This window comes from Chlorocebus sabaeus, chromosome 21 (genome assembly GCF_047675955.1).
Source record: "Chlorocebus sabaeus isolate Y175 chromosome 21, mChlSab1.0.hap1, whole genome shotgun sequence".
Classification (NCBI taxonomy): domain Eukaryota; kingdom Metazoa; phylum Chordata; class Mammalia; order Primates; family Cercopithecidae; genus Chlorocebus; species Chlorocebus sabaeus.
Genome location: NC_132924.1, coordinates 21,709,074 through 21,997,431, shown reverse-complemented (window position 1 = coordinate 21,997,431; position 288,358 = coordinate 21,709,074). Strand labels below are relative to the sequence as shown.

At 40.3% G+C, this 288,358-nt stretch overlaps 1 protein-coding gene and 1 pseudogene across 2 annotated transcripts; both read left to right on the top strand.

Annotated features, from left to right (window-relative positions):
- Positions 1-117,833: 117,833 nt before the first annotated feature.
- On the top strand, positions 117,834-255,592 carry CDK13 (cyclin dependent kinase 13). Of its 2 annotated transcripts, none has more exons than XM_073008945.1 (14): positions 117,834-119,327; positions 148,571-149,230; positions 157,999-158,169; positions 159,869-160,008; positions 162,352-162,522; positions 203,626-203,815; positions 205,592-205,648; positions 221,202-221,303; positions 221,399-221,476; positions 236,661-236,777; positions 237,382-237,513; positions 247,199-247,404; positions 251,443-251,712; positions 252,568-255,592. In XM_073008945.1, exons 1-14 carry the CDS (start codon positions 118,117-118,119, stop codon positions 253,416-253,418), a joined length of 4,356 nt encoding a protein of 1,451 aa, XP_072865046.1. In that variant the 5' UTR covers positions 117,834-118,116; the 3' UTR covers positions 253,419-255,592. The 2 variants fall into 2 exon arrangements, with proteins under 2 accessions (XP_072865046.1, XP_072865045.1); XM_073008944.1 differs by having other exon boundaries at positions 118,007-119,327; positions 251,263-251,712; positions 252,568-253,985.
- A 22,477-nt stretch (positions 255,593-278,069) lies between these two features.
- On the top strand, positions 278,070-278,351 carry LOC119620622 (HIG1 domain family member 1A, mitochondrial pseudogene; annotated as a pseudogene).
- Positions 278,352-288,358: the final 10,007 nt, after the last annotated feature.

Sequence of the window (288,358 nt, the reverse complement as noted above, 5' to 3'; positions counted from 1 at the left end):
ACAAAAATTAGCCGGGCATCGTGCACCTCTGTAATCCCAGTTACCCTGGAGGCTGAGGCGGGCGAATTGCTTGAACCTGGGAGGCAGAGGTTGCAGCGAGCTGAGATCATGCCACTGCACTCCAGCCTGGGTGACAGTGTAAGACTCCGTCTCGAAAATCAATCAATCAATCAATCAAAAATAAATAAATAATAAACTTGGAAAAAAGTTAAATTTACCCTAATCTGCTGTAAAATGGGATCCTGTTTCTTACATTCCTTCTGTCCTCATTATTCCCAAAGACAAGGTTACAGAACTTTGCCATAATTAAGGGTTTTGCAATTTTTGTTATGGAAACAATTGGATGCAAGGAGAATAACAAAGTAGAGATAATTATAGAGCTTAAGGAAATAACACCAAGTCATCTGCCAGATGCTTAGATGTTGGCATCCCTCTGGGTACTGGCCTAAGCTGGCTTCTCACCTCAAGTACCCTCTGTGCAGATAGTTCCCACCTCTCTGTTGGCAGCTCAGACCTCTCCTGACCTACGGACTCATGTCCTTCTTCCATTCAAGAATATTGATCTCTCCACTTCTCTAAGTAGCTCTCAAGAGCAATAAATCAGTGAGAGACAAGCCCCCCATTTCTGACCTAACAACCTAACAACCTGGAGGTGGGTGGACCTGGCAGGAGCCAACCAGATTGCAGGGATGCTGACAATCTCAGTGATGACAGCCCTTGACAGCTACAGATAACCCAGCATCACTAATCTCAGCTGGTGGCAGGAAGCTATCTCTAGGGTGCATGGTGGTCTGGCAGTTCTTATCTCATCATCAATAAGCCTAGACCAGGGAGACTGGCCTTTAGCTAGGCCTCAAAAGCCACTGAAAGAGCTGAATGATGACAAAGTGAAGTAACAAGGCTTGTGCTGCCGGTGCTGATGGTTAACAACCTCAGTTTCCTCATCTGTAAACGAGTGAGAAAAATACTACCTGCCTCATGGGTAGTTATGGGGAATGAATGAGTGAATGCATATGAAGCACTACTAAGTGGTATGTAAATCTTAGCTATTGCTATTGTTCGGAGAGGTGAGAAAATGGGGTAGCTTTTTTAGTGGATAAAATAGAAAAATTTTCCACACACATCTCTTCCTTTGCCAACGTGGTCTCTTCATATGAACGTATTCATAAGTTAACCTTTGTTTTTGGTTTCTATCTTACTGAAAGAATTGCAATATTTACACACTGTCACAGTATAAACAAACTTCTGTTTCATAAATTATGTAGTTTTCTTTTTCTGTTTTTTTGTTTTTGTTTTTGTTGTTGTTGTTGTTTGTTTGTTTGTTTTTCAGATAGAGCCTCACTCTGTCACCCAGGCTGGAGGGTAGTGGCGCAATCACGACTCACTGCAACTTCAACCTCCCAGGCTCAAGCAATCCTCCTCCTGCCTCAGCCTCTGGAGTAGCTAGGACAATGCCACCATGCCACTACGCCTGGCTAATATTTTATTTTTATTTTTTATAGAGACAGACTCTCATTATGTTGCTGAGGCTGATCTCGATCCCCTGGGCTCAAGCAACCCTCCTGCTTCAGTCTCCCAAAGTGCTGGCATTACAGGAGACAGCCACTGTGCCCAGCCAATGATGTAGCTTTCATGTACTTACATGCTTCATAGTCTATCAGGCTTCTGACAACTGCATTTTTCTCCTTTGGAACATCAGCGAGACGTTGGATTTATACTAGGACTAGTCATGTTGGGGGAGGTACCACTTAACATGTTGAGGACATGGAGTTTTGTTTGGAAGGGACTTCAGTTTCCTCTCTACCCACCAAATGCTATGCTGATGCCTATGGCTTGTCCTTCTGGTTGGGCTTATTCAAAGAAAAAAATAAGACACTTAGGAGGCAGAAACTTTGAGGCCAGGAACAGTTGAGTGTGGCGTGGTCAGTCGGTCTGTCTGAAGTCACTTGGTTAACTATGTTGAATAGAAAAATACAGTAAAAGAGCCCACCTGCTGTTCTCTGGGGATCCTGAGACGTATGCCAGCTCCATGCTGTTATAGTATCAGAGACCAGAGGGGTGTGGGTGGAAACTTCACAAACAGTCTGGCTTCTTCTAAACCCCTTCAGATGTTAATCCTTTATATATCAAACTTGGTGCACAAGTGCGGCAACTCAACCTGCTGACAGGATTAAACAAAAATACCTGAGGCCAGGCACGGTGGCTCATGACTGTAATCCCAGCACTTTGGGAGGCCAAAGTGGGTGGATCACGTGAGGTGAGGAGTTCGAGACCAGCCCCACCAACATGGTGAAACCTCATCTGTACTAAAAATACGAAAATTAGCCGGATGTGGTGGCACACACCTATAGTCCCAGCTATTTGGGAGGCTCAGCCAGGACAATCGCTTGAACCCAGGAGGTGGAGGTTGCAGTGCACCGAGATCATCCCATTGCACTCCAGCCTGGGCAACAGAGAGAGACCCTGCCTCAAAAAAAAAAAAAAGTATCTGCCCTAACCTGCCACTCCCATTTATTTTGCTCTCTTGAAGGAAGAAGGTCCAGGAACTGCTGATAATTTTTTTTTTTTTTTTTTTTTTTTTTTTTTTTTTTTTTTTTTTTTTTTTTTGAGACGGAGTCTTGCTCTGTGCCCCAGGCTGGAGTGCAGTGGCGCGATCTCGGCTCACTGCAAGCTCCGCCTCCCGGGTTTACGCCATTCTCCTGCCTCAGCCTCCCGGGTAGCTGGGACCACAGGCGCCTGCCACCACGCCCGGCTAATTTTCTTGTATTTTTAGTAGAGACGGGGTTTCACTGTGTTAGCCAGGATGGTCTCGATCTCCTGACCTCGTGATCCGCCCGCCTCGGCCTCCCAAAGTGCTGGGATTACAGGCTTGAGCCACCGCGCCCGGCCACTGCTGATAATTTTTATCCAAAGTAACTGACACAAGGACAAAAATACTTTATCAAAACAAGAGAGACTATAGACTGTTTATTTTTTTTATTTTTTTTTTTTTTTGAGACGGAGTCTGGCTCTGTCACCCAGGCTGGGGTGCAGTGGCCAGATCTCAGCTCACTGCAAGCTCCGCCTCCTGGGTTTACGCCATTCTCCTGCCTCAGCCTCCCGAGTAGCTGGGACTACAGGCGCCCGCCACCTCGCCCGGCTAGTTTTTTTTTGTATTTTTTAGTAGAGACGGGGTTTCACCGTGTTAGCCAGGATGGTCTCGATCTCCTGACCTCGTGATCCGCCCATCTCGGCCTCCCAAAGTGCTGGGATTACAGGCTTGAGCCACCGCGCCCGGCCCCTAGACTGTTTATTAATCCCCTGGAAAACTGGGCATCTTTTGAAATGATGTCATGTATCTGAAACCCAAATTCTGAAATTAAGTTCCTTGGACACACCAAAAGCAGGGCAATGACATTTATTGGTGTCTTTTGTGTGTCAGTTAATGAAAATGCTTTGCATATGTTGAATAATTTTAAGCCCTCAAAATAAAACTGTCTTCACTTTCACGGGTCTAGAAAAGGAAGCTCTAAAATTGAGATCATACCTACAAAGTACCATGACTAACAGAGTCTATGTTCTTAGGGGAGGCAATTCGTCTGTTTATCAATAACTGGGCTGTCTTACAGTGAATAAAATAGCTATATATATATATATATATTTTTTTTTTTTTTTTCCTTGAGAAAGGGTCTTGCTCTGTCATCCAGACTGGAGTGTGGTGGTGCCATATTGGCTCACTGCAACTTCTGCCTCCTGGATTCAAACGATTCTCCTGCCTCACCCTCCTGAGTAGTTGGGATTACAGGCGTGCACCACCATGCCCGGCTACCTTTTGTATTTTTAGTAGAGACTGGGTTTCACCATGTTGGTCAGGCTGGTCTCGAACTCCTGACCTCAAGTGATCTGCCCGCCTTAGCCACCCAAAGTGCTGGGGTTACAGGCATGTAAAGATACAAGTTTTATAGACAAGTTAGAAAAAATATATAAGGGAAGGCACAGTGGCTTACGCCCAGCACTTTGGGAGGCCAAGGCGGGCGGATCACCAGGTCAAGGGTTCAAGACCAGCCTGGCCAATATGGTGAAACCCCACCGCTATTAGAAATACAAAAATTAGCTGAGCATGATGGCATGCGCCTGTAATCTCAGCTACTTGGGAAGCTGAGGTAGGAGAATCGCCTGAACCCAGGAGGTGGAGGTTGCAGTGAGCCAAGATCGTGCCACTGCACTCCAGCCTAGGTGACTGAGCAAGACTCTGTCTGCCTTGAAAAAAAATTTTAAAAAGAAAAACAAAAGAAAAAACATGTAAGCAAAAAGCAAAATAATCAGACATAATCCACCACCCAAAGTTACCACAGAAAACGGTATTATATTTGAAAACACCAATATATTTACCTGTTTTTGTCATCTGAGCTGTTACAGTGAGCCTTTTTCTAGATCAATAAATGTAGGTCTGTGTCATCTACAGTTGGCTGGATAGTATTTCGGTACTTGTATGTCTCATATATTATTCATCTGGCTCCCCTATCATTAGACATTTAGGGTGTCTCTAATTTTTATTTATTGTAAACAATGCTTCCATGCATATCTTTGTACATCTTTGGGAGCTTTTGTTTTGTTTCCTTAGGAAAAGTTCTTAAAAGTAGATTTGCAATGTCAAAGGGAATGCATTTTTTTTTTTTTTGGTAAATTTTAATCTATCTATCTATCTATCTATCTATCTATCTATCTATCTATCTATTATCTATCTATCTATCTATACATATACACACATATATAAAATACACAGAAATATTAAAATGGTAGTTATGGAGGGTAGGGGCCCTGCAGGATAGAAGGAAATGGGAAGATGCAGGTCAAAGGGAACAAAGTTGCAGTCTTGTAGGATAAGTAAGGCTATAGATTTGATGTACAGCATGAGAACTATAGCCAATAATATTGTATATCCGTGATTTTCCAAGAGAGTAGGTTTGAAATGCTCTTATTACAAAAAAGAAAGGTAACTATATGAGATGATGGGTATGTTTATTTGCTTGACTATAGCAATCAATTCATTATGTCTATATATATCAAGATAAGTCAGTATATCAAAACATCATGTCATACACCTCAAACACATACAGTAAAAATTAAAGTATATCACATATACTGAAAGTGCGCAAATTATAGTTTGATGAACAATCATAAAAATGCACCTGTATAAATATGACTCACTCTAGTCCTTCAATGTAAATAAGGAAAAAAAATACCTACATATATGACCCAGATTAAGATATAGAGAAACACCAATACTCTGAACCTCTCTCGTGCTTCCTCCCTATCAATTTTTTTTTTTTTTTGAGACAGAGTCTCACTCTGTCACCCAGGCTTGAGTGCAGTGGCGTGATCTCAGCTGGGACTACAGGCATGCACCATCATGCCCGGCTAATTTTTGTATTTTTAGTAGAGAGACGGTTTTGCCATGTTGGCCAGGCTGGTCTCAAACTCCTGACCTCAGGTGATCTGCCTTGGCAGCCCAAAGTGCTGGGATTACAGGTGTGAGCCACCACGCCCGGCCCCCTCCTTGTCTTCACTGCACCTCCTTCCCAGATGTAAGCACTTGTCCAACATTTAATATGCTAGATTGATTTCTTTTAGCTTTATATAAATGTAATCATACATTACGTACTCATTTGTGTCTGATTTCTTTTACTCAATATCATCTTTATGAACTTACTCATGTTGTCGAGTATAGTGGTAGCCCATTCATTTTAACTGCTGTATTTTTGGAGGGTAAGCTCTAATATTAAATTAAATAATTTAATTATTTAATTATTTAAATAATAATTAAATAAATAATAATTAAATAATTAAATAAATGTCACCCAGGCTAGAGTGCAGTGGCATGATTATGGCTCACCACAGCCTCAACCTCCTGGGCTTAGGTGATCCTCCCACTTAGCCTCTCAGGTAGCTGGGACTACAGGCATGTGCCACCATGACTGGATAATTTTTGTATTTTTTATAGAGATAGGGTTTCACCATGTTGCCCAGACTGGTCTCAAACTCCTGGGCTCAAGCGATCCACCCACTTTTACCTCTCAAAGTGCTGGTATTACAGGTGTGAGCCACCACGCCCAGCTAATATTTAATTTTTAAAAAGTGAATACTCACGTGTAACCATCACTCCTTAAGCCTCCCTTATGCCCTCCACTGGTCATTACTTCCTTCAAAGGTGACCAGTCTTCCAATTTCTATCACCCTTGATTTGTTTTACCTACTTTTGAACTTCAGCTAAATGGATCATATAATATGTATTATTTGATGACTGGCTTATTCCATTCATCATTATGTCTGATTCATCCATGTTGTTAGGTTTAGCAGGATTTCATTCTTTATTGCTGTGTGAGTATACAACAATTTATTCATCTATTCTGCTGTTGATGAATATTTGGATTTTATCTAATTTTAGGTTATTATGGATAATGCTACTATGACTATCTTGATTTTGAGAATTGTCATTCAGTATTATTAAAATTTTCATGTCTCTTGGAAAGTTTTATAGTTTTTGTCATATCATTTCTACGCATTTATGTATTTCTACTCTTATATTTTTAAAGATGAAGGCTTGCTCTGTTGTCCAGGCTGGAGTGCAGTAATATGATTGTAGCTCACTGAAGCCTCAATCTCTGAGGCTCAAGTGATCCTCCCCCCTTAGCCTCCCAAGTAGCTGGGGCCGTAGATTTGAACCACCACACCAGGCTATTTTTCTTTTTCTAATTTTTTGTAGAGAGGCAGTTCTCAATATATTGCCAGACTAACCTTGAACTCCTAGCTTCAATTGATCCTCTTGCCTCAGCCTCCCAAAGCACTGGAATTACAAGCATTGAGCCACTCACCCAGCTTTGCATTTATTTTTAAGTTTGTTCCTAGGTAGTTTATGTCTTTGGTTGTTTATGTTGATTATGTTTGGTTGGTTTTTGTTTTTTTGTTTTTTTTGATAGCTTGTATTTTTTGATTGCGTTTATGAATAGGATCTTCTTCCAAGGAGGTCTTTATATGACATATTGTAAAAGAAACTAATGAGTATTGTTTAGAAATTCAGTGTCTTAAGGAAATTTTACTTACCTCTTTTATTTGTAAATAATTATCAAAAAGGTCTGGGACGGTGGTTCACACCTGTAATCCCAGCATTTTGGGAGGCTGAGGCGAGCGGATTGCTTGAACTCATGAGTTGGAGACCAGCCTGGCCAGCATGGTGAAACCCCATCTCTAATAAAACTACAAAAAATTACCTGGGTGTGGTGGCGCGCACCTGTAGTCCCAGCTACTCAGGAGGCTGACGCAGGAGAAACGCCTGAACCCAGGAAGCAGAGGTCGCAGTGAGCTGAGATAGCGCCACTGCACTCCAGCCTGAGCAAAACCTTGTCTTAAAATAATAATCATAATAATAAGTCAAAAATGATCATAGTTGATTTGTTTTACCTACTTTTGAACTTCAGATAAATATAATATGTATTATTTGATGACTGGTTTTGTAATGTGTCCTGTTGACTTTTCATTTCATGGTGGTACAAAGGTAACAGAATTTTGGAGAAATTCCATATTACATGGTGGTGTTGAAAGCTTTCCCACTTCAGCAGCTGCTGCAGGAAGTCTCTATTCGGCTGCCAGGTAAGAACACCTAAAAGCTGTCACTCAACAGGTGATTATGCACCAGGTACTAAATCTTTAGCACTTAAGTGCTAAAGAGAGGGTAGTAAACCCAACAGATGAGCACAAAAAGCATGCATAGAACTTTCAGCCTATAGAGAGGTAATCGTAGTTAACCCAGCACGGGCAAGAGCTTTCCAGGCCCGGGAACCTCATGAGGAAGGCCCTGAAGAGGGAAGGCGATTCATTCTTTGGAGAAGGAGGAGCGCTCCCTGCCGGTGGGATGCGGTGCTGCAGTGAGGACTGGGCGTGCTTAGATGTCCGGAGTTCCACGCGGGGGTAGCACACGCGGGCCTTGGAGGGCGCTAAGACGTGGTGTTCCCACTCTGCCTTAGAGCAGTTGGAAGCACCATTCCGACTCCTGTAGACAAAGCCCTGGAGATTCGTGATCAGGTGGTGATTCATGATTCATGGTCATAGACAGTACTGCTCCCACCTGTAAGAGACCCAGGAAGGGGTTGGTGGGTGCGAAGAGGCTGGAGGCTGCAAGCTGGGGGCTCAGGCGGCCCTGGATGAGCGGTGGAGTAGGACTGAAGGCCTCAGACTGGACTTTGTGGCTGGGGACTGAGTTCGAGCCCCAGCTCTGCCTCTTTTTAATGGCGTGCATTAGGACCAGTCACTTAACTCATGCTCTCTGGGTCTAGTAATGAGTTGGACGTCTGGCACTTTAGCTTTCTACCCAGTAAAGTAGAAAACGTTACTGGTGAAATGACCATTTAAAGCTAAACATAGGAAAATACATTCGAACGTCATAATTTCAGATTCGCTGCTTTTTTGGTTTTTTAAACAGAGTCTCACTCTGTCACCCAGGCTGGTGTGCAGTAGCACAATCTTGGCTCACTGCAACCTCCACCTCCCAAGTTCAAGCGATTCTCCTGCCTTAGCCTCCTGAGTATCTGGGATTACAGGCGCACACTACCACGCCTGCCTAATTTTTGTATTTGGAACATCAGCAAGACATTGGATTTATACTAGAGATGGGGTTTCTCTATGTTGGCCAGGCTGGTCTCGAACTCCTGACCTCAGGTGATCCACCCGCCTTGGCCTCCCAAATTGCTGGGAATACAGGCATGAGCCATCGCGCCCGGCCAAGATTCCCTTCATCTTAATTTTTAACAATATTTAATAAGCAGTGACTTGGAATCCTTCAGCTTTTACTTTCTCCCTCTGCTGAGCATTTAAAGATCTGTAAACATACACAGGAGAAGCTTCTTCTTACAGGGTTCCTTTTGTAACCTGGGGAATCCTTTCGTTATAAGGATAATTTCACCCTCTAATTTGGTGCAGTAAGAAAATAAATGGTAAGCATGATTACACTTAATCATGTAAAATACTGCCCAGTGTAGGGGAGGGGATGTTTACTCACACAGAAGTCCTTTCATTCACACTCTGCTGTGTCGTGTCTTTCTGTGACCGGTGTCTAGGTGTCCCGTCATTCCAAGCACTCTCCTCCCAGAAAGTCATTGTGTGGCCCAAAAGAGAGCATCTGAAAATGATTTTTAGACAAAGGCTAGACAGGTTGAGGATTGTTACTAGGTCGGTGACTTCCTGGGGTCCCTCAACATCGGGACATGCTGGAGATAGAGGGCTCTAACTGTGGGGGCCCATTGAGAAGGTAGAGGACTTGCCCAAAATGAAGACATTACTGAGACAGCTGGGGGTCAAATGACCTTTGAGATTTCATTATTCTGACCTGCCCATAGTTCAAACTTTGGCACTAGTTTTCATGGAAAATGCTGTCTGCCTCAGCCATGAGACCTCTTTCACTGTCTGCGCCCAGCTGAGGCAAACCCAGCTCCTGAACACAGGTGGGCCACGCCACCCCGTGGCTCAGAGATAGGGTGTCCATGTCTCCCAATCTCCCAAGTTGCCTGTGACACTCCTATTTATGCCTGTTGAATTTTTTTTTTTGTTTTTTGAGACGGAGTTTCGCTCTGTCACCCAGGCTGGAGTGCAGTGGCCAGATCTCGGCTCCACCTACCGGGTTCACACCATTCTGCTGCCTCAGCCTCAAGAGTAGTTGGGACTACATGAGCCCGCCACCATGCCTGGCTAATTTTTTTGTATTTTTTTTTTTTTAGTAGAGACGGGGTTTCACCATGTTAGTCAGGATGATCTCGATCTCCTGACCTCGTGATCCACCGGCCTTGGCCTCCCAAAGTGCTGGGATTACAGGCGTGAACCACCGCGCCCTGCTGCCTGTTGTCATTATTAATACTACCCCGTTCACTCTCCAAAGTGCCCCAGTTTGAGTGATAAATTATTTGATCTCCTTATTCAGAATCCTTTCTGCTATTCTCTCAACAGTTTGCAAGATTTGGCAGCCAAGGTTTGGAGAGCAAGGTTGCAGGGACATGACACCGGTTCCTAAAAAGGTAAAAGGAAGGGGGAGTGCAGGAAGGGTCTCAAGCATTCAACGCAGTGTGGGAAAGACCCAGGAGGCAATAATGCCTGCCCTGGTTCTCTTCCACCTTCATGGTCACCCTCATTTGTTGAGCTCCTGCATTGCCTCTCTAGGTAGCAGGAATCCAGATACATAAAAGGCAGTGCACTGATCTCTGCCTGTGATTAGGAGGAAATCGAAAATTCATCCCACCTGAGGAACATTTACTGATGCTCTGCCTGGGGCCAGGAATCTAATAAGGACTTCAGAGAGTAAACAAAGAATTATAATAGAGTGAGGGGAATGCTGTGAGGTAAGCTGAAGGTGTCACAGGAGCCCAAAGGAAGAGCTTGCTCACTTCCTGTAAAGAGGTAGGATGGGTAATTGGAAAGATGTCACCAAGGAGATTTGTGAGCCTGGCTCTGCAGACAAGACAAGGTATCAGGTATTTCCAAGCGGGGGCGGGGAATTCTCAGCTTTCAGGAGCCAAACAGCCTTGATTAGAAGCATGGGTTAGCCAGCAGCAGAGACCCAGGCAGGCAGATGAGGACGATGAATTACTTCCCCAAGGGTGGGGCTGGTGCTCCTTCAAGCCCTCCCTCTTAGGGCCAGCTTGTGCCAAGACCTGGGTGGGGGTTGGAGCTGAAGGTCAGCAACAACCATATGGCCTACAGAAGAGAAGGGGTAGGGCTGAGTCAGATACACATTTATCTGATATCAGATCAACTTTCCAGGGGGGCAGCATGGAAATAAGGGCACAGTGTATCAAGGCAGAGAAGCAGAAAACATAGGCAGGCCCCCAAAGCACTGGTTTATGCCTGACCACAGGGAAAGGTTTAGAAACAGGCCCTCCCTAGTCCACTCCTCCATCCCACTCCACCCACCATGATTTCTCCAGTGGCTGGCTCCACTTGGCAGTATGCCCCGAGGATCTGGATGCTGAGGATGACTTAGGTACCAGGGTCTGGCCAAGGTAACCCAGCACTTCAGCCTACATCTTCAGCATCACTGGGCAGGCTTATTAAACACAAGATGCTGGGCCCACCCCTGAGTCTCTGATTCAGCAGGTCTGGAAGGGGGGCCCCCAAATTATGCTTTAACAAGTTCCTGGTGATTCTAGTCCAGGTACCATGTTTTGAGAACCACCAAGGTAATCCGGGTCAGGTATCCTTGTTAACCAGGGGCCCTGGAGATACTGCCTGGGGCTAAGACAAGGGCACTGGATTTGAAAGCTGAGGGCTCTGGTTGTGGGCTGGCTCAGGCTTCTAGGTTGCCACAAGTATAAAAGGGTAATTCTGCATCTTAAATAAGACCTTAGATGTGAAAGCCCTTTGTCAACTGAGAGGTGAAATTTGATGTCAGTTTTTTCACATGCAAATCTAGGGCTGTAAAGTTTGCTCCTTTCTCCTAAAATAATTACCGCTGTGGTCTGAGGACCACACCTATATCAGGATCCTCTGGGAAGCTTCCTAGAATGCAGACTTTGCAGCTCTAAATCTCGATGTGGGTCCCATCATCACATTTACATTTTCAACACATCTTCAGTGATTCTTCTGCACCCCAAGGAATTTGAAAACTACTTGCTTACACTGGGGCGGTAAAGAGGGATGGAAAAAAGCTGTTCTTCCGTTTTCTGATTTGCTGTTGGGCCAGGAAGATCCCCCGCCCTTGTCCTGAAGTTTCCTTGCTGCCAGCATCCTTTGGGAACCTCTCATCTCAGGAAGTCTGCGTGTCTGCCCCCTCATTTTCCTCCTGGCTCCCAGCTGCATGCAGGCGCCACCTCCTGGCAACATAGTTCTTTCACTCTTTTTCTCCTGTTGTGTTAATCAGATCCTCCCCACATTAAGCGTTTAGAAAAAGAGCCTTTATAATGTCAGAAAGAAATGTAATTCTCTTACATTTGAGGGGTTTCGATGCCTCCTTAAATGTCTTCACTTCTTGTGATTTTACTATTCCATTCTCTAAAAAACAACAATTAGTAAATATATGTACTTTTAATTCTTAGTTTTAATTTTTTTTTTTTTTCCAGACAGAGTCTCCCTCGGTTGCCCAGGCTAGAGTGTAGTGGTGTGATCTCAGCTCACTGCAACCTCCACCTCCCAGCGTGCACCACCATGCACAGTTAGGTTTTTGTTTTTGTTTTGTTTTGTTTTGTATTTTTAGTAGAGACGGGGTTTCACCATGTTGGCCAGGCTGGTCTCAAACTCCTGACCACAGGTGATCTGCCTGTCTCGGCCTCCCAAAGTGCTGGGACTACAGGTATGAGCCAGCATGCCTGGCCTTAGTTTCAAGTTTTAATACAGTAAATATCAACAGATATATCTCACATAAACAAAAACATTTTGGGGCTCTGTGTGTGTGTATATTTTTTAACTCTAGGTGCTAACCTTAAATAATTCTCCTCTGGGCCAGATATGGTGGCTCACGCCTGTAATTCCAACACTTTGGGAGGCTGAAGCAAGAGGACCGTTGGAGGCCAGGAGCTTGAGACCAGCCTGGGCAAGACCCAGTTTCCACACACACAAAAAAGAAAAAATTAGTCTGGCATAGTGGCAAGCACCTGTGGTCCCAGCTATTTGAGAGGCTGAAGTGGGAGGATCACTTGAGCACAGGACATGGAGGCTGAAGTGAGCTATGATCACACCACTGCACTCCAACCTGGGTAACAGAGTGAGACCCTGTCTCTAAAAACAACAATAGTCCTGTGTAAATTTTAAGAGAACAAAGGGATTCTAAGACCAAAGAGTTTGCGAGTCACTGACTTATATATTTATAAAATGGAAACAAAAGTCTCACACTACAATAGTCATCCTTATATCATATGATGCACCCTGAGGCTTTCTTTTCTATTCCCTTTTATTTCATCCGTTTAAAAGTACTGGTCCTGGCCATGAAAAGTTCATTTGTGACAGCTTAAAAAGCAATCAACCAAAGTATGGGAACACTATGTAATTTTCTGGGGTCCACTTTTTATTTAAGTTAAATGTTGTTATTTAAATTTAAAAAGTGCCTAAGGCCACATTAGCTTTAGGATCATGTTCTTTCTTCTAAACAGAGCTGAATTTACCATGCAGTCAGTGAAGCTCAGGTTCAAGGCTCCTGACTTTCACAGGCCCCTCCTGGACCCTCTACCTATTTTTTACTTATAATTTGGCATTCTTTTCTAAAAGATCTGTATCTGTAGTCTGTATAAAGTTCAGGCCCCATAAAAACCAGATCCACGCTTGCTACTAAACCATATTTTTTCTGTATATAAGCTGGAATGTATTAAAATAATGTAGTTTTTGCTTGCTTTTCTAATTAGAAACAATGGTAGTTAATAGTCAATTTTTTTCTAATTGAAAAGAGCTGCTGGTTTGCATTAGGTCTCTTTGGTTGAGGAAAGAAACCCACATGAGTTAGTTATATTTCAAGGAAAAGGGAGCTGACTTTAAGGATATGTGTGTGCTGGAACTACAGAATCATCCAGAACCAGTCTATTCCTTTCCCCCAGTGGTCACAGGCTCTCTTGCTCACAGCCTCTCTGCTGCTTTCTTGTGAATCTGTCCACTCTGTCCTCCTCCCTTTATGGCTAAGCCTCTTCATACTCACACATTGCACATGGCCCACAGGAGCCTTTTGCTAGCTCTCATGGCAAAATAGCCCAGTCTCCCTCTATTTCCTAACTACCAGTTCCTCAATGAGGAATTTGGCCCAGCTCAGGTTTCTAAGACATGCCACATCATAGATTGTTGGTCAGTCTGACATGGGCCACCCTTGGATCAAGTGCCCAATAAGCCACAGCTGTGGAGAACAGGGTCGTGTGGTACCAACCTTAGTCTGTAGACAGGGCCTTATCCCTTAGAAGGGACTAGTCAGCAACAAGCTCAGCAAACCATCAAACTGATCTGAATTCAGACTTTGAGTTTTTGCTCCATATATTTAGTTGGATTTAATATTAATTTATTTTTTTTTTCAAGAACCAGTCTCACTATGTTGCCCAGGCTGGAGTGCAGTGGCTATTCACAGGCACCATCGTAGCTCACTGCAGCCTTGAACTCCTGGGCTCAAATGATCCTCCTACCTCAGTCTCCAGGGGCTGGGACTACAGATGTGTGGGTCATCACATCTGGCCTGGTGGTTTCCACTTAAAAACTTACCTCTTTTTTGCTTCAATTTTCTTATTTTTTAATTATTTTTTATAGAGAGACGGGGTCTTGCTATATTGCCCAGGCTGGTCTCAAACTCCTAGGCTCAAGTGATCCTCCCACTCAGCCTCCCAAAGTGCTAGGATTACAGGCATGAGCCACCACACCTGGCCAGAACCTATTTTTCCTTCTCTTTTTCTTTTTAATATATGTAGAGACGAGGTCTTGCTATGTCGCCCAGGCTGGTCTTGAACTCCTGTACTCAAGTGATTCTCACGCCTCAGCCTCCCACAGTGCTGGGATTACAAGCATGAGCCACCATACCCAGCTTGCCAAAATCTATTTCTTTTGGGGCATATTGGTCTTTCTACTGCCTGCCTTTCAGATTTCTTGCTAATCACTGGAAATTTGATGCAAGCCAAGGATTTTAAAGAAATATGTGCTGCTTTGTCACTCTAAAAGAATGAATAAGAAAAAAATCAATAGTACATGCAAATACGAAGCTTATTATGATATATTTAGCTGCTGGAGAGCTTGAGTTTAATCTTGGCCTTTAACTTAGGAGGAGGATGCACAAACTCACTGTGTGAGTCATTTCCAAAATGTCTCCAATTCTTTTGTCCCTTGGTGACATCATAGGATTCTCTGAAAGCTTGGCATGATGTACCCCACTCCATATATCACGCACAAGCAAGCCTAGGATGGACCTGGCACTATTATGTTTTATAGCTGATCTCAGGCAAATTTTTCAGGTATCACCCCCACCTTGAAAGTAGGCAATGTAAGATTGCTACAGCCCACTTTTCCTCTGTAGCAGCCAACCCTGTGGGGCAGTGGCTCTTTAAGTGTGCTTCTAGGGTCCTCAGCATCTGAACCACCTTGGAACTTACTAGGAATGCAAATTCTCTGGTTTTCCCCCAGATCTACTGAATCAGAAACTCTGGGAGAATGGTCTAGCAATTTGGCTTAACAAGTCCTCCAGGCTATTCTGATGCAGGCAAGGGTTTGAGTACCATCATTTAGGGCTTGCTTTTCAAAGTGTTAGGATATGCAACATACACTCAATACTTGATGGGGATTACAAGAGTCTCTAGCCTGCACCATGAAACTCATGTCCATACCTTTATTCAGGTTATTCCTCTAACTAGAATACTCTTTCTCCAACAGACTCACCTGTTGGGATCTTGTCCATTTTTTTTCAAAGCCAAACCAGTTCAAAACCTACTTCCTCTAAAATGTTTCTCCTAATCTGCCCATCTCTCTGGAACATGGTATCTGTCTTTCAAAGGGTGCTCAATATAGAACAGGCTGTGATCTAGAAAGTTAGAAGTTGGAAAGTTAGGTAAAAATCATTTGGAATGAGTGTAGTGGGCTGTCTTCCATAATGACTACTAATTGATGCTTCAGGATGGACCTTTCCTTTGTTCTCTGTCATCAAGTCATGCATGTTCCTGATCCAGGCTGGAATTGCTGCCTCCCCTGGAATGTGTTTCCTTGAGATCAAGAATCAGCAAACTATGGTCCGTGGGTCAAATGCAACCCACAGGCTATTTTGTACAGCTTCTGAGCTCACAATATTTTTTACAGTTTTTAATGGTTGGGGAAAAAAAGAAAAATAATATTTTGTGATACGTGAAAATTACATGAAATTCAAATTCTACCACTCATAAATAAGAGATCATTGGAACACAGCCACACTTATTTGTGTTGTCTGTGTCTGGCTTCCTGCTACGAGGACGGAGTTGAGTAACTGCAACAGAGATTGTATGGCCAACAAAGCCAAAAATGTTTACTGTCTGGCTCCTTGCAGAAAAAGTTTGCCAACCCCCACTCTAGGTGACCTCATGTTTCACTCCCTCACTTCGTTCAGGTCCCGATCAAATGTCACCATGGTGGGGGTAGGTCTTCCCTGATCTTCCTACCTAAACAGAACATGTTCCCCCCATCTGCTCTTTGCACTGTTATGTTATATTGCATGATTTTTCTTTGTGGCACTTATCCTCAGCTGATGTTATAGAGATATTTGTTTATTATGTGTCTCTCCTCATAAGATCCAGCTTCATGAAATCAGGGCCTTTGTTTTGGCTCATCTCCTTTTTTTTCTTTTTTAATTTTAATGAGAACCTAGAGAAAATACTCCCTTTAAAAAATATATATTTTTATTTATTTAGTTTTTGAAACAGGGTCTCACTCGGTCACCCAGGCTGGAGTACAGTAGTGTGATCACAGCTCACTTTAGCCTTCACCTCCTGGGCTCAGATGATCCTCCGACCTCAGCCTCCTGAATAGCTGGGACTACAGGTGTGCACCACCACGGCCAGCCAATTTTGTATTTTTGGTAGAGACAGATTTTTGCTATGTTGCCCAGGCTGATCTCAAACTCCTGAGCTCAAGGGATCCATCCGCCCTCCTCAGTCTCCCAAATTGCTGGGATTACAGGCATGAGCAACCGCACCTAGCCAATGTTTTGGCTCATTTCCACATGCTCACAGGCTCTCAGTAAACATTCCAATGAATGAATGAATGAATATTCTCTAATAAGAGTATTTCTAAGACCTTCTCTAGTGGTTAAATTATTTTACTTTGATTTGGTGAGGGACAAGGAGCTGATTGAATGTACTATCTAGACTAAGTTACATTAACAGAGATAGAGTTATTGTTTGCCTTTTACAAAATAATGAATATGCATTGTGAGATATTTCTTAATTAAAAGACCTGGAGGCCAAGCATTCAGACTTAGAGGCCATAAATCAAAAATCATTCTTCTGCCAGGCGAGGTGACTCATGCCTATAATCCCAGCACTTTGGGAGGTCGAAGCAGGTGGATCACTTGGGGTCAGCAGTTCAAGACCAGCCTGGCTAACATAGTGAAACCCCACCTCGACTAAAAATACAAAAATTAGCTAAGCGTGGTGGTGGGCGCCTATAATACCAGCTACTCGGGGGGCAAAGGGGGAGAATTGCGTGAACCTGGGAGGAGGAAGTTGCAGTAAGCCAAGATTGCGCCATTGAACGCCAACCAGGGCAACAGAGAGAGACTCCATCTCAAAAAACAAAAACAAAAACAAACAAACAAAAAAAATTTTTTTCTTCTGTTTTTCAATGAGAGCATCCAGAGTTGCCAATTGGAATGCGGAAAATTGATTTTGACTGTTTGTTTTTTAAGAGAGCTTAGGGACTATTTTGTCCCATTCTGTTTCTGTTTCATTTCAAAATTCTTCTACATTTTAGTCCAATTTTATATATACAGAATGTAGGCAAAATATGGGTTCCAAGACATAATTGCTATTTACTTTGGGGCAGGGAGTTTTCTGGAAAAGTAGCCAGCGTCACTCAAAAGCCTCTAATGACTTTCTCATACCCTCCCATTTCAAAGTCAGATGAGTTGTTTTTAAAGGAATAATTCATCTTCCTCTCCCCTCTTTTCTTTTATAAAGATTTGTCTCTCATAGTTTGTCCATACAAGACTTTTAAAGAAACGGGCTTGAGTTTACCTTGTGCTGAGTGAACAGAGCACCTTTACTAGGAATATGCCTTCTTTCACCTGTAGCAAACAAAACAGAAGAATGTATCTGAGGGATTGGTTCTATTACCACATTAAGGAAATTTATGCAAATGACTTTTATCTGGAATAATCTAAATTATAATTTTACCAAGTTATGGTAGTTCTCTCAGGAAAACTCTCCTTTTGGGATTGTCAATATGGGGAGAATTATGATTTATGTATTAAATCCTGAAGTATTTGCAGTGGCTCACGCCCATAGTCGTAGCATTTTGGGAGCCTGAGGCGGGCAGATCACCTGAGGTCAGGAGTTCGAGACCACTTTGGCCAACATGGCAAAACCCCGTCTCTATTAAAAGTACAAAAACTAGCCGGGTGTGGTGGCGTGTGCCTGTAATCCCAGCTACTCAGGAGGCTGAGACAGGAGAATCGCTTAAACCTGGGAGGTAGAGGTTGCAGTGAGCCAAGATGGCACCACTGCACTCCAGCCTGGGCGACAGAGTAAGACTCTGTCTCAAAAATAAGTAAATAAATAAATAAATAAATTCTGAAGTATTTTTCTTGGATATCATAGTCTAAGCCCCACAAAGTATAAGTGGCGTGGCTGAGGTTACAGCTAGATGAAGATTCAGGGGTCCTGTCTCCACCAACAAGGCTCATTCCACCTCCCCTCGTACTTCAATACCTCCCTGCACTTTCCCAGTTTCAACTCACAGAAGGGAAAGCTTCCGGCAGGCCAGCACTGGGGCTCTTTTTGTTTAATAGTTGCCTAGTTGTCGAGTAAGGATGGAGACAGACTTAAATCATTAAGTGAGATTTCTGTTTTTAGACATTTGTGGTTCTGCTGAATAGAAAATTTAAAAAGAGTACATTCCTGCCTCAAGGAATGGTAGGACTTTCTGAGGCTTAATGACTAAGGTAAACAAACATGTGTGCTTCCAAGTACACTGAGCACTTAGGTTCAGCGAATGCTTTCTTAAATACACTTTGGATCTAATGTAAGAAATCAGTTTGTCCTGGTGCAGACATATCTGGGAGCATTAATTCTCCTGGGCTTAAACAAACTGCCCCAGAAGACACTGCTGACAGCAGGAGACCCTGACTGGCCTCAAATCTGTTAAGATGGCAATCGATCATTTAGAAGCTTTACAATCAGGAGAAAAATGAGCGTGAGAGGAAATGTGAAACGATGACACATCATCACTCTCCACTAGAGCCCTCCAGTTTCTGAGAAAGATGGAAACTCCCTCATTGGAAAAGGCAGAAAAATAAACATGCTAACAGTGAAAATTCTTAAGACTTTTTAAAAAAGATAAACTGAGAGGAAAAATCATATCTAAGTTCTTCTAGAAAGATCATAATTTCAGAAAACCTATTGTTTGGAACAAAAACCTGGGTTTAAGATTATTTTATTTACTTGAGCACATTTAGTAGAATTATTTCAAGTGTGTGCCTTAGTACAGACTTTTCAGAAGTGGGATAAATGTACAATTTCCTGCTACCTAGAACTGCTGTGAGAATTAACTAAATTAAAAACCAAAAAATCATAGGCAGTAGATAGACTGAAGTCTTTCTCTTAAGAGTTGTACTATGGCTGGGTACAGTGGCTCATGCCTGTAATTTCAGCACTTTGGGAGGCTGAGGCGGGAGGATTACTTGAGCCCAGCAGTTCAAGACCAGCCAGGGCAACATGGCAAAACCACAACTCTACAAAAAAAAAAAAAAAGAAAAAAGAAATTAGCTGGGCATGCTGGTGCATGCCTGTAGTCCCAGCTACTAGTGAGGCTGAGGTGGGAGGATCACCTGAACCTGGAGAAGTTGAGGTTACAGTAAGCCATGATCTCACCACTGCACTCCAGCCTGCTGGGCAACAGAGTGAGACCCTGCCTCAAATGAAAAAAAAAAAGTCGTGCTATGAATTAAAAAAAAGAAACTAAAATATTTACTGCGTGAAAGTGAAAGAATTAGGTTGGAGTCTGCCTGTGCTCTAGTTCGAATTTCACTGTCTCTCTTTAGCCAAGCATCAGAGGCATTTGTTGTTTTGTTGTATAGATGCATGTTGGGCATCCATGAACCACCTTATTGGATATTGGTGGTGGTTGTTTTCACTCAGCTCTATTCTGTAGAAACAGTACCCCAATTTTGCTTTGGGGAATCACCCTCCCTGTCTGACCTCACTTGCTTCAGGTGAACCTAAATCCATCCACGGGCTCCTAGGGAGTAGAAAGTGAGTGAGGCTAAGTTCATCAGCAAACCTCTTTCCCCATAGTCATTGGTTCAGGAGAAAATGCATGACTCAAATTAAACCCAATCAGAATATTAAAAACTTAATTGTTGGTGGGAAATGCCAAATGCCCCTTATGGAGGGGAATCCAGCAATCTCTAAAGAGAAACGATAATAGAATGCAATTAATAATCTGTGGTTTTCTTTTCCTATAAAAGATATTATTGGGACAGTGAGTGAAATTTAAGATATGTAGATTAGTTGGTATTATTGTATCCTGTTGAGTTTAATAATTTTTATTGTGGTTAATGTTCTTACTTTAGGTAACACTGAAGTATTTACATATGTAGGGTCATCATGTCTGCAACTCATTTGCCCATGGTTCAGAAACAATTACATTACACACACACACACACACACACACACACACAACAGATAATACATATAGAAAGTAGGAGGGCAAGAGAAAGAATGACAAAGCAAATGGGCTAAAAATTTAGTAACTGGGGAACTTGAGTAAAGGGTATGTAGCAATTCTTTATACTGTTCCCAAAACTCTTCCATAAATCTTTATTATGTTGTAAACCCAGAAAATCTGAGATAGGTCTCAGTTAATTTAAAAAGTTTATTTTGCCAAGTTTGAGGATGCACCCATGACACAGCCTCAGAAGTCCTGATGACATGTGCCCAAGGTGATCAGGGCACAGCTTGGTTTTATACATTTTAGGGAGACATGAGACTTCAATCAATATATGTAAGAAGTACATTGGTTCAATCTGGAAAGGCGGGAAAACTCAAAGCAAAGGGAGGAAAAGCAGTAAGTGGCTTCCAGGTCACAGATAGGTGAGAGACAAAGGTTTCTTTCTTTTGAGTTTCTGATTAGCCTTTCCAAAGGAAGCTATAAGATATGCATTTATCTCAATAAACAGAGGGGTAACATTCAATAGAATGGGAGGAAGGTTTGCCCTAAGCAGTTCCCAGCTGCTTTTTCCCTTTAGCTTAGTGACTTTGGGGGCCCAATATATTTTCCTTTCACATTCCCCCCTTTTCTTTTTTAAAATATTTTGGAGAAAGTGTTTTAGAAGAAAATGAGCCTCTGGTCCTAGGATTTGTTTGATCTCTCATGGCTAGGATGATTTATTCCTGTAAGGTAGATCCAGAGTTATTAGGAAAGCTCATTTTTAGAAGGTTGTGAAGTCTCATGCCCTACAAAGAAAAAATAGGGGGAGAAAGGGAGAAAAACAAAAATAAACAAAAGAACAATCCTGAAAATCGATATAGGCCACATTACTCTGAAGTCTATACATCTGTGGGCAGGTATGAAAGTGGCTTATATATGTCAATAGGTTGCTGTTATTTTCTTCTGAAGTTTAAGCTGTCTAGTTTCAGTTCACAGGACTTTACAAAAGCACAGCTTAGTTTTCAGTGACTCCAAATTAAGAAACATGTAGAAAAAAAAAAACATGAAAAAATTGAAAACATTATTTTGAGACTTGTAGCCAAGAAAAAATTAGAATTCTTTCCAAACTGTAGAAAATACTAAAAATTTTAAAACATTGGCCAAGACTAGAATCTAACAACAGGTGTACTATAGTTTTTGAAACATAATTTTTCTTACTTCAGTTTTTCATTTTTGCTGAAGACAATTCATGGTAGGACTGCCTTACTTTATTATACTTGGCCTAATTATTTGTATGCAGGGCAGCAATAATAATTATTTTTTACATAGGTTTTTAAATTGGCTTCGATGGAACTTTGTTGCCTAGAAGGAATCTCAGATAAGACTTTTTTAAACCTGAGCCCAGTCAAGGATTTGTGCCATCAAATACCTGTGAGTTTGGTGAATTTCCTCTCCTCTTGAGGTTCTAAGATAAACCTGGGGCTTCTGGGCCTGTCAGAAAGTGACATTCTTTAGATACCACAGATCAGAAACCCTGTACAGGGACTGTGTACACAAAATATGAGATCAGTTTTTCCAAGGTCGTTCTTGGCTCCATAAGTCAAGTTTGATTCTTTAAAGGAAAGTACACCATTCCAGTCAAATCCTAGGTAAAATAACCAGTTTCTCCAATTAAGTCCTGTTACAAATGAAAATAGATTCTTACTGCACTTATGCAAATAACTGTATTGCCATAAGTTAAGAATACTCACAAATGGTTCCCAAATACTGGAGAAATCAGGTAGAGAGAAACAAATATGCTCTAAATTTTGTTCATAGGAATATACTAAATTGTTAAAGGCTGTCAATGGCTCAAAAGAAAAGTTCCAAGACTCTGAAAAACAAAACAAAGGATCAACAACATTTTAAGCAAAAAGTCAAAAAGATTAGTTCAGTCCATGCAGTTCTTCCCTATTCTGCTTATACTCATGAACATTTTAGCTTTCAATGAGTCCTGAAAGTTTTTCCTCTATTCTGATGTCACAATCTCCAAAGTTATCAGAAACCTCCATTCAAGAGCACCTGTTAGAGTTTTATAGCTGATTATAAAACCACCTTCTAAAGAGGACCAAAACAAGACAACAATTGTCTGTGGATGACAAAAATTTTAGGGCAGCCATAATCAAAGACACAACTGACAAGGAAATTTGTTACCTCTGTGGCACACAATAATTTTAACATAAGAATTATGATTATCACTGATAATGTACACTAAGTCATATCAGAATTATAGGAGTTTCCCATAATTTTGGAACACATACCAATAACATATTTATACAAATACAACCCAAAGAAAACCAAACACCATTTCATATTTGACAATGCTTCCTGTATTATTTTTATGTCAAATAAGCCAAATTATGTCATTTTTGGATTTTAGAGACTCTACTATCTTAAAGGATTAATTAAGTCAGAAAAAGACATAATTTATAATTTGATGTTGGAAAGTTTGTCAAATATAAAAGGTTTAAAATACTTGATATAACAAAATAGGATTACAGGTCATTGTAAATTCATTCAGTTAACCAAAGTGGTATGATTTGGCTGTGCCACCTCCCATGTATTGTGGGAGGGACCTGGTGGGAGGTAAATGAGTCATGGGGGCAGGTCTTTCCAATGCTGTTCTCATGACAGTGAATAAGTCTCACAATATCTGATGGTTTTAAAAATGGGAGTTTCCCTGCACAAGCTCTTTTCTCTTGTTTGCTGCCACATGAGATGTGCTTTTCGCCTTCCACCATGATTGTGAGGCCTCCCCAGCCACATGGAACTCTAAATCCAATAAACCTCTTTATTTTGTGAATGTCCCAGTCTTGGGTATGTCTCTATCAGCAGTGTGAAAATGGACAAATACACAAAGTGATAACTCAAGGATTTCAAAAAAACAGTGAAAGCCTTCATTCTATGAGAGAGGAGACTTAATTTTCCAAACAAGAAGCTCTAATAAAAACAGCATGAAGCCAATTAAATTTGTTTTTTAAAATTTTGTAAACAAGCTATAAAATTTTAGTCTTGATCATATGATATAACTTCCATAAGCCTTTTATAACCTTTATTAAGGAGTTGGTTAATGCTTTAAGAAAACCTTGTTTATCTGACACACGGGTCCATATGTTGGTCTTGCATCAGTGTGCATTTGGCATTAATGATTATAGAGAAACTGAACTTATTTTATCTCTTAAAATCGGTCCTTAAAATCTCACCTGTCCACTTCTTCTGCAATGGTCCCTGGGCCTTGAGGAGTTAATGGCTTTAATTTCTGGCCCTGTGTTAGGAATGCAGTTTATTTTTATTGGAACCTTCTATGGGCCTGAAGATGAGGTTTTAATTTCTGTCAGTGTTTAAAATTTAGCAGGACTTGACATCCTTTTACAACCAGGAGGTTACATACTGTAACATAATGTTACAAAAACTTTAAAAACGCATACAGGAAGATACATGGGTGTAATAACATTAATTAAAAAAATTTTTACCTCAGTTTTTCCCTGACCAAACCAAAACTTAATAATAATATGACAACTTGATTATATAAAAGTTTTTTGAGTTTTTTAACATATATATAAATCCTCTTATTGTGACTTACACCAACCATTCATGACATGCTTGGACTTTCTGGTTTGTCCTGAACATCCCTTCTTCTTAAACAACCATTTTATTTTAGGATTAGATTTACCATATAAGATTTTTTCTTATATAAAATTATTTAAGTTATTTCTCTTTAAGCTTTTACCTTGTTTTATACCTTTAAAGAAGCTTTGAGACAAAACTTGTTCACCTTTTAAAGAAAGGACACCCTTTTTTTTTTTTTTTTTTAGCAATAATGTTTTCCTACAATATGTAGTTATTTGAAAACACCCAAATAATGAAACATCTATTATTTAATTTAATATAACTTTATTTTTTTATTTTTATTTATTTTTTGAGACAGAGTCTTGCTCTGTCACACAAGCTGGAGTGCAGTGGTGCAATCTCAGCTCAGTGCAATCTCTGCCTCCCAGGTTCAAGCGATTTTCCTACCTCAGCCTCCAGAGTAGCTATGATTACAAGCATGTGCCACCACACCTGGCTAATTTTTGTATTTTTAGTAGAGACGGAATTTTGCCATGTTGGTCAGGCTGGTCTTGAAGTCCTGATCTCAAGTAATCTACTCACCTCAGCCTCTCAAAGTGCTGGGATTACAGAGGTGAGCCACCATGACTGGCCTAATTTAATATAACTTTAGATTCTAAATTATTAAAGTTTGTTTACAAGTTTTATCCCATTACATTTACCTAATTATTTTAATTGTTCACCTAGTTTATTTATGAAAACTGAGATAGTCATGATTTAAAGTTATGAAACCACCATTGCAAAATTATAACTAAAACAGTGAAAAAAGACATGACCTAACTCGACTCCATCTTGCTTCTAATCTCTAAGCTGTCCTAGTTCATTCCTGGACTTTGGGAGGAACTTAGTTTATAGTTTAGTTTTGAAACAAAGATCATAACAGTCCTTTCACAAAACAGGCCTCCTTACTGCTTGTGAACTAGCCTGCCTAAAGCCACAAAATTAGAAGTTATAGTAATCTTACTAAATTTAAGATGCAGCTATTTTCACTAAACCAATGTCAACGTCCTATTTATTAAAAATTACACAAGCAGGACAGGCATAGTGGCTCACACCTGTAATCCCAGTGTTTTGGGAGGCTGAGACAGGCACATCACCAGGAGTTTGAGAGCAGCCTGGCCAATATGGTAAGACCCTGTCTCTACTAAAAATACAAAAAGAAAAAAAAAAATAGTCTGGTGTGGTGGTGGGCGCTCTAGTCCCAGCTACTCTGGAGGCTGAGGCAGGAGAATCACTTGAGCCCAGGAGGCGGAGGTTGTAGTGAGCTGAGATTGCACCACTGAACTCCAGCCTGGGTGACACAGCAAGACTTCATCTTAAAAAAAAGAAATTACACAAGCAAAGATCATTCTGTTTTGGGCTGGGTTCATAGTTTTGTAACCCTTATGTCAAATTTTGACACCTTATAGTATTTGGCAGAGATAACTATGAAATTGCTTGATTAACACATGTAAAAAAAAATGCTGTCAATTCTAAGACATTTCTAATATAACTTTACCAATAATTTTAAAGCTAGTTTATTTATTAAAGATTTTACTTATGTTACATAAGCTTGTAAAAGCATTTGACTAGTCTTTTCTTTTTTCCTGATAAAATATTTGATTTAAAAGCTTTTATTTTTCCTTAAGACAATTAATTAGATCTCTTTTATGTATTTGTAGTAGTGAAACATTGTGTATACAACACATAAATACATAGACATATTAGGCATGCTGATGGAAGTATATTTTACAGATTCATAAAGAATCTCCCTTTTTTTTTTCCTATCTTAGATTTTCAGGTTTTTTTTTTTTTTTTTTTTTTGAGACAGAGTCTTGCTCATCTGCCCAGGCTGGAGTGCAGTGGCATGATCTTGGCTCACTGCAACCACCATCTCCCAGGTTGAAGCGATTCTCCCATTTCAGCCTCCCAGGTAGGTGGGATTACAGGCACCCACCATCATGTCAAGCTAATTTTTGTGTTTTAGTGGAGGTGTGGTTTTACTATGTTGGCCAGGCTTGTCTTGAACTCCTGACCTTAGGTGATCCACCCCCCCTCGGCCTCCCAAAGTGGTAGGATTACAGGCGTGAGCCACTGTGCCCAGATTCTTGATAACCTGCTTTACAAACCTAGAGAGTTGTCAGCTAAATATCCTTAAATTTGCATATTAAAGGAAACAACTCAAGAGAAAATCAAATAGCAAAATTTACATCATAAGGTACAGAGAGAAATAATCTCATGGTGCTAGTGGGAGATGCTTTTATTTTTCTTTGAGCCAAATCAAACATAAAATTATAGAAATCTATCATAGGATTGTATAAGGAGAACAATTTTGTTTAGATAGGGACTATCTATCTTTTAACTGGATCTCTGAGCTCTGGGCAGGGCCCACACTGAAATCTAGGATCTTCAAAAAAAATGGGAGAAACCTGTTGCAATAACTATTTTAGTCAAAAAAAAAAAAAAAAGACAAAAACAAAAAAACAAACAAAAAAACAGGTGAAAACATAACTCAGTCAACTGAGAAGAAAAAAAAACTTTTGCTCAAAAAAAGACAAGGTACTAGGCGAGAAAAACATGAAGGCCTTTTAAATGCAAACATGCACACATACACACACACATCTTGGATGTTACCCTTTAAATAAGCTGACTTTTAACCATTGCGCCCCTTTAAAAAAATCCTTTAAATTTTCATTACCATATTTCAGCTAGGACAAAATGCTGCTTTTTCAGAAGCACAGCCATTGCTCTTTCAGTTTGGTCTGGCTGGCAAAAAGGTGGCCTTGCTATGTAAATTATGCCCCTTTAGTAGTCAAAATAAAAAAATCTTTCCTCTTTTTTTTTTCTTTTGCTGACCATTTTCTTCCTCCTTCAGAGGCCTTGTTCTCCACAATTTAGAGTTCCTTTTCAGATTTGACCAAGTCGGGACGTGTGTCAGACGCACAATGTATAGCTTGCAGACCTAGTTTTCAGGGACCATTACCCCTTGAACGAGTTCAGTCCACCTGTGTCGCAGCTACCTGGCACAGTGTGTCAGGGGCTCAAGGTGTGGGAAGGGTCAGCTCCTGATATGCTCCTGCCAGCTGAGATTAGATCCTAAGTATATTCTTCTGAGGGGGAAACCTTTTTAGAGCCACTGCACATCTTAAGGAGCATTCTTCCCAGACATATTCACATGATTCTCAGTTGCCTGAGAATGCCCTGAAAGGCTGAGGGTAGCAAGGTGCTCTTATTTCTTTGGAGTGGAAGATTCTACATTCATGAGTTAGAGGGTCTGGAGGATTCCACGCTCATGAACTAGAGGGTTGGTCAAATTTGATAGGGGAAAGGACGAACACACACACACTAAAGAAATGCAATAAGACAGAAACAGACAAAAAAACAGTTAAGCAAAACTAACAATGATCACACAAATTATACAATTTCTGAGTGTCAAAGATGACAAATTCTTCTTCAAAAGGTTTTAGTTTCCTGTTCCTCTGGTTGTTTGTTTCTCTACTTTCTATAGTTACCCATGCTGAGAGTTGTAAACAACTCTTCCCGCCCTTGCCACAGCCTGACATGCCCTGACAAGCCTAGACATGCCTTGCACCATAATGGATAGCCTTCCCCTTCCAGCTTAGATAGCTGTGTTCAATTTCAAACATTAGCCAATTGGGCCAGTTTAGACTGTGGGGTCCAACCCACAGGAGAAAGGACACAGGAGTAGGAACCAATTGCATTAGGGATAAAAACCCCTGCCCTACCCCACCTGGTGTGCTCTTGCAATCGTGACTGGTGCAAGCTGCATCCTTCTGTAGAAGTAAATTTGCCTTGCTGAGAAAATTTCTATTTAAGTCTTATTTCTTCTGCATCACCGAAACTTGTTTCTAACAAATTTAGGGGCCCATTTGGGATACCTATTCTTCTCTGGGGAAGGGTCCAGTCCTCTCCCGTGAGGAGCCATGCCCCACTGCCTCATTGCGGTGGCCTTGGGGGTAAGGAATCGAGACCCAACCAGTGTGACAAATAAATCCAGACTCTCAGCAACACAAGAAGAAACAGAACAACAACTTGGGGGGAAAAGATCATCACATGCCATGGTGACCAGCCAACTCTGTGCACAGAATAAGGTAAGAAATGCCATGGGGGTGACAAAGTGTTTCCTTGGTGGTTGGGACATCTTGGAGGTTGAAAGTTGAAAGTGTGTGAATAAGTACTACTGGTGTGTAGAGTGAGTGAGTCCAATCTGCAGTTCCGTGGTCACCTCATATGACTTATGGCAGCCTTTTGGCTCCCATCAGGAGTTTATACTGACCCACCAACGTTAAGAGGGACCTGACATTCCCTTCGGGGAAGTAGCCAGAGAGGATGAAATGAAAGGAAAAGAGTGCAAGAAGCCTCCACTGGGGGGATTGAGCCTCTAGAGAAAAGGAAGGCAGTGGCTAGGCGTGGTGGCTCATGCCTGTAATCCCAGCACTTTGGGAGGCTGAGGCAGGTGGATCATCAGGTCAGGAGATCAAGACCATCCTGGCTAACATGGTAAAACCCCATCTCTACTAAAAATACAAAAACAAAATTAGCCAGGCGTGGTGGCGGGTGCCTGTAGTCCCATCTACTCGGGAGGCTGAGGCAGGAGAATGGCGTGAACTTGGGAGGTGGAGCTTGTAGTGAGCAGAGATCGCGCCACTGTACTCCAGCCTGGGTGACAGAGCGAGAATCTGAAAAAGAGAGAGAGAGAGAGAGAGAGAGAGAGAAGGAAGGCAGGAAATCCCTAATACAAGGGGTTGAGTCTCTAGAAGAAAGTAAAGGTGAGAAATCTCCAGTAGGGGGGATTGAGCCTCACACAAACCTCCAGTAGTGGGGAAGGCAAAAAATTTCCACTAAGGGAAGTAGAGCCTCACCCCAAAACCATTGAGATGGGAAATACCCCAAGTAAGATAAGGAGTGAAAAGGATAAAGCTAACAGCAATGATATTTCCCTTGAGAGTCCCCTAGGTCTCATGTTAATGTATTGGAAAGATAATGAAAGGACTAAGTGTAAGAAAAAGCAACAAATGATAAAATATTATTGTTTTATTTGGACCCAGGAACCAATCCTTAAACCCTCAGTTTTCTGGCCAAACTTTGGGTCAAATGAGGATTGGATTTGTCAGCTTCTAATAGAACATGTTAATAACAAGAGTCCAGTTTCCCAAGAAGAGATAGATTATGCCTTGTGTTGGTGACAAGGACCTTTTCTTCTCTACTCCCTAAAAGCTCAAAAAGGTAAGCATAAACCAGAGAATGTTTCCTCTAAGGAAACTGAAACTCTTAACCCCAAGCAATCTATGACTTGGGACCCACTAGATCACCTTCCCCCACCAAACATCCCTAACTTTCCTCCCCCTCAAGCAGTTGCTGTCCCAGATCCTTGTCACTCCCCCGTTGCTTCCCCTCCTTATAACCCTCCCTCTTGGGAATCGTCCCAAGAGCCCACTCACTACCAGCCTAAGTACCCTTCCCTAAAGGGACTTTAACATGAAATAGAGCAATGAAAAAAAGATATTCAGAACTTCCCCTTCCCCTCTACCTCAGGGGAATCAGCTCCAGCTCTCTTCCCCTTGAGGGAGGTACCCCTAGGAGGAGGTGGCATTGGCTTTGTAAATGCTGCTTTAACCAGCTCAGAAGTGCAAAACCTATAAAGAGAGCTTAAGCCACTATTAGATGATTCTTATGGGGTAGCAAACCAAATTGACCAATTACTAGGACTACAGTTACATACTTGGGCTGAGCTAATGTCCATCCTAGACATCCTCTTCTCAAGGGAAGAAAGAAGCGTGATCTGTAGAGCTGCTATGGTAGTCTGAGAATGTGAACACCCTCCTGGCCAAAACGTTCCTGCAGCAGATCAAAAATTCCCCACCAAAGACCCCCAGTGGGACAATAACAATGCAGTCCACTACATATGTAAGACCTTAGGGCAATGATAATAAAAGGGATTAAAGAATCAGTACCCCGAATCCAGAATCTTACCTCAGCATTTGATATACAGCAAGGGCAAGATGAAGGGCCTATAGAATTTTTAGACAGATTAAAGGATCAAACGAGAAAGTATGCTGGTCTAGATCCCGAGATCCTCTTGGATGAGGAATGTTAAACCTTCATTTTGTTACTAACGGTTGGCCAGATATTTCAAAGAAGTTACAAAAGATGGAAAATTGGAAAGACCATCCTGTGGGGGTCTGTCCTGCAGACCCCAGCTCGCATGATGGATGAATAATGTACCCAGACACTGATATTCAGTGAAAGTGCCTCTAGGGATCCGAGTCACTCACAGACACCAAGGAAGGTGCTGTAAGGAGTCAGCAACCACAGCCCCAATTAGCTGTCCCTGTGGGCATTTATTGGGCACAGTTTTAATGAAAAAGGCTTTGAGTCAACACACCTGTGGGTAGTTAATCTGGTCGCCCCCACCCCAGGAGATCTATCCTGCCCATGAGTGATCAAAGATTAGTCGTAGGACCACATGATTAAACAAGCTCTTTAGATAAACTTCTCCACATTCCTATGTATCTGCGCCCTAAGCTCTCTGGCTCCTGAAAAGAGAATCTGGCTGCCTTCAGCCAAACTATCTGAAGCTATGCCAAACTTCCTTGCCTTCCAAGGTTTGCTTCTTTCTATTCCTATAATTTCTTCTGCCACTCTGACTGATCGCCCACACTGTCCCATGAGTGAACTTCTTAGGAAGGCTCAAAAAGTGTGTGTAAGAAGGGACAAAGAAAAACAAAAGCAGAAGGAAAAAATTCTTCTGTCCACCATACAACAAAGTACTCAGGGGGCCAGAACCTAAAAAGAGCCTAGGCCCCCACTTTCCAGGCCATATGAAGAGCACCAAAAAGCAAAGCCTGGGAACCTAAAATTAGGAAAGGAAGGAAGGATGTCTTTGAAGGCTATAATGCTTTGAAAACTGTTGGCAGTGTGGCATGACTGCTTAAAGCAGACAGAAGCTTGTGATTTTACCCCATCCCAGCATGATTGTGAAGCTGGCAAGGAAAGAGGAAGAAGGGCAAGTTCGGATGTAAGCTGGGTAGCTGGGACAGGTTGGTCAAGGGACCACTCTGGAGGACTCTTGTGCCCAGCGTTGTTCACTTCGGCCCAGCCACATGTTTACAGCAGCCAGAGGTCGTGCAAAAGTGTGACTGGCTTTGGTCAGGGCCTTCTAGCACCATCAGCACACTCCCGTCAGTAGCTCAGCTCCTCTCTGCCAGGCCAACTAAGAGTGCTTTGTCCTGGCTGGGACATAGGGGCTGAGAGAGATGGGGGGAGACATAACACCCATGAATGAAAATACAGATTTAGAGAAGGAACCAGTAAGTAGGACATAGAAGTTGAATATAAAAACCGATCAGCTAGTATCAAATTTCTGTTAATCCTGGAAGCAGGGGCAAATCTATTAGGAAGAAATTTAACGCTAAAATTAGGCTTAGGTCTTCAAATCAATCATGGAAAATTCCACCCCTCCCTAAACTTGCTCGCCACCACCGACAAAGAACACATTCATCCCAAGATATGGTCAAAAGATGGGAATCAAGGAAAGTTATGGATTCCTCTGATTCATGTTAAATTAAAAACCCCTGTGGAAGTAGTAAAGAGAAAGCAATACCCCATTCCTTTAGAAGGCAGAGAAAATTTAAAACCTATAATTTAAGGTCTTCTCTGTGATGGGCTTCTTGAACCCTGTATGTCTCCCTATAACACTCCAATACTGCCTGTAAAGAAGCCAGACAGGTCATACTGGTTAGTGCAAGACCTTAGGGTTATTAATTAGATAGTCCACACTACACACCCTGTTGTTCCCAGTCCTTATACTGTTATCAGTAGGATCCCATACAGCCACGAGTTGTTTACAGTAGTACATTTAAAAGATGCCTTCTGGGCTTATTTGTTAGCAGAGGACAGCTGGGACCTATTTGCCTTTGAGTGGGAAAACCCTCACTCAATTTCTCAAAAACTATATATTAGTTCTGTCTTCTGGCCTCTCCTTCCTTAGGACTCAAGGCATTCTAGCCCAGACTCCAACTCTTGAATTTCCAGTTCACCGCCACCAGCCTAGAGATCATGTCCTCATCAGGAGTTGGAAAGAAGGGAAGCTCGAGCCCACTTGGGAAGGACCTTATTTAGTGCTCTTAACAACTGATACAGCAGTTTGGACTGCAGAGAAGGCCTGGACTCATCACACTCAAGTTAAGCAGGCACCACTCTTCCCAGAATCATGGTCCCTTGTTCCAGGACCAACTCTTACCAAGCTAAGGCTAAAGAGGGTTTAACTCTCCTATTCTGTATTTCTTTCCTCCCGACCCCATCACTAGTCTCCTTATCATTAATGTAACCAAGTCAAGCTCACCCCAAACTATTTATTACCTTTGATGCTTGCCTTGTTATACCCTGTGGAGAGTTGACTTCAGAAAAGTATCTCCATCCTTCCTGGCTTTCCTCACACTGGGCATTTGTTAACCAGGATAGTTAGTTCGGGAAGAGTTTGACAAAGACTCCAGTATGAACTGGGAATCTTGTTCTCTTAGAGAAGAGCTTCTCTGCCGAAGTTGGTCCAATGTTCTATGAAATACTAAAGAGCAAGGATGAACCACCCCAACTAGTACTTCCAGTTTCTTAAAACCATATATTCATTTTACCAAAGGAATTACCCCTCCCAATTGTCAGCTGAACCAATGTAATCCAGCACAGATCACCATCTCTGCTCCCCAGAGTTCTTCCCCTTCATTATGCTGTTTCTATGGTATAGGAGCAGAAGTCTCAGGGAAGGACCCCGCAGGATCCTTTGAAATGCACTTCATTGCTTCCCTACCTCCTGCACCCGCTTCTCCCTCTCCTAAGTTTTCCGCTAACCAAACCTTTTCTCATTATATACTCAATGATAAACCAAAAGTAGCTGTTGTAGAGGTTAAAGATTTAAAACAAATTACAGCAATTGAAACAGGGTATCAGGACACAAATGCTTGGCTGGAATGGACTAAATATTCTGTTCACATACTAAACAAAAGTGACTGTTAACGCTTGTGTGACAGGCAGGCCAGAGACCCAAATTGTCCCCTTTCCACTCGTGAGGTGGACCTCTCACAGACCAGGCATGAGCTGTATGGTAGCTCTCTTCCAGAACCCCATAGTCTGAGGCGATGAGTCATGCAAGACTCTTTTACTGCTGTTCCCTGAGGTCAAGAGCCCTGTGGGTCAGCCCCCAAGGACCATCCAACCTCCAGCCCCTGATATTAACTTCACCTCATGCCTTTCATGGCCGGGGGAAAAGTTAGCATTCCTTGGAGACTTAACAGGGTGCAGTGAAACCAAGCCTTTTCAAGAGCTTACCAATCAGTCTGCCCTTGTTCATCCCTGAGCAAATATGTGGTGGTATTGCGGGGGACTATTGCTGGGTACTCTGCCAAGTAACTGGAATGGCACTTACACTCTAATTCAATTGGTTATCCCTTTCACCTTGGCATTTCATCAACCAAGAAAGTTGAAAACAGAATATCGTAAAAAGCGAGATGTCTCACGGATCTTTTGATCCTCATGTTTATATAGATGCTATTGGAATATCACGAGGGGTACCATATGAATTGAAAGCCTGAAATCAAATAGCTGCAGGATTCGAGTCTATATTGTTCTGGTGGTCAACTGTAAACAAGAATGTAGCTTAGATAAATTATATCTTTTATAATCAACAACACTGTGTTAATTATACTAGAGATGCTATTAAAGGAATAGTTGAACAATTAGGCCCTACCAGCCAAATGGCCTGGGAAAATAGAATAGCCCTTAACATGATATTAGCTAAAAAAGGCGGGATTTTTGTCACGATTGGAGTCCAATGTTGTACTTTTATTCCTAACAACACCGCCCCCAATGGTACAATAACAAAAGCCTTACAAGGCCTTACCTCCTTATCAAATGAGTTAGCTAAAAATTCTGGAATAAATGACCCCTTTACAAGCCTCATGGAAAAATGGTTTGAGAAATGGAAAGGAATTATGACCTCAATATTCACCTCCCTTGTAATCGTTATATGTGTATTCTTGTATCATATCTTGTATTTGTGGTTTAGTGCAAAGACTTATAGAAAGACCTTCACCAGAACCTCCCTCAGTTCACCCCTGCCTTATTCAGATAAACTCTTCCTTCTAGACGCCCAAGAAGAACAACAGAGCCAAGATATGCTGAGGTGTTTTGAAGAGGAAAAACTATAAAATCAAGAGGAGGAAACTGTGAGAGATGATCAATTCCTCTTCAAAAAGTCTTAATTCCTTGTTCTTGTGGTTCTTTCTCTAGTTTCTACAGTTACCCATGTGGTAAATAATCCTTCCCACCCTTCCCATGCCCTGACATACCCTGACAAGCCTAGACATGCCTTGCACCATAATGGATAGCCTTCCCCTTCCCATCTAGATAGCTGTGTTCAATTTCAAACATTAGCCAATCCAGTCAGTTTAGACTGTGCAGTCCAACTCCAGCCAATGGAGAAAGGACACAGCAGTAGGAACCAACTGCATTAGGGATTAAAAAACCCCTGTCCTGCTGCAGGTGTTCATCCCACAGACCCTGACCCAAAAACAGATTAATAACATACCCTGACACAGGTATTATGCTTGTCAGTCCAGCTGAGAGTCCAGCCCACTTACAGACTCCCAGGAGAGTGCTGTAAAGATTTGCAACCATGGCCCTGACTCACTGGCCCTCCCAGCATTTATACACCACATATTAAATGACAAAAGTCTCAAGTAAACACCACTAGAAGGTAATTACTGTTGCCGACCCTCCACCCCCCACAGTAGAGAGCAATCATGCACCTGCAGATGGTCAAAGGTTTGTCTTAGGACTGATGGTCAAAGGTTTGTCTTAGGACCACATGAATAAACAAGCTATTTAGATAGACTCCTCTACATTCCTATGTTAATTACCCTTGCTATAGCTCAAAGAGGATTAGGCTGCCTTCAGCCATAACTCTATCCTGAGGCTTTTGCAAAAACCTTCCAGCTTTCCAAGAAGGTTTGTGTTTATTTTACAATTTTTCCCATCATCCTGACTGATACCCTACATCTCCCCCTTTTCTGTTTTCTGTATCAGGCCTTATTGATTGGAGAGTGCAGATATATGCAGCAACAGGTTTGTCAGGTGTGGCGGTCATTGCTCTTACTCCGGCTTTGCATCCTAGAATTAGTAAATAACATAAGACCATCATGAGTATAATTAGCAACATTCTTTTCCAGTCAAAGAGTGACCCCCAGGAGTGGGTGTCAAACCAGTAGAGATGATCTTGCACACCCTTCCGTAAGGCTGTTTGTTAGGTGTGTAGATCTAAAGTGTGAAGGGATTCTAAAATTTTAGTTTTAAGTTGCTTTACATCTGCTGTTAAATTGTTATGAAAGGTTCCCCAGAGATGTTGTTTCACCTCATCCCAACTATGTGTTGATTGATTCCATAGTAGAGAAGTGACACAGATACGTTTATGCTCCCAGTTGCAGTTTAATCGCTGTTGGAATGCCAGTGCATCTTGTTGCTCCCCCACGTATTCCAAAGCAGCCTTGGGGGATTGCAGACACGCAAGAATTTTTTAATCTATACCCTGCTGTAAGAGAAGTTCATTAGACACATGTGGGGTCTGTTCCTTCATCTCTGGTACCAGGTTGGGTCCTAGCCATGCCACTGAGAGGTGACAACATACTAGCAGCCCGTGCTCTCGGCACCCCCTCGGCCTGGGCATCCACTCTGGCAGCACTTGAGGAGCCCTTCAGCCTGCCATGGCACTGTGGGAGCCCCTCTCTGGGCTGGCCGAGGCCAGAACTGCCTCCCTCTGCTTGTGGGGAGGTGTGAAGGGAGAGGCACCGGCGGGAACTGGGGCTGCGCGTGGTGCTTGTGGGCCAGCATGAGTTCTGGCAGGTGTGGGAGTGGGCTTGGCGGGCCCCACACACAGAGTGGCCGGCCAGCCTCACTGGCCCAGGGCAGTGAGGGGCTTAGCACCCAGGCCATCAGCTGTGGAGGTTGCATCAGGTACCCCAGCACTACCAGCCCACATGCACCATGCTTGAATTCTCACAGGGCCTCAGTTGCCTCCCTGCAGGGCAGGGCTCAGGACCTGCAGCCTGCCATGTCTGAGCCCCACCCACTGCAGTGGGCTCCTGCATGGCCCAAGCCTCCCTGATGAGCGCCGTCCCCTGCTCTGTGGTGCCCGGTCTTATCAACTGCCCAAGGTCTGAGAAGTGCGGGCACATGGCACAGGACTGGTGGGCAGCTTGGCCTGCAGCCCAGTGTGGGATACACTAGGTGAAGCCAGCTTAGCTCCTGAGTCTAGTAGGGACTTGGAGAACCTTTATGTCTAGCTAAGGGATTGTAAACGCACCAATCAGCACTCTGTGTCTAGCTCAAAGTTTGTAAATACACCAATCAGTACTCTGTATCTAGCTCACGGTTTGTAAATACACCAATCAGTACTCTGTATCTAGCTAACCTAGTGGGGACTTGGAGAACTTTTCTGTCTAGCACTATGTATCTAGCTAAAGGTTTGTAAAAGCACCAATCAGCACTCTGTCAAAATGGACCAATCAGCTCTCTGTAAAACAGACCAATCAGCTCTCTGTAAAATGGACCAATCAGCAGAATGTGGGTGGGGTCAGATAAGGAAATAAAAGCAGGCTGCCTGAGCCAGCAGTGGCAACCCTCTCAGGTCCCCTTCCACACTGTGGAAGCTTTGTTCTTTTGCTCTTTGCAATAAATCTTGTTGCTGCTCACTCTTTGGGCCCACGCTGCCTTTATGAGCTGTAACACTCATCGTGAAGGGGTGCAGCTTCACTCCTGAAGCCAGCAAGACCACAAACCCACCGGGAAGAACAAACAACTCTAGACGTGCTGCCTTTAAGAGCTGTAACACTCACCGTGAAGGTCTACAGCTTCACTCCTGTCAGCGAGACCACGAACCCACCAGAAGGAGGAAGCTCCAGAAACATCTGAATGTCTGAAGGAACCAACTCTGGACACACCATCTTTAAGAACTGTAACACTCACTGCGGGGGTCCGCGGCTTCATTCTTGAAGTCAGCGAGACCAAGAACCCACCAATTCCAGACACACCATGGTATGGTTTGATGCATCATGCTGGAATCTAAAGAGGACCTGAGGAGGTGTGAACACAAGCATATCCTCTTCTCTACTTTACTAATTTACTTGGACCACACCATATATTAGTGTTCACATCTTTCCATAAAACTGCAGGTTTTATGCCTCGAGAGGTTTTAGCGAAGTGCTTTTCTACAGCTGATTGAAATTTTGTCATCTAAATTTAGAAAATGTAGGGTAAATAAGGCTTGTGCCAATAGTGTTGCAGGGTCTTTACCCATACTCTCCCTTTTCTGTTTTTTGAGCACATTTTTAAGGGTGGAGTGGGCACGTTCTACTATGGCTTGTCTTTGGGGGTTATGTGGGATGCCTGTGTAATGATAGATAGTCTATATGTGACAAAATTGTTGAAATTGTGAGCTGGCATAAGCTGGACTGTTATCAGTTTTAATTTTTGAGGACTGCCTCATAAATGCAAAAGTTAAAAGAAGATGTTTAATGACATATCGGGTTGATTCTCCAGGAAGGGTGTGTGCACTAATTAGATGAGTGTTGGTATCAATGAATACATGTACATACCTAAGTTTTCCAAATTCAGGAATGTGTATAACATCTGTTTGCCATAACTGATTAGGTTCTAGTCCTCTAGGGTTAACACCTGTGGAAGGAGGGGATGTGCCTGTGAGCTGGCAATCTGGGCATTGTAGGATAATTTCTTTAGCCAGTCTCTGTGTAAGCTGAAATTGCTTAGATAAGTTTCTCCAATTTTTGTGGAAAAATTGATGCAATTGGGTGGCTTGGTTAAGCAGTGATGTCATAACCTGAAGGTCTGCTTGTCCATTTCTGTAAGTCAATGGGCCAGGCAGAGAGCTGTGGGCTCAAATGTGTGTGATAAAAATAGGATGTGTATGTTGATCTAGCAATTGCTCAAGTCAGAACAAAAGAGCACATAGGGTGGGCTCAAGAGTGGGCTTACTTAGGGCTGTTTCAAGGTTCTGCAATAAATAAACAGAGTAAGCCAAGTCACTCACAATATTGATGGGCTGAGTGGAAAAAGTTTCCAAGGCCAATATCAGGACCCCAGTCTCAGCTCTCTGAATGCTAGTAAACCCAGATCAAGTGATTGAATTATGTGGTCTCCACCAGACTGCTGCTTTTCCATGTTTACCACAACCATCAGTAAACAGTGTTAAAGCATTAGATATGGGGGAGTGAACTATTTTTGTGGGCAAGATTACTGGAGTATGAGATAAGAAATGAAGGAGTTTATCAGCAGGGAGGACATATTGTGTTTGTCCTGTGTAATCAGAGAAAACTATTTGCAGATCAATAGATACTGGCAATACTGCTTCAAATTGCTTTTTACTTAAAGAAATCCTGATGACAACAGGGTCATAACCTAACAACTGATTGCATTGTTTGTGACCTGAATAGATGACTTTAGTAATTAACTGAATATAGGGAGATAGTGTTTTAGTTCTGGTATGTGAGCAAAAAACTCATTCTAGGAAGCGGAGCCTGGGGGCCGTCTGTCCTGTTAACCCTGTAGGGGAGTGTTTAGTGGGAAAAATAAACAATTGAATTGAATACCATGGATCAATGCGATCTAGCTGCCTCTGAGAGATGGCTTGCTCTATGTCCTTGATTTCACTTTTTGCAGCAGGGGTTAAATATCTGGGAGAATCCAGGGCTGGATTGCCCTTTAAGACAGAAAACAGATTTTGCACTTTATTATTAGAATTTGTAATTTCTCTCCCTTTAAACTTTGCTGCTCTACTTACATTGGATTTTGAGAGAGCCATGTCAGGGGTAAGAGAGTGATAACAGCAGTGGTTATTATTAGAAAAGGGGTCTTGCAAATTCTTAAATTGTACTTAAATTTTAGCAGGGAATTATAATTTGGGATGTCGCTTGCATACAAGGAACACATGAAATTTTGCTCTGGGTGGCCTGCGGAACCAGAGAGCTGAGCAGGCAGGCCCCAGGGTGATAGCCGCTTTGCATTTGCTTAGGTGCTGCCATTTTTTGTGCCACTCCTCTCCGTGCCACTTTTTCTGTGTGTGCCACTCCTTCCCCCCACCACCAGGCAGCTGCTGTCAGCCAGGCAGATCTTCCTGTGCACACTTCCTGCCCCTCTCTAGCAGGCCAGCCCCAGCACGCTGGGCCTGGCTTCCTGTCACTGCCCCCACGCAAGCCAAGTTCCTGGGAGCACTTGCTGGCTCCAGGTCCACGAGCTTCCCCACCACTGAGCTTTCCCTTTTGCCTACCACTTGCTTGGCCACGCAGCTCTGGCTTCTAATGCCTTTTCTAAACTTTTTTATAAGCATTAAAAGAAATGGGTTTGTATACTTGATTGCCTTGCTGATCTTGCATTACCAGGCAGGCTAAGTGCTCCCCTTCTAATGCCGCCTGCCTGAGACAAGGTCTCATAGCTGTGGTGTATCTCCTGTCCTTTTTCCTATCTATTGGAGGAGGAGGAGGCTTAGGTAAAACCTCTGTTTCCTCTTTGTTGTTTTGCCCCAGTGATATCAGGGCCGAGGGAAGAGGAGGCAGTAAGGCAGGTGACATTTCTTTCTCCTTCCCCTTTTTAGGCTCTTCTGTGTATAATGGAGCCAGGGTTGCCTTAATTAAAGCCCACAGTGTTAGAGCTATTACTGAGACCCGTTGCCCTTGTGCATAATTTTGTTTAAGATTTCTCCCCACTTGTTCCCAGAGCTCTATGTCTAGAGTGCCTTTTCTAGTGAACCATGGGTTTGGGATTCAGCAGTTTGCATTAGGTCCCTTAATTGAGCCTGCAAAACCAAGGCTCTGCTAGCTTTAAGCAGCTGTTTCAATACTTTTATATACTGTTTCTGCTGAGCTGATAACTATTGTCCCATGATGAAACCTCAGCCTGAACAATCCCCCTGAACTTGGAAATCCTGAGTGGGCACCAATGACTTACTGATTATTCAGTAACCATGTGGTCCTTTTTTACCTTCATTTTCAGGGGGTCCTTCGTGCCTCCTTTGTAGTGATCTTCACACAGGGCACCAGCTGCGGGGGTCCATCCTGCAGACCCTGACCCAACAACAGATGAATAAATACACTGACACAGATATTATGCTGAGAGTCCAGGCCATTTACAAACTCCTGAGAGAGTGTTGTAAAGACTTGCAACCATGGCCCCTACTCCCTGGCCCTCCTGGCATTTATTTGGCACACATTAAATGACAAAAGTCTCAAGTAAACACCACTAGAAGGTAATTACCATCACCGATCCCCCCGAGTGGAGAGCAATCATGTACCTGCAGATGGTCAAAGGTTAGTCTTAGGACCACGTGAGTAAACAAGCTATTTAGATAGACTCCTCTACATTCCTATGTTAATTACCCTTGCTATAGCTCAAGGAGGATTAGGCTGCCTTCAGCCATAACTCTGTCCTGAGGCTTTTGCAAAAACCTTCCAGCTTTCCAAGAAGATTTGTGTTTATTTTACAATTTTTCCCACCATCCTGACTGAACCCCTACACCCTTCCCCACTCAGTGTACTCTTGTGATCATGACTGGTGCAAGCTGAACCCTTCTGCAGAAATAAATTTGCCTTGCTGAGAAAATTTCTGTTCGAGTGCTATTTCTTAGGCAGCACTGAAACTTGTTTCCAACGTGAGTGCTGTAAGTGTAAGGAGAAATTAACGCCAGCTGGTTGTTAATCTTTAGCCAAGACAAACCCCAATTCAGTTACTTACCTAGGGGTGGGTCTCAGGCTGAAGACTGCTATCTACTATCCTAGAAGCAGGGGAAAAAAAACTCATCTTCCCTGCTGGAATCAAACTCAAACTCCGTAAAGGAGTTACCTGCCTTCCATCATCATGGAAGCAGGAAAAACTTGCCTTCCTTGTATTAGAAGCAAGTAAAACTAAAAAAAAAAAAAAAAAAAAAAAAGGGAGATCAGTTATTCTCTGGAGGGCTGGAAGGGGTGCTTTCAGACCTCAGCAAATTATCCTATTGGTTTGAGCCATAAAGTTAGCTCATGCTAACTTTGATTTAAAGCTTGTCAAAGGTTGAGGTATCTCCACTCAGAAACCCCTTCTGGGCACTTTGGGAGGCTGAGGCGGGTGGATCACGAGGTCAGGAGTTTAAGACCAGCCTGGCCAAGATGATGAAACCCTGTCTCTACTAAAAATACAAAAATTAGCTGGACATGGTGGCACACTTCTGTCATCGCAGCTACTCGGGAGGCTGAGGCAGGAGAATTGCCTGAACCCAGGAGGCAGAGGTTGCAGTGAGCCGAGATCACACCACTGCACTCCAACTTGGGCAACAGAGCTAAACTCTTGTCTCCAAAAAGAAAAAAGAAAGAAAGAAAACTTACTTTGTTAAGGTCAAGGATGTTCACCCATGACACAGTCTCAAGAAGTCCTGACAACATGTGCCCAAAGTGTTTGTGGCACAGGTTGGTTTTATACATTTTAGGGAGACATGAGACATCAATCAATACATGTAAGAAGTACATTAGTTCAGTCTGGAAAGGCTGGACAACTCAAAGTGAAGGCAGAAGACCTGAAGCAAGAGGGGGCTTCCAGGTCACAGGTAAGTGAGAGACAAACAGTTGCATTCTTCCAAGTTTCTGATTAGCCTTTCCGAAGGAGACAATCAGATATGCATCTATCTCAGTGAACAGAGGGATAACTGAATAGAGTGGGAGGCAGGTTTGCTCTAAGTAGTTCCCAGCTGCTTTTTCCCTTTAGCTTAGTGTTTGGAGGCCCAAGATATTTTCCTCTCACAATGCTAAAATAAAGTTTGCTGAAGAAGAAAAGGGGAAAGTAGGAAGTAGAGAAGGAAGAGGAGGAGGAGAAAGAGGGACAGGGAGGACAAAGAAGAAAGTAGCTGTTGGTAGCCATCTTAAAACCACCCTGGAAAAGGCTGTCTCAGGATAGAGTGAAACCAGAAGAAACAGAGCTAAGAGGTGGACCCACATGACTTTGTCTGAGCACTACTTTAAGTTTTAAATCTCCTAAACTTTCCAGCTTATATGAGTCACATTATCCTTTCTTACAAGGCTTGGTTTGAAATACATATTTTACTAGATTCCAACTGGAAGCAACTACATTTATTTTGCTTTCTTTCTTCCATTTTTTTTGTTGTTGTTTGTTTTTACTCCTAAATGAATACTGAAACTACCCAACAGAGGTCTAAGAAGCTACACACTTGGTGACAAAATATAAAGAATTAAAGAAAGGAAGAGAAGGGCAGAAATTAGAGAAACACAACCACCAAGAGTTACTTGGGCAATTTAATAACAACAATAACAACAAAAACAACCTGACTAAAAAATGGGCAAAGCCAGCCGGGTGTGGTGGCTCATGCCTGTAATCCCAGCACTTTGGGAGGCCAAGGTGGGCGGATCACCTGAGGTAAGGAGTTCAAGGCCAGTCTGCCCAACATCGTGAAACTCCATCTCTACTAAAAATATGAAAATTAGCTGGTGTGGTGGCATGCACCTGTAATCCCAGCTACTTGGGAGGCTGAGGCAGGAGAATTGCTTGATCCCCGGAGACTGAAGTTGCAGTGAGCTGAGATTGTGCCACTGCACTCCGACCTGGGCAACAGAGTGAGATTCCATATCAAAAAAATAAAAAAATAAAATATTTTAAAAAGGAAGGAAATTCTGACACAAGCTACAAAGATGAACTTTAAGGATATTCTGTTAAGTGAAATAAATCAATCACAAAATGACACATATGATATGATTCTACTTACATGAGGTACCTACAGTAGCCAAATTCCCAGAGACAAAAAAGTAGAAAAGTAGTTGCCACGGGGTTAGAGAGAGGAGAGAATGGGGAATTAGTGTTTAGCAGGTTACAGAGTCTCCGTTTTGCAAGAAAAAAGAATTCTGAGGGTGGATGGTGGTGATGGTGATGTTAATGAACCTAATGCCACTGAATTGCAAATTTAAAAATGATTAAGATGGTACATTTTGTTATGTGCATTTTACTATAAGTGTAGATAAAAGAGTCACGTGGACAAAAGTACTTGCTGTAAGACAGACTGAACAACTTACATCGCTTGGCTGGAGAACAGCTAGAGTAAACAAATACATCACGAAAGTAAATGAAAAATGTATAGATCCTGGGGGGAAATTTTTTTAACTTTAAGACTTATGCAAATTTCTGCAAATAAATAAACAAAACTCTAAAACATATTTACGTAGAAACCTTAGGAGAAAATCAGGCCTGGCGCAGTGGCTCATTTTTGTAAACCCAGCACTTTGGGAGGACGGAGCAGGCAGATCACTTGAGCTCAGGAGCTCAAGACCAGCCTGGGCAACATAATGAGACCCTGTCTCAAAAAAAAAAAAAAAAAAGCCAGAGAGAGAGAGAAAGAGAGAAGAAAGAAAGAAAGAAAGAAAGAAAGAAAGAAAGAAAGAAAGAAAGAAAGAAAGAAAGAAAGAAAGAAAGAAAGAAAGAAAGAAGGAAGGAAGGAAGGAAGGAAGGAAGGAAGGAAGGAAGGAAGGAAGGAAGGAAGGAAGGAAGGAAGGAAGGAAGGGAGGGAAAGAAAAGAAAAAGAAAAGAAAGGAAGAAAGAAAGAAGAAAGGAAGGAAGGAAAGAAAGAAGGAAGGAAGGAAAGAAAGAGAAAGAAAGAAAGAAAGAAAGAAAGAAAGAAAGAAAGAAAGAAAGAAAGAAGAAAGAAAGAAAGAAAGAAAGAAAGAAAGAAAGAAAGAAAGAAAGAAAGAAAGAAAGAAAGAAAGAAAGAAAGAAAGAAAGAAAGAAAGAAAGAAAGAAAGAGAAAGAAAGAAAGACAAGCAAGCCAATATAAAGCCAGCTTTGGGATCTACTACCCTGTGTTGGCGCTTCTTAAACTGGAGAATGCACGTCTCCCAAAAATACGTCCAGAGAACCCACCCCACTCCCTGTGCCCTGGGATCTGCGGACCTCATTTTAACAAATGTTGCACCTAATGCCAAAATAACACAATCACCCTGCATTTGTGATTTTTACTTTGGTTGAATTATTGTATGTTATAAAGGTATGTTATATATTTAGTAATAATACATAGCCAAAAGTTTTATAGATTGTCTTTAATTCCTTGAGATGGTGTTTTCCCAACCTGAAGACTCTTAGCTGCCCAAGACTATCATTACAGAAACCAGTTTGAGAAGCATTGTACTACACAGAAGTGTCTAAAGACCCTAAGATTTAATAATCTGGCAACAGAAGTTTCTGGTTTGAGCTCAATTGACTCCTAAAGAAAGTTGGGAGCCGGGCATGGTAGCTCACGCCTGTAATCCCAGCACTTTAGGAGGGTGAGGCAGGCAGATCACTTGAAGTCAGGAGTTTCAGACCAGCCTGGGCAACATGGTGAAACCCCATCTCCACCAAAAATACAAACATTAGCTAGGTGTGGTAGCACACGCCCGTGATCCCAGCAACTCAGGAAGCTGAGGTGGGAGGATGGCTTGAGCCGGGAAGGTGGAGGTTGCAGTGAGCTGAGATCTCGCCACTGCACTCCAGCTTGAGTAACAGAGCGAGACTCCCATCTAAAAAAAAATAAATAAATAAAAATAAAAATAAAAATAAAAAAAAGAAGAAGAAGAAGAAGAAAAAGAAAATTGATAGGAAAATAATGAGGTCTGGGTAGGAGTGCAGGAGGCAGGGGCAGGGATCAGGGAAGGGCACAGGTGGCCAGTCAGTCCTGGAGGCAGGATCTGTGGCTTTTAAGGGCCCTTTCTCCAGGGCCTTGCACAAGGCCTGGCACACAGTAGGCAGTCAATAAATATCATTGAATGAATGAGGCAAGAAGGAGGAGGAGGACAGATGTTGTGTTTTGTCGTAACCAGAACCTCTGCCTGGATTTGTGTCTAAACTAGACAAAGCTGTGACTTTTCACACAGCTTGGTGTAAGTTTGGTTGACTCCTAAAGAAAGTTGTGGGGACTGAGCGTGGTGGCTTAGGCCTGTAATCTCAGCACTTTGGGAGACTGAGGCGGGTGGGTCATGAGGTCAGGAGATCGAGATCATCCTGGCCAACATGGTGAAACTCTGTCTCTACTAAAACACAAAAAGTTAGCCGGGCATGGTGGTGAGGTGCCTGTAGTCCCCGCTACTAGGGAGGCTGAGGCAGGGGAATTGCTTGAACCCGGGAGGTGGAGATTGCAGCGAGCCAAGATCGTGCCACTGCACTCCAGCCTGGTGACAGAGTGAGACTTCATCTTAAAAAAAAAAAAAAAAAAAAGTTGGGTGTGCAGTGGCTCACGCCTGTAATCCCAGCACTTTGGGTGACTGAGGCGGGTGGATCACCTGACGTCGGGAGTTCAAGACCAGCCTGACCAACACGGAGAAACCCTGTCTCTACTAAAAATACAAAATTAGTCGGGCGTGGTGGTGCGTGCCTGTAATCCCAGCTACTCGGGAGGCTGAGGCAGGAGAATCGCTTGAACTGGGGAGGTAGAGGTTGCGGTGAGCCAAGATTGATCCATTGCACTCCAGTCTGGACAACAAGAGCAAAATTCCATCTCAAAAAAATAAAACAAAAGAAGAAAAGAAAGCTGGGGGCCAAGAGTGATGGCTCACCCCTGTAATCTCAGCACTTTGGAAGGCCAGGGCAGGTGGGAACTTGGTTTCTGCTCTAAGTGGTTTGGGGACGTGAATGAAGGGTAGGCAGAGATCTGACTTCAAGGCTTCAGGGAGCATGTGAGATAATTACAAAGTTGAGCAAGGGAAATTAAATCGCTGGCCAAAAATCACAATCCCTTTGCTCCTAAAGTGTAGAAATGCCCTGGTTTGCTAGAGAATTGACTTTTTTGAAACCTCTCTTTTATTTTTATTTATTTATTTCTTAGACAGGGTCTGCTCTGTCACCTAGGCTGGAGTGCAGTGTCTCCATCACAGCACGCTGCAGCCTCCACCTCCGGAGTTCAAGTAATCCTCTCACCTCAGCCTCCCAAGTAGCTGGGACTATAGACATGTGCCACTGTGCCTGGCTAATTTTTGTTGTTGTTGTTGAGACGGAGTCTCACTCTGTCGCCCAGGCTGGAATGCAGTGGTGCAATCTCGGCTCACTGAACCTCTGCCTCCCAGGTTCAAGTGATTCTCTTGCCTCAGCCTCCTTAGTAGCTGAGATTACAGGCATGTGCCACCATGTCCGGCTAATTTTTGTATTCTTAGAAGAGACAGGGTTTCACCATGTTGGTCAGGCTGCTCTCGAACTCCTGACTTCATGATCCGCCTGCCTCAGCCTCCCAAAGTGCTGAGATTACAGGCATGAGCCACCATGCCTGGAACCTGGCTAATATTTTTTATTTTTTGTTGAGACAACATCTCACTGTGTCACCCAGGCTGGTTTCGAACTCCTGGCCTCAAGCAGTCCCCCTATCCTGGTCTCCCAAAGTGTTGGGACTACAGGCACGAGTCACTGTGCCTGGCCCAGCTTCTTTTTCAGTATTAAAAAAAAATACTGTGTCAGCCAGGATAGAATGGCCTATGCCACAGTAACAACCAACCCCCAAATTGCAGCGATCACATTTATTTCTTACTTTTGCTACATGTCCAAGGTGGGGCTGCAGGCCATCTTTGCTGCTGCCACCACTCAGGGCCCAGGCTGGCAGTGGTGTCCTCTCAGCAGTGGCTTCCTTGATTATTAGGACGTTGGGAAGGTGAATATGGTGAATTACACACTGCTTTCCACCTGGAAGGGTCACATGTCATTCCTGCTCAAATTTCATTGACCCAAAAAGAGCTACACAACCCAAATCCTACCAGATGCCCCAAAGGTAAAGAGCTGCAAATATTTAGTGAACAGCATTTAATGACTACTATGTATTCTCCTTATGGAAAACAAACACACAGAACTAGAATTGCACAAATGAAGACCGAAGGTCTGGATTTGTTCTTCAATTCTATTAGGTTGGTGCAAAAGTAACGGCGGGTTTACCATTTTAATGGCAAAAAGAGCAAAAACTTTTGCACAACCTAATACATATGCAGGAAGTTCTGTCACAAATTATAATTCTACCTCCTGGGTTCAAGCGATTCTCCTGCCTCAGCCTCCCGAGTAGCTGGGATTACAGGCGTGTGCCACCAAGCTCAGCTAATTTTGTATTTTTAGTAGAGACAGGGTTTCTCCATGTTGGTCAGGTTGCTCTCGAACTCCTGACCTCAGGTAATCCTCCTGCCTCGGCCTCCCAAAGTGCTGGGATTATAGTTGTGAGCCACCACGCCTGGCCTACAAAGATATCTTGATTGCTCTTCCAATTCAACTTTCCATTTGCAAAAGCCTCTAACATTTCAAAATTCTGAGTTTCTTCTGCCCAAATTGGGGTAATTTGAAACAGGTAATGAATGAATCACAGAAAAATAGAGCTGGCAAGGAATACAGGGATTTTCTGATCTAGCTATCTAAGAGAACAGAAAAGATAAATAAATAAATAAATAAATAAATAAATAGCTCTGAGATCTAGTCTTTCTGGTTAAACAGCTTCCCCATGAGGAAGTTGCAGCACTTAAACTTTTGACTCCTGTAGGGCACAGCAGTGCATGCCTGTAGTCCCAGCTACTCCAGAGGTGGGAGGATCACTTGAGCCCAAGAAGTCCTGGACTATAGCGCATGATGCCAATTAGGTGTCCGCACTAAGTTCAGCATCAATATGGTGACCTCCTGGGAGCAGGGGACCACCAGGTTGCCTAAGGATGGGTGAACCAGTCCAGGCAGAAACTGAACAGGTCAAAACTCCTGTGCTGATCAGTAGTGGGATCGTGACTGTGAATAGGCATTGCACTCTAGCCCGGACAACATAGTGAGATCCTATCTCTAAGAAGAGAGAGAGAGAGAGAGAGAGAGAGAAATAAACTTATGACTCCAAGCCAAATTCCCTTTCCTCATAGGCCTCTAATTGATGTTGGAAAATGCCAGGTTCTCTCTACAACTTTCTGTTTCCTACAGTTGCCTTGCCTCCATTTGCTTTTGTCACATCATATTCCTCAACTGTTCTAATTGAAGTTGAGCTGTGGTCATCTATTCTTATAGTAGTAATACTGAACATTACCACCATTTTCATTAAGTGATTCTTACTTGCCACAGCAGTATTGTATTTTCCCCATACAAATATCATGTGTGATAGGTTCAACTATGACTCCCTAAAAAATCTGTTCAAGTCCTAACCCTTAGTGCCTGTGAATGTAACCTTATTTGGAAATAAGGTTTCTGCAGATATAATTACGTTAAAATGAGGACACACTGGATTAGGGTGTGCTCTAAGGTGACTGTCCTTATAATAGGTGAGGACTTGAGTGATGTATGTACAAGCCAAGAAACACCAAGGATGGCCAGCAGCCACCAGGAGCTGGAAAAGGTGAGACAGGATGCTTCCCTAGAGCCTTCAAAGAGTATGGCCCTGCTGATGCCTTGATTTTGGACTTCTGGCCTCCAAGACTGCCAGAGAATAAATTTCTGTTGTTTTAAGCTACTGAATTTGTGGAACTTGTTAAAGCAGCCCAAGGAAATCAACACACTCCAAGAGCTGGGTATTAATTATTCTCATTTTACAGATGAAGAAACTGGGGTTTATAGAGATTAAAGATTTGCTTGAAGACTTAACAGCCATGAGAACTAAATCAATGTGTAGATTTTGTCTGGATCCTATAAAAAAGGCCATTTTTTTGAGATAATCAATGAAATTTGAATATGGTTTGGGTAGTGGATGTTATTAATTTATTATAAATCTTATTAATATTATTGTTTTAGATGTTACTAATTATATTTGTTGGTGCAATGTGCAGCGTTATTACATTGTTGTGTGATAATGGCATAGAGATCATATTTTTAAAGGGTTTGGCCAGGCGCAGTGGCTCATGCCTGTAATTCCAGCACTTTGGGAGGCTGAAGTGGGAGGATTGCTTGAGTCCAGGAGTTTGAGACCAGCCTGGGCAACATGGTGAGATGTCAATCAAAAAAAAATAATAATAATTTAAAAAAAAAAAGGAAAAAAAAGTAGAAATAAATAAAAGGTTTTTACCAGTGAAATTTGCATACTGAAGTATTTGTGGGTGAAATTTCATGATGTCTGGAGCGTGCTTTAAAATGCTCATCCTAGCCAGACATGTTGGCTCACGCTTGTAGTCCAGCACTTTGGGAGGCCAAGGCAGGTGGATCATTTGAGGACAGGAGTTTGAGACCACCCTCACCAACATGATAAAACCTCTGTCTCTACTAAAAATCTAAATAAGTAAATAAAATAAATAAGTAAATAAATAAATCAGCCAGGGGTGGTGGCACACGCCTGTAGTCCCAGCCACTTGGGAGGCTGAGGCAAAAAATCACCTGAACCTGGGAGGTGGAAGTTGCAGTGAGCTGAGATCAAGATCGCACCACTGCACTCCAGCCTGGGTGACAGCAAGACTATCTAAAGAAAGAAACAAAATGAAATACTCATCCCCAACACCCCCCCGCCCCCCCGAAAAGTACTGGAGGGAGTGGATAGATGAAACAAAATGGACAAGTTGTTATTAATTGTTGAAGATGGATGACGTATGTGTGTATATAGGGGGTTGTTATAGCATATGTTTTACTAATCTTTCTGTTTATTTAACAAAAAAAAAAAACACCTTTCTTTCTGAGAGAATTCAGTCCTGTTGTCCTAGGGCATATTCTGTAATGAATTAACTCCACTCTTATGCATCCTGCAGGGAACTGCAGCATGTGATGCAACATCCTTGGAAGAACTGAGAAAAGTACTCACTCAAATTACCTTCTGTGTGGTTTCTATGGTTTCTCCACACTGGTCAAGAAGGTTCTGAAAACCACAATCCAGAGGGGAAGTCCAGCTCGAATGGGAAGGCACAGTCGGGCTTAGGAACATGGAGCAACCACCTGCCCTTCTGCTGCCCTGGACAATACGTATTGCACTGTTAGAACTTGGTGGCATTTGCCCAACATCAAAACAGGGCATGAGGGAAGATGAAGGGATGGAAGTGAGCCAGTTGTGGGCATTCTCCTAGACACTTCTCATGCTCCTCTGCTTCTCTTTAGCCCCTAAAGAACTAAGTCTCACCTAGCTCCCCACCCTTCTTCCCTGTCTCTAAAGCAGTGCACATCCTTTTTGAGATTTTCTGACAGTGACTAGGAAACCCAAGGGCAGGTTTTGTAATGGAAAGTGCTGGCTGAGGTTGTGCAGCCCATAGAGACCTGGTTTCCTAATGTGACTCCATGGCTCTTTGGCTGTGTGATCTGGGGCAGCTACCAACCTCTCTCAGCTTCAACTGCCTCTCCTGTGAAACAAAGATGGTATTGCCCAACAGGCTGTGGGGAAGACTGAATGAAGCATTATTGTATGTTATGTGCCCAGTGAACTGCATGATATACAGCAGATGTTCAATAAGTAAGAGACATGGCCAGGTGCGGTGGCTCATGCCTGTAATCCCAGCACTTTGGGAGGCCGAGGCCGGTGGAGCACCTGAGGTCAGGAATTCGAGACCAGCCAGGCCAACATGGCAAAACTTCATCTCTACTAAAAATAAAAAAATAGCCAGGCATGGTGGTGCACGCCTGTAATCCCAGCTACTTGGGAGGCTGAGAATCACTTGAATCTGGAAGGCGGAGGTTGCAGTGAGTCAAGGTTATGCCACTGCACTCCAGCCAGGGTGACAGCAAGACTGTCAAAAAAAGAAAGAAAAGAAAAAAAGAGAGAGAGATAAGGGCAAGAAAAGGCTCCAATCACTGCCTCGACCACGTCCACTGCCATGACCACTGAAACCTCACAGGATAATTTGATCTTGGATTTTAGATGCTGATAACTGGTTTTTGTAAGGTGAGGTCAGGGCAGAGAAGATCCAGGAGAGGGCTGGCATGCTGCTCAAAAGACTCCTTCCATAAGGGCTGACGGCAGGGTTGAAACTGCCTTTGCAAAAATAACAGAGGAAATTATGACAGTGAAACAGATGAGACCTAACCAACTCCATCTTGCTTCTAACCTTTAATCTGTCCTTGTTCACTCCTGGGCATAGGCTGAACTAACCTTGGGAAGGAATTTAGTTTACAGTTTGAATTTGACTCTGAAACAGAATTGATAACAGCCCTTTCCCCAAAAAGACCCACTTCTTGCCTGGGGACCAGTCTATCTTTGTAGGACTAACAAATTAGCTACAAGATTAGAAATTATGGTTTAGGGGTCACGCAGCCTCTGGCTGCAAGTCTGAACCTCCCCAAATTGCTTCTGGGGATAACATCACTATTGTAAAACCAAAGATCAGGGCTTGAGATATTTTGCAGACCCTGCACTGGGTGGATCAGCTGACACCACCCAGAAGGATAATCTGGCTCAACCAGTTCTGTCATCCCACCCAGGAACAGAAGACAGCAAGAAAACCTCACTACGACTTCCTGTGATCCCGTCTCCAAACTGGCCAATCAGCACTCCACACTTCCTGAGCCCCCACCCCCAAAATTATCTTTAAAAATTCTCCAAATGCTCTGGGAGTCTAATTTGAGTAATAATAAAACTCTGGTCTCCTGCACAGCCGGCTCTGCACGCATTACTCTTTCTCCATTGCAATTCTCCTGTCTTGATAAATTGGCTCTGTCTAGGCAGCAGGCAAGGTGAACCTGCTGGGTGGTTACAGGGCTTTGGGTAGGAGAGAGAGGAGATGAGAAGGAGAATGTTTGCGGGGGAGGCAAAAGGGGAATTCCTGGGGCAAATCCTGGAGGGAAAGTAAGGGGGAGGTACTCTCCAAGGGACATAAGTGAAACTTGAGTCATCTGTAAATGTGAATATCTCCAAATAAACAGAAGAAATGTAAATAGTACTCGCTATGTCCCAAGGCTTATTCTGGATACTTTACAAATATTAACTCCTGCAAACCGTCTCAACAACCTGTGACGTAAGAGCTATTATTATCTCCATTTTGCATGTTAATAAACTGAGGCAAAGAGAGGTTAAGCAAGTAACCCAAGATTGCCCAGCTGATAAGGGGTGGAGCTGGGACTCAGGTCAGACAAGCCTGTTCCAGCATCTCTCCACCAAATCTGGAAATCATCACTCTGTGGCTGAGTGTTGAGAATGGTACAAAGAGTGAAGATTACTGCATTTTGATGGATCTTTCTTCTCCTGAAAACTGGGTCACCTTAACAGTTCCCTGGGTTTACCTGGCCAGGACACCTTGAGTCTCCATTTTTTTTCCTCCCTCAGGTCTGGTTCCCAGATCCCTCTTGGCTTGTGCCTTGTCTGCTCCAGATGGGGTATCCTCTCTCTGTGCCAGTGTATCAGCCAGGGGTCCATCCAGAAAAACCCACTCAGAGTGATGTATACTAGGGAGATATGAGAGGACCTAAACAATTTTGGAAGCTGGTTAGCATAAACTAAAAACAAAATTCTGGGATGGGCAGTGGCTCACACCTGTAATGTCAGCACTTTGGTTTGTTGTTGTTGTTGTTGTTGTTGTTGTTGAGATGGAGTTTCGCTGTGTCACCTAGGCTGGAGTGCAGTGGCATGATCTCGGCTAACTGCAACCTCTACCTCCCGAGTTCAAGCAATTCTCCTGCCTCAGCCACCCAAGTAGCTAGAATTACAGGTATGCGCCACCACGTCCATCTAAGTTTTGTATTTTTAGTAGAGACAGGGTTTCACCTTGTTGGCCAAGCTGGTCTCAAACTCCTGACCTCAAGTGATCCACCTGCCTCAGCCTTCATCCCAGCACTTTGGCAAGCTGAGGCAGGTGGATTTCTTGAGCCCTGGAATTCAAGACCAACTTGGGCAACATAGCAAAACCCCATCTCAACAAAAAAATTTACGAAGTTAAAAGTATTAATAATAATAATAATAAATAAAATGCTAAGGTCTGCCAACCATGTGAATGGACCCCTCCTCTCAGCCAGGGCATTCCAAAGTTAACCTGAAAAACTGGTTCAGGCCATGACGGGAAGGGAGGGTTGGACATGCCTCGTTATACCCTCCTCTTTTTTGGATTTCAGCAAAAGCTGACAAGCATTAACATCAACACAGACCTTAAGTCTGATAAGAAAAACTTACGAGCCAGGCATGGTGGCTCATGCCTGTAATCCCAGCACTTTGCGAGGCCGAGGCGGGTGGATCACTTGAGGTCAGGAGTTCAAGACCAGCCTGGTCAACATGGCGAAACCCCATCTCTACTAAAAATACAAAAAATTAGCCAAGTGTGGTGGCGCACGCCTGTAATCCCAGCTACTCTGGAGGCAGAGGCAGGAGGATCACTTGAGCCTGGGAGGCAGAGATTGCAGTGAGCTGAGATCTTGCCACTACACTCCAGCCTAGGTGATAGAGTGAGACTCTATCTCAAAAAGAAAAAAAAAGAAACACTTTCAGTGTATTATCTCTGAAGGCTGCTACCTGGAGGTTTCATCTGCATGATAAAACTCTGGTCTCCGCAACCCCCTATCACCATAACCCAGACATTCCTTTCTATTTATTCCAGGCCTTTAGATAATAACTTAATAACTTAACTCTTTCAACCAACTGCCATTCCGAAAATGTTTAAATCTAACTATCACCTGGGCCCCCCCCCACTCCCCCTCCTTCCAGTTGTCCCACCTTTCCAGACAGAAACAATGTACATCTTGCACGTATTTGATTGATGTCTTATGTCTCCCTAAAATGTATAAAACTAGGCTGTGCCCCAACCACTTTGGGCACATGTTCTCAGGATCTCCTGAGGGCTGTGTCACAGGCCATGGTCACCCTCATTTGGGTCAGGATAAATCTCTTCAAATATTTTATGGAACTTGACTCTTTTTGTTAACATTGAACAGTCTGTAGATGGCTGGTTCTGGGGCCTGAAATCTGCAGGGCAGGTCCTTTGGGGGTGAGGATGAGGATGGATATGAAGTGGAGGAAAGCAAGGATAAACTGGGACTCATGAGCCCAAAGCTGGAGCCAGAGGACATATTGGAGCCCACATAGGTCTTTTAGAAAGCTTCCAATTTCAAGGAAGTAGGTGTCCTACAGGGAAAGCTAGAGCCCTCCACTATGGAACTAAACATCTGGCACAACTGTCGGAGAAGCTGAAATAGGCTCCAGCAGAGTATGGGGGAACTGTGAGTCAAGGGCTGCCACCAACAAGGTGAGCCAACAGAAAGGTAGCAACGTGAGCACGTGGTAGCTGGAGCCTGCGCCAGTCGGCTGAGCAGAAGGGATACAGCTGCTGTTTCAACTCTGTCTTCCAAATTCCACCCAAGATGTCTCTTGTGGGTCAAGCCAGCCTGGAACTATGCAGGGAAGGGGATGTTGGGAGACACTGTTCCAGCTTAGCTCAACTGCTACAAGCCCAAGCCACACTTGGGATGGGACGCCCTGCTCTTGCTGGGGAATTCCCTCCATTCTTTCCCTGGAAGTCAAATTGCTGAAGAAACAAGCCTCCTGCCCAGGGAATTTCTTTGCTTTAATGTTTGCTTTAATGTTGCTGTTTTAGAGCCACGGTGGATTTATTCCCTGCTGCCAACTTCTAGTATGGACACCTGGGTGGGTGCCTTTGCTTCTCTTCAGAACCACCCACACCTTTCTATCCTTGGGCTCTCCTCCCCAGAGAGGGGTCATTATCCCAATCAAACACAGTTATGATGAACAGAGAATCCCTGACAGTCACCAGGGCTATCACATAAATGACGGTGTAGTTATGTCTACCATACTGTTTATTCTTGATCTCTAGGATAAGTCTAGAACCAGTTACTTTTACTTAAATACTTTAACATTGGTGGTGGCATAATCTAAATCAGTGATTGTCAAACTTTTGCCTATGGCAAAATCACCTGGAAACCTCTGATCCCCATTTTGATTTTCTTTTTATTTTTCTTTTATTGAGACAAGGTCTGGCTATGTTGCCTAGGTTAGAGTACAGTGGCTATTCACAGGTGTGACCATAGTGCACTGCAGCCTCAAACTTCTAGTCTCAAGCTATCCTCCCACCTCAGCCTCCCAAGTAGCTGGGACTGCACCATGCAGACCACAGCATCCAGCTCCATCCCAAGTTTCTGATTTAGGTCTCTAGAGGGACCAGATAACTTGGGGTTCTATCAAGTTTCCAGGTGATGATGATGACGTTGGTGTAGGAGGCACACTTTAAGAACCACTAGCCTTGAGGTTAAGAGGACAAACTTCCGGATCAGACTCCATGGGCTGGACTCCCAATTCACCATTCGTTTGCTTCATGACCGTGGTCAAGTTACTCAATATCCTCATGCCTCAGTTTCTTTACATGTAAAATGAAGACAAAAACGGCACCTACTTTGGGGGGTTGTAGTGAGACTTAAATAAATTAATCCACATAAAGTGTGTATCCATAAAGCACTATATTCATGTTTTATCCGTAAAATACTTTATCCGCATTAAGTATAGATACAGCATACAGTAAACACTCAACAAATGTTTGCTATTGTTTTAATCAGCATATGTTTTGTGAGTAAGTGACTATGTAGCAAATGCATATTGAGTTCTAGATTTACAGATCTTTCGCACTCACAAAGACTGAGTCTAGAATACACTGAAGTCTTTAATTTCTCAGTAACTGACATTTTCTTGTCTTCTCATACCTGTCCCTCTCATATGTCTCTAATGATAATCATTGAGCTAGGAAGCACAAGCAAATGCATTAGGAAAAAAGTATTATGATAGATATACAGCAAGTGTCAGCTCTTCTACAAAATTTTTTTCTAATGGAAAAACTAGCTTTATGGCAAAGTTTCAGTTTAATTTCCTAATTGTCCAGTGGGTGGCAGCACCACACGGGAATTTTGCACAAGTGTATTGAATTCCCATCCCCAATCTTTGGCACCAGGCTAGCTCTTTTGCACTTTAAACTCCATTTCCTGGGTCCCAGATGCTTTCTTGTCTTTGTTTAGACATTTTAAAAATTAATTATTTATTATTATTATTAGTTTTTTTTTTTTGAGACAGAGTCTTGCTCTGTCGCCCAGGCTGGAGTGCAGTGGTGCGATCTCGGCTCACTGCAACCTCCGCCTCCCGGGTTCAAGCTATTGTCCTGCCTCAGCCTCCCTAGTAGCTGGGATTACAGACACCCACCACCATGCCCGGCTAATTTTTTGTATTTTTAGTAGGGTTTCACCATGTTGGCCAGCCTCATCTCGAACTCCTGACCTCAGGGGATCCACCTGCCTCAGCCTCCCAAAGTGTTGGGATTACAGGTGTGAGCCACTGTGCCTGGCCCTGAGTTAAATCTTCATACACATGTTAAATGATTTCCTTTGGATAAATTCTTATTACTATAATTGCTGGGTTAAAAGGTATACTTGGCTGGGTGTGGTGGCTCACAGCCTGTAACCAGGAGATGGAGGTTACAGTGAGCCAAGATTGCATCACTGCACTCCAACCCGTGCAACAGAGCAAGACTGTCTCAAACAACAACAACAACAAAAGGTATACTGTACTGTATATATCTTTAAAGCTTCTGACACCATTCTGAATTATATGGACAACACTGGAATATTATAATTTTAAAACTCTTTGTAGTTCTTATAAAATAAACATTTCGTTTAAAATGTTACATTAAAATGGTTTAAAATGGTAATTTATTGTTTTTCTTTCCTTTCATGGTATATTTAACTTTCTTAGTTTATAACTCAATTTTGTTTCAAGCTCTTTTTCTGTTGATTAAATGGAACAAAATAAAATTAAATGGAAGTAAGCTAAATAGAATTCAATTGCCAGTTTCTCTGTGCATATATCCTTCCAGAGGTTTTCTATGCATTTTCCACACAACACACATTTTTCCACTCCTTGCATTTTCATATTTGTTTTTTTTTTAAAGAAAATCCTAGATTGACTTAAAAAAAAAACTCTCCGTAACAAATGTCAGCTGTTACTTAAGCCTCATAATCGTCACAATAACCCAATTTCTAAAGCAGTAATTTATTTTCATTGCCTTCTTTTCCTTTCTTGTCATTTGTCTTTTCCTCCAGATGGAATAGTAGAAAGTCAGATCCTGAGAGTCCTGGGAACCCTGAGGAACAAGTTTACTCATATCTGTGTCTTGTGAACGGAAAAGGCTGAACAAGAAGACCCTGGGCCGAGTTGCAGAAGTCTCTCCTCTAACATCTGTTGGCAGAGGTAACAGGTAAGAAATGACAGATTTCTCCTTCTTGTAAGGAAGTCCCAGTCTCTCCTCCTTAACCCCAAGGTTCATTTTTCTCATTCATCTCTCCATTTCTATTCAACAATGATTTGCATGTAATTGACACTATACAAATGCTTGTTGAATGAACAAATTAGTACACGAAAATATCAATGAATAAATGCTAACCCCAGAAATATCTGGTTATGCGTGTTTGAACAGTCCTAAAGACTTTCATCCATGTGACTGGCTTACTGTCAACAATCAATGACAGTGTGGCATAAATGCTAGTGGGATACCGAGGAGTCATGTCCTGTTAGAGCTGGAAGAGGCCCTAGAGCTTATCATATCCCAAAGTCCCACACCAGTGAACTAGCAGAGTATACTTATTTACTGTGCGTAATCTTGTTGCTGCTGACATTGATTTTTACTTTAAATTAGTTGCCAACATAGAAAAATTAGGAGACTTCACAAAAAGTGATTCAGTGGCTGTTTGGGGAGAAAAACTGAAAAATAGCCTGGGCTGACTAGTTGCTGCCCCTCTTGCATTCTATTTTACTAATTTATTTATTATTCTTCATCTTCTTTCAAGAACGGCCCCCATTTTAGATGGAGCGTGTTCTATTCATTTAATGCAGCTCCCAACCACCCCCAGTGCACCTGATGCATAGACAGGACCTGTTCAGCCCTGGTAGCAGTTGCATTTGTAATGCCTAATCTAATCCTATGCCACTCCACTACCTCATTTTTTCAATAAGAAAACAGGTCCACTCAATTTGCCTCCCTAAAAATTTGCCTGATTTGGGTCTCATTCCTACATTGTCTTCCATCCACTGCAATAGTAAACACTGAAAAATACAAATTTAACAAGGTCACCCTTCTGCTTAAAATCCTTCAGTGGCTCCTTACTAGTTTTGAAGATCCCAATCTTCTTGTCGTGGCCAATGACACTTTTCAATGCAAAGCCTATTTTACCAGTCTTAACTCTGATAACGCTAAGGAGTCAGCCACACCAAAGGTCTTCAAGTTCTTTTCCTCTGCCATATCCTTTTGTGCCTCACTATCTCTGTCTATGCTGATCTCTTTGCCTGAACTGCCCGTGTCTATCATTTGTCTGACAAACTCATGCACATTCAGCACTTAGCTCAGGCACCTGTGATTCTGCCCTGCCAATGCCTCCACCCTCCTCCTACTTCTCCTCCTCCATCATCTCTGAGCCATAGGGCTAAGCTCATGCCTCTATTTATAGCTCTTAGAACAGTCAATTATAACTTCCCCACTAGACTATGTGCTCCTTGAGGGAAGAGACCACAGACCATTCATTTTTATCTTCCACATTTTTCCCCAGTGCTCAATAAATGTGGAATAAACAAATGATAACCTTGCTCCAGGTGACTTTGTTAGTGACCTCGCTGTGAGAAAATAAGGTCTTCAAGTTTTAAAGGAATCCTTTAAAGGTTGAAAAAAAGTTTTAAACCTCATCTTGGCCTCAGCTTCCCAGTTACAAAAGTTGATCCCCAAATGTCATTTGACTCCAGATAATTAGCATGAGCCAATCCTTGAAATTCTACACTTCTTGCTAGTGTTTGGTTCGTGAATGAGCTTGTAATGAAAACCTGGTTAATGAAACATGAGGGAATCCTGCTCTCAGGAAGATAGTCCTGAGAAATTTTCCTCTATCCAAAGAAAAGCCGCAGAGCAGATGCCTCCTCCCTTTGTCTTTTAGACATTATCATTTCAAAATACTATGTATGGAAGTGCTGATGGCATCTTGCCATCAACCTGAAAATGAAGCAAACACCAGTACTGGGAGAACGGAGAGATGGAAAAAAACTTGGAACAAAGGCATCAAGAAGCCACTGGGCAATCAACCCTGATTCTTGTTCCATTGCTACAGCAAATAATACATTTCCTCCTCGTTAAGCCAGTTTAAGTCAAGACCATATATTTTAACTTGGAACTAAACCATACTAGCTGATACAGTTCTTCAATTCCATTGTAATTCCTAAAATAACTACATATAATCTTCAACTTTCTAATCCTTTTGTTAGTCTATGAATAGCCTAATTAATCAGGTAAGCTTTGGATGATCTAAAATTAGGCACCAAGAAGGGGGATGGGGTATGACCAGGGATTCCTTAACTATCTGTTTTCTCCTTGTCAGTCCTATACATGGCTCTTAATAAATGAAGGACATCTTAGAGTTGGCCATGAGTGAGTCTCATCCCATCATTCCCTACCATGAGCCATGCTGTCAGCTTCTCTCCAACGTTCAGTCACACTTCTTCCTAACAGCACCCAGATTTTGCTCACAAGAAAACCCATCCTCTTTGTAGCCACAATACCCCCACTTTTAAAGATAGGCCTGATTCTTCCACAGACAATTCCATTGACCCTTGTCAATGATCAGTTATGCATGGTCCTGTAACTAGGTTCTGGCCAATGAGACAGGAGGAGAATTTATTAGGAAGCTTCTGGGAAAACCTCCCCAAATCCTAAAAGAGAGATATAGGAGAAACCATCCTTATTCCTCTTGACATTGCCCTGTCAGAATGTGAATACGCCAATTACTGCTGCCATCTTGCTATGAGCTTGAGGATGAAGCTAACAATAAAAATATTGAAGAATGATGGAAGGAATCCAGGTCCTTTTCTTGAGACAGAGTCTCACTTTGTCACTCAGGCTGAAGTGCAGTAGCACGATCTCAGCTCACTGGACCTCCATCTCCCAGGTTTAGGTGATTCTTGCGCCTCAGCCTCCTAAGTAGCTGGAATTACAGGCATGCGCCACCACGCCTGGCTAATTTTTTGTATTTTTTGGTACAGATGAGGTTTCACCATGTTGGCCAGGCTGGTCTCGAACTTCACCTGCGTTGGTCTTCCAAAGTGTTGGGATTACAGGCGTGAGCCACCACGCTCGGTCTGGAATCCAGGTTCCTGATAGCACAGTGAGTTGTTGAATTGTTGAGTTGACCAATCCTGAAGCACTTCCTACTCTAGTTGGGGAATTTAGTAATGTATGATAATGCATTATCTTATTTTTAAGCCAATTCAATTTAGACTTTCTGATATTTGTTACTTAAAACATCCCAAAGATACATCCACAGAAAAGGAAGAAAGTGCCTTGCTACCATTTGTTACTTTCCTTACAGCTCTAAGATATTTTTGTATATTTTGTTTGATGTGTGAAGATCAATTTTTCATTAAGAATCTGAAATAGGAATGATGTGACCTTAAAAGAATATTTTGAAATCAGCTACTTTTCGGTTCTCTTTTCCAACAGAAATCAAATGGTACATAAATGTTTCAGGCATTAGACATCAAAATTCGATGTCAGTGAGCCAGAGTTCTCCTCCATCTGGTGACTCAGGAATCCAGGCTTCTTCTCTCTAGAAATGCTGCCCTTTCAATATAGGGCTTCCAGGGTCACCATGGCAGGGAACAAAGCACATGGAGATAACACACTAGTAAACTTGTCCATCCAGAAGAAACACACATCTCTTACATTCACATTTAACTGGCAAGAAGGAGACACATGTCTTGCCTAATGACTGTAGTCTCCCCTTATGCCTACCAAGGAGAGGTGAGCCACATATGAAAAGCTCTATCATTTATTTATTTTTTAACGTTGCTATTAGATTTTTGAGACAGGATCTCACTCTGTCACCCAGGCTGAAGTGCAGTGGCACAATCACAGCTCACTGCAGCCTCAACCTCCTAGGTCAAGTGATCCTCCCAACTCAGCTCCTGAGTAGCTGAGATTATAACTGTGCGCCCCCCATCTGGCTAATTTTATTGTTCTCTTTACATATGTAGAGACAGATTCTCACTATGTTGCCTGATCCTGAACTCCTGGCCTCAGGTGATCTTCCCACCTCAGCCTCCCAAAGTGCTGAGATTACAGGTGTGAGCCACTGTGCCCAATGATAAGCCCTAGTCTACCATAGTATCAAATTTTTTTTTTTAGTTTTGACTGGGTGCCGTGGGTGGCTCACGCCTCTAATCCCAGCACTTTAGGAGGCCAAGGTGGGTGGATTACAATGTCAGGAGATCGAGATTATCCTGGCTAAGACGGTGAAACCCCGTCTCTACTAAAAATACAAAAAATTAGCCGGGCATGGTGGCGGGCGCCTGTAGTCCCAGCTACTTGGGACACTGAGGCAGGTGAATTGCATGAATCCAGGAGGCGGGGGTTGCAGTGAGCTGAGATCGCGCCACTGCACTCCTGACTGGGCGACAGAGAGACTCAGTCTCAAAAAAAAATTTTTTTTTTTGTTATTTTTATTTTAAAAATGACTATTTCGGCTGGGCGAGGTGGCTCACACCTTTAATCCTAGCGCTTTGGGAGGCCGAGGCAGGCGGATCACCTGAGGTCAGGAGTTGGAGACCAGCCTGGCCAACATGGTGAAAACCCATCTCTACTAAAATTACAAAACTTAGCTGGGTGTGGTGGCAAGCGCCTGTAATCCCAGCTACTTAGGAGACTGAGGCAGGAGAATTGCCTGAACCCAGGAGGCAGAGGTTGCAGTCAGTAGGGATCGTTCCATTGCACTCCAACCTGGGCGACAAGCGCAAAACTCAGTCTAAAAAAAAAAAAGACTATTTCATGAAGAGGAACCTGAGGAAGTACTTGTTATAAAAATTATTATGTAAAATTATTTGAAATTAGATCAGCAGGGCCGGTCGCGGTGACTCACGCCTGAAATCCCAGCTAATGCAAAATTAGCCGGGAGTGGTGGTGCATGCCTGTAATCCCAGCTACTAGGGAGGCTTAGGCAGAAGAATTGCTTGAACTCGGGAGGCAGAGGTTGCAGTGAGTCAAAATCACGCCATTGCACTCCAGGCTAGGGAACAAGAGCAAAACTCCATCTCAGAAAAAAAAAAAAGAAATTAGATCAGCAAAGCCTCACTATTTTTGGCCATGTGTAAGTCAAAGAATAAGTTATACTGAAGCTTCTCAGTGATCTTTTTGTTAATTGACTTCTCTGTTCTGAGAAGTAAACGTTATTATTACCATTACTATTATTACTATTATTTTGAGACAGAGTCTCACTCTGTTGCCCAGGCTGGAGGGCGGTGGCGCAATCTTGACTCATTTCAACTTCTGCATCCCAGGTTCAAGCAATTCTCTCACCTCAGCCTCCTTTCTCCCACCTAAGCCTCCCAAATATCTGAGACTACCGGCATGTGCCACCATATCTGGCTAATTTTTGATTTTTAGTAGAGAGGAGTTTTCACCATGTGACCCAGTCTGGTCTTGAGTTCCTGACCTCAAGTGATCCACCTGCCTCAGCCTCCCAAAGTGCTGGGATTATAGGTGTAAGCCATGGCACCCAGCCAATTTTTTAAACTTCCTTTAATTACCTTGTTGTTTCACAATAAAATACCATGCTTTTTACAAAAGGAGTGTAAGAAAGGAAAAAGAAAAAAAGGGATTGTATTCTTCAAAAACAATAATGTCATAAAAGATAAAGAAAGGCTGATGATGACCTGTTCCCGATTAAAGGAGAATAAACAAACATGACAACCAAATACACATGTGATCCTAGTCTGGAAACTGTACTGGAGGAAAAGAGAATGCTGTAAAGAACGTTACTGGGTAAATTGACAAAATTGGAATACAGACAGTCGATAAAATAAAAATATGATATCTATGTTTAATTTACTGAGGCTAATAACTGTATTATGGAAATATAAGAGAATATTCTTTTTTTTCCCCCTCAAATGCCTTTTTCCCAAGAGCATTCTTACTGTTAAGAAATACATAATTTGCCGGGTGCGGTGGCTCAAGCCTGTAATCCCAGCACTTTGGGAGGCCGAGATGGGCGGATCACGAGGTCAGGAGATCGAGACCATCCTGGCTAACACAGTGAAACCCCGTCTCTACTAAAAAATACGAAAAACTAGCCGGGCGAGGTGGCTGGCGCCTGTAGTCCCAGCTACTCGGGAGTCTGAGGCAGGAGAATGGCGTAAACCTGGGAGGCGGAGCTTGCAGTGAGCTGAGATCGTGCCACTGCACTTTAGCCTGGGTGACAGAGCGAGACTCCATCTCAAAAAAAAAAAAAAAAAAAGAAATACATAATTTAAAGTTTAGGGGTAAAGGGTCATAAAGTATACAACTTACTAAAAAAGGTTATCAGAACACTCTACGCAGAGAGGCCAGGAAGAAAACAAGTAAAAAAAATTTTTTTTTAACTTACCAGAAGCCTCAATATTGTTAAATGTCAATTTCTGCCAAATTCATCTGTAGACTCAATGCAATCACAGTAAAAATCCCAGCAGGCTGTTTTAGAAACTGCCAAGATAATTCTAAAATTCATATACAAATGCATAAGATATAGAATAGTCAAAACAACTTTGAAAAATGACAGATTTGGAGAACTTATGCTACCTGACCTCAATACTTAGTGCAATAATCAAAACATTGTGGTATTGGAGTAGAAGAGGAATCTTAGAAACAGACACATATACAGTCAATTGATTTTACCCAAAGCAATCCAGTGGTAAGAGGATAGTCTTTTCAACAGATGGTGCTGGAACAATTGAATATCCACATATAAAAAGATTAACGTAGACCCTTACATCTCACGCTTTGTACACAGAAACAAAACTTCAAAATGGATCATGGACCTAAATGTAAAATAGAAACTATTAAAAAGCTGTAGAAGAAAACGTAGGGGAAAATCTTTACATTAGGTAAAGATTTCTATGATATAACACCAAAAGCATGATCCATAAATTAAAAAATTGTTAAGATGGACTTCATTAAATTAAGAATCCTGCTCTTCAAAAGACACTGTTAAGAGAATAAAAATTGAATAGGAAAATGTTTGAGGGTGAAAATATATTTTAAAAAAAGAAGAAAAAGAAGACTAAAAAAATTTTTTAAAAGAGAATGAAAAGATAAGCTGCAGACTGCAAAAAATATTTTCAAATCACAGTATCTGATATAAGTCATTTATCCAAAATATATAAAGAATCCTCAAAACTCAATAATAAAACAATCCAATAAAAATAGACAAAATATTTGCAGAGACATATTACCAAAGAAGATACAGTCAATCTCAAATAAACACCTGAAAAGGTGGTCAGAATCCTTAGTCATTAGGAAAATGCAGTTTATTATCACAAAAAGGCCAGGCACGGTAGCTCACACCTATGATCCAAACAATTTGGGAGGCTGAGGTGGGAGGATTGCTTGAGGCCAGGAGTTCAAGACCAGCCTGGCCAATGTGGTGAGACCCCAACTCTACAAAAAATTTAAAATAAAATAAAATAAATTATAAAAAACAACAACGAGATACCTCTATACAACTGTTAGAATGGATAAATTTAAAACAACTGATTATACCAACTGCTGTTAGGAATGAAAAGTAGTCAACTGCTTCAGAAAATCATTTGGCAGTTTCCTTCCTTCCTTCCTTCCTTCCTTCCTTCCTTCCTTCCTTCCTTCCTTCCTTCCTTCCTTCCTCTCTCTCTCTCTCTCTTTCTTTCTTTCTTTCTTTCATTCTTTCTTTCTTTCTTTCTTTGAGACAGGGTCTTACTATGTTGCCCAGGCTGGCCTTGAACTCCTGGGCTGAAGCAATTCTCCTGCCTCAGCCTCCCAAAGTGCTGGGATTATAGGTATGAACCACCACACCCAGTCGGGCTGTTTGTTAAAAAAATAAACATATATCTACTATATGGTCCTGTCAATATACTCCTAGATATTTATCCCAAAGAGAGAAACATGTATCTAGTCAAAGACTTGTACATAAATATTCATCCATCTGATATGGTTTGGCTGTGTTCCCACCCAAAATCTCGTCTTGAATTGTAATCCCCATAATCCCCACGTGTCAGGGGTGGGACAAGGTGGAGGTAATTGGATCATGGGGGCAGTTTTCCCCATGCTGTTCTTGTGACAATGAGTGAGTCTCACGAGATGTGATGGTTTTATAAGGGTCTGATGTTTCCCCTGCTTGTACTCACTCCATCCTGCCGCCCTGTAAAGAAAGTGACTGCTTCTCCTTTGCCTTCCACCATGATTGTAAGTTTTCTGAGGCCTCCCCAACCATGCAGATCTGTAAGTCAATTAAACTTCTTTCCTTTATAAATTACCCAGTCTCAGGTATTTCTTCATAGCAGTGTGAGAAAAGACTAAAACAGCAGCTTTATTTCTACTAACCCCAAACTGAAAACAACTCAAATGCTCATTAAGAGATGAGTGGATAAACAAACTATGGTATATCCATACAATCTAATACTACTCAGCAATAAAAATGAATCAACTCCTGATACATGCAACAACATAGATAAACTTTAAAAATAATTATGCTGGGTACAAGAAGCCAGATTTTAAAAAGAGTACATGTGACTTTAGGTATCTAGTCCAGCATGTAAGGATGTAAAGTTGCCACTTCATCTAAACAAGTAAAAAGCTGAACAAATTAAAAAATCAACAACTCTTTTTAGATCCTTAAGAGAAGTAGGGTCATAAGGTAAACTGCTGCCCAAAAAACTGAAGAGAGACAGAGACAGAAGGTCATAATTTCCCAAAGCAGAAACCCATATACAGATTCCTCCATGGGAACCAGTGCCAGGATAAGAAAACATAAATTGTAATTGATGAATTTCTGGAGTGGTCAAGTCTGAGAGTCAAAAGCTTCAGGGGACCCAGTGGTGAGGGGTTCATATAGTTTTGTGAGTTTTATTCCCAGGAACTAAAACAGGCCTTAAGGTGAATATTAGAAAAAAAAAAAAAATCCCCTTGTGCTTCTGGCAGTGGGAGGGTAAAAGGAATCATTTTGAAAAATACCAAAGTGGCCGGGCTCAGTGGTTCATGCCTGTAATCCCAGCACTTAGGGAGGCCGAGGCAGGCAGATCACTTGAGGTCAGGAGTTCAAGACCAACCTGGCCAACATGGTGAAACACCGTCTCCACTAAAAATACAAAAATTAGCCTGGCATGGTGGTGTGCACCTGTAATCCCAGCTACTTGGAGGCTGAGGCAGGAGAATTGCTTGAATCTGGGAGGCGGAGGTTGCAGTGAGCCGAGATTGTGCCACTGTACTCTGCACTCCAGGTGGGCGACAGATTGAGACTCTGTCTCAAAAAAATAGAAAAATACCAAAGCATTCTGTTCTTTTTAACAGGTCTGACCTCAGGAGAAACTTACCAGACTATTATCTGTTGGGGTTTTATCAGAGCCTGACTGACCTGGGGGAAGGGAAATACCCAACCCCAGCCTAGTCTAGCTAGAGGGTATTAGTCTGTTTTCATGCTGCTGATAAAGACATACCCAAGACTGGGAAGAAAAAGAGGTTTAACTGGACTTACAGTTTCACATGGCTGGAGAAGCTAATGGCACATTTCTTATATGGTGGCAGCAAGAGAAAATGAGGAACAAGCAAAAGGAAAAACCCCTGATAAGCCCATCAGATCTCGTGAGACTTATTCACTATCACGAGAATAACACAGGAAACACAGGCCCCCATGATTCAATTACCTTCCCCTGGGTCCCACCCACAACACGTGGGAATTCTGGGAGATACAGTTCAAGTTGAGGTTTGGTGGGGACAGAGCCAAACCATGTCACTGGAGTAAGCTCATGAATTATCTTCATGCCACCTAAGGGGGAGGAACAAAATTGAGCATCATGAGTAAAATTCACAGTCCAAAGGCACAGGCTCACTGAAAGACCGAGACCTCATCACAGGACTAAAGGACGCTTTCTCTCATGAGAACACCCATGTACTACCGCCACATTACTAATGGCCTATTTATAGCAGTTCCTTTTATCTAATCCCTCATGTCTGGCTATTAATAAAAAATTACAAGGCATACTAAAAGGCAAAAAACACAGTTTGAAGAGACAGAGCAAGCATTAGAAACAGACTCATACTTGGCAGGGATGTTGGGATTATCAGAGCAGGAATTTAGAACAACTATGATTAATATGCTAAGAATTCTAATGGATAAAGTAGACAGACTGCAAACATATGTGTGCAGTGTAAGAAAGGAGATGGAAATTCTGAGAAAGAATCAAAAAAGAAATGCTAGACATTAAAAACTAACAGAAATGAACAATAACTCTGATGTACTTGTTAGGAGATTCAACAGCTCTAAGGAAAGAATTTCTGAGCTTGAAAATTTCTCAAAGAAATTGCCAAAACTGGGCCAGGTGCAGCGACTCACACCTGTAATCCCAACACTTTGGGAGGCAAAGGCACATGGATCACTTGAGTCTAGAGGTTCAAAACCAGCCATGAGCTACATAGGGAGAACCAATCTCTACAAAAAAATTAAAAAAAAAAAAAATTACCTGGCCATGGTGGCATGCACCTGTAGTCCCAGGAGGCTGAGGTGGGAGGACCACTTGAGTCTGGGAGGTTGAAGTGGCCATAAACTGAGATTGCACCACTGCACCACGGCACTCCAGCCTCGGTGACAGAGTGTCTTAAAGAAAAGAAAAAAGTGGCCAGGCGTGGTGGTTCACACCTGTAATCCCAGCACTTTAGGAGGCTGAGGCAGGTGAATCACTTGAGGTCAGGAGTTCCAGACCAGTCTGGCCAATACAGTGAAACCCTGTCTCTACTAAAAATACAAAAATTAGCCAGGCATGGTGGTGTGCGCCTGTAGTCCTAACTGCTCAGGAGGCTGAGGGAGGAGAATTGCTTGAACCCAGGAGGTCGAGATTGCAGTGAGCTGAGATCATGCCACTGCACTCTAGCCTGGATAACAAAGTGAGACTCCACTCAAAAAGAAGAAGAAAAGAAAAGAAATTGTCATAATTGAAAAGCAAAGATAAAAAAGACTAAAGAAAAACCAGTGCAGAACACCCGAGAACAGTATGACAACTAAAAAAGGTATAACAGCATGTAATGGGAAATCCAGAAGAAGAAGAGAAAGAGAAAAGAAAAGAAACAATATTATCACATAATAATGACTTAGAATTTCATCAAATTGATTTTTTGTTGTTGTTGTTGAGATGGAGCTTTGCTCTTGTCACCCAGGCTGGAGTGCAATGGTGCGATCTCGGCTCACTGCAACTTCGGCCCCTGATTCAAGCAATCAATTATCCTGCCTCAGCCTCCCAAGTACCTGGGATTACAGGCACCCACCACCATGCCAGGCTAATTTTTGTATTTTTGGTAGAGACGGGGTTTCACCTTGTTGGCCAGGCTGGTCTCGAGCTCCTGAACTCAGGTGATCCTTCTGCCTCAGCCTCCCAAAGTCCTGGGATTATAGGCGTGAGCCACTGTGCCTGGCTCTAGAATTTCATCAAATTAATATTAGATACCAAACCACAGATTCAGGAAGCTCAGAGAACACTAAGCGGGATAAATGCCAAAAACAAAACAAATAAACAAAAAAACTATAGCTGGCATATCATATTTAAATTGAAAAAATCAAAGAGAAAAAAAATCCTGAAAGAAGTTGGGAGGGGGGAGAAAATCTTAGATAAAGAGGAGCAAAGATACAAATTACATCCAATTTATCTCAGAAACCATACAAATAAGAAGAAAATAGAATGAAATATTTAAGTTTTGAGAGAAAAAAACCCTAATGTAGAATTCTGTACCCTGCAAAATTATTCTTCAAAAGTGAAGAAGAAACAAAGACTTTCTCAAACAAATGAAAATGAAAGGAATCTGTTGCCAGTAGACCTACCTTGCAAGAAATACTTTTAAAATTTCTTTAGAGAGAACGAAAACAATACAAGTCAAAAACTCAGATCTGTGGGGCGGAGCAAGATGGCCGAATAGGAACAGCTCCAGTCTCCAGCTCCCAGCATGAGTGACACAGAAGACAGGTGATTTCTGCATTATCAACTGAGGTACTGGGTTCATCTCACTGGGGAGTGCCGGACAATCGGTGCTGGTCAGCTGTTGCAGCCCGATCAGCCAGAGCTGAAGCAGGGCGAGGCATCCCCTCGCCTGGGAAGCGCAAGGGGGAAGGGAATCCCTTTTCCTAGCCAGGGGAACTGAGACACGAAACACCTGGAAAATCGGGTAACTCCCACCCCAATACTGCGCTTTAAGCAAATGGGCACACCAGGAGATTATATCCCACACCTGGCCTGGAGGATCCCACACCCACGGAGCCTTCCTCATTCCTAGCACAGCAGTCTGCGATCTAACTGCAAGGCAGCAGCGAGGCTGGGGGAGGGGCGCCCGCCATTGCTGAGGCTTAAGTAGGTAAACAAAGCCCTGGGAAGATCGAACTGGGTGGAGCTCACAGCAGCTCAAGGAGGCCTGCCAATCTCTGTAGACTCCACTTCTGGGGACACGGCACAGCTCAACAACAACAACAACAACAACAGCAACAACAACAACAAAAAGCAGCAGAAACCTCTGCAGACGCAAGCGACTCTGTCTGACAGCTTTGAAGAGAGCGGTGGAGCTCCCAACATGGAGGTTGAGATCTGAGAACAGACAGACTGCCTGCTCAAGTGGGTCCCTGACCCCTGAGTAGCCTAACTGGGAGACATCCTCCACTAGCAGCAGACCAACACCCCACACCTCACACAGTGGAGTACACCCCTGAAAGGAAGCTTCCAAAGCAAGAATCAGACAGGTACACTCGCTGTTCAGCAGTATTCTATCTTCTGCAGCCTCTGCTGCTGACACCCAGGCAAACAGGGTCTGGAGTGGACCTCAAGCAATCTCCAACAGACCTACAGCTGAGGGTCCTGACTGTTAGAAGAAAAACTAACAAAGAGGAAGGACACCCACACCAAAACCCCATCAGTACGTCACCATCATCAAAGACCAGAGGCAGATAAAACCACAAAGATGGGGAAAAAGCAGGGCAGAAAAGCTGGAAATTCAAAAAATAAGAGCGCATCGCCCCCTCCAAAGGAATGCAGCTCATTGCCAGCAATGGATCAAAGCTGGACAGAGAATGACTTTGACGAGATGAGAGAAGAAGGCTTCAGTCCATCAAACTTCTCAGAGCTAAAGGAGGAATTACGTACCCAGCACAAAGAAACTAAAAATCTTGAAAAAAGAGTGGAAGAATTGATAACCAGAATAATTAATGCAGAGAAGGCCATAAACGAACGGGCAGAGATGAAAACCATGACACGAGAAATACATGACAAATGCACAAGCTTCAGTAACTGACTCGATCAACTGGAAGAAAGAGTATCAGCGATTGAGGGTCAAATGAATGAAATGAAGCGAGAAGAGAAATCTAAAGAAAAAAGAAGAAAAAGAAATGAACAAAGCCTGCAAGAAGTATGGGATTATGTAAAAAGACCAAATCTACGTCTGATTGGGGTGCCTGAAAGTGAGGGGGAAAATGGAACCAAGTTGGAAAACACTCTTCAGGATATCATCCAGGAGAACTTCCCCAACCTAGCAGGGCAGGCCAACATTCAAATCCAGGAAATACAGAGAACGCCACAAAGATACTCCTCGAGAAGAGCAACTCCAAGACACATAATTGCCAGATTCACCAAAGTTGAAATGAAGGAAAAAATCTTAAGGGCAGCCAGAGAGAAAGGTCGGGTTACCCACAAAGGGAAGCCCATCAGACTAACAGCAGATCTCTCGGCAGAAGCTCTACAAGCCAGAAGAGAGTGGGGGCCAATATTCAGCATTCTTAAAGAAAAGAATTTTAAACCTAGAATTTCATATCCAGCCAAACTAAGTTTCATAAGTGAAGGAGAAATAAAATCCTTTACAGATAAGCAAATGCTTAGAGATTTTGTCACCACCAGGCCTGCCTTACAAGAGGCCCTGAAGGAAGCACTAAACATAGAAAGGAAAAACTGGTACCAGCCATTGCAAAAATATGCCAAAATGTAAAGACCATCGAGGCAAGGAAGAAACTGCATCAACTAACGAGCAAAATAACCAGTTAATATCATAATGGCAGGATCAAGTTCACACATAACAATATTAACCTTAAATGTAAATGGACTAAATGCTCCAATTAAAAGACACAGACTGGCAAACTGGATAAAGAGTCAAGACCCATCAGTCTGCTGTATTCAGGAGACCCATCTCACATGCAGAGACACACATAGGCTCAAAATAAAGGGATGGAGGAAGATCTACCAAGCAAATGGACAACAAAAAAAAGCAGGGGTTGCAATACTAGTCTCTGATAAAACAGACTTTAAACCATCAAAGATCAAAAGAGACAAAGAAGGCCATTACATAATGGTAAAAGGATCAATTCAACAGGAAGAGCTAACTATCCTAAATATATATGCACCCAATACAGGAGCACCCAGATTCATAAAGCAAGTCCTTAGAGACTTACAAAGAAACTTAGACTCCCATACAATAATAATGGGAGACTTCAAGACCCCACTGTCAACATTAGACAGATCTACGAGACAAAGTTAACAAGGATATCCAGGAATTGAACTCATCTCTGCAGCAAGCAGACCTAATAGACATCTACAGAACTCTCCACCCCAAATCAACAGAATATACATTCTTCTCAGCACCACATCGCACTTATTCCAAAATTGACCACATAATTGGAAGTAAAGCACTCCTCAGCAAATGTACAAGAACAGAAATTTTAACAAACTGTCTCTCAGACCACAGTGCAATCAAACTAGATCTCAGGACTAAGAAACTCAATCAAAACCACTCAACTACATGGAAACTGAATAACCTGCTCCTGAATGACTACTGGCTACACAACAAAATGAAGGCAGAAATAAAGATGTTCTTTGAAACCAATGAGAACAAAGATACAACATACCAGAATCTCTGGGACACATTTAAAGCAGTGTGTAGAGGGAAATTTATAGCACTAAATGCCCACAAGAAAAAGCTGGGAAGATCTAAAATAGACACTCTAACATCACAATTAAAAGAACTAGAGAAGCAAGAGCAAACACAGTCAAAAGCTAGCAGAAGGCAAGAAAGAACTAAGATCAGAGCAGAACTGAAGGAGATAGAGACACAAAAAACTCTCCAAAAAATCAATGAATCCAGGAGTTGGTTTTTTGAAAAGATCAACAAAATTGATAGACCGCTAGCAAGACTAATAAAGAAGAAAAGAGAGACGAATCAAATAGACGCAATAAAAAATGATAAAGGGGATATCACCCCGACCCCACAGAAATACAAACTACCATCAGAGAATATTATAAACACCTCTATGCAAATAAACTAGAAAATCTAGAAGAAATGGATAATTTCCTGGACACTTACACTCTCCCAAGACTAAACCAAGAAGAAGCTGAATCCCTGAATAGACCAATAGCAGGCTCTGAAATTGAGGCAATAATTAATAGCCTACCAACCAAAAAAAGTCCAGGACCAGATGGATTCACAGCTAAATTCTACCAGAGGTACAAGGAGGAGCTGGTACCATTCCTTCTGAAACTATTCCAATCAATAGAAAAAGAGGGAATCCTCCCTAACTCATTTTATGAGGCCAACATCATCCTGATACCAAAGCCTGGCAGAGACACAACAAAAAAAGAGAATTTTAGACCAATATCCCTGATGAACATTGGTGCAAAAATCCTCAATAAAATACTGGCAAACCAGATCCAGCAGCACATCAAAAAGCTTATCCACCATGATCAAGTAGGCTTCATCCCTGGGATGCAAGGCTGGTTCAGCATACGCAAATCAATAAACGTAATCCAGCATATAAACAGAACCAAAGACAAAAACCACATGATCATCTCAATAGACGCAGAAAAGGCCTTTGACAAAATTCAACAGCCCTTCATGCTAAAAACTCTCAATAAATTCGGTATTGATGGAACGTATCTCAAAATCATAAGAGCTATTTATGAAAAACCCACAGCCAATATCATACTGAATGGGCAAAAACTGGAAAAATTCCCTTTGAAAACTGGCACAAGACAGGGATGCCCTCTCTCACCACTACTATTCAACATAGTGTTGGAAGTTCTGGCTAGGGTAATCAGGCAAGAGAAAGAAATCAAGGGGATTCAGTTAGGAAAAGAAGAAGTCAAATTGTCCCTGTTTGCAGATGACATGATTGTATATTTAGAAAACCCCATTGTCTCAGCCCAAAATCTCCTTAAGCTGATAAGAAACTTCAGCAAAGTCTCAGGATACAAAATTAATGTGCAAAAATCACAAGCATTCTTATACACCAGTAACAGACAAACAGAGAGCCAAACCATGAATGAACTTCCATTCACAATTGCTTCAAAGAGAATAAAATACCTAGGAATCCAACTTACAAGGGATGTAAAGGACCTCTTCAAGGAGAACTACAAACCACTGCTCAGTGAAATAAAAGAGGACATAAACAAATGGAAGAACATACCATGCTCATGGATAGGAAGAATCAATATTGTGAAAATGGCCATACTGCCCAAGGTAATTTATAGGTTCAATGCCATCCCCATCAAGCTACCAATGAGTTTCTTCGCAGAATTGGAAAAAACTGCTTTAAAGTTCATATGGAACCAAAAAAGGGCCCACATCTCCAAGACATTCCTAAGTCAAAAGAACAAAGCTGGAGGCATCACGCTACCTGACTTCAAACTATACTACAGGGCTACAGTAACCAAAACAGCATGGTACTGGTACCAAAACAGAGATATAGACCAATGGAACAGAACAGAGTCCTCAGAAATAATACCACACATCTACAGCCATCTGATCTTTGACAAACCTGAGAAAAACAGGAACTGGGGAAAGGATTCCCTATTTAATAAATGGTGCTGGGAAAATTGGCTAGCCATAAGTAGAAAGCTGAAACTGGATCCTTTCCTTACTCCTTATATGAAAATTAATTCAAGATGGATTAGAGACTTAAATGTTAGACCTAATACCATAAAAACCCTAGAAGAAAACCTAGGTAATACCATTCAGGACATAGGCATGGGCAAGGACTTCATGTCTAAAACACCAAAAGCAACGGCAACAAAAGCCAAAATTGACAAATGGGATCTCATTAAACTAAAGAGCTTCTGCACAGCAAAAGAAACTACCATCAGAGTGAACAGGCAACCTACAGAATGGGAGAAAATTTTTGCAATCTACTCATCTGACAAAGGGCTAATATCCAGAACCTACAAAGAACTCAAACAAATTTATAAGAAGAAAACAACCCCATCAAAAAGTGGGCAAAGGATATGAACCGACATTTCTCAAAAGAGGACATTCATACAGCCAACAGACACATGAAAAAATGTTCATCATCACTGGCCATCAGAGAAATGCAAATCAAAACCACAATGAGATACCATCTCACACCAGTTAGAATGGCAATCATTAAAAAGTCAGGAAACAACAGGTGTTGGAGAGGATGTGGAGAAATAGGAACACTTTTACACTGTTGGTGGGATTGTAAACTAGTTCAACCATTATGGAAAACAGTATGGTGATTCCTCAAGGATCTAGAACTAGAAGTACCATATGACCCGGCCATCCCATTACTGGGTATATACCCAAAGGATTATAAATCATGCTGCTATAAAGACACATGCACACGTATGTTTATTGCGGCACTATTCACAATAGCAAAGACTTGGAATCAACCCAAATGTCCATCAGTGACAGACTGGATTAAGAAAATGTGGCACATATACACCATGGAGTACTATGCAGCCATTAAAAAGGATGAGTTTGTGTCCTTTGTAGGAACATGGATGCAGCTAGAAACCATCATTCTCAGCAAACTATCGCAAGAACAGAAAACCAAACAACGTATGTTCTCACTCATAGGTGGGAACTGAACAATGAGATCACTTGGACTCGGGAAGGGGAATATCACACACCGGGGCCTATCACGGGGAGGGGTAGAAGGGAGGGATTGCATTGGGAGTTATACCTGATGTAAATGACGAGTTGATGGGTGCTGATGAGTTGATGGGTGCAGCACACCAACATGGCACAAGTATACATATGTAACAAACCTGCACGTTATGCACATGTACCCTAGAACTTAAAGTATAATAATAAAATAAAAAAACAAAAACAAAAAGAACTCAGATCTACATAAAAGAACTACATCAAAGAAGGAATAAGTGAAGGTAAAATAAAACTTCAAATTTGTATTTCTAATTGATCTAACAGATAGATATATACACACACATAAACATATATACACTTATGTAACATATATAAGCAAATATAAACACATGTATATGCTTATGTATAAGTGAAATGAATGAAAGCTATTATACAAGGGATAGGAGGGAAGAATTAGAATTATTTCATCATTATAAGGTACTTGTACTACCTGTGAAGCACAATAGTGTTATTTGAAAGTGGACTTGGATTAGTTATAAATGTATATTGCAAACTCTTTTTTTAAAAATTTTTTACTGCCTGTTTCGAGGAAGGTATATTGCAAACTCTAAAGCAACCACTAAAAAGAAGTTAAAAAGGTAGCATAACTGATAAGCTAAGATAAAAAATGAATTTTATAAGAGGCTACCACTCCTGCCATGAAACTCAGGACAAGCATGGAAGACAAAAAAGAAAGAACAAGGACAACAAAAAACAGTAACAAATATGGTATATATTAACCCAATATCAATAACTGTTTAAACATCAATGGTCTAAACACACCAATTAAAAGACAGAGATTGTCAGAGTGGATCAAAAAGTAAAGTAAAGGCCGGGCACAGGGGCTCACATCTTTAATCCCAGCACTTTGGAAGGCTTAGGTGAGTGGATCACCTGAGACTAGCCTGGCCAACATGGCAAAGCCTTGTCTCTACTAAAAATACAAAAATTAGCTGGGCATGGGGGTGCACTCATGTAATCCCAGGTACTCAGGAGGCTGAGGCAGGAGAATTGCTTGAACCTGGGAAGCAGAGCTTGCAATGAGCTGAGATCATGCCACCGCACTGTAGCCTGGGTGACAGAATGAGACTCTGTCTCATAAGAAAAGCAAAACAACAACAACAAAACAACCCAAAAATTAGTCAGGCATGGTGACACATGCCTGTAATCCCAGCTACTTGGGAGGCTGAGGTTCGAGAATCACTTGAACCTGGGAGGCAGAGGTTGTAGTGGGCCAAGATTGTGCCACAGCACTCTAACCTGGGCAACAGAGAGAGATTGTGACTCCTAAAAATTTTACGTATCTATCTATCTATCTATCTATCTATCTATCTATCTATCTATCTATCAAGATTCAACTATTTGTTGTCTGCAAAAATCCACTTTAGATATAAAGACATATAGATTAAAAGTAAATGGATGGAAATGATAAACAAAATTGACAAACCAACTAAGAAAAAAAGAGATAAGACCCAAATAAATAAAATCAGAAACAAGAAAGGAGGCATCACTACCAATACCACAGAAATACAAAGGCTCATTATGGACTATTATGAACAACTATCCACCAATACATTTGAAAACTTAGAGGGAGTGGATGAATTCCTGGACATGCAATCAGTCAAAATTGAACCAAGAAGAAATAGAAAGCCTGAATAGATCAATAGCAAGTAACGAGATTGAAGCAGTAATAAAAAATCTCCCAACAAAGTAGGATTTGTTAGCTGTGGCCAGGGATCAGAAGAATAATTACTGTTAAAATGATGGCATTACTCAAAGCAATCTACAGATTCAATACAATCCCTACCAATATACATTGGTATATGTACATTGTAAAGAATAACATTCTTCACAAAAACAGAAAAAAAAAAAACAAACCTTAAAATTTGTTTGGAATCTCAAAAGATACTGAATAGCCAAAGTAATCTTGAACAACAAAAACAAAGCTGGAAGCCTCACGCTATCTCACTTCAAAACATACTACAAAGCTGTAGTAACTGAAACAGCATGATGCTGTCATAAAAACAGACACAGAGACCAATGGAACATAATAGAGAACCCAGAAATTAATCCAGATATCTACAGTCAACTGATTTTTGACAAAGATGTCAAGAACACTCATTGGGGAAAAGACAGTCTCTTTAATAAATAGTTCTGGGAAAATTGGACATCCATATGTAGAAGAATGAAACTGGCCCCCCACCTCTCACCTATACAAAAATCAACTCAAAATGGATTAAAGACCTACATTAAAGGCTGGGTGTGGTGGTTCATGCCTGTAATCCCAGCACTTTGGTAGGCCAAGGAGGGCGGATCACTTGAGGTCAGGAGTTTTAAACCAGCCTGGCCAACATGGCAAAACACTGTCTCTACTGAAAAATACAAAATTTAGCTGGGTGTGCTAGTGCATGCCTATAATTCCAGCTTGAGAGCCTGAGGCACGAAAATTACTTGAACCTGGGAGGTGGAGGCTGCAGTGAACGAAGATTGCGCCACTGCGCTCCAGCCTGGGTGATAGAGTGAGACTCTGTCACACACATGAAAAAATATTTAAATTAAAACCCAAAAGTATAAATAAGACTACTAGAAGAAAACATAGGGGAAAAACCTCGTTTCCAAGATGGTGGATTAGAGGCATTGTTAGCATGTCTCTCTCACTTGGAAAGACAGAATAGTGCATACAGGCCAGGCGAGGTGGCTCTCACCTGTAATTCCAGCACTTTGGGAGGCTGAGGTGGGCGGATCACCTGAGGTAAGGCGTTAGAGACCAGCCTGGACAACATGATGAAACACTATCTCTACAAAAAATACAAAAATTAGCTGGGTGTGGTGGTGTGCACCTGTAGTCCCAGCTACTCGGGAGGCTGAGGCAAGAGAATCACTTGAACCTGGGAGGCAGAGGTTGCAGTGAGCCAAGAGTGCACCACTGCACTCCAGCCTGGGCAACAGAGCAAGACTCAGTCTCAAAAAACAAAAACAAAAGAAAACAAAAAAAAGAAGAGTGCGTATACAGATTTACACTGTGAATTTTTTTCCAAGAAGCAACACAGAAACTTAACATGGAAAACTGAAAGAAACCAATTACCATGTGAAGGAAGCAGTGAGCAGCAGCCGACATCATTAGGCAGGCAGAAAACTGTGAGTCCTCAGGAGTGTGAGAGAAGGAGAGACTGACTCTGTGATATTTACTCTCACTGGGGAACCTGGCAATCCAGGCCCTGGGGCAAGGCCTTAACTCTACCCAGTGCTGGAGCTGATTTAGTGAGCTGTGGGGAGTATGTGAGAAGAAGAGGCATTAGAATGTGCTTTCTGTGCACTCCCAGACTCCGGTGGAAATGGTGGGAAGCCATTCCTGATTGTAGCTCGTAGGGGACCTCATGGAAGTCAGCCAGCTATCTCAGGCAGCAGTGATGGGTTGAGAGAAGTCCCCAAATGAGATCTGCAATATAATCTTTTATTTTTTTATTTTTATTATTTATTTATTTATTTATTTTTTTGAGATGGAGTCTCACTCGTCACCTAGGCTGGAGTACAGTGGCACAATCTAGGCTCACTGAAACCTCTGCCTCCCGGTTAAGTGATTCTCCTGCCTCAGCCTCCTGAGTAGCTGGGATTACAGGCATCTGCCACTATGCCCTGCTAATTTTTGTATTTTATTAGAGATGGGGTTTCACCATGTTGTCCAGGCTGGTCTCAAATTCCTGACTTCAGGTGATCCACCCACCTCAGCCTCCGTAAATGCTGGGATTACAGGCGTGAGCCACTGCACCCAGCTGCAATATAATCTTAAGCAGCGATGAAACCCTTTGGCCAGAACTGAGGGACAAGTGGGAAGTGTGCTATAGCCACGGGTGCAGGAGCTGGGTGCCCCTCCTTCACCAGGGCAGACTGGGAGAGGCATGACCGGAAAGCCAAGGTTTCTGTTCCAATGGGGAAGGCTTATGGCCTGGGGCAGTTTTGAGTTCTGAGCACAGGCTGTCTTGAACCCAGCTAGCTGCTGCTACTAGAACGCAGTGGGTGTGAGACTTGCCTTGTAAATGCATGGGAGCTGGGCAGGGCTTACTGCTGCCTGCAACCCCTCAATCCCCATGTGGATTCTTCTGTGCAGCAGAGGCAGCTGTGCTACTCCCTGGAACATTGACCCAGTGGCCCCAGAACTGTACTCCGATTTCCACTGGGGCAATTCTTGCACCCACATGGAGAGCCAGAGCACAGACTTGCCTGACCCAACCCCCAACTGGCTTTTCTCCTCTACCTGCCTTGATAGTTTAACACAAAGGACAGGGACTTTTGGAAGCTCCAGGTCCCACACATTGCCTAAGACACCAGAGTACCTCCCCTGGGTAACATAAGGCAAGCACAAATCCCACCACTACTACCGCAGCTGGCACTCTTTTGCAAGTGCCACCTACTGACTGGAGGCCAACCAACACAATCCATTACAGCATCTGCAGACACAATAAGACAACAGCCAGGAAGGAGAAAACTCTTATCCACCCTTAGCTATCACCACTGCCTTCACCATTCTTGCTAACCAGGAGGCCTTGAGTCTGTCCACGTGGCCAGCACATTACTACTACAGCTGGTATTTGAGAAAGCCAACACATTAAGGCTATTTATAACCAAGGAAATCTCACAGAGTCTACATCTCTCCCCTGCCACCCCCATCAGAGCTGATACTGGTACTTACTGCTGGGAGACTAGATGACAAGTCATATTACTAGATTCCTTGCAGACACTTTCAGCACCAGCCTGGAGTGTGACAGCCTCGTAAAGTGGAGGAGCACCAAAATTCATAGTAGTGTGACCCTCAGGGACTTTTACTCCTATGGAAAGGGGAAGTGCACTACAACAAGGGAACATCTCATGGGACAAAATAATTCAGACTGCAGGCCTTGAGTCACAGAACTTTCTGTTTGTGGGAAGGTGCAGTGCTGGACACAGGTGCAGAGGCACAGGTGCAGTGCTGGGCTCAGTGAGGAAAGTCTGTAGCTCTATCCCAATAGTCAGGCACCCCTAGTGCTCATGAAGTGTCTTGGGAAAAAATACTTCTTCTCCCACTCAGCCGTCACTGCACACAGAGCTGAGGCTTCTCCCATGGAACCTTGGCATGGGTATACCTGTAGATAGTCCTGGAACACTTCAGGGTGACTGCATCCCCACAGGAGGAGTGCCCTCCAGGTTTAGCCTTGCATGAGGTGTTGAGTCACAATCCATTTCTACATAGAACATCAACATTTTTTTGCAGATGAACAGAGGAGCGTATCTAATCTAAATAGCTGGAACACTGAGCCAGCAGTGTGACTAGGAGGTAAATTGCTTCCCGGCTGGCATGGTAGGGAAGCTGAGGTGGCTCCCTCCCTTCCCCCTGACCTCAGTGCGTTTTGCTGAGAGCTCCCCCAGTCACCTCTGTCAAGACTGGGACCTCTGCCCACCATTAGGTATTGCATTTACCCACCTGCTTTAGCCACAGCTGGTTTTTACTCATGGGCATCTCCTATAGGCCTAAAGCCTGAACTGCTTAACTCGATGAATAATATACTGGGGAAAGTAAATAAATAAAGAAGTGCATACCACTGGGGAACAAGATAAGCCTCATAAGACCTCTGCCATCCTAGCCCTACAGGAGACAGTGAACCTACTCACACACTGAACACATTGCTACTACAACTAGCATCTGAGAAGGGCACCACACAAAGACTCTCTGTGACCAGGGAACTCATACAGTGTCTTCTCCAATGAAAGCACATACAGCCAAATTAGGTTGCAATAAACTGTAAACATTAAAGTCACATTCTCAAGAGGGGGAAAAAAGAAATAAGACAAAAACACAGTTGAATCAAAAATAAATTGAAAAAAATAATTATAAGAAATAGTCTACCCAAATGAGAAGGACCCTGAAAAATAACTGTAGCAATATAAAAAACAAGGCTCCATAACACCACACTAACTCTCCAGCAATGGATCCAAACCAAGATGAAATCTTTGAAATACCAGATAAAGAGTTCAAAAGGTTGATTATTAAGTTACTCAAGCAGATACAAGAGAAAGGTGAAAAACAAGGTAAAGAAATTGTTTTAAAAATTCAGGATATGAAAGAAAAATTTTCTAAAGAGATAGACACATTTAGGGAATTACAAAATACAATGGAAATTTAACAATAGAGTAGACCAAGTAGAAGAAAGAATTTCAGAACTTGAAGAAAAGGCTTTTGAATTAGCCCGATCAGACACAACATTTTAAAAGTTTTTTTTAATTTTAAAAAATGAACAAAGTCTCAAAAAAAATCAGATTATGTAAAAACATCCAAACCCAAGAATCATTGATGTTCCCGAGGAAGAAGAAAAAGCAGAGTTTGGAAAATATATTTGAAGGAATAATTGAGGAAAACTTCCCTCATCTTACTAGAGATTTAGACATCCAGATATAAGAAGCTCAAAGAACCCCTGGGAGAATCATTGCAAAAAGGACATCATCAAGACATATGGTATGAGGCTATATAAAGTCAATGTGAAAGAAAGAATTCTAAGAGCAGTGAGACAAAAGCATCAGGTAGCCTATAAACGAAAACCTATCACACTAATAGTAGGCTTCTTAGCAGAAAATTTTTAAGCCCAAAAGGATTGGGGTCCTATCTTTAGTCTCCTTAAACAGAATAACTGCCAGGCAAGAATTATATATCCAGCAAAACTAAGTTACATAAATGAAGGAGAAGTAAAATCTTTCTCAGATAATCAAATGCTGAGGGAATGTGTTACTACAAGGAATAGTAAAAGGAGTTCTAAATTTTGAAACAAAAGGTCAATATTCCCTGGAATAGAAACTTTTGCGCCAGGCATGGTGGCTCACACCTGTTATCCTAGCACTTTGGGAGGCCAAGGTGGGCACATCATCTGAGGTCAGGAGTTCAAGACCAGTCAGGCCAACATGGTGAAACCCCATCTCTACTAAAAATACAAAAATTAGCCTGGCATGGTGGCACATATCTGTAATCTCAGCTACTTGGGGGGCTGAGGCATGAGATTTGCTTGAACCTGGGAGGCAGAGGTTGCAGTAAATTGAGATTGTGCCACTGCACTCCAGCCTGGGCAACAGAGTGAGACTCCATCTCAAAAAAAAAAAAAAAGAAATTTTTGAACACATAAAATTCATAGGGCATATAAAGTAATAACAAGGAAGAAAACAAAGTAAGTAAGTAACAATCAACACAATGAGGAGAATAATAGCTCACTCCTCAATATTAACATTGAATGTAAATGGTCCTTATGCTCCACTTAAAAGACACAGATTGGTAAAATGGATAAAAAGTCACAAACCAAATATCTGCTATCTTCAAGAGACTCACTTAACACGTAAGGATTCTTTTAACTCAACATGAAGGGGTGGAAAAAGAGATACCACGCAAATGGAAACCAAAAGTGAGCAGGAGTAGCTATTCTTAAATAAGACAGATTTTAAACCTAAATATATATGCACCTAACTCTGGAGTTCCCAATTCATAAAACAATCACTACTAGAGGTAAGAAGAGATAGACAGCTACACAATAATAGTGGAGGACTTCAACACACCACTGTCAGCACTAGATAGATCACTGAGGAAGAAAGTCAACAGAGAGACACTGAACTTAAACTTCCCTCTAGAAAAAAATGGACTTAACAGACATTTACAGAATATTCTAGCCAAGAACTGCAGAATATACATTCTCCTTATCACCACATGAAACATTCTCAAAGACAGACCATATGGCCAAAAAACAAGTCTCATTAAATTATTAAAAATTGAAATCATATCAAGTGTCTTCTCAGAGCATAGCAGAATACAACTAGAAATCAATTCCAAAAGGAACACTCAAAACTATACAGATACATGGAAATTAAACTATCTGCTCCTGAATAATTTTTAGGTTAACAATGAAATCAAGATGAAAGATTTGTTTGTTTGTTTGTTATAGGGTCTCACTCTGTCACTCAGGCTGGTGTGCAGTGGTGCAATCTTGGCTCACTTCAGCCCCAAACTCCTGGGCTCAGGTAATCCTCCTACCTTAGCCTCCTAAGTAGCCGGGACTACAGGCACACACCACCATGCTTGGCTATGTTGTTGATTTTTTTATAGAGGCAAGGTCTCACTATATGCCCAGGCTAGTCTCAAACTCCTGGGCTGAAGCATTCCTCCCACTTTGGCCTTCCATAGTGCTGTGATTATAGGTGTGAGCCACTATGCCCAGCTTCAAGATGAAAATTTGAAAATTCTTCAACATTGATAACGCTGGGCATGGTGGCTCATGCCTGTAATTCCAGCACTTTGGGAGGCCAAGGTGGGCAGATCACTTTAACCCAGGAGTTTGAGACCAGTCTGGCCAACATGGTAAAACCCTGTCTTTACTAAAAATACAGAAAATTAACCAGACATGGTGGTGCATGCCTGTGGTCCCAGTCACTCAAGCAGCTAAGGCACAAGACTTACTTGAACCCAGGAGGTAGAGGTTGCAGTGAGCCGAGATTGTGCCACTGCACTCCAGCCTGGGTGACCAAGTGTGACTCTGTTTAAAAAAAAGTAATGATAACAGTGACACAAGTGATCAGAATCTCTGGGATACAGTAAAATCAGTGCTAAAAGGAAATTTTATAGTACAAATGCCTACCTAAAAAACGTTGGCCTGGTGCAGTGACTCACGCCTGTAATCCCAGCACTTTGGGAGGCCAAGGCGAGAGGATCATCTGAGGTCAGGAGTTCGAGACCAGCCCAACCAACATGGTGAAACATCATCTACTATAAAATAAAAAATTTGCCAGGCATGGTGGCACATACCTGTAATCATAGCTGCTCGGGAGGCTGAGGCAGGAGAACTGCTTGAACCCAGGAGGCGGAGGTTGTAGTGAGCCAAGATCACGCCATTACACTCCAGCCTGGGCAACAAGAGCGAAACTCCATCTCAATAGATAAATAAATAAATAAATAAATAAATAAATAAATAAATAAATAAATGTAAAAGATGGGCCAGGTATGGCGGCTCATGCTTGTGATCCCAGCACTTTGGGAGGCCAAGGCAGGTAGATCACTTGAGGCCAGCCTGGCCAACATGGCAAAAACCCATCTCTACTAAAAATACAAAAATTAGCTGGTCACAGTGGTTCATGCCTGTAGTCCCATGTACCCGGAAGGCTGAGGCAAGAGAATTGCTTGAACCTGGGAGGCAGAGGCTGCAGTGATCCAAGGTCATGCCACTGCACTGCAGCCTGGGTGACAGAGCAAGATTCTGTCTCAAAAACAAAAGCAACAAAACAAAGTAAAAGACCACAAACTTAAAACCTAACATGACACCTCAAGGAAATAGACAAACAATAACAAACTGATTAAGAAACAAACCATCCTAACCAAAAATAAAACTGAGAACAAACCAATCTAAAACTAGCAGAAGAAAAAGAATAACAAAGATCAGAGCAGAACTAAATGAAATTGAAACAAAAAAAGTACAAAACATCAGTGAAATGTAAAAACCGGTTCTTTGAAAAGATAAAAAAAATTGATAGTTCATTAGCTGGATTAACCAGGAAGAGAGAAGACTTAAATAAACTCAATTAGAAATGAAAATGGAGACATTGCAACTGATATGCAAAATGACACACCCACATTGGAAGGCAGTTTCACAATTTGTTTTTTTTTTTCTTTCTTTTCTTTTCTTTTCTTCTCTTTTCTTTTCTTTTCTTTTTTTTTTTTTTTGATGTAGTTTTGCTCTTATTGCCCAGGCTGGAGTGCAATGGCGAGATCTTGGCTCACTGCAACTTCCACCTCCTGGGTTCAAGTGATTCTCCTACCTCAGCCCCCCAAGTAGCTGGGATTATAGGTGCCCGCCTCCACGCCCAGCTAATTTTTTTATTTTTAGTAGAGATGGGGTTTCACCATATTGGCCAGGCAGGTCTCAAACTCCTGACCTTAGGTGATCCACCTGCCTCAGCCTCCCAAAGTACTGGGATGACAGGCGTGAGCCACTGCGTCTGGTCAGTTTCACAGTTTCTTATGAAAAGAAACCATGCAACACATAGCTATTACCATCCCTGCTTCTGAGACAGGTCATGAAGTCTAAGCAGGTGGTAACCATAACTGCTGTCTTCTACAACTCATTCCATGTTCTCTTACCCTTTGATAGCACCTCAGCTAAATGGGGTTCTTTACCTGACAGGGTGACTCAGACCTTTATTCCTACAGGATTTGAGTCCTTAGTGACCTTGTTCTTGTGTGCTACTACAGTTTTTCATTGACTAAGACAATTGGCCAAATGAGTACTAAGAGGCATCCCAGTGAATCCTCTGGGTTTCAAATATAGCTCTCTGTCTTCTCTGGGTTGCAGCAACCCAATTTTTCCCTGGTAATTGGGATTGACTACTCCAGTCAACACAGTAACCCCATTTTCTGCATTCCTCCCTTGGGCACTAGGACCTATAAATACACAGAAGCCAAGGTCACAGGGACAAAAAAGCAAAAATTCTTCAAGGTTATGGTGTCATAGTGAGAGGGATCACTGCAATCTCCAACCTTGGTTTCTAGGCTCATGCATTCTGGCTAGGAAAATGAGGACATCATGTGCTGGTCACTGGGTTATAAGCATACCTCAATTTGTAGGTCAGGAGCCCACCCTTACAGGGTGTTTTCTCCCAGCTGACACTAGGATTTCAGCAGAGCATTCATTCTACTGTTCTATCAAACCAACTCCTTTTGTGTAGTGAGGTCTGTGGCAAGATAGGTGAAGTTCACAGATGTTGGGTTCATTGTTCCACTTCCTTTGCCATAAAATTCATGCCCTCGTCTTAGGCAATGTTGCATGGGATATGAGGGTGGTGAATAAAGTATTCTGAGAGTCCAAAAACTGGTGGAGCTGGCAGAAGCACTGAGGACAGGGAAGATAAATCTACACCCAGTTTATGTGTCTACCCTAAACCTACCACTAGTTGGCTCTCTGGTCTCCCCCAGGAAATTATGTCATGTCAAGGGCTTAGAATTGTCCTGTGCTGTTGGCAGGTTGGGCGCTCAGCATTGGTGGTAGCCCTAATGAGGGAAAGTCCATGTTGTTGAGCCCATGCACAGCTTTCATTCCTGTCTGTACATAGGTCCACAAACTCCATGAGTGACTGGAGAAAGAAACTCATTGACATTCATAGGCCAAGGCATCTTGTCCCTCTGATTAAGAGCCTCTTTGTTAGCAGATACCCTCTGGTGGGCACTTACATGGAACATGAACATTTTCACACTTTGTGCTCATTCCAAGAGCTTTACCCACCTGCATCCACCCCAGATCTCCTTCCCACTGGTTTTCCAAAATTAATCCTTCCAAGTTCCTGACCAAATGGATCACTGTCCATGTGTTACTACGGTTCTGTCCCTCAGGCTACGTCTTCTTCCACATGTAGTGGACAACTAGATGCAACATCCAGCACTCTGCCCACAGGGATTTCCCTTTACCACTGTCTCTCTAAGCCACCTTTCAGTGGAGAGATGGTGTAGCAGCTACACACCTCCAGTTGGGGATGTCCTAAAGGCAGATACATCAACAAAACTGGCCTATGTGTTTCTTCTTCCTCTATTAACTGGCTATATGGAACTCCTCAAAAGGGACTGGTGTGAATTCAGAAAGAGGCAACAAAGCAGTAGGAGCAGTAGCATGGGAGTCTGTGCTGCCTGCTCATGCAGGGTGCTGTGTCTTCCAGACCCATACCAAGCAGATCATATCATTTCCATTTTATAAGAAACCTGCTGTTGGCCGAGCACAGTGGCTCATACCTGTAATCTCAGCACTTTGGGAGGCTGAGGCAGGCAATGACTTGAGGCCAGGAGTTCGAGACCAGCCTGGCCAACAGGGTGTAACCCCATCTCTACTAAAAATGCAAAAATTAGCCAGGCATGGTGGTGCACACCTGTAATCCCAGGTACTCAGGAGGCTGAGACATGAGAATCGCTTGAACCCAGGAGGTGGGGGTTGCAGTGAGCCAAGATTGCACCACTGCACTCCAGCCTAAGCAACAGAGTGAATGAGACTCTGTCTCAAAAAAGAAAAGAAAAAAAAAAGAAAAAAGAAAAAGAAACTTGCTGTGTGCAATTTTTAGGTTTCCGTGGAGCATATAATACCCAGTTCAGGATGGCCAGTTTAGCCATCCTGGTCACAGGTGTCTGTCAGAGCTCAGTAGTAATCTAGGAGGGTATTTTTTGGTTTTGGTTTTCAAATAGAGAACAGCTAAAATTCTTTCAGGAGCTGAGTCCCTCCAATGAGGGACAAAACTAGCCCATGGTGACGTCTTAGAGAGGACATTAGAGGAATGAATATCTCAATCTCACTTTCCCCTCTCTCTCTGGTCTCTTTCCGGGTTGCCATGGACTGAACTCAAACAGAACCCAGAGGTTCGCCAACGATTGTAGACCACCTGTCACAGAATAGGGTGGAGAGTGGGTCTGGAGGGGAAAATAGATGATATCCTGCACAGCAGATGAATGTAATCAAGGAAGAACAGAGAACTAAGAAAACGTTGAAAGATCATATAAATTAAGCTGGATAAGGGGGGTGGTGAGGATGTAGTAAGAGAGTGATGAGAAAGACACAGCATCCTACAACTCTAGGTTCAAAGGAAGGTATCTAAGTGGGGATACTAGAGTAAATTAGAAAGACAGAAGGTGCCCATCAAGAATGGAATTGATGAAAATAGAAGTTATTTGTTATGGTAAGGTTTTGAGCAGCCCTAGCCAATACAACTTTCTGTGATGATGGAAATATTCTTATTTGTGCTATCAACTACAGTAGTTACTAGCCGCATGGAGCTACTGAGCATTCGAAATGTGGCCAGTGTAAGTGAGAAATGAAATTTTAAATTTTATGTAATTTTAGTTAATTTAAATTTAAAGTCCAGGCACGGTGGCTCACACCTGTAATCCCAGCACTTTGGGAGACCGAGGCAGGGGGATTGCTTGAGGCCAGGAGTTTGAGACCAGCGTGGGCAACATGGTAAAACCCTGTCTCTACCAAAAAAATATATATAAAAATTAGCCAGGTGTGGTGGCACGCACCTGTAGTCCCAATTACTCAGGAGGCTGAGGTGGGAGGATTGCTTGAACCCAGGAGGTGGAGGTTGCAGTGAGTCAAGACCATGCCGGTGACTCCAGACTGGGCAACATAGCAAGACTCTGTCTCAAAACAAACAAACAAACAATAAATAAATACATTTAAATAGCCACACATGGCTAGTGGCTACTGAATTGGAGAGCACAGGACTAGAATATGAGCATGTCAGCTGCTTTATTGGGAGGTGGAATCCTAGGGAAGCAAAGAGTAATGGAAAAAAGGAAGAAAGGGAAACAAACCCAACACTGCCATGGGCATCAGAGAGGTCAGGACAGAGCTAGGCACTCACCCCAGGGGAGTGTGAGTCAGCTGTGAGTCAGCTGTGGTGTTAGGAGACCAGACGAGCTCCACTGAGCAAGCAGCCAAGGTCCAAGGGTAGGGCTGAGTGGGGCCAAGTGAGTCTGGATGGGGTACAAACTCAGTCAGGTATCTTGTGAGTGATGTTGAGCAAGTCGCTTAAGCACTTCAACCTTTAGTTCCCTCTTCTGTAAAATGGGTAACATTAGTACCTACCTCATATGCTGGCTCAGATTATTCATTTATATTATCCAGTATTATTACAAGAACTTTGTAAAAATAAGTGAGGCAGCTATCATTCTTGCCATTTCACAGCTGTGGAAACTGAAGCAAAGAGATTAAATGAATATGACTTATAAATGGCAGAGCCAGAGTTTCTTCTGACTCTTAGCCTCTTACTCCTTCCACCATACCACACTTCCCCTTGAGCTTTCATCAGTGGACTGAACTTCAAAACTTAAGGGAGACATAGAAAGGCAAAAGGGGGTTAAAAATTGTACTTAGGGGCTGGGTGTGGTGGCTCATGCCTATCCCAGCACTTTGGGAGGCCGAGGTGGGTGGATCACCTGAGGTCGGGAATTTGAGACCAGCCTGGCCAACAAGGTGGAACCCCATTTCTACTAAAATTGCAAAATTAGCCAGGCTTGATGGTACATGCCTGTAATACCAGCTACTCTTGAGGCTGAGGCAGGAGAATCGCTTGAACCTGGGAGGTGGAGGTTGTGGTGAACTGAGATCGCGCCATTGCACTCCAGCCTGGGCAACAAGAATGAAACTCTAAATCAAAAAAAAAAAAAAATTATACTTGGGGCTGGAGACAGTGGCTTATGCCTGTAATCCCAGCACCCTGGGAAGCTGAGGTGGGTGGATCCCTTGAGGTCAGGAGTTCGAGACCAGCCTGGGCAACATGGGGAAATCTTGTCTCTGTAAAAATACAAAAAATTACCCGGGCATGGTGGCATGTGCCAGTAGTCCCAGCTACTTGGGGGGTTGAAGTGGGAAAATGGCTTGAGCCTGGGGGCGGAGGCTGCAGTGAGCTGAGACTGCACCACTACCCTCCAGCCTGGGTGACAGAGAGACCTTGTCTCAAAAAAAAAAAAAAAAATATATATATATATATATATATATATATATATATACACTTGGCTGCAGATAGTATTAAGGATAAAATGTGTGTCCATCAATGTGCAATTCTAAAATTTTTAAATTTATTTTATAAAGTAAAATGTACTTTGATGATGGCACCTACCTGTCGTCTCAGCCACTTGGGAGGTTGAAGCAGGATGATCACTTGAGCTCAAGAGTTCAAGGTTATGGTGTGCTATGATCGCACCAGCCTGGGCGACAGAACAAGACTCCATTACTAAAAATAAAAAGAACAGATTAGAGATAAAGCCTCACTCTATTGCCCAGGCCGGGGTGTGATGATGCAATCATACTTCACTGCAGCCTCAAATTCCTGGGCTCAGGCGATCCTCCCACCTCAGCCTTCTGAGTAGCTACAACAACAGTCATGCGCCACCATGCCTAGCTACTTTTTAAAAAAATTCTGCAGAGACAAGGTCTCCTTATGTTGCCCAGGCTGGTCTCAAACTCCTGGGCTCAAGCGATCCTCCCACCTCAGCCTCCCAAAGTGCTGGGATTATAAAAAAAGTGACCAGCTTGTGTTTCTAAATTAAAAAAAAAAAAAAAGTACTTTGAAAGCAGTTTACAAGTATATTTTTTGAAGTACCCGAAAACATCTTTGATTTGAATTCATTTATCTCTGTTGAATTGCAGTGACCTGTTAAAACATAAAACAGAAGACTTATTCTTCCAAAAAATGTTTAGGGACCCCAAATTCATTCGTTAGGAAAGCGCAACAGGAGAGCTGCTATCATTGAGATCACACTTGCTCTGACTTGTCAAGAGTTACTTTTTGTGTCTTCGTCCCGCCAAGTAATAGGCTCAGCTATCATAACCTCTAATCCCTTGGATCCAGCTACCCCTCAGACTGTCAGAGCCTGAGCCATGTAGCTCCCCTGCATAGCAAGCCTCTTTCTGATCTGAGTATTCCAAGGAAATGACAATGGAACAGAGGGATTAAAAGCAAAGACCCTCCACACTACTCCGAGTAGAACTCAGTAATTACAATGAGCTGTGAACTGTTAAATGTTTGCACTTTATGCAAATACAGAGAGAAATCAAAAGTCTTTTAAAAATAGGGTTATTACTTGCCACCCTTCAACTCTCTGAGTAAGGTGATATGGGAGTGACGTTAATGTGCTAGAGGTAGGCAGGGCTCTTAAAGAAGCCTCCGTTCCCAAAAGCACAGTGTAGAGATGAGCCAGCTCATGACTGAAGACTTTTCTTGTGAACTTTATGAACTTCATGAACTTCATCGGGCTGTGGAAACAAATTGGCACCTGTTAATGGAGTTGTTACCCTGAGAAACCGATGCTGGAAGGGATGAAAAGGTCACCCAAATGTTAGATTGAGTAAGGTGTCCTGGACGTCCGGAGCCTCCTCATCATGCAAGAGGACAAATGGGAGTGCTGTCTATTTTTTCTTTTTTTTAATTGGACCCACTGAATAGGAGGGAGTGCTGCCTTTACAGTATGACTCCCCTCACCTTAACTCAGACTGTGGGGCAGGGCCAAAGGGTACAATGATCATCAATATTGTTTTCTTTCAAGGGAAGCTAACTGGTGGGCTACTACTGATGTAACAGTTATATGAATTGTCTCTAAGGACATTTTTCTTTTAATTGTTTCTTTGTCAGCCAAGGACATGTTTTTGTTTTAGAAAAGAAGAATCTAAAATATAATATACCCTGGGATGATGGTATGCTGTAGAAACACATTTCAAATAAACTTTGCAGGCTGGACACAAGGGCTCATGCCTGTAATCCCAGCACTTTGGGAGGCTGAGGCAGGAGGATCACTTGAGCCCAGGATTCAAGACAAACCTGGGCAACATAGGGAGAAGCAGTCTCTACAAAAACCAAAAAATTAGTAGGGTGTGGTGGTATACATCTGTGATCCCAGGTACTGGGGAGGTTGAGGTGGAAAGATTGTTTGAGCCTAAGAGGTCAAGTCTGCAGTGAACTGTGACTGCCCCACTGCACTCCAGCCTGGGCAACAGAGTGAGTCCCTGTCTCTAAATACATAAACCTTCCCCCCAAAGAGATAAAAAGTGTGCTGTCAGAAAGGAAACAAGTCTGCTTTATGTTCTTATGCTTTTGTGCCCAGAGTAGTCCCCTCCATACACACAATAGGACTCAACAAATCTTTTTTTTTTTTTTTTTTTTTTGAGATGGAGTGTGTCTCCGTCACCCAGGCTGGAGTGCAGTGGCGCCATCTCCGCTCACTGCAAGCCCTGCCTCCCGGGTTCACGCCATTCTCCTGCTTCAGCCTCCCGAGTAGCTGGGACTACAGGCATCCGCCACCACACCCGGCTAATTTTTTGTATTTTTAGTAGAGACGGGGTTTCACCATGTTAGCCAGGATGGTCTCGATCTCCTGACCTCGTGATCTGCCCACCTCGACCTCCCAAAGTGCTGGGATTACAGGCGTGAGCCACCACCCCCAGTGGACTCAACAAGTCTTTGTCATCAATGTTGATAATGAGAAGTCTTGATATGGCCCAGTGTGGTGGTTCACACCTATAATCCTAGCACTTTGGGAGGCTGGCACTTTGTTGGCCAGGCTGATCTCAAACTCCTGGTTTCAAGCTATCCTCTCGCCTTGGCCTCCCAAAGTGCTGGGATTACAGGCGTGAGCCACTGCACCTTCTTCTGTTTCTAAATAATGACTTTAGTTCTCAGCTCATTTATAAAATAGGCAAATCCCAAGCCTGATGAATAATCAAGTTCTTCCTACCCTTAGATCCCTTTACAATTGCCCTCTTCCCCACTTTCACAGGAGGTGTCCTAGACCTTAACACCAGAATTACACAAAACAAAACAAAAAAGAAGAAAGTTTTACCAAGGAAAGAGGGTTGTTTTCTCATAGAACACTGTACTCACAATCAACTCTCCTAACTTTCCTTTTGAATAGCTTGAACATAAGTTTCCTGAAAACCTGAATTGTATTCCCAATGCCCAGCATGTTGGGTAAAGTAGTGGGCATTCACAGACTATTTCTTCATGTTCATTATTTTTAAAAAGACTTGATTTCCAAGTTCATCTCTGTATATACCAGCAGAAACTTATTGCAAGAGCTTTTTTTGTAAAAATTTTTAATTGAGAATGAGAGGATTTATGAAAGTTTAACAGTATGCTCCATTTTACAAGAAAATTATAAAAGAGATTATAAAAATATATCAATTGAGACAGATAAAACCGGAAATGCTGTGAAATTTTTTTTCCTGATAAATTTTTGTATTTCTCTGAAAAAAATCTAGATTTATAAAGGTCATTGATTTAAATGAAATCCTTCACAAATGAAAGAAAATTCAAATGGACCAGAAAAAGGAGACTGACCTAAATCTGAGAAAAATGCTTTGGGTCCCAAGTCACTCACCTTCTTTTAAAATATTTTTCAAAATATGGACTATTTCCTGCTCCTTTCTCTTTTCCTTAAAAAAAAATTATAATATCACCAGTAAAGCTTAACTGCCATTTTGCATGTTTTAAAATCCGATAATCCTGTGAATGGATACTACACTACGAATTCAGCTGAAAACATTCGCAGGCAATAACTCATTTACTTTTCAAAACAGCCCTGTGAGGTAGGTATCATTATTATCATTCCTATTTCACAGATGTGGAAATAAAATTTAAGGAATTATTTACTTTTCTCAACATCATACAACTAGCAAGGAATAGAAACTTAAGTAGTGTTTGTAAATGCTTGAGAATGGAGATGAGATGAAATGGGAATAATAGTCTAAAGAACATACATTTGTTTTGAGACCCCACCTTTACAAAAAATACCAAAACTAGCCAGGCATGGTGGTGGCATGCTTGTAGTCCCAGCTACTCAGGAGGCTGAGGTGGAAGGATCCCTTGAACCCAGGAGATGGAGGTTGCAGTGAGCTGTGATCACACCACTGTACTCCAGCCTGGATGACAGTGAGACCCTGTCTCAAAAAAAAAAAAAGAAAAAAGAAAAAGAAAAGAAATAAGACCGGGCATGGTGGCTCACACCAGTAATTCCAGCACTTTGGGAGGCCGAGGAGGTTGGATCACCAGAGGTCAGGAGTTCAAGACTAGCCTGACCAACATAGTGAAACCCCATCTCTACTAAAAATACAAAAATTAGCCGGGCATGGTGTCACTTGTAATCCCAGCTACTCGGGAGCCTGCAGCAGAATCGTTTGAGCCCAGAAGGCAGAGGTTGCAGTGAGCTGAGATTGCGCCATTGTACTCTAAGCTGGGCGACAGAGTAAGACTTCATCTCAAAAAAAAAAAAAAAAAAAAAAAAAAAAGAAACAGAGAAGAAATTTTCTCAGTAAGAAAATCCAACTTTTATGGTCATAAAGTTATAAATCTTCTAGTGAGATTAGTGTCAGATGATAATAGGTGAAGAAGCCAAACTGTGATGAGTTATCCAAGAAGGTGCTGTGGAAATACCCAAGATGATATACAACTCAGCCTTGAAAAGGTGAACAGGGTCCCTTCCTGGAGAGAGCAGATCTAAGTTGAGCTTTCATGGATAAGCAGAAGTTAGCCAAGGGAAAGAGAACTGGAAAAGGAAGGAACAACACACCCAGGAGCTCAGGTTCAAGGACAAGCAAACACCACATTTGTGTTGATTAGGGGGTTGAGAGAAGAGGCCAGAAAGTGATCTGAGATCAGATCCAGAAAAACTTAATGCAGCTGGGCATAGGATTCCATCCCTGGAATCCCAGCCCAGCACTCTGGGAGGTCAAGGCGAGAGGATCACTAGAGCTTAGGAGTTCAAGACCAAGGCTGGGTGCAGTGGCCTTTAATCCCAGCACTTTGGGAGGCTGAGGTGGGAAAATCACTTGAGGTCAGGAGTTTGAGACCAGCATGGTTAAGATGATGAAACCCTGTCTCCTAAAAATACAAAAAATAAAATAAAATAAAATTAGCTGGACGTGGTGGCAGGCGCCTGAAATTGCAGCTACTTGGGAGGCTGAGGCAGGAGAATCACTTGAACCTGGGAGGCAGAGATTGCAGTGAGCTGAGATCACACCACTGCACTCCAGTCTAGGCAACAAGAGTGCAAAGTTCATCTCCAAAAAAAAAAGAAAAAAAAAAAGAGCAGCAGGCGTTCCAAATCAGCCTGAGCAACAATAGTGAGATTACATCTCTAGGAAAAACAACAACAACAACAACAACACTGTATTGAAGACAATGGGGATCCAGTAAAGGATTTACGTTAGGGGAAGGCCTTAAGCAGATTTGCCTTTCAGCAAGGTCCCTAGGACTAGTGTGGAGAACAGATTGAGGAATATAATCTGGCTATTCATCTAGTTTTCATAAGTGTCATAGAGGGAAGAAAGTGACATATAATAAACTATTTATAAAGTTTAATCTAATTTTAATTTCTTAATATTGCTCTCAGAAACATCTTTAGTAGAGATCTTTAGTAACTATATTACTTAACTGTATCAATTCAACTTACAAATGTCATGTAACTATATACTGCTAATGTGGTGGTGGGTTTTTGTAAAAACAAGAATTTCTAGATAATCTGAGTGTTGTTCCAGAGATGATTTTCCCCTCGTGCAATGTCAATGGACTGATTCCTTTGAATTTATCATTTGAAATCATTAGTCATGCCATATGTCATGAACAGTTGTATAATTAAAGAATCTATACTTCCTTTATGAAAAGCACAAATAGCTCCATGAAATATGGGTGGCACTTTCGAGTTTTCTCACAGATGGTTTCAAAATGAAATGACCAGAATGGATTCTTAATTTTTCAGTTCCTCCATATTGTAAAACTTAACAGATTACCTTACTCAATTATTTCATCTCCACAATTTAAAGCATACTTAAGATTAAAGACTCCCTGGCTGGGCACAGTGGCTCACGCTGTAATCCCAGCACTTTAGGAGGCCAAGGCGGGTGGATCACCTGAGGTCGGGATTTCAAGACCTGCCTGATCAACATGGAGAAACCCCATCTCTACTAAAAGTACAAAATTAGCCAGGTGTGGTGGCACATACCTGTAATCCCAGCTACTGGGGAGGTTGAGGCAGGAGAATCACTTGAACCCAGGAGGCGGAGGTTGCAGTGAACCGAGATCACGCCACTGCACTCCAGCCTGGGCAATAAGAGTGAAACTCCGTCTCAAAAAAAAAAAAAAAAAAAAAGATTAAAGACTCTCATGACCTGCATAAAGATAAATTCTGAGGGACATAAAAATGTGGAAACCCGCATTTTGTCTGTTCTTCCAAATCTGCTAAGACCTATTTTCCTTCAGGGAGAGATAATGTCTTTTGCACTCTTCCAAACTTTTTCCAGCCATTGGCCTCTTTTATTATTGCTGGCAACAAATACAGTTATCCTCACTTTCAGGGTAAGTTCCTGGCATGCCTAATAATACCTACCTGCCTTTCAAAATCAAGGAATAAAAAAGAACTTATAATGGAAAGCAACAGTCATCTGCCCCACCCCTTATGCCATTTTCCAGAGGCAACTACTTTGAATCATTTTATTGCTATTTCTTAATTAATCAGGTTTAGACATTTTCTTTTTACTTCCTGCTACGACAGTTGAAAATTCAGCACACTTATACCACATCTCAGTTTGCTTACCTCCCTTCTCAATTCTGTTAGTCATAGCCTATTCAGTATTAGTAACTTCTCTACTGCAGAGGTTGCAAACAGATGGTCTGCAGGCTAGACCTGACTGTATGTGTATTTGGTTTGGATTGTAGTAATTTTTTTTAAAGCCAACATTGAAAAACTATTAGATGTATTATTATATTTTAATCCAAATGTTGACCCGGTGTGGTGGCTCACACCTATAATCCCAGCACTTTGGGAGGCTGAGGCAGGAGGATCACTTGAGCCCAAGAATTCAAGACCGGCCTAGGCAACATAGTGGGAACCCATCTCTACTAAAAAAAAATAGGAAAAATTAGCTGGAGGTGGTGGTGTGCACCTGTGGTCCCAGCTACTTGGGAGGCTGAAGCGGGGGGATTACTTGAGCCCAGGAGGTCCAGGCTGCAGTGAGATGTGATTGCACCACTGCTCTCTAGCCCGGGCAATAGAGCAAGACCTTGTCTCAAAAAAAATAAAAAAAAAAAAGGAAAGAAAAAGAAAAAGAAAATGCTTAACTTTTCACAAAAAGTCAGTTGTAGCACACATGAGTTTCTTAGCATTGCTATAACAAAGTACCACAGGCTAGATAACTTAAAATAGCAGAAATATATTCTCTCACAGTTTTGGAGGATAGAAGTCCAGAATCAAAATGCTGGCAGAGCTCTGCTCCCTTTGAAAGATGTTTTCTTGCTTCTTCTTAGCTTTTGCAAGCAATCTGTGGCATTCGCTGGCTTGTAGTTGTTATTACTCAAATTTCTGTCTCGTCTTCACGTGGCTTTCCTGTGTGTGCATGTGTGTGTGTGTGTGTGTGTGTGTGTGTGTCCAAATCTCCCCTTGTCAGGACACTAGCCATTGAAGTTAGGGTACACCCTAATCCAGTATGATTTAAACTAATTACATGTGCAAAGACCTTCTTTCCAAATGAGATAACCTTATGAGGTCCAAGGTGGACATGAAATTTGGGCGGATAACCAGTACGTGAAAAATAAAGCCCTTCTCCCCAAAATTAATCCCATTAAAATTAATGATCAAGTGGCTGTACTCTCCAGATGTGACCGATGCCAGCTTGTATGCCAAAGTTCTCAACATACCCAAGAGGTAAACATGCACACCCATGCTTGAGCCCTGTTTTTTATTTATATTACTTGCTTTGCTCCTATAAGCATTTCAGTTTGTTTACCATGCTAACTGGTTACCGTTATAGCATTAAATAATATACCAAAACTCCTATTTCTCTGTTTCATTTTTTTTGTCTTGTTTCTTTTTGTTTTTTGAGATGGAGTTTCATTCTTGTCACCTAGGCCGGAGTGCAATGGTATGATCTTGGCTCACTGCAACCTCTGCCTCCTGGGTTCAAGCACTTTTCCTGCCTCAGCCTCCTGAGTAGCTGGGATTACAAGCGTGCACCACCACACCTGGCTAATTTTTGTATTTTTAGTAGAGACAGGGTTTCACCACATTGGCCAGGCTGGTCTTAAACTCCAGACCTCAGGTGATCCACCCACCTCGGCCTACCAAAGTGCTGGGATTACAGGCATGAGCCAAGACGCTTGGCCTCCTATTTCATGTTCTATAGACTTTTGTCAATATTTCACGACTCTCTTTCTGTTTTTGTAAGACCAGGACATTAGATTTTCCCATTTTTTCCTCTAACTCTTCTCACAAATTTTCCATTTCCTTTCCATCTCACAAATTTTGTTAGCAACACCTGTAATTATGGTTGTGAGTTGAATTGTGTCCCCTCAGAATTCATATGTTGATGTTCTAACATCCAGTACCTCGAAATATGGCCTTATTTGGAAATAAGATCCTTGTAGATGTAGTTAAGATGAGGTGAGCACCTAATGCAATATGAATGATATTCTTAAAATGGGGGAGATTCGGAGACAATCGTACACAAGGAAAGATAGACATGTAGAGATGAAGGCAAAGACTGAAGCAGCAAGAGCCAAGGAATGCCAAATATTGCATTGAACTTGAGAGAGAGGCATGAACAGATTCTCCCTCACAGTATTCAGATGGAACTAACCCTGATGGCATCTTCATCTCAGTCTTCTAGCCTCCAGAACTACGAGACAAAAAATTTCTGTTGTTTAAAGCCCTTTTATGTCACTTTGTTTTAGCAGCCCTAGCAAACTGATACATCTACATGTGTTCAATATTATAACATCTATATTGTGTTGTGGAAAAAATATATATAGATACATATTTTTTTCTTTTTTGAGAAGGAGTCTCGTTCTGTCGCTCAGGTTGAAGTGCAGTGGCGCGATCTCAGCTCACTGCAACCTCTGCCTCCCAAGTTCAAGCGATTATTCTGCCTCAGCCTCCTGAGGAGCTGGGACTACAGGTGTGTGCCACCACGCCCGGCTAATTTTTGTACTTTTAGTAGAGACGGGGTTTCACCATATTGGTCAGGCTGGTCTCGAACTCCTGACCTCAGGTGATCCACCCACCTCAGCCTCCCAAAGTGCTAGGATTACAGGTGTAAGCCACTGCACCTGGCCTGTGTTGTGAAAATTTAAGTAACTCTTGTGTTCTCCCATCCTCAAATGTCTGCTGATCCTGGGTTATCTATTCATATTTAAGAATGAGTCAGTAGAATTCTGCTTCCACTTATGGAATGGTGTCAGTATGGAGCTTACTGTGCTGCCATAGAACACAGAAAACAAAGTGTGTGAAATCAATGTTTTAAGCCCTTTCTTTCTTTCTTTCTTTCATCTTTTTTTTTTTTTTTTTTTGAGACAGACTCTTGCTCTGTCACCCAGACTGGAGAGCAGTGGTGAGATCTCAGCTCACTGCAACCTCTGCCTCCCAGGTTCAAGAGATTCTCGTGTCTCAGTCTCCCCAGCAGCTGGGATTACAGGCACACATCACCACACCCGGCTAATTTGTGTGTGTGTGTGTGTGTGTATTTTTAGTATTTTTAGAAAAGATGGAGTTTCTCCATGTTGGCCAGGCTGGTCTCAAACTCCTGGCCTCAAATGATCCACCTGCCTCAGCCTACCAAAGTGTTAGGATTACAGGCGTGACTTGCCATGTCTGACTTTCTTTCTTTCTTTCTTTTTTTAGACAGGTCTCACTCTGTCACCCAGGCTGGAGTGCAGTAGGGTGATCATAGCTCACTGCAACCCTGAACTCCTAGGCTCAGGGGATCCTCTGCCTCAGCTTTCTGAGTAGTTGGGACTACAGGCACAGACCAGCACACCCAGCTAATTTATTTTTATTTATTTATTTTATTTTATTTTGGTAGAGACAGGATCTTACTTTGTTGCCCAGGCTGGTGTCGAATTCCTGAACTTAAGCAATCCTCCTGCCTCAGCCTCCCAAAGTGCTGGGATTACAGGCGTGAGCCACCACCCCCAGCCCTAAACCATTTATTTTTAGCCATTGAAAGAAAGGAAATCAATAAGGTGTGTCTTTTGATTGTTGCAGCTTCCTTCCTAAAGGCAATTCCTGGCTATGGCACAGAGAGGGGAAGCACAAACATCACTGAGAGATCTCACTGAGTTAATGAAGTAGAGATAAAAACTTGGTATATTTTACCTGCTCTAGACATTAAAAAAAAAAAAAAAAAAAAAAACTTGGGGAAGGTGAGGTGGCTGGAATTTTTGGGGCAGAGTTCCAAAGAGGGAGATAGCAGAGAAAGAGATCCAAAAGTTTGCATAACCTTCATTATTTGGCAGAATCTAATGTGTACTATGTGAGGTGAAATTACACAAGGCTGAGCGAAGAACAAAGTCTGGGAGTTGTAAGCTAAACAAGTCCTAGAGGTCACACAGGGCTAAGAGACGTTTGATCTCCTCCTTACCAGAGTGAAGAGAACTTCGGAAAAACCTGGGCTTTCAGGCTGGGCACGGTGGCACGCCTGTAATCCTAGCCTTTTGGGAGGCCCAGGCAGGCGGATCACCTGAGGTCAGGAGTTCTAAGACCAGCCTGGCCAACATGGCGAAACCCCGTCTCTACTAAAAATACAAAAATTAGCTGGGCATGGTGGCGCATGCCTGTAATCCCAGCTACTCGGAAGGCTGAGGCAGAAGAATCGCTTAAACCCAGGAGGTGGAGGTTGCAGTGAGCCGAGATTGTGCCACTGCACTCCAGCCTGGGTGACAGAGTAAGACTCCGTCTCAAAAAAAAAAAAAAAAAAAACAAAAAAAACAAAAAAACCTGGACGTTCAGCACAGAACCAACAAGTGTTATGTCTTAGTAGTAGAGCTAAATATGTCTTAGAATTAAAACTACTTTAGATTTTCCTTAACAAGTTTAAAAGTAGTTCTTGAAATGATCAAGCAACTAAATGATCCAAGTAACTAAATTACCTGCCAAACATTTTCAACATTCATTAAAATAAGTCAACAAAACCCAAATACTCAACAATATAATATTCACAATGTTCAACACCTAGTGAAAAATTGCTAACAAGATGAAAATATGACCCCTAATGAGGGGAAAAATTAGCCAATAGAAAAATACTCACAAATGATAAACATAATAGAATTAACAAAGACTTTAAAATAGCTATTATAAATATGTTTAATGTTTTAAAGGAAAACATAAAAATAATAAAGAGACTGGGCGTGGTGGCTCACATCTGTAAACCCAGTGCTTTGGAAGGCTGAGGCAGGAGGATTGCTTGAGGCCAGGAATCCAAGAATAGCCTGAGTCAGACCCCGTTCTACAAAAAAATTTAAAAATCAGCCAGGCATGGTGGCACATGTCTGCAGTCTTAGCTACTCACTAGGCTAAGGCAGGAGGATCACTCGAGCCTAAGAGTTTGAACTGCAGTAAGCTATGATCATGCCATTTCACTCTAGCCTGGGTGCCAGAGTGAGGCCCTATCTCTAATAATAATAATAATAATAATAATAAAATATATTTTTAAATAATCAGATGGAACCTCTAGAGGTAAATAATACAATATATGAAATGAAAACATCACTGGTCTGCTTTTGTGGGGACATAAATTAATTTTTAAAAAAAGAAAGAGAAAATTTCACTGGATGAACTTAATAACAGTTTAGATACTGCAAATGAAGAGATCAGTGAACTTGAAGACACAGCAATAGAAACTGTCCACATTGAAAGAAATAGGCTGGACGTGGTGGCTTACTCCTGCAATCCCAGAACTTTGGGAGGCTGGGGCAGGTGAATCACCTCAGGTCAAGAGCTCGAGAGCAGCCTGGCCATCATGGCAAAATCCCGTTTCTACTAAAAATACAAAAATTAGCTGGGTCTGGTGACAGGCACCTGTAGTCCCAGCTACCTGGGAGGCTGAGGCAGGAAAATCTCTTGAACCTGGGAGGTGGAGGTTGCAATGAACCCAGATTGCACCACTGCACTCCAGCCTGGGCGACAGTGAGACTCGTTTCAAAAAAGAAAAAAAAAAGCCTGCTATATTACCTGTATGTTTATCAGTTCTGAAGTTTATTATTTCTTTGTATAAATTTAAGGTTTTCTGCGATCATTTCCTTCAGCCTGAAAAATATTCTTTATATTTCTTGTAGTGCAGGCATTCTGGAGACAAATTTGCTCAGCTTTTGTTTGTATGAAAAGTTTTTATTTTGTCTTTAGTTTGGAAAGGTATTTTTATCAGGTATAATAAAAATGAAAAGGGTTAAATATGAGAAATGGGATTTTTTTGGGGCACTGAAATTATTCTGTTTGATGCTATAATGGTGATACATGAATGTTCATGGCTTATGTGAACTGACAGCCCCAACCCAGGAAAAATCTCAGATGTCCAATCACAGGTGAATAGATAGGCAAATTGTGGTACTGTATATCCACTGTATACTGTGAGGTACTACTCAGCAATAAAGAGCAATGAACTGATATGATCTATGACACAAGGAATCTGAAAAACATTATGCTGAACAAAAGAAACTGGAACCACATAGTCTGTGATTCAGTTTATAAGAAACTCTAGAATATGAAAACAGATCTACAGTTAGTTGCCTGGGTAGGGTGGTTGGTGGTGGTGGGCATTGATGGCAGAGAGGCTGGAGCCAACTTTTTATTTTTATTTTTGTAAATGAAATATTCTTTGCTTTGATTGTGTGGTAATTATATGCTATATATATTTGCCAATATATTATATTATGCAGAAGCTATGCATCTATAAAGTTGACATTTTTAAAAAAGAAGACAACATCAAGACTGACTGATTTGTGCACAAAAGATGAGATTCTCTGGCTTTTATGCTGGAAGCTTCCCACATGTCGGAATGGAGAGTTTTTCTCTGTTATTCAACTCTTCCCTGGTATCCCTAGTTCTCTCTAGGCAGTTCTTTTGAGAGGAATCCTCCTGCTGGTATACATTAAGTATTTGTGTCCTTCTGAAATTTATATGTTGAAACTTAACCCCCAGTATGGTTGTGTCTGGCTTTTAGGAGGTGATTAGGTCATGAGAGTTGACCCCTCATGAATGGGATTAATGTTCTTATAAAAGAGACCCCAGAGACCTCCTTTGCCTCTTTTGCCATGTGAAAACACAATGAGAAGACAATGTCTATGAATGAGTGCAGGCCCTCACCAAACACTGCATCTGCTGGTGTCTTGATCTTGGACTTCCCAGGTTCCAGAACTGTAAGAAATACATTTCTGTGGTGTATAAGCCACCCAGTCTATGGCATTTTGTCATAGCAGCCTGAATGATTGAGACACCTGCCCTTTTCAACCTTCACCACCATTCACCCTGGCTGCAAACTATTCTGTGCTTCAGGGTACAGATCAGAGTCAGTCTGTTCCCTGTCCACCTTTAAACCATTCTGTTTCGGCCTCACTTCTCCCTCTTTCTTTCTGTAATACTTTCAATATCCAAGTCCAGAACCTCTCCAAATCCCTGCAAATCCAAAGTTGTTCATTTGTTCTCAGAGTTTTTATTTATTGATGTGCATTCACTGATTTAATCCTAACTAAAAAGCAGTGTATTAGTTATCAGTTATCTACTGCAGTGTAACAAATGCTTCAGATTTTAGGAGCTTAAAAGAACAACAAAAAGGGGACAAGGACCATTGGAAGCCATCTGAGAGGCTGGCAAACACAGTCAGTAAATACTTACTTGTGTGTCTATATTCATCTACTTCATTTTTATTCCACAGCAAGTCTTTAATCCGCCACTTGTGAAGAAAATACCAATCACAGATACTATATATTATAAACACACACAAGAAGTTTATAGTATTTTAAAATTACATTTGTAAGCTGGGCATGGTGGCTCACACCTATAATCCCAGGACTTTGGGAGGCCAAGGCAGGCAGATCATCTGAGGTCAGGAGTTCGAGACCAGCCTGGCCAACATGGCAAAACCCCATCTCTACCAAAAATACAAAAATTAGCTAGGTGTGGTGGCGCATGCCTGTAATCCCAGCTACTCAGGAGGCTGAGGCAGGAGAATTGCTTGAACTTGGGAGGCAGATGTTGCAGTGAGCCGAGATCGCACCATTGCACTCCAGCCTGGGTGACAGAACGAGAGTCTGTCTCAAAAAAATAAAATAAAATAAATAAAATAAAATTACATTTGTATATACTCTTTATTTTAAATTAACAGACTTTTAAAAGCAGTTTTAGTTTTAAAGAAAAATAAGTGGGAAGTGTTGCATTCCCATGTACCCTCCCTACCCCACTCCCAGTTTCTCCTATAGCTATCTTGCATGAGTGTGCTACATTCGGTATAATTAATGAGCCAAAACCGATACACAGTTCCTAACTAAAGATCATAGTTTACATTAGGGTTCATTCTTTGTGTCTTACCTTCTATGGGTGTTGGCAGTGGTATGGTAACAGGTGTTCATCTTCACAGTATCATATAGAACAGTTTTGCTTCCTTAAACATATCTCTTTCTCTACCCATCCATCCTTCTTTCCTTCCTCCCTGAACCTCTGCAATCTCTGATCTTTTTACTGCCTCCATGGTTTTGCCTATTTCAGAATGTCATATCAGTGGAATCACACAGTATGTAGACTTTTCAAATTGGCTTCTTTTACTTAGCAATATGCACATGAGGTTCCTCCATCTTTTTTTTGTTTTTTTCCCCTATATTTTTAGTAGAGACAGGGTTTCACCATGTTAGCCAGGCTGATCTCGAACTCCTGACCTCAAGTGATCCTCCGGTCTATCTTCCCAAAGTGCTGAGATTACAAGCGTGAGCCACAGCGCCCAGCCCTCCATATCTTTTTGTGGCTTGATAACTAAATTCTTTGTATCACTGAATAATATTTCATTACATGGATGTGCCTCAGTTTGTTTATCACTTTTTTGAAGGACATCTTGGTTGCTTCCAAATGTCAGCACTTATGAATAAAGCTGCTATAAACATTTACGTTCACGTTTTTATGTGGATAAACACTTCTTTTTCATTCCTGGTTCTTCAGGTTTACACTGGGTCTTTTTTTTTTTTTTTTCTTATATGGTTCATTTCTTCCATACCTGAGAAAAACACTTAAACTTGTTTTTGCAAGCCTGAATTCTTAGATTCTCATCAAATATTGATTACAAGAAAGTTTCCTCACAATTCATACAAACATTTAAACATTTGTTGAGTGATTCTCAAAGTCCCTTGAGTTTCTAGGCTCTTGGCCATTTCCACACAAAGATGAAATGGTGTGCTATAATTGAGATTGGAGCGCTAAATAACTTTTCCATAATGCAACCCAAAATATCTTAGCTTCTTTTCAGTTAATACTTTAAAGTCTATTTTGTAATTTCTCTATCTTTAACTGAACACTTCATTAAGTTAAATGTAGACACTTATAACTATATCTGAATTACTGAGTATTCCTTTTGATGACAGAATGAAAATTATGCTTCTTTAAGAGTATCTCCAAAAACATTACACTGTGTTTTTTACTACTTTTTGAGCCATTCTAGAAGCCCTGCATATACACATGGCCCAAAACAAGCTGCTTCTGTGTGGGGACACATATTTTGCTTTAGTTCTAGACAGCTGTAACTAACAGCTGTACTTTCTTAGCTGTACTATGTCCAATCCTTCCTTCCTATGTGAGAGAATTCCCCACTGTCTTGGTAATGCCCTTCTTCCCACTCTGGAGGCATTAGAGGACATATCCTGAGGGTCCCCTCTCCAGCAGCCTATGCATGGGCATGTGATCTAGGGTTAGCCAATGATCATTTTTCCAGAACGTTGATTCTTGACCAGATAACACAAAGACAAAGGGGAGATGATATTTAATTCACAGCAGTAGGGAGATTATCTCCAAGGGCACTAAGGATGAATCCTAAAAGTGCCCTACAATGATGGTGGCTGTGTTCTTCCCAGGCTATTGCTAAAATCTTGTAGCTTCTTGGCTTCTGGAACCACCTAGGTCTCTATCCATTTTTCAAGCCTAGTATTATAGATTCCTGTCAGTTTGTTAGCCCTTGATAACACCCTTCCAATAAATTCGTTTTTCCCTTAAGATTGTTAGAGTAGCCATTTACTTTCCATAAAAGTATTTCATGGAAATACTTTAATAATGAAAATCAGTCAATTCATTCATTAATTTTCCTAATATTCATTAAACACCTACTGTATATTGTAGCAGAGCTTAAGAATATGATGGTGATTAAATAGAATATGATGGTGACTAAGAATATGATGCTGAGTAATAGACACTGTTTCTACTCTCTTGGAACCCACAGTCTTTTGGAAGATACAGACAAGGAAGGAGATGATTGAAACACAGGCATGATGGAGAAGGATGCTATTCACCAGAAACACAAAGAAGAAGCATTTAGTCCAGCCTTTATGATGGTAGTGATGGGGCGGGGGGTGTCAGATAAAGCTTCAAGTGATATGTAAATTAAGATCTGAAAATATATAAAAATGACACCTAGTTGTGAGGTAGGAGGTGGGAGTGAGAATTCCAAATAGAGGGAAAATGCCATGTGATGGCCCAGAGTTGAGAAGAGCAGTACCTTTCAAAAATGAGAAAAAAGCTCTGTTTTTCTGAAGTGCAGAGTAAATTTAAGCAGGTAGAGACTTGAATCTGGAGTGATAAGTGCGACTCAGATTATGCCAAGTATTGTGAGTCACGTAAGGGTGTTAGCATTTTTTCCTATAAGCAGTTAGAAGCAATTGAAGGCTTTCAAGCAGAAGCCTCAGTAGGTAGCTATCTGGTACCTGAGGGCCTGGGGAAATTGTGTAAGAAAAGATTGTGAAATTCAGGAGTGGGAGCAAAAATCTCTGATCTGTCATGACTTCAAAGTCATTGATTTATTTTTATTTTACTTTTTTTTTTAGATGGAGTCTTACTCTATTGCCCAGGCTGGAGTGCAGTGGCACCATCTCAGCTCACTGCAACCTCCGCCTCCTGAGTTCAAGTGATTCTGCTGCCTTAGCCTCCTGAGGAGCTGGGATCACAGGTGCGCGCCACTATGCCTGGCTAATTTTTTTTTTTTTTTTTGTATTTTTAATAGAGATGGGGTTTCACCATGTTGGCCAGGCTGGTCTTGAACTCTTGACCTCAAGTGATCCACCTGCCTCAGCCTCCCAAAGTGCTGGGATTACAGGTGTGAGCCACCGTGCCTGTCCTATTGATTTTTCTAAAAATTTTATCTTGTTTTTTACAGAGATGGGATCTCTCTGTGTTGTCCAGGTTGGTCTCAAACTCCTGGGTTCAATGAATCCTCCCGCTGCAGCCTCCCAAAGTGCTGGGATCACAGGTGTGAGCCACCACACCCAGCCAAAGTCATTGATTTTTGCTTTTTTTTTTTTTTTGAACAATGATAATGTGCTTTCCTTTATGTGTGAAAATGATAATACTGGGTTGAAAATTAGCAGACAGGTCGCGCGCAGTGGTTCACGCCTGTAATCCCAGCACTTTGGGAGGTTGAGGCTGGCAGATCACCTGAGGTCAGGAGTTCGAGACTAACCTGGTCAACACGGGGAAACCATGTCTCTACTGAAAATACAAAAATTAGCTGGACTTGAAGGCACATGCCTGTAATCCCAGCTACTTGGGAGGCTGAGGCAGGAGAATCGCTTAAATCTGGGAAGCAGAGGTTGCAGTGAGCCAAGATTGCACCACTACACTCCAGCCTGGGCAACAGAACAAGACTCTGTCTCTAAATAAATAAATAAATACATAAATAAATAAATAAATAGCAAGCCGAGCACAGTGGCTCACATCTGTTACCCCATCACTTTGGGAGGCTGAGGCGGGCAGATCACTTGAGGTCAGGAGTTTGAGACCAGCCGGGCCAACATGGTGAAACCCTGTCTCTACTAAAAATACAAAAATTAGCCAGGCATGGTGGTGCATGCCTGTAATCCCAGCAACTCAGGAGGCTGAGGCAGGAGAATAGCTTGAACCCTGGAGGCAGAGGTTGCAGTGAGCCAAGATCATGCCACCTGGGCACGTGCCAGCCTGGGCAACAAGAGAGAGACTCTGTCTCAAAAAAAAAAAAAAGTAGACAGGTTTATTGAGAATGTTTTTCTATAATGGTAATGGATTTACTATGATTTACCAATGTTTCACAGAGGATCACCTATGAGAGTGGCCTTCAGATTTTTTGCTTGTATTTCCTAAAATAATCTTGGAAGCCTGTATCTTTGTACATTTTTAAGTTGACATTTAAGATTTTTTTATTATAAATTTAAATAGTTACTAACGATACAATTTTCTGTCATTGTATAAGTAAAACTAAATCACTTGCATTTGTGTATGGAAAATATTCAAACTATAGCAATTTGATATCCACTATCATTCTTTCAGAAATAATGCATCATCTTTAGTAAGCAGAATTTTACATTGTTCCTCTTTTTCTTTGACTTGTTATTTCCATTCTACTTCCCTCACATAATTTTATCATAATACAATATGGTAATTACTTTTTGGCTTCCGACTCTTTTTCTGACTACTCTATCATACATCCTGCTATAAAAATGTGTACTAAATTGACACTTATGAGTTAAAATTTTTTTTTTTTTTTTTTTTTTTTTTTTTTTTTGAGACGGAGTCTCGCTCTGTCACCCAGGCTGGAGTGCAGTGGCACACCCTCGGCTCACTGCAAGCTCCACCTCCCGGGTTCACGCCATTCTCCTGCCTCAGCCTCCCGAGTAGCTGGGACTACACACGCCCGCCACCTCGCCTGGCTAGTTTTTTGTATTTTTTAGTAGAGACGGGGTTTCACCAGGTTAACCAGGATGGTCTCAATCTCTTGACCTCATGATCCGCCCGTCTCGGCCTCCCAAAGTGCTGGGATTACAGGCTTGAGCCACCGCGCCTGGCCGAGTTAAAAAAATTTTTTTTTCTTTTCCCCATTTTCTATGGCTGGAGAAAAAAAATTTTATTCTAGATTAAGCCTTAATTTTAATTATCACTAATATTGATTAAAACAGCAAATATATTTTATATTTTGATAAATAATTTTTAAACATTAGTTAACGTGCCATGCACCATTAGCTCATATGTCCATGGAAGATTAGTACTTACTGCTACAATGAGACAGATTGCCTTGACAAAAAATTGCTTCCTCATACCAGTGTTTTGAACTGTGGCTTCCTTTGTCTGTCTTTGTTCTTACACCTTTGGGCAATGCACCATTATGATTACAGAATGCGTGAAAGTGGCGTCAGCTGCAGGTGGCTCATGCCCGTAATCCCAGCACTTTGGGAGGCTGAGGTGGGTGGATTCTCGAGCCCAGGAGTTCGAGTACAGGAGGAGTTTGAAATCAGTCTGGGCAACAAAACCCCTGTCTCTACTAAAAAGGCAAAAATTAGCCGGGTAGCATGGCACACACCTGTAGTTTCAGCTTCTTGGGGCTGAGGCAGGAGATCACCTGAGCCTTGGGAGACTGAGGCTACAGTGATCCATGATCACGCCACTGCACTGCAGCCTGGGTGACAGAGCAAGACCCCTGTCTCAAAAGAACAAAAAGAAAGAAAGAAAATATGTCTTCTTTTGGTAAAATGAGGGAAAGAGACCCAGCAAGACACCTTGAGGCCAGGCATGGTGGCTTATGCCTATAATCCCAGCACTTTGGGAAGCTGAAGTGGGTGGATCGCTAGAGGTCAGGAGTTCGAGAACAGCCTGACCAACATGGTGAAAGCCTGTCTCTACTAAAAATACAAAAATTAGCCAGGTGTGGTGGCAGGCGCCTGTAATCCCAGCTACTCGGAAGGCTGAGGCACAAGTATTGCTTGAACCCGGGAGGCGGAGGTTGCAATGAGCTGAGATTGTGCCATTGCACTCCAGCTGGGTGACAGTGAGACTCTGTCTCACAAAAAAAAAAAAAAAGACACCTTGACCACGGGCAGATCGATTTTATTTTATGTATTTATTTAAAATTTTAATTTTATTTTAGATATGTGGTATTCCTCTGTGACCCTGTTGGAGTGCAGTGGCGCAGTCATGGCTTACTGCAGCCTTGAACTGCTAAGCTGAAGTAATCCTCCCACCTCAGCCTCCTGGGTAGCTGGGACTACAGGCACGTGCCACCGTGCCATGTTACTTGTTTTATTTTTTGTAGAGATAGGGTCTTGCTGGTCTCAAACTCCTGGCCTCAAGCAATTCTCTCACCTCTGCCTCTTAAAGTGTTGGGATTATAGCTGTGAGTCACTGTGCCTGACCTAGATCAATTTTAGAAGTATACAAGTTGAGGATCTAAAAACTCACTTCCTTAAAACTTTCCCAACCTATTTATTCCTTAGAACATCTTTGAGTACCACTAGTAAATTTGAAAATCATGGATCTAGCTGGAAGGCAAAATAAACCAGGTTTCTTTTACAAGTAGCAGTAGGATCTTGGACAAGACATAGATTTGTGTAAATCTCAGTTTACATCATAAAAAGTGAGTGTCAGGGGATTGAGTTAATTTTTAAGATTTTATTTTTTTTTATTTTATTTTGAGACAGGGTCTCACTCTGTCACCCAGGCTGGCATGCAGTGGCGCAATCTCAGTCCACTGCAACCTCTGCCTCCTGGGCCTCAGGTGATCTCCCACTTCAGCCTCCTGAGTAGCTGGGAATACAGGTGTGAGCCAACATGCCCAGGTAATTTTTGTATTTTTTTTTTTTTGGTAGAGATAGGGGTTTGCCATGTTGCCCAGGCTGGTCTTGAACTCCTGGGCTCAAGTGATTCACCCACTTTGGTCTCCCAAAGTGCTGGGATTGACCTCCCAAAGTGCTGATATTACAGGTGTGAGCCACTGTGCCTGACCTAAGATTTTAATTTTTAAATCCCTTGAATTCCACCAGTAATTTTTAGCTATGCCCAGGACAATAAGAAGGCCAGGAACAAAGAGAGGGAAAAGGAAAGATGAAAAGCATCTGTGTGGTTACTGAGGACACCACAAAGGAAAAGAGCTATAGATCAATACTTTGACACTGTATTAGTCCGTTTTCATGCTGCTGATAAAGGCATGCCCGAGACTGGGAAGAAAAAGAGGTTTAATTGGACTTACAGTTCCACATGACTCGGGGCAAAAGACACTTCTTACATGGCGGTGGCAAGAGAAAATGAAGAAGAGGCATTTCTTATTATCCCTAATAAACTCATTAGATTTTGTGAAACTTATTCACTATCAAGAGAATAGCATGGGAAAGACTGGCCCCCATGATTCAATTATCGCCCCCTGGGTACCTCCCACAACATGTGGGAATTCTGGGAGATAGAATTCAAGTTGAGATTTGAATGGGGACACAGCAAAACTGTATCAGACACTTAAAAAAAATAGTTTTATTTGTGTTCAGAATATGTTTTGAGGTTAAAATTTGCTTCACATTATTGTTTATGTGGCTATAGGCTACTCAATCTCTTTGATCTTTACTTTTCTTATCTGTTAAATGATAATAATATCATCTATTTTGTACTTCAGGTGATGATTATGAGAGAGAAACTAAGGCTTCTTTCACTTAACTAATGGCTTCAAGGTTCATCCATGTTGTAGCATGTATTAGAAATGCATTCCTTTTTATTGCTGAATAATATTCCATTGTATGGCTATGCCACATTTTGCTTATCTGTTCATCAGTTGATGAACATTTGGGTTGTTGCCATTTTTTACCTATCATGACATGTTGTGAGAGCATACGTTTTCATATCTTTTGGCTAATATGCCTAGGAGTGAGATTGCTGGGTCATACGGTAATTATATGTTTAGCATTTAGAGGAACTGCCAAATTGTTTTCCAAAGGGGCAACACCCAGCTTGGCGTGGTGGCTCACACCTGTAATCCCAGCACTTTGGGAGGCCGAGGTGGATGGATCACTTGAGGTCAAGAGTTTGAGACCAGCCTGGCCAACATGGTGAAACGCCATCCCTACCAACAATACAAAAATTAGCTGGGTGTGGTGGAACGCCTGTGATCCTCGATACTCAGGAGGCTGAGGCGGGAGAATCGCTTGAACCTGGGAAGCAGAGGTTGCAGTGAGTCCAGATTGCCCCACTGCACTCCATTCTGGGTGATAGAGACTGACTCTGTCTCAAAATAAACAAATAAACAAAGCAAAAAGCACAAAAGATATTTTGAGAGAAGATTTTCTCATAATATTTAATCAACAAAAGTTGAATATTAAGCAATAATAAACATTTACATTTTAAAAAAGTGGCTGCCCCATTTTTACACTTCCACCAGCAACGTATGAAAGTTCCAATTTCTCCACATCCTCAACAAAACTTGTCTATTGATTATAGTCATACTGGTGTTTTTAATTTTGTTTTATTTATCTATATTTGAGACAGGGTTTCGCTCTGTCACCTAAGCTGGAGTACAGTGGCATGATCTCGGCTCACTGCAACCTCCGCCTCCCAGGTTCAAGCGATTCTCATGGCTCAGTCTCTCAAGTAGCTGGGACTACAGGCGTGCACCACCACACCCAGCTAATTTTTTTATTTTTCTAGAGCTGAGGTTTCACCATGTTGCCCAGGCTGGTTCTGGTGTTTGAAATGGTATCTCCTGTGGTTTTGATTCGAATTTCCCTAGTGGATAATGACATTGGGCATCTTTTCATGTGCTTTTTGGTCACTTGTATAGCTTCTTTGGAAAAATGTCTGTTTAGATCCTTTAAGTTTTTTTTTTTTTTTTTTTTTTTTTTGACAGAGTCTCGCTCTGTCACCCAGGCTGGAGTACAGTGGTGCAATCTCTGCTCACTGCAACCTCTGCCTTCCAAGTTCCAGTGATTCTCGTTCCTCAGCCTCCCAAGTAGCTGGGATTACAGGTGTGCGCCACCACATCTGGCTAATTTTTGTATTAGTAGTAGAGATGGGGTTTCACCAGGTTGGTCTTGAACTTCTGACCTCAGGTGATCGCCCATCTCAGCCTCCCAAAGTGCTGGGATTAAAGGCATGAGCCATTGTGCCCAGCTGAACTTTTTTTTCTTTTTCTGATAACACTTAAGATCTATCCTCTTGGCAAATGTGAAATATAGGATCGGTTTTTCTTTGTTGTTGTTGTTGTTGTTTTTGAGAACGTGTCTCACTCTGTCGTCCAGGCTGGAGTACAGTGGTGGGATCTTGGCTCACTGCAACCTCTGCCTCCTCGATTCAAGTGATTCTCCTGCCTCACTCTCCAGAGTAGCTGGGATTACAGGTGTGTGCCACCACACCTGGCTAAATTTTGTATTTTTAGTAGAGATGGGTTTTGGCCATGTTATCCAGTTTGGTCTCCAATTCCTGGGCTCAATCTGCCTGTCTTGAATTGTAATTTGGATGAAATCCAGTTTATCTATTTTTCCTTTTGTCACATGTGCTTTTGGCTCATTTTGATTTTTTTTTTTAATACGGTATGAGGTTGGCATCCAGCTTTTTTCTTTTGCATGTGGATACCCAGTTGTCCTGGTATTATTTGTTGAAAAGTCTATTCTTCCCCATTGAATTGTCTTGGCACCTTGTTGAAAATCAACAGTCCATAAATGTAAGAGTGAATCAATTCTTAAATGCTGATTTTTATACTTTTTTTGTAATGTTCTGTACACAAAATAAGATTAACATTGCCAGTTAAAAAGTTCTGGTAGAGGCCGGGCGCGGTGGCTCAAGCCTGTAATCCCAGCACTTTGGGAGGCCGAGACAGGCGGATCATGAGGTCAGGAGATCGAGACCATCGTAGCTAACACGGTGAAACCCCGTCTCTACTAAAAAATACAAAAAACTAGCCGGGCGAGGTGGCGGGCGCCTGTAGTCCCAGCTACTCGGGAGTCTGAGGCAGGTGAATGGCGTGAACCCGGGAAGCGGAGCTTGCAGTGAGCCGAGATCCGGCCACTGCACTCCAGCCTGGGCGACAGAGCCAGACTCCGTCTCAAAAAAAAAAAAAAAAAAAGTTCTGGTAGAAATGGGTTGGGAGCAGTGGCTCACACCTATAATCCCAGCACTTTAGAGGCTGAGGCGGGTGGACCCTCTGAGGTCAGGAGTTCGAGACCAGCCTGGTCAACATGGTGAAACCCTGTCTCTACTAAAAATACCAAAACTAGCTGGGCGTGGTAGCAGGAGCCTGTAATCCCAGCTACTCGGGGGGCTGAGGCAGGAGAATCGCTTGAAGCTGGGAGGCAGAGGTTGCAGTGAGCTGAGATCACACCATCGCACTCCAGCCTGGGAGACAAGAGTGAGACTTTGTCTCCAAAAAAAAAAAAAAAAGTTCTGGTAGAAATGATTTCCTGTAACCTATGTCATCATCAGTATTATATTTTAAGATGTTAATGACTCAAGAGAAATTTTAACCAAACATAGATGAATTGTTCACGTTTGTTTCTCTCAAATTTGTTGATGTAATCAGTAACTTGAAATACTCTTGTCTAGTTGAACTTCCAAATATTCACGAATATTTATCTCCTAAGAGTACCTAAACATTTTTGTAAAATTAAAGAATAAAAAACATTTGGCCGGGTGCGGTGGCTCACACCTACAATCCTAGCACTTTGGGAGGCTGAGGCAGCCAGATCACTTGAGGTCAGGAATTCAAGACCAGCCTGACCAGCAGGGTGAAATCCCGTCTCTACTAAAAATACAAAAACGAGCCAGGCGTGATGGCGCACATCTATAATCCCAGCTACTTGGGAGGCTCAGGCAGGAGAATTGCTTGAACCCGGGAGGTGGAGGTTGCAGTGAGCCAAGATCACGCCACTGCACTGCAGCCTGGGCAACAGAGCAATAATAACAACAACAACAATTTATTCCAGGCCAGGCACGGTGGCTCATGCCTGTAATCCCAGCACTTTGGGAGGCGGAGGAGGGCAGATCACTTGAGGCCAGGAGTTCGGGAGCAGCCTGGCCAATATGGTGAAATCTCGTCTCTACTGAAAATATAAAAATTAGCCAGGCATGGTGGCACACACTTTGAGACCCAGGCATGGTGGCGTGCGCTTTTAGTCCCAAGCGATTCTCCTGCCCCAGCCCGGCCCTGATCTTCCATTTTCTAAGAATCATTTCCAGAAGCTTCGTCCAACAACTTCTACTTCCCTTCATCGGCAGGAGCCAATGATCACGTCTCATCTGTAAGGAATACTGGAAGATGTAGTTTTTAGCTAGGCACATTTACCCCCATCAAACCCAGGATACTGTTACTTATGTAATCAAGGGAAAATCCATGTAGGAAGACAGCTAGAAGTTTACTCCACCATTACTGTTTTATAAATACGTATCCTTCAGCTTTACTGAACCAGCAAGAATTCCCACTCCCCAACACACAGAAGCAATATTGCACTTCTGAAAAAAGTGCCAACACTGTGGGCCTCTGAACTGCATAAAAGATGAGTCCGGGGCCAGGCGCAGTGACTCACGTCTGTCGTCCCAACACTTTGGGAGGCCGAGGCCGGTGGATCATCTGAGATCAGGCGATCAAGACCAGCCTGCCCAACATGACAAACCCCGTTTCTACTAAAAATACAAAAAATTAGCCCAGCATCATGGCGGGACACTGTAATCCCAGCTACTTCGGAGGCTGAGGCAGGAGAATCGCTTGAACCTTGGGGGTGGAGGTTGCAGTGAGCCACGATTGCACCACTGCACTCCAGCCTAGGCGACAAGAGTGAAACTCTGTCTCAAAAAAAACAAAAACAAAAACAAAACACCAACCCCTCCCCCCCCCCCACAAGCAGTAATAAACAAAAATATACTCTCAAATGGCAATTTCAAATCTCTTTAATATTCAGGCAAGCAGACAGGCTTATAGACACAGACGACTTCTAATTCAAAGGTCGTTCCCATTTTTTGGAGTTTGAATCCTTTTAGTTATTAGTGTTTCCAACCACGTGGGCGGGTATCTTCGGAGAGCTCAAAATGTTCATTCAGCCTCCCCCACCAAAGGTAGAATCTTTGAAGAAACATGCGGGTGGTAAAACCACAGTAAAAATATTTTAGTACATGTTTTTTGTTTGCAGCCTGAATTGGGAACTATCCATTTACTTTTCTTTTTTCTTCTTCTCCATTTAATACACTTACCCATGGGAATTATCCATTTACTATGGAGCAAATTTTGTTTGAAAGTATATGATAGAAGATGACATTCTCAAGTGGAACTGTTTGTACACGTGGGGAGCTGCAAGCTAAACCTCTTATTTGCTCTCTTTGTTCTGTTATTCCAGTCTATTTAACGTAGGATGATGGAACAAGTTGATCCTACATGTTTCTGAAAAAGCCATTTGCTAAACAGTCTTTGGTAGGAGGCTGGCTACAGGACCTTCACTCAACAATACTGTCAACGAGAAATTTGTTTTAGAAACTCTGCCCCTATTTTTCCATTCAGTTTCTCAATGCCCGTCCCATGGTGTGACCCACCCAGGCCTGCCCTCCTGGGACATGCTCTGACTTTAAGATTACCTATTCCTTTGCCTCCTCCTTTACCCTTCAGCAAACCAACATCCTTTGTACTCGGTCAGTGAAGTCTGATCTTAGCTTAAATCAGTCCAGTCTGTGATACTGTGATGTCAAACTGATTAAAATAATTTACACTAAGGTATGAATGATGGATAGATACCAAGTGTTTAAGAACTAAACCAACTGATGATCTGAACAAATAAATTTTCAAAGGGGTGACTACAGGTAGTCATTGAACAGACAGCTTTTTATTAGAGGCAGGGCCTCGCCCTGCTGATTGCCCAGTATGGTGTGCTGTGGCATGGTCATAGCTCACTCCAGCCTCGAACTCTTGAGTTCCAGAGATCCTCCTGCCTCAGCCTCTGGAGTAGCTGGGACGACAGGCGTGTGCCACCGCGCCGCTTTAGCTTGCGTTTCCAACCATTCCAAAAGTCAATAAGCCATTTAGATTTTAATCTAACTATCCCAAGTGCTCAGTCTGTAACTGAAGGGCAATTCTAAGGCAAGAAATGAGATGTGAGGTCACTATATGGCTATGTTTGGCAACCCGAGGTTTAGATATTAAGGTGAAAGGGGGTGAAGTACTAAGAGGGCACTCCTCATTCGCACAAGATGTTTTGATTTCAAGGCTCCTGAGAAGTTATGGAATTTTCAGTAGTTCCTTTTAACATTCCACTTATTCCCTGCATTGATTTAAAGCTTTAAAATTTTTAATTTTAAAGTAAATAGTGTTACCGAAGCTTGAGCTGTGATTCCCAAGTCTGTTTTTTAGGATAAGAAGGTTCCTCACGGAGGTTGCGGTGAGCCGAGATCGCATCATTGCACTCCAGCCTGGGCAACGAGAGCGAAACTCAGCCTCCAAAAAAAAAAAAAAAAAGAGAGATGGGGCCTCGAACTTTGGTGTCCGTTAGACAAGTTAAACCAAGGCCATCTCCGCCCTGTTTCGCGGGGTGTCTTCTCTCCTTTCGCAATTGTTCCACTCCCAGTGCTTGACTGAAGGTAGACTGCGGGGTGACTGCCTAGCCCAGAAGGCCTGACCAACAGCATTATTTCCCTCGCAGTTTCCACAGACACTTGTTCTCACTGTGACCTGTGGCTCACCAGGCAGGCAGTGCGGCATCTGCAGAGGGCCGGAACCGGCTCTACGCGCTGGACGCAAGCAACAGGCACGACCGGCGCGCCACCACGGGGAGAGTCTCAAGCAACAGCAGTGGGCGGCGCACGAATCCTCTCCTTTCTTTAACCCTTCTTTACATCGAGTCCCACCCTCGCCGGAAGCCGAGCGGTTTCTACACGTCACTTCCGGTGCGGCCCGCCAGCCCCTGGCGGGAGCGAGCACGCCAGTGCGCGGCAACTTTGTTCCCGCCTCTCTTGCCCCGGCCACCTCTCATCTTCGGCTTTCTCTGAGCGTGACGTCCGGGCGCGCTCCCGGTCGTACGTCAGGGCTGAGGGGAAAAAGCCGAAAGAGCCAGGCGAGGAGGAGGGGTTGCGGAGGTTAGGGCCCAACCAGCAAGTCCCGTGGCTCTCCCTCCTCCTGACGAGGAGCGGAGAGGGAAGGGGAGGAGCGAGCCGGGGCCGGCGGCGCACATCAGGAGCCTCCTCGTGGAGGGGGGGAGCGGAGGAAAGGGGTAGCTCTGCCACCTCTGCTCGCGGCTGTGGCGGCGAAAGAAGAAGAAAGTCAGGGCCCATACTCACCGCCACAGACTCAGAAACGCCCCCGCCTCCATCTCCCCGGAAATAGCCCCCCACCCAGCCCCGCACACCCGCTGCCCCAACCGAGAGCCGCAGCCCGGTCGCCCCCGCCTCGCCCCGCCCCGCTGCCCAACCCCGCGGGCCGCAGAGTGCGCGAGGCTCTAGGCTGGGAGTTGTTGTCAGGCCCAGGCCACTTCCGAGGCGCCTGCGGTGTGTCGCCGCCACCACAGGAGGACGACGTCGACGCCGAAGAGGAGGCGGGGGAGGCGTGTTGTTGTCTCGCCCACTCCCCTCCCCTGAACTCGCACCCAACGTCAGGGCGCGATGGAGTGAAGCGGCGACGAAGGTGGTACTTCCGCGTTGCGCTGCCCGAGCCGAGAGCGCGGCCGAGGCCGCTCCCCCACCCCCGGGGGCACTTGGAGGACTCGGGACTCCCCCGCAGGTCAGCGCCCGGCGCATCTGGTGTTTTCGCTGCCGACGTATAGGACAACGAGCGCGATCGGGAGCTCCGCCGCCCGGATTCTTGCTTCTCTGAGGCCCGGAGGCCGCTGCGTACCCCACTGTGACCTGGAACCCAGGGACCCGAGTCCCGACCCGGATTATCGTGGCGCGTCTCCCGGCCGGTCCTGGTGCTCGGTGTCCCTCCGCCGCCGCTCCCGTTTCCGGCGGGGGAGATGGCCAGGATCTGACCCGGGAGGAGGCCGCACCCGCGCCGCACTCTGCGGCTGGCTCTAGGCGATGCCGAGCAGCTCGGACACGGCGCTGGGGGGAGGCGGGGGCCTGAGTTGGGCGGAGAAGAAGTTGGAGGAACGCCGCAAGCGGAGGCGATTCCTGTCCCCTCAGCAGCCGCCGCTGCTGTTGCCGCTCCTGCAGCCGCAGCTCCTGCAACCGCCGCCGCCCCCGCCGCCTCTGCTCTTCCTGGCTGCTCCCGGCACGGCCGCCGCCGCAGCCGCCGCCGCCGCGGCCTCCTCCTCTTGCTTCAGCCCGGGCCCCCCTTTGGAGGTCAAGCGGCTGGCGAGAGGCAAGAGGCGCGCAGGAGGGCGGCAGAAGCGGCGCCGCGGGCCCCGCGCCGGGCAGGAGGCGGAGAAGCGTCGGGTCTTCTCGCTGCCCCAGCCGCAGCAGGACGGCGGTGGCGGTGCTAGTAGCGGCGGGGGTGTGACCCCGCTGGTGGAATACGAGGATGTGAGCTCCCAGTCCGAGCAGGGGCTGCTGCTGGGGGGGGCCAGCGCGGCAACGGCGGCGACGGCTGCCGGGGGAACGGGGGGCAGCGGCGGGAGTCCGGCCTCCTCCTCCGGCACCCAGCGGCGCGGGGAGGGGTCGGAGCGCAGGCCCCGCCGGGACCGCCGCAGCAGCAGTGGCCGCAGCAAGGAGCGCCACCGCGAGCACCGGCGGCGAGATGGACAGCGCGGTGGCAGCGAGGCCTCCAAGTCCCGCAGCCGCCACAGCCACAGCGGCGAGGAGCGGGCCGAGGCCGCCAAGAGCGGCAGCAGCAGCAGCAGCGGCGGCCGCCGGAAAAGCGCCTCGGCCACGTCCAGCAGCAGTAGCAGCCGCAAGGACCGGGACTCGAAGGCCCACCGCAGCCGGACTAAAACGTCCAAGGAGCCGCCTTCGGCCTATAAGGAACCGCCCAAGGCCTACCGAGAGGACAAGACCGAGCCCAAGGCCTATAGGCGGCGGCGGTCCCTCAGCCCGCTGGGAGGCCGGGACGACAGCCCCGTGTCCCACAGGGCCTCTCAGAGCCTGAGGAGCCGCAAGTCCCCCAGCCCGGCAGGAGGTGGCAGCAGCCCCTATTCTCGGCGGCTGCCGCGCTCCCCGAGCCCCTACAGCCGCCGCCGCTCCCCCAGCTACAGCCGCCACAGCTCCTACGAGCGGGGCGGCGACGTGTCCCCTAGTCCCTACAGCAGCAGCAGCTGGCGCCGTTCTCGCAGTCCCTACAGCCCTGTGCTCAGGTGAGTCCCGTCGTTCTGCCCGTGTGTACTTTGGCTGCTCTAGCCAGATCCCCAGGAGGAAGGGAAAGTGGTGCCTGGGTCCTCAAAACCATTCAGGTCCACCACCGAGACGAGACAACACTGCCTGAGCCTCCCAGGAAGGGTAGGCGTTTTCGCGCGCGTGACACTTTTTTAGGGGGTCGAAGGGACAAAGCAACTGGGTGAACGGAACTTTTCTCCTAACTGGCAGGGAAGATTTCTAAGGAAGAATTCAAAGTTTCAGACTTGGTGCATTAATGTGTTAACAGGTTTCTCTCAATTGCTCTTTGCGTTTCTGGTACAATTTGGGTAAACCCAGAGGTGGTTTAAGTCGTTTAAATTTCGAAAGTTCTGTGAAGAGGTTTCATTGTTGGGGATTTAAGAATGTACTGCAGCTTAGGATCTGGTATTGTACAGGGGAATAAGAATCAGGTGCTGATGTCAGAGTTCGATGTGGATTGCACATGTTTCTTATGATGATTACAGAGATGGGAGAAGCAGCCTTTCTGTAAAGTTTATTCTTTTAGCATGTGAAAAAAGCTTAGGTGGAAGCTGATAGTTCTGACTGTTGAAGAGATAAGGAAGGTATCTATTTAGTGATATTCTTGTGTGGGGTAGTTTTTACCTGATCTTTCAAAGTCATAATTATAGAAAGCAGAAAAAATGACAAGATTGTGGTTTCTTTGTTGGTTTGTGATGACACCCAGTTGCTAATAACATTATAAATCTGCGTGGTGTAACCTAGTGTAACCAAGTGAATGGCTGAGTACATTCTTATACTATTATAAGCCTGCAACTGCTTACTTTAAAAGCTAACTCGACTGTGTTTTTTTCTTAGATATGCCGGAAGGATAAAAACACAATGTAACTATACCTTTAAATATCAGAATCTTTGTCCAGAAATCTTCAAAAGGTGTAATTTAATTTAGCGAAATTGGAGTAAAACTTTTATATAGCTTTCTTGCCTTTTTTGTTATATAATATTCTTTTTAAAAAATATGCCTTAAAATATACTTATCCACTAAGCAAAGTGCATTAAAAACAACTTTCGAGTGTTTTATGAGTTCTTATATTCCTTGAGATATTTGGACATTCCAGGCCTTATAGTTTAGAGTATTGCAAAATGACATTTGTATCAGTTTTTCCTATTGGGTTTCAGTAATGGCAAGTGGATATACGGTACCCCTAAGTATGGATTATATGGAATCTCAACATAATACGAATATGCATCTGCAAAATTAGCAGACCTTTTTGAAGCATCGGCATAGTAAATGTGAAGGTGTGATGTTTGTAGAGATCTGAGCGTGAGTTTGTCTTTAAGCCAAGAGTTGTATAAATTGCTTCACTCTTGGAGTGTTGAAGCACACTTAAAATGGTAGTTGATGCCTTAGTGAAGAATTGAAAAACTCATTCATCAAAATTAGCCATTATATCTTGTAAGAGTTTGTATTTTGCTTTTAACTATAGTACTTTGCCAAAGGGTTTGCAGTTTTTGCAGGTGAATTTTTTTTGCAAACTGGTTGGTTGAAGTTTCAGGACCTGAACAATTTAAAGTGCTTGATGCAATTTTAAGAATGGATTTTATACTTAGGCTTTTTAGTTGCTGGTTACTTCAGCGAGATCCTTTATCGTATAATAGTCTCATGTATTTTATATATATATGAAATATATGATCGTGGTATGTATGACTAGGACTATTCATATTTAGCAAGTATTTTTTGACCCTGTATTGTATGCCATATACTGTTTTAGGTATTGGGATGTAGCACGGAAGAAAAAGTTACTGCCCTCATGGAGCTTGCATTCTGGAGGACCATTCAACACAGAATCTTTTCATGGTGTTTATATTGACCAGCAGTATTTCTAAAGGGTTGAATTTGGAAGGAACTTTAGGGTATCTTGGCTAACATTCCTGATAGATGGCCATTTAGTGTGTGCCTTAAATACATCTGGAGGTGGGAAGCACGTTGCTTTGAGGCAGCCTGTTCCACTAGATTTGGGACTTGATTTTTTAGCAAGATCCTTGAAGACTCAGTTTCCTAAACTGTAACAGGGAAACACTTGTTTTTCTGGATTATTTCAAGGATTAAATGAAAATTTATCTTTTTAAAACATACAGTCTCACAGAAATATTTAAAGTGGTTGAGTTATTCAATATCTCAAATTGTTAGAATTCATTTTGTAACCAAAATCCACCTTCATGCCACTTCTATACATTGCTCCAAGTTTAACCTTTTGGAATGGTACAGAGCACACGTGTATGCTAACCCTTTAAAATGTAAAGACAGTTGTCATAATTTCTGAGTCTTCTAGGCTAAAAAAACTCATATGGTTTTCAGATTTTTCACATTATATCTAGGTTGTCAAATGTCTAGCTGAAAACATGGGGCCCAGAATTAATAGCTAAAATAGTTGATTGGAAAAATCTTAAGATTTTAAAGTATAGTAAAGGTGTCGTTACTTTTTGGGAACAGTTAATTGAACTCACTTGTACAGATGAATGCAGAAAGTTTTATTTATTTTCAGAATGTATTACTTGTGGTAAGTGGCCCATGTTCTTTAATGAATGGACTGCTGTGAGTTCCAGGAAGGCAACTGGCCTGTCTTGTCCACCATTGTGTTTCCAGTGCTCAGCACTGTATCTGGCACAAGTACACTCTTAATAAATGTTGAATAGGTAAATGAAGGGATGCTGGAGTTTCCTGAACATAAAAAATACTAATGTGGGCCTGTATTACAAACTTCAGTCAAATATTTAATATAGACCATGTGTAATGCTGTAAGAAACAGTGTAATCTTTTCCCAGCCTACACAGAACTTACATATTAATGAATTGTCAGTGTCGATATTTTTAAGGAAATGCATACACATTCAAAATAGTATTGAAATCATGGTATGAAGATGAAAAACAATTTTAAATAAGCTGAAAATAGAGATAGAGTTTCACTATGTTGCCCAGGCTGGTGTCAAACTCCTGGGCTCAAATGATCCACCTGCAGCAGCCTCCCAAAGTCCTGGGATTACAAGTGTGAGCCTCCGTACCCAGGCTGAAGCTTTTTTTGATGTCAGATAAATAAATCCTTTTCATTTTAGTGACTTCTGCTTCACAACTTGTTCTTTGTCTTCATTTGAATCTTCAGTCCTCAGCTCATGCGTTTCTTTTCGTCAGTTCCTTCTTACCTTTACTTTTTCCCCTGTATGATCTGTTTGTCCTATTTTCTTTACTACTTGACCGTTGGGGTGTGGAAGGTCACATAATCTTGCTGATTGGCCCTATAATAAATGTGAGGGTGTATTGAAAAGAGGGGAGGGTACTTTTTGTAGTATATTACTGTATGCCAGGTGTTGATAAATATTTAACATACATTGACCACCAAAATCCATGTGATAGTTGGAAACATTTCCATTGATGGATTGGGAAATGGGAGCTCTAAAAAGTTAAGTGATTTGTTCCAAGGTCAGCTTGGATTGAAACCCTGGACTGATTTGAAAGTACATGCTCTTAATATTAAAGAGCATGGATTTTGGTTACAGTATGAAGGTGGATTTTGATTACAATATGAAGAATTCTTTTTTTTTTTTTTTTTTTTTTGAGACGGAGTCTTGCTCTATGGCCCAGGCTGGAGTGCAGTGGCACGATCTCGGCTCACTGCAAGCTTCACCTCCTGGGTTTACGCCATTCTCCTGCCTCAGCCTCCCGAGTAGCTGGGACTACAGGCGCCCGCCACCTCGCCTGGCTAGTTTTTTGTATTTTTTAGTAGAGACGGGGTTTCACCGTGTTAGCTAGGATGGTCTCGGTCTCCTGACCTCGTGATCCACCCGTCTCGGCCTCCCAAAGTGCTGGGATTACAGGCTTGAGCCATCGCGCCTGGCCTAGTATGAAGAATTCTAACAGCAGTCTATTCATTAAAGAACATGGGCCACTTACCACTTAAAGCATATGCGTCATTCAACTTCAGTTGGCGTTCAGGGGCGCTGGCCACCTCACATAATGACCTGTTTTGGTGAAAAATCAGCTTCTGTTTGGGTACTTATGTGTTAATTTCTGTTCCTTGACCATTTTTTCAGCATTTTGAGGATTTTAAAAGACGAATCTTCTAAGGAGTCTTTCAGCTTATTTGTGTTTATTGATAGTTTTTATGAACAATTGGGTTTAAATCTTGTGGATTTTTTTCTACTTTGTCTTTACAAAGATTGGCTAAAAACATTTCTCGAAGACATTAATTACTCTTAGTTTATTGGTGTTGGTTTTCCCGAATTATTTTGAGCTGAAGTTACTGATGTCAGATTAAAATCTGTGCAAGAAATTACTACGTATGTTCTGTTCTTTCTCTAAACCTATGGAAGTTCTATTCCACCAAGAAGTCCAGAAGCATTCATTATGGAATGATAACAAGAACCTAAGAATCTGAAAAAGATGGGTGGACTCCAAATATAAATAAGTAAAATTATTACTATATGTGGTACCTCTGTTATGGATTATTTAGTGTTTTGTCCTGAAAACTATGGTTCAGAAGTATATGAAATGAAGATATTCTATAATGAAAAAAAAAACTCAAAAAATATGCCACTGATTTAATATATAATTAATAGAAATAAGTCATGAAAATCCCTAGGTGATTGGAATTCTTAAAATGCTTTTAAAAATTGTCAAAAAATAGGATATTAGAACAAATGCAGAAACTCTCAGAAGGGAATGGAAGTTCAGGTTAACTGTCTTAAATTTCCAGAGCTGTAATCATTATTTTCATTTCAAAGTGATGGCCTTGTGTTTTGCTCCTTCTCTGACCAAACTTTACCTGATATTTACATCTACTCAGTCCTTATCATATTTCTTTTCCACTCTCACTAATATTTATTTCTTTCCGTTTCTATCACCCTTTCAGGTTAATTAGCTAGACTTCCTGTTACTGTTACCAGTCTTCTCATTTCATCCATTTTTCTCAGTTCATTCTTTATCAGGAGAGTTAATGTCTTTGTTTAGCTCATGTCACTCCCATTATATTAGAATTATTATTCAAATAAACCTAAACTTTTTTGTTTGAAGGGATAGTGTCTAGCTCAGTTGCCCAGCCTGGAGTGCAATGATGTGATCATGGCTTACAGCAGCTTCGAACTCCTGGGCTCAGAGGATCCTCCTTCTTCAGCCTCCCTAGTAGCTGGGATTACAGGTTCATGCCACCATGCCTGGCTACTTTTTGTATTTTTTGTAGCGATGAGTTTTACCATGTTGCTCTGATTTGTCTTGAACTCCTGGCCTCAGACAATCCTCCCACCTGGGCCTCCCAAAGTGTTGGGATTACAGGCATGAGCAACTGTGCATGGCCAGCTCTAAACTTCCTAATGCATCATCAGTTAATGTCTTTTATGATCTTACTCCTTTCTGTCACAATTCTATTTTCAGAGACATTTTTATTTCTATTTTTATACTTGCTGTTCTCTTAGCTTAAATGATGAGACACTCCAAACTCTCTTTTGCTCTTCATCTCCAGCTTTGCATTTAAAACTCAGCTAAAAAATCCCCGTCTTGTGTGTGTGTGTGTGTGTGTGTGTGTGTGTGTGTTTTCTTGGTAGAGATGGTGTCTCACTATGTTGCTCAGGCTGGTCTCCTGGGGTCAAACAATCCTCTTGTCCTTGCCTCCCAAAGTGTTGGGATTACAGGCATGAGCCAGTGTGTCCAGCCTTAAATCGCGCTATCTTGAGACCTTTTTCCATTCATCTAGATAAAAGTTAATTTTTTTTCCTGTGCCCCCACAGCACTTTATCTTTGTTATAGAACTTTAAAAAATTGTGTTTAATATCTGCTTAGTTGACTGGCTACTTTTGTGTTTTCCCTGCTAGATTGTAAGCTCCTAGAGGAAAATTACAGAGCTTGTTTATTGGTGGTTTAATTTAAATACATTTTTTCCCTCTATAGATTAGTACAAACCAGTCTGCACAGATGCCAGTTACATCTCTAAACTTGCTTGGTATTTTGGTTTACACATACTCTCATACTCTAGGATAGGGCAGGTAATTGTTTCGATTTATAAGGAGGGAATTTAAGAACCTCCTTCTAGCTTCTACTTTATTAGAATGAGTAGAGGATGCTGGGACTCACTTTAGTGTGAATGGAATAAATTCAGACGTAATGTTTATATTTGCTCTCTGTTGTGCTGATCAAGATAAATTCTTGGTGAGTTTGAATTAATCTTTAAATGGAAAATTTTCTCAGCAGACATTATGTCAAACTTTCATTTCCCGACTCTGAAAAATTATAGCTATTTTTGAAAAACCAGTTGAAAGTGAATGTTGCTTAATATTTACATATAAGGTAATTTTAATTTTTTCCTTTATTTTGGACTTTGTGAATATCATTTTGTTGTTATTATTTTGGTTTTGGTTGGCTTTGTTTTCTATAAATTTATAAGCTTTAAAGTGGGTGTTGGAAGCAGAAGTACCAAGCCAGAATCAGAAGCATTACTTGTTTGCAGTGATTTTGTTCCTTTAATTCCTGCACATTTAAATTGTGGAAGAACCTAGTGTTTTTTATGTATTTCGAAAATAAAATTGATGTACGTTAGAGGATAAATATAGGTAAAACTGGAATGTAAATAAAACGGAAATGAGAAGATTAGTGAGAGGAACCGAAAATGGTAAATGATCTACATGCCTCCCCGCTTTTCTGTTTGCATTTTCAGTTGCATAGGGGCACTTTCACTGGGATATTTAGTAGGCATTCCAAACTCAATTTATCCAGCATAAAATTATGTCACCTTTCTTAGAGTCATTTTTTTTTTCGATACTGCTCTTTATTATTTTTCATCTGTTTGCAAACATAATAGAGGCTAATGGTAGAAATTTTCAGTTAGTACAGAAAAGTATAAGAGATAAAAAGGCCTCTTAAGCCCAGCTACCTGATGAGATGATCATTCATGACATTTTGATAAACATTCTTCTAGACTTTTTTACATAAGTGGGAGCATGTAATGATACTGTCTTGTAGCCTGTACTCCGTAGTACAGTATATCATCTTTATTAGTAGCTCCTAGTATTTTGTTGTATGGATATAGCATACATTGTTTGGCTGAATCCACTTTGATAAATTCTTAGTTTTTTTTTTTTTTTTTTTAATTTTTGCTGTGTGTGTGTATCTGAAGCAAGTATATTTTTTGTGCATTTGTTCCATTATCTTCTTCAGATTGAATTTCCCAGGGGTAAAATTGTTGAGGCAAAGATGGTATATACATTTGAAACATCGATACACTTTCAAAATGCCTTTCAGAAGGCTTTTACAAATTTACATTTCCCAGCAGTGTGGGAGTACCCATTTCCTGAGTCTCACCAACACTTGGAGTTGTCACATATTCGATTATTGGTTTTTTGTTGTTGTTGTTGTTTTGTATTTTTAGTAGAGATGGGGTTTTGCCATGTTCGCCAGGCTGGTCTTGAACTCCTGATCTCAAGTGATCTGTTCACTTTGGCCTCCCAAAGTGCTGGAATTGCAGTTGTGAGCCACTATTGGTGCCTGGAATCATTATTGTTTTATTTGCACTTCTTTGATATTTAATACAGTTTAACATATTTTCATCTGTTTACTGGATATTTTAATTTCTTTCTTTCTTTCTTTTTTTTTTTTTTTGAGATGGAGTGTTTTTGCTCTTGTTGCCCAGGCAGGAGTGCAATGGCGCCATCTCGGCTCACTGCAACCTCTGCCTCCCGGGTTCAAGTGATTCTCCTTCCTCAGCCTCCAGAGTACCTGGGATTACAGGCATGCGCTACCACGCCCAGCTAATTTCGTATTTTTAGTAGAGACGAGGTTTCTCCATGTTGATCAGGCTGGTCTCAAACTCCCAACCTCAGGTGATCCACCTGTCTTGGCCTCCCAAAGTGCTGGGATTACAGGCATGAGCCACCGCGCCTGGCCTCTTTCTTTCTTTTTTTTTTTTTTTTTTAATATAGACCAGGTCTCACCCTGTCACCCAGGCTGGAGTGCAGTGGCACCATCTCTCCTCACTGCAACCTCCACCTCCCGGCTCAAGTGATATCTCACCTCAGCCTCCCGAGTAGCTGGGATCACAGATGCATGCCACCATGCCCAGCTAATTTTTTTTATTTTTGGTAGAGACGGGGTTTCACCATGTTGTCAAGGCTGGTCTCAAACTCCTAAGCTCAAGTAATCTGCCTGTCTTGGCCTTTCAAAGTACAGAGATTACAGGTGTGAGCCACTGTGCCTGGCCAGATATTCTAATTTCTTGATTCATTTTTTTTTTTTAAATTAACTTGTAAGAGCTACTTGTGTGTTATAGCTACTAATTTTTTTTGTGTGTGTGGCATTAGCAAGTATTTTTCATGAGCTTGTCTTTTATCTTTTAACCTTATTTATGTAATGTTTTGTTTTAAGACTAGGTTTTTGATTGGTCTCTGTGTGTGTGTGCACATGTGTATTTTAAGTGGCAGTAGTTTCTCCCAGGTACCTAGTGTCAAACTTTAGTAGTACTTACATCTTCTCCCTCCATAATTGTAATGAACTTCCTGTTCTGTAAAGTTTTTTCTTTTTTTTTTTCAGTGGTCTTTTGGTCTACACATTTGTCTTGGAATGCTTTGTTGTTTGTTCTGCTTGCTTTTGGATTTCTCTTTGAGCCCCTCCTGTTCTCTGCATTCAGATTTAAAATACCACTTTCATTTGATTTTTTTTTTCCTCTAAGATACTTACAGAATGAAATACTTTTTAAATTATTTCTTTATTTATTTTTGATATGGCGTCTCTCTTGTTGCCCAGGCTGTAGTGCAGTGGTGTGATCTTGGCTCGCTGCAACCTATGCCTCCTGGGTTCAAGCTGTTCTCCTGCCTCAGCCTCCTGAATAGCTGGGATTACAGGTGCCCGCCACCATGCCTGGCTAATTTTTGTACTTTTAGTAGAGATGGGGTTTTGCCATGTTGGCCAGGCTGGTCTCGAACTCCTGACCTCAGGTGATCTGCCCACCTTGGCCTCTTAAAGTGTGGGGATTACAGGTGTGAGCCACTGCACCTGGCCAATTTATTTTTTATTGACAAATAATTATATAAATTTATGTGTGCGATATTTTGGTGTTTACCTGTGGAGGGCTTAATCAAGATAATTAAGAAATCCATCACATCACATACATGCTATTTTGGTGGTAAAAACATTTTAAAAATAATTTTCTTTTTTAACACAGCTCCAAGCAGCCGTTGAAGAAAACATTTAAAATCTACTCTCTGGTCAGGCACAGTGGCTCACGTCTGTAATCCCAGCACTTTGGAAGGCCAAGGTGGGTGGATTACTTGAGGTCAGGAGTTCAAGACCAGCCTGGCCAACATGGCAAAACCCCGTCTCTACTAAAAACACAAAACATAGCCAGGCACGGTGGCGTGTGCCTGTGGACCCCAGCTACTCGGGAGGCTGAGGCAGCAGAATAGCTTGACCCTGGGAGGCAGAGGTTGCAGCAAGCCAAGATCTTGCCATGACACTCCAGCCTGGGCACAAAGCAAGACTCTGTTTCAAAACAAACAAAAAAACTACTCTTTTGTCAATATCAGAATATGCATTGCGTTATTGTAGTCACCATTCTGCGCAATAGATCACTAAAATTTATTCCTTCTGTCTATCTGAAACTTTGTGTCTTTTGATCAGCATCTCCTTTTCCCTATACACTCCTCTCCCCTAGACAAGGGTAACCACCATTCTACTCCCTGCTTCTATGAGTTTGAATTTTCTAGATTCCATATATAAGTGAGATCATGCAGTATTTATCTTCCTGTCACGAATGACATAATTTACTTCTTTTTTAAAGCTGAGCTGAGTGCGGTGGCGCACGCCTGTTATTCTAGTACCTTGGGAGCCCGAGGCACGCAGATCGCTTGAGCTCAGGAGTTTGAGACTGGTCTGGGCAACGTGGTGAAATCCCTTCTTTATAAATACAGAAAAATTAGCCCAGCATGGTGGCGTGTACCTGTAGTCCCAGCTATTTGTGAGGCAGAACTCGGAGAATCTTATGAGCCCTGGAGGTAAAGGCTACAGTGAGCTGAGATTGAGCCGTACCACTGCACTCCAGCCTGGGCAACAGAGTGAGACCCTTTCTCAGAAACAAAACAAAACAAAAAACAAACCTGAACCACATTAAAAAAATTAATCCGTTCATCTAATGATGGACACCTAGGTTGCTTCCATATCTGAACTATTGTGAATAATGTTGCAATGAACATGGGAGTGGAGACATCTCCTACGCATACTGATTGCAGTTCCTTTCGGTATATACCCAGAAGTGGGATCATGTGGTAATCCTGTTTTTACTTTTTGGAGGAACCTCCATACCATTATCCATGATGGCTGTAGTAATTTACATTCATACCAGCAGTGCACAAGGGTCCCCTTTTCTCTATACCCTTGCCAACACTTGTTATCTTTCATTTTTTTGATGCTAATCATTCTAGCAGGTGGGAGGTGATATCTCATAGTGGTTTTAGTTTGCATTTCCTTGGTGATTATTGATGATGATGAGCATTTTTTCATGTATCTGTTGACCATTTGTATGTCCTTTTTTTTTTTTAAACACTGAGATGGAGTCTTGCTATGTTGCCCAGGCTGGTCTCAAACTCCTGTGCTCAAGGAGTCCTCCCACCTCACTCACTTCAGTCTCCCAAGTAGCTGGGATTCAAGCATTAATCACCAAACCCAACTGTGTTCCCTCTTTTGAGGAATGTCTATTTAGGTCCTTTGCCCATTTTTGAAATTGGGTTATTTATTTTCTTTCTGTTGATTTGAATTCGTAAAACATTTTGAATGTTAATCCCTTATCAGGTGTGTGGTTTGTAGGTATTTTCTCCTTATCCGCAGGTTGTCACTTTACTTCGTTAATTGTTTCCTTTGTTTTGCAGAAGCTTTTAAATTTGATCCATCCCTTTGTTTATTTTTGCTTTTGTTCCCTGTACTTTTGGGTTTATAACCATGAAACCTTTGCCCAAACTAATGTCATGGAGCTTTTCTTCTACTTTCTATTGTATAAGGTGTGAGATGAGAGTCTATTTTCTTTATTCTCCATGTGGATATCCAGTTTTCCCACCCCTCTTTATTTTTATTTTTAAGACACAGGGTCTTGCTGTATTGGCCAAGGCTGGTCTCAGAACTCCTACGTTCAAGCAATCCTCCCACCTAGCCTCCCCAGTAGCTAGGACTACAGACATGCACCACTGTGCCTCACTCCCGTCACCATTTATTGAAGAAGCTGTCCTTTTCTTACTGTATGTTCTTGGCTACTTTGTCAAAAATCAGTTGACTGTAAATGGGTTTATTTCTGGGTTCTCTATTCTGTTCCTTCAGTTAATGTCTCTGTTTTTATGCCAGTACCATACTCTTTTGATTAACATAGCTTTGTAATACACTTTGAAGTCAGATAGTGTGATACCTCCAGCCCTGTTCTTTTTGCTCGGGATTGCTTTGGCCATTTGGGATCTTTTGAGGGTTTGAGTATTCCACTGAATCAAATTCTTGAATGGGGCATTTAAGACCGCCAACACGGACTGAACCAAACTACTCTTACTTCTTACTGTATATCCTGATCACAATACAAACTGGACTATTTACTATTTTCTTGTATCTTACTTTGTATCCTTCCTTCAATTGGCCAATCTGCCTTGCTCGTTCTTTCAACCTTAGTTCAGGGGTTTTTTGTTTGTTTGTTTGTTTCTTTGTTTTGAGACGAAGCCTCGCTTTGTGGCTGGAGTGCAGTGGTGTGATCTTGGCTCACTGCAACCTCCACCTCCCAGGTTCAAGCAATTCTCCTGTCTCAGCCTCCCGAGTAGTTGGGATTACAGGCACACACCACCACACCTGGCTAGTTGTTTTTGTATTTTTAGTAGAGATGGGATTTCACCACGTTGGCTACCTGGTCTTGAACTCCTGACCTCAGGTGATCCACCTGCCTTGGCCTCCCAAAGTGCTGGGATTACAGGTGTGAGCCACCGCGCCTAGTCTCAGGTGTTGTTTTTATCTATGAAGCCTTCATTAATCTCGTTCAGAAGTGATTTTTAAAAATAACCTTTAGAACTGAGATCACTTTGTGAGTACTAATTACATCCAGTTCACCCAGTTGATAGGCATTTGAGTTGTTTCCAGTTTTTGGCTGTTATGAGCAAAGCTACTGAACATTTGAGTACAGGTCTTTTGTTTTTGTTTCTCTTGAGTAAATTAGGAGAGGGTTTGCTGTGTTGTATGGGAAGCGAATGTTTGACTTCCTACAATCCCATGGTCTTTTTCAAAATGTCTTTGCCATTTGCATTCCAGTCAGTACAGTATGGGCATTCCAGATGCCTCACCTCCTCAATAAGACTTCTTTTTTTTTTGTCAGTCTTTGATTTTAGCCATTCTAGTGGATGGGTATTGGTATCTCATTGTGGTTTTATTTGCAATTCCCTAATGATAAGTAATGTTGAGTATACTTCCATATGTTTATTTGCCCTTCATATCTTCTGCTAAGTGTCTCAAAATGTTCATTCTTCATGAATTGGGTTGTCTTACTAAGTTGTAAGAATTCTGTATATATGCTAGATACAAATCCATGTTTTGCAAACGTTTTTTCCTCAGTCTGTGACTCACTTTCCCTAACAGTAATTTCCAAGAGCAAAAGTTTTAAATTTTAATGAAAAACCAGTTTAGCATTTTTCTTATTTATGCTTTTTTTTTTTTTTTTTTTTGAGACAACGTGTCTCGCTCTGTTGCCCAGGCATGTTCTCAGCTCGCTGCAACCTCCGCCTCCTGGGTTCAAGCGATTCTCGTGTCTCAGCCTCCTGAGTAGCTGGGATTATAGGCGTGTGCTGTCATGCCCAGCTAAATTTTGTATTTTTAATAGAGACAGGGTTTCACCATGTTGGCCAGGCTGGTCTCAAACTCCTGACCTCAGCCTGCTTCTGTCTCCCAAAGTGCTGGAATTACGGGCATGAGCCACCCACCGCGTTCAGCCAGATTTATGCTTTTTATGTCCAAAAAAATTTTTGCCTAACCCACAGTAACAGAGATTTTCTCCTTAGGCTTATAATATGCATGTTTATCAGTCTACTTTTATGTGTAATGTTAACTTTATGATAGCATACTTACATTTTCATCTTGTACTGTTGTCACCTCTTTTTTTCTTGAGACGGAGTCTTCTTCGCGTAGGCTGGAGTGCAATGGCACGACCTTGGCTCACTACAACCTCCGCCTCCCAGGTTCAAGCAATTCTCCTGCCTCAGCCTCCCCAGTAGCTGGGATTACAGGCATGTACCACCACGCCCAATGAATTTTTGTATTTTTAGTAGAGATGGAATTTCACCCTGTTGGCCAGGCTGGTCTCGAACTCCTGACCTCAAGTGATCCACCCACTTCACCCTCCCAAAGTGCTGGGATTACAGGCCTGAGCCACCGCACCCGGCTGTCGTCATCTGTTTTATGTCTGTGTTTGCATGGCGTATGTGTGTTATACATAGACATAAAATTTAAAATGAGAAGAGTCACTTCTTGGGGAAATATTTACTCAAATATTTACCTTTTCAAGTGCTTTTCCTTTTTACAGATCCAACTTTCCATGTAGTATCATTTTCCTCTGGCTGGAGGAATGACTTTGAACATTTTTTATAATGTAGGTCTGCTTTTTGTATGTCTGATAAACTCTCCATTTTGAGAGAGAGTTTTACTGGGTATGGAATCCTAAACTGAAATTTTTTTCCTTAATATTTTGACTTGTTGCATTTCTGGCTGATGAATTTCTATAATATTTTGGTTTTGTTTCAGCCATTGGATTTCAAGTCCTGTGATTTTTTAAATATTTGTGGTTAAGCACCTAGTACAGCATATGATAGTAGGTACCTAGCAAGTGAGATTAAATTGCCTGTCTTGTTTTAAAATTGTCTTTTCTAGGGCTGTGTGTGGTGACTCATGCCTGTAATCCCAGCAGTTTGGGAGGCCAGGGCAGGCAGATCTCCTGAGGCCAGGGGTTCGAGACTAGCCTGGCCAACATGGCAAAACCCCATCTCTACTAAAGATACAAAAACTGGCTGGGTGTGGTGGTAGGCCCCTGTAATCGCAGCTACTTGGAAGGCTGAAGTAGGAGAATCGCTTGAACCCAGGAGGCGGAGGTTGCAGTGAGCCAAGATCTCGCCACTACACTCCAGCCTGGGCAACAGAGTAAGACTCTATCTCTAAAAAACAAAACAAAACAAAAACCTTGTATTTTCTAGCAAACTATTTCTTCAGCCTAAATTGCTTTGGATTAAAAAAAGAGGTTCAGGCTGGGCATGGTGGCTCACACCTGTAATCCCAGCACTTTGGGAGACCGAGGCAGGTGAATCACGAGGTCAGGAGTTCGAGACCAGCCTGGCCAATATGGTGAAACTCTGTCTTTAGTAAAAATACAAAAATTAGCCAGACGTGGTGGCAGGCGCCTGTAGTCCCAGCTACTTGGGAGGCTGAGGCAGAAGAATCACTTGAACCTGGGAGGTGGAGCTTGCAGTGAGCCGAGATTGTACCACTGCATTCTAGCCTGGGCGACAGAGCAAGACTCCATCTCAAAACAACAACAACAACAACAACAACAACAACAAATCACAAAGGTCCAGCCTCACAGGGTTAAAAAAAATTTTGTTGATATTAAGAAGGTCTAGTAATATACTATGAACAAATTCTTGATGGCTGGAGAGAGACTATCAAAGTATGTGCCTTTGTGCATATTAAGTACTGAGCTCCCTTCTACTCTTCTCACCTGCTTTTCTTTTTCCGTCTTCAAAAATACATCTCAAGGCATGGTTCAGGAAAACATGAAGACAAACACAGAATTTGTGCTCAGTGGACTAGAACATGTTTGCTTGAGCACATTTGCAAAAAGTCAGCCACGTGTCTTTTTCTTGTTGTTGTCATTACTTTTAATATGGCGTAAGGACCATAAAGGAAGTATACTTTTAGAATAAACACAAAACATTTCATTTTTATGTTATCTTTTCTGGTTTTAAAAATAACATGTTTATTGAAATATATTTCACATACCGTACAGTTACTGTTTTAAGCTACAATTTATTAGTCTTTAGTCTCTTCATAGCATTGTGTAACCGTCACCACTAATTTGAGAATATTTCAGTCACTCCAGAGAGAAACTCCATGACTATTAGCAGTCACTCCCCATTCCCACATCCCACAGTCTTGGCAACCAACGGTTGGTGATTTCTTTCTGTCTTTATAGATTTACCTATCCTGGACATTTCATTTCACTGGAATCATATAAAGTATCGTGTTTTGTGGCTGGATTCTTTCACTAAAGCATAATGTTTTCAAGGTTTATCTGTGTTGTTGTATGGATCAATATTCCTTTAAATGGTCAAATATCCCATTGTACAGTTATGCCACACTTTATCATTAGTCATGGACATTTGGGTTAACTTTTTGGCCATTTTTTTTAATGCTGCTATGAACATTTGTGTACACATTTTTGCATGAGCATTTGTTTTTCTCTTGAGCGTATACCCAGGAGTAGAATTGCTGGGTCATATGATAATTTTATGTTTAAGATTTTAAAGAGCTGATAAACTGTTTTTTAAAATAGTTGCATCATTTTTATATTCATATCAGCAACATATGAGGGTTCCAGTTTCTTCACATCCTCAACAAAAGTTGTCTTTTTGATTTTAGCCATCTTGGTATTTGCAGTGGGATCACATTTTGGTTTGGATTTGCATTTCTCTAATGACAAATAAAGTTGAGCATCTTCTCATGTGTTTTTGACCATTTGAGAAATGGCCAAAATCTTTTTTTGAGAAATGTCTACATGAATCTCTTGCCCACCCCCACCCACCCACCCGTTTTTTGAGACAGGGTCTCACTCTGTTGCCCAGGCTGGAGTGCAATGGCAGAATCTTGGCTTACTGCAGCCTCCATCACTGGGGCTCAAACAATTTCCCTATCTTAGCCTCCTGAGCAGCTGGGACCACAGGTGCACACCGCCACACCCGGCTAATTTTTTTGTATTTTTGTGTAGATGAGGTTTTGCCATGCTGCCCAGTCTGGTCTCAAACTCAAGCTCAAGCAGTCGTCCCACCTTGGCCTCCCAAAGTGCTGGGATTATGGGCGTGAGACACTATGCCCGGCCTTCTTTGCCCATTTTTAAATTGGGCTGTTGTCTTGTTATAGGGTCTTAAGGGTTTTGTGTACTGTCTATTCTGGATGTAAGTCCTTTATCAGATACATTATTTACAAATAATTTCTCTCTCATTCTATCACTTTGTTGATGGTGTCTATTAAAGCACAGAAGTATTTCATTTTGATGAAGTCTAATTTATTATATATTGCTTGTGTTTTTGATATCAAATCTAAGAAGGCTTTGCCTAATCTATGTTCACAAAGATTTTCTGCATTTTCCTCTAAAAATTTTATAGTTTTAGCTCCTACTTTGACCGATTTTCAGTTAGTTTCTTGTATGGTGAAAGGAAGAGGTCTAGCTTCATTCTTTTGTGTGTGGATATACAGTTGTCCCAGCACCATTTGTTGAAAAGAGTATTCTTTTCCCATTGAATTGTCTTAGGACCCTTGTTGAAAATCAACTGATCACGAATATTAGGATTTATTTATGTACTCTGAATTATATTCCATTGATTTATGTATCCGTCTGTATGCCAGTGCCACACAGTCTTGCTTACTCTAATTTTGCAGTAATTTTTGAAATCAGGAAGTGTGAATCTTCCAACTTAGGTCTTTTTAAAGATTGTTTTGACTGTTTGGGTTCTTGGCATTTTCAAATGAATTTTAGAATCAGCTTGCCAGTTAGTTCAAAAAAGAAGCTAGGATTTTGATGTGGAGTACATTGATTTAAACAATTTTTTGTTTCATCACTACAAAATTGCAACACATTGACTTTTTAGATTAATTTGGGGAGTATTGTTAATTCTTTTTTTTTTTCTTTTTGAGATAGGGTTTCACTATGTTGCTCAGGGTGGTTTTGAACTCTTGGGCTCGAGCACTCCTCCTGCCTTGGCCTACCTAGGTGTTGGGATTACAGGCATGAACCAGCACGCATAGCCATGGAATATTACCTTTTAACAGTTTAAGTCATCTAATATGTGAACATGGGATGACTTTCCTTTTATTTAGATTTTCCTTAATATTTTTTAGTGTGTTTTGTGGTTTTCAGGGTATAAGCCTTGCACTTTTTAAATTAAATTTTTAGGTATTTCAGCCTTTTAAAGGCTATTGCAATGGGATTGTTCTCTTTTTTCTTTCTTTTTTGAGATGAAGTCTTGCTCTGTCGCCCAGGCTGGAGTGCAGTGGCGCGGTCTTGGCTCTCTGCAACTCTGCCTCTCATGTAGCTAGGATTACAGGTGAGGACCATCATGCCTGGCTAATTTTTGTATTTTTAGTAGAAACAGGGTTTTGCCATGTTGGCCAGGCTGGTCTCGAACTCTTGACCTCAGGTGATCCGCCCACCTTGGCCTCCCGAAGTACTGGAATTACAGGTGTGAGCCACAGTGCCTGGCCTGGATTCATTTTATTTCTTATCCTTGACCAATTACAATGGCTAGAATCTCAAATATAATGTTGAGCAGAAGGGATGAGAAGGGACTTGCTTGTCTTGTTCCTCATTTAGTCTTTCTTCGCAAAGTACTTAGTTGCAGATTTGTCATAAATGCCTAGTTTTATTTTTTAATAAAAAATAATGACTTTGATTCCAAGTCATTGCAGAAGTCAGAAAAAGAAAAAAGACTTTGTTTGCCTCAAAGTCTAAGTTTTGGTGTAAAAAAAATTCTGGGTTGGGCATGGTGGCTCACACCTGTTATCCCAGCACTTTGGGAGGCCGAGGCAGGAGGGTCACTTGAACCCAGGAGTTTGAGACTAGCCTGGGCAACATGGCACAAACTTGTCTCTACAGAAAATACAAAAATTAGCCAGGCCTGGTGGTGTGCACCTGTAGTCCCATCTACTTGAGGGGCTGAGGCAGGAGAATCGCTTGAGCCCGGGAGGTTGAGGCTGCAGTCAGTGAACCAAGATTATACCACTGCACTCCAGCTTGGGCCACAGAGTGAGACCCTGTCTCAAAGCAAAAAAAAAAAAAAAAAAAAAACCTCAAATACCTTGTTTGACCCCTATACATGAGCATATATTAATATAAATATTCATTACTATTCTAGGGTCCATGAAAAAAGGAAATCTCCTATTTTGTAGTATGTGTGTAATGATTGCCACATTGGTTTCTCATATACCATGTGTACAGAAACATTTGAATAGTGTTTTATAATGAGTAATGTATGCATTAATGTTGAAATTATGAGAAAGAGCCAGCCATGTGATGATCTAAGCATCCCAGGAAAAGAAAATAATGTATGCTTAGGCGTCAAGTCAGGAAGAAGCTTGACCTTCTGCAAAAGCAGAAAGGAGACCAGCGTGGCTGGAGTCTAGTAGATAAAGAAGGGTATAATAAAGATGGAAGGTGGTTTAGACCTTGTGAGTCACAACACAGAGTTTTATTTTTATTTTAAATGCAGTTGGAAGCCATTGCAGAGTTTTAAGCAAGGACATGGCATAATCCAATTTATGTTTTTAAAAGACAAAGACATAAAATACAAACCAACCTGTAACAAGTACTGGGTGATTTCAGCAAATGGGGAAGTGATAGAGATGAGACCTCAGCTTGACCCATGAAAGATCGATAAGAGTTAAACAGTCTGGGCTTCGTGGCTCACACCTGTAATCCCAGCACTTTGGGAGGCCAAGATGGTCGGATCACCTGAGGTCAGGAGTTTGAGACTAGCCTAACCTGGTGAAACCTGTCTCTACTAAAAATACAGAAATTACCTGAGTGTAGTGGCGGGTGCCTGTAATCCCAGCTACTTGGGAGGCTGAGGCAGGAGAATCACTTGAACCTGGGAGGTGGAGGTTGCAGTGAGCCAAGATCATGCCATTGCACTCCAGCCTGGGCAACAGAGCGAGACTCTGTCACACACACACACACACACACACACACAAGAATTAAACAAATGGAGGAGAAAGAGGTAGTGTGTAGCAATAAATAGTACCTGGCTTTGAAATGGAAGACTTGGGTTTGAGTATTGATTCTGCCTCTTCTTAGTTCCCCCATCTGCTTTCTTTATACCTTGGTTGCACATGAGGAGCAAATCAAATGAAAAATGCTTATAAATGTGAACCTGTGAGGGTTAGTGTGGTATATTGTCATGTCCCCAGTTTTCCATGGGGCATATATTCCAGTATTTGCAGTGGTTGCCTAAAACCACCAAAATAGTGCTCCACTCTAAACATACTATGTTTTTTTCTATACATACGTACTTGTGATAAAGTTTAATTTATAAATTAGGCACAGTAAGAGATTAACAACAATAATAAAATAGAACAGTTATAACAATACGCTGAAATAAAAGTTATGGGAATGTGGGGTCTCTCTCAGCATATCTTATTATACTGTACCTTGCATATGAGAAACCATGAAAAGTGAAATTGCGGATGAGGGGACTGTTGTACGGTATTTGTTTTATTCAGTGAAAGACCCTTACCTGTGTGGTATTATGCTAGGGGCTGTGGAGTGATACAACAATGAATTAGACTTCTCAAGGAGGGTACAGTTTAATAGACAATGTGAGGTTGATATCTAAAATATGAAGTTAAGAGTGAGAGATCATAAGAAGGGTGCAGATACAATGCTATGGGAGTTCAAAGAATGGAGAGCCTGCTTCTTGCTTGGATTTGACTTCTTTCTTCATAAGGCTTTATGAGGAAGGAAGCACTTTTATGCTAGTGCTTGAGAGATGGATAAGCCTTGAATATAAGATGGAGGGCAAGATGATATTCTCCCTAGGCTGGTATGTGGGAGTGTAAAGGCATGGAAGTACTGGGCAAATTTAGTACTTGATAAGCAAAGGTAGGTTAGGACCAGACAAATTATGCAGTACCTTGATACTAGGCTGCTGTGCATTCTTTCCAATAGGAATACTATCAGTAGTGTCTTTAATTGTGTAAATATTTATTGAGCATCTACCACTGCCAGGTTTATGATAGAAGTCAAGGCTTCAAGATAGAATATCTCAGTTTAGTTGGGGAAGATAGATTATCTGATTATTTTTATTCTGAGATAAAAACAAAGTTGTGATGGGATCATAGGACAAGTACCAGCTCTAACTGACTGGCATAATAAGAGAGGGCTTTATAAAGGTGGTAAACATTGTGCTGAGATATGAAGTATCCTTTTGTTTCCTAAATAAAGGAGGTGAAGAGAGGAATATTAGAGAAACATTCTAGGCCTGATACTTCCTGTATTTTGTGATGGCTGGACAAGGACTTTATATGCAAGTCAAGCAAGGCTGAAGGTTTTGGGGTAACTGAAAGATTATTCAAGTGCAGAGTTAATTGGAAAGGGTGGAGACTAGAGGTGGGAACCTGGTAAGGAGACTTGCACTGGGCCAAGTGTGTGATTATGTAGTACCTAATGTGGAATAGTAGCTATGGGGATAATGAGCATGGAAAGCTGGAGACATGCTTGAGATATAGAATTGGTGGAGCATGGAAACCAAATAGATCTGAGAAGAGATAAAAGGGATCATGTGGAATGTAGAGTAATTTCCAGGTTTCTGCTGTTTTAGAGGGGGCCACTGCCTGAGAATAGGGTGTATTTAAGGAGAAGGAGGGTGGATTTGAAGAGGAAGCTTAATCGTTTTAGCTATATTGTGTTGAAGATACGTGTCAGAGAGTTGGAAGTAGAGAGGATGATTTCCTGGGGTGAGGGGGGATGAATTGACAGTGTTTAGGTAATCATTTAAGCCACACATAGCATAAATTAAACGTGGGAGAATGAGTATAGGAAGGAAGAAAAACCTCAAGGTGCAGAAACAGCCATAGAAGTAAGAAAATGGTGAAAACGAAAGGTAGTAGAAATAGCTAGGAAGTACTCCAAATAGGTTGTAGCCGACATTATCACAGTGATTTTTTTTCTTTTTCTTTTTTGGAAAGATAGGTCATTGGTCGCCTCAGAGGTGACCAGTTGCAGAGAGGATGTGTGTATAAGCCAGATTGTAGTGGTTTGAGGATTGAAAGGACAAATGAGATTTTGGCCATAACTGGAAGGAGAGATAAAGATAATATCAATATGCCATCATTTTCTCTTTTTTTTAAATTTTCTTGTCTGTTTTTAAAGATCTTAGAGATTTGAGTAATTTATTCCTTCAGGGGAATTAACAAATGAACAGCAAAGGTTAACCTTACAATTAATAGAATAAGCCAACCATAGTCATAGAGTAGCCTAGTATAGTGCATCTCAAACTTTAATGGGTATCTTGTTAAAAATACCCATTAAATTGTGGGCTGGAGTCTGAGACACAGCATCTCTGACAAGCTTGCAATTGGTGCTGATGCTGCCTGTCTATGGACTACACTCTAAGAAGTAAGGCTCTAGAGAGTATGAGATTGATTCATTATAGGGGAGTTAGCCTTAGATAGAAAGAGGAACACCTCCTCTCTTAATTGAGGTGGAATGTATGGTGGATGAAGGCACAGGAAATACAGATTAAATTTGCAGGCAAGAGACATGCCTGGTAGTCTTTGTGGTTTTTTTTGTGAAACAATAAATAAAGCTATGTTATGAGAAGACTGGGATTATGTGAGCTTGATGAAAGTTGTGAAGGTTTGGAATAGCTACTAAGAGGAGGAAAATGAGTGAATTTGGGACGTGTAATAATCACTGAACAGTGAGGATTAGTTTGGTTATGGTGTCTGTAGAAATAATTGGAGCAGAGAGAGACTAGTAATAAAGAGATTTTTTTTTTTCTTTCTTTTTCTTTTTCTTTTTTTTTTTAAATGGAGTTTTTGCTCTTGTTGCCCAGGCTGGAGTGCAATGGGATGATCTTGGTTCACCTCAACCTCTGCCTCCTGGGTTCAAGCAATTCTCCTGCCTCAGCCTCCCAAGTAGCTGGGATTACAGGCATGTGCCACCACACCCAGCTAATTTTGTATTTTTAGCAGAGACAGGGTTTCTCCATGTTAGTCAGGTTGGTCTCGAACTTCTGACCTCAGGTAATCCGCCCATCTTGGCCTCCCAAAGTGCTGGGATTACAGGTGTGAGCCACTGTACCTGGCCAAGAGAAATTGCTTATTTTTTTAAGATGATATGGTAGCCTAGGGAAGTGGTAATGAGGCCTAAAGTTGAACAGTGTCCTCGAGAATGGAAGAGGAGGATGTGGTAGGCCAAATAACACCCAATACCACACCCCCTCCAAGTGCCATGCCCTAATCTTTGCAATCTGTGACTGTTACACCTTACATTTTAAGAGAAACTTTGTAGATATGATTAAATTAAGTATCTTGATATGGAGGGGTTATTCTGGGTTATCTGGATGGATCCCGTGTAATCACAAGGATTCTTATAAAAGAGAGGCTTTAGGGTCTAGTCAGATGACAGGAATAGGAGAGAGGAAATGCCATGGTGAAAGTAGAGGGCCGAGGAATGTAGACAGCCTGTGGAAGCTGAAAAAGGCAAGGGAGCATTTTCCCAAGAGACTTCAGAAGGAACAAAGCTATGGTGACATGTTGATTTTTAGTTCACTGAGACTGATTTTGGACTTCTGACTTGCAGAACTGCAAGATAATAAATTTGTGTTGTTCTAAACTGCTAACTTTGTGGAGTTTTCTGTTACAACAATGATCAGAAACAGAGGGTATGGATATAAGGGAATAGTATAGAGTCAGTAAAATGAGACAATTAAGGGGTTGTGGTATGGGAACCAGGAAACTAGATTTCTAGCCTGGGTAAATGAGTGGAGAGTAGTGAAATTAAAAATAGAGAATGGTAAGGAGTAGATATTAGAGGAACGTGTATTTGCTTTGCGTGTCATAATTTTAGGAACTGGTGAGAATAGTATTTTGAGTCTAGTAATATAGATTAGATAGAGTGGAAGAAAATTTGAAACAAGGAGATGAATTTAAGAGGCTACCACAGTGCTGTTACATATAGTTAGTAGGGCTGTTATAATGACGTTACATGACAAAATACATAGGAACATCACTTTAGTGCTTTTCAGTTTGGGAGTCATATTCATACCCTTTTTTGGGGGGGGTTAATAAGCATTTGAAATAGACACAGCTGCTATTAGCATGAGAAATAAGCAGAGTGGAAACATTAGCCTCAAAGATGTTGTGGATCGCAGCTACTGTATTGGACATCCTATGTATAGAACATTTCTGTCATCCAGAAAGTTCCATTAAGTGACGCTGCTCTGTGTTATTTTCAACAGTGGAGGACTGGATATTATCAGTATTTTAGTAAAATTTGTAGGACGTGGTATTTGCTAATGAGAAACAATTTTCAGAAGACCTAGACTCCTGGAGAGACTGTGAGGTAATAGTCAAGTGAACACTAAACAATCCTCTCTCTCCAAGGAACACTAAATAGTCTAACAACGAGCACTAGCCAATTGGGTTTCAGGATACTGGGTTTTTATTCTGGTACTGCTTTGTGTTGTGTGTATTTGGGAAAACCTGTTAGAAACATAGAAAGTTCTCTTCCTAAAGAGGTCCTGTAGCCTCTTAAAAACATCAAAAGCAAGAAACAGGTAATATGTATTCATTAATTTCTATAACAATATAGAAATATTAGGAAAACATTTTTAGAAAAATCTTGGCTGGGTGCAGTGGCTGATGCCTGTAACCCTAGACCAAGGTGGACCGATCACTTGAGTCCAGGAGATCAGCCTGGACAATATGGTGAAACCCCTATCCCTACAAAACATACAGAAATTAGTCGGGTGTGGTTGCGCGCCTGTAGTCCCAGCTACTTGGGGGGCGGAGGTGGGAGGATCACTTGACCCTGAGAGGTCGAGGCTGCAGTGAGCCTTGTTTGCGCCACTGCACTCCAGCCTGTGCGAAAAAATGAGAGACCCTGTCTAAAAAAGAAAAAAAAATTATCTATTAAACAAGAAGGTTGGACCTGTTACCTACTTCCATTTCAATTCTTTTATTAAAACATTACCATGCCGTAATTCATTATATAGTTTTAATTAAAGATGCACTTCTCTCTTATTCTCATAACTTTTTATGGCTGAAATGTTAATCATTAGTAAAAATGACCTAAACTTAAGTTTGTTTAGTTTTAGGTTCCCAAACCATGTTTGTTATAAACAGTAAATATATTATTGGAATTTATTAGCAAATCACAATATCTGAGAGAATGGAAATTTACTAAGGCATGAAATAAATAGTTTAAGGAAGGAACTTTTGTAGATAAATAAGAGTTGGAGAAGGGCAGAAGTTGTATGTAGAAGAATTTAGTTGGTATAGTGATCAAATACTATAAAAAGTTGCCTCCAAAATATCTTTTTTTTTTTTTTTTTTTTTTTTTGAGACGGAGTCTCGCACTGTCGCCCAGGCTGGAGTGAAGTGGCCCAATCTTGGCGCACTGCAAGCTCTGCCTCCCGGGTTCACGCCATTGTCCTGCCTCAGCCTCCCGAGTAGCTGGTACCACAGGTGCCTGCCACTACCACTACGCCCGGTTTATATATATATATATATATTTTTTTTTTTTTCTTTTTTTTTGGTAGAGACGGGGTTTCACTGCGTTAGCCAGGATGGTCTTGATCTCCTGACCTCGTGATCCGCCTGCCTCGGCCTCCCAAAGTGCTGGGATTACAGGCGTAAGCCACCGTGCCCAGCCCCAAAATATCTTTTTATGGGACAAAAGTTTTCTGAGTCTTTATTGATACCTCTGTTATTCAGATTCTGTCTAAAAGAGATTAATAGTTTAGAAGAATGAATTGTGTTGGGATTTTACCTATTATCTTTGTATCTCTTTTCTTAGATAAGATTCACTGATTATAAATCTAAATTAAATATACTTTATGTGTCTGAATGAAACTGATGACCAGAATCTTGCCAGTGTAGGAAAAGTTGACTTAAGAAAAGAAGGTTTGCTTTCCAAACCTTCTATGCTGTTACCTTTGATGAGATGACAGTCTCTTTGCTTTCTTCTGCTGTTTAGCTTTCTGCTACTCATCAGTATGTGATCAGGGAGTAGAAACATGATGTATATCAGACTTATTTGGAACTCCAACAAAATCTGAAGGGAGAGGAAATTAAAAATGTGGCTGAGTATTTCATGTTATGACACTTTGGTTCCTATATTAAAGTTAACCACGTTATTTCACAACCAACTTACAATCACTTCATATTTAGCCAAACATTTCCTCTCATTTCTGTCTATAATTATAAGCTTATTGATACTAAAGTATGGTTTTTTTATGAAATGCTTTCTCAATACTGAACCCTAGTTGACCCTCAGCACATACTTGTTTTTGAAAGAAGGAGGTAGAAGTTGAATTTGTGTTTGAGTTTATCCTAAACCTAATCATCATTTTGTTTTTATCCTAGAATTAGAATGTTTCTAAATACTTCCCTCCACACTGTATTAATGTCAACTAAGAACAGAAATTTTCAGTGGCTAGGCATGGTGGCTCACGCCTGTAATCCCAGCACTTTGGGATGCCAAGGCAGAAGGATCCCTTGAGCCCAGGAGTTCGAGACCAGCTTGGGCAGCAAAGTGAGACCCTGTCTCTACAAAGTTAGCTGGGCATGGTGGTGCATACCTGTTGTTACTCAGGAAGCTGAGGTGGAGGATTGCTTGAGCCCAAGAAGTCGAGGCTGCAGTGAGCCATGGGTAGTGTGTGTGCACTCCAGCCTGGGTGACAGTGAGACCTTTTTCAAAAACAAAAACAAAAAATCTCTGCTTATTTTTTTTGAATTACAAAATTTTGCAAAATTAAAATTAAAATTTTGTGGGTACATAGTAGATGTATATATTTATGGGTTACATGAGATATTTTGATACAGGCATCCACGCATATTAGTCACAGGGTAAATGGGGCATCCTTTTATCCTTTGTGTTAGAAGCGTTTATCCTTTGTGTTACAAACAATCCAACTATTCTCTTACAGTTTTTTTGTAAATGTACACTTAAATTATTTTTGACTATTGGCTGGGTGTAGTGGTTCATACCTGTAATTCCAGCACTTCAGGAGGCCGAGGCAGGCAGATCACCTGAGGTAAGGAGTTCAAGACCAGCCTGGCCAACGTGGTGAAACCTCGTCTCTACTAAAAATACAAATACTAGCCAAGTGTGGTTGGGGCATGCGTGTAATATCAGCTATCAGAAGGCTGAGGCAGGGGAATCGCTTGAACGCGGGAGGCAAAGGCTGCAGTGAGCCGAGATCAGCCTGGCAGCTGAATTGAACAAGAATGAAAAAGCACGAGCGGCAGAGGCAGCAAGAGCCGCAGAAGCACTGCACTCCAGCCAGGGCTGGAGCGAGACTCTGACTAAAAAAAAAAATTGAGTATAGTCAGTCTGTTGTGCTAACAAGTAGTAGTAGGTCACCTTCATTCTTTGTATTTTTTGTGCCCATTAACCGTCTCCCGACCCTCCACTATGTCACTCCCCTTCCAGCCTCTGGTAACCGTCCTTCTACTCTCTGTCTCCATGAGTTGAATTGTTTTAATTTTTAGCTCCCACAAATAAGTGAGAACGTGCAAAGTTTGCCTTTCTGTGCCTCACTTATTTCATGTAACATAATGACCTCTAGTTCCATCCATGCTGTTGCAAGTGATGGGATCTCATTTTCTTTTTATGACTGAATAGTACTACATTGTTTATATGTACCGCATTTTATTTATCCATTCATCTGTTGGTGGACACTTAGGTTACTTCCAAATCTTGGCTATTATGAATAGTGCTGCAATAAACACGGGAGCACAGGTATCTCTTTAGTATTATTGATTTCCTTTCTTTGGGGTATGTACCTAGGAGTGGGATTGCTGGATTGTAAGATAGCTAGTTCTATTTTTAGCTTTTTGAGGAAACTCCAAACTGTTCTTCATAGTGTTTTTACTAATTTACATTCCCATCAGCAGTATACAAGGGTTCCCTTTTCTCCACATTCTTGCCAGCTAGCTCCTTGGCAGTGTGTTAATGTGTTAACCTGCCTACTTTAGAGTTAAAAAAAAAATGCTGAGTTTAAGACCTGAGTTCTAGGCAAAAATAGAATCCAACTCAGATGTTATAAGAGACTTTAATGCAGGGACTGCAGAGGTGCCCTGGATTAAGGGAACCCCTAAGGCATGTTTTTACTAGAAACAGGGAAGCCCAAAGGGGCAGGGAAAATATTGTGCTATTGGAGCCTCGTGAGAGCTGTGAAGAGGGTGCCTCACAGCAACCATGGTGGTGGAGGGATGCAGCTTCTGCCAGAAAATGTGGCCATGAGGAGGGAGGGAGGTAGGAAGAAATAATGCAGCCTTTCTCCGCTTTCTTATCTTCTGTCAGTGGCAGGACAGCCCTGGAACCCAGAAGGCATATCTGTTGGGGTCAGCATCATTGGTCACAGAGTAGAGCAGAAAGGTATTGGGAGATAGAGTAGTTGTAGTAAGATAATAAGCAACACAACTACTAATGAGTTCAGGTGTTGACTTCAGGTAACGTAATATTTTACCCAATTGCTTATATGTTATCTATGCATACTTTACTGGGTTGATGTGGGCATTAAATGAGATAACGTGAAAGTATTATCATAGTGTCTTTGTCTTGAGTATATTTTAAAAGTCTTAGTAATGCACGGATTTGAAAAGCTCAGCTTCCTTTCACTTGATACTGTGTTAAATTTGTTTTGTGGGAACTTTGGTTGCCACTATATTTTTAAATATATGGTTTCCAATAATTTTTGAGAAGTGAATGGCCTCATTATCAAGTTGTTTCCAAGATTTAGTTTCTCATTGTTTTATAGAGCAAGGAGCCTGAAAACCTAAGTCCTAGTTCAGGCTATACTACTATTTGTGGCATAGTTCTTTGTGGGAGTTATTTTTACTTTGCCTCTCTGTTCTTTTCCCTTCTGAGAAATTGGAGTAATAATACTTAACTAGTAAATGTTTAATATTATGGTAAAATAATCGTTGTCAAGTACTTCGAAGACTTAAATGATATGTATATTAACTTTTACTCTCGTTCATTTTGAAGTACCAGAGCCTCAGATTGAGAGTGATTGGATGGTTTTTAATTTGTAGCATTTTCTGTGTGAAATTATGTAGCTCATAAGATATTATCTTGTATATGTGTGTTTATGTGAGTAAAGTGATTATGCTTATGTCTATTTTAGTTAATGTGTGTGAATGTAAATTTTCTTTTTTTTTTTTGAGACAGAGTCTCGCTCTGTTGCCCTCCACCTCCCAGGTTCAAGCAATTCTCCTGCCTTAGACTACAGGCGCGTGCCACCATGCCCGGCTACTTTTTGCAGTTTTTTTTTTTTCTTGAGGCGGAGTCTTGCTCTGTCGCCCAGGCTGGAGTGCAGTGGCCAGATCTCAGCTTACTCCAGGCTCTGCCTCCCGGGTTTACGCCATTCTCCTGCCTCAGCCTCCTGAGTAGCTGGGACTACAGGCGCCTGCCACCTCGCCCGGCTAGTTTTTTGTATTTTTTAGTAGAAACGGGGTTTCACCATGTTAGCCAGGATGGTCTCGATCTCCTGACCTCGTGATCCACCCGTCTTGGCCTCCCAAAGTGCTGGGATTACAGGCTTGAGCCACTGCGCCTGGCCTACTTTTTGCAGTACTAGTAGAGATGGGGTTTCATTCACTATGTTGGCCAGACTTGTCTCGAACTCCTGACCTCGTGATCCGCCCACCTTGGCCTCCCAAAGTGCTGGGATTACAGGCGTGAACCATCACGCCTGGCTGTACATTTTCTTAAAACTATCTTTCTGAAACGAACTCTAAGAGACTCTATTTATTGCCCAGTAGTAAGTCTTGTCTTTTTCACTCTTGCCATAGACAGAGCACTGTTTATTTCTGAACTTATGGTTGAGTAAGGTACTTTTGAGATGTGGCAACTGTCTCCTGGTAAAAGATTTGTCAGATTTTACCCTGCTGCTACTACTACCATTGATGTAGCCTTATTGCCTACTTCTTTTTTCTGAGACAGCAGTGATGCCTTGTCACATTTTTCCTCCTCATTTTTACATTTATAGACCAAAGCAAGATCGGAGCAATCCATTTTGAAGAGAACTATGACCACCAAATAATATTCTACTTTAAAGAACTTTTTATTTTTCAAAACTCCTTCGAAAATGTAACTTTGAAATTAAGTAAATTTCTATTTTATTTCATAAACTTGAGTTAGCACTATCTTTGTAAATTCCAAACTGAACCTTTCTGAATTACTGACTAAATCTTAATTATTTCTCACCAGACGGTCTGGCAAATCCCGAAGCAGAAGCCCATATTCATCTAGGCATTCAAGATCTCGTAGCAGGCACAGATTGTCTAGATCCAGAAGTCGTCATTCTAGTATTTCTCCTAGCACACTAACTCTGAAGAGTAGCCTGGCAGCTGAATTGAACAAGAATAAAAAAGCACGAGCGGCAGAGGCAGCAAGAGCCGCAGAAGCAGCGAAAGCTGCAGAAGCAACTAAGGCTGCTGAGGCTGCTGCCAAAGCTGCAAAAGCTTCAAACACTTCTACACCTACCAAGGGGAACACAGAAACTAGTGCCAGTGCATCACAAACAAACCATGTGAAGGATGTGAAGAAAATTAAAATTGAACATGCACCTTCTCCCTCAAGTGGTGGAACTTTAAAAAATGACAAAGCAAAAACAAAGCCACCTCTTCAGGTAACGAAGGTGGAAAATAATTTGATTGTAGATAAAGCCGCCAAGAAAGCAGTCATAGTTGGAAAGGAGAGTAAATCTGCTGCTACAAAGGAGGAACCAGTATCTCTTAAAGAGAAAACCAAACCACTTACACCAAGCATAGGAGCCAAGGAGAAGGAGCAACATGTAGCTTTAGTGACCTCTACATTACCACCATTACCTTTGCCTCCCATGCTGCCTGAAGATAAAGAAGCTGATAGGTAAGTGAAAAAAGTATTTGTCAATAACTGCTCAAAGAAAAAATGTAAGTCTGAAGTGAGAAATGATTTGACCTCCCCAACCCCCTCAAAACAACTTTAGTGAAAAAGACTATAAGTAAGTGAATGAATTTTCTTTATTGTATGCATCTTAAAATTAAGCACATTGCATACAAGATGGCGAAATTAAAGTTTATACTAAGACATTCAGGGAAAAATTGCCATTGCCTTGGGATACAATGAATATTTCAGTATGATTTTGGGTATTAGAAATACCAGTATTCTCTTTGGTTTAGTTTTCCTTGATGATGGCAATCAGAAACAGGACATTTCATGAATGAGTTGGCCCTGGTTAATATACATCTCATAAGCATTTGTCTCATTTATTTCTAAGTTTCTTCAGTGGCCTCGTAGATTTATCACTGTCAGTGATTTTATTATCATTTTTTAGTTTAGTCTTTTCTTAACTCTTTTAATTAAAAAAAAATTTTTTTAAGCCTGTCTTGCAGTTGGGATTAATCACATTATATTATAGAAAACTCATAATGTGGCCAGGCGTGGTGGCTCAAGCCTGTAATCCCAGCACTTTGGGAGGCCGAGGCGAGTGGATCACCTGAGGTCAGGAGTTCAAGACCAGCCTGGCCAACATGGTGAAACCCCGTGTCTACTAAAAATACAAAATACTTAGCCGGCCGCAGTGGCGGGTGCCTGTAATCCCAGCTACTAGGGAGGCTGAGGCAGGAGAGTCACTTGAAGCTGGGAAGTGGAGGTTGCAGTGAGCCGAAGTCGCACCACTGCACTCCAGCCAGCCTGGGTGACACAGTAAGACTGTGTCTCAAAAAAAAAAACCAAAAAAAAAAAAAAAGAAAGAAAGAAAATTGATAATGTGATGATGCTTTCCTTTAACATGTTTAAAAAATTTCTATTACGAACGTTGAGGGTATGACTTATTTTTTATTGAGAAACATATTCTTAAGAGGAAGTTAAAATACAACTAAGAATGTTTATTTTTTGTGTCCTAGTGTAGAATAATTAGACTTGTGTGGTTTATCTGCCTGTTATACCAGCTAGCTGTTTTTATTTTTATGAAGAAATTAGAGCTTCCACCCCCACCCACTCCCCATTAAAAAGCAACTATATGAGTAGTTTTCCTAGCTGACTTTAAAAAATAGATTTTGTGGATAAAAATGCCATGTGGACAAGTGCTTACTTTGGCATTGTGAAAATTTTATAATTTAACACAAACAAAAGTGAAATAATAATTCTTGAGTTTCATGCCCTTTGAGGTGCCTTTTGAAAAATAATCAAAATGTTGTTGGGAGACCCCATCCAATTTAATTGGGTGTTATTTAATTATACTACTATAATTGTTGTATTTGCAAGTTTGACTGTTAATTCATTGAATTGAGTTACTTCATTAGAGAGTAACCTGTTACTGAGAATCCATGTTTTATTGAGACTGGTGGTTCTCTACTTTATATTCTTCATATATGCTTTAGGAGTAAATTTTTACTAGGATATTTTTAGGAACTCTGTATGTACACATATGAGTGCTTAATAAGGATATTCTTTATGCATCTGTCTTTAATTAGTTGATGGCACATTTAATTATTGTTCATTACTTTTTTTTTTTGGATCCACCTTTTCTGTCTCCTCTGCTTTTTCCCCTTTTTGTTGTCTCTTCTTTCTTTGAATGTGTTTGTATGTTTAATGGATACAGAAGTTTCTTAAGATTCATGAGCACTACCAGTACATGTCTGTGTGGCCAAAGATTAATTCATCACCAATGGAACTTTCCTTATTTTGATGTCTGTAATTTAACTACCGAAATGCATGTACTAACTGCATATGAGGAAGTGACTTAATATTGTTTTACTTTTTATAAAAGTTTTTAGGTGATTAAATAAAAATGTATTGTAAAAAGAAATGGTTAGAAGTGATTACTTTTGGAAATAAATGGATGCTGAAGGGAATGGATGGCACAGGAGACTTATTTTATATTTATTATTTATAATACTGTTAGAAGTACAATAATATTTGTTAGTAGGCTGTAGTAGAAAGCTTAGTTTTTAGTGCCAGTTGTACTTCTTACTCCTCTCATGACTTAATCTTTCTGTGCCTCAGTCCATTTAGTTCTATTCATGGGTGAAAATATTTACAGTTTAACCTCACAGATTAGTTGTAAACATTAAACGAGTTGATGGATTGAATTTTGCAAGCTGTAAAGTGTTATGCATCTCAGTTATTATAATTAGTCCTAGTATAAATCAGCACTGCTGGAAATATTACAGATATTTAAAACTGCTTTAGATTATTGAAAAAAGGTAAAAATTACAAAGTATGATTTACATTGTATAATATATGAACCATTATATATGTAACATGTAGATCTGTTGTGTAACGAATAGACCTAGTGCTTCCTTTGAAAATAATTGGTTTTTGTAAAAGAGGAACTATTGGTTGGTTTTCCATCCTCTTTTATAATGAAGGAGGAGCACCCCCAGGACATATTTTTCATGTATCCGAAAGTAAGCTCATGGTAATTTTATGTTTACAAGTTTCTTTTTAGTAACCATTGTATACTTTTTGGTTTTTGCTGAACAGCTATTAGTTGAAAGTGGTTTATAAACTGTTTCTCTTGAGGTAAAGAAACAATCTTTTCTGTTACAATATACTTTAGGAAACCCAAATATGGGGGTATCTTTGTTTACTTGTTACTCACGTAAATTTAAAGATCATTTTAAAGAAGAGTGAGTAATGGTCTGCATAATCTCATTGCTGTATCTTAAGGAAAGCTTTCGATCTTTGCTTTCTTTGAGCATGCCTGTATCTGTATTCCTGGTTGACTCTCACTGTTGTATCCACAAATACATTAGCAAAAGGGTGTGTGTGTGTTTTGAGTGGCCTCTTGATTTTGCAAACCTCTACTCCACTTGTTTTTGCTGTTTTATTATGTCCAAGTAAATTCTCCCCTTCCCTCATACTTCTTTTATTTTGAAAGTATTTAAGCACTTAGAAAAATTGAAAGAATAATACAGTTAGCATCTGTGTTTACTGGATGGAAGTTATGTTTTGTTTTATATGCTCCGTCTCAGCGGGTGTGGTGGCTCACAGTTGTAATCCCAAAGTGTAATGAGCACTTTGGAAAGCCAAGGTGGGCAGATGGCTGAACCCAGGAGTTTGCGACAATCCTCGGCAACTTGGCGAAACCCTATCTCTACAAAAAATACAAAAATTAGCTGGCTGTGGTGGTGCATGCCTGTAGTCCTAGCTACTTGGGAGGCTGAGGTGGGAGGATCACCTGAGCCCGAGAGGTCGAGGATGCAGTGAGCTGTGATTGCGCCACTGCACTCCTGCCTGGGTGACAAAGTGCGACCCTGTCTCAAAAAAAGGAAAAAATTACACACACACACACACACACATACACACACACACACACACACTCCATCTCTAGTTGTTTAAGAGAGCTAATGAGGGTATGTGTGTGTGTGTATATAGTTCTCCCCGAGATGAAGTCTTGCCCTGTTGCCCAGGCTGGAACGCAGAGGCGCCATTTAGGCTCACTGCAACCTCTGCCTCCTGGGTTCAAGCAATTCTCCTGCCTCAGCTTTCGGAGTAGCTGGGATTACAGGTGCACACCACCATGCCTGGCTAAATTTTGTATTTTTAGTTGAGATGGGGTTTCACCATGTTGGCCAGGCTGGTCTCGAACCCCTGACCTTGTGATCTGCCTGCCTTGGCCTCCCAAAGTGTTGGGATTACAGGCGTGAGCCACCACTCCCGGCTGTGTATATGTTTCTTTTTACTATACTGTAAATATTTAAGTCATCTCCCAAGAATAAGGTCAGTCTCCTGCTTGATCACAGTATCATTATTGTGATAACAAGGAAATCAACAGTAGTTAATCTAATATAAATAAACAAACAATAATATCATGCACTATATATAATCAATAATCAGTACTCTCCTCCACCCACCCCCTGTCTCCAGCCCCATGACTTTTTGAAGAGTCTGGGTCAGTAATCTTACAGCATGTCTTACCTTTGGATTTATCTGATTATTTCTTCTTGTTATCATTTAAGTTGTTCTTCTCTAATCCCTTTATTTCCCATAATCTGGAAATTACTTGTGCTTTGTTTAGATAAAGAATACACAGTTTTTTAGCCAGAATATTTAAGAGGTGATTTTATGTATTTTATGCTGTCGTTACAGGAGGACCAAAATACCAGATTGTCTTACTCTGCTAGTAGTGATGTGATCACTTGGTTAAGTTGATGACCAACTTTAAGGTCTCTCCATGTATGAGGGTACATTTTCCTCTTTGCAATTAGAAGTGAGCTCTAGGGTAATACTTTTGGCAGTGATTGAATATCCTTTTTCCCAACAACCTATCACCTAATGGTTTAGCAGCCATGAATGGTATTTGTCTAATTCAGTTACTATAGTAGGGACTGCAAATGGTGATTTTTTTTTTCCATTGCTGCTGCACAAATTGAAAATGGTTATTTTCTAATTCTGCCATTCCTTTTAACATTAGCTGGCCTTATTTTGTATATACATGTTTCCCCATATCCCATTTAATCATTCTACTCTCATGGATTTTTATTTATTTTCTGTGTTACTAATAGTAATAGCCACTATTCCTTTTGACCCTCACATTGTCTGAAATTTGGCCAGTGGAAGCTGCTATAAGCTGACTGCTTTATTCTTTTGACATGACCTCATTTGTTTTTTCGTGTTTCCTTGCCAAAGGTATATGTTAGGCTCACTTTGAATTTTGCTTCATTCCCAAAATTACAGTCTGTTTTCCCACAAAATCATGAGATAGATGGTAATCTGTGTGTTTTCAGAGAATGTGATTATTTTATTATTATTTTTAAAATTAGGATCATACCATGGATAATGTTCCTTGACTTGCTTTTTCATTTAATGTGTTGGAGATCTTTCCATGTTGGTATAGATGGGCCCAATATTCTTATTACAGGAATGGATGTATCGTGTTGTTCTGTTGATTAATGGATACTTAGGTTTATAATTATTTGCTATTAAACTCTCCTTATGTATTAATATTTTATGTATATTTAGGTAATTTTTATAGGATAGTTAACATGTCAAAGTACACACATTAAAAATTTGATAGAAACTGCCAAATTATGTCTTAATAAGGCTGTATACCAATTTATGCACCCAGATGTATGAAATTGCCATAACAGTTTTGGATAGTGTCAATTTTGACACTCTTTAAAATACGTAATTATTTAATTTTGCATTTTTCTGATAATGAGGTATGGTGTTTTCTAGAACGTTTATTGGTTATTTATTATTTTTCTGGTGAATTGCTTGCTTGTATTCTGTGCTGGCTTTTCCTTAAAGTTGTTTCCCTTTTTCAAATTGGGTTTTTAGTTGTTATGTTAGAGATGTTGACCTTTGCCTCTCAGAATCTATTGCTTATCTTTGACATTTGTTTTGCTTTTGGTTGTATGAATGTTTTCCATTTTTATCTAGTCAAATCTATTCTCTTTTCTTTAAGACTTCTAGGTTTATAAAATTTAAAAATGTTAAGTCAGATCTCATAGAAGTTTGCTTTTGGTTATAGTGTAAAGAAGTGTTCTGATTCTTTACTGCCCCAACCCAGTGTTGTTACCAGTACTGTATTGTATAATTCATCTCACTAATTTCCATATATAAAAATTCTTACATATATCTGTTTCTCTATTTTCTTTTCTTTAACATATTTTATTTGTCAGTATCTTACCATTGTAATGTCTTTAGATACATGGTATATTGGCTCCCAAACTCAAATTTCTATTTTAGGGGCAAACAGTAATATAAAAATGAAGGGGATGAAGTAAATTTGTGATGAGTAAACAGCTCTGCTGTTGAGCTGGAGCATCAGTGTTGCTCTACAAGAATTTAAGCTTGTCTTAGAACTTTTGCTTTTTTAAAAGAGGAAGCCTAGAACCTGAATATTATGTAAATCTTTGGATTTAAAATTACTCACAATTCATAGTTCTTTATAAAACATTAGATAGACTGAATAATATATATCCTTTGACTTCAACCAGCCTTTGGCTTGTAGTTCTAGATCTTTGAATAGCTTGACTGGGCAAATCCTACTTAATTTCTCTTTTTCAGAAATTTCTTGTCAGTTCTTTTGTCTTTATTCTTAGACAAATTTTATAATCAGTCAGGTTGTCAAGTTGTATTAAAAAAAAAAACTTTCTTGGATTTTTTTGGAACTCTATTAAATGTAATAGAGTCATAATTTGGAGACAGCTTTATAATATTAGTTTCCCATATTAAAACATGGTTTCTTTTCATTTGTTCAGATCTAGTTTTATGTTCTTCAGTCAGATGTTTTATTTTTTTTCTGTTGCATGTGTGTATTTCTTTTTAAGGCATTTTATTTTTGTTGCTGTGGTATATGGAAGTGTTTTTAAAAGCACATTTTCTATTTGATTATTGCAAATATTCAATAAAAATGTTTTAAATTATGTAATATTCTTGGAAAGTAATATTTGATAGTTAATATAACATTTAATATAGATAGTTTAAGTTTTAAATTATAACTGAAATTAAAACTTTAGTTTTTTGCTTTCAGAAATGTTGATTGAATCTTCAGATAACTCTTGACTAAAGCCTCATTACAAGTTAAGAGACTATAGTTTTCAAATAAGTTATTCTAAATAGGCCTATTTTCAGTTGGCGTTCAGGTGATACCTTTTCTAGAAAGAAGCCTTTACTGTATTTCAGACTTGATTTAGCTACCCTTTAGCTACTACATTACTCTAGGAATCTGTTTGTATAACACTTTATCCTACTTCCTACCTGTCTTCCAGACTGTAAGCTCTTTTTTGAAAGAAACTGTAGCTTAATGTGTTTGTTGTTAAATTTCCAGTGCCTTACAAAATACCTAGCACATGGAAGCTCATAATCAATATTTGCTGAATGGAGGGAGAGGAAAATTGAGAAGTGGACTGTGTGATAGATTATTTTAAAATTAAAACTACAGGCCTGGCATGATGGCTCACGCCTATAATCCCAGCTCTCTGGGAGGCCGAGGCAGTTCTTTTGGATCACCTGAGGTCGGGAGTACAAGACCAGCCTGGCCAACATGGTGAAACCCTATCTCTACTAGAAATACAAAAAAATTAGCCGGGCATGGTGATGCGTGCCTGTAGTCCCAGCTACTTGGAAGGCTGAGGCAGCAGAATTGCTTGAACTCGGGTGACAGAGGTTGCAGTGAGCTGAGATTGTGCCACTGCACTCCAGCCTGGGCAACAGAGCAAGACTGCGTCTTAAAGAAACAAAACAAAACTACAAACCAGTTTGTTTTAAAGCATGTTTTTTCTCTGTTAAAGAACCTTTCAGTGAGTAACACAGGATATACATTTACTATGATTATTAAGTCGTTTTTATCAGATGGTATTATTAAGTTGTTTTTATCAAGTAGTATTAAAGGATTCATTTGTTTTACAGTATTATTGTTCAACATGAATAGGAGGATAATTACAATTATTTACATTGATAATAATATCTTCAGTAATTTCTGATCACAGCAGTGTAGTTGCAATAAATTTTTTCACTATGGGACTCAACTGCTAAGACAGTATGTGAAGTCCAAATTTTATTATCATTATGAGATTCTCTTTCAACATGTCACATTATATTAGATGACATACTTTGTCATATCAGGGAAATTTAAAATAAATTGCCAAGTTAAGATATACTTTAAAACTCAGAGCTCTTTATGCATTCATAAAAAGTACAAAGCTAATGGAGTTTAAATTTCAGCTGTAATTCTAGTAGGCTGGAATCTTAAAAAAATTAGAAGAATCATTGTCCAATTTAGAAAAATTAATTAACCCTGGAAAGGGTCAAAGCTGAATTAGCTGTTGTTTGTGGATATTTAAATGGGCAAGATAAATATTATCATGTGCTTTCATTTATTTATTACAGTAAAATATCTTTTGTGTCTCTACCAGAATCAAAGTAAGTGCTTTGCAGCTGGGTGTTGTGAGGCCAAGGCGGGCAGATCACTTGAGGTCGGGAGTTCAAGACCAGCCTGGCCAGCATGGTGAAACCCTGTCTCTACTAAAAATACAAAAGTTAGCCGGGTGTAGTGGCAGGCACCTGTAATCCCAGCTATTTGGGAGGCTGAGACAAGAGAATCGCTTGAACCCAAGAGGTGGAGGTTGCAGTGAGCCAAGATCCTGCCACTGCACTCCAGCCTGGGCGACAGTGAGACTGCATCTCAAAAAAAAAAAAAAAAAGAAATGCTTTGCAAAACTGAGTTTTTATGCAAAGCATGTTTAGTTGATTTTCAATTTTAATGTACAGTTTTATAGCTAATTCTGTATCGTTTTAAAAAATAAACTTTATTTTTATAACAGTCTTATATTTATAGAAAAATTATGAAGATACTACAGGGACCCTGAATACCCTGTACCCAGTTTCCTTACTGTTAATATCTTACATCATTGTGGTACATTAGTTAACAATGAATCAATATTGATACAAAGTTATCATGAAAGTTCCTACTTTATACAGATTTCCTTAGTTTTTACCTAATTCTGTATCATTTTTACCCCCAATTTTGCATTTTACAGTTGAGTATAGTGTATTACTTTAGCTAGAAAGAAACTCAGACAATAGTCTTATAATGTAAAATATTGTTGAATATTCATGACTATTGCTACTTAAATGTAAGACATAAGCACATTTTTATTATTTAACAAAATTTTTATTTGTCTGACTTCTTTCGCTTTTAGCTTACGAGGAAATATTTCAGTAAAAGCAGTTAAAAAAGAAGTAGAAAAGAAACTCCGATGTCTTCTTGCTGATTTACCGCTGCCCCCTGAGCTACCAGGAGGAGACGATCTCTCAAAGAGTCCAGAGGAAAAGAAAACAGCAACACAATTACATAGTAAAAGGAGGCCTAAGTATGTGCTTGCTTTCTACCTGCTCTTAAATTGACCGGCAGTGATTCTGGGTCATCAGAAGTTCATAAAACACTAAATTAAGGCTTAAAATAAAAAATGTACTTATTCTTTCAACTTAAATATATGAATTCTATTACAGTTTTGAAAAAATTCATAATTGCTTGCATTCCTAATCACAATGACTAATAAAACCAAATTTAATTTTCCTTCATAATTTGTAATGTATTAATTTCCTGGGGTATTGTATTTGTTTAAGATACTTTCTGTTATTAAGAGATTGAACACAGAAACACTGAAATTGGGCAGAGTAGAAGTCAGCATTTAGTGAGCCCAAATAAAATTAGTAATGGGCAAGCTGCTGTTACCTTTGCTTTTAGCTCCATTTTCTCCTATAAACAAATATATTCTTTGTTTTGCAAGAGATGGAGTAGAAGGTGGTTTGAAATTTGTATCCTAAATTAGCTTCAAGTAAGTGCCTAGAGAGACCTCTTTCCCTTAAAACCTGTTAATCAGTTAAAGGCGGGCAACACTGGTGCTTTTTTTTTTTTTTTTTTTTTAAATTTCCTAACCAAGGGACAGTGAGGACTTTAAGTTAGATCTGATTTTAGAATTGCAGTTGAGGTAGTGCGTAGTGTGTGTGTTTGAGGTCATTTTCTAAACTGGCCGGGCACAGTGGCTCATGCCTATAATCCCAGCACTTTGGGAGGCCGAGATGGGAGAATCACTTGAGTCCAGGAGTTTGATACCAGCTTGAGCAACATAGGGAAACCCCATCTCTACAAAAAAAAAAAAAGAAAGAAAGAAAGAAAAAAGCCCGGTGTGGTGGTGCATGCCTGTGGTCCCAGCTGCTCAGGAGGCTAAGGCAAGAGTATCACCAGAGCCAAAGAGGTCAGGGCTGTAATGAGCTATGATCGTGTGCTACTGTACTCCAGCCTGGGTGACAAAGCAAGACCCTGTTTCAAAAAAAAAAAAAAAAAAAAAAAGCCAAAAAATATACTCTCTTCTTGAGCACTGTAATTTTATTCTTTTACTTGAATTTCTGTGATTTAGTATAATATTAAAATACTACAAAATTATATATCTTTTTGAAGAATGTAAGATTTTTGTCCTACCTATCCATCTGTATCTGCTTAAATGTGGATTCATGAGAGTTGGTTGTATTAATACCTTTTGTACTCTCTTAGACTGCAAAATCTTTTTTTTTTGATGTTTTTCAGATGATTTCATCCAGCCATAAGTCTAAATTTGTCAATAAGTTTTATAGTTAGATTTTTGTTAACATTCTTTATCAAACTCTTGTTTTTTAAAAGTAGATTATGTATATTGTTAATGGATGAAAAATAAAACTCCCTGGAGATTGATTAGAGAATTTTGACTCTTACTAGTGTTGGTTTCATCTACTCATTGAAAAATTACATTTTATTTTTGAAAACCCTGCATACAAGCTCTACTACTTTTTTCCTCAGTTTAAATACTTGTCTACAGAAGAAGAGTCAGTATATAGAAATGATACCTCAATTTTTATGATAACTTACAATACCAAATCAGTGTTACTTGTTTTAGATAGATGATGATAAATACTGCAAGAGTAGGGAAGAATAAAGAATATACAATTGGGTGGCAAGTACATACTGAGTTATTAGACAGTTTATTCAATTTGCTTGATTGTATATAAAAACTTTAGAACTATATTTGATAGAATATGTGGGCCTCGCTATGGTGAAATCAAAGAAAAAGATATTGACTGGGGAAAACGCTGCGTGGATAAATTTGATATCATCGGAATTATTGGAGAAGGTACTTACGGACAAGTTTACAAAGCCAGGGATAAAGACACTGGTAAGAATGCCAAGTTCTGGGGATCTTTTGGGCCTACGGAATGTACTTAGTTTGTGTTTCTTTTCTAATGTTTAGCTTTGGAAATTTTCCAAAAAAATTCAAATTTATTGTGCTTTTGTTTCATCTTGTTTTTAATTTTATTCTATATATGCATTTTGTAAGTTATGAGTACATGTAAGTGAGTCCGTATATGTGTATATTTTAAAAAGTGTTCCTTTAGTATTTGTGATATACTGTATGGTAGGATTTAGTTTTTCTTTCCTCTTTTATGGTGAGTAATTCTTACACTGTTATTAATCAGAGGGAAAGGTATCTTGACCTGAATTAATCTTACTAGTAAATTTTTTTTTGTCGTAAGCCTTACACAACACTTTCATTTAGCCTTCAATTTTTTTCCTGCAGTAACTATCCTTGGAGGTCAATTTTAGCAGCTTAATCTTTCATAACATAATCAGGAACTCAGAGAAAGTTTTAAAAGGCTTCACAGGAGAAGCAAAAAGTAGCTGTGTCAGAAGCTATGTATTTTACTTAATAATGCATAGAGCTAGCATTTTATCTTTCTTTACTCATAATTGCTTATTGAAATAAACCAATAGACTGGGCATGGTTGCTCATGCCTATAATCCCAGCACTTTGGGAGGCAGAGGCAGGAAGATGACCTAAGGCCAGGAGTTTGAGACCAGCCTGGCCAACATGAAGAAACCCTGTCTCTACCAAAGACACAAAAATTACCTGGGCATAGTGTCACATGCCTGTAAACCCAGCTACTCGGGAGGCTGAGGCTGGAACCCAGCGGGTGGAGGTTGTAGTGAACTGAGATCGTGCCACTGCACTCCAGCCTGAACGACAGAGCAAGACTCCACCTCAGAAAATAATAAAATAAAATAAAAACACACAAATTAGCCGGGTGTGGTGGCGGGCACCTATAATCCCAGCTACTTGGGAGGCTGAGGCAGGAGAATTGCTTGAACCCTGGAGGTGGAGGTTGCAGTGAGCCAAGATTGCGCCACTGCACTCCAGTCTGGGCAACAGAACGAGACTCTGTCTCAAGGAAAAAAACCAATAGATGAAAACAGCACAGCTATTTGAGGCCATATAGTATATGGGAGATGACTTTATGGTTAGAAACTACTGAGGGCAATTACTTCATAGAGTAATAATTAGTATTTATAATGACGTGTTATCAAAAACATTAAATTACAACTTTTAAAACTGTTAAGTAAAACCAGGACTCATACACAATATAGAAGGCATTCCATTAAAATGAATAGAATAAGTTGTAATGATTAAAAGAATATACCTCTTTCTTTTAGAAAATTTGTAAGAACATTTTTTTCTCCAAAGAAGTGGAATGAACAAACCTTTATTATAGTGAATTTTTTCTTATAATAGACTTTGTGTATGTGTGTATATTTCATTTTCTATTTGGATCATTTCTGATAAAAAGCTGACTCATACTTAAATTATGTGACAATTTAATGTAGTGGGGAAGAACGTATATTTTTGAGGCAAGTAACTGGATTTTGAATTCCAGTTTTACTACTAGGTAACTGGCCAGGTTTGGGCAAGTAATATGTCTGAGCATATTTTTTTCACTGATAGAGTTTTTCTCTATTCAGAGAAATTTTATGCATACATAAGCATATGGGCTATATATTTGTCTTTCCCTTGTTCACTTTAAAAAAAAATATGACAGTGTGATATACCCAGTCTTCAGCATCTTTTTTTTTTGAGGTGGAGTCTTGCACTATCACCCAGGCTGAAGTGCAGTGGTGTGATCTCGGCTGACTGCAGCCTCCACCTCCCAGGTTTGAGTGATTCTCCTGCCTCAGCCACCCAAGTTGCTGAGGTTACAGGTGCCCAGCTAATTTTTTGTGTTTTTAGTAGAGTTGGGGTTTCACTATGTTGGCCAGGTTGGTCTCGAACTCCTGACCTCGTAATCTGTCCTCCTCGGCCTCCCAAAGTGCTGGGATTACAGGAATGAGCTACCGCATCCGACCTAGCATCTTTCTGTTTTCTTTTTATTTTTTTCAAAGTGAATGTAAAAGCATCTTACTTTATTCACTGAATATATAAATGGGGAGCATAATATATTTGGACTTAGCTCATTTTTAACAGTTGTATAGTATTCCCTTGTTTATATAAATATTGCATAATTTGTTCAATGACAGACTTAATTTTTTTGAACTATAAGTATTATTTGGTATATTGGAAACAGATGTATTTTGTGGGTTGTATTTTTGAGAAGTAAGAACAGAATTAAATTAAAATACATTTAAAGTTAAGAAAAATGTCATCTGCTTTTGTCAGCTGGTAACCTGATTTTATTAAATTCCTTAATAGGAGAAATGGTAGCCTTAAAAAAAGTACGTCTGGATAATGAAAAGGAAGGCTTTCCAATTACAGCAATTCGAGAAATTAAAATTCTCCGGCAGCTTACCCATCAGAGTATTATCAATATGAAGGAAATAGTGACTGATAAAGAAGATGCTCTAGATTTCAAGAAGGACAAAGGTATGTGCGCATATTTAAATAACTAATTCTTTGTATTCATGATTAATATTGCTAACTTGCAAATTTTTTTATAGATTTGACAATTTGAGTAATTAGATACTGTTGCTCTAATGTGAAACTATATTTTTAAGTTTGGTAGAGTTGAAGAATTGATTGATTTACTTTGGTGGGTTTTGAGTAAACTTCGTAAAGGGTATTTGCCAATGTTACACATAAAGTATTCACTAGTAATATGTGTTTTTTTGACATCAGCGTGTAGTTTTTAGAGTTCATTTTTTAGTAGTTGAAAAACCAGTTCGTAGTAGTAGTATTTTTACTCTACATTTTTATGTTACAAATGCCTTAACATACAAGGAAACTTTATGGTAGGCATATGTATTATTTCTGAAAGTATGGAGGCAAAAATCATACTTGAAATTGCCTTTAATCTATAGTGGGGTATGTATATATGTATAGTTATTATTTAGCAGAGAAGCTGACAAAAAATTAGCCTGCTTATTAAAGTAGTTATTATAGGGCATATGATGGGTGAAAGCAGTGCTCTACTGCTGGTATGTTTTACATCTTAGATTTTAGATTTAAATCTTTATACAATCTTATATTAAATCTTGTATTTAAGATGTAAATATAGGATCTTTATGTGAATCTTATATTTAAATCTTCATGAGATTGTAGAACCAAAGTTTACTGACTATATTCTGAGGTTTGCAAACAGCAAAACTTTTTTTCAAACTAAATCTAACATAAAACAGACACAGTGTTGCACATCTATAAGCCAAACACTTTGTGAGTCCAGGGTGTGAGGCACACTTGAGTCCAGGAGTTCAAGACCAGCCTGGGCAACATAATGAGAGCCCATCTCTACAAAAAAAAATCAGAAAATTAGCCCTGCATGGTGGTGCATGCCTGTGGTTCCATTTACTCAGGAGGCTGAGGCAGGAGGATCTCGAGTGCAGGAGATGGAGGCTTCAGTGAACTGTGATTGCACCCTGCACTCCAATCTGGGTGACAGATGAAGACCTTGTCTCTAAAAACGAAAAGAAAAAGATTAAAGTAGGAATGTCTTCCCCAGCTACACACACACAGACTCTCTCTCTCTCTCTCTCTCTCTCTCTTTCTTTCTCTCTCTCTCACTCTTCTGGGGGACACAATTCAAAATAATTGATAAACTACATGGTAGTTATTTTGCATAAAGGAACTGTTTGAAAGTACAATATGGAGTTCAGAATCATCTTTTTAATTGATGTCACTTCTGTTACTTTTTGTCCCTAGTAAAGCTTGCATTTCTCAGCCTGACTTTTACCCTGGTTTGTCTTTTCAACTTTATTTTTCATTACCACTTATTGTGTGGTAGAAGGGGTACTGGTGTGACTTGAATTAGAATATCTGGGTCTTGAGACTGAGTGCATTAGTGGTGTGGGCTTATTAGTAAGGCTTTTAGCCCTTTTGAGTCTGTTATCCCTTCATCCATAAAAGGGAAACATTATCTATCATGGTAAGAATTAAGACTTTTAAACGTGAAAGTAATGTGCAAGTGCTGTTTGTTTTGCATTAACCTCATGCTCTAGCTAAGTTAGTATATTTGCTTTTCCTCCAGCATACCTGGGCCGTCCTGCTTTTTTGATCTGTGAGATCACCTCCCTGCTTGCTTCTCCAATCCCATCTATGCCATTTTGATTGCCCACCAGGTTTCACAGACACACACATACCCACACACTCATTCACACATGCACGCATGCACAATTTGAAAGGCTAATTTTTCACGCCTGAGGTCTCAGCCTGAATGTTGCTTTATTCATTAGTGAGGCCTTACCTTATCAGTCTTCCCACTTTCCACTACGTATAGACACAGACAATTTAATATTTCCTAGTAAGTGGGAATAATTATAATGGTTTGTTACTTGTTTCTGTACAGATAGATGGGAACCATACCTGTTTTCTTCACTGTTGTGCCTCCTACCTAGCTCAGTGGCTGGACCATAGAATGTGCTGAATGACTAATTGCTGAATGAATATATGAGATCTATTTTTTTAAATAATCCTATTTATACTTTAATACTTAAACAGTACTATCTGTGAATATAGTAATAGTCTTCCTGGTATTACAATTATGGTCATAATTTATGTTCTTTATCAGGTTATAAATTCCCTGAGCCTTTTTTTGCTTTGTTTTTAGTTTTATTTCTCCTCAGTGCCTAGCGCTGCACTTCAGAAATCATAGATTTTCATGTTATTTGCACCCTTCATCATCTTTCTTCCTACCATAATCCTGTTTGTAATTCTATGAGTCATGATAAATAAGAATGTGTTTTACTATGTGAGAAGTTACATGTAGGTACCTGGAATTAGTTAAATGCATTAGTGTGTGTGAGAAGTTATAAAATTTAAAACATAATTCTTTCTTAAATGAATCTAATAATTTTGATGGGAACTATGATGAAGCAACATATTTTCTGAAAAGGGAACTAGATTTGAAGTCTAATCCTGACCACGCTAGCTGTATGACATTATGCTAATTGTGATTGCCATGCTGTGTGGTATTAAACTAATTTTAATTGTCTAGTTAGAGCATAAAGACAGTTCAGTAACACTGGTTAAATGTTACAGGCTAGTCTAAAATGAGTGTATTGGAATGTATAAACATTAAAAAGTAAAAGTTTAGACTTAACAATGTAAATATGAAAATTAGAAACAATACAAAAATCAAGTAAAAATATTAACTTTAAAAAATATAAACATCACATTGTTTAACTAAGCTATTAGTTGTGTACGAGAAACATCATAAATGCCCCGTGCAGTGGCTCATGCCTGTAATCCCAGCACTTGAGGAAAGCCGAGGTGGGTGGATCACTCGACTGAGGTCAGGTGTTGTTCGAGACCAGCCTGGCCAACATGGTGAAACCCATCTCAACTAAAAATACAAAAATTAGCCAGGCGTGGTGATGCGTGCCTAGAGTCCCAGCTACTCAGGAGGTTGAAGCAGGAGAATTGTTTGAACCCAGGAGGTGGAGGTTGCAGTGAGCCGAGATTGCACCATTGCACTCCAGCTTAAGCAACAGAGCGAGATTCTGTGTCTAAAAAAAAAAAAAAAAGGAAAACATCATAAATATATTTTCTTAAAACTTGGCTTTACTTAAAAATGAGAAAAAGTTAATCATGAAGGTTATTAATTTCAATTAATTATTGAAAGTAAAAAAAAATTTTTTTGTTTTTTTGTGACCCAAGTCTTGCTCTGTTGCCCAGGCTAGAGTGCAGTGGCACGGTCTCAGCTCATTGCAATCTCTGCCTCTCAGATTCAAGCTATTCTCGTGCCTCAGCCTTCCAAGTAGCCAGGATTACAGGTGTACGTCACTACACTCATCTAATTTTTAATTTTTATGTTTTTAGTAGAGACGGGGTTTCGCTATGTTGGCCAGGCTGGTCTGGAACTCCTGACTTCAAGTGATCTGCCTGCCTCGGCCTCCCAAAGTGCTTGCATCACAGGCTTGAGCCCCCGTACCCTGCCAAAAGTGAAATTTTATTTCATCTTAAAGAAGGAATTATTCTTAAGAAACAGAGGGTTAAGTGGTATCACCGAGTCATGGGTATATTTTTGTGCAGAAACAGATGCAGAAGAGGCTTTTTCTTGTTTTTTTTTTTTTTTGTTGTTGTTGTTGTTTGCTTTGTTTTGTTTTTTCTTTGAGACAGGGTCTCATTCTGTCACCCAAGCTAGAGTGCGGTGGCATGCAATCAGGGCTCACTGCAGACTTGACCCCAGGCGATCCTCCTGCCTCAGGCTCCCAAGCAGCTGGGACCACAGGCGCATGACAGCATGCCTGGCTAATTTTTAAAAAAGTGATTTGTAGAGATGAGGCTTGTCGTGTTCCCCAGGCCAGCCTCAAACTTCTGGGCTCAATTGATCCTTCTGCCTCGGCCTCCCATAGTGCTGGGACTATAGGTGTGAGTTGTTACACCTGGCCTGAAGAAACTTTTTCTAAACTAATTGGGGGAATGGACAGGGAATAAACTGATTCTGAAATTTCCTCCTAACTCTTTCATCTTCATGTAGTTTCATCTCTTTTAATCACTTTGAAGGGAACTTTGAACCTTTTTGTCTGATTTTTTAAATCTTTTATTGTTAACAAGGTGGGGTTTTGGGATCAGAGAGCTTTTCCTGTTCTTCTAGATACTCAGTTTCTTCATGTATGGAAGGAGAGTGGGATGCAGTTACTTACATTAGTTTCAGTATTTATGTTCCTATTTCACTGTTCAAAAAGTCTTTGAACTGTTCAGTGTTTATAACAGATTGTGAATGGAGATGCATTTGCTGAAAATAGAATTAATTTGCGATATAAGCTTTTCTTTGTTACTTTCTTCCTTTCACTGAGGATTATAAAGTTATAGAAGAATACTTTCTGAATGAGTAAAATAATATTTAGTTAAATATTAAGCATTTTAGTGCTGTTTACAATTCTCTGGGTAGGCTGGGCATGGTGGCTCACACCTGTAATCCCAGCACTTTGGGAGGCTGAGGCGGGTGGATCACCTGAGGTCAGGAGTTCCAGACCAGCCTGGCCAAGAGGCCAGCTGGGTGTGGGGACACGTGCGTGTAATCCCAGCTACTACGGAGGCTGAGGCAGGAGAATCGCTTGAACCCGGGAGGCAGAGGTTGCAGTGAGCTGAGATCGTGCCACTGCATTCCAGGCTGGGCGACAGAGTGAGACTGTGTCTCAAAAAAAAAAAAAAAAAAAAAAAAAAAAAAAAATTCTCTTGGTAAAGAAGACTTTTATGCTGTATAAAGTAAAAACTCGAGTCATTGATCTTTATTTCAAGATGTAAATTTTCAGTGTTCAGATTTAAAAAATTCGTCAACTGAAATGTACCTGTTTCTACTGATAAGACCTACACATTAACATTCTTCTTTTTCTTCTTCTACCCCACCCCCAAAAAGGTACCAACTCTGCTTAGTAACAGTACTACACAGAGGGGTAGAATCCTAAAACTACGAATCTGTGACCTTATACCTTAACTGTAAATTTCACATAAAACCTTCCTACTTAACAAAACAGTGTTTTGGTACTTAACATGGTATTCTGGACACCCAAACATCAGTATTATAATTACTATCCCCTAATTAATTTAGCTGTAATACTTGGAATATTAGTGTTTTTATAATGAGGGAATTAGAGCACTCTACTGTGGAATTTTCCTAAAAATCAGGAGACAGTTTTCTATAGTAAAAGCTTGTGGCAACATGTCACTGTGTGGTCCAGAGAAGAAGTCCTCACATGTCACTTCCTCTGTAGTCTCTGATTCACAAACAGTGTTAGGTGCTCCCGTATACTTGCATTGCATGTCATACATAATTCTGTAATAGTTCTTTCATATAACTTGTATTTTTGCTTTGTTTTGTTTTTGTTTTGAGACGGAATCTTGCTCTGTCACCCAGGCTGGAGTGCAGTGGTACAATCTTGGCTTACTGCAACCTCTGCCTCCCGGGTTCAAGTGATTCTCCTGTCTCAGCCCCCCGAGTAGCTGGGATTACAGACGTATGCCACCACGCCCAGCTAATTTTTTTCTGTTTTTAGTAGAGACAGGGTTTCACCGTGTTGGCCAGGCTGGTTTTGAACTCACGTGATCCACCCACCTCAGCCTCCCAAAGTGCTAGGATTACAGGCGTGAACCACCGTGCCCAGCCATAACTTGTGTTTTCATATAACTTGTCATGTTTTCATATCTTATTCTTACTGTATTTCTGAGAGCAGGGACTAAATTTTATTCTTTGTATTCATTGTGTGCAGCCCACAGTTGATTATCATTAAATTTTGAGTAAGTGAATGAATGAAATAGAGTTCAGAAAGTTCTATGGAATAGGTGGAATGTTAAAGGTGGGTGCAGTTTGGATAGGTATAGTGGAGGGCATTCTAATTATTAGTTGTCATGACTTGTTTTTACAAGACAATGAAAGACTGGCATATCCCCTAAAGAATACTTAGCTTCCAAATTATTTACCTTGTGTTTTTCTAGGCCTGAATTTATATTCCCGCAGTTTAGAACTGCTGATATCTCCTGAGGTTTGAGAAGAAAGCAACATTGATTTGTTCATTCTTTCTTACCACAAATGTTTATTGTGCTAGGTTCTAGATAGAGCTGGGCTGGCCAATGCAGTAGCCACTAGCCACATGTAGCTATTTAAGTTAATTAGTATTAAATAAAATCAAAAGTTTAGTTTCTTAACTGCATTGTTCATGTTCCAAGTGTTCTGTAGCTACATGTAGCTACGGACTACATTTTGGACAGTGAAGTTACAGAACATTTTCATTATCTTAGCATTGAATAATGCCCATCTAAATACTGGGGATGTTAAACAAACCAAATCTGGTCCCTAACTCAACCTAGTTTCTGGAACCAGAAGAATCTGCAAACACTGCTAGAACTGAATCAAACTTACATATGAATGACAAACCTGTTTCTGCCTAGAGATTTTTCTTTATTGTTAGTTAATGTGTAATTGTTGGAATTTCAGTTGAAGGTGTTAAGTTTCAAAAGAAGTGAAAAAACTTAAGCAATAACTTACTGTGGAACATACCCAATAAGTCAGGGAGCTTTGCTAAGGAGTCTGTTCTTAGCAACTGTAAACTGTGTTATCTTTTTTTTCCCCTCCTAAAAAGAGAAATGAACTTGCAGGGTTTTTTTAATTGAAAATAAAATTTTTCTGTAACAGTGGGGCTTCCAGCAGCACATTTAAGGCAGGGTTGAAAGTCACTCATAAGTTACTGTTTTTTCTTTTATAGTGGGGGTTACCTATATTGTGTTATCCATTATGTTATGTAAAAGATAAAACTTACAAAATAGTCTCCATTCTACATTTTACTTTTATCTGGAATTTTATGTGAAATTTATAATTAAGATATAGGGTCAGGGATTCATAGTTTTAGGATTCTGCCCCTCTGGTGTAGTACTGTAACTATGTAGAGTTAGTACCTTTTTTGGAGTGGGGCAGAAGAGGAGAAAGAAGAACGTTAATGTGTAGGTTTTGTTTGCTTGATTATAAAATAAATATTTGTCATATATTTGAAAAACAAAGTATAAAGGAGAAAGGAAGTTGACCCAGATACTGTCACTATCATCATTTGTCTATATTTTCCTCTAGTGTCCCTTTTCTCACATCTATGTGATTATTACCAAATGAAGGTTCTGCTGCTTTTAATGTCTTATTTAATAAAATGCTTTTGTAATGGCATAATGTCACTTGGGTGAAATGTAGCCTGAATTATATTTTATTCCTCCATTTTGTGTATTTAAGTTCCTTTGGACATTTCATTATAGTTCCTTCTATTGAAGCTTTATGCTTGGATATTCTAGGAGGTACCTGCCACTATTCATATGCCTTTAGCTAAAGCAGAGGCTTCATGTGCTAGGAAAAGTCCTAATCAATTCTTAATTACTGGTTTGGTTAGGAATGAAGTATTGAGGATAAAAGTCTTACATAATGAGCAGCTGTTGCATCAATCCTAGCAGTCAGTGGGTCATAGATACTAGAACCAGATTTCCTTCCATTCTTAATATCCTTATTGGTAAACTTTTTTTTTTTTTTTTTAACGTTTGATTATTTCCTTAAATAGATCAATAATAATTGAATTGATAGACCGAAGTTTTTAAATTCTGAAACTTCTTGACATATATTACCAAGTTGTTTTCCAGAAAAAAGGTGCCAATTTATACTCCTAAATCCAGGGTACACTTCACAACCTAGAAGTAGAAGGGAACTGCCTCAACCTGATAAAGGACATCTTATGAAAAACAGGGATATCTGCTTCTACCACTTGTATTCAGCATTGTACTGGAGGTTCTTGCCAGGACAGTTAGTCAAGAAACTGAAATAAAAGGTGTCCAAGTGGGAAAGGAAGAAGTAAAACTCTCTTTAGTTTGTGTGTGTGTATATTTGTGCATGAAAATATAGAAAATCCTATGGACTCCACCAAAACAGTATACCCCAACCTTTTTGACACCAGGGAGTGGTTTCATAGAAGACCATTTTTCCACGGGCTGTGGGGGAGGTGGGGATGGTTTTGGGGTGATTCAAGCACGTTACATTTATTGTGTACTTTTTTATTATCATAATATATAATAATTAACAACTCACCATAATGTAGAATCAGTGGGAGTCCTGAGCTTGTTTTCCTGCAACTAGATGGTCCCATCTCAGGGCGATGGGAGACAGTGACAGATCATCAGGCATCAGATTCTTGTAAGTAGTGTGCAACCTAGATCCCTCACACGCACAGTTCACACTAGGGTTTGTGCTCCTCTGAGAATCTGATGCTGCTGCTGATCTGACAGGAGGCGCAGCTCAGGCAATAATGTGAGCAGTGGGGACTGACTGTAAATACAGATGGAGGACCAGGTGTGGTGGCTCACACCTGTAATCCCAGCACCTTGGGAGGCTGAGGCGGGCATATCACTTGAGGTCAGGAGTTCCAGACCAGCCTGAATAACATGGGGAAACCACGTCTCTACTAAAAATACAAAAATTAGCTGGGCATGGTGGCTTGCACCTGTAATCCCAGCTACTCGGGATGCTAAGGCAGGAGAATCCCTTGAAACCAGGAGGCAGAGGTTGCAGTGGGCTGAGATCATGCCACTGTACTCCAGCCTGGGTGACAGAGTGAGACTCCATCTCAAAACAAAACAAAAAACAGTTGGAGCTTCACTCACCCGCTGCTCATCTGCTGTGCGGCCCAGTTGGTAACAGGCCACAGGCCAGTACTAGGGTTGGGACCCCTGCACTAAAAAACTATTAGAACTAATACGTAAGTTCAGCAAAGTGCCAGCATAAAAGATCAATATGCAGAAATCATTTGTTCTGTATACAAGTAATGAACAAAGTAGAATTAAGTCAGCAATTTAAAAAGAGAATAAAATGTCTAGAAATAAATTGATGAAAGAAGTGTAAGACGTGTATCTTGAATACTAGAAAACATAATTGAAAGAAATTGAAGACTGAATGGAAAGACATTCCATATTCATCGATTAGAAAATTCAGTATTAAGACGGCAATACTCAAAGTGCTCTACGTATTCAACACAATTTCTATCACATCTCAGCTGACTTCTTTTCAGAATCTGACAAGCTGATTCTAAAATTCATATGCAAATTCAAAGGAGCTAGAATAACAAAAGGAATCTTGCTGGGCGTGGTGGCTCACACCTGTAATCCCAACACTTTGGGAGGCTGAGGCAGGTGGATCACGAGGTCAGGAGGTCGAGACCAGCCTGGCTAACACATGGTAAAACTCCGTCTCTACTAAAAATACAAAAAATTAGCCGGGTGTGGTGGCAGGTGCCTGTGGTCTGTGGTCCCAGCTACTTGGGAGGCTGAGGCAGGAGAATGGTGTGAACCTGGGAGGCAGAGCTTGCCATGAGCCGAGATCGCGCCACTGCCCTCTGGCCTGAGGGACAGAGCGAGACTCTATCTCAAAAAAAAAAAAAAAAAAAAAATCTTAAAACTGAAGAACAAAGTTGGAACCCTCACACTTCTCAATTTTAAATCTTCCTACAGGCCAGGCATGGTTGTTCATGCCCATAATCCCAACCCCTTGGAGGCCAAGGCGGGAAGATCACTTGAGTCCAGGAGCTTGAGACCATCCTGGGCAACATAGTGAGACCCCATCTCTATTTTTATAAATTTATATAAATTTAAAAAAATCTTCCTACAAAGCTAGAGTGCTCAAGATTGTGTGGCACTGGCATTATGATAAATGTATAGATAAATAATAGAATCGAGAGTCTAGAAATTAATTCCACACATTTTACAAGCTCAATTGATTTTCGACAAGGTGGCAGGATGATTCAGAGGATGATAGCTTTTCGGCAACTGGTGCTGGGATAACTGGATAGCTACACACAGAAGAATGCAGTTGGACCCCTTCATACCTCATACAATAATTAACTTAAAATGAATCAGTGACTTAAATGTAAGAGCTAAAACCATAAACCTATTAGAAGAAAATATAGGAGTAAGTCTTTATGATCTTGGATTGGGCAGATAGATGCTTATTAGATATGACACCAAAAGCAGGAGCAACAAAAGCAAAATAATAGATACATTGAACTTCATCAAAATTAACTTTTGTCCTTTAGTGGACATTATCTTTAACATGAGAAGACAACACTTAGAATGGGAGAAAATATTTGTATACTGTATATCTTATAAGGGACTTGTATCTTAAATGTATAAACTCTTAGAACTAAATAATGAAAAAAGACAACCTGATTAAAAAGTAGGCAAGGGATCTGAACATATATTTCTCCAAAGAAGATATGCAAATGGCCAATAAGCACATGAAAAGATGTTCAACAACTTAGTTATTAGGGAAATGCAAATCAAAACCACAGTGAGATACCACTTTAAATCCATTAAGATGGCTATTATAAAAAACAAAACGCCACCACCACCACCAACAAAAAAACCCTAGGAAATAAGTGTTGGTGAGGATGTGGAGAAATTGGAACCCTTACTCACTGCTACTGAGAGAGTACGATGGTGCAGTTGCTTCGGAAAACAGTATGGCCTTTCCCCCAAAAAATCAAAAATAGAATTCTAGAAATTCGACTACTGGATCTCCAAAAGAATTGTCATTAAGTGTAATGGCTCATAGCTATAATCCCAGCACTTTGGGAGGAGGCCAAGGTGGGAGGATAACCTGAGGCCAAGAGTTCAAGACCAGCCTGGGCAACATAGTAAGACCGCATCTCTTCAGAAAATTAAAAATTAACCAGGTGAGGTGGCACATGCCCGTTGTCCCAGCTACTCAGGAGGCTGAGGTGGGAGGATTGCTTGAGCCCAGGAGTTTGAAGCTGCAATGAACTATGATTACTCCATTGCACTTCAGCCTGGGTGACAGAGAGAGACTTTGTCAAATAAAATATTTAAAAAATAATAATAATAAATTGAAGACCGAGCACGGTGACTCACACCTGTAATCCCAGCACTTTGGGAGGCCGAGGTAGGCGGATCACTGGAGGCCAGGAGTTGGAGACCAGCCTGGCCAACATGGTGAAACCCCGTCTCTACTAAAAATACAAAAAGTAGCTGGATGCAGTGGCGGGCGCCTGTAATCCCAGCTACTCGGGAGACTGAGACAGGAGAATTGCTTGAACCCGGGAGGCAGAGGTTGCAGTGAACTGAGATTGCACCACTGCACTCCAGCCTGGGCGACAGAGTGAGACTCTGTGTCCAAAAAAAAAAAAAAAAAGAAAACAGCATTTCAAAGAGATTCGTAAGCTCATGTTCATAGCAGCATTATTCACAGTAGCTGCAAGGTAGAAGCAATCCATGTGTCCTTGGATGGAAGAATTGATAAGCAAAATGTGATATGTACCTGCAATTAAGTACTGTTAAGCCTTGAAAATGGAGGAAATTTTTACACATGCTACAACATGGATGTATCTTGAGGACATGCCAAGTGAAATAAGCCAGTCACAAAGATAATATATGTATGATTCTACTTATGTGAGGTACCTACAGTAGTCAAATTCATAGAGACAGAAAGTAGAATGATGGTTACTAGGGGCTTAAGGGAGAGGGGAATGGGGAGTTACTGTTTAATGAGTTTCAGTTTTGCAAGATGAAGAGAGTTCTGGAGAGGGATGGAAATCATGGTTGCACAACAGTGTGAATATGCTAATGCCACTGAACTGTACACTTTAAAATAGTTAAGATTATGTTGTGTGTATTTCACCACAATTTTAAAAAATTAAGCAAGATGAAGTGATACATGCTACTATTTGGATAAACCAAGAAAACGTGCTAAGTGGAAGAAAGCTAGTCACAACAGACTATGTATTATATGATTCCATTTATATGAAATATCTACAATAGGCACCAAATATTACCAGAATATGGATTGGTGATTGCCAGAGACATGGGGAGGGGATTGGAAATGGAGAATGACTGCTAATGCTTGTGAGGTTTCTTTCTAGGATCATGAAAGTGTTCTAAAATTCATTGTAGTGATGATGGTTGCAGAACTCCAAGTACACTCAAACCAGTTGAACACTGTAAATGGTTGAATGTATGATATGTGAATTATATCTCAATAAAGCTGTTATTTAAGGAAGAAAACCATAACTAGCTCCTATGAATTCTGTGTTTAATTAAAATACAGTGCAAATTGAGAGGGATAAATACTGGGGTGAGAGGGGTGTCTCTCTGTTATAAAAGATGAGACTGTAAAGGTGCTAGACCTTGAATACTATGCCAAGGAACCAAAATATCAAAAAACTTCTACTTTTTTCAAAAAATGGTAATACAGTGCTTATTGTACATTTCAAACAGCATTTGTAGTGATTTCATTTTATCTTTGGGCATTTAATAGGCAAAAAATGCTGTCTTGTCTTTTTTTTTTTTTTTTGGAGACAGAGTTTTGCTCTGTTGCCCAGGCTGGAGTGCAGTGGTGTGGTCTCGGCTCACTGCAACCTCTGCCTCCCAGGTTCAAGTGATTTTTCTGCCTCAGCATCCCAAGTAGCTGGGTCTACAGGCGCGTGCCACCACGCCCAGCTAATTTTTGTATTTTTAGTGGAGACAGGATTTCACCACATTGGTCAGGCTGGTGTTGAACTCCTGACGTCATGATCTGCCCGCCTCAGCCTCCCAAAATGCTAGGATTACAGTTGTGGGCCACCGCGCCCGGACTGTCTTGTCTTTTTATTTTTAAATTTCTATGGAGCTTGAATAGTTTCTTATATGTAGAGGCCATGTATATTTGTCTCTCTTTTCTTTCTTTCTTTTTTTTTTGAGACAGGGCCTTGCCCTGTCACCCAAGCTGGAGTGCAGTGGCGCAATCATCTCAGCTCACTGCAGTCTTGACCTCCTGTGCTCAATGATCCACCCACCTCAGCCTCTCGAGGAGCTGGGATGACAGGCACATTCCAGCACTCCTGGCTCATTTTTGTGATTTTTTGTAGAGATGTGATTTCACCATGTTGCCCAGGCTGGTCTCGAACTCCTGGGGTCAAGTGATCACCCGCCTTGGCCTCCCAAAATGTTGGGATTACAGGCGTGTGCCACTGTATCTGGCCCATTTATATTTCTTTAACTATCTATTTTCATGTTTAGGTCCTTTACTCTTTTTTAACTAGGGTATTAGTGTTTTTCTTAATTGATTTTAATTATATGATTTACATAGTAAAAATGTTCATGTTTTGACTAACATTTAAAAGCTATTCAGGCATCTGGTTTTCTTGCTCTCTCTGTTTTTCTGATGTTAGTGATCAATAACTTTTTTTGAGGGGTGAGTTGAATTGAGAAGAAAAATATGTATAAAATAGATTGTCATCTGTTTCAGAATAATCAAATAATTACTAGAAGATAGAGGAATGTGTTTTAGTTAAGATACACCAAATAATGTCCTAAAGGAAAAAAGCTCAAATCTTAATTTGGAATGACTTTCTTCTCTGGGTTTCAAGGAAATATAGAGTTAGTACCACGTGTTGAAATTTAAAGAACGTAGAGAGATCAGAATGTGTTAGATGCCCATCAGGAGATGATACATGGCAAAGGGACTGTTAGGAGTTTAATGGAAAGGGAAACTGGGCAAGTAGGGAAGGGAGTAGGATAGGAATGGAAAGTAGGGTAGGGAGTGTATTTCCCATGTCACTATTTCCTGAACAGTACATTAGAGCACTAGAAATACGTGCTCTTTGAACAGGTGGTGTAAGGTAATAATGATGGTAATATGTATAATGGGTTAAGAGCATGAATTAGAATCCTATACTCTGTTTTCCTCATCTGGAAAATGGGATAATAATGCCTAACTCATAGGTTTGTTGTGATTATTTAGTGGTATAGTGCATGTGAAGTACTTCACATAGAATATGGCACATAGTAAGCACACAGCACTAAAGTTTAGCTTGGTAGTAGATTGATTTTGAGGGCAGAATTAGATCATTAATATAATATTAGGCAGGTGGGATGGAATTTTGGAAGAAATAAAAATTTTAGTTTTAGTCCTCTAGTGAAATTTTATTATGTGGAGATCAAGCCTTAAGAATGGAGTTGATCCAGAAGTTTAAAAAAAAAAAAAAAAAATTCTGAAAGCTTAGAAGCAGTCTCTAATTGTGAAGAGTTTCAGTCACATCTGATTAGCTCTGAGTAATTGGTTAACCCACCAGAAAGAAAAAACAAGTCATTGGTTGCGATCAAACCCAAACTGGCAACGAAAGGGAGACTGACAAGTGAAACTCAGGAGCAGATAATAAGGGAAATGCAAAGAGCAGATGCCTTGGTACAGGTTAGAAATGGAGAGTAGAAGAGGAAGTTAAGGAGCAGATGCTCTTGACATTGAGATAACTATAGCCAACAAGAACAGATAGAATTCTGCAGTTAAGTTCTGCACTGGGAGAAATGCCAGCAGTGAGGGGTGGAAGTGGCAGAGTGCCATTTAGAGCGCATTAAGCTAAAAGTTACCTGTTACGTTGCTGTGCAGTTTTTGAGTTTTTGGTACCTCTTGGAGGAAGGTAATGATTAACTGCTGTTTCTTCATTGTGAAAAGTAGAGGACAGTAAGGCTGGGGATTGTTTTACTTTTGCCACATAGTAGTTGTGTGAATGTGGGCAAATTATTTAGTGTCTCTGAGCTTGAGTGTTACAAGAAGATCATTATACTTTTTGGGTTGTTGTGAGACATAAGTGAGACAGTATGTGAAGTATTGTCACCATTCTTTCTTCATGATTACTGTTAGAGTCAACCTATATGTACTAGGATGTCACTCTTACTATGCCATGTGATAGGAGAGACTTTATATAGTAGTTGATCCATCATGCAATTACCGTATAAAACTTGCCGGTTTCTTACTTGTTTCAGTTTGTGTTTAGAATTTTGTTGAAAGTCAGATGTTAAAGTTTGGGAGTATTGTACCAGGTATTATATATTTATAGAAATATATCATCTGATGTTGAAGAGAAATATGAACTGTGGCATAACTTTTAAACAAGGAGGCATAATTCTTCTTTATACCTCATTAAAGATTTACTGTAAAAGTACATAAGGCAGGGCAAAAAGAAAAAAATAATTTCCGGTAAATGTAAGGGAAAAGAAAAAATATCCAGCCTCGCCATAATAAAATAAATGTAATTTAAATGATACAAACTTTTTATCTGTCAAAAGTGGTAGTGTGTTAAAAAATTTTTCTCACTAGATTTTTTTAGAATTATAAAATTATCATTTTTGATTTGGTTAAAACAATGGAAATATAGAAATAAAAAGCATAAATGGATAGAAGGGGAATATGTAGCAGATAAGAATACCATGGCCAATGATGAAGAGACGTGAGTCACGTTTTTTCAGTTTCTTTCCACACAATTTTTTTGTGCAAAACAAGCATGCACATTATTCTATTCATGAATTTTTTCAAAATTGAGGCATTAGTATGCAATATTCTGCAAAATAGTTATCTTTATATGCCATGATATAGCCACCTAAAAAGCAGAGATAGTATTCTGTAATTCTGTAATTTAGATATATTTTGTATTTTATTAAGCTTGCCCATATAGATGAATATTTCGGTTATTGGTTTTTAGTTTCTTCAACAGTGCTTTACCAAACATCATTAAGTGTAAATCTATGTGTATTTGTTTGGGACTTTTGTAGGATACATTCCTAAAATTGGAATTGCTAGTTAAATGATGTAATTCTTTTGTGTGTTAATAGGTATAGCCAAATTAACTTATAAGGAAGTTTATTCAATTTTTTTACATTCTAATAAAAATTTTGTGGGAATATGTAGTTTACTGAAACACAGTGTATTATTGATTTTATGGTTTTGCCCATCTGATAAGAGAAAGTAATACCTTTTCCTTATTGTTTGTGAAATTATACTTTTTTCCCATAATTTTTGCCATTTCTTTTGTGAATTTGCCTGTTCCTTTGATATTTTCTTACTGATTTAGAGAGATATTAAAATACAGATATCAATGTTTTATGTGTTTCATGTGTCAAATAATTTTCCCATTTCTATTGCTTGCCCTTTGTTTTTCTGTGTTGTTATTTTAAATCTTTATGTGATCACATCTGTCTGTCTGGGGACTTTTTTTTTTTAATTTTGGAAGGGTGGTTTCTCTTATGCTTAGGAAGGCTGAATCCTTGGCAGAGTAATAGGAATTTTTTTGTGTTTTAAAAAAACTTCTATTATAGTTTGAAGAAATACTCAGTGATCTTAATCTTTTATTTTTATCTTACACTGTTCTGCAATCTTAGCCCGTATGAAATTCTCACATGTTCTTTTTTTTTTTTTAATTCCCACATGTTCTGAATTTCCCATTTCATTGATGTTTTTGTATGTCCTGCCACCATATCATATTGCTTTAATTATCACCACCCTATAGTATATTTTAATTTCTGGTGGATAATTATTTCCTTCTCTTTCCCCCTTAAAAAAAAAGATTTTATTTTTATGCATTTTAGATGGATATAAGGTCTGAAAACATACTGATGGAAATTTGACTGATGTTAGTATGGGAGAAAGAAGGCTTTTTAAAAAATTGGTCAAGGTGTGGGATCATAGACAAGCATATTAATGTAATGCTGGAGAGTAAAAGTTGTTAGAGAGTAATTAAGGACGTAATATAGAACCTGGCATGTGCTAAATACTAGATAAACATTTCATGTTACTATTATAATCATTATTTCTTAAAATATAATGTATTCCTTAACTCTGCAATTGTATTTTTGGAAACATAAGGAAGTAGTCATACCCAAGAGAAAACAAGTCAATATATCAAAAAGACACCTGCATGCATATGTTTATTGCAGCACAGTTCACAATTGCAAAGATATGGAACCAATCTAAGTGCCTATCAGCCAATGAGTGGATAAAGAAAATGTGGTTTGTATACACCATGGAATACTACTCAGCCATAAAAAAAGAACGAGAGTGTCTTTTGCTGCAACTTGGATGGAACTGATGGCCATTATTCTAAGTGAAGTAACTCAGGAATGGAAAACCAAATACTGTTATGTTCTCACTTATAAGTGGAAGCTAAGCTATGGGTATGCAAATGCATACAAAGTGGTATAATGGATGCTGGAGACTCAGAAAGGGGGAGAGTGGGAGGCAGGGTACAGTGTACACTACTTGGGTAACAGGGGCACTAAAATTTCAGACTTCACCACTATACAATTCATCCATGTAACCAAAAACCACTTGTATCCCTAAAGCTGAAACAATTTTTTTAAGTAATTAAAATTGAAAAAAATTTTTTTAAGTAATCAGGACTAGAGCTACAAGATTGTTCTTCATTGTATTGTTTATAATAACAAAACGTTAGCATCAACATAAATGTCTCAACAATAGAGAATTGTTGAACAGAACTATGGTATATTATTACTAGAGAATGCTATGTGGATTATATACGTTGTGTAAAAGTTAAATTATAAGGGAGGTTATTCACAGTGTTTACAAAGGACTAGGTAAAGTTCAATCCAAAATTTTGTTAAAATTTATTCCAGGAACACAAGAAAACTTTTGAGGGTGATGGATATATTCACTGTCTTAATTATAGCCACAGTCTTAATGGGTACATACCTATGTGAAAGCTATTTAAGTCATTCCCTCTAAATACGTGCAGCTTACTATTGTCACTTAATACATCGAAGCTGTAAAAGAAAATTTTCTGTTAAAATGTAACAAACTTAAGCTAAATTATTCAGTTTATTACTTTAAGAAAGAACTGGCTGAGCGCAGTGGCTCAGGCTTGTAATCCAAGCACTTTGGGAGGCTGAGGTGGACGGATCACGAGGTCAGGAGATCGAGACCTTCCTGGCTAACACGGTGAAACCCCGACTCTACTAAAAATACAAAAAAAAATAGCCAGGCCTGGTGGTGGGTGCCTGTAGTCCCAGCTACTCGGGAGGCTGAGGCAGGAGAATGGCCTGAACCCGGGGGGGCAGAGCTTGCAGTAAGCCAAGATCTCGCCACTGCACTCCAGCCTGGGCGACAGAGCGAGACTCAGTCTCAAAGAAAAAAAAAGAAAGAAACAACCAACAGGATGTATATTTACGTATGTAGAGAGAGATTTGTTTTAAGGAATTAGGTCACAGAATTGTAGGGGCTGGCAAGCAATCTTGAGTCTGAAGGTAATCTGGAATCAGAATTTTTTCCTTTTTGGTGGACCTCATTCTTTTCTTTCAAGGCCTCAACTGCTTGGATGAAGCCCACCCACATTGTGAGGGTTCATCTTTTCTCCCCAAAGTCTTCTGATTTAAAAGTTGATCCCATGTAAGAAATACCTTCATAGCAACATGTAGGCTGGTTTTTACCAAGCAGCTGGGCACTATAGCCTAGCCAAGTTAGCACATGAAATTAACCTTCAAACTGTAACAGGATGATTTTGGCAGAATAACAAAATATCCAACAGAGAGAGTTCTAACCCACATGGAAATCTATTAGCTTACATGAGAAGAGACCCAGAGATAAGGGCAAGGTTTAGCGTTGGTTGATGTAGTGGCACAAAGACGTTATCAGAAACTCAGTGTATGCCATAATATGTGCTTCATTCTCATGCTTGAGAATTTGGGTAACGGGAACTGAATGATTTTTGCACTTTCATGAAGTTTTTTGTTATTTGTCTCTGGCTTTAAATGTGTTTTCTGAAAGTGAATTGGAATTTTACACATATGTTCTAAATTTAATATAAATGATAAACTTTCAACTTTATTTATTTATTTTATTTTTTTTGAGACCGGTTCTTGCTCTGTCACCTAGGCTGGAGTGCGATGTCGCAATCTTGGCTCACTACAACCTTCACCTCCTGGGCTCAAGGGATTCTCCTGCTTCATCAGCCTCCCAAGTAGCTGGGACTACAGGTGCATGCCACCATGCCCAGTTACTTTTTGTATTTTCAGTAGAAATGGGGTTTCTGTGTGTTGCCCAAACTGGTCTCCAACTTCTAGACTCGAGCAATCCTCCCGCCTCCGCCCCCCAAAGTGCTGGGATTATAGGTGTGAGCCACCGCACCCGGCCCAGATTATTTTATCACCTCTTGTTATTTCTGTAGCAGCCACTTTACCAACCAGGATTCCTTTATTGCTACTTTCATACTCCTTTACTCTTCAGTTTTGAACCTCTTCCTTTCCCTCTTGCTGTTCCCCCGATGTATTTCGTTGCCTAAGAAAGGCTAAACTGGCATGCTACTCCTAAAATGTTAACAGTGATTGCATTTGTCTTAGAATGTTATTGAGGTTACACATACTTCTTGCTACACTTTCAACTCTTGTAGCAGACACTACATTAAATGATGGCAGTTCAATGGAATATTCATAATTAAGCTAAAAGTTGCTTAAACATAACAAATAAGCTTTTAAGATGGTAACATTATAGTTATAGGTGAAATACTTTGTAGGTAAAATTTTTAAAAAGCAAGGTAACTTTTAAGGTTAAGATTGCTTTAAATATATTAAAATGCAGGGCTGGGCGCAGAGGCTCATGACTGTAATCCCAGCACTTTGGGAGGCCAAGGCCAGTGGATCACGAGGTCAAGAGATCAAGACCATCCTGGCCAATGTGATGAAACACCATCTCTACTAAAAATACAAAAATTAGCCAGGTGTGGTGGCGGGCACCTGTAGTTCCAGCTACTTGGGAGGCTGAGGCAGGAGAATCACTTGAACCTGGGAGGCGGAGGTTGCAGTGAGCCAAGATTGCGCCACTGCACTCCAGCCTGGTGACGGAGTGAGATTCCGTCTCAAAACAAAAACAAAAACAACATGTATATAAAGTTTTAAGTCTGAAATTCCCAAAGATCAGTTCATATGCTTTCTTAGAAATAATAATTTTGGCTGGGCGCGGTGGCTCATGCCTGTAATCCCAGCACTTTGGGAGGCTGAGGTGGGTGGATCACTTGAGGTCAGGAGTTCAAGACCAGCCTGACCAACATGGTGAAACCCTGTCTCTACTAAAAATGCAAAAATTAGCTGGTGTTGTGACACATGCCTGTAGTTCCAGCTACTTGGGAGGCTGAGGCAGGAGAATCGCTTGAATCCAGGAGATGGAGGTTGCGGTGAGCTGAGATTGTGCCACTGCATTCAAGTCTGGGAGACAGAGACTGTCTCAAAAAAAAAAAGGATATAATAATTTTGTCTGTTTCGATAATTTTCTTACACATAAACCTCCAAAAAGTTTTTGAAAATATCACTAAAAAAGTAGAACCAACATACTTTTCTTTGAAAACTAGTTAGAAACTTATCTAAAAAAGTAGTGTTTTATTTAATTAAAATATATATGTATAGTGCTTACTATGGGCCAGAGACTGCTTTAAGCTATTTACAAATACTCAGTTAATCATCATAACAAATCTATGAACAATAGAGAAGGAAATGAGGTACAGAGGTATAGGAAAAGTTAGAATTTTTGTCACGCACTAAATATGTGAAAAATAGCAACTGAAAATTTTCTTTTCAAGCAGATAGTCATTTCTGTCGGTTTGATTTCAACAGGATGTATAGAATCTCATTATTTATCAAGGTATATTTATGGGAAAATGTGTTTAGAACTCAGATTTTCAGGCACGATGCACACCTATTCTCACTCCCAGTTGTGGTGTCATTAAGTGGATTTTTGCTCTTTATACTCCTACCACCTTTCATGTTGAGGGCGCATATTTACTTAGGCACCTCACTATCACTAGTGGCCTTAGGGCCTGAAATTTGGAATGGAAAAGAGCCAGGAGGTCTTAAGTTTTCAGTTTGAAGGTTGGAGGACCAGAGTTTTCTTTGGGCCTCTTTTTGGTGTAAACACCTCTGGGTTGGAGATATATATTTGGTTTCATGTCGGCACAGTGACCAGATCTTTCTCTTTTGCCATTTCAGGAATTGATCTAGTTTTTCTTTTCATTGCTGCTGCCCCCGTCAGCCACAAACTTCTTGTAATGTGCATGTATCAATTTTTAGGTTTCCTACCACTGATACTAATGAGAAATGGATGAGTATAGGTCCCTTCTCTTCCAGTACTCATACTACACCTTCTACCTTCAGGCATATTTTTTTCATATCTCTTCTACAGGTTATAGCTTTGGGTTAAATAGAAATGTTGAAATAAGATCCCTGAATACTTTTAAAAGAAATACTGTGACAAATATTTGTTGAGCACCAATTATATACCATTGTTCTAGGCATTTGGAATAGACAAGGTCTCTACCCTATGTTGTGTCATAATGGCTGAGGATTGGGGCTGGAGTGGGGTTAGGGGAATAGAGGAAGTATCTTTTTTTTCTCTCTGTCCCAAATTGAACCAGGGTCAAAGGAGAGTAGAGGAATGTCCTGATCCACCCCCACTGATACTGTATGACTTGGGACTCTAATGTTAGGTTAATTTGCTTACTCCTGTTAGAACTAGAATTGTTTTCTAACAATTACAGTTTAAAGGTAGACCCATAGGAAGAAATGTGTTTTTTTTTCTTTTTTCTTTTTTTTTTTTTTTTCTTTTTTACAGAGTTAGGCAGAAATAGTTTTGAATTTCATATGAATGTCCTGAAAACTTTGCAGATAGTCTGATTCTTTTACTTGTTTTCTCAAGTAAAGATCAATGCAATTGTTGCAGCCCTTAGTTTTACAGTCAGAGCTGTTAAATCTTGTTTCTGAAATTCTCTTCCTTAGTTTTTTCTGTTGTCGAATTTGAGAAAGCAGAGTTCTAATACAACTTATACCTAACCTATTTTTTTTTTTTTTTTTGAGACAGGATCTTACTCTGCTGCCGAGGCTTGAGTGCAGTGACGCTATCTTGGCTCACTGCAACCTCTGCCTCCCAGGTTCAAGAGATTCTCATGTCTCACCCTCCTGAGTAACTGGGACTACAGGTGTGCGCCACCATGCCCAGCTAATGTTTGTATTTTTGGTAGAGGAGGTGAACTCCTGACCTCAAGTGATTTGCCCACCTCGTCCTCCCAAAGTGTTGCGTTTATAGGCGTGAGCCACCGTGCCCTGCAAACTTCTCATTATACATTTTCATAAGTATTTGTGGTTGAAATAGATGATTTTCTGAGACTTTGGTCAGAAAGTTTATACCTCTGACATTTTGTCTTTTGGTGTCACACCTGCCCTAGCCTTGGATTGATCTCTTAATACTAAAACTGCTGGAGAAAAATCATTACAGCCATCTAGGTTATTTTCTTCTCAGATTTATGGTCAACTAAGATAGGACTTCAGGGCTACCAAAGTATCCTTTTATTTGTCCTTAGTGAGCTCTGTCTTCCATTATGCAAAGCAAAGATTCTTGTCCAGCTTCTATTTCTTTTCTCTTAAATAGAAGATATTGCTTCATTATCTGCAGGGAAAGTCACACCAGCCAAGAACTCACTCTCAGCTTTTAACTTTCCATGTATTTACCTCACTCTGTACCCATTTTACTCTTTTATCTCAGAGGAGGTAATAATTCTCTTTCCTACTTGAAGCAGATTCCCTCAAGTTCCTAGGTACTTTGACATGTGTGTTACCTCTTCTGCATTTTTAACTGCTTCCCTCTCCACTCACTCCTTACCTTCAGCACTAACCCTACCCACATATTTCCTGTATTAAAACAAAAAAACTTTTCTCCAATTTGAGTCTGCTTTATGGATTATTACTCTGTCTTACTATTTCTTTTTGCTGCCAGACTTTGTGAAAGAGTAATCAGTAAGTGGATGCCAATTGTACTGCCTCGCTTTGTCATTCACCCATTGGTCTGAATTTTCTTGCTACTTTATAAAGATAAGGACAGTGGTAATTTATTGCTAAAAGTAATAATTTCTCAGGTTTTCTTAGTTGACTTGGCCAGCATTTATTATGTTGACTTGCTCTTAAAACTTCTGTCTTTTCTGAAACAGTTCTATTCAGGTTTGCTTTCTCTCTCTCTGGCTGTTGCTTCATAGTCTTTCTCAGTGGTGTCTACTTGGTGGTGGTCTTCTTCTTCCAAGATATTTGTAGCTCTGTGTTTTTTTTTTTTTTTTTTGAGACAGAGTTTCGCTCTGTTGTCTAGGCTGGAGTGCAGTGGCATGATCTCTGCTCACTGCAGCCTCCGCCTCCCAGGTTCAAGCGATTCCCCTGCCTCTACCTCCTGAGTAGCTGGGATTACAGGTGTGCGCCAGCATGCCTGGCTAATTTTTGTATTTTTAGTAAAGATGGGGTTTCACCATATTAGCCAGGCTGGTCTCTAACTCTTGACCTCAAGTGATTCGCCTGCGTTGGCCTCCCAAAGTGCTGGGATTACAAACGTAAGCCACCGCACCCAGCTATAGCTCTATGGTTTTTTAATCATCATGTCTCTGTGCCATTACCTTATGAAAACATTCCCAGATCTGAGCTTCAGATAGCTACAGCTATTCACTAGGTATCTCCATGTTCATATTTCACAAAGGTATCTCATCATGCCCCTGACCGCTGTCAGCCTGCTTGCTCTTAGTCCTGCTTTAAATCTCAGCTTAAATATCTCTTCCTAATAGCTGAATCAAGTTTTATCTTTTGGGCTACCACTGCATGTTTAAGCCTATCAAAGCATTATAATACTACAGTTACTTTGTTTACATGTTTGTCTGCAATGGTATTAATAAATTTCCAGCCTCCTGATGTGAACAACTCTTATTTGTCTTTATACTTGTAAACAATAAACTTCTGTTGTTTTGTTGAATAGTCTCACAAAGAAAAAATTCCAAAATAATTGATAGAGTATAGTTTTTATAAAGTTATATTTTAAAAATTACTTAAATTAGTATTTGTAAATGTAAACTTGTAGTTTTTTGATCCACTTTCACCATTGCTGTTCCTTGTATCTACTTCCAACTTTTGCCAACTTACTAGTCTTAACAGGTAGGATATATATTAATTCAGAGAATTTCTAGAATGGATAATTAAAAGTTGATTGGACATTCACAGCCTTTTTCTTGAGATGAGATTTTCTTCCATTAGGAATAATCTTATTGAAGAATTTTAAAACACATTTTTATAAATAGTGCTACCTTGCTTTCCATAATGTTTTGGTCATGTGTGAAATTTTATTTTGGAATTAGTAATAAGTGAAAACTTTAGTTTCATCTAAACCAATGTGCCATTGAATTTATTGTTTGTTTTATTGGTGTTCTTTCCCCTTTCTTGCCTTATATGAACACTTAGAGAAGAAAATTAAGAAAATCAAATGCTTTATTCTCTCTCAGTTTTAATGCCAGTTCTGCTAACAGGTATTTTTCTATGTGAAGCAATTTTTTTGGTTGCCAAAATAAGCCAAGGTTTAGATTCTTACTGTCTGAAGTAGTGGATAAGGACACTCAGGGTCAATTCTTGGTTCTATCTGGCTGTCTTTCATTGCACCCCCCACCTCTTTTGCTCTGATTCTTTCTAACCCATGGTTAGCAGTCTCAAAAGCACTAGTGGCATCTCTCTTAAGTACTAAACATAAGTGCTAAACATGTGGGGAGAGTATTTCAGTAGAAGTGGTTATGGCCACTATATCTTTTCTAGAGAACAAAAGTACCTCACCATTGAAATTAAGAGAAAGAAATCCTGTGTAAGAATACCATTTAGGCTAGATGTGGTGGCACACGCCTGTAATCCCAGCACTTTTGGGAGGCCAAGGCAGGAGGATCACTTGAGCTCAGGAGTTTGAGACCTGTCTGGACAACATAGCTAGACTCCATCTCTAAAGCAGTAAAATACATTAGCTGAGCATGGTGGCACATGCCTGTAGTCCCAGCTACTTGGAGGGCTAAGGTGCGAGGATCCCTTGCTTGAGCCCAGGAAGTCAAGGCTTTAGTAAGCTGCGATTGCACCACTGCACTCCAGCCTGTGCAACAGAATGAGACCTTGCCTCAGAAATAAATAAATAACAATCTACCATTTAAAAATAATTTGAATATGTTTTTCTTACTCTTCCCTTAAATAACCTAATAAATAACCATAAAATTTCTTCACTTTGTCTACAAGGACTCTTTACTTACAGCAGTTTTTGTTCCAGTTTTTCCTTGAAATAGCCAAAACATGCTGTTGGAAAGACAGATGGTAGATTAAGCAGATTTCATAGACCTCTGCTGTGATTGTAATTCATTTCCTTTCCAGCCTTCATTTTAAAATGAAAATACTAGGAGAAAATTGGGAAATAATCCGAATAATAAATACTGTGGTGTACTTAAAGTTGTTGCCTGGAACTACTTGCTTTAAGATATTTCATTAGCTTTTTTGAACAATAAACAATTTCAAGTTATATATAGACTTAGCTGGTTTCTCTCCAGGCTATTAACTGGTTAGGGAGATGATTCACACCTTTCTGATAAATAATGCTAACCATGTATATAAATTTTAAATGTTCTGAAAACCCCATTTAAACTAAAAAGACAAGTGAAATTATTTTAATATTATCTTTTATTAGGCTGGGTGTGGTGGCTCATGCCTGTAATCCCAGCACTTTGGGAGACCGAGGCGGGTGGATCGCTTGAGGTCAGGAGTTCAAGACCAACCTGACCACCATGGTGAAACCCTGTCTCTACTAAAAATACAAAAAATTATCTGGACGTGGTGGGGTGTGCCTGCAATCCCAATTGCTCGGGAGGCTGAGGCAGGAGAGTCTCGAGCCCCGGAGTCGAAGGTTGCAGTGAGCTGAGATTGTGCCACTGCACTCCAGCCTAGATGACAGAGTGAGACTCTGTCTCAAAAAAAAAAAAAACAACTTTTGTTTAACCCTAGATATAAAAATTATTTAGCTATTTTAGATTTTTTTGGTACTAAATCTTCACAATCCACTTTGTATTGTACACTCACAGCATATCGTATCTCAACTAGGTCTAACCACATTTCAACTGTGCAGTAGCCACGAGTTAAGACTAAAGCCTTCTGAATGGACAACTTAGTTCTAAATAGCTTGATATTTGCCCTACTTTGGGAAAGATACGGTATTTGACAGGTTTTGGGGCCACCCACCACTGATTTACCTCACTTTGTATAACACCCTTGGGCTTTCTTTTTTTTTTTTTTTTTTTAGGATTCACCTTTCATCTGTTCTCTGTCCCTATAGCTGTGAAGCCTACTCCGTTTCTAGGGGTACATGACTCAGTTTGGGCAGTTGGAGCCTTGCAGTTCTCTTATGAGGTTGAGACTTAATGCTGAGATTTCATATACAGAATGAGGTCCTCTTACCTGTGAAGTGTGAGTGTGAGGGTAATCATCTTGAGACAGGATAGGTTCTGAGAATAGAGCAAGCATTGAGAAATGGAGAGAAGGAACCTAGGCCCTTGCCATAGGATTTTGATAGTTCTGTTTTTTCCATAATTACAGTAGAAGTTCAGAAGATTGAGAAATTAACCTTTTTTTCTTCCTTTTTTTTAATTGTTGTACATTGGGTTTTCTGTCACTTGCAAGAGTGACATTCCAAGTAAATAAGTGTGGATTAGGGAGGTTCAGTATGGTCTTAGAGTGCCCCAGCAGCAGAAGGTTGTTCTCTCGTTGATGGGGGTTGGGGGGGGCGTTCACCAGGTAGATGTCAGATCCTTTGTGATTCCCAGGATCTCAGATGCTTGAGTTGACTTTTTTTTTTTTGAGATAGTGTCTTGCTCTGTCGCCAGGCTGGAGTGCAGTGGCACGATCTCGGCTCACTGCAACCTCTGCCTCCTGGGTTCAAGCAATTCTTCTGCCCCAGACTCCCAAGTAGCTAGGACTACAGGCGCATGCTACCACACCCAGCTAATTTTGTATTAGTAGAGACGGGTTTCACCACATTGGCCAGGATGGTCTTAATCTCTTGACCTCGTGATCTGCCCGCCTTGGCCTCCCAAAGTGCTGGGATTACAGGTGCGAGCCACCATACCAAGCCTGAGTTGACTTTTTACCAGGGTTTTTACAGACCTGTTGGTGGGGCAGATACTTAACGATCTACTCAATGAAAAGGATCAGAAATGCAAATAACACAATTATTTATTCCCCTGGTGGTAGTCTCACTGAGTCTTATTTGCTTTGCCTGTGAGTTTAGAACTTATTGTTTCCAACTTTTATTGAATATAAATCTCTTGTATTTTAGGGACTTTTTAACTATAAATTCCTTAATATTTTTCCTTTCAAAATAAAGTTCCTCTGTAAGAAGTATAAATGAGTTTACTATGACGATAGTAATGCAAATATATATATATAAAATATTATAAAATATATGTAATAATGCAAATATACATAAAGAAAAAAAGTAATTTCCCATTTTCTCTTGCCCCTTTTTGCCAAATCCAGTGTTAACAGCTTAGTATGTATCATTTGTACTACATTAAAAAAAAAAGGGAAACAGAAATGGAAAAATATATTAGATATATGGTTGACCCATGAACAAGATGGGTTTGAGCTGCATGGGTTCACTTATATGCAGATTTTAAAAATAAATATATTGGAAAATATTTTTTTGGAGATTTGCAACGATTTGAGAAAACTCAGATGAACCATGTAGCCTAGAATTTTAGAAAATTAAGAAAAAGGCTGGGCGTGGTGGCTCACACCTGTAATCCCAGCACTTTGGGAGGCCGAGGCAAGTGGATCGCTTGAGGCCAGGAGTTCAAGGCCAGCCTGGCCAACATGGCGAAACCCCATCTTTACCAAAAAATACAAAAATCAGCCTGGTGTGGTGGTGGACACCTGTAGTCCCAGCTGCTTGGGAGGCTGAGGCAGGAGAATCACTTGAATTGGGAGGCAGAAGTTGCAGTGAGCCGAGATCATGCCACTGCACACCAGCCTAGGTGACAGCAAGACTGTCCGAAGAAAAAGTAAAAATTTAGGCTGGGTGCAGTGGCTAACCCCCATAATCTCAGCACTTTGGGAGGCTGAGGTGGGTGGATCACAAGGTCAAGAGATCGAGATCATCCTGGCCAACATGTTGAAACCCCACCTCTACTAAAAATACAAAAATTAGCTGGGCGTGGTGGCATGCACCTGTAGTCTCAGTTACTCAAGAGGCTGAGGCAGGAGAATTGCTTGAACCCGGGAGGCGGAGGTTGCAGTGAGCTGAGATTGCACCATTGCACTCCGACCTGGTGACAGAGCGAGACGGTCTCAAAAAAAAAAAAAATAAATAAATAAGAAAATGGTGTCTCGTGAATACATAAAATTACATAAAATATATGTAGATGCTAGTCTGTGTCTTAACTGTCTTTGGGAAGGCTTCTGGTCAACAGTAGGCTATTGGCCGGGCACGGTGGCTCAAGCCTGTAATCCCAGCACTTTGGGAGGCCGAGACGGGCGGATCACGAGGTCGGGAGATCAAGACCATCCTGGCTAACATGGTGAAACCCCGTCTCTACTAAAAAAAATACAAAAAAACTAGCTGGGTGAGGTGGCGGGCACCTGTAGTCCCAGCTACTCGGGAGGCTGAGGCAGGAGAATGGCATAAACCTGGTAGGCGGAGCTTGCAGTGAGCTGAGATCTGGCCACTGCACTCCAGCCTGGGCGACAGAGCGAGACTCCATCTCAAAAAAAAAAAACAAAAAAAACAAAACAGTAGGCTGTTAATAATTAAGTTTTGAGGGAGTCAAAAGGTGAACATGGGGTTTCAACAGTGTGGGGGACCAATGACCCTAACCTCCAATTTGATCAAGTCTCCCTTTCTCTCTCTGTCTCTCCCCCCGTACATATATATACACGCACACATATATACACACACATATATATGTATAGGGGGAAAGAGAGAGAGAAAAGATTTTTTTTTTTTTTTTTTTTTTCTTGAGACAGAGTCTCGCTCTGTTGCCCAGGCTGGAGTGCAGTGCCACAATCTTGGCTCACCACAGCCTCTGCCTCCCAGGTTCAAGCGATTCTCCTGCCTCAGCCTCCTGAGTAGCTGGGACTACAGGCTTGCACCACCATGCCCTGCTAATTTTTTGTAGTTTTAGTGGAGATGGAGTTTAACTATGCTGGCCAGGCTGGTCTCGAACTCCTGACGTTGTGATAAACGCCCGCCTTGGCCTCCCAAAGTACTGGGATTACAGGCATGAGTCACCGTGTCTGGCCTAAATTAGAGTCTTACTGTCTGAAGTAGTGGATGAGGACACTCAGGGTCACTTCTTGGTTCTATCTGGCTGTCTTTCATTGCACCCCCTACCCCTTTTGCTGTGATTCTTTCTAACCCATGTTTAGCAGTCTCAAAAGCGTTAGTAGCATCTCTTTTCAGTGCTAACTATGTGGGGAGAGTATTTCAGTGGAAGTAGTTGTAGCCTCTATACATTATATCTTTTCTAGAGAACAGAAGTACCTCACCATTGAAATTAAAAGAGAAAAAAGTATATATATATGGGGGCATGGAGAGAGAGAGAAGGAGAAACAGTCATTCAGGCAGTCTGGCATGCAAAGACACAGAGAATCTGAGAGTGACACAAAAATCAGCAGAATACTTTTTCTGCTTTAAAAGTCCTGTGTTCATCACTCCCCACCCCTGCAACTCTGGTAACCACTGGTTTTTGTTTTTGTTTTTTTTTTTTGAAACAGTCTTGCTCTGACACCCAGGCTGGAGTACAGTGGTGCCATCTCAGCTCACTGCAACCTCAGCCTCCTGAGCAGCTGGGATTACAGGTGTGCACCACCATGCCTGGATAATTTGTATTTTTAGTACAGATGGGGTTTTGCAGTGTTGGCCAGGCTGGTATGCAACTCCTGACCTCAAGTGACCCGCCTGCCTTGGCCTCCCAAAGTGCTAGGATTATAGGTATGAGTTACTGCACTCTTCCACTGATTTTTTTTTTTTAACTTTATCCATAGTTTTGCCTTTTCCAGAAAGTCATCTAGTTGGAATCATACAATATGTAGAATATTCAGATTGGCTTCTTTCACTTAACAGTATGCGCTTTAAAGTTCCTCCTTGTCTTTCTGTGACTTGATAACTCAGTTCTTTTTTTTACTCGAAATATTCCATTGTATGGGTGTACCACAGTTTGTTGAACCATTCACCCACTAAAGGATATTTTGGGTACTTCTAAGTCTTGACAGTTATGAATAAATATTTATATGCAGGTTTTTGTGTTAAGTTTCAGCTCCTTTGGGTAAACACCAGGGATTGATGGATTATATATGGTAAGAGAATGTTTACCTTTTAAGAAACTGCCAAACTGTCTTCCATACTGTCTGCATAAGCAGTAAATGAAAGTTTGTGTGGTTTCACATTTTTGCCAGCATTTGGTGTTGTCAGTGTTTTGGATTTTTGCAATTCTAATAGATATGTAGTGGTATCTCATTGTTGTTTTAATTTGACATTCTCTGATGAAGTATGATGTTAAGGCTGGGTGCGGTGGCTCATGCCTGTAATCCCAGCACTTTGGGAGGCCAAGGTGGGTGGATCACTTGAGGTCAGGAATTCAAGACCAGCCAGGCCAACATGGTGAAACCCAGTCACTACTAAAAATACAAAAATTAACTGGACGTGGTGGCATGTGCCTGCAGTCCCCGCTACTTGGGAGACTGAGGCAGGAGATTTGCTTCAACCTAGGAGGCAGAGGCTGCAGTGAGCCAAGATCATGCCACTGCACTCCATCCTGGGCAACAGAGTGAGACTCTATCTCAAAAAACAAAAAAAAGGAAAAAAAGAAAAATATGATATTAAGCATTTTTTCATTTGCTTATTTGCCATTGGTATATCTTCTTTGGTGAGATATCTGTTCAAATGTTTTGCCTTCTTTTTTTTTTTTTTTTGAGACGGAGTCTCGCTCTGCTGCCCAGGCTGGAGTGCAGTGGCCAGATCTCAGCTCACTGCAAGCTCTGCCTCCCGGGTTTATGCCATTCTCCTGCCTCAGCCTCCCGAGTAGCATGTGCCACCTTGCCCGGCTAGTTTTTTGTATTTTTTAGTAGAGACGGGGTTTCACCGTGTTAGCCAGGATGGTCTCGATCTCCTGACCTCGTGATCCGCCCACCTCGGCCTCCCAAAGTGCTGGGATTACAGGCTGGAGCCACGCGCCCGGCCCTTGCCTTCTTTTTAATTGGGCTCTTTATTTTCTTTTTTCTTTCTTTTATTTTGGAGACGATCTCACTCTGTCATCCACGCTGGAGTGTGGTGGCACAGTCATGGCTCACTGCAGCCTCAAACTCCTAGTCTCAAGTGATCCTCGTGCCTCAGCCTCCTGAGTAGCTAGGACTACAGGCACACACCACCAAGCTCAGCTAATTTATTATTGTTGTTATTATTATTTGGAGAAATGGGGTCTTGTTATGTTGCGCAGGCTAGTCCCCAACTCCTGCCTTCAAGTTATCCTCCTGCCTCGGCCTCCCAAAGTGCTAGGATTATAGACTTGAGCCACCATGCCCAGTAGATACCAATCTCGCAGTCTGACTTGTCTTTTCATTTTCTTAGCAGTGTCTTTTGAAGAGCAAAAGTTTTTCTTCGGTTGTTTTGTTTTGTCATCCAGGCCTGGAGTGCGGTGGTGTGACTTTGGTTCACTACAACCTCTTCCTCCCAGGCTCAAGCGGTCTTCCCACCTCAGCCTCCAGAGTAGCTGGGACTAAAGGCACATGCCACTGCACCTGGCTAATTTTTGTGTGGTTTAAAAAATATTTTTTGGAGAGACAGGGTTTTGCTATGTTACCCAGGCTGGTCTCGATCTCCTGGGTTCAAGCGATCTGTACACCTTGTTCTCCCCAAGTGCTGGGATTATAGACATGAGCCACTGCACCTTGCCAAAGAGCAGAAGTTTTACATTTTAACACTATCCAACGTATTAGTTTCTTCTTTTCACATATTGTGATTTTGGTGTCTTATATAAAAAGTCATTGCCAAACCCAAGATCACCTGGATTTTTTCCTGTGTTCTAGAAATTTAGTTTTGCAGTTTACACTTAAGTATGTGATCTGTTTTGAGTTAATTTTTGTGAAAGGTATAAGTTTTGTGTCTAAATTCATTTTGTTCATGTGTCAGTGTCCCCTTGTTTCAGCAGCATTTGCTGAAAGGACTATCCTTTCTCCATTGAAGTGCTTTGACTCCTTTGTCAAAGATCAGTTGACTAATTTTTTTTAAAGGATGCATTTCTGAGCTTTTGTATTCTGTTTTGTTAGTCTAGTTATCTGTTTTTTTTTTCCCCCACTGATACCGTACTGTATTAATTACTGTAGGTTTATGGTCAGTCTTAAAGTTGGGTAGCATCAGCCCTCTACTTTTGCTCTCATTCAATGTTTTCTTGCTACTCTGAGTCTTTTATTATCTATATAAATGTTAGAATCAATTTGTTGATAATCCACACAATAACTTACTGGGATTTTGATTGGGATTGCTTTAAAAGGATATTTCAAGTTGGGAAAGAACTGACATCTTGACCATGTAGAGTCTATGTGCATGGAATTTGTCTTCATTCCATTGATTTCTTTCACTAGAGTTGTGTTATATTTCTCATATAGAGTACTTGGGATTATACATGTGAACCACCATGTCCAACTAATTTTTGTATTTTTAGTAGAGATGAGGTCTCACCATGTTGGCCAGGCTGGTCTCGAACTCCTGACCTCAGGTGATGCACCCACCTCAGCTTCCCGTTGGGGTTACAGGCGTGAGCCACCATGCCTGGCCTGAACATTGTCCTTTGATTCTTAACAGTTTCCATTTCTCTGCCTTTGCATTTTGTTCACCTTTTTTCCATTAGAGCTTTAGGAATATTAATTAGAGCTTTTAAAAAAATTAGTAGTAAAAAATTAGTAGTCTGATAATGCCAATATTTCTGCTGTATCTAAGTCTGACTCTGATGCTTACTTTGTTTCTTCAAACTGTGTTTTAGCATACTTTTAAATTTTTCATTGAAAGAAGTAGTACATGGTTTATAGAAGGAACTGAGGTAAATATGCCTTTAGTGTAAGGTTTTGTGTTTATCTGGCTAGAGGTTAGGCTATCTTCTCTCTTTGCTGTACCTATAAGTATCAGAGGCCAAAATTTCGTCTAGTGTTCTTTTTGTCTCCCCTGTTGTCTTTTGGTTTCTCTGAAATTTCTTAAGTAAGGTCTGAAGTGTGCAGTTTGTTTAGTTGTATTCTCCACTTAGTATACAGGAGCTGTATTTATATAGTGGTAAGGTGTGGAGGGAGGGAACTGTTCTATAGCCTAAAGATTTGTTCTCAGTCTTTTAGTGAACCTGTGCCCCTAGACTGTAGTCTCCAAAAGTACTTCTAATGTTTTGGTTTTTCCCTGAGACAGGAGTGCTAGAGGATGCTGGTATATTGGGTATTTCATTACCCTGAGTCTAAGGCTAGAATGCTCTGGAGTTGAATATTTCCCTTCTAGATTGGCAAGGCTTTGGTGGAACCCTGGTAGGTTAGGCTCTGATAAATAATTTCTCTTGAAGTTGGGCCTTGTTAAGGACAGAATGCTCTGGGCATATTTCATTATAACTATATATTTTTTTCTGATCTTCACTATGATAATCTGGAGGACTTCTGGTTATTAAAAACTGACAAAATGTGGAGGCCTCTCAGGGTCCTGCTGTAGTTTTTAATTAAAACTTGTTCACACTGAGCCTCCAGCTTGGTTTAGGCTTTCCTACCTTGGTAATGGTTCCCAAGGAGGTTTCTGCAGTTGTAAGTTGTGGTTCTCTGTATCCTGTACCTGCCTGCCTCTCTCTAATTTTGGGGGCAGTGGTTTGCCCTGTGACTCCAATTTCCATGATAGCTCTAAGAAGAGTTGTTGCTTTTCACCGTTTCTTTTCTTTTGAGTGTGGAATGGCAGTTTTTAACTCCTTAAATTCCAGACCAGAAACAGGTAGTCCCCAGGGCTAATTTTTTTTTCTATAATTTACTTTTTAAATTAAAGATTATAACATATCTCTAGCTGCATAATATACTACAGTATGGATATACTAGATTTAATCAACCTTTTGTTTATTGGTGGACATTCAGGTTTTCTCAGCTTTTTTCCATTATAAATAGTACTGCTAAAAATATTCTTGTACATATATATTTGCATACTACTGCTGTTATTTCTTTACATTTACTCTTAAAAGTGAGATAGCTAAGTCAAAGGATATTTGTATTTTTAATAATACATATTGTCTGATTATTTTGCCCAAACGTAGCAGTGTGTGAGTATCCTTTCTTTGGCTATTACTGAATGTTGTCAATCTGATAGAAGAGAATGGTATCTCATCATTGCTTTGATTAGTACTTTCTTGAAAACTGGTGAGGTATGGAGCATCTTACATGTATTTATTAACATTGTAATTTTCTCTCTGGATTCTTTATTTGTGGACATTGGCATTTACTTTCAGTTGGGTTATTTGCTGTTCCCCTTATTAATCTGAGTATTAGGCACAATTGATAATGTTTCTTAAAATTGTACTTCTTTTAGAAAAAGTTAGAAAATTGCAGCATAAGAGAAAGTAAAAATCACTTATCTGTTCACACAGATAAACTCCTCTTAGAGTTTTGATACTAATATTTTTCTAAGGATATGCATATATATCAAATTTCCTACCATAATGAAATTTTATGTGGCATGTTATAGTTCCACCACTACATTACATATGATTTTATTAATTTTAAATACAATATAGGAAAAATATGAAGTAATATAAAAATGTTTTTAAAAACACAGATCATGACTTATTCAGTTGATTACATGACCCACAGTTTGAAAACCATTGCCTTAAACCAGGGTTTCCCAGCCCCTGGGCCATGGACAGGTGCTGGTCTGTGGCTTATTAGGAACTGGGCCACACACAGCAGGAGGTGAGTGGCAGGTGATCGAGTGAAGCTTCATCTGTATTTACAGTGGCTCCCTATAGCTCCCATAACTGCCTGAGCTCTTCCTGCTGTCAGATCAGTGACAGCATTAGATTCTCATAGGAGCACAAACCCTATTGTGAACTGTGTGTGTGAGGGATCTAGGTTGTGTACTTCTTATGAGAATCTAATGCCTGATGATCTGTCACTGTCTCCCATCACCCCCACATGGGACCATCTAGTTGTAGGAAAACAAGCTCAGGGCTCCCACTGATTCTACATTATGGTGAGTTGTATAATTATTTCGTTATGTGTTACAATGTAATAACAATAGAAATAAAGTGTACAAGAAATGTAATGCACTTGAATCATCCCAGAACCATCCCTCCACCCACCCATCCCCCCATCCTAGTCCATGGAAAAATTGTCTTCCATGAAACTGGTCCCTGATGCCAAAAAGGTTGGGAATCACTGCTTTAAACTATGTAAATATATAACCTTGGCTTACACCTGTAAGCCCAGCACTTTGGGAAGCTAAGGCAGGAGGATGGCTTGAGCTCAGGAGTTTGAGACCAGCCTGGGTGATATAGTAAGACCTCGTCTGTATAAAAAATTACAGAAATTAGCCAATCATGGTGGCATACACCTTTAGTCCCCGCCACTGGAGTGGCTGAGGCAGGAGGAGGAGCGCTTGAGACTAGGAAGTGGTGGCAAGATTGTACCACTGCACTCCAGCCTGGGCAACAGAGTGAGACCCTGTCTCTAAATAAATAAATAAATTATATATACAGATACACACACATACATATATATATATATAAAACCTTGATAAGTAAAAACCAATTTTAAAATATAGGAACATAAAATTTATCTCTTAATTTAATAATTTCAAACCTTCTAAAATTTTATTTACGTTTTTAAAAGACTCATTATTACTAAAATATTCAAACATCTAAAAGTAAATGAGGTCAGGAGTTTGAGACCAGCCTGGCCAACATGGTGAAACCCTGTCTCTACCAAAAGTACAAAAATCAGCCAGGTGTGGTGGCAGGCACCTGTAATCCCAGCTACTCTGGAGGCTGAGGCAGGAGAATCACCTGAACCTGGGAGGCGGAGGTTGCAGTGAGCTGAGATTGTACACTGCGCTCCAGTCTGGGTGACAGCGCGAGACTCCGTCTCAAAAAAAAAAAATAAAATAAAAAAAAATAAAATAAAATAAAAAACTCCTAGATTATTTTTAAGGGAATCTCAGGCTCATTGTATTATAAAAGTTAGTCTTTGATTATAGAGAGACAATAGATAATGAAATTGTAGTTATATTTAAAAAGAAAAGAGACCTTATAGTTAACAAAATTAGCCATAATTTTATGTCATCTAATGATCTACATTCACGTTTACCCAGTTGTCTCAAAAATGTTTTTTATAGCTGCTTTGTTTGAACCTGCATGCAAACAGGATGTGCATGTTATTCATGATTAATTAGTATTTTAAGTCTCATAATTTATAGTAACTATTCTTGCCTTTTAAACATTTTATTCCTTTTTTTTATTGGAGAGTACACTGCATTTTCAATTTGGCCAAATGCTTCCTTTAGGTGTTAGTTAGCTTGTTCTTCTATCCCTCTTATTTCCTTTAAATAGTAATTAAATCCAGAAGTTTATTTAGATACAAATTCAATTATTTGACAGTTGTACTTAAAAGGTTATGGTGGAAGCTGCTATATCTTGAAGTTTCTGTGGGCAGAAATTTGGGAGCATCTTGGCTTGGCAGTTTTGGTTTGGGGTCTCTCATAAGATTGCAATGAGATGTTAGCTAGGGTTGTAGTCATTAGAAGGCTTGACTGGGGTTGGAGAATCCACTTCCAAGGTGGCTCCCTCACATGGCTGGCAAGTTGTTCTCTTGGTGGGAGGTCTCACTTATTCTTTACATGGGCCTTCCTCAAAGTTGCTTAAATATCCTGACAGCCTTGGCGGCTGGCTTCTCCCAGGTTGAATGATATGCTGCATTGTCTTCATGACCTAGTCTTGGAAGTCACATTATTCACTCTCCGATATTCTGTTGGTCACACGGACCATCCTTGAATCACTGTGGCATGGCATGGATGCCAGATAGTGAGGATCATTCAGGACCCTTTTGGAGGCTGGCTACTGTCAATGATTTCAATTTCAATTTCAGAGTACATGATTTATACATCTTTGACCTTATCTTTCTTGTAAACTAAAAGCCTTGGTTCCTAAAATATTAACATAGCTTGTTTTGTTCTACCATATACATGTAATAATTTCGAAGTAGCAATGCTAATTTTAATTGCCAACAAGACTACTGAATGCAGTTTAAGATTTCTAAGTGATTCCTTTTGTCCTTAAAAAATATACCCCCCAGCTGTATATAGTCAGTATACTGTTTTGTAGACAGTTTATGTAACCAATTTGATAAACATAAATCCACCTAAATGTGGATATGTTTCCAGTTTTTTAGGGATTGCTTTTTTTTCCCCTTTTTGATTTAATGATGTATTTTAATTATATAAAACGTGTACTTGGTTTCAAACTCTAAACTATAAAACAGGTACATTCAGAATAGTGTCACTTCCATTCCTTTTTTCTTGTTCTCTCTCTTACCCATGGGTAACTATTTTAAATGTTTGTTTCATCCTCCAACGTTTCTTTTGTACATATTCACCTTCCCCTTTTTTTAATAAAAAAAAAGGTAGCAATGTTTTAAGTGCTCTACTCTACCTTTTTCTTTTCATTTAACCATACACGCTGAAGTTTACTCCATATAAGTAGACAAAAATCATTCTCTCATTTTATTGCTTAGAGGCACTGCACTGTGTGGATATACTATAGTTTATTCAGCTAGTTTCCTAGTGATAGATGTTTTCATTGTGTAAATAATGCTGCATTGGATAGCCCTTTGCATACTTCATTTTGTATTTTGGCCAGTGAATTTTTGGTACAAGTTCCTAGAATTGGGATTGTTAAGTCGAAGGGAAATGCTGAATGTGATTTAGCTAGATATTGCCAAATTTCTCTCCAGAGGGCTTGTATTTGTGTGTTTCCACTACCAATGTATGAAAGTGTTTCTTACAGCTTTGTCAATAGTCTCTGGAGTTCTACTTTTGGATTTTTGTCAATTTAGTATTTTGGTCAAGTTTTAGTTTGGGAAATTAATTAATTAATTAATTTTGAGGCAGAGTTTCATTCTTGTGCCCAGGCTGGAGTGCAATGGCATGATCCTGGCTTACCGCAGCCTCTGCCTCCCGGGTTGAAGCAGTTCTCCTGCCTCAGCCTCCTGAGTAGCTGGGATTACAGTCATGCACCACCCCGTCTGGCTAATTTTGTATTTTTAGCAGAAACAGGATTTCTTCATGTTGGTTAGTCTGGTCTCATCTCCTGACCTCAGGTGATCCACCCGGCTTAGCCTCCCAAAGTGCTGGGATTGTAGGCGTGAGCCACAGCGCCTGGCCATAAATTTTTATTACGAGCAAAGTTAAGCTACTTTGCATTCACTTAGGGGCACTTTGCTCTTTTTTCAGATGAGCTAATTGTCTCTTTTTCTCACTGTTTTGTAAGGTCGTTGATCTTTTTTCCCCCTAATTTAGAGAGTTTTTATTTTATATACATACGTATATATATATATATGAAGAGAGAGAGAGAGACAGAGAGACACAGTCTTGCTTTGTTGCCCAGGCTGGAGTGCAGGAGCACAGTGGCACAATTGCGACTCACTGCAACCTCTGCCTCCCGGGTTCAAGCAATTTGCCTGCCTCAGCCTCCCAAGTAGCTAGAATCACAGGCGCCCACAACCATGCCTGGCTAATTTTTTTTTTTTTTTGCGACAGAGTCTCTTGTCACCCAGGCAGGAGTGCAGTGGCAGGATCTCAGCTCACTACAAACTCCATTTTCTGTGTTCAAGTGATTCTCATGCCTCAGCCTCCTGAATAGCTGGGATTATAGGCATAAGCCACCATGCCTGGCTAATTTTTGTATTTTTAGTAGAGACAGAGTTTAACTATGTTGGCCAGGCTGGTCTTGAACTCCTGACCTCAAATGATCCACCTGCCTCACCCTCCCAAAAGTACTGGGATTACAGGTGTGAGCCACTGTGCCTGGACTGTAGTTGATACTAATAATCACTCTGCAGTATAAGTTGCAGCTAATTTTTTTCCAGGTTGCTATATTCTGTTAATTTTGCTTGTAGTATTTTTAGCCATGCAGAGGATTTTTATTTTTACATAGTCATATTTATTACTTCTTGGTATGAATTATTTCTTGATTCCTAGTTGGAACTTTTTTTTCTATTCTTAGATTATTAAGGAATTCTGTGTTTTTTTAAAAGTACTTTTATGGTTCTCTAAAAAAAAATTTAGATAACTGATTCATTTGCTTTTTTTTTTTTTTTTTTTTTTTTTTTTTTTTGAGACCGAGTTTCACTCATGTTGTCCAGACTGGAGTGCAATGGCATGATCTCAGCTCACTGCAACCTCTATCTCCCAGGTTCAAGTGATTTTCCTGCCTCTGCCTCCCCAGTAGCTGGGGTTATAGGCACCCACCACCACACCTGGCTAATTTTTGTCATTTTGTAGATTAATTTGCTTTTATGCTGGTGTATAGTGTGAGAGACAGACAAGTTTTATATTTTTCTGGCTATTCAGATATCCCAATACCACCAATTAAAAAGTCCATCTTTTCCCCACTGAATTGATATACCGTCTTTATCATATAGTAAAGGTCCATATGTATGTGAATGTATTTCTGAATTTTCTGTTTTATTTCATGTTTATTTACCAGCATCACACTTTTTAATGATGGAAATGTATACTGGTTTAATATCTGGTAGAGTGTGTACACATACCTCCTTTCTCTTTCAGGTGTTACTTTGCTATTCTTAGTTATTTTTCTATGTGGATATACATTACAGAAAAGCAACCAATAAGTATCTTGAAAAATTTGGCTGTGTCTGATTTATAAGCTAACATAGGGATAATTATCATCTTTATCATGTTTAGCCTTGCTATCCATTTGCTCATGTGTACTTTTCTGTCTTGTAAGAGTGTTTATAGTTTAAAGGATTTCTCACATTTCTTATGTGAGCTGGGACTACAGATACACACCACTACACCAGGCTAATTTTTGTAGTTTTTGTAGAGAGATAGGATTTCGACATGTTGCCCGGGCTAGTCTCATGTTCCTGACCTCAGATGATCCACCTGCCTCAGCCTCCCAAAGTGCTGGGATTACAGGCATGAGCCACAGTGCCCGGCCATCTTTTGCTTTTTGAGTATTAATTTTTCTTTTTTGAGACAAGAGTCTCACTCTGTTGCCCAGGCTGGAGTGCCGTGGTGCGATCTCGGCTCACTGCAAGCTCTGCCTCCCTGGTTCACGCCTCAGCCTCCCAAGTAGCTGGGACTACAGGCGCCCACCACCATGCCCGGCTAATTTTTTGTATTTTTAGTAGAGACTGGGTTTCACTGTGTCAACCAGAATGGTCTCGATCTCCTGACCTCGTGATCCACCCACCTCACCCTCCCAAAGCCCTGGGATTACAGGCGTGAGCCACTGGGAATTTTTTTTTTAATCTCATACATAGTACCTAGCCTTTCCTATTAAATATTACATTGGTGGTTGGTTTCAGAGAGGTACCATAATAAACTTTTAAGAAAGACTCCTGTTGCAAGTTTACCAAGAGTTCTTTGCTCTGTTTTAAAAATTAGGAACTTATCTGAACCAAGTTCAGATGCCTTTTTTTTTGTCTTGGTGTTAGTTTTTCTGCTTTTCACAAATGTAATGAATTCTATTTCTCATTCAGTTTGTGTGTAAGTTTCATTTAGGATTTCTAAATCTCTCATAAGTACGTTTGTATAGTTTGTGTGTGTGTGCTATGTGCTGTTTTAGGTTTTTGTAGAAGGACTAAGCTGTTTTTTATAAAATAAAGTTGTAAATTCAAATTATATTGTTTTTGCTCAAATTCTTGCCTTTAGGTACTCTGGAGCTGTATAAACAGAATTAAATTACATGTTTATTGAAGCATTTAGAAGTCACCTAACATCTTTCTTGGCCTGCACTCTTTTTTGTTGTTGTTTAAAAGCAGTTCTTTTACCAGCTTTTAATTTTTTGATAAACTATATTGATTTTATTCAGCTTCTAAGAGACAATTTGATGTCTAAAACATTAATCGCACCTAGAAACAATATAATATGGAGAACAGCAGGGTGATTTTTTTTTTTTTTTTTAATCGTAACTGTTTTTTGGAGGGGAGAAGAAAATAGGTTAGATGTTTTCCTTGGGATTTATTTATTGATATTATTAAGTCCAGAGAGAAAGGTGAATGTTATTAAAGTAACAAAGTAACACTTCTTTTCAAGGATTAATTCTTCCTCCCCCAGCCTTTTATTGTTAAAAATTGTGAATTTATAGAAAAGTTGTAGGAATAAATTTTTAATGTATTAATTATTCTCATTCTTAGGTGCATTTTATCTGGTGTTTGAATATATGGACCATGATCTGATGGGACTACTGGAATCAGGCTTGGTTCATTTTAATGAAAATCACATAAAGTCATTTATGAGACAGCTCATGGAGGGTCTGGATTATTGTCATAAGAAGAACTTTTTGCATAGAGATATTAAATGTTCCAATATCCTTCTAAATAATAGGTATGGTTATGAACTTTATATATATTTAAAATGAGTTTTACCATGGACATGTACATGGAGAGAATAGCCTGGAAACTGTAGCAGCGGGGAATGTCGGGGATAGTGAGGGTTGAAAGTTACCTATTGGGTACAGTGTCCAACATTTGGGTGATGGGCACCCTAGAAGCCTAACCCCTATTATTACATTTCTAATACCCGTGTCACAAACAAGCACATGTACCCCCGAATCTAAAATTTTTAAAATAAAGATACAGTGTTACATGACGTTGCACCTTATGTTAAAAAATATTTAAAATTTAGTTTACTTTATACAAACTATTTAAAAATAATCAGGCCAGCCACAGTAGCTCACGCCTGTAATCCCAGCACCTTGAGAAGTAGAGACAGGCGGATCACTTGAGCCAGAAGTTCAAGACCAGCCTGGCCAATGTTGATGAAACCCTGTCTCTGCCAAGAAAATACAAAAGTTAGCCTGGCGTGGTGGAGCACACCTGTGATCCCAGCTACTCAGGAGGCTGAGGCATGAGAATTGCTTAAATCCAGGAGGTGGAGGTTGCAGTGAGCTGAGATCATGCCACTGTACTTCAGCCTAGGTGACACAGCGAGACTCTGGCTCAAAAATAAAAATAAAAATAATCACCAATATTATAGCTTGGGATACCTCAAAAGTTGTGTTAAATATCTGTTAGTGGCCAGGCGGGATGTCTCACGCCTGTAATCGCAACACTTTGGGAGGATGAGGCAGGCCAATCACTTGAGGCCGGGAGTTCGAGACCAGCTGTGCCAACATTGTGAAAAGCTGTCTCTACTAAAAATACAAAAATAAACCCGGTGTGGTGGCACACGCCTCTAATCCAAGCTGCTAGGAAGCCTGAGAAACGAGAATCGCTTGAATCCCAGAAGTGGAGTTACAGTGAGCTGAGATAGTACCACTGCACTCCAGCCTGGGTGACAAAGCAAGACTTGGTCTCAAAAAAAAAAAAAAAAAATCCAATAATAGTCTGTAATGCATATAAAATAATACTTACTTTACTTTTCTGTTTGCTATTTTTCCAAGTAATGTGAATGGATCATCTAATAGCAATATAATTTCAGCTTTAGGCTAAGAATAGATTTTAGAAAATTTTAAAAAAACAGTCACAGTTGTAAAGTGAACTTTTTGGAAGTGTGTACACACACATACACATTCACATATTTAAAACTTATGTAAATAAGCTTATATTCGTAACAGCTTATATTTGAACCCTGGTAATTCTCTTGTAATTGGTACTGTTTGTTAATTTAAATAAGGCATGCCTGGTTCTGATTTTAATTAATAGACAGTGTTCTATGCACCTAGCCCCTCTAAAACTGGAGAATTAAACAAATTAAAAGTGATGTCACTTAATTCTTGTGCACTGTTACCTTGAACAAGAAATTTGTCTTACTGCTAAGTAATAAAAATGATCTCATTTTATTTTGTTTCCATTGAAGTGTGCTTTTCTAAATAGGAACTGAATAGTAATAAAATACTATTCTAATATTATAATACAGTAATTATAATAATCATATTGCTATAATTAAGTTTGACTATCCAAGGATTTGTTTATTTTTTTGTTTTGTGAATTTATCCACTACTTGCTTTTACCTGTATTACCTTGATGATATTGAAGTGTGAGCAGAGTTAACGTTTACATAGGTATTTTTTCTTATCAGTTCTAGGCATAGAATATAAATGTGTATTGTCAATTTAGAGTAAATTAATACTTTTTGTTCATTTTGTCTTTTTTCTACCAGAGGGCAGATAAAACTTGCAGATTTTGGACTTGCTCGATTGTATAGCTCAGAAGAAAGGTAAGCATACCTTCAAATGAATATTGTAGATATTAGAGTTTAGTATTTGAAGCTATACTAAGAATACCTTATTGATAGTTTTATTTTTTAAAAGAGAAATTTACTTTTCATGGTTAGTACATAAAACACTGAAATTTTATACCATATTGGGTTGATTATTGTAATTACAATATTTCACACATTATCTCAATTTAAAAATTGATGTTTAACACAGGTAAAAATGATTTTTAAAAAATGTACATCTTTAAGTGTGACTGAAGTGAACTTATACTTAAATTTCTAATGTGTATTCAGATATTAAATATTCTTAATGAAAACCTTTCAAATTGCATTTTTAAACTTATGCACTTTGTTTTCATTATTATTTTACACAGGTTTTATTGTTATATTTACAGTTCTTTGTTTTTTTAACTCCCTAGAACCCTTTATTTAAACCAACTGTTGTGAGGATGTTCAGTGTATAAGACACAAAAAGGTAGAAATTTTCTGGCTAAAGTTTGAGTATATACCCAACTTGGCTTTCTTTGTGCCTGGTGGTAGTGAAATGACTTGTCTTATTAGAACTAATATGGGATTTCAAAATAAAATATTTTTGTGCAATAGTAGGTTTTATGTAAATAAAATATAGAATTAATTTTGCTTAATAAATCTTTAGTCCATTTACTCCATTCCTTTCTTGTCTTTATTTTTATATATATATATATCTCTGAAATAATATATTTAAAGAATTTTAAAATTATTTTATGACAGTTCTGTCATTTCTTTAGTATCACCATAATTTAATATAGTGAAACATCAGTTGATTGTAGTCTTAGGAATAGATGTTTACTTTCATTTAATCTTTGCTTTTTTCTGGTTAAAGGAATAAACAAAAACTCTCGTTTGAATTTTTCAGAGTAAAAAGTCTATGTTTTTAAATCTTGCAGTGCCTGTGACATAATTCTGGAAAGTATTTTCATTATATAGTGCTCTAGAGTAGAGGTTTATAAGTGATATGTTTTGGATCCATTCAAGTTCCATGAAACCCCTCAGAAAGTATGCTGTGGGCCGGACGCAGTGGCTCATGCTTTTACAAATCCCAACACTTTGGGAGGCAGAGGCGGGTGGATCACTTGAGGGTCAGCACTTGGAGACCAACGTGGCCAACATGGTGAAACCTCATCTCTACTAAAAATAGCTGAGCTTGGTGGTGCACGCCTGTAATCCCAGCTACTTGGAAGGCTGAGGCACAAGAATCACTTAAACCTGGGAGGTAGAGGTTGCAGTGAGCCAAGATTGCACCACTGTACTCCAGCAAGACTGTCTCCAAAAAAAGAAAGGAAGGAAGGAGGGAGGGAGGGACGAAGGAAGGAAAGAGAGACAGAGAGAGAGAGAAAGAGAAAGAAAGGAAAGAAAGTGTTCTGTGGATGGGGTTTTGTGATTGGACCTCCAGTCCTCTGTACTGACTTTCACCAGAGTTACTTGGTTTTTAGTTGTTTTAACTATTACATTTAAAATTAACATTTTATTTTAGGAAAGGGTTGTATGAGTTTTTTTTTTTTTTAAGTTTAAAACTGTTTTAAAGCTCAAAAGCTATACCCCTCATTTTGCATTTGAGAGAATTGAGACCCAGAAAGGGCTGAGTTACTTTCTTTTTAATTTTGAAATAGTATACATTGTGAAATGGCTACATTGAGCTAATTAATATGTATTACCCCACATATTTTGTGTGTGCCAACTCTTAAAAATCTACTCTCAACAGTTTTCAAGAATACATTGTTATTAAGTGTAGTTACCAAGTTGTACAATAAATCTCTTGAATTTACTTTTGTCTAACTGAACTTTTATATCCTTAGGCTACCATCTTCCCCCCATACTCTCTATGCCCAGCGTCTGGTAACTCCCAGCTCTCCTCCCTACCTCTATGAGCTGAGGGTTTTTGGATTTCACATATAAGTGAAATGATGAGTTATTTGTCTTAATGTGCCTGCCTTATTCCACTTAACACATTGCGCTTCACGTTCATCCATGTTGTCATAAATGACAGCATTTCCTTGTTTTTTTAAGACTTGAATAGTATTTCATTGTGCATATATGCCACATTTTCCTTTTTTTGTTTTGTTTTGTTTTGTTTTTTTGAGACGGAATCTCTGTTGCCCAGGCTGGAGTGCTGTGGCGCAGTCTCGGCTCCAGGATTCAAGTGATTCTCCTGTCTCAGCCTCCCGATCGCTGGGATTACAGGCCGCATTTTCTTTATCCGTTCATCTCTTAGTGGACACTTAACGTTGATTCCCTATCCTGGCTATTGTGAAGGGTTGAGTGACTTTAAAGATCAAAAAATGTTGGCAGAGCCAAGGGTGTATAGCTAAGTTTTCAATTCCCAATTTTTTATTCTTTCTATCATATATAATAGTGCCTCTTGGTAGAAGTTGAAAGAAAAAATTGATCTGAATGTATACTTAATCCAAAGCTTCACTTGAAGTATATATTTTTTTCTTCTGCTGTTTAAGAAGCATATGTATTTATTTTATTTGAGACAGAGTCTTGCTCTGTCACCCAGGCTGGAGTGCAGTGGCATGATCTCAGCTCACTGCAACCTCCGCCTCCCGGGTTCAAGCGATTCTCTGGCTTCAGCCTTCCGAGTAGCTGGGACTACAGACACGCACCACCATGCCCAGCTAATTTTTATATTTTTTAGTAGAGACAGGATTTCTCCATGTTGGCCAGGCTGGTCTTGAACTAGTGACCACAAGTGATCTGCCTGCCTTGGCCTCCCAAAGTGCTGGGATTACAGGCATGAGCCACCATGCCCAGCTGAGAAGCATATATATGACTAAATTAATGTGGCTATTATTTTGGGCAAGTTCTGGTTAATTAAGAATTCTAACTGCTAAGCTGGTTGAGATTTCACTGTAGTTAGATTTTGCTTAATATAAGTTTGTATCTGTCGTTAATTATGTAAATCCTTTTCTATGAAATGGAAAACAGCTAATTACCATTTTAATCTAATAGATTCTTGATATGCAGATATTTGTGCACATTTGGAATAGATATGTTTCAGAAAAGCTGATTATAAAGCCAAATTTTATATTATCAGGCTCAATTTTGCTATTCATTTTCATTTTAAAATATAATTTGGGTTCCAATGGAGTGCCAGGGGTGTGGCGTGTTCACTGGGCCATGGTCCCTGTTGCCCTGCGAGATTGATGTAGAAATTTTGAGTTTAGAGAACCAGAGTTTTAAAGTCCCATAACTTTGCATCTTTGGGTAATACATACTGAATTTTTCTGCTCAGTTAAATGTGTAAGAGGAAAATTCAGTCTGTCATTTTGTTTTAAGAGCAAATATCCTATCATTATGGGGTTTATATACTCCTTTAAAGCTTCTCTTTTTTTTTAAAGAGAATAATTATGATTTATTTAGAATCTCCTGGAGTAGGCTTAATATAATGGAATACCTTTAAAATACATATATTGCTCTAGTGAACCTTAATAGCATACTGATTTTAAAAGAAATCTACTTTTAACAGATTGTGTTGTCTCAAATTTTCTAGATATTTTTTGAGATAAATATACAACAAATGATTTTTCATTCATATTTCTGCTTCGTTATAGAGAGCCAGGTAGGGCCTTACTATAATACTCAAGCAAGTATAAAGTCACTTTGAAGTGTTTTTATATTCTAAGTAGTTAATATAGATCGAATAACTGAAGTGCTCAAGAATTTTGTGTAAGGTTTTTTGTTTGTAAATAGAGCAGATTTCAGCTTACCACTGTAATAGCATCAACCACAGCTCTCATTAGATTTTGGATGTTCCTTTTTTGAATTTGAGGAAAACTGGGTGGAGTTACAGCTAGCACTTGGGGGGTCTGTGGCCAATGTGGATCTGCTCTGTCATGTGCCTGTTATTGAAGAAAGAAGGAGAACCACTGGATTAAAAGTAGAGGGGAAAATTATTTCTTTCGATTTGAATCATTTTCTCATTTTGAACATTGGTATTTATACTTTGTCCCATTCTGCACTGGGAACTTTAAAACTTGAGAATAGAGGTTTTTACCCCATTTCTTCGTTTAACTGTTCATCTTGTAGTATCTTTTCTTAAGTATGGTTTTTCTGACAGCTACAGTGTTTCCTTCTTCTTAGTTTTTATTTTACCAAGTCATTGCTCAAGTGGTTTTCAAAAGGATGGAGTATTTTTCTCTTTTCATGTGACTGTCCTGTGTGAAAAAAATGTTTTCCATATTAATTGAAATTAGCTTCATTTTCTAGAGAAGAAACTATAATGTAACACTTTATTTATTTATTTATTTATTTATTTATGAGACAGAGTATCACTATGTCACTCAAACTGCAGTGCAGTGGCGTGATCTCGGCTCACTGCAACCTCCGCTTCCCCGATTTAAGCGATTCTCCTGCCTCAGCCTCCTGAGTAGCTGGGATTACAGGCACCTGCCACCATGCCCGGCTAATTTTTGTATTTTTAGTAGAGACGGGGTTTCACCATATTGGGCAGACTGGCCTCAAACTCCTGACCTCAAGTGATCTACCCACCTCTGCCTCCCAAAGTGCTAGGATTACAGGTGTGAGCCACTGTGCCCGGCCCTGAAAAATGTATCTTTAATAACGTTACTGTGATCAAAATAAAATAGTTTTTTAAACAATAACCAGAAAGCATACTACGTTTCTGTATGATGATCCAATAAGGAGAGAGAAGGGAAAAATGAAAAGGGCCTTAAAGTATTATGCTAGCTCACTAATACCACCCTCCCAAAACGCACACACCTTTTTGAAGGCAGTATCGCCATCTAGTGGCTTTTCAGAACATTGTTATTGAAAGCAAAACTAAATTTTCCCAAAGTTGAAGGTATTAATGAGAGAGGAAGGCAGAATTACCGTATTTTATTATTTTGTGTTTTATGTTCCTTAAAACATTGACTGCATTCATGGCAAGTGCTTGGTTGATTCTGATCTGGGAGAAGGTGATCCTCATCTGGAGGATCCTCCTGATATGGATGAGTGCAGGGAGCTTTGGGGATTCTGGGTAATAAAACAATCTTCTGAGAATCACTAGATAAAGATTGGAACCATGGTAATAAAAAAAAAATTAATAACAGATGAATGACAATAAATAATAAGATTAAATAAGCTTCAGGAAAGGAGATCTCATTTAGATCACTGACTTTTAACTGTAAGATCAAGATTAAATTGTTCTTTCTTCAGCTCTGATGGAGTAGTCTTCATTTTTGAGCATATAAAGTGGAAAGAATTCCCCCTTCCTTCTGTTGGGGGAGTGTCATCTAAGACATTACTGCCAAATACTTATAAAACTGAATTTCAATCCTTGGTCTTTCTTCTGGTCTCTAGACCTTTTGTTTATTAGAAATCTCTACCCAGGTGATCTGGGTACCCTAAATTAAACCTTTATCTATTTCATTCCCCAGAAAAATGTCCACTCCTTTTCCTTTATTTCCTGTTTTAGTTAAAGGTACCCAGTCACCTTCTCATATAGGCCATTGTAAATAGAATTATATTGGTTTTTCTGCCATCTGGTCTTTCTCCCTTATGTTCTTGTCTTCTGCCATTCCAGCCCCCCAGATAATAGCAATGTTGAACTATTTGTAGTTCCATAAACTTGCTGTGCTCTTGAGTGCCTTTGTGAATCTACATAAGCTTTCTTTTTGTATGTAATTATACTTGCCACCTGAGTTTGACAAATTTGTTTTTTTTCTTTCAGTGTGCAATTCAAGCCCTACCTCCTTTGAAATCTATCCCGAATCCCACAGGCATCATTGGGCACATCTTTTTTTATGTGTTTACAGTATATTATTCATCCTATGTATTATTTATAGTACATGATTATAATTTATATTACCACCTTTTTTTTTTTTTTTAAAGACAGAGTCTCGCTCTGTCGCCTAGGCTGGAGTGCAGTGGCGAGATCTTGGCTCACTGCATCCTCTGCCTCCCAGGTCAAGCAATCCTCTCACATCAGCCTCCTGAGAGGACTACAGTTGTGCACCCCAAGCCCGGCTAATTTTTGTATTTTTAGTAGAGATGGGGTTTTACCATGTTGGCCGGGCTGGTCTCGAACTCCTGACCTCAAGTGATCCACTTGCCTCAACCTTCCAAAGTGCTGGGATTACAGACGTGAGCCACCACACCCAGCCTACCACCATACTTAATTGCTCTAATAAGTGCAGTTATTAATTGCTCTATAAGTGTGTATTTTTGTTTCATTTAACCATCTGCTAGTGCTTACTTAGCACAGTGCCTAGCTCAGAGTTTCAATAAATAGTTATTGCTTATAAAGAAAGGAAAAGGAAAGAACAAACTTAACATTTGTGTACATTATTATACATAGTTTCCTTCACAAGAATTATTTTAAAAGAAGGTTGAGATGGATGATGTAGGTATCATTCTTATGCACATTTTAAAGATACAGAAACAAGTTTAGAAAACTTAAGTGCATTTTCAAGCACAACCAATACACAACCAATAAGTAGTAGAGCTCAGGATCTTTTGTCAGATTATTTTCATTATATGGGAGTGCTTCCCTGGTAAGACTCTGAATTCAGCCTTTATTTCCTAGAAGTGTCTTCCAGGTAGAGAACTCTAGGGGTCTCTCAAGTCTGCTTTAGAGGTACCATTAGGCTGATGACAATTTTTAGAGTTCTTTTGTAGTAAAGGGTCTGCTGAATTTTGCTTTTTGTCTTTGCATCCTCCAAATATAATATTTTTGACAAATGAGGTATGCTGTAGTTTTAATCTTCCAGCAGATTAGCAAGTTATGTGATATTTCTACTTCTGAATCTCCCTTAGTCATACTGGATTTAATTATATTTTAAGCAGTTTGAAAGCTCTTGAAATATCTAGTGAGAAATCTATAAACAAAAAATATTTTGATAGCAACAGATATTTAAAATTACTTGTAATTTTTCACATGAAAGTTTTATTAAAGTCTGATGATTTTAATTTTTTTTTTTTTTTTGAGACAGAGTTTCGCTCTTGTGCCCCAGTCTGGAGTGCAGTGGCACAATCTCGGCTCAACACAACCTCTGCCTCCTGAGTTCAAGCGATTCTCCTGCCTCAGTCTCCTAAGTAGCTGGGATTACAGGTGCCTGCCACCACACCCAGCAAATTTTTGTATTTTTAGTAGAGGCGGGGTTTCACCATGTTGTCCAGGCTGGTCTTGAACTCCTGAACTCAGGTGATCCGCCCGCCTTGGCCTCCCAAAGTGCTGGGATTACAGGGGTCAGCCACAGCACCTGGCCTCTGACTTTAAATTTTAATATTTGGTTAATCATTTAAGGTTCAAGGAAAAACAAAAGAAGGTGTTACTTTCCTGGCAGACAGACAAATAGTGTCTGCCTTCTTTTAAAAAATATTAATGGGATTTACAAATGAAAGTATTTAGCAGAAGGCCTGGCCTTGGTGGCTCTTGCCTTTAATCCTAGCACTTTGGAAGGCCAAGATGTGAGGATCGCTTAAGCCTAAAAGTTTGAGTCCAGCCTGGGCAACATAGTGAGATCTCTATTTAAAAAAAAAAAAAGTAAAAATTGAAATGCACAATAGTTAACGTTGAGACCATTATTTTTGGGTTATTTTACTTTACAAAGTTTAGTTTCTTGCCATCCAATAACAACTTATTGAAGTTACTAAATTTTGTTTTTCCAATTTAATGGCAGAAGGACTGTGTGTGTGTGTGTGTGTGTGTGTGTGTGTGTGTGTGTGTGTGTCTGGGTTATTGAGTTTATTGCTTGGAATTGATCTAATTATGTAAATAAACTGGAGTGGTTCATTTCATTTTTAGATTTTTCTTTTTTGTGTGATAACACCTAAGAACTTGACTATATGTTTTTCAGTCCTGTTTCTTTTTCATTGTGAGTTAATTTGCTTTTTGTGCAAATACTGGGTATAGACACATCACGAGAATGTAATTTGTTTTTTAATCCATGAAAGTAAAAAGCATCTTATATGTAGTGTCACATCAGTTTACTGCTTCTCTGTGTGATCTAAACAAGATCATCTCTACGATGTTGAAAATTGGTAGCCAAATCTAATAGAGCAAGGTTTAAATACTCATTTTTGAAGATTCTGGATGGTTTTTTTTTCTCCTTTTTTTCTTTTTTTTTTTTTGAGACAGAGTCTTGCTCCGTTGACCAGGCTAGGATGCAGTGGTGTCATTTAGGTTCACTGCTACCTCTGCCTCCTGGGTTCAAGTAATTGTCATGCCTCAGCCTTCTGAGCAGCTGGGATTACAGACATGCACCGTGATACCTGGCTAATTTGTTTTGTATTTTTAGTAGAGACGGGGTTTCACCATGTTGGCCAGGCTGGTTCCGAACTCCTGGGCTCAAGCAATCCTTATGCCTCCACCTCCCAAAGTGCTGGGATTACAGGCATGAGCCACCACGCCCGGATGGATTTTCTTTTATTTGTCTATCTTTGGATAATGTATTTTCATATTACAACGTGGTTTAATTTTTCTGGGCTTTAAATTTCCTGGAGCCAAAACATAGTTTCAGTCTCTTTTACTTTTGTCTTTACATTTGTAAACGGTTAACCAGATTTAGTATTAACATCCTAATCATTACATAGATTGATTTTTGTTTTATTGTCTACTGTATTACTGAATTGGGCGGTACTTGAAATTGTCCTTACTCTCTTCTAACTCCACTTACCTTGGAACTTGCTTTTATGATTAAATACTTCTGTCTGCTCACTTTCTCAGTATTTGCTTCTTTTTCATTAGAGAGGTAGAAAGTGAGGCATGGTACCTATTTTGCAAAATTTTTGAATAAATCATCGGATGTTTTTCCTTGTCCTTAGTAATGGTCATTTTCATTGTCTTTTGTCATTGTTACCTTTTAAAAGCTTTTTAAAAAATAGTTTATTAAAAATATTTAAAATACAATTAAAGCACCACTAACTTCTTTAAAGTTTTCTTGCCAGCTCTGTTCTCTCCCTGGCTTTATCCCCTTCCTCTGGGAAATGAATATTTGCTCACCTTCCTCAGGGAACTGAAAGTTTAGTGTGATTGGAACAAAAACCAAATTATAATGGATTTTATAGACCTTGTGTAGATATTCTCTAGATGGAAGCAATGTGTACTATAGGCATAACATACTCATGTTTTATTTCATACTATCACTTTGATTGCACTTTGGAAAGTGGTTTGGCCTTACAAATCTGGCAGCAAGAACAATCACTTAAAAAAGCTGTTGCAGTAAATCTAAATAGGATGATTATTGCTAGAGCCAAGGAATGGGTACAAGTATTGGAAAGACAGATTAATTATATCATAAGGATATAGAATTGTTAGAACTTGATGGTTGCATGTGTTGTGAGATACATCCCTGCCTCTACCCCTTACTGTAAGGTTTCTGCTTAAGCAACTGGATGAATGATTTGTTGGTTAGGATAGTCTAAACTTTTGTAACAAAGAGAACCACAAAAGTTAGTGGCTTAAAGAATGGGAAGTTTATATATGTATTTCTCACTTAATAATCTTGAGTGGTGGCTGGACGTGGTGGCTCACGCCTGTAATCCCAGCACTTTGGGAGGCCAAGGCAGACGGATCACCTGAGGTCAGGAGTTCAAGACCAGCCTGGTCAACATGGTGAAACCGCATCTCTACTAAAACTATAAAAATTAGCTGGGTGTGGTGGCAGACACCTGTAATCCCAGCTACTTGGGAGGCTGAGGCAGGAGAATTGCTTGAACCTAGGAGGTGAAGGTTGCAGTGAGCTGAGATCACGCCACTCACTCCAGCCTGGGTGACAAGAGCAAAACTGTCTCAAAAGAAAAAAAAGAAAAAATATTGAGTGGTTGTCGGTTACCTTAGCGCACAATTAAGAATATTTAACCATATCACCAAGTCAAATGGTGACTGCTTCAATATAGCTATTCAGAGAAGTAGATTGGAAGATCTGCCATCTTCTACATGTGCCTTCCAAGACTGGTGCCAGAAGTGAGAAAAGAGGAAGGAGGAGAGTAATGAGCCGGGCCTAGAAATGACACTTACCACACATGCTTATGTTCCACTGGAGAGCACTTGGTCATGTGGCCACACCTAACTGCAGTGAGGATGGGAGATGTAGCGGAGTTGGACAACTGCCATAGAAGGGAGGAATAACAGATTTTTAGAGGACAGCTATGAGTATCTGCCACGAATGGTGAGGCTGTTTGCTGAGACAGTAAAGAACAGAGATGCAGTTTGTAGTAAAAGGTAATAATGTAGGTACTTAGAGGACTTCTAAATTTGCCTGTGATAATAAGAATGGGCAAGTAAGACAGTTGATCTTAGTAAGATGACAGCATCAGTTGGGAAAAAATTGGTTTTGTTTCTCTATAGCACGGTGATGATAGAGGAATTTAAAAAGTTATTTTTCTTGGAAGATATCAAAAGGAGGAAAACGAGTTCAAGATTCTGTTTATTGCTATGTAGTTATGGTATATGAAAGTATTAATAAGTTAGGCAATGCATATGTAGGGTGAGGAATTTAAAATAGCTAAGTGCTACAAAGCAAATAATGACTATAGTGTCAAAGTAGGGGTGGTAGTGGCTGATTGGGTAATTTTCATTAGGGTAGTTAAGATAGACCTCTTTTAGGAAGTAAATTGGAGCTAAGACCAGAGTGATGAGAAAGGGAAAACTTAATGAAGACCTGGGCCAAGAACATTCCAAATACAAAGGAGAAGGAACTCAGTACTGCCTGGGAACAGACTTGGGAAGTTTAAGGTCAAAAGTTGCCCAGTGTAATAGGAGGTAAGATCTTCGGTGTACAGTCCTATCAACTGAAGTAAAGTTTAAATTTTATTTGATTGCACTGGGAAATCACTGGGCAGTTTTAAGCAAGTAGGTGATACCTGGTTTTATGCTTAATAAAAAAACTGAAAAGAAGTTAAGGGTAGCTGGGCATGGTGGTACACGCCTGTAATCCAAGCTACTCCACAGGCAGGAGAATTGCTTGAATCCAGGAGGCAGAGGTTGCAGTGAGCCAAGATTGCGCCACTGCATTCCATTTGGGGCAACAGAGCGAGACTCTGTCTCAAAATAAAATAAAATAAAATAAAAACAAAAACGGGTGAGGGGGGTGCAATGAGAGATGGAGGCCAGGAAACCAGTTAAGATATTGTTGTGGTCATACCAGTGAAAAGAATAATGACTTGGACTAGGTATTTGGATTGGGGATCTATTTTGGATGAAGAATTGGCGGAAGTTGTTTGGAAATCTGAGGAAAAGATGAATCAAGAATGACACCTGGATTTTTGACGTCAAAAGCTGGGTAGGTGTTAGAAAATGGATCCCAGATTTCTTTTGTAGGTTTGGTAAATTGTTCTGCAGTGGATTGTGAATGTCATAAAGATGACATGCCATTTTGTGTGTATGATGAATTTAGTTTACTGAAGACTGTCTTTGTCTCAAAACAGTATAAATTATAGTATAAAAGAAGTACATGGGAGCGTTGCCTTCAAGCAGGAGGAAAGAAGTACAGACTTTATCATATGTTGTTGGAAAAATGAAGCATTTTAGAGCTAGTTTAGGTATTTTATATGATTTTTTTTTTCACTTAGAATGGTCTTTAACAAAGGCAGCAACCCTGCTTTATAAATTTTAACTGGGATTTTCCAGAACCCCCAAATACTTCAAGGATCTAGGATTTTGTGCTGTTTTTCTATATATATCTAGACCAATAGGAGGTTGAAACACATGCCAGCAGAGGGGCACACTCCTTATTGCACTGCTTGGTTTGTTGTGGATACAGTGCAGCTTATCAGGCCTGAAGGCAGGGAAGGCCATAACCGTATGTCATCTTACCTGCCCTAAATCTCTGGAATTCCTGGGATTGTTTTCTGTTTTGTTTTGTTTTTTGAGACAGAATCTCGTTCTGTCGCCTGGGCTGGAGTGCTGTGGTGCGATCTCGGCTCACTGCAACCTCTGCCTCCAAGGTTTAAGCAGTTCTCTGCCTCAGCCTCCCAATTAGCTGGGATTACAGATGCGTGCCACCATACCTGGCTAATTTTTGTATTTTCAGTAGAGACAGGGTTTTACCATCTTGGCCAGGCAGGTCTTGAATTCCTGACCTCATGATCCACCCACCTTGGCCTCACAAAGTGCTGGGATTACAGGCATGAGCCACTGCGCCCAGCCTTCTTGGGATTGTTTAGGGGCAAAGTATTGGAATCTATCAGTGAACAGATAGTCTTTGATCTCTACTCCGCTGACACTTCTTTGAGTGTAAAAATACTTTTTAGAGTATGGTACTTTTTGTTTTATAAAAAGTATGTATCAGTCTGAATGCTTGTTTGCTTCATAAATCAAAGAATTTCCATACTTTCGAAATCACATTAAGTGTTTTCAAATTCAACTTCCTAGGTTAAATTTTACAGTTGAATGTTTTCTCTCAATCTTTGCCTGGTTCTTATTTCCTGTCTAACAGAAACTAAGCATTTGGAAAGGCCATTAAGTAGTATACATTAAATATTTTTCTGTACAGTTAGAAATATATTTCATGTGATTTTGTGTTTAATCATTTTTGAAAATTTACTATTTTCATGTCTGAATTAATAAAAAATTATAACAATAAATTGTAGTTTTAACTGCTACGGTGACTGCTAAATATTGCATTAGATGATGCTACATATTGCCTAGAATTTGATATACAATATCTACAATAATTTTTTATTTAGATATTCCTTTTTAGACACCTGAATTTGTTTAATTTCTCTACAATTCAGCATACTTTTAATTTTTAAGATGTTTTTAAAAATACAAGACACTAAAAATATTTTTTAAAATAAAATAAAAATTAACTATTTGCAGATAGATTTATATAAATTTAAACATTTCCTTGAGCCTAGTTATCCAGTTGCACTTCTATAACACCATTGTATAGGTTTGATATACTCATAGATCCTTAACATGTTTGAGAAATTAGTTGTCATAATTTTTACAAATTTTGTTATTCCACCCAGTTAATCATGTGCCATCTAAAGTTAGAGGGCCATATGCATTAAGGTGCCTGACCTGTGCCCAGCATTGTTCTGGGCTTTGTGTGTGGGTTTCATAATAAAGAATGTTACAAGACTTTTTAACTTTCTAGGAAAATAAAAATAGGGAGTTCAAGACAGGTAAGTATGATGTAAATTTAAGAATGTGAAGATAAATATATTTTTAATAGAGATTAGACTTTATGAATTTGCATCTTTTACTGTGTTGTAAAGGAAGTATAGCACTTGAATGAGAAAAATAGGGAAAGGATTATATTCAAAGCGGGTAAAGCAGCTGGGCTCAGTGGGTCACACCTGTAATCCCAGCACTTTGGGAGGCCAAGGTGGGCAGATCACCTGAGGTCAGGAGACCAGCCTGGCCAACATGGTGAAACCCCATCTCTACTAAAAGGACAAAAATTAGCCAGGCGTGGTGGTGGGTGCCTGTAATCCCAGCTACTCAGGAGGCTGAGACAGGAGAATCGCTTGAACTCCAGCCTGGGCGATAAGAGTGAGACTGTCTTAAAAAAAAAAAAAAAAAAAAAAAAAAAGGTAAAGCATAAAGAGGTGAGCATGGTTTTAAAGAATTATTAAATTCAGCTTAACTAGAGTAGCTAAAATTTAAAAGACTTGCTCATTATGTGAAGATAAGTGATTCCAATAAACAAGCAAAAATCACTGAGAAAAGTACATTAATAATGTAAGAAAAACCTAATCTTAATTTACTATTAAAAATATTCATCTTATACTATCCTCTTTTTGCAATTTTTACCAAAGTCAAATGTTTTTGCTGGCTTTGGAGCACTGTTAAGTAGAGTCTTATCTGTGTTAATCCTAGAATGCCCAGATGGATAGTTTTATAATACTAGTGCTTAAATTATTTGGAGAAATTTGGCTGGATGGGGGCAGCCTGGAACTGCAAATCTATAGGTGGCAAGAGGGAATTGCTTTCTAAATTGAATGCTCCATTTCCTTAACAAGACTGGTCCAGGACCAAGCCAAGCTTAAATAAATGGGCTTGGAATACAGCCTTTCTGGGGAATGTGCTGTGTCTTTTGAGTCCTTGTGATTTGGAAAACATCTGAATATAAAGAGATGTTTATGATTGATCTGAATACATATGTGATCTTCCTGAAGTAAGTAACTACAGATCAGCCAAAGAACCTCCTCTGACTACTTAGGATTCTCTTGAAGCGTGTCAATCAGCTAGAATGTGACCATTTTCTGAGCGTTTACATTTCTGAGCATTACATTCTCTGAACACTTTACATTGCCAGATAGTTTGTGCTGTGATAGTCAAACCTGACCCTATTATAACTTGACTAAATAATCTTTTCTGTGGCAAATAAAGAGGTAGCAGTATATTTATGTCCTCTTTTCCGAAGGTAATAAAGGAATTATTTGATAAATTACCATATGTATTGCTACTTTGCAGAGTAGACCTCAAGTACTATAGTCTGCATTTCTGTGCTTTTTTCTATTCACATACACCAGTGGGTATGTAAATCAGTGAAAAATTGCCAAAAATATGATCATTTGAAAACTCTTGTTAGGTGGTCTCTATTTGAATTATATGTTGTCATCCATTAGTAATTTACAAGATTTGATCAGAACCAGTCAACGCTCTTTAAATCAGTTAATCCCATTAAAGGTTTTTATGGAAAGGAAAAACAGTGCTCAACAATTGAGTTGATACTAAAGCTTTGCTTTGACCAAATTGCAGTTAATACCAGTCAACTACTATTTTTTGAGAGGGAGTCTCACCCTGTCCTCCAGGCTGGAGTGCAGTGGCATTCTCGGCTCACTGCAAGCTCCGCCTCCTGGGTTCACGTCATTCTTCTGCCTCAGCCTCCCAAATAGCTGGGACTACAGGCACCCGTCACCACACCCCCTAATTTTTTTTTAGTAGAGTCGGGGTTTCACCGTGTTAGCCAGGATGGTCTCCATCTCCTGACCTGGTGATCCGCCCACCTCGACCTCCCAAAGTGCTGGGATTACAGGCACGAGCCACCGCACCCAGCTTACCAGTCAACTACTTTTTATTTTTATCTTCATATATTAAGGGAATTTTTAGTTAAACAGGTTGCCCTCACATATATTTTATGATTATATATTAGATGCCTTTGGATGTCTGTATTTTTTAGTAGGCAGATGAAAGTGTTTTTAGTAGCCGGGCACGGTGGCTTACGCCTGTAATCCCAGCACTTTGGGAGGCCGAGGCGGACGGATCACGAGGTCAGGAGATCAAGACCATCCTGGCTAACACGGTGAAAACCCGTCTCTACTAAAAATACAAAAAATTAGCCGGGCGTGGTGGCAGGCGCCTGTAGTCCCAGCTACTCGGGAGGCTGAGGCAGGAGAATGGCGTGAACCCAGGAGGCAGAGCTTGCAGTGAGCCGAGATCGTGCCACTGCACTCCAGCCTAGGAGACAGAGCAAGACTTCGTCTCAAAAAAAAAAAAAAAAAAGTGTTTTTAGTTAGGATTATAGGATTACTTTAATAAACAAAATAATATTTCCTCAGAAAATCTCTCTTATTCCAACAAATACTAACTCTAAAGACTGTTCTCTGTGTTTTTTAGTCGGCCGTATACTAACAAGGTAATTACTTTATGGTACCGTCCACCTGAACTGCTGCTGGGAGAAGAACGATACACACCAGCCATTGATGTATGGAGCTGTGGGTAAGATAACCTTATTTACTGGTTTATTTTACTTGAAACTTTTGTTAGTGAATTAAAATAGATCATTTGGTAATGATGGGTATTTTTTCCATTAGCTGTATCCTTGGCGAACTCTTCACTAAAAAACCTATATTTCAAGCAAATCAGGAACTTGCACAGCTAGAATTAATAAGGTAAGCTGCTGATTATAATATTGGTGGGAGTTGGGAGAGTGTCAAACTCCTCAGGAAATTTAAACTCTGTCAAGCTTGTCTTTTCTCTTGTTAGTTCTCTGGAGGGCTTATGACTGCTAAATGGAGGACAAACTGAAATGTAGGCACTTTGATACTTGTTCCAGTGAAATTAAGGATATCGAAGCCCCTTGGTGGGTGTGTGTATATGGATACATGTGTGAGTGCATGTGTGTGTTTTTTTAAATCAAAGGACTTGAGGCCCAAAAGATAAGACTGTAAAGGAAGAGTAAATGTAGGAGAGAATGAATGGTAGATAATGTATTTTTTAATTATGACAGAAATGAAAAATTAATGTTTTGGGGTATTGTTAAAAAATACTCTATTGTAAATACACGTATGTTTTTATGTGTATTTACATGTGTCTATATATGTGTGTATATACACTAAAATACATGCATATACCCTCTAGCATAGGCCTTCATTATTTGGAGCCTATCATAGGACCTAGTTCATAAGCAATTACTCATACATTTTTGTCACTTTTCTTTTTATCTTTTATTTTATTTTATTGTTTTATGTTTTTGAGATGGAGTCTCTGTCACCTAGGCTGGAGTGCAGTGGCACAATCTCCACTCACTGCAACCTCTGCCTTCTGGGTTCAAGCAATTTTCCTGCCTCAGCCTCCCGAGTAGCTCAGATTACGGGTGCCCACCACCACACCCAGCTAATTTTTGTATTTTTAGTAGAGACGGGGTTTCACCATGTTGGCCAGGCTGGTCTTGAACTTCCGACCTCAGGTAATCCCCCCACCTTGTTCTCCCAAAGTGCTAGTATTACAGGCGTGAGCCACCTCATCCAGCCCATCTTATATTTTAAAATAATTTTAATTTTAAAAATGGGCTTTGTTTCGGGCACAGTGTCTCATGCCTGTAATCCCAGCACTTTGGGAGGCCTAGGTAGGTGGATCACCTGAGGTTGGGAGTTCAAGACCAGCCTGACCAACATGGAGAAACCCCGTCTCTACTGAAAATACAAAATTAGCAGGGCGTGGTGGCGCATGCCTGTAATCCCAACTACTTGGGAGGCTGAGGCAGGAGAATCGTTTAAACCCAGGAGGCGAAGGTTGCAGTGAGCCGAGATTGTGCCACAGCACTGTAGCCTGGGTAAGAAGAGCAAAATTGTCTTCAGTTTCATATGTAATAATGTAAACGTGCAACTTATAAAATTTCCATGACAGTTTCAAAATACATATGAAGTTTTTTAGGAAAGAGATATTGGTAGGGGGCACAGATTTACAGAATTTTACTTTCCCGACTGAACAAAATGAGCATAAAGCAACAAATAGTAACCAGAGAAGGACCTCAGCATGCCCTGGACCTCAGCATCAGATCATAAACAGACAAATTGAATCAAACTAAAAATCTTACTATTGCCCTTTTTGATGGTTAGGCAAGGTTTTTACTGTAGGGCACAGCAGGGAAAGATTAGTTCCCTGGTTAGAGCCTGCTTCTTCTCTTGGGGATAACTTGGCTATAATCAGAAGTACCCAAAACCAGAAACTAGTAGTGCTTCAACTCCAGAGCAGCGAGTTGCCTCACCTTTAAATGGAAGCATAGAACTAATTATGTCCAGACTTCACTGAGGGTATCCATGCACAGAACTTTTAATAAAATTACAAAAAAGGAGAAGGAAAGGAAGGAGTTCACCTGAAACATAGAAAACTTTTATGTGACTTTTTTTTTTTTTTTTTTTTTTTTTTTGAGACAGGATCTCACTTTGTTGCCTAGGCTGGAGTGCATTGGGGCAGTCATGGCTCACTGCAGCCTTGACCTCCTGCCTCAGCCTTCTAAGTAGCTGGGACCACAGGCATGCACCACCATGCTGGGTGATTTTTGTTTTTTTTTTTTTAGAGACTGGATTTCTCTATGTTGCCCAGGCTGGTCTCCAACTCTTGGGCTCAAGCGATCGTCCTGTCTCAGCCTCCCAAAATGTGTCTTACCTTTTTAATTGTGCGACAGACAAGTAAAAAGGGTTAAGAGCAACTGATACTCTTGGAAAAAAGAAATATACCTTTCAATGCTAATTGAGCATTTACAAAAGTTAGTTATATATTAGTAGAGGAAGAAACTCCAAAACGTTGAAATACTCTAGGCTAAATTCTCTAAAATAGAATAAAACTAGAAGTTAATATAAAAATGGAAACAACAAAGTCTCTTAACTATCTGAAAAATTTACATATGCTAAAAAATCTTGGATTACAGAAAAATCAAACTTTAAGACAGGGGTGTCCAGTCTTTTGGTTTCCCTGGACCACATTCGAAGAAGAATAGTTGTCTTGGACCACTCATAAAATACAGTAACACTGATGATGGCTGATTGATAGACTAAAACAAAAAAAAAAAAAATGCAAAAAAAAACCTCATAATATTTTAAGAAAGTATGAATTTGTGTTGGGCTGCATTCAAAGCCATCCTGGGTTGCATGCAGCCCATGGGCTACGGGTTGGACAAGCTTGCTTTAGAACATCTAGGTTCAAAAAGAGTGATAAGTATAAAAATCCATGGACTCACCCTGTGCTTAGGAGAAAATCACAACCTTAAATATACTACTAAATAAGAAAAGGAAAGCAAATTAATTAAGCATTCTACAGAAAAATTAGACAAAAGCAGCAAAATAAACTAAGGAAAAAAAATGAATTATAATACATAAAATGTAGAATTTATGAAGAAATCTGTGATCTGGTCTTGGGTTTATTCACACATATATACAATATAAATGAATCTAGTTTGACTTCATATGAAAAGAGAGTATAAAGAAATTGAATGAATGAGTGTGGTGGCTCATGCCTGTAATCCCCGCATTTTGGGAGGCCGAGGCAGGATCACTCGAGCCAGGATCACTTGAGCCCAGGAGTTATGACCAGCTTGAGCAACACAGTTAGAACTTGTCTCTACAAATTAAAACAAATAAATAAAAACAACAACAAATTAGCTAGTCATTGGGGTGTGAGCATGTGGTCTGTACTACTCGTGAAGCTGAGGCGAGAGGATTACTTGAGCCCAGAAAGTCGAGACTGCCGTGAGCTGATGGCACCACTGCATTCCAGCCTGGTTGACAGAATGAGACCCTATCTCCAAAACAAAGAACCAGCCCTAGTATTTTCTTTGATAAATTATTGCACATCTTTTAGAAACCAATACTTGTAATGTTCTTTAAACTATTCCAGAACATAAGAATAGTGCAGTAGAAGCTTTCTTACTCAGTCTTCTCTTGAAGAGTCTTATTAGATTAATTGATGCTCTTCATTCCCTCTGTAAAGAAAAACTGACTTGATAAAATGGCAAGCTGAATGCTTATAGCTAGTAGGCTATCATTTTCTAGTAAGACTATGTATTTATCCCACCAGTTGAAGAGTATGCTGAACAGGAGGTGGTTGTTAGTTTTCAAATTTTATGCTAACTTTTTATTATTATAATTACATAGTTTAATTAAGCATAGATACAGTGCTTTACAAAAACTTTAAGACATTGCTGTCTAATTGGGGTGGACAAGTAATTGTGTAAGTTAGAAAAGTCATAAAAATCTAAGATGTGGCATTAGATTGCTTTGAAAGTGTTTTTAATTTCTAGATTTATTTAAAGAAATCAAAACTAAAAATCTGTGATGATGTGTTATGCGTGTGGTTTGTTCAAGAGAGCTAGTACAGAATTCCATTCGGGAATCCTCTGTTCAAAGAGAAAGCCTTGGCCTTTGTCAGAAGATGGGAAAACAAATGTACATTTATAAACTTTCAGTTAAAATAAAATGTTTAAATTATGTATCTGTGTATCTTTTTTTTTTAACGATTCCTTCTAACCTTTTTTTAAACGAGTCATTCTAACCCCCCCCCTTTTTTAAAAAACTTAACCAGCCAACTTTCTTGGTCCTGATTGTATTGGAAACTAGGGCTTGTATTAAAGATAGTTAACATCTATTTAGTTTATATACAATATCAGCATTATTCTAAGAGTTTCACTTGAATTTTCTCAGTTAAGCTTCATAACAACTCTATGTCTCCTCTTTATAGTTGAGAAAACTGAACCTTAGAGAGGTGAAGAATTTGTCCAGGGTCATATAACTAGCAAGTGGTAAAACTGAGATTTAAACACTGCTAGGTGTTACCTTAGGATCTACACTTTTAACCATTACTCCAAACTACAGGCTGGGTGCGGTGGCTCACGCCTGTAATCACAGAACTTTGGGAGGCCGGGACAGGTGGATCACTTGAGCCCAGGAGTTCAAGACCAGACTGGGCAATATGGCAAAACCCTGTCTATACTAAAAACAAAAATTAGCTGGGTGTCGTAGCACACACCTGTAATCCCAGCTCCTTGGGAGGCTGAGGCACGAGAATTGCTTGAACCTGGGAGGCAGAGGTTGCAGTGAGCCAAGATAGCACCACTCCACTCCAGCCTGGGTGACAGAGTGAGAATTGGTCTCAAAAAATAAATAAATAAACTAAATAGGAAATAAAACTACCTGGAATCTTTTCTTTTATAAAATCAATATGATACACATATCAGTACTTGACAAAGACAGCATGAAAGTTTTTATAAGATATTAGGCTGTGCACGGTGGCTCACGCCTGTAATCCCAGCACTTTGGGAGGCCGAGGTGGGAGGGTCTCTTGAGGCCAGGAGCCCAAAATCAAGCCTGGCCAACATGGTGAACCCCCCTGCCCCGTATCTACTAAAAATATAAAAATTAGGCTGGGCGTGGTGGCTCATGCCTGTAATCCCAACACTTTGGGAGGCTGAGGTGGGTGGGTCACTTGAGGTCAGGAGTTCGAGACCAGCCTGGCCAGCATGGCAAAACCCTATCTCTACTAAAATTACAAAAACTAACTGGGCGTGGTGGTACGCACCTGTAGTCCCAGCTCCTCAGGAGGCTGAAGCATTAAATTGCTTGAATCCAGAAGGCAGAGGTTGCAGTGAGCTGAGATTGCTCCACTGAGCTCCAGCCTGGGTGAAAGAGAGACTCTGTCTCAAAAAAAAAAAAAAAAAAGAAAAATTTTATGAGATATTAATCCAAGAATTCTAAGGGAGGTATTAACAAATAGTATCCAGCTTTTTATCAAAAAGTTAACTTGCAGAAGATGATGAGAGGTAAGATGATATAGAGGGTCAAGAAAGGTATCTCCCATAAAATGACATTTGAGCAGAGATCCGAATGAAGAAATGGCAAAATAATAAAGACTCTGAGGCATGAGTGTATTTGTTTTTTTTTTTTTAGGAATATGTTTTCAGTGAACCATATGCGGGGGAAAGCTTGATTTATCCATTTTATAGCATACTGTACAGTTACTAAAAAGGAAATAATTGGTCAGGCACGGTAGCTCACGCCTGTGATCCCAACACTTTGGGAGGCCAAGGCGGGTGGATCACTTGAGGTCAAGTTCAGGACCAGCCTTGCCAACATGGTGAATCCCTGTGTCTACTAAAAATACAAAAATTAGCTGGGCTCAGTGGTGTACGCCTGTAATCCCAGCTACTTGGGAGACTGAGGCAGAAGCCAGAGGTTGCAGTGAGCCGAGATTGTGCCACTGCACTCCAGCCTGGGTGACAGAGTGAGACTATGTCTCAAAAAAGAAAAAAAAAAAAAAAAAAAAAGGAAATAGTTGATTTGGAGATAAAGAAATGGAAAAGCAGCATAAATAGTTACAGAACGCTATATTGAGATTGATGTCATTTAGGTAACACGAAAGACTCAAATTGTTCATCTGAACATGGAACTTTCAAGAAGAGTAGGGAGGAGAAATTTTTATTTTCTAGTTTATATATTTCAGCATGTTTTTGTTTTGTTAAGACATTTATAGTTTTATAAAGAGATTCTCTGGGCACAGTGGCTCACATCTGTAATCTCAGCACTTTGGAAGGCCAAGGCAGGTGGATCACTAGAGCCCGGGAGTTTGAGACCAGCCTGGGCAACGTGACCAAACCCTGTCTCTACAAAAAATACAAAAATCAGCTGGGTGTGGTAGCACACACCTATAGCCCAAGCTATTGGGAGGCTGCGGTACAAGGATCACTTGAACCCAGGGAGGTCGAGGCTGTAGTGAACTGTGATTGTACCACTGCCCTTTAATCTGGGCAACAGAGCAAGAGCTTGTCTCAAAAAACAGAAACAAAACGAAAAATAAAAACATGCTTCAATTTTGATTTTGTAGCATTAATTTCTTTTTAAACACGAGGAAATGAAGTTTCTGATAAACAAATCTGAGTATAATGAGGCAACGGAGTATACTGAAAAGTGTGTGGCCTTTAGAATCTTACAGACTTGGGTTCTAATGCCAGCTCAGCTACTTCCTTCTCTTATGGTTTAGGGTAAATCCCATATGCTCGAAGTTTATTTCTTCAAAAGTAAAAGAGGACTAATAACATGCTTAGGGTTGTAAGAATTAAATGTAAATAAGTTTTCAGTACATATTTCTTCCCTCACCTTATTTGCAGTAATGCTAGGTGGTTTCTCTAATCTGTAGGCTCAGGAATGGTGAGACCTAGTGTCAGTATTGTACAAATACATGTAAAACTGATCAAGAGTGATAACACTAATCAGGATTCGCTTTAAATGGCTTTACACCATGGTGATTGAGTTATTTTATTTATAATTTGCTTTGTTCCAGAAAGTATTTCAGGCAGATTACAAATATTTTATAATAGAAGTAGCATAGATTAAAAAGTGATGGAGGGAGAGGCCGGGCACAGTGGCTCATACCTGTAATCCCAGCACTTTGGGCGGCCGAGGCGGACAGGTCATGAGGTCAGGAGACCGAGACTATCCTGGCTAACACGGTAAAACCCCATCTTTACCAAAATTAAAAACAAAAAAAAAAAAAAAGAAAAAAGACCGGGCATGGTGGTGGGTACCTGTAGTCCCAGCTACTCAGGAGGCTGAGGCAGGAGAATGATGTGAACCCAGGAGGCGGAGCTTGCAGTGAGCCGAGATGGCACCAGTGCACTCCAGCCTGGGTGACAGAGCGAGACTCTGTCTCAAAAATAAATAAGTAAATAAAAAAACAATTAGCTGAGTGTGGTGGCACACACCTGTAATCCCAGGTACTTGGGAGGCTGAGGCGGGAGAACTGCTTGAACTTGGGAGGTGGAGGTTGCAGTGAGTGGAGATTGTGCCACTGCACTCCAGCCTGGGTGACAGAATAAGACTCCATCTCTGCCGAGCCTAGTCTCAGTTTGCCAGTCCAAAAAAAAAAAAAAAAAAAAGTGATGGAGGGCACGATGACTCACACCAGTAATCCCAGCACTTTGGGAGGCTGAGGCTGGTGGTTTACTTGAAGTCAGGAGTTTGAGACCAGCCTGGCTAACATGGTGAAACCCCATCTCTACAAAAATGCAAAATTAGCGGGGCGTGGTAGCTAGCACCTGTAATCCCAGCTTCTAGGGAGGCTGAGGCAGGAGAATCGCTTGAACCTGGAAGGTGGAGGTTGCATTGAGCCAAGATCGTGCCACTGCACTCCAGCCTGGGCAACAGAGTGAGACTCTGTCTCAAAAAACAAAACAAAAAGTGATGGAGGAAGAGAATGGAAAACAAACATTGGGACAAAATGGGATGAATGAAGGCAGAAATCTCTGTGTAACCATACATATACACATATGTGTGTGTGTGTGTGTGTGTGTGTATTTAATTTTTTTAAACATGAGGATCACATTAAGCCTTATAACAGTCAGCTAAAGAGCCTTTATATCATACAATGTACATTGTTTATGAGATAAAAATAATTATAATCAGTGAAGAAATTGAAAGTAGATTAGAATTAAATGAATCTTTTCTCTGACTCTCTGCCACCTCATGCAGTACACACAAAGCCTCAGGCCTAGGTGGTTCACACAGGTGAAATTTTTTAAACTTTAAAGGAGTAGATTTTGGTTGTACCAGATGATAGGTAAAGAAGGAAACTTCCCATATTGAAAAAAATGAAGCATGTATGCCTTCATAAACCAATACCATAAAATATTCTGTAGAGTTGTGCTTCTCAAACTTTTTGGTCTCAGAACTTCTTTGCGCTCAAATTATTAAAGATCCCAAGAGTTTTTGTATCTACTGAGATTTACCATATTAGAAACTAAAGATATTTATGAATCCATTTTAACACAATATTTTAACATGTTTTAAAGTCTATAAAGTCTATAGTTTCTAAAATAAAAGTTGTTGGAATGAGTGGCAGATCTATCTGGTTTAATAGACATGACACTTGGATCCTCATATCTGTGATGTGCTGTTTTCAGTAGCCTTTTTGGATAACGGTGCATGTTCTTAGAAACCACAAAAATTAGATGATTGGTAGTTTTTTACAGGTTGTAATGTGTAATCTGAAATCATATGAAGGAATATTTTATACTGTGCTATATTGAAATCCATTGTTCTGTCTTGCACTTTGAATGGATCTTTTATCTGTGATGATTTTGTGACATTATGCATTGGTCATTTGAAAAATGCTGCTTCACTGAATTGAACAGATCTTCCACATGTAACATTTTATATTATATAATTTGTACCACCACTGATCTCATCAGAAAAGCTTTTCAGTATTGTGAAGCTGTTAAGCTGACGGTGGAGGATATAAGTTTTCTAATCTAATTTCTCTAGAAAGTTCAAATTGTATAATTGACAATAAATACTGTTGTTTTCCTTCAAGTGACAAGCTGACTTTGTTCCTATTTGAGAAAATGTCTGGAAAATACCCAAGTATGAATGACTGCAGTGTGTTAGTTGTCTTTGTCGGTAAAAATAGAGGTCCATGAAAAAAGCAGCTACCTCAGTTTGTAAGTCAAATCATTGCACAGGCACATCTTCTCAAGATAACTATCATATTTTATTGTACAGTAGAAGCGCTTATGAGTATTTCTCATTTCATTGCAGAGAATATTAAAAAGATACATACTCAAGTGTCAGAATTAAATGCCATTAACAATTTGTACTGCTTCAACAAGTACATTCTTTTTTTGAGACAGAGTCTCGTTCTGTCACCCAGGCTGGAGTGCAGTGGTATAATCTCAGCTCACTGCAACTTCCGCCTCCCGGGTTCAAGCAATTCTTGTGCCTCAGCCTCCTGAGTAGCTGGAACTACAGGTGCACCACCACACCCGGCTAATTTTTGTATTTTTAGTAGAGACAGGCTTTTGCCATGCTGGCCAGGTTGGTGTCGAACTTATGACTTCAGGTAATCTGCCGACCTTGGCCTCCCAAGTGCTGGAATTACAGGCATGAGCCACTGCGCCTTGCCTAACAAGTACGTTCTTATTTGAAACTGGCTTTTCTCCCCACCCTGAAATTTGCATGATAATGAAGAGTACATCCTGTTAATATAGTTTGTTGCCACTGAGTTGAATCATTTTAAGGTGCTGGTGGTTTTACCACTGTTTTTGTACCATTAGTGCAAATCAACACATGGAAAAAGTCAAATAATGGCTTAGTAATAACTTTGATCTGCCAGACCTTGAAGTGTCTAGGGAACACTCAATGGTCCTTGGACCCCACTTGTGAAAACTGTTGCTGTGTGTCAGTCTTACGTACGAATACTTATGTACAACATCTGACTTAACAAATAGAAAATACAGCATTACACTAAAATAATGGTACTTTTATTAGGCTCAGATGGTTTTCTTCCTTTGAATATAATGATGAATATGTATTAGGAAAGCTGTTGATATAATTCACATTAGTAGCCCTGGAGAAAATGCAGATGATGGTGGTTACAGAAGTTCTAAAAAATCAAAACTGATAAAACTAAAGCACTCTTAGAATGTAAAAGCCACAAAAATTAAAATCCATAGTAGAGAAGAATAAATGAATGCTTCCTTAACAGGAAATATGTGTGAATTTGTATGTATATATGTGAGTATATTTCTGTTATGTGTTTTTCAAACCCAAAGAAATAATTCCTCCCAGGACTGACCAATGAATGTGCTCCCATTAAAATCAGAAAATGAAGTTACCCAATGTTGTGTACTGGCATTATCATTTTAACATTGTTTAGGAATTGCCACATAATATAACATACCACAGTGATAAAGATACATTTGAAAAAATATAGATGATTCCAACATGGGTTATATGATTTATATACCTGGAATACCTCAAAGAAACACCTGCTAGAACTGGTAGGAACCCTGCAATCTCAGATGGCTTCCTATTATTAAGTTTTTGTTTGCAGCCAGGAATGATGACTCACACCTGTAATCCTAGCACTTTGGGAGGCTGAGATGGGAGGATTGCTGGAGTCCAGGAGGTCAAGGTTGTACTGAGCCTTGTTTGCACCCCTGCACTCCAGCCTGGGTGACAGAGTGAGACTTTGTCTCAGAAAAAATAAAGAAAAAAAAGAATGTAAAATTTCAAACCTTTCCTGTCATAAAGCTTTTCTTTCTTTTCTTTTTCTTTTCCTCTCCTTTCTCCTTTCTCCTTTTCCTTCCTTCCTTCCTCCTTCCCTCCCTCCCTCCCTCCCTCCTTTCCTTCCTTCTGACAGAGCCTTGCTCTGTTGCCAGGCTGGAGTGCAATGGCGCAGTCTCGGCTCACTGCAACCTCCGCCTCCCAGGTTCAAGCGGTTCTCCTGCCTCAGCCTCCTGAGTAACTGGGACTACAGGTGCACGCCACCACACCCAGCTAATTTTTGTATTTTTGGTAGAGACAGGGTTTCACCATGTTGGCCAGGATGGCCTTGATATCTTGACCTTGTAATCTGCCCACCTCAGCCTCCCAAAGTGCTGGGATTACAGGCATGAGCCACTGTGCCCAACCTTTCTTTCTTTTTTTCTTTTTTAGACAAAGTTTTGCTGTCTGTCACCCAGGCTAAAGAAGTGCAGTGGCCTGATCTCAGCTCACTGCAACCTCCACCTTCCAGGTTCAAGTGATTCTCCTGCCTCAGCCTTACAAGTAGCTGGGATTACAGTTGTGCGCCACCATGCCCAGCTAAGTTTTGTGTTTTTAGTAGAGATGGGGTTTCCCATCTTGCCAAGCCTAGTCTCAAACTCCTGGGCTCAAGCAATCCACCCGCCTCGGCCTTCCAAAGTGCTGTGATTAAAGGCATGAGCCACCATGCCTGGTCAAGCTTTTCCAATTAATTGCTTAGAAAATATAATGGGCTTGGGCTGGGTGCGGTGGGTGGCTCATGCCTGTAATCCCAGCACTTTGGGAGGCTGAGGTGGCTGGATCACTAGGTCAGGAGATCAAGACCATCCTGACTAACATGGTGAAGCCCCGTGTCTACTAAAAATACAAGAAAATTAGCCAGGTGTGGTGGCGGGCACCTGTAGTCCCAGGTACTTCGGAGGCTGAGGCAGGAGAATGGTGTGAACCCAGGAGGCGGAGCTCACAGTGAGCCGAGATGGTGCCACTGCACTCCAGCCTGGGCGACAGAGCGAGACTCATCTCAAAAAAAAAAGGAAAGAAAGAAAGAAAATACAGTGGGCTAAAAACATGTTTAAGGCTGGGCTCAGTGGCTTATGCCTGTAATCCCAATACTTTGATAGACTGAGACAGGAGGATCACTTGAGGCTAGGAGTTTGAGACCAGCCTGGGTCTCAAATTAGATGGATATAGTGGCATATGCCTGTAGTCTCAGCTATTTGGTAAGCTGAGGCAGGAGGATCATTCGAGACCAGGAGGTTGAGGCTGCAGGGAGCTATGATTGCGCCACTGAACTCCAGCCTGGGGTAGCAGCGGAACCCTGTGTCTTTTTTTTTTTTAAAAAAAACTGTTTAAAAAACAAAAAGCCCATAAAGGAAACACACAAGATCTCACTGGAAATAAATAAATAAATAAATAAATAAATAAATAAATAAATAAATGGAAAGAAATAGAAGCATTGAATTTTTCTAAAATAGAAATATTAAGCATTGTAAAGGCAGTAGTTGGTTCTAAATCTATAAATTCAGGGTGGTGGTTGAATCCTAGCAGGATTCTCTTCTGGAGTGCTACAGTATTGATTATAGTTCATGTGTAATAAAATTTTGAGGAGAATAAGTAAAGAAGTAGATAGGAGATTTGTTCTATCAGACTTTCAAGAAATACTAATAGCACAATATGGTATTGACACCGGAGTAGATTGATCAATCATGATAGATTCCCAAAGTAGACCTCAGATAATTGGAGATTTAGCATATACCTTAGTGTATGATGCATCTCAGTAGTAAATGGTCTTGGAGTAGCTGACTGGCCACCAGGCACAGATTTTGTAAATGAAGTTATCAGTTGCTGTCATGTCTACCTCTCTAGTTTCTAGGAACTTTCCTTGCATCGGTATGTATATTCCATCGTGTGTGCTGCTTTTGATTAGATAACTTTGGTACTGAGATATCTTTCAACATCACGTATGCTAAAATAATTGAAATTCTTTAAGGGTAATGAAACTTATTTATTATAAGACTATTAATGGGCCAGATGCTAGCTCATTTAATTTTGTAGCTTCAAAATAAAATTAATCTTAAGTTTCCAAAAGAGAAACAGATTCCTAAGCAATATAATTTGACCAGTGTCAGACAGGATTCAAATCTAAAGCTTGCTTCTGAAGTCTGTCTTCATTATACTTAGGCAAAGTACCTTCTTAGAACTGTATTGTGGACTGGGCGCAGTGGCCCATGCCTGTAATCCCAACACTTTAGGAGGTTGAGGTGGGAGGATCACTTGAAGTCAGGAGTTCAAGACCAGCCGGGGCAACATAGCAAAAACCTGTCTACAGACAGACAAACCCACCGCAGTATTATGTAGACCCCGGTTATGCTTCCAGCTAAGCCTCCCTGAGTCCTGTATTCTACCTACACTGATTTACATAGTGTTCCTCCCAAATGTATTTTTTGCTATTTCCATGCCTTTGCCTGTGTTCTTTCTTGTGGTAACATAATTTATCTTATTCCCTTTCCCACCTGTCTATGGTTTTTTTTGTTTTTTTTTTTTTTTGAGACAGAGTCTTGCTCTGTCGCCCAGGCTGGAGTACAGTGGCACGATCTCGGCTGTCTGCAAGCTCTGCCTCCCAGGTTCACGCCATTCTCCTGCCTCAGCCTCCCAAGTAGCTGGGACTACAGGCGCCCACCACCACGCCCGGCTAATTTTTTGTATTTTTAGTAGAGACGGGGTTTCACCGTGTTAGCCAGGATGGTCTCGATCTCGTGACCTCATGATCCACCCGACTTGGCCTCCTAAAGTGCTGAGATTACAGGTGTGAGCCACTGCGCCCGACTCTATGGTTTATTTATCCTTGGAATTATAACCAAAATTCTTCACTCTTTCCCTAACTTGAGTAAGTTTTCTTATATTTCTGCATGTTGAAAGTATCTTTGCCTTCCTGTATTCCAGTATGCTTTATACCTCTATTATAGTGCACATCAGTCTGCCTGGGGTCGATTGTGTTTACATGGTTACTCAGAAAAGTATACAAAAATAAGAAATAGAAAAAAGACCTGTAAACAACTAAAATAGAAAGGATGAAACAAATGTCAAACCAGTAGCATGCAAGGAGTAATTCTGAGTAGCACTGGGGAATACAGAAGACTTTTGTTAATTAGATTACTTTTGATCTGAATCTTGAGAAGTGAAAAGAATTCAGCTATATAGAATTTAGGGAGAAGGAACATTAGCATAGACATGAAGGAGGGCCTGTGGGGAGAGATGCATTGGGAAATGAGACTAGGAAGGCAGATTGGGACCAGATCTAGAGAGCCCATGCTACAGGAGTTGGGCTTTCTTTCCAAGGGAGTAGGGTTGAGGAGGCTGTGAAAATTGGACTTTCAGACAAAAGAGAGTAGAACTGTACAAAGAATAAGTTCTTAGTATCTTTAAAACTTGGGTTTATAAAAATGTTAAATATATTGAGACAAAAAAGTACATTTCAGTGACATATGGCTTTAGACATGTGAAAGGTCTCCTATAAATATGTGTTTCTGAGTTATTCTAAAGCTCAACTAAAAGAATGTCTGGCAACTTGAGCCATTACTTCTTTATATACATTTATACATGCATTTGTATTTACGTATGTTTGGAATATTTTTACTTTCAATCAGTGATACATTAACATTTTCTTTTTACATATGCAGATTAGCTGACAATTTTATATATAATAAACATTTATCCTTGAAATTTGGTATACAAAAAATAAGTAGATTTAATCAAATTTTCATCTACATATTACTAAATCAGTTAGTTTTTAAATGTTTAGTAGCTGGAGTTGCCTATTTGTTTATAGCATTTTTTCTACAAATTACCATAACAAGGATTTACTAGTTAATACTAAAATAATGAGGGTTTTCAAGATACAGGTAAACGAGAGTAAAGCAGTTAAAATTTCTTTATGACTTAAGATCAGCAGCACTACTTAAATTGAAGAACTTTAATGTTTCAGGAGTATTATGTTTAGTGTCCTTCCATTGATGGCAGTTAGCAGTAGTCTACACTACAGTTACCTTCTTGAGGTCATATAGGAATCTGTTTCTGATATTATTGTAGACTGCCTTATATTCATGGGAAGGAGGAGTGACAGGTACCAAAAAACCATAGAGGGACATATATTAAACTCTAGTTCCTTAATTTATTGGCATAAATTTTTTATGTTGGTTTTAAGGTATAAGTCACATATTTTGAGTATCATGTTTTAAGATTTCATTTTGCAAATATGAAAGTCCTCTAAGAATTGGAATGCTTGGATTGTTAAAAGTATCTACTGAAAATAAATTAATTTCTTAAATAATTAAATTGGGATGACTAAAATATTTAACGAGGGCCGGGTGTGGTGGCTTATGCCTATAATCCCAGCACTTTGGGAGGCCTAGGCAGGTGGATCACTTGAGGCCAGGAGTTCGAGACCAGCCTGGTCAACATGGGGAAATCCCGTCTCTACTAAAAATACAAAAACTAGCTGGGCCGTGCTGGCGCATGCCTATAATCCCAGCTACCCAGGAGGCTGAGGCAGGAGAATCACTTGAACCCAGGAGGCAGAGATTGCAGTGAGCTGAGATTGTGCCACTGCACTCCAGCCTGGGTGACAGAGTGAGACTCTGTCTCAAAAAAAAATAAATAACAAAACTTTTTATAGACCAAGGCTTCAATTTTTGTGTATTTAAAAATGAGTTGATGTTTTGTATAACAGTTGTATGTATTCTTTATGTAGTTTATAGTGATGTACTTTCTTTTGTGTGTTGCTTAGCCGAATATGTGGGAGTCCATGTCCTGCAGTGTGGCCTGATGTAATCAAACTACCATATTTCAACACCATGAAACCAAAGAAGCAATATCGTCGAAAGTTAAGAGAAGAATTTGTTTTGTAAGAAGGGGATGTATAAACATCCTTATTGCATGAATGTTTTACTTTTAATTCTAGTGAATTATAAATGTTAGTCTGTTCTCTAGTGATCTGAGGTAAACCTATAATTCTTCTAGGGCATTTAATTTTGAGTTCTGTTTGCCACATGCAGATTACCATTTTACCATTATTATGCAATCAGTGATTTGAGGTTGTGTGTTTGATATGGTACTTACACAAAATAACTTTACTAAGATCATTTAAATGTTACTGGAACAGCTTTCAAGTTACTTGAGCTCAGGTTTTCATTTTGCTTTAGAAAAAACTATACTGTTCAGTTCTTAATTTGTGTAATAACAGCAAATTGCCCATGGAGTAACAATATATACTATTGTTTAGAAAGTGATTGCAAAAATTATGTAAAAATAATGAAATATTTATTCTAAGGAAAATTCGGGATTTATTAAAGTATTATGCACATATTAAAAATGTTAGTATTTAAAATTATTTTTACATTATCTTAGTTTTAGTTTTACAATTTAATAAAAAATAATTTAAGCTCCTAAAGAAACATAAGCTTGTATCTAAAGAACACATCTGACTTTTGTAATCCTCTCATGCCTAGTATTCCTGCAGCTGCGCTAGACTTATTTGATTACATGCTTGCCTTGGATCCTAGTAAGCGCTGCACTGCTGAACAGGCTCTTCAGTGCGAGTTCCTCCGAGATGTGGAACCCTCAAAAATGCCTCCACCAGAGTAAGTGACTTTTTTTATATCAGCTTCCACATATACAGTTTTAATAACATTTATGTATAATGATAAGATAGTTCATGCCTGGTTATGAGGAAAGAAATATAATAAATCAAAGAAAAGATAAAACAGCAGTAATACACATAATTTGCACATCTAGGATATAGATGCTTGCTTAATGTTTAGAACTAGCAAAAACAGCTGCCTTCTAGCTAATTTTAGGCTTGATTGACCTCAAGATTTAATAACATATTTCAACTTTAAGAAAATATTACTGCTGCCTGGCGCAGTGGCTCACGCCTGTAATCCCAGCACTTTGGGAGGCCAAGGTGGGCGGATCACGAGCTCAGGAGTTTGAGACCAGCCTGGCCAACATGGCAAAACCCCGTCTCTACTAAAAATACAAAAATTAGCCGGGCATGGTGGCAGTTGCCTGTAATCCCAGCTACTTGGGAGGCTGAGGCAGGAGAATCGCTTGAACCCGGGAGGCAGAGGTTGCAGTGAGCCGAGATCGTGCCATTGCACTCCAGCCTGGGTGACAAGAGCAAGACTCTATCTCAAAAAAAAAAAAAAAGAAAATATTACTGCTGTTGCTATTCTAATACTACATCTACTAAATACTTAACACTGCTACTGGTGCTGCTATAGCTATAATTTTGAGTGCCATGCTAAGCATTTTTCATTTTTTACATTAATCTTTATAACCTTATGAAGTAGGTGTTAGTATTATTATCATCACTACTTTATAGAGGAGGAAGCAGGCTCAGAGAGGTTAAGAAACTTGCCCAAGAATACAAATCTAGTAAAGGGTACAGCCAGCTCTCAAATTCACGTAAGTCCAGTAAGTAAGAGAGGTTCTAAGAATACTTTATAGCATACTGTACAATATAAAATTCTTATCATTGAATGAAAGAATATTAGTATCAGAAGCCTGTATGGAAGGAATTACTGTCTGATGGGGGAAATATACAGAGTTTGGGAGTCAAAATAGCTGGCTTCTTTTGAACCTTTACCTTCGCATGGCTCCTGTTATTTCTCTAGGATTGATTTGAGGATGCGGGGGAAGGAAAAACAGTTCATTTGCATTCCTTGACAGGATCTAGAAACCTTGTAGGTATTTTCTTAGTAATTTTTTTTTTCGTCTTGAGACAGTCTTACTCTGTCACCCAGGCTGGGGTGCAGTGGCACGATCTCAGCTCACTGCAATCTCTGCCTCTCAGGTTCAAGTGATTCTCCTGCCTCAGCCTCCCAAGTAGCTGGGATTACAGGCATGCACCACCACATCTGGCTAATTTTTGTATTTTTAGTAGAGACGGCGTTTCACCATGTTGGCCAGGCTGTTTTCGAACTCCTGACCTCAGGTGATCCTCCCACTTTGGCCTCCTGAAGTGCTAGGATTACAGATGTGAGCTACCACACCCAGCCTTTCTTAATAATTTTTAAAATGATACGGAGCATCATTAAAAGCAAGTCTGTTATCTATAATAATAAAATGGTTCCTTGTAATAAATATAGCATATTTTAAATGAACAGACATGGGCTCTGGAGTTCAAATCCTGGTTCTTCTACTTATCAGTTAGATAGTGCTTGTTATATTTCTATGAGGCTGTCATATTCAGCTTCATTAAGCTTTTATTGAGCTGTATATGGTTGGCCTTTATGGGATGATTTGAGAGCCAAAAAGGATCTATTATTTGACATCATGAGGGACCTGAATTTTTCACTGTTGAATTGTTTCATGTTTGCTTTTTCCTTAGTGTGTATCAGTAATCTTAAAACTTGGGCTCAGTATCCCTTCAAATAACATTTTTTAAACTTCTGATTCGGAAAAATTTCAACTCTACAGAAAAATAGGAAGAATAGTACAATGAGTATTCATGTATATCCTTTATCTAGATTCAACAGTTATTAATAGTTGGACACATTTGCTTTATCACTCTCTGCTTTTTTCCTGAACTAGTTGGATATCATGTTGTGGAGGTGACACTTTTAAATATGTAATCATATCTGTAAGAACTAGGACTTTATTCTACATGCATACCATATAAAGCATATGAAATTTAACATGAGAATATTTAATGGTCAATCCATATTCAGATTTCCCCAGTTGACCCAATAATTTCCTTTGTAAGCTTTCTTTTTTTTCGGATAAATAATTTTTCAAAGTTCGGCATTCTATTTATTTGTTATGTCCTTTTCATCTGTAATCACTCCCTAGGGAAGAGATCTTATGACATTTAACATTTTTTAAGATTCCAAGTTAGCTGTTTGGTAAAATATTTCACAATTTGGATTTGATTGCTTTCTTTTTATCAGAATTAGATTAAGAGTTTGGGGGGCAAGAATATAATGTTGATGTTAATCCTGCTCTGTCATAATTATGTTCAACAGAACGTAATATTACTTAGTAACATAGTAAATGCTGACATTTTTAAGTAGAGCAGTTACATCACTCTGTAAATGTATCAAGTGGAAAGCAACTATCATGGCATTTTGATATCTACCACCAATAGTCATTTAGAAAATGTTGAGCAGTTGTACATCGTCCCATTTTCATCTTGAACTTATGTTACTCCCATAGGCTTTTATTCTAACGTAAAATATTTATGCTGGAAAGTATTTTATTGATTACTGTATTATATGTTTAAAAAAACAAATATATGTATATAAATGGAAATTAAATTTTACATTTCCTGTGACTAAAAGCTCTTTCTTCTTGATTAAATTGTTATTGCAAATATCAGTAGTGAATATTTCCTTATTTATTTATTGACTGACGGAGTTTTGCTCTTGTTGGCTCAGCCTCTCAAGTACCTGGGATTAGAGGCATGTGTTACCACGCCCAGCTAATTTTGTATTTTTAGTAGAGACAGGGTTTCTCCATGTTGGTCAGGCTGGTCTTGAACTCCCAACCTCAGGTGATCTGCCTGCCTTGGCCTTGCAAAGTGCTGGGATTACAGGTGTGAGCCACCGTGCCTGGCCCGAATATTTCCTTTTTAAATAAAGAAGAAATCAGTAAATTTTGTTGGAAGTACAACCTAATGAAAGAGATAGGGCTGAGATTTTTTTTCCCAAGTAGTTTGCGTATCTGTTGATTAATATTGCTTATTCTAGAATGAGACATATTTCCGTATGAATTCCAATTTTATTTTTTATTTTTGTAAGCACGCTTGTAAATTAGCATTTGAGAATGTAAGGAGTTTTGTCATAGTTACGTCACTGAGTTCTTGGAACTCCTTCAACATTATGTGTGAAAAGTCTTTCATCAAAAATGATTTTAGACTGGGCACAGTGGCTCACGCCTGTAATCCCAGCACTTTGGGAGGCCGAGGCGGGTGGATCACAAGGTCAGGAGTGCAAGACCAGCCTGGCCAACATAGTGAAACCCTGTCTCTACTAAAAATACAAAAAAATAGCTGGGCGTGGTGACAGCTGTAATCCCAGCTACTCAGGAGGCTGAGGCAGAGAATTGCTTGAACCTGGGAGGCAGAGGTTGCAGTGAGCTGAGATGGCGCCACTGCACTCCAATCTGAGCGACAGAATGAGACTCCATCTCCAAAAAAAAGAGAAAGATTTAAAGGACGGGCACAATGGCTCATGCCTATAATCTCAGCACTTCAGGAGGCCTAGGCGGGAGGATCACTTGATGCCAGGAGTTTGAGATCAACCTGGCCAACATGGCGAAGCCCTGGCTCTACTAAAAATACAAAAATTAGCTGGGCATGGTGGCATGTGCCTGTAATCCCAGCTACTCAGAAGGCTGAGGCAGGAGAGTTACTTGAGCCTGGGAGGCGGAGATTGCAGTGAGTCATGATCTTGCCACTGCACTCCAACCTGGGTGACAGAGCAAGACTCTGTCTCAAAAAACAAAAAAAAAAAGAAAAGAAAATGATTTTAGGCCGGGTGCAGTGGCTCACGCCTGTAATCCCAACACTTTGAGAGGCCAAGGTTGGTGGATCCCTTGAGCCCATGAGTTTGAGACCAGCCTGGACAACATGGTGAAATCCCATCTCTACTAAAAATACAAAAAAATCAGCCAGGCATGGTGGCACACGCCTGTAATCCCAGCTACTCCAGAGACTGAGGCATGAGAATTGCTTGAGTTTGGGAAGCGAGGCTGCAGTGAGCGGAGATCGCGCCACTATGCTCTAGCTTGGGCAAAAGAACGAGACTCTGTCTCAAAAAAAAAAAAAACAAAAAGATTCTAATGACCTTCCTGTTGTTAAGATTCTTTCAAACTTCAGTTTTTTGGATAGTAAAGAGTTGGAGGCTAGGCATGGTGACTAATGCCTGTAATCCCAGCACTTTGGGAGGCCAAGGCAGGAGGATTGCTTGAAGCCAGGAGTTTGAGACCTACCTGGGCAACATAAGGAGACCCTGTTTTTACAAAAAAACAAAACAAAAAAAAGATGAAGGATTAGAGATCACATGATCTAAAGAAGGATTTCTTATCTAGTAATTATTTGCCTTTTCAGTTGTCTTACCAATACTTATGAAATGACATTTTCTAGTACTTGTTACTTTTTCTTTTCATAGCACATTTAATCCAGTATACCTAGAAAAGTTTAGGAAATCAGCATGTATTATCAGTGCTACTTTGCCAATCCATTTTTTAAATTGTTTCTTAATTATGTTTTTTAAGTATTTTGCCAGAACCTTGGAACTATAGGTTTATCCGACTCAATTTATGGGAAATGCCGACTTTATAACCTAATCATAAACTGTGTCCTTATTGTAGAGCAAATTACCCAAATCAGACTTAATTTTATCAGAACACACCTGACTGCATTTTTTCATTAAAAACAAACATGTTGAAACACATTCGAGGAACATTCTGTAAGCTATCTGTAACAAATTATGGAATGAATCCTGCTAGATACATTACTAAAGCAGTCAGGTAAAGATTATCAGATTGATCCAATATTTAAATAAAAACATTTTATAAACAATATAATGTCTCTCACTATTTTGCAATATGATGTAATGAGTAGTTAAAATTATAAATTATTTATGAGGTAAGGACTATGAAGAAATACATGGTATTTCTTTAGAAAGTTGGAAGATGTATCAAACTCTTTCGATCAATTTTTTAGGAATAATCAAATGAGAGAGTGTGGGGTATTTACAAATCGGAAATAGGCCGGACACGGTGGAGGTGGCTCATGCTTGTAATTCCAGCACTTTGGGAGGCCGAGGCAGACGGATCACCTGAGGTCAGGAGTTCAAGACCAGCCTGGCCAACATGGTGAAACCCCGTCTCTAGTAAAAATACAAAAATTAGGCCAAGCACAGTGGCTCACACGTGTAATCCCAGCACTATGGGAGGCCGAGGCGGGCAGATCACAAGGTCGAGAGATCGAGACCATCCTGGCCAACATGGTGAAACCCCATCTCTACTAAAAATACAAAAAAATTAGCTGGGTGTGGCGGCGTGGGCCTGTAGTCCCAGCTGCTTGGGAGGCTGAGGCAGGAGAATTGCTTGAACCCAGGAGGTGGAGGTTGTAGTGAGCTGAGATTGCACCACTGTACTCTAGCCTGGTGACAGACTGAGACTCTGTCTCAAAAAACACATACACACAAAAAAACCCCCACAAAAATTAGCCAGGTGTGGTGGTACATGCCTGTGTTCACAGTTACCTAGACTGAGGCATGAGAATTGCGGGCTGAGGCAGAGGTTGCAGTGAGCCAAGATCGAGTCACTGCACTCCAGCTTGGGCAACAGAATGAGATCATGTGTCAAAAAAAAGGCCAGGTGTGGTGGCTCATGCCTGTAATCCCAGCACTTTGGGAGGCCAAGGCAGGATGATCACCTGAGGTTAGGAGTTTGAAACTAGCCTGGCCAACATGGTGAAACCCCATCTCTACTAAAAATACAAAATTAGCTGGGTATGGTGGCAAATGCCTGTAATCCCAGCTACTTGAGAGGCTGACGTACAAGAATTGCTTGAACCTGGGAGGCGGAGATTGCAATGAGCTGAGATCATGCCGTTGCACTCCACCCTGGGTGACAAGAGTGAAACTCTGTCTCAAAAACAAACAAAAAGTCAGAAATAAGTCCATTAATTGTGTTAGATGCCCTGTCAAACATAAAGTATATATAACTAGAAAGTGAATTAGACTAGCAGCCAGCCTGTAAGCTTTCTTTAACAGCAAGTAAAAAGCATTAAGCCATTTATAAGACAAAATATCAATTGCCATTAGGATATTTCATGATATGATTTGATGGAAATAGTTGTAAACTACTAATTGAATGATCAGTGATATCAAACATGAATTAATACATTGCCTACTTTGTAAGAGGCACTGCTGAAGAGCTTGCACATGTTAACATACAGTACCTCTACCCTATGAGGTAGATAGTATTGTTAATCCTATTTTTAAAGACAAGAAAAATGAGGCACAGAGGTCCAGTCCAGTTATTTGCCTAAGACACATCAAGTAAGTGACTGAGCTGGCATTTGAACCTTCAAGAAAGCAAATAAAAGTTTGGTTATCTGGAAAACATTCCTGATCCATCTGAAAGCACTGGCATCAGTAACCTGTACTATTTTGGCTATTTGTTGGGTAAAGTTTATTTTTCCTAGAGATGAGTGTTAAGATCATCCATAAAGAATCTCTTACTTTTAAGGGGGCCAGATACCATGGCTCACGCCTGTAATCCCAGCACTTTGGGAGGCCAAGGCTGGCAGATCACCTGAGGTCAGGAGTTCGTGACCAGCCTGGACAACATGGAGAAACCCCATCTCTACTAAAAATGCAAAAATTAGCCAGGCATGGTGGCGTGTGCCTGTAATTCCAGCTACTAAGGAGCCTGAGGCAGCAGAATTGCTTGAACCTCGGAGGCGTAGGTTGCAGTGAGTCAGGATAGCACCACTGCACTCCAGCCTGAGTGACAGAGCAAGAGAGCAAGACTCCATCTAAAAAAAAAAGGAAAGAAAAGAATCTCTTACTTTTAAATTGTGGGAGGGAGCAAAAGCCCTTTTTGATGGATTACTTTGCTTTGCTCTCATGGGGCTGTCCTTCAAGAGCAATGCATTCCCTGAGCTTCAGGATGGAAAGGTGGAATCACTCCAGTTACCCCACTCAGCAGTACTACAGTATACCTGAATTTAAGATATTCCAACAGAGACTGAGGCCCACATCATATCATACACACACTTAGAAAGGAAATTCTTTGGCGGGTTTATGATGCCTGAAAGCTTCCCAATATCGATATTTCAAATTGTCCCTTTGTTTGTTACTCCAGGAGGTTTTTACACGCTGAGGCAATGCATCATAGTAAGATGGCTGAGAGGTATGCCTTTGTTTTGTTTTTGGACCTCAGGTGCATAGACTTGGTTTAATCATAATCCTTGTGTCACTCATCATTGGTCCATGCATGGCTCTCTTTTATTTATTTTAGTTACTTTAGTTATTTTAAATAATGTTAATAAGCAGCCATGAACCTACCAGACAAAAGCTAGAACCTTGTAAATAACATACTTTACTCATATTATCCCTACCCCCACCAACCTATCCCCTTGCCTTCCTCCACCTGAGGTAACCATCATCCCTGTTTTCTTTTGTATATACTTTTTGTTGCCATCTATATGTACTCATAAAAGGTTATATTTTAAAATTTTAGTTGTTAATTTTATAAAAGCACATCAGGCTGTTTGTAATATTTTGGGAATGACTTTTTAAATTAATATTATATTGCTAAGATTCAGCCATATTATTGCATCTGCCTTTATTTTATAACATGAGTAATTGTGAAAGAGTAGATGTGAAAGAAGAACTTGCTTAAACAGGCAGACCATCCTCAAAGCTCAATCTTAGGAAAGCAGACATGGATATGGAAATTCCTTTAAAAAAAATTCCAGGTGTACCTCCTTGGAGAGTCTTCATGTACCTCCTAGAGGTAAACAGATACAGGTTGAGGACTATAGGTATATATCACTAGGTGGGGTTGCTTAAGGGAATTTGTAGATATTCTGGGCAAGTTTATTCACCTTTCTAAGCGTCAAGTTTCTCATCTTTAAAATAGATACAACAGTAACATTCCATTAAATACTTTATTAGGGTAAGAAGAAAGCATTTATAAATCAAATATTTGTATCTTTAAGCAAAAGTTATTCTCTCATGTTATCAGTTGTATGAAGTTATTTTAAGATAGAATTGACTAGGAATTGTGGGCAGTTTTGGTAGTTGTTATTCACAACTCTGTTGATAAATGATGAGCCACTCTATGCCTAGATTACCTATTTTGAAAACTTGTCTGTAGCATCAGTTTAATTCTAGAGCATTTGGCTAGACAAGCAAGTTAGTAAAAAGTAAGCTTTTACTGTAAAGTTCTTCACAAATGTTATGTTCTAGCCTTCCTTTTTTTTTCTTTTTCTTTCTTTTTTTTTGAGATGGGGTCTGGCTCTGTCATCCAGGCCAGAGTGCAGTGGCATGATCTTGGCTCTCTGCAGCCTCTGCCTCCCAGACTGAAGCCATCCTCCCACCTCAGCATCCCAAGTAGCTGGGACTACAGACATGTGCCACCACGCCTGGCTAATTTTTTTGTAGAGACAGGGTTTCACCATGTTGCCCAGGCTGGTGAACTCCTGAGCTCAAGTGATCCACCCACCTTGGCCTCCCAAAGTGCCGGGATTACAGGCATGAGCCACTGCGCCTGGCCCTTTACTATTTTTTTATCCCATATCTAGTTTCTGCAAATGGCATATTTTTCTGTTTTGTGTGACAAGGCCTGGCTCTGTCGCCTAGGCTGGAGTGCAGTTACATGATCTCAGCTCACTGCAACCTCCACCACCCGGGCTCAAGCTATCCTCCCACCTCAGCCTCCCAAGTAGCTGGGACTGCAGGTGCACAACACCATGCCCAACTAATTTTTGTATTTTTGGCAAAGACAGGGTTTTGCCATGTTGCCCAGGCTGGTCTTGAACTCCTGGGCTCAAGCAATCCTCCTATTTTGGCCTCCCTAAGCGCTGGGATTATAGGCGTGAGCCTCTGTGCCTGGCTGGAAGTGGCATATTTTTTCTGCCTTCTTTTTCATGTCTTATTCAGTGTATGATGTACTATCATAAGAACTGACTTTGAAAGGTTGCACCAACAGTGATAGTAGGCTTTTTTTTTTTTTTTTTTTTTTTTGAGACAGAGTTTCAGTCTTGTTGCTCAGGCTGGAGCGCAGTGGCACAATCTCGGCTCACTGCAACCTCCATCTTCTGGGTTCAAGCAATTCTCCTGCCTCATACTCCTGAGTAGCTGGGATTTACAGGTGCCCGCCACCATGCCTGGCTAATTTTTGTATTTTTAGTAGAGACAGGGTTTTGCCATGTTGGCCAGGCTGGTCTCAAACTCCTGACCTCAGATGATTCACCTGTGTCGGCCTCCCAAAGTGCTGGGATTACTGGCATGACTGGCATAGTAGCCTATTTTTATGAATATATATTCTTCATTCATAATTTTGATAAATGATTATTTATTGATTATTCAAAAGCCAAAGAAAAATAGTTTACCTGTAAAAACAAAGCAAGCCCTGAAGTAAGTGGGACAATAAGGATGATTTTTATTGGAGGAGTTTTACAGAGCCATTCTATGAAATCTTCAAGAACTATTTGGGGTGGGGGCATAACTTTGGTGCTACATAGTAACTAGCATTTTTTGTTAAGAAATGCCATTTACAATTTAATTCCTTTTTTTTTTTCAGTCTTCCTTTATGGCAAGATTGTCATGAGTTATGGAGTAAAAAGCGAAGAAGACAGAAGCAGATGGGCATGACTGATGATGTTTCCACAATTAAAGCCCCTAGGAAGGACTTGTCTCTGGGCTTGGATGACAGCAGAACCAACACACCCCAGGGTGTGCTGCCATCTACACAGCTGAAATCTCAGGGCAACTCAAATGTGGCACCTGGTCAGTAATGCTTCCATGGGTTGGTTTTCTTCACATTGTTTTGCAGTTAATGCTGATCATACTGCTCTAGTGTTAAAGCATCTTGTGGCTAACGATGAAAATTAGCATTTATTTGCTGAACTAGACATTTCTTTGTGCCAGTATAGAAGTTTCCTTGCTATTGGCACCACAATTTTAAGTAATCTTAAGGTAACTTATAAAGAAGCATCAAATTACCTGACTGGCAAGTCCTCAGATTTCTGTATTTCCTTTTTGCTCTTAAAGGTGCGGGAGTCAGTAAGTCTTTTACTGCCACTGCTCTCAGTGAGGCTCCGCATTCAGTGTCTACAGATGCTTAAGGAGTAGGAAGAAAGGTATAAGAAGAGAGCTAAAAATCATAATGAGAGCTCTTTCATACCATAGTGACCCCATGTCACTCCTAATGTTATCATTTCTCTGGTTATATTAAAGAATCTTAAAGATTGGGGCCAGGCATGTTGGCTCATGCCTATAATCCTAGCACTTTGGGAGGCCAAGGCGGATGGATCACCTGAGATCAGGAGTTTGAGACCAGCCCGGCCAACATGGCGAAACCCTGTCTCTACTAAAAGTTCAAAAATTAGCCGGGCATGGTAGCACACACCTGTAATCCCAGCTACTCGGATGCTGAGGAAGAAGAATCGCTTGAACCTGGGAGGTAGAGGTTGCAGTGAGCCGAGATTGCGCCACTGTACTCCAGCCTGCACGACAGGAGCGAGACTCCATCTCAATATATATATATATTTATGTATGTGAATCTGATATTTTGCCCAAAATAAAATATGAGAAGGGAAGGCCAGGCATGGTGTCTCACGTTTGTAAAAAAAAAAAAAAGGATATCTTATATCTAGTTATTTTAGGGAAACTTAAATTTCTTCCTCTGACTCAATCTGTCATAGAGTAAGTTTTTTGATGCAAAGTCTGCCTCTTTAATGTTGTCAAGAGTGTTAAAATCATTTAACAACTTTTTTAAAAGGACCTCCACTCCCTCATTTTGCCTAAAGCATCCAGAAGCACTCATCTTCAGTTTCAGTTGTATGAAAACAGAGACTGATATCAAATAGAGAGAGAGAGTTTTGTGTGTGTGTGTGTGTGTGTGTGTGTGTGTGTGTGTGGGTGGTGGCTTATTAAACATGAAAAAATAGACTAGCACTTAAGAGATGAGTATATGTTGTTTGATCAGTTAGTTGATTGAAACAGATGTGTGGATCAGATTGAACTTTTGGTGGTTGAAGATAAATATAGATTAACTGAGAAAGCTTTAGAAAGATAACCATTAATACTTGCCGATGTAGTCTTCTACTTGACCTTGGTTCGACTGCATACTTAAAGTACTCATTCTATGAATACCAAAAGCAATTATTTGTTGTTCAAAAGTATTATTTCTTGAAATAGTGAATTCCCCTTATACATTAAAATATTTGTCCTGCTAACAAAAGGATGTGAGATGGCAATAACAGAAATTTTGGATGGTGATCAGTTTTCCCAGGCAATAGTTGTCATATTTAGCAAGACTCTCAGGTCTTTGTGGTCCTCTTCATGGAACTGATGTCTTAAACGCTACTAAACCTAGTACAACAGAGGGTTGTTAGTTTACTCATTTTAGCTGGTAAAAAATGAATTGCCCCTTCTGGGCTCATTTTGTTGTTAATTTGCTCTAACTTACTTTACAACCCTGTTTTAATGTTGGAGAGTTTTATTTTTTATTTTCCTTTTTTAACTTTAATTTTTTTTTTTTTTGAGACAGAGTCTCTGTTGCCCAGGCTGGAGTACAGTGACACAATCTCAGCTCCCTGCAATCTCCGCCTCCCAGGTTCAAGTGATTGTCCTGCCTCAGCCTCCAGAGTAGCTGGGATTACAGGCATGTGCCATCACACTTGGCTAATTTTTGTATTTTTAGTAGAGATGAGGTTTTGCCACGTTGGCCAGGCTGGTCTGGAATCCTGACTTCAAGTTACCTATAAATAGCTGGGTGCGGTGGCTCATGCCTGTAATCCCAGCACTTTGGGAGGCTGGGGCAGGCTGGTAGCTTATGTTCAGGATTTCGAGACCAGCCTAGGTAACGTGGCAAAACCCCGTCTACAAAAAATAGAAAAATTAGTCGGGCCTATATTCCCAGTTACTTGGGGGACTGAAGCGGGGAGATTGCTTGAGCCTAGGAGGTCGAGGCTGCAGTGAGCTGAGATTGCACCACTGGCACTCTGGCCTGGATGATAAAGTGAGACCCTATCTAAAAAAATCAAAAGAGAAAAGAAAAAAGTCAGTATTCTGATTAAGAAGTGAGAATTCCAGGCTGGGCATGGTGGCTTATGCCTGCAATCCCAGCACTTTGGGAGGCCGAGGTGGGTGGATCACCTCAGGTCAGGAGTTCAAGACCAGTCTGGCTAACATGGTGAAACCCTGTCTATACTAAAAATAAAACAATTAGCCAGGCATGGTGGCGCACGCCTGTAATCCCAGCTACTAGCAGGGGCTGAGGCAGGAGAATTGCTTGAACCTGGGAAGCAGAGGTTACATATCACGCCACTGCACTCCAGCCTGGGCAACAGAGCAAGACTCCGTCTCAAAAAAAAAAAAAAAACAGTGAGAATTCTGTTTTTTTGAAAAAAAGATGAATCCTCTGAGTCATTTTCTTCTCCGTCATCAGTAAGTGTGCTGAAATAAGAAACACCCCTTCAGTAAAAGAGGCACTTCAATTAAAGACCACATCCCTGAATTCACATGGAGAGACTACCTGTGCTAATAGGGAAATGAAAATAAGGAAAAATGACTTTGGATGTGTAGCATACAAGCATGCTCACGGGTCATAAGAATAACTTGCAGAAGTATCTCAAAATATATAAAGAAATATAAAAGCATTAAACATCAGTTTTTCATCATCTTAGAGTTGCTCTTCTATCAATCTGTCAGCTGTGATTATGGGAATTTCTTACCATTGTAGTCTTATAGTTACCATATATGGTATTATATGCATCTGAGTCTTGTCATTATGTATGGTTAAGATAAGCTTGCTTGAGGGAGGACGTGTGTAAATTATCCCAAGTCTAAACTGAAAGTTGGAAAAACAACTGAATCGCTATTACTGGTGATGAGTTAATACTATCATATGCATATATTAATAATAAACATGTTTCTGTAGGCATTCCTAACTTACCCAAAGTTGCTTACAAAAAATAAGGTAATTTGAATAAAAACACAGGCATTTTATCAGAATCTGCAAAACGTCATAGTTTCAATATAGTGCAAAGATAACCTTAGATTTTGCATAATAAACTTTATTTTAGAGAAACTATGGTGTAGTTAGGAGCTCAGATTCTGGAATCAGAATATCTGGATTCAGATCTCACCTCTGCCACTTACAGAATATTTGACCTTGGGCAAGTTGCTCGGTCTCTTTCGGTGCCAGTTTCTTCTCAGTAAAAGGAGGTTAATAATAGTCTGCCTTATAAGGTTTTTGTAAGGAATAAAGGATATTAAATGCTTTGAAGGTACGTGACACTCCCTTAGCTGTTATCATTATCATTATTCATTTCCCATTCACAATGTGCTGTTTCCTGGTTAAATCCATAACATGAGTTTTTAGTAGTGGTCTTGATTTTCCTTTTGAAGTATTTACCCCTAAAGATAAGTTATTCAACATTGACTGCAGTTCTTTTTATGTACAGGTACATTTTAAATGTACATGATATTTAACTAGACTTGAGGTTCTCTTTTTACAATATTTCTTAAATACTCTCCCTCAAATATACATTTTCATATGGTAATACAGAGCCATTTTGGTGTGGGGATGGGAGGAGCTGTGAATTATGGCAGTTCTAATTAATATAATTTTGTCTTTAGTAAAAACAGGCCCTGGACAGCACTTAAACCACAGTGAATTGGCAATTCTTCTAAACCTACTACAATCTAAAACAAGTGTTAATATGGCTGATTTTGTCCAAGTGTTGAACATTAAGGTAAACTCTGAGACTCAACAGCAGCTAAATAAAATAAACCTTCCTGCTGGAATTTTGGCAACAGGTGAAAAACAGACAGATCCATCAACACCACAACAGGAGTCTTCGAAACCGTTGGGAGGAATTCAGCCTTCTCAGACCATCCAGCCTAAAGTGGAGACTGATGCTGCCCAGGCGGCTGTGCAGAGTGCATTTGCAGTTCTGTTGACTCAGTTAATAAAGGCTCAGCAGTCAAAGCAGAAAGATGTGCTACTAGAAGAGAGGGAAAATGGATCGGGACATGAAGCATCATTACAACTCAGGCCACCTCCAGAACCTAGCACTCCGGTGTCGGGTAAGTGTGCAAATACCAGACCACTAACACGGCTGCATTACATTGTCTACTCAGTGTTGCTGACTATTTATAATGTGTATAGTTCAGTGACATTGCTAAAAGCTGTCCTGAAAAATCTCAGGTTACTGGCAATAGGTTGGTTTTTTAGTCTGTTTACTTCCAGGAGTGGATTCTTTAACAAATTATCTATGTGAGATAGAACTCATTATGAATGGTAAAGAAATTTCTAAGATAAACCTATGGTTAAGAAAGAATATTTAACTCCAAATACAAAAGGATACTTGACTAAGGCATAATTTATGTATACAGTAGCTTTTGTTCCTTAAGCAATGAAGTATATGTGAATTATGCACCCAGCCAATTATAGCTGGGTGCAGTGGCTCACACCTGTAATCCCAGCACTTTGAGAAGCTGAAGTGGGAAGATTGCCTGAACCCAGGAATTCAATACCTATCTGGGCAACATAGTGAGACCCTGTCTCTAAAAACACTTTTTTAATTAACTGGACATGGTGGCACATGCCTATGGTTCCAGCTACTTGGAAGGCTGAGGTGAGTGGATCACTTGAGCCCAGGAGGTCAAGGCTGCAGTGAGCTGTGATCACTCCACTGCACTCCAGTCTGGGTGACAGTGAGACCATGTCACAAAAAAAAATTTTTTTTAAAGAGAAGTCACATACAGTAAAATTTACCAGTTACCGTAGTACTGGTAAACTTTTTGCTTTTTTCATTTAACATTTTGCCAGAGATGGAACTTCTAATCATCTTTAGGACTACCTACAGGAAACACTGAGTATTTTGAATATTTAGTTTTCCATGGTAACTTTTGACCTTGTTTTTGCTCTGTTTCACTTAGGACAAGATGACCTCATCCAGCATCAAGATATGAGGATCTTGGAGCTAACACCAGAACCAGACCGGCCTCGAATTCTGCCTCCTGACCAACGACCTCCTGAGCCTCCTGAACCACCACCAGTCACTGAGGAAGATCTAGATTATCGGACAGAAAACCAGCATGTACCCACTACCAGTTCTTCATTAACTGACCCTCATGCCGGAGTGAAGGCAGCCCTGTTACAGCTGCTTGCTCAGCATCAGCCCCAGGATGACCCCAAAAGAGAAGGTGGGATTGATTTTCAAGCAGGAGACACTTACGTGTCCACTTCAGACTACAAGGACAACTTTGGATCGTCTTCTTTCTCTTCTGCTCCTTATGTTAGCAATGATGGTCTAGGAAGCAGTTCTGCTCCACCACTAGAACGACGTAGTTTCATTGGAAATTCAGATATTCAGTCTTTGGATAACTACAGTACTGCTTCATCTCATTCTGGTGGTCCACCTCAGCCTTCTGCCTTTTCTGAGTCGTTTCCCAGTTCAGTAGCTGGTTTTGGAGACATTTACCTCAATACTGGTCCCATGTTGTTTAGTGGAGACAAGGACCATAGATTTGAATATAGCCATGGTCCTATTGCAGTCCTGGCAAACAGCAGTGACCCTTCCACGGGGCCAGAGAGTACTCATCCTTTGCCAGCAAAGATGCACAACTATAACTATGGTGGTAACTTACAGGAAAACCCGAGTGGCCCCAGCCTCATGCATGGACAGACCTGGACTTCTCCTGCCCAAGGACCTGGATATTCACAAGGATACAGGGGACATATTAGCACATCAACTGGCAGAGGCAGAGGCAGAGGGTTACCATACTGAGTATCTGTTTTTCCTCAGGCACATCATTTTTATCTGGAAAGACTTTTCTAGCTGCAATTTAAGGCAGCAATCCAAGAGACTTGAATAATAATAATTCAACAACAGCTTTATTTTTATGTGGAGAAGGGTCTTGCATACAATAGTTTAAAAAGACAAAAAAAAAAAAAAAAAAACCTTTGCTTAAATTCATGCTGTTCTAAAAACTAGATCTATCAATTGTACATCTTCACAAATTCTAGTTAACAATTTTATTTTGTATTCTTGCAGTTTTAAGTGGATGCTAATTTTAGGGACATAAGCCTTTTATGGCCCTCTTGCAGATCTTCTGAACTATGCACATTTGTGCTTTTTTTTGTAAGTTTGGACCAACTTTTATGTAACAAACAGCCCCTCCCCACCTCCAGTTTTACAACAATCAGAAAGGGCACTGATTTATTTGGTATTTTTCTTTTTACAAAGCTACCTTTAGTCAAAGGTCACTGTCAGTCTTTGCACCTGCTTTCAGTGTTATTGTGAAAGGTGTACTTTGTGCTCATTTCAGAAAATAAAACACAACCTTTCTCTTGATGCAACAGTTTTATAAGAAAAAAATGGTCAACGTTATTTTTGTTTTGTTTTGCAGATTATCATAGCCTAGCAAAATGCATTTAAATGAAATAGTGGGTTTTATATGAAAACTATGGGTGGGGTGGGGAGGGAAAGTAAGTGCCTTAACAGGTAAGCTTAAGGTCTGAAAAAAAATAGTTAACTTTTACCCCCATTTATCTTTTAAAGGGAATCAATGCATTAAAAAGGCAGGAAGCTCTCAAGTTTTCAGGGGCTGCCTGTTCAGTTCCGGTTAGGTCCATTCCCTCTGCCTGTCACACCTTCTCCTTTTCTGCCTGTCTTTGGGCTGTGTTACCTTTCACTACTACCTTCTCTTGATAGGGGAGTGAGAGCAAAGAAAGGGAGTAGAACTGCAATCAGTACCTTTTGTTTGATAAGTTCTAAAAAGTTTTGTCATTTAAATGGTTGAAAGTAATAGCTCCAGGAGAATTTTAGAGTACCATTTTCTTTCAGGCTGCCATATTATCCCTGTTTCCATTTGCCATGGATAATTGGAGGGTCATAGTATAGAAGCAAGAGTTAATAACAGAACTTGCATAAATATGTTAAAGTTCGTGGGGGAGGGGTGGCAAATACCATATTTTAAGTTATGCAATTGCCATTTTAAGAAAGTCAATTCTATTCACTTGTTAACTAGAAACATTGCTTAGATTGAGTTTATTGAAGCAAAAAGAAAAGGCAATGAGAGAGAACTTTTATCTTCCTTCCTGTCACCTTCTATGTAGTTGATTATGACTTCTGCCAGACTTAGAGGAACAACTTTAGTTCATTTCAACATTTTTTTTTGTTTTTATGAAGAGCATCAAAGAATGGAGTAGTCCTTATTTAAACTGTAATGGTGTCAAGTCTCACTGTGTGCACACTCTCACACATATACACACAATTATTATTCTAGAAAGGAACCAAAGGTAAATAACCAGTGTTTCCATTATCACTAAATGGAAAAATTGACTGGAAGTTAGAGTTGTGCCAATTAATCATTTTGTTCATTAACTGTTCTGGTAACTTATTTTTTTTTTTTATTGGAATCTTAAATTGGAACAACTGTTACAGAATGTATATTGCTCCAGTTCTAAAGCCAGTTAACCCTGTGCCCTCTAACTTACGAACCTTCATTTCAAAACAGTATGTGGGAAGCCCTGTAGTTTGTTAACAGTAAAATTATTTTAAAGAGGATAATTTACCATTTTACTACTATAAAACAGTTGATATCAGTTGACCATTTTATTTTTTGATGGACTCTTTATTGTTGGGAGAAAGAAATGAATGGAAGAAAAAATATTTTGCTTTTATTTGAATATTGATTACTAACAACTTATAAACTACATTGCAGGAAATGAAGAAATATTTTGAAATTAGCAAAATAGCAACAGTATTCAAGTATCTGAAATTTTAATATGGTGAGTCTTAGAGCTTTAGACTTTCCTATAAGTGACAGTATCTAAGTTATTCTTAATAGTCACACTTGATAATTCTGCTGACCATAAGCAGCTAACCTACAATTGAAGATATTTATGTGACATGAATAGCCTGTGTTTTAAAAATTAAATATTTTATATAAAATTGAACTGTGTTTGGATAGTTTTTCTAATTAAACATTTCAGTTATATATTTATGTTGGGAGAGTGGCTGGGAGGACAGGGAAATTGTTGCTTTGAAATTGAAAATTTGAGCTAGAACTTCTAATACTACGCTAAGACAGCATTGCTTGTGAGACATACCAGTCTTTTATATATCACTTAGAAGAAAAAATGTTTGCCAATTAAGCCACAAAACAATGCTAAGATGTCATCAATTATAAGCTGCATCCCAGATTCAGACATGTTATTATATAGAATATTTGTCTTATAATTGATGAAATATGATAGTAAAAAATTTTAATGCTTCCCTTCATAGCACTTAATATTTTAATTCAGTGAATTTGGTTTAATAGGAAAAAGTTGGGAAATCACTAATTCTGTAGGTTATAGTTACAATAACAGCAGTCATCGCTGAAAATTTGAGTGAAATCTAAGGAACACAAAATATTGCTTAAATTTTTTGGAAAAAAGCAGGTAAGTCAGATTTCAAGTTAAGAAGACAAAAATATAAAAGATTTGACCTACCAAAAGAAGAAAGTATTTATCTTCTCCCATGTGAAATTCCCTTTTGTGTTTACTGACACAGCAGATTTTTCTGCATGCAACTCAGTATGTTTCCCACGTCTTCATTATTTGTTAGAGAGTTGCAAGTCACTTGTGAAACCTTCAAATGCTAATTTTAAGGAGTTGTCATTTGTGGAATGTGAAATAAGGTAATAATTCTAGCTGTGATTCAGAGCTTTATTAAGTCAGCAAATACATAGTCAGTGCCTACAACATGCCAGGTACTAATCTAGTCCTTGGGGTAACATCAATAATCATCAACAGTGTTAAATCATACTTCCAGTGTGCTGACAGTGAACAAGATTTTTTATTTATTTATTTTTTTGAGACGGAGTCTTGCTCTGTCGCCCAGGCTGGAGTGCAGTGGCACGATCTCGGCTCACTGCAAGCTCCACCTCCCGGGTTCACGCCATTCTCCTGCCTCAGCCTCCTGAGTAGCTGGGACTACAGGCGCCTGCCACCACGCCCGGCTAATTTTTTGTATTTTTAGTAGAGACGGAGTTTCTTCATGTTAGCGAGGATAGTCTTGATTTCCTGACCTCGTGATCCGCCCGCTTCGGCCTCCCAAAGTGCTGGGATTATAGGCGTGAGCCACCGTGCCCGGCCAGTGAGCAAGATTTTTTAAATATCTGGAGAAGCTAGTGGTATTGCTACCCTCAGCTGTATCTAAATTGTACTTAGTGAATGTAGGGCATGAAAATTTGAGTATCTTTTTGAAATTTTAAATTGAAATTTGGATAGAGATGGTTATGGAGAGAAATCAACTGGAAATTCAGTGATAAAATTTTAAGTTGAATCTGGTCAGTTTGCAATGGCCTATTTGTAAGAAATATCAAGGCTTCTTGAGAAAAATGAAAAGTGAATACATAAATATTTACAATCTAATCTGGTACTTCTGAGTTTAGGTTTTGCTGTTTGCTTTGAGCTTAGTCCAATTTGGGATGATTTTTCATCCTAGGGCTTTTTGTTTTCCTTTTTTATTTTTATTTTTTCTTTTTTTAGGGGGAGGGGACTTGCTTTCTTTTCCAAAAAGCTGAATCCTTCCTGTAGGAGACAGAGGAAAAAAAAAAAAAAAAAGCTGAAATACGTGTTTTGACCATAGATCAACTGGGATATAATATCCTTTTGATTTTTTTTTTTTTTGGCCCAGTCTGCCTTTTGATATTTTAAAAGTCTGAACGAGATGTCCCAATAATCTAAAATTATCCAGTCAGTCTTCTTACTTTACAGCTAAGAAAAATAAGGCTTAGAGAAAGGGATTGCCAGAAACTTTGGTGACTGGATTGCCTGTGCTTCTCCCAATATTCTGCAGTAAATACTTAACTTTTTAATAGGGAAATTGCTTCAAAATAACTTGACCAGTGATACAGTAAAATAATTAAATTTAGACTGTTGGACTAATGGCTTAACACAAGTGGCTTTAAAAAGTCTGCTTAAAAAACAATTTTTATTTAGAAAAAAATAGAAAAAGACATTTTCAAAATCTAGGAGCCTGAAGGGGCTGTTTGTTTCATATATGGATAATCTTTGAAAAGGCAAATCCTGTATATATTTTTCATTTGTTCAAAGAAGATTGGTTATCAGTAGTCTTGCAAACATAATTCGCTTTTAAGTTCTTTCAAGGTTTTATGCAATAAAACCTATTGATTTGGAACTTTTTCTTAAAAAATCAACAAAAATACTTTCAGGGTTTTGTAATTTCAAGTGGTGTTTTAAGGGGAGCAATAGTTTGCCATTTACCAAAAGCTTCTCCAGATAATTTCTTAAATGTTTCTACTTAAAAATAAAAGCTATTAATAATAAACTGTCATGGGATCCAGTTGAAGACAGCGAAAATGGAAAATTTTTATCGTAATGGGAAGAACTTATTCTTTTAATTTTATGGACTGACAGAGTCTGTGGGTCTTAACTCATTTCAGCCTATCAAATGTCCAATTAAAAATGAATTTTCTAATTGTATTCAAATGAGGCTCTATGGTGAATACAGAATCACTCTTTTAAGTTTTTTCCCAGTTAATTTGTTGTAAAAGTATTGTACCCTTTTGCAAGAATGATTGAAAGTTAAATCTTGTAACTGTTAACATCTAATGTATTAATATAAACCATTTGTTTTTTACCATTTTTTTTCAGGCTGTATTCAATAGTCTGTAAATAAATTGCCATAACACTCCCAGGCCATTTTTCAGCCTTGTATGCTTTTTGCTTCTATCCAGAACAGACTTTTTGAAGTTTTTATCTGATAAAGATGACCACTTGTAATCCACTGTGCCGTGTTTTTTCGACAAAGGTTAAGATGTGGAATCCTTTTTTCTTTTTATAATTAGTACGTATGCGGAAATAGGAACACAGAGAAGAACAACCCCAGATAACCACCTAATATTTTGCCTTTGATGGATGTATTTAAATGCATATCTTGTTTGATTTTTCTTAATGGGATCATACTGCCCATAGCTTTGTAATTTGATTTTTTCCATTTAATAATATGTTATGAACATCTCTTGGTATCAATCAATTAAATTCTACCCTCTTGTTTTTTTTATTTTTTAGAGACAAGGTCTCACTCTATCCCCCCAGTCTGGAATGCAGTGTCGAGATCATGGCTCACTGCAGCCTCAAACTCCTAAGCTTGAGTGATCCTCCTGCCTCAGCCTTCCAGGTAGCTGGGACTACAAATGAGCACCACCATGCCTGGCTAATTTTTTAAATTTTTGGTAGAGATAGAGTCTCCCTGTGTTGCCCAGGCTGATCTTGAACTCCTGACCTCAAACAGTCCTCCTACCTTGGCTTCCCAAAATGCTGGGATTAAAGACATGAGCCACTGTGCCCAGCCCACCCTCTTTTTAATGGTTGTAAATTATTGCTTTATAGAGGAACCATACCTTCACAATTTCTCATTGCTGGACACAATGTTTTGGATTTTCTGTTACAAATAATGTGATGAAAATCCACAAAAATACATACATACACACAAACATAAATTAGTTTCCTTGGAGTTGCTGGTATAAAGAATGCACTTTTAAAATGTTTGCTAGATCCAAATCTCTCTAGGGAAAAGTTTACCAATTTCACATTCCTGTTCCTTAACTTTTTCATTTAGCTATGTTGGGTACTTAAAAGTTAGAGATCTTTGTTAGACAGGTGGTAACTCATCTTGTTTTAATTCATATTTCTTGGATTACTAGTGAAGTCCAACACTTCATATGTTAGCCAGGTCTTTTATTAACTATTCAGATGTTTGAAAAAAAACTTTAACAGCAGATCCTAATAATATGTATATACATATACATACTTTTGTATGCATAATATATACTATATATGTATGCATAATATACATGTGTATATGTATATATTGTATATATTGTAAATGTGTATTATGTATGTCTATTGTATATGCTATATATTATATATACAATATATACAATATACATATATGCATATATACAATATATTGTATGTATATATTAAAATTGTCCCATAACAGATATATTTGTAGTTAATATAAAAATATTTTATGTAGTTAAGGCTGTTAATCTTTTCCTTATTTCTCTTTAGAGAAATTTTCCTACTCCAAGGTTATTTAAATATTTACACATATTTTAGTATACATTTAATTCTAAACCATTCAATAATTTATTTTATAGATGTTTGTTTTCAGATATGGATCCAACTTTTTTACACTTTTTTTTTTAATCTTTCTCTTCTGTTTACAAGTCCTACACTTGTGTCATTATAAACTAGGCATCTGACATAGTGTGTTTTAAAAATCACTTTATTTTCAATTCCTCGAACAATGTGTACCACATAAAATTTGTCAGGCAGAACTTTAATTGTCCCCTTTTCAGAGTTTTCTATTCCTATTTTTCCATGTGACTTTCAGAATCATTTAGATTATTTTCTCAAGTATTCTGTTAGGATTTTAATTAGAAACATATTAAATGTTTTTTACTTAGGGGATCTTTCCATTGAGAACTTAGTAGAATTGTTGTTTTACATGTTCCCCATTAAGAGTTTTTTTTTTTTTTTTTTTTTTTTGAGACGGAGTTTCACTCTGTCGCCCAGGCTGGAATGTGGTGGTGTAATCTCAGCTCATTGCAGCCTCTGCCTCCCAGGTTCAAGTTTCTCCTTCCTCAGCCTCCCAAGTAGCTGGGATTACAGGCCCCTGCCACCACACTTGGCTAATTTTTGTATTTTTAGTAGAGATGGGATTTCATCATGTTGGCCAGGCTGGTAAGGGTTCCAAAATTTTCTTTATGTTCTTTTTTTAAGTTTCCAAAAATATTTTTGTGGCTTTTAGATACGGACTCCTCGTAAGTATTATAATATTTTTAACTAGTCACCACTTATACTGTAAAGCTGATTATTGTTGCTGTTAAACTAGCCATATAATTTTTATCGTCATTTTTAATAGTTTCAGTGAGTAAGTATAATAATGGGCATTCTTGTTTCTGATTTTACTGATATCTGATTTTTAGTGTTTCACTCGTGTAATTTATAGGTTAAAAATAGAATATTATGTTTAAGAAGAATCTTTTTTCATGAAGCCTGCTTATTAGGATCAGCTGTTAAAGTTTTTTTTTTTTTTCAAATGACATTATATGCATTTGCTCTTTTGATGACAGACACCAATTTTATTATAGAATGTAATAACCATTAATTTACAATGCTGTTATGTTCTAATTCCTAACCATGTATTTGGGACTCTGTATCTATGTTTTGTATCTATATTAATTTTATTAACAGGTTATGACAGGTTGGCAGAATAAACTGGAAAACTAATGTTTTATTTAGAATATAGATCCTCCTGGGTGCCATGGCTCACATCTGTAATCCCAACATTTGGGAGACTGCGGCGGGTGGATTGCTTGAGCTCAGGAGTTCAAGACCAGCCTGGGCAACATGGTGAAACCCTGTTACCACCAAAAATACAAAGAACTTAGCCGGGCATGGTGCACATGCCTATAATCCCGGCTACTCGGGAGACTCAAGCAGGAGAATTACTTGAACCTGGGAGGCAGAGTTTGCAGTGAGCTGAGATTGAGCCAGTGTCCAGTCTGGGTGACAAAGTGACACCCTGTCTCAAAAAACAACAAAAAAAGTATATATATATATCTCTCTCTCCTGAGAATTACCTGTTTTTTGAAGTTGGAGCTATTTTATTTATAAGCAGATATACTTGGCTCTTGAAAGTAATTCTTTCATGTTTCTATTTCCTTATGTGTTGGTCTGTTGACAGGTCTGTTTACCAGGTAAATCTTGGTAATTTCCCTTTTTCTGGAAATTCATCATTTACCTTTTATTTAAAATGTTTTAAGCCTATAATTGCACATAATCTAAATATTTTAAATACATATTTATAATTACATATACTTTTTGTGTCTTTTCTCTCTCTCTTGATTAAACTAGCTAAGGTTTGCCCAGGCTACCTCCATTCTCTCTCTCACCACCTGGGAATAAGAAACTATCATTTATTTTCTAATTTATTTAGGTATTTTTACTTTGATTCCTTCTTCTACTTCCCTTATTTATTCCTATTTATTGAGTTGAATAATTGGTCCATTTATTTTTCTTTCAGTTCTCAAAGGAACCATTTTAATGTTATGAATCTCCTCTGGTTATTTATTTGGTTCCATCCTGTAGGTTAAAACCGTTTTCATTCAGACACGGTGGTTCACGCCTGTAATCCCGGCCCTTTGGGAGGCCAAAACATGAGGATTGCTTGATCCTAGGAGTCTGAGACAAGCCTGGTCAACATGGGGAAACCCCATCTCGACTAAAAATACAAAAATCAGCCAGGCATAGTGGTGTGCACCTGTAATCCCAGCTATTTGAACCTGGGAGGTGGAGGTTGCAGTGAGCTGAGATTATGCCACTGCATTCCAACCTGGGCGACAGAGCGAGGCTCTGTTTCCAAAAAAAAAAGTGTTTACATTACTGTTTTCTAAGTATTTAGTGGCTAAAATGTGACTACTTGATCTGAGTTGTTTAGGATAGTATGTTTCTATTTCCATGTGGTTGGGTATATTTTATTTTTTAGTTTTTGTTAACAGTTTGTAGTTCTAATACACAGAGTTAGTGTATGTAGTCTGCTTCTGGAAATTTATTCAGGATTTCTTTTTAGCCTGCTAAGCAGACATTTTGTTAACTATTTCCCCGGTGCTAGGAAGGATGTGTTCTTCAGTGCAATTTGTTATCTATCCATTTAATTAATAATTAAACACTGGTGGATTCTCTATATGCTTATTTCTCTCAAGTAGTGAGAAATGGAAAATAAAGCCGATACTGCTGTTACGTATTTTTTTCCTTTTTATTCAGTGCTTTGTATATTTGAATCCCTTTTGCTTTTTGTATTCAGTGCTATACTCAGCACATAAAGGCTCACAACTACTTAATTTTTGTCCCATTTATTTACATTTTTTAACATTTTGAATTCTGCAGTTTTAGCATTACCACAATTAGATGGTCTTCTTTTAATTTTATGCTCTGCTTGTCTGCTTTTTTTTTTTTCTTCTTAGTGTTAATTGTTTTGTTTTAAATCTTTTCTGAAAAGAATTTTTTTGGTTTTATTTTGAGACAGGGACTCACTCATCACCTGGGTGGAGTGCAGTGGCGTGATCTTGGGTGATCCTCTCACCTCAGCCTCCCAAGTAGCTGGAACTACAGGTGCATGCCACCTTGCCCGTCTAATTTTTTTTTTTTTTAATGTATGTATTTTTAGTCGACATGGGGTTTTACCATGTTGCCCAGGCTGGTCTCAAATTCCTGGGCTCACGCAATCCACCCACCTTGGCCTCCAAAAATGTTAGGATTACAGGCATGAGCCAACGCCCCGAGCCAAGAATTTTAAAATTTGAATTTGGGGGCCTTCTCTTAATTTGTAAGGTGTACATACTATTTTCTATTCAGCTTTAAATATGTCAGAGACATACTTAAAACAATTTCTTGAATGAGTAACTTCAGGAATAAAAGTTGCCATCGACTGCCTCCTATATAAAATGAAATTTGCACGTTTTCACTTTATTCTAAGCCTCTACTTCTTCCTCTTTTGTTTTGTAGTAAGAGTCATGATTTTAAACTCATTTAAAAAATGATGTTTTAGGCCAGACATAGTGGCTCACCCTATAATCCTAGCACTTTGGGAGGCTAGCACCGAGGCTGGTGGATCACTTGAGGTCAGGAGTTCGAGACCAGCCTGTCCAACAGGTTGAAGCCCCGTCTCTACAAAACGTACAAAAAATTAGCTGGGCATGGTGGTGGTGTCTGTAGTCCCAGTTACTGTGGAGACTGAGGCAGAAGAATCGCTTGAACCTGGGAGGCGGAGGTTGCAGTGAGCTGAGATCACGCCACTGCACTCCAGCCTGGGTGACAGAACGAGACTCTGTCTCAAAAAAAAAAAGTGATGTTTTAGTTCTCTTATTTAACTATTGTAATTATTTCTTTCTTTCTTTTTTTTTTCTTTTGAGACGGAGTCTCGCTCTGTCGCCCAGGCTGGAGTGCAGTGGCGCGATTTCGGCTCACTGCAAGCTCCGCCTCCCAGGTTCCCGCCATTCTCCTGGCGCAGCCTCCTCCGGAGTAGCTGGGACTACAGGCGCCCACAACCGCGCCCGGCTAATTTTTTGTATTTTTAGTAGAGACGGGGGGGTTTCACCGTGGTCTCCATCTCCTGACCTTGTGATCCGCCCGCCTCGGCCCCCCAAAGTGCTGGGATTACACGCGTGAGCCACCGCGCCCGGCCTATTGTAATTATTTCTAAAATGTAATCCAGCAAACATACTTGGGGTAGAATGTTAGACACATTTATTTTAAGATGAGGAATAGACAAGGATGTCCATTATTAGTTACTGTTCAGGTAGTCTGCAGTTTTGAGGGATGGAGGAAGGTAGAGAAGGGTTTGAAAAAGCATAATTTTATCTGTCTCTATCTATGTATCTATGTATCTATGTATCTATGTATCTATGTATCTATGTATCTATCTATCTATCTATCTATCTATCTATCTATCTATCTATCTATCTGAGACAGGGTCTTGCTCTGTCACCCAGGCTGGAGTGCAGTGGTGCGATCATAGCTCACTGTAGCCTTGAAATCCTGGGCTCAAGTCATCCTACCGCCTCAGTCTCCCAAACAGCCTGCACTTACAGGCACGTCACTATGCCCGGCTAATTTTTAATTTTATTTTTAGAGACAGAGTCTCACTATATTGCCCAGGCGGGTCTCAAACTCCTGGCTTCAAGTGATCCTCCCACTTTGGGAGGCCAAAATGGGAGGATTACAGGTGTGAGCAACTGTACCTGGCCAGAAAAAGTTATTAATGTTAGACTTAAGTGATTATCTATGTAAAGCACACAAGATAAACTATTATTAGCATTGATAGATTTGCATGAATCACTAGTAACATTTACAGTAGTCTCACCTTATCCATGGGTACGTGATCCAAGACTCACCACTCAGTGCCTGAAACTGCAAATAGTACCAAACCCTGCATAATACTATGTTTTTTAAATCTGATAACCGAGACAGCTACATGTGACTAATGGGCAGGTAGTATCTACAGCAGGCAGAGCCAGGATGGTGTGAGATTTTATCATGCTACTCAGAACTGCTCACAAGTTAAAACTCATGAATTGTTTCTGGAATTTTCCATTTAATATTTTCAGACTGCAGTTGACCTCTGATAACTGAGGTAAGCAAAACTATGGATAAAGGGGAACTACTGTGTGTAGAAGACGCCATGAATAGCTAAGGTAATTTCAAAGAACAAGATTTTGGATTTGTTCTACCAGATATAAAGATTCCTGGGACAAATGATTATCTACAAGAAGAAATAGGAAGAGGCAAATTTTGAAATAAAACCCCACACATTTTCATAGATCTGAATGGGAAAACTTTAAAATACTGAGAAAGAACAAATACACTTTGACTAGCAACTCCACTTCTGGACATACATATATTTAGCTTATTTCTGTCTGTATAATTTTATATATAATTATAAAGTGAAAAAAGGTAAATATGTTAAATATTCATTTGTAGGAGAACAGTTATATGGATAAAAGTATAGAATGACTCCATTGTATTAAATAAGTATGTCTACATAGTGCATAGAAAGAGTATTTGAAAACTGAAACCAATTGTGGGTTATAATACTGCAGATTGTTTTAAAAAGAGACTTGGGAGCCAAGACCAAATCCTGGTTTTACTATTTATTAATCTGTATAGCCATAGACAAGCTATTAAAACTCCCTTATTTCTTAGTTTTTTCATTCATGAAGTAGGTACAGTACCTAAAGGTTTGTGTTGAGGATTAAGTAACTGAATTGTGCCTTGTACATACTTCAGGGCTCCCCGAATGTTTGCTGTTGTGAGTGACAGAGGAACTGGGTGGGAGTGGGGAAGGGGGAATTTTGCTGCTGCTTTGATGCTTATTTTTTATCTTAAGAAAAACGTATTTGTAATAAAATGATTTTTTTTAAAGTAGGAATTTGTGGGTTCCAGTGAACAAAGCAACAATATTCACTCTTGAGGCTTTCCTTCAGGTTTTGAACTATTTTCTATCTAGTTCCACCTTAAATATCTGACAGAAAAAGATGAATGAAGAACTGTCTAAAGTGTATATTAATCCATGACTCATGCCTGTAATCCCAGCACTTTGGGAGGCTGAGGTGGGTGGATCACTTAAGGCCAGGAGTTCAACACCAGCCTGTCCAACATGGCAAAACCCTATCTCTACTAAAAATACAAAAATTAGCTGGGCATGGTGGTGCACATCTATAGTCCTAGCTACTCAGGAGACTGAGGCACGAGAATCACTTGAACCCAGGAGGCAGAGGTTGCAGTGAGCTGAGGTCAGCCGAGATCACACTACTGCACTCCAGCCTGGGTGACAGAGTGAGACTCCATTTCAACAACAAAAAACAGTATATGTAGTCCATTTACTCCTTGTCATGTAAACACTGGAACTTACTCTCTTCAATTTCACATGATTTATTTCTCTGCTGTCTATTAGAAGAGATAAGAATAAGCAAATTCTATGATTGCTAGGAGGAAATGGTATAAATAAGATATCCTAGCATAGGAACCATTCACTTTGAAAATTTAGATCTCCAGTAAGCACTCAAATCAGCTCTCAGGCCACACTTGAACTCAAAATTTTCAGTCTTGAATAAGCATCAAAATCTTAAGTTTATTTTCCATGTAATTTTTAAATTGTAATATGTTTACATTAAAGTTAAATTAAGTACATTTAATGGATTTTTATATTAACACCTACATAATGACCCAGGTCAAGATGAAGAAAATCTGTGTTACTCCAGGTCATGTTCTTCTCAATCAGTACCCCTAGAAGAAATCACTATTCTAACACTCAATTAATTTTGCCTGTTCTTAAGCTTAATTTGTTCCAGTAAATCTGATAAGTTAGATGATATAGGAAAATACAGCTTAAAACTGACAGAAGAAATCCCAAAATCTTGTATCTATTAATGAGAATGAATCTGTAATTGAAAATCTTCCCACACAGACAAAAAATAATATAATTGCAGCCTCAGAATGCTTTGCTGATGAATTCTTCTGAAAAAAATAATTTTTTATACACCCTGAGATTAGAGATAGAAGGAACATGTTCCAACTGGTTTTCTGAGTTTAGCACAACTCTTAACACCAAAACCTGACATGGGACTTTACAAAAATGTTACAAGTCAATATTTCTCTTGAACATCCTTAAAAAAAAGTTGGAAAATCCAGAGGTTTTTTTTGTTGTTGTTGTTGTTTTTCTTGAGATGGAGTCTCACTCTTGTCACCCAGGTTGTAGTGCAGTGGCGCGATCTAGGCTCACTGCAACCTCCACCTCCCGGGGTTCAAGAGATTCTCCTGCCTCAGCCTCCCAAGTAGTTGGGATTACAGGTGTGCACCACCACGTCCAGCTAATTTTTGTACTTTTAGTAGAGATGGGGTTTCCCCATGTTGGCCAGGCTAGTCTCAAGTTCCTGACCTCAAGTGATCCACCTGCCTCAGCCTCCCAAAGTGCTGGGATTACAGGTGTGAGCCACCATGCCTGGCCAAGAGATTTTGTTTGTTTGTTTGAGACACAGTCTCGCTCTGATGTGCAGTGGTGCCATCTCGGCTCACTGCAACCTCCACCTCCCTGGTTCAAGTGATTCTTCTGCCTCAGCCTCCCTAGTAGCTGGGATTACAGGCACATGCCACAATGCCCAGCTAATGTTTTTTGTATTGTTAGTAGAGACGAGGTTTCACCATGTTGGCCAGGCTAGTTTCTAACTCCTGACCTCAGGTGATCCACCTGCCTCAGCCTCCCAAAGTGCTAGGATTACAGACCTGAGCCACCACGCCCAGCGAATTTTTTTTTTTTTTTTTTTAAAGGATGATATATCAGGACCACATGGGATTTATTCAGGAATGCAAGGTTGGGTAAACATTCCGAAATCAATGTGATTTACCACTTTCACTGAATAAGGGAGAAAAATCATGTGATAATCTCAAATTCAGAAACTATAAAAGTAAACACCCACTTATGACAAAAACTCTCAGCAGACTAGAAATACAAGGAACATAGATGATCTGATAGAAGATGTCTATAAAAATCCTATAGTTAACATACCTGAAGAGGAAATACTGAGCACTCTCTCCCTTAGGTCCACAACAAGATAAGGATATTTACTATCACTGTTTCTTGTCAATATTTTACTAAAGGTTTGAGCCATAAGGTAGGGAGAAAAAAATATATAAAGATTGTAGGCTGAGTACAGTGGCTTACACCTGTAATCTCAGCACTTTGGGAGGCCGAGGTGTGATGATTGCTTGAGCCCAGGAATTTGATCGAGGCTGCAGTGAACTATCATTGCATCACTGCAGCCTGGGTGACCCGGCAAGACCCTGTCTCTCAAAAAAGAAGTAATTGGAAAGGAAGAAATAAAGCTGTGTTTATGTGTAGATTACATGATTGTATTAATAGAAAATCCAAAAGAACCTACAAACAATAAACTTATTTAGAAAGAAACTAAATAAAAGATCAACATACAAAAATTAATTGTATTTATATGGATTAGCACAAAGAATTGGAAAATGAAACTCAGTAAACACTGCTTACATTACTGTCAAAAACAAATACTAAGAAATATACCTTAGAAAGATGTACTTCACTAAAAACTACAAAATATTGCTGAGAAGCTAAAGAAGACCTAAAATATATATATATGTGTGTGTATATGTGTGTGTGTATATATATAGAGCAATATTTTGTATTCTATATATTTTATATTTATATATGTGTGTACAGTGTTTATATATAGTGGCTTTAGTTTATAGTATGGAGTATATATAGAGACTGTACATATATATACACACAGACTATATATACATATATATAGAGAGAGAGATACACACACACACACACAGAGAGTGCTTACATATATAAATACACACTGTCCCCTGGTATCTGTGAGAGATTGGTTCCAGGACCCTCTAGGATTCCAAAATCCACAGATGTCCAAGGCCCTTATATAAAATGATGTAGTATTTCCATATAACCTATGCTCATCCTCCTGTATTCTTTAAATCATGTCTAGATACTTACAGTACCTGATACAAACTGCTATGTAAATATTTGTTATACCATATTGTTTACAGAATGACAAGGAAAAAAAGGCTGTACATATTCAGTATGGATGAAACTATCCATTTTTTTTTCCTGAATGTTTTTGAGCTGCAGTTGGTTGAATCCATGGACGCAATGGCTGACAGTGTGTATACAGTCATGCGCCACATGATGACATTTCCACATTTCAGTCAATGATGGACCACATATATGACACTGTCCCATAAGATTATAATGGAGCTGTGGGATAAAGTAAGTACTTGATGGCTCTGAGGAATCTGTGTGACTTGGGCATTGTAGATCCATACCCACCATCATGTGACATTAAAGGATCATATACAGCACAATTGAACATACCATAGTGTTGGGTCCAACATATAAAGAAGTTGTCAGCAGAGGAAAGTACTATTCGACTTAGTCACAAGCCACCTCAACATCTTTATTTTCTAAGCTTTGTTGGAGTACATTATATGAGAATTAATTTGCAACATGTTGTCTGTTTTAACAGTAATACTTCTTTTTTTTTCTTTTTGAGATGGAGTCTCCCTCTGTCGCCCAGGGTGGAGTACAGTGGCGTGATCTCGGCTCACTGCAACCTCCATTTCCCAGGTTCAAGCAATTCTTACACTTCAGTCTCCTGAGTAGCTTGCAAGCGCAGGCCACCACGCCCAGCTAATTTTTGTATTTTTAGTAGAGACAGGGTTTCACCATCTTGGTCAGGCTGGTCTCAAACTCTTGGCCTCAAGTGATCCAGCCACCTTGGCCTCCCAAAGTGTTGGGATAACAGATGTGAGCCACCATGCTTGGCCCATAATACTTTTATCCATGTTTAAAAAAGAAGGAATTTGGCCAGGCGCAGTGGCTTGCACCTGTAATCCCAGCACTTTGGGAGGCCGAGGTGGGAGGATCACGAGATCAGGAGTTCCAGACCAGCCTGGCCAACATGGTGAAACCCTGTCTCTACTAAAAATACAAAAATTAGCTGGGCATGATGGCATATGCCTGTAATCCCAGCTACTCGGGAGGCTGAGGCAGGAGAATCACTTGAGCCAGGGGGGCAGAGGTTGCAGTGAGCCGAGATCGAGTTATTGCACTCCAGCCTGGGCAACATAGCAAGAATACATCTCAAAAGAAAAAAAAAAAAGGAAGGAATTCGATCAAAGACAAGCCATCTAATGTAATTAACCAAGGGAAAAGCTTTCAGGACTTTCAAATGTTAACTGTTTTTCCCCTTCCTGTCTGGGAAAATGCTATAAAGCTCCACTGAGTTAGGAATGACTTACACGTTTTGTTTTGAACACCTAAGGGATGCTTTTCTGATATTTATATTGCCATAATTTTACTTGAATGCTTTGAATGATTACATCTAATTCTGCACCTATACCTGCTGGTATTGCTTTTTAATCTCCCTGGAATCCATTTTCTAAAAAAGAAAGACATTTTGAGATCTGAGAGCTACATCTCAGGGGCTGTGGTTATAATTCTGGACAGAAAGTAGCTAAACTTAATGTAGGGAAATGCGGACATTTATCGGAATTGTAGACCTCTACACTGAGACTTTCTTCTGTCATAGTGGCTAAAACAGGATCTACACATGCATAAAGTGGGACAATCATCTTTTCTTCATAAATAAATACACAGCTTTAGGAATATGTCACCATTTTTTATAGGACATATTAGTCCTTGTTTTCTTTTCCCTGGCATCAGAAAGATGTACTAATTGAAACATAACTTAGGAACATTGTGCCATCTTGAAACCTGGATTTAGTAAAAATCTGAATTGTATAGATCATTTGTTCAATGGCATTATTGATCAGGAAATGTATTCAGCTTGCTTAGAAAACCAAAAGGGCATTAGAGCCACAAAAGCAAAGAAAAACAAGAAAACTTCCCATATTTGGATCATTTTCTAATTAGAAAAACTAAATTATAATTGTAGGCTTTTTCATTCATGAGCCAAATGCTGTAATACTTTGCCCTTTGGTTTGGATTCTTAACATTACTAGTGGTGTTTCCCGAAGTAAGATGACAGTTACTCTCCTTATAGCAACTGAGTGTACTAAGTTGAATGTAAGGATGCATAATATTAACTTGTTTGAACTGAGCCCCACTGATGATTCTTTAATAAATTGTTTGATTTTTTTTTTTTCTTTTTTGAGATGGAGTTTCACTCTTTTCATCCCCCCCAGGCTGGGGTGCAATGGTGTGATCTCAGCTCACTGCCACCTCTGCCTCCCAGGTTCAAGCGATTCTCCTTCTTAGCCTCCCGAGTAGCTGGGATTACAGGCATGTGCCACCAGGCCCAGCTAATTTTTTTATTAGTAGAGACGAGGTTTCAACATTTTGTCCAGGCTGGTCTCGAACTCCTGACCTCAGGTGATCTACTTGCCTCAGCCTCCCAAAGTGCTGGGATTACAGGTGTGAGCCACCACACCTGGCCTTGAATTCTTTTTTTTTTTTTTGAGACAGAGTCTCGCGCTGTCGCCCAGGCTAGAGTGCAGTGGCGCGATCTCGGGTCACTGCAAGCTCTGCCTTCTGGGTTCACGCCATTCTCCTGCCTTAGCCTCCTGAGTAGCTGGGACTACAGGCACCCGCCACCGTGCCCGGCTAATTTTTTGTATATTTAGTAGAGACGGGGTTTCACCGTGGTCTCGATCTCCTGACCTTGAGATCCACCCGCCTCAGCCTCCCAAAGTGCTGGGATTACAGGCGTGAGCCACCGCGCCCGGCCTTGAATTCTTATATGTAAACAATTTGATGGGAATGTTCCATCATAAATTGTAAATTGTTTATCTGCCAAGGTAGCCTTAATTTGTAAACATTTCAGTACAATGAGATTCTATTGCCTCTGGGATGCTGTTTGATTTATATTTTGTTGAACGTTTTTCTCATAGGAAGAGAAACCTATGACTTCTGTATCTAGATCATTTGTTACATTAAAAAGCTGCTCTTTCAGCATTAGAGCTATAAATGAATGTTATCTTGTGGGGAAAACAATCTAGTCTTTAGCTGTATGAACTGACGCAGGTAGATCACCTGAGGTCAGGAGTTCGAGACCAGCCTGGACAAAATGGTGAAACCTTGTCTCTACTAATAATAAAAAAAATTAGCCAGGCGTGGTGGCACATGCCTGTAATCCCAGCTACTTGGGAGGCTGAGGAGGAGAATCGCTTTAACCTGGGAGATGGAGGTTGCAGTGAGTTGAGATTGCACCATTGCACTCCAGCCTAGTTGCTAGTTGCCTAGTGACATTGTTGCCTTCATAACATCATAAGGCAAAGCATTACTTTTTCTATGTTTAGATGCACAAATACTTAACATTGTATTACAACTGCCTACAATATTCAGCATAGTAACATGTATAGGTTTATAGCCTAGCAGCAGTAGGCTTTACCATATAGCCTAGGTATATAGTAGGCTCTACCATCTTAGTTTGTGTAAGTACATTTTATGATGTTCACACAACAACAAAATTGCCTAACAATGCATTTGTCAGACTGTATCCCCATCATTACGAAACACATGACTGTCTATATAACCAGAAAGCTACATAAGTAGGTAGGTAGATAAAGTTCATGGATTGGAAGGCTTGATATTATTATTATTATTGTTACTTTTGAGACAGGGTTTCATTACCATCTCCCAGGCTGCAGTGCAATGGTGCAATCTCGGCTCACTGCAACTACCCCTTCCTGGGCTCAAGCAATCCTCGTGCCTCAGCCTCCCAAGTAGCTGGGATAACAGGTGCATGCCACCACGCCTGGCTAATTTTTATATTTTTTGTAGAGACAGGGTTTTGCCATGTTGCCCAGGCTGGTCTCAAACTCCTGGACTCAAGCTTTCTGCCCGCCTCAGCCTCCCAAAGTGCTGGGATTACAGGTGTGAGCCACTGCGCCTGGCCAAGGCTTGATATTATTAAGTCAATGCTACTCATATTGGTCTAATTTATAGATTCTATGCAATTCCAATCAGAATCCTAGCAGGTCTGTGTGTAAATTGACATGTTGAGACTAAAATGTATGTGAAAATGCAGAGGAACTAGTGTAGCCAAGCCAACCTTGAAGAACAAAGCTGAAAAACTTACTTTACCAGATTTCAATGCTTAATATAAAGCAACTACTACTAAGATAGTGTGATATTAGCATAAAGACAGACATAGACCAGGGCCAGGTGCCGTGGCTCATGCCTGTAATCCCTGCACTTTGGGAGGTCGAGGCCGATGGATTACTTGAGGTTAGGAGTTTGAGACTAGCCTGGCCAACATGGCAAAACCCTGTCTCTACTGAAAATACAAAAATTAGCTGGGCGTGGGGGCATGAGCCTGTAGTCCCAGCTACTCGGGAGGCTGAGGCAGGAGAATTGCTTGAACCCAGGAGGCAGAGGTTGCAGTGAGCCTAGATATCATCACTGTAATCCAGCCTGGGTGACTGAGTGAGACTCTGTATAAAGAAAACAAAAAGAGGGTCAGGCACAGTGGCTCACGCTTGTAATCCCAGCACTTTGGCAGGCTGAGATGGGTGGATCACCTGAGGTCAGGAGTTCAAGACCAGCCTGGCCAACATGGCGAAACCCCGTCTCTATTAAAAATACAAAAATTAGCCAGGCGTTGTGGGCACCTGTAATCCCAGCTACTCGGGAGGCTGAGGTAAGAGAATTGATTGAACCCAGGAGGCAGAGGTTGCAGTGAGCCAAGGTAGCACCACTGTACTCCAGCCTGGTCGACAGAGCGAGACTCTGTCTCAAAAAAAGAAAAAGAAAAAGAAAATAGACATAGACCAATGGAACAGAATACAAGTCCAGAAATAGACCTCACAATCATTTTCAGCTTCATGTGATTCAATGGAGATGAAATAATTTTTTTCAATTCATTTTGCTGGAGCAATTGGGTTCCATGTGGGGAAAGAAAGGAAGCTTGGCTCATATATCACATCATATTCAAACATTAATTTGAGATAGATTCTAGACATACATACAAAAGGTAAATGTCAAAGCTTGTAGAAAAAAATAGGAGATTGTTATGATCTGGAACAAAACACAAAACCACTAATAATACTTCATTAAACTTAGGAACAAGTCCATGTATTCTTATAGTTATTCTAAGCAGTATCTTCAAATCAAGCTAGCCTTCATAATACTGCCACCATTATCTTGAAGTTTGTAGAATTACCTAAACTAACATTTTATTATTACGCTCTCAGCTTTTTATCAAAGGGCACTATAGGAAACATTCACATGAAATTATTACTGGGCTGAGCATGGTGTCTCATACCTGTAATCCCAGCAGTTGGGGAGGCTGAGGTGGGAGAATCACTTAAACCCAGGAGTTTAAGACCAGCCCAGGCAGCACAGTCAGACCCCGTCTCATAAAAGATTAAAAAATTAGCTGATGTAGTGGTGCATGATTGTAATCCCAGCTACTCAGGAGAGAAGACTGCTTGAGCCCAGGAGGTCGAGGCTATGGTGAGCTGTGATTGCACCACCATACTCCAGCCTTGGTGACAGTGAGACCCTGTCTCTAGAAAAATTAAAAAAAAATTATCACTGCATTTGCTGTAGATGATTAACACTTTAGTGTTTACTGTGCACTAGGCACTATTCTAAGCTCTTATAAATATTACATCATTTGGTCCTCATGACTCCTATGAAGTAGATAGTATTCCTACCTACATTTTACAGATGAGGACACTGGTGAAAAGACATTAAATTACCCAAGGTTAGTAGCCAGGGACTGCCACATAGCAGGGATAGAATTTGAGCATACTCAGTCAGCTAGGGCTGCCATAATGAATGTCCACAGGCTACGTGGCTGAAACAACAGAAACTGACTTCTCACAGTTACGGAGGTAGAAGTCCCAGATAAAGGTCTGGCATGACTTGATTTCTGGTGCGTGCTCTCTTCCTGGTTTGCAGACAGCTGCCTTTTCGTTTTGTCCTCACATGGCCTTTTCCTCAGAGTCCATGAGGAGAGAGATGAGTGAGCTCTCTGGTGTCTCTTCCTATAAGGGCACTGATCCCAATGGATCAGGGCTTCACCTTCATGGCCTCATTTAACCTTAATTTTTTTTTTTTTTTTAACCCCAAATACAGTCACACTGGGCTTCAACATGAATTTTGAGAGAATACATATAGTAAATACATAACCATTCCATCACCCAAAAATTAACATCCTTCTTGCATGCTGATACAAATGACCAGATCTCATGAGAACTCACTACCATGAGAACAGTACCAAGGGAAATGGTGCTAGAGCATTCATGAGAAATCCACCACCACGATCCAGTCACCTCCCACCAGACCCCACCTCCAACACTGGGGATTACATTTCAATGTGAGACTTTGGGGCTGGGGATACATATCCACACTGTAACAAATGGAGAAATGAGAGTAGAGAAAATAACCAAAAACATTGGTGGGAACTACCACATGGTGAAAAACTCCAGGAAAATTCCAAGCTCAGGGCCAATAAATTCAGGAAGTCCTTTTTCATGCCGGTATAACAGATGCAGCAAAAGACAACTTACAGAGACTCCAATTAAAATGGTGGTGGTAGGGAGAATTCTATAGTGGAGAAAAAAGTTTGGTTGGTACCTGATTTTTAATAACGATTGTGAAAGCTATGAAGATAAATCTGTTGAATTTGTAGTTAAAATTTTTGTTATAATTGTAACTGTGTTAATTGTTAAAAGGACACAAATTGAATCACTCCTCTGCCTTTCTTCTATAACATTTCTGACCAGACTGGATGTGGTAACTCAGGCCTATAACCCCAGCACTTTGGGAGGCTGAGGTGAAAGGATCTCTTGAGGCCAAGGGTTGCAGGCTGCAGTGAGGTGTGGCTGCATCATTACACTCCAGCCTGGGCAAGAGAGCAAGACACTGTCTCGAAAAAGAAAACAAAAATCTAAGGCCTGGCATGGTGGCTCAGGCCTGTAATCCCAACACTTCTTCTTTTTCTTTGTTTTTTTTTTTTGAGACAGAGTCTCGCTCTGTCGTCCAGGCTGGAGGGCAGTCACGCCATCTCGGCTCACTACAAGCTCCGCCTCCCAGGTTCACTCCATTCTGCCTCAGCCTCTCGAGTAGCTGGGACTACAGGCGCCCACCACCACGCCTGGCTAAAGTTTTGTATTTCAGTAGAGATGGAGTTTCACCGCCAACACTTTTTCTTTTCTTTTTTTTTTTTGGGCACCTGGGCTGGAGTGCAGTGGCACAAACATGGCTCACTGTGGCCTCAACTTCCTGCACTCAGGTGATCCTTCTGCTTCAGCCTCCCTTGTAGATGGGATCCCAGGTGTGTGGCACCATGCCTGGCTAATTTTTTTTTACAGGGTCTCACTTTGTTGCCCAGGCTGATCAAACTCCTGAGCTCATGTGATCCTACCCCCTTGGCCTCCCAAAGCACTGGGATGACAGGCGTGAGCCCCCACGCCTGGCCAATCCCAGCACTTTGGGAAGCCAAGGTGGGAGAATCACTTGAGCCAAGGAGTTTGAGACCAGCCCTGGCAAAACAGCAAGACCCCATCTCTACAAAAATAACATTTAAAAATTAGCCAGTCATGCTGAAGCATGCCTGTAGTCCCAGATACTCATGAGGCTGAGGTGGGAGGATTGCTTGAGCCCAGGAAGTTGAGGCTGCAGAGAACCATAGTTGTGCTACTGCACTTCAGCCTGGGCAACAGAGTGAGACTCTGCTCCCTGCCTCAAATTTTTTTCTGATGAAGTAGTGTGATGGACAATAAGAGATTTTCCATTCCATGCTTCATTTTTGTTATTTATTCATTGATCTGACCTTCTATTTAATGGTATAAGGCCTTGAAGCAATTTGAAACAACAGCCTTGTGTAGGAAGCAATGATTCATAATTCTATAGTTCTGAGAGAAGCCTGATAACGTTTATCTCTTTTTCTCCATCTTATCTCCTATTATGTCTCCCACTTTATTGGGGGAATAATCCCGCTTTTTAAAACACCAAATCAGGCTGGCTGTGGTGGCTCTCACCTGTAATCCCAGCACTTTGGGAGGCCAAGGTGGGCAGATCACCAGAGGTGAGGAGTTTGAGACCAGCCTGGCCAACATGGTGAAACACTGTTTCTACTAAAAATATAAAAAATTAGCCAGGCCTGGCAGTGCGTGACTGTAGTCTGAGCTACTTGGGAGGTTGAAGCAGGAGAGTCACTTGAATCTAGAAGGCAGAGACTGCAGTCAGCCAAGATTGCCCCACTGCTTTCCAGCCTGGGCAATAGAGTGAGACTCTATCTCAAAAAAGAGCAAATTAACCTAAATATCAAGTTGAGAGATGCTAGGGGTGATCCTCCTTAAAATTAACCACTAAAAATTTTTAAAAAGTATAAAGGCAAATTGAGAAATGAATAGATCCAGATATCCCATTATCCATCCTATAGCGGTTCCAAAAGGAGAAAACACAGATAATTTGGAGGAAGAAATACACAAAGAAATACTAAAAGAAAAATTTCCAGAGTTAAAGGAGACATGAGTCTTCTATTTAAGAGGCCTATGGAATACCAAGCAAGATACATGACAAAGGTTTCAAACTTGGAGATCAAAGTAAAATTTCAGAATTTTAGATTTTATTGGAACTTTAGATTTATTTATATTGAGAAAATAACAAAACAAGATTGTCTACAAAAGAACTCCTCACCAATTAACATTACCTGCAAAAAAGATTCTGCAATGTCTAAGAGAAACCAATTTTGGCTGGGCACAGTAGCTCAAACCTGTAATCCCAGCACTTTGGGAGGCTGAGGTGGGTGGATCACTTGAAGTCAGGAGTTCAAGTCCAGCCTGGCCAACATGATGAAACCCTGTCTCTACCAAAAATACAAAAATTAGCCAGGTGTGGTGTGGGCACCTGTAATCCCTGCTACTCGGGAGGCTGAGGCAGGAGAATCACTTGAACCTGAGAGATGGTGGCTGCAGTGAGCTGAAATGGCGCCACTGCACTTCAGCCTGAGTGACAGAGTGAGACTCTGTCTCTAGTAGTAATAATTTTGACTTTAGATTACCATACTAAGTTTGTTAAGGTATGGTTTCATTTGGAGAAATTATATAGATAGCTTTTCTCTAAGTGTTCCCTTGGCCTTCTTGCTTTGACTGAAACCTGGCTCTTCCCTGAGGACACTGATCGCCCTGTAGCTTTCTCCAGTGATGACTGTTTTCTCTCCCTTGTACCACTGGGTTTGGAGTCTAGCTGGAGGTTCTTATTTCACAAATAGATAAATAAACAGAAGAGAGAAGTCAGTTGGCATGTGAGAGGTTTTCTCGCTCTAGGTAGATTCTTTGAGCGATCACTATGTTGACAGACACAGATGTTTCCTTTTCTTTGTACGATGAAGATCAGGGATCCATACTCAAAAGCTAAAGAGGCACCATTCACCCCCATTGGAATGGCAGGTTTTATAGCAATTGTTGCATATGGATTACACAAATTGAAGAGGAGGGGAAATACTAAAATGTTCCATCATCTGATCCACATGCGTGTGGGAGCCCAAGGCTTTGTTGTAGGAGCAATGGCTGGGTTGGTATGGGCTATCGGGAATTCTAGGCAAAAACTAAGCCTTAGAAGAAGAGATGCTGTCTTGATCTTGTTGGAGGAGCTTGCTTTAGTTACACATCTCATTATTGAAGTTACATATTAATGTTGAAAATAAACTATTTGAGTGGGTTAAGATGGTAACAGCATTTTGAATATTGGCTTCCTTTCTTGCAGGCTTGATTTGCCTGGTGATTGAATTACTAGTGACTAAATTTACTAGTAGGTCATTAAAGGAAGTAGAGTTAACATAAAAGATACATGTCACCTAAATACACTTCAGAGTGTTTAAATGTCCACCTTGTTAAACTGTTAAGATGAAATTAGCTCTAAAGAAGATAGTAAGCCAACCCTGAAGTACTGCCAGTTTGCTGCAGAATCTCACGTTTTGAATATTATATAAGAGTGCTATTTGCCCAGTTAATTTAACTTTTTCCTGCCTGTCTTGTGGACTGGCTGGGTCTTTTAGAACTCTGTCCAAAAAGTGCATGGAATATAACTTGTAAAGCCCCCCACAACTGACAGTATCTGTGTGTGTGTGTTTAAACCCAGCCTCAAAAGCTTACAATAGAGCTGTATAGTAGTGGTATTAAAGAATCACAATTGTAAACACGAGAATAACTGATGGATTCTAGTTTAGTTCTTTTGTAATTGCAGAATTATATTTTTGCTGCTGTTACATTAGAATAATTTTTAAATGTTATCTTGAAATAGAAATATGTATTTTGGTTGGGCACTGTGGCTCATACCTGAAATCCTAGCACTTTGGGAGGCCAAGGCGGGCGGATTACCTGAGCTCAGGAGTTTGAGACTGCCCTGGGCAACATGGTGAAACCCTGTCTCTACCAAAAATACAAAAAATTAGTCCCAGCTACTCAGGAGGCTGAGGCATGAGAATCGCTTGAACCCGAAAAGTGGAGGTTGCAGTGAGCCTACATCGTGCCACTGCATTCCAGCCTGGGTGACAGAATGAGACTCTGTCTCAAAAAAAAAAAAAAGGAAAGGAAGATATGTGTATTTTAAGAGCTCACGCAAAAATAAATGAACACTATTAAAATGTGTATGTTGCTTATTTTCTCCATAAAAACTGTAAACACTAAACAAATTACCTATAATGGAATTAATGACTTATAAGCAAACTGGTTTGGCCAGAAAGTATACAGAATTTTTTTTGTTTGTTTTTCAGTTTCACTCAGTCTCCCAGGTTGGAGTGCAGTGGCACAATCTTGGCTCAATGCAACCTTCACCTCCCAGGTTCAAGTGATTCTCCTACCTCAGCCTCCACAGTAGCTGGGATCAGAGGCGCCTGGCACCATGCCCAGCTATTTTTCGTATTTTTTAGTAGAGATGGGGTTTCACCATTTTGGCCAGGCTGGTCTCAAATTCCTGACCTCAGGTGATCTGCCTGCCTTGGCCTCCCAAAGTGCTGGGATTATAGGCGTGAGTCACCGTGCCCTGCACACCAACTTTTATATACTATGGAATGCTATTATACTTGTGAAATTCTCTTGTCTAACCTGAATTTACATTCCATGGTGATAACATGGTATATGTACTGTTATGAAAGTGACCATGTCCATAAATAGAAAGAAATCCCATAACTCCTGCTACATCACTTCTACCTTTTGCAACCATTTCCATTACACTAACTTCTGTCCTGCTGCTATGGAAAAGCTATCTGGACTCCTAAAAAATCCCTGCTTGCCAAACAAAGAACACACCAGCTCACCGCTCTCTCCTGCCTCATTTTTTCCCTCATATAAGGTTCATGAGGGCCATAGTTTTGTTTTGATTTTCTCTGCTTCTAGCATCAAGTACTGTGCCTGGCACACTATACAAGCTTAGTCTTTAATGAAAAAATACAAATTAAATCTGTATATGGGCTGAGTGTGGTGGTTCATGCCTGTAATTCCAGCATTTTGGGAGGCCAAGGCGGGCTTATCACTTGAGTTTGAGACCAGCCTGGCCAACGTGGTGAAATCCCATCTCAAAAACAGAAAAAAAACAGTCCGGGCACAGTGGCTCATGTTTGTAATCCCAGCACTTTGGGAGGCCAAAGTGAGAGGATCACCTGAGGTCAGGAGTTCAAGACCAGCCTGGCCAACATGGCGAAACACTGTCTCTACTAAAAATACAAAAAAAAAAAAAAAAAAAAAAAAAAAATAGCCGGCACGGCGGTGGGTGCCTGTAATCCCAGCTACTCGGGAGGCTGAGGCATGAAAGTCACTTGAACCTGGGAGGTGGAAGTTGCAATGAGCTGAGTTCGCACGACTGCATTCCAGTCTGGGTGATACAGCAAGACTCCGTCCCCTCCCCAAAAAAGAAAAAAAGTTCACTTTGCTGCCAAGATCGCGAGTTTTTGCTATTTCTTTCCATTAGGGGATGTTATACGTGTATGATGTCAACCAGTGACCACTGTATGTTTTCATTTCCTTTCCTAAGGGAAGTTTCTTTCTTTGTCTTTTCTTTTTTTCCAATTGTGGTTACCATGGTTTTGTTTTTTGTTTTTTCAGTTTGAGATGGAGTCTCGTTCTGTCGCCCAGGCTGGAGTGCAGTGGCGCGATCTCAGCTCACTGAAACCTCTGCCTCCTGAGTTCAAGCAATTCTCCTGCCTCGGCCTTCCGAGTAGCTGGGACTACAGGAGCACACCACCACACCCGGCTAATTTTTGTATCTTTAGTAAAGACGGGGTTTCACCATGTTGGCCAAGCTGGTCTTGAACTCCTGACCTCGTGATCCTCCCGCCTCAGCCTCCCAAAGTTCTGGGATTACAGGCGTGAGCCACTGTGCCCGGCCACTATGTTTTATTTTTACCATTGCATGTTGACTGAGCTGGAGTCAGTTAAATGTAATTTGGCAATCATTTGCCATGAGAAGTTGTATTATATCTAGACCTGAAAAGAAATACAAATCATCCATGCATTTTTGACCCTCAATGGGAATGAATAATGAGACTTTCAGCTATCTCCCTGAGGAGGTGTGGTTTATCATATAGGTTAGACAGTTACATTAGCTCGGGTGTGACTATTTTTAAGAAAGTATACAGATGCTAAATGCAGTGTGGAATCCTGGATTGGATCTTGGAACAGAAAAGGATAATTATTGGAAAAAGCAACGAAAGCCAGATGAAGTCTGTAATTTGTTTAGTATTCTTAGTTTTAACACATGTTCTATGATTATGTAAGATGTTAGCACCAGGGAAACTTGTGTGAAGGCTATATGGGAACTCTGTATTATCTTTGCAACTTTTCTATAAATTTAACAGTCAACATATAATATAAAAACAAAACAAAACTACAAGGCTGGGCCTGGTGGCTCATGCCTGTAATCCCAGCACACTGGGAGGCCAAGGCAGGAGGATGGCTTGAACTCAGGAGTTCGAGACCAGTCTGAGCAACATAGTGAGATACTGTCTTTACAAAAAATAATACAGCAAAAAAATTAGTCAGGCATGGTGGTGCACGTCTATAGACCCAGCTACTCAGGAGGCTGAGATGGAAGGATCACTTGAGCCCAGGAGGTCAAGGCTGCAGTGAGCCATGATGGTGCCACTGCACTCCAGGCTGGGTGAGAGCAAGACCCTGTTTTCAAAATAAGAAGAAAAAAAAGAAAACCATACAAACAAAAACCAAATAGTGTATGTATAGCAAAAGCTTTGTGTATGGAAACTGGGCTGTCAGGACACACAGAATGTCTTTTCTGGCCAGGTGTGGTGGCTCATGCCTGTAATCACAGCACTGTGGGAGGCCGAGGCGGGCGGATCATGAGGTCAAGAGATTGAGACCGTCCTGGCCAACATGGTGAAACCCAATCTCTACTAAAAATGCAAAAATTAGCTGGGCAAGGTGGCGTGCGCCTGTAGTCTCAGCTACAAGGGGGGCTGAGGCAGGAGAATTGCTTTAACCCGGGAGGCAGAGGTTGCAGTGAGCCGAGATCATGCCATTGCACTCCAGTCTGGCGACAGAGCAAGACTCCGTCTCAACAACAAAAAAAAAAAAAAAAAAAAAAGAAAGAATGAATGTCTTTTCTTACTCAGTATTGACTTTTTTTTTCTCAACAACATTCTATTTTCTACTGGGAAACTGTGCATTCCCTTATTCTCAGTCTTTGTGATTTAGAGGGACACTAATTCCACCTCTGCTTCTATGGATAGCAACTGACCTAGACTTGACCTGCTGAGCAACATCACATCTTCTTGGTCACAGTTACAGATTCAGGGATGGACACGTGATTTAATCAGAGCAAATAAGGTGCAGTTACAAGACTCTTGTGAAACTGTTAAGAAGCCTGCCAGGTTGAGGCTGCAGTGAGCTATGATTGCGCTACTGTACCCCAGCCTGAGCCACACAGTAAGACCCTGCTTGAAAAAAAAAAAAAAGCCAGAATCTCTCCCTTCCACTGGGGGGTTGATAAGAAGAGTTGTATTAATCTTATTGTCATCACAAGGTGAGAGGCTGCTGCAAAACGGGACCAAGACAGGAAAGAGTAGAACAAAAGAGCACAGCCAAGGACTGACAGCATTACTTACACTCCTTTACCCAGCCAGGCCCTGGACTTTTAAAATAAAGTATGTTTGTTCTATGAGGCCATTTAAGTCTGAATCTTACAACTTGACGGAATCCAGACTAAGACATAAATCGCTAACTATAGTGAGGTAATGCAAAACCATGAATTAGTATGAAACCATCAAAAAAAAGTATTTGTTAGTGCATATAAAAATCTTTGGAGGCAGGGTGCAGTGGCTCACACCTGTAATCCTAGTACTTTGGGAGGCTGAGGCAGGCGAATTACTTCATGTCGGGAGTTTGAGACCAGCTTGGGCAACATGGGGAAACCCCCGTCTCTACTAAAAATACAAAAATTAGCTGGGTATGGTCGTGCACACTTGTAATCCCAACTATAAGGCGGGAGGATCGTTTGATCTGAGAGGCAGATTGCAGTGAGCCAAGATCCCACCACTGCACTCCAGCCTGGGCGACACAGCAAGACTCCATCTCAAAAAAACAAACAACAACAACAACAACAACAAACTTTGGAAAGACTAATCAGTTAACTGGATTGGGATTATAAGAGATTTTCACATTCTGCTCTACACATTTCTGAATTATTTGAATTTTTTAATAGGAGCATATATTACTCCTGTTACCAGAAATAGCAAACATCAAGCTGAACTGCAGTTAAGGAAGTGTCTGTGATAAACAGAAAACTGTTTGATTCTTAAACAAAAAAAATTGAAGCCCAAGTTCTTTTAATTTGCCTTGTTCAATTAGTTACTTAACTTTATGAACTCAAGTCATACACTGAGACCCTAAAGTTGTTTTTGTTTAGAATAAATGCCATATAGCTGAAAGTCACAAACACTTTGCTCATGGCAGTATACAGAAATTTTCAGGGAAGATTAAAAGGCATGAAAACAGCCGGGTGTGGTGGCTCACGCCTGTAATCCCAGCACTTTGGCAGACCAATGCGGGTGGATCACGTGAGGTCAGGAGTTCGAGAACAGAAGACCAACATAGCGAAACCCCATCTCTACTAAAACTACAAAAATAAGGCAAGTGTAGTGGCGGGTGCCTGTAATCCCAGCTACTCGGGAGGCTAAGATAATCGCTTGAACCTTGGAGGCGGAGGCTGCAGTGAGCCTAGATCGCGCCACTGCACTCCAGCCTGGGTGACAAGAGTGAGACTCTTTCTCAAAAATAAAAAATAAAAAAAAAGACATGAAAACATGACTCTTGATAGACAATTCCAGCAATACACAAACTGTTTTTTTTTTTTTTTTGAGACGGAGTCTTGCTCTGTAGCCCGGGCTGGACTGCAGTGGCCGGATCTCAGCTCACTGCAAGCTCCGCCTCCCGGGTTCACGCCATTCTCCTGCCTCAGCCTCCGGAGTAGCTGGGACTACAGGCGCCCGCCACCTCGCCCGGCTAGTTTTTTTTGTATTTTTAGTAGAGACGGGGTTTCACCGTGTTAGCCAGGTTGGTCTCGATCTCCTGACCTCGTGATCCGCCCGTCTCGGCCTCCCAAAGTGCTGGGATTACAGGCTTGAGCCACCGCGCCCGGCCTTACACAAACTGTTTTTACTTTGTTTCCCGAGAGTCTTGAATTTGTTGTCCACCTCATTTTCTGGTTATGAATTTTAAATTACAGCATAGAACCAATGTCTGAGATGTAATCTGTTATTGGTTTAAATTCAGGATTCATAATATAATATTATGACTCCACAGGAGTCTGCTCACATATTCCATGGGCTCATATAGTGATCTTAATTATGTTTCAGAAAAAAAGCATCATGGTCACCCATTCCCAGTAAACACAGTTGAATTACAAAACTAGTTCTAATATGTAGAATGTCAGTCAACAATTAGAATTCCTTTATATCTATACATCATGAGAATATTTAGGTAAGTTACTTAATAAATCCTGATCCCAACTTAAAAAGCAACTTTTGCTGAGGTAGATGGATCAATTGAGCTCAGGAGTTTGACACCAGCCTGGACAACATAGGGAAACCGTCTCTATGAAAAAAAAGCAAAAACCTAAAAACCACCACCAACTAAAACCTAGTCAGGCATGATGGTGCACGACTGTGGTCCCAGCTACTCTGGAGAGTGACGTACGAGGATTTCTTGGACTGGGGAGGTCAAGGCTATAGTGAACTATGCGATTGTGCCACTGCACTCCAGCCTGGGTGACAGAGCAAGATCATCTCAAAAAATATATAGAATAACAACTTTGCCACTCTAGAAAGATCCCGGTTCAACAAGTTTATTAAAAAATAAAATGGCTGGGCATGGTGGCTCACGCCTGTAATCTCAGCACTTTGGGAGGCCAAGGCGGGTAGATCAGGAGATTGAGACCACCCTGGCCAACATGGTGAAACCTTGTCTCTACTAAAAATACAAAAAAAAAAAAAAAAAAAAAAAAAAAAAAAAATTAGCTGAGCGTGGTGGCTCGTGCCTGTAATCCCAGGTACTCGGGGGGCTGAGGCAGGAGAGTCGCTTGAACCAGGGAGTCGGAGGTTGCAGTGAGCTGAGATCGTGTCACTGCACTCCAGCCTGGTGACAGAGTGAGACTCCATCTCAAAAAAGAAAAAAACCAAACAAAAAGCATTGGGCTGAGCACAGTGGCTTACACCTGTAATCCCAGCACTCTGGGGGCTGAGATGGGAGACTTGCTTGAGGCCAGGAGTTTGAGACCAATAACAAGATCCTGTCTCTATAAACACAATTTTTAAAAAATCAGCCAGGTGTGGTGACATGCACCTGTAGTTCCAGCTACTGTGGAGTCTGAGGAGGGAGGACTGCTTGAGCCCAGGAGTTTGAGGCTGCAGTGAGCTATGATGACACACACCACTCAACCGCTGCCTGGGTGACAGAATGAGATTGTCTCTCAAAAAAATAAAATAGGCTGGGTGCCATGGCTCACGCCTGTAATCCCAGCACTTTGGGAGGTCGAGGCTGGTCAAGCGGAACACCTGAGGTTGGGAGTTTGACACCAGCCTGACCAACATGGAGAAACCCCATCTCTACTAAAAATACAAAAAAATTAGCTGTGCGTGGTGGCGCATGCCTGTAATCCCAGCTACTCGAGAGACTGAGGCAGGAGAACCGCTTGAACCCCAGGAAGCAGAGTTGCAGTGAGCCGATATCATGCCATTGCACTCCAGACTGCACAATAAGAGTGAAACTCCGTCTCAAGAAAAAAAAAAAAAAAAAAAAGATAAAAACCAATGTGTGCACAATTCTGTTAATCATTTACAACAAAGGTCATAAACTGGTGATCTGGGGTTGGGATTCAGCTGATATGTGGTTTTGACGTACATTGTTTAAACAGTAACAAAAAATTAGTTTAAAATTTGGAGATTTTGAGTTAAAAAGCCCAAATATTGGGGAGTGTTTTGAAAAACTGAAAAATCTGGTGACATTACACTTCCACATTGGGTTTTAATTTTATTTTTGTGAGACAGAGTCTCACTCTGTCACCCAGGCGAGAGTACAGGGGCTTGATCATGGCTCACTGCAGCTTCGACCTACCAGGCTCAAACAATCTTCCTGCCTCAGGTTCCCAAGTAGCTGGGACCAATGCATGCACCACTACACCTGGCTAATTTTTGTATTTTTTGTAGAGATGAAGTCTCACTTTGTTACCCAGGTTGGTCTTGGGCTCCTGGGCTCAAGCGATCTGCCTGCCTTGACCTCCCAAAGTGCTGGAATTAACAGGTGTGAGCCACCATGCTTGGTCTACAAGCTCTGACTTGTTAAGTGGAAGCTAAATAATGGGTGCATGTGGACAGAAAGTGTGGAATAATAGACACTGGAGAGTAGGAAGGGTGGGAGGGTGCTGAGGAATAAGAAATTACTTAGTGTATATGATGCATGTTATTCAGGTGCTAAAAGCCTAGACTTCACCACTACGTAATATCCATGTAATAAAATTGCTCTTGTGGCCCTTAAATTTATACAAAAACAAAATTAAAAAAGTCATAGCCAAACCCAAGTTCACAAAGGTTTTTTCCTGCTGTCTTCTTTTATAGCTCTGTGTTTTACATTTAGGTCTATGATCCATTTGATGGTTTCTGTGAAAGGTGTACGATCTGTGTCTTGATTCACTTTTTGCATATGGATGTCCAGTAGTTCCAGCACTATTTGTTGAAAAGACAATCCTTTCTCCGTTGAATTGCCTTTGCTCCTTGATCAAAAATCAATTGATCTTTCACTAAGATCAATTTGTAACCTTGTGGGAGTCACACAATTGTATTTGTGTGGGTCTATTTCTGGTCTCTTTATTCTGTTCCATTGATCTAGTTGTCTTTTCTTTTGCCAATACCACATTGTCTTGGTTACTGTAGCTTTATAATAAATATTGAAGTCTGGTAGTGTCAGTCCCTCAACTCTGTACTCAATCAATACTGTGTTACCTATTCTAAGGCCTTTACCTTTACAATTAAACTTTAGATCAATTTGTCTATACCCACAAAATAACTTGCTGGGATTTTGACTGGGAGTGAGCTGAGTCTACAAACCCAGTTGAGAAGAACTGACATCTTGACAATATTGAATCTTCCTACCCATGTGCATGGAATACATTAAATTTCTTAGATTTTCTTTCTTTCACCAGTTCTGTAGTTTTCCTTATATAAGTCTTACACATATTTTCTTAGATTTATACTTAAGCATTTCTTATTTTTTGGTGCTGAGGTAAATGGTATTAGGTTAATTTCAAATTCCAGTTGTTTATTGGTATGTAGGAAAGCAATTTACTTTTGTGTATTAGTCTTGTATCCTGCAACCTTGCTGTGATCACTAATTAGTTCCAGAAGTCTTTTTCTGTTTCCGATTATCTGTGATTTTCTGCATAGACAATCATGTTATTATTGGGGAATAGTTTTATTTCTTCCTTCCCAATTTCTATACTCTTTATTTCCTTGTCTTATTGCATTAGCGAGCATCTCAGTACAATGTTGATAGGAGTGGTGAGAGGACATCTGACCTTTTTCCTGATCTTAGTGGGAAGAATCTAATTTCTTACCAGTAAGAATGATGTTAGTTGTAGAATTTTGTAAATTAAAAAAAAAATCAAGTTGAAAAAGTTCCCTCCTGTTCCTAGCTTGCTGAGAGTTTTTGTCATGAATGGGTACTGAATTTTGTCAAGTGCTTTTTTGTGGCTGGGCACCATGGCTCACACTTGTAACATCATCGCTTTGGGAAGTTGAGGTGGGCGGATCACTTGAGTCCAGGAGTTTGAGACAAGCCTGGGTGACATGGCCAAGTCCCATCTCTATAAAAAATACTAAAATTACTCAGGTGTGGTGATGTGCAACTATAGTCTCAGTTGACTGGAGGCTGAGGTGGGAGGATTGCCGTGAGCCAAAACCATGTCACTGCACTCCAGCCTGGGCAACAGAGTGAGACTGTCTCAAATTTTTTTTAAAAAAAGCTTTTTCGTCATCTATTCATACGATAATGAGATTTCTCTTTTTTAGTCTATTGATGTGATGGATTACTTTGATTTCTGGATGTTGACTAAGCCTTAAATAT

Excerpts from the sequence above, each read along its gene's own strand:
- CDK13 (XM_073008944.1), top strand. The coding sequence starts at position 118,117 with ATGCCGAGCAGCTCGGACACGGCGCTGGGGGGAGGCGGGGGCCTGAGT. Across the intron at positions 205,649-221,201 it reads TTGTATAGCTCAGAAGAAAG|TCGGCCGTATACTAACAAGG; the intron begins GTAAGCATACCT and ends TGTGTTTTTTAG. Across the intron at positions 221,477-236,660 it reads GCACAGCTAGAATTAATAAG|CCGAATATGTGGGAGTCCAT; the intron begins GTAAGCTGCTGA and ends TGTGTTGCTTAG.